The sequence below is a fragment of the Lemur catta genome, chromosome 4 (genome assembly GCF_020740605.2).
Source record: "Lemur catta isolate mLemCat1 chromosome 4, mLemCat1.pri, whole genome shotgun sequence".
Lineage (NCBI taxonomy): Eukaryota > Metazoa > Chordata > Mammalia > Primates > Lemuridae > Lemur > Lemur catta.
The window spans coordinates 75355337-75643694 of record NC_059131.1 but is presented as its reverse complement, the minus strand read 5'-3'; the positions used below and the strand labels follow the sequence as shown (position 1 = coordinate 75643694).

At 42.3% G+C, this 288358-nt stretch overlaps 3 protein-coding genes across 14 annotated transcripts; all 3 read right to left on the bottom strand.

The window, feature by feature from the left end:
- Positions 1-55458: 55458 nt before the first annotated feature.
- IL1RL2 (interleukin 1 receptor like 2) lies at positions 55459-100502 on the bottom strand. The gene is made up of 11 exons (XM_045548914.1): positions 100421-100502; positions 99566-99635; positions 98485-98719; positions 95882-96080; positions 86811-86970; positions 82657-82731; positions 70623-70752; positions 69703-69839; positions 63634-63777; positions 57453-57614; positions 55459-56035 (listed from the first exon to the last, which is right to left on the bottom strand). Exons 2-11 carry the CDS (start codon positions 99627-99629, stop codon positions 55617-55619), a joined length of 1725 nt encoding a protein of 574 aa, XP_045404870.1. The 5' UTR covers positions 99630-99635; positions 100421-100502; the 3' UTR covers positions 55459-55616.
- Positions 100503-103147: 2645 nt separating this feature from the next.
- On the bottom strand, positions 103148-177958 carry IL1R1 (interleukin 1 receptor type 1). Of its 11 annotated transcripts, XM_045550318.1 has the most exons (13): positions 142799-142978; positions 132909-132985; positions 132392-132680; positions 129275-129341; positions 116087-116321; positions 115784-115973; positions 114778-114946; positions 112663-112728; positions 110545-110662; positions 109663-109814; positions 107645-107788; positions 106740-106907; positions 103148-106220 (listed from the first exon to the last, which is right to left on the bottom strand). In XM_045550318.1, the coding sequence occupies exons 4-13, from the start codon at positions 129333-129335 to the stop codon at positions 105802-105804; spliced, it is 1722 nt and encodes a 573-aa protein (XP_045406274.1). In that variant the 5' UTR covers positions 129336-129341; positions 132392-132680; positions 132909-132985; positions 142799-142978; the 3' UTR covers positions 103148-105801. The 11 variants fall into 11 exon arrangements, with proteins under 11 accessions (XP_045406274.1, XP_045406266.1, XP_045406270.1 ...); XM_045550310.1 differs by lacking the exons at positions 132392-132680; positions 142799-142978 and adding an exon at positions 177613-177958; XM_045550314.1 differs by lacking the exons at positions 132392-132680; positions 142799-142978 and adding an exon at positions 143864-143968.
- Positions 177959-256546: 78588 nt separating this feature from the next.
- IL1R2 (interleukin 1 receptor type 2) lies at positions 256547-288041 on the bottom strand. 2 transcript variants are annotated; one of them, XM_045550307.1, is made up of 9 exons: positions 287931-288041; positions 274431-274558; positions 273536-273800; positions 267950-268130; positions 264667-264841; positions 262464-262526; positions 260291-260426; positions 258735-258877; positions 256547-256744 (listed from the first exon to the last, which is right to left on the bottom strand). In XM_045550307.1, the coding sequence occupies exons 1-9, from the start codon at positions 287942-287944 to the stop codon at positions 256578-256580; spliced, it is 1272 nt and encodes a 423-aa protein (XP_045406263.1). In that variant the 5' UTR covers positions 287945-288041; the 3' UTR covers positions 256547-256577. The 2 variants fall into 2 exon arrangements, with proteins under 2 accessions (XP_045406263.1, XP_045406264.1); XM_045550308.1 differs by having other exon boundaries at positions 274431-274512; positions 287931-288030.
- Between the last annotated feature and the right edge of the window lie 317 nt (positions 288042-288358).

Here is a 288358-nt window from a genome sequence, read left to right as displayed (position 1 = left end):
CTTTAGAGGCTGAACAGAATCCTTTCCTATTAGTCACTCACATTTGAGTATAAATTACTATATAGCACACATTCCTTTTCCTGCTCAACATCTAGGTGAGAGAAGTGTTAGCTAGAATGGGCTCCTAGAGCAGTATTTCTGAATGTGTGATTACCAGACCAAATTAACCAGGGTTGCCTGTAAAAAAAAAAAAAAAAAAGTGATTCCTGACAAACTTCTATTTCACAACTCTGCTATATTGTGAACCTGCCCCATGCTTGTATTTCCAGCATGAAAAGAGTACTGGCAGATACAAATGGAAGTCATGACCCTAGGAGGTTCCAGACTTTCAAACTGCAACTTTGTTTTGCTGAAAGCTCTGAGGTGAAACCAACTTCCTCTTTTCAAAAATCCTCAGTCTTCTACCAATGCTGGCTAATTCGGAAGCAGACTCCTCCTTTTCCCCCCAGAGTGGTAGTTACATGGGGAAGCAGACTCCTTCCCCACCCCTCACCCCACCCTCCACCTCCCCACCCCCCAGAGTGGTAGTGACATGGGATTTGAGGTCCTGGGCTGCTACAGACACAAATGTCAGTGAGCACAGCGACTTTGAACCCTGGACCCTGGGGGCAGTTCCCTCTGAGCAGAGCTAAACCAAAGCACACCCTTTCTGTGCCAGGCTCCCAAGACTCTAGGGTAACAGTCACAGCCACCACGTTACTCCTACATTGCTACCATGTGGCAGGCAGTGTACTGAACATTTGCATATTCTATTAATCCATGACAACTGCGGGAAGGAGGTATCGTTTTCCAAAGAGAGAAAACGGTCTTGGAGAAATTATGTAACCTGCTTAAGAGCACACAGCTGAGCTCAAACTTAAACTCCTAGTCTGTATGACACCAGCACCCCTACTCTAAACAGATAAGGGGACCCCGAGTCAAGTTGGTACTTCCTCCTGGCTCTCCTTCTGCGTCACCAACTTCTCTTCCCAGCTTCCAGTCTGTCTCCTGTCCCCTGAATGTAGGTTTCCATTTTTATTAATGGGCACCACGTCTCCCTGACTCAACACATTGGAATCCTCTCCCTTGCCCCGCACGCTTGAGCAGGTGACACATCTTGTTGATTCTAACCACACACAAGAATTTCCCTCAGATGTCCTCTTCTCTTATCTCCCACTGCCAGCATCCTGTGCGGGCACTTGTCACCCTGACCTGGACCATTCCAGTGGCTTCCTCTCCGTTCTTGTGTGCTTATTCATTCTATGGAACACCAAAGACAAAGATGAGCCGAAATTCCCAGTTTGAATAAGGTTGTTCCCCAAGTTGAATAAACATAAGGTATACTGACGTTGCACAATGATTAATATTAAAAATAAGCCAAAAAAAAAATAGAAAATTTTCTAATAAGCCAGTCTGAGGATCATTGTTTTCAGTCAAAAAAAAATGTGATTTTAATTGATAATTAATTCAGGCCTAGCTATTTTACAATGCAATAAAAGTTAAAAATTACCTTGTGGAAAATTGATCAATGGGATGTGTTTTTACTCCTGTCTGGTACATAAGATAACAAACAGAAATGGTTTTATTACATTGGAGGATATTAAGTAAGCAGTTTTGTATCCAAGTTAGTAATGTTATCTTCTTAAATAATTCCCAGTTTCTCATATCCTTATGGACTCATTCCTAACATTCTGTTGTTTCCCTCATTAATTAAACTTTGACAGATTATATGAAAATTAGGATTTTTACAATTTGAGAATTGTTCTTTCACACTGGATATCTATTTTCGGAAACATTGTCATTACCCAATCCATGGGCCAAAGAACAGAACTGAGGAGTCTGCTCACGTGTATCTAAGTTTGGCACAAGACATGAGAATCAACAGCACCTGCATTCAGGTGACTCTGGCCCCTGCTAAGGTTTTACCTCCATGGTCCCTTTAAAATCACATCTTCTGCTACATTTCCAGAACTATCCCAAGTGTTGCCTGTTGGATACCTACGTATAAATCCCTCAACTATATTTTTTGAGGACTCTCTCGTGCACCATTCTGGAAAATTTCTGAAATTAGCCAAATTTTACACAAATTCATCTCTAAGTAGGCAATATCCACCTCTTCATTACTCTTTCACTGTAAAACTTCCAAACCTAAGTATTTTTATATATGGAGTATATGGTATTGAGTTACGATTTATACACATGAAGTTCACAGATCTTGAGTGAAATTCACAGATTTAAGATTTTTTTTTAAAGATGCGAGTCTTGCTATGTTGCCCTACTTTTTGGATTCATTATTTTTATATTCCATGATTTTTTCCTCTATTGGCTTATTATCTCAACCTCTTTGTTTTTTTATTTTTTGCTGTTTTTACTGGTTGTTAGGGTTACAGCATGCATTTTTAACTCATCATAGTTTACCTGAAAATAATATGATATATAAATAAACTGAAAGAACATTGGAACAATATATCTAGCCCCCCCTTTGTGCTACTGTCACACATTTTACTTCCATATATGTTAAGATCTCATAATGTATTAGTTGTGTTTTGCTTTAAACAGTCAATTATGTTTTAAATCAACTACAAACAGAAAAAATTAGTTTATATTTTCCCATTTATATACCACTTCTTACACTCTTCATTTCTTCATATATATTTGAGTTTCCATTGGGCATCATTTTCCTTCAACCTGAAGAACTTTCTTTATCTTTAGCTTTTCTTATCTGAAGGTTTGCTGGTAATAAATTTTCTCATTTTTTGTTTGTATAAAATGCTTTTATTTTGCCTTAATTTTTAAAAGATATTATCTCTGGATATAGAATTATAGGTTAACTATTTTTTGTTTTTGTTGTTTTGCTTTTTAATATGTTAAAGCTGTTGTTCCATGGTTTCCTAACTTGCATTATTTCTGACAACGATGTACTAATCATTCTATTATTCTGTTATATATAATGCATTTTCCTCCCTCTGGCTTAAATTTTCTCTATATCACTGGTTTTCAGCAATTTCATTATGCTGTGTCACTTTTTTTTATTTAATCTATTTGTGATCACTGAGCTTACTGGTACTGTGGGTTTATATTTTTCATCAAATTTTGAAATTTTCCCATGATTCTTCCTTCAAAAAAATTTTGTGCCTTAATCTTTCTTTATTTCTTCTGAGGCTCCAATTGTACATGTTTTATCTGCCTAATTTTATCCCATAAGTCCATGAATCTCTTTTATTTAGTTTTTCAGGCTTTCCCCCACCCTATGCTACGTCTCTTAGTTTCTATTACCCTATCTTCAAATCCACTGACATTTTTTTCTGTGTGACTTAATCTGCTATTCCTTATATCTCAAATTCTGATGTCGTCTTCTTCTTCTTGCTACCTACTTGCTTCCTGCATTCACCCTGCCCTCCTGCCTCCTGCCTCTCTTATGTACAGACATCCAGAACAGCCTCCCATGTTCTTCTGGATTTCCGGTAGTCTCTGTCTTCACAGCAATAACCACATCTAATGTCAGATACACGTCACTTTAAGAGCCACATACCAAGTTCCCTGATGACAGTTTCTCAAAGTCATCGTCTTAACGTGTTTCTCCTATACTGTTAATATAATATCATCAGTAGGTTAAAATAGAAAGGGGAAGACTAAGGAAAATTAAGAATGACTAATAGATTCCAACTTTTTGCCAACTCCGATCTTTTGGCAATGGTTCCCCAGAGCACTATGTTGAGGATACTGAAAGTCCACCCAGACTTAGTGTTCAAGCTCAATGATTGAGTGGTGCTATTTGCTTTAAGGCAGGGGGTAGAAATAGCAGTGCAAATAGCAGATCAAATGCAATCTTTGGTAAGAGCATTGGACTGAATATCAATAGGCCTATATTTTAATCTCAGTGTAAAAACTAGGATATTCCATACAAATTCCAAAAATTCTTTGAAGTCTGATTTTGCTAATGTGTATTAGAAAGTGACATACTTCAGTGTTTGCTCTTTTGCTCCTTTTAGGTTATTAGTGTCTTTTTTGTGGCTATAGTTGTCATTTAGAGCTATTTCTGATATAAGGAGCTCTCAAAAGGAATGCCTGACCAGAACATTTGAATCTGTGGATTAATTATTACCCACAAATACCTCCTTGGATTGTGATGTTACTCCAGTATTTTGCCCAACCATTCAGTGATCTATCTTTATATATACAAATATATAAATATATATAAATAATCTGCCAAAAGAAGAGCCATCTTAAAAAAGCACACCCTTTGAAATTCAGAAACTCTTTTAGCAGCTCCAAACACTTTTTAGCAAGTGATCATGTTTATGTACAAAGCAGTGCAGAGCAGGATTTGAGAATCACAAACAATTCTGAGACAAGTGTTTCTAGGAACTGTAATTTTGCAATATCATTGTGAACACATGATAAATACTAACTGATGGTGATCGTATAAACAAATTTGGTTATAAAAACATTCTACACGAATTTTTGAAGACTTATAGTCAAAGCTAATGATACTAATCTGTACAATCTCTCATTGTACAGGGATTAACTCAATTGTTGCTGCCCTCAGAACAATAATTACTTCGGAAAAACACTGGGTATGCCTGAAAGCATATAGTGGCCCCTTGGTTCCGCCCACTGGTGATTCGTTGTACTGGAATAGCTCACCTATGGATACTTTCCAACAGATTTCCCAAAGTTTTCATTGAGTACCATTTGGAGCACAAGTTGTCTGACACTTAGGAGGTACCCAAAATAGATGTGCAGAAAAATAAATATGATTTAAAAAAAAAACCTACCATTTACTAAAGATGGGGTCATTCATCAATTACTTTTCCATCCTGGTTAAACATATTGATAAGAGCCAAATCTTAGGAGCACTTGTCATAGGGCAGACACTTTGCTGAGTACCTCACAGGCATCTGTTTTCTTCAGATCGGCCCATGAGGTAGGCAGTTTAGACATCTTATAGGATGAGGAAACTGAAATACAGGGAGGTCAAGTAATTTGTCCAGTGCCACAAAGCTAGAAAAGAATGGAACTAGGATGTAAAAGCAGAAAGCCTGGCTCCAGAGCTTCATTTTAACCACTTTACCACTCTGCCTCAAAACAGTCGAATCTGTCCTGTGGCTTGCACAGATTGTTTCAGTTAAGTACTGAAAGTAAGTGTAGTTAGAGTGTTTATTAAAAGGATTTGTTCTGTAAAATTTGGATCCAGTTAAAAGGCCACATGCAAGGATCCAGAAGGCCACAGCTTCCCCACCCCTAAGCTAGACAGAAGCAAACAATTTAAGACACAGTAGAAGCAAATGTTTAGGTAAGAAAATAAAGAGAGGTCTTAAAAATTGTCCCCTCTGTTTGAAGAAGGCTGAGATGTGAATAAAAGTAGCCAATGTCAGAATGTGCATAGAAAGAGAGAGCTTATGGGAATGAGTGGACCAGAGGATTCGGAAATGTTCTAGAAGGTTCTTATCTGTTCCAGTATGATCTGGAATGAGGCTTTTATGGAATCATACGTGGTTCAATCCTAGCTTGATTTCAGTGGACCTATGCAGGGACCAATCTGTCATCATTCTTTAAAAATTTTAGACCATTTTAAATGTGCATTGCCAATGAAATGTTTTACAACTTCATAGAAATGCTACATTCTGCAGGACCTCAGATGTTGTACCCTATTTATTTTTAAATTAAATGTGTTTTTCCTTAATACAAAATAATTATAGCATATATGAAAAATTAAAAGTGAATACAAACCATAATATGTTAAAATACATAATAGAATTATAAGATATAACACATTATAATATACAATAATATCTATGATCTCTACTATATCATATATGTAAATGAAAAATGCAAAGAAGAAATAAAAATCACCCATCCTCCTGCCACGTGTTAATGAACGTTTGGGAAGAGCTTGGTCGTGGAACCTGTCCATCTGCCTCAGTTCAGCCTCTGCCAAGAGTTAGGAGTCTGTCACCTTGCAGGCTCAACCCTGAAGAAGAACTGGGATGGTGAGACCCTTGTCTGTGAAAAGCCCCTCTTTCCTAACAAGGAAAATCTAGAAATTACCCCTGTCCCTGAAGGCAGTGAGCTTGCAGATGGAAGCAGCCCCTCAGATATGCTTGTGAGCGTCAGGCTGAAGTTCCTACAAAACCATACACCTCGTGGTACCTGCAGACCAAAGTGCTTGCCCACCTCAGGTGCCCCTTTCAGATGAAGCCCCAACCTCAACCCATTTATCAGCCATGGAGTCTGAGTCATGCCTCATACTGTCCCCCATGCCCCACTCCAGGGTCATGTCCTATTTTGCAGATATACATGATGCATTAAATCAGATTTCCAGTTGAAGAAGATAAAGCAGGAACCCAGAAGTTTGGAAGCTGCTCCATCTCCTGTGCAGGTCAGATTCTTTGTGAATTAAATCCTCTCCAGATTGAACTTGAGTTTGCCCTCTGGCCTTTGACAAGTGACATTGGACTCCTCTCACCAGCTTCGCCATCATTCCCTGACATCACAGGTCCAGAGGAACCCTGTGCTCCATCTTGATGGGGGTTTGAGGGTGCTAATCCTCTCTGGGTTCTAGCTATTGAATTCATACAAGACATAAAACGTGGATCAACTTTCACAGTAAAGCTGGGTTGTTGAGGAAAAAGCAGAAGCACCTGCCTCTCACCTTGAACACAAACCTTGGAACCAGACACCAACTTACCACCCTGATTATGCACAGGCAAGCTTGTATCTGTTATATAAAAGGGAGCAGAGAGTCAGGGAAGAGAAGGAGGGGACTTGAGGGAGATAAGGGAGTGGCCCACCCTGGCAGAATTTCAGGGCAATAACCCCATCTCTTCAGTGAGGTGCCACTTGAATGTTAGACCCCACACAGTCTCATCAAGCACAGAACCCCCTCAGGGACACACCAGGAAAAGGGGGTAAAGTACCTTCTAACATTCTTCAATTGTTAGTTCTCTTAATTCATTGGGCTTAGCTGTCAAACCTGTGACCTACTTGGCCATGACTATCCCCACTGGGAGAAGAGACCAGTAGTTGACTGGGAAGCCCTGATTCTATGCTTTTAGAGTGTTTCTAAGAAAAGTACTTGCAACTCATCTATTTTGAGGGAATAAAAATTCAGCTTTGGCCCCCAAATAACTGTGCAATAGGTCAGCACAGCAAATTATTAATGAATACATTTCTACAGCTGAGGCCAAAAATTCATGGTCTAATCTCCTCCTATTTTAAAATTATGACCAATTACAATATCCAAGTAGACCAACAGAAATTGAACAATAAACCAAATGACAATACAACGATATCCCAATTTCAGCCTTATCTGACCTCAGTGGGGGACACTACCTCTTGGGTTCAGGTGGGCTGCACACAATCCCTCCAGCAGAGAGGATCATTCTCTGCTTAGCAGCTATATGTTAGCTCTGGATCATTAACTGCATAATTTCTGATAATGATTGTGTATTTCAGGAACCCAACCTGTGGGTTCAACTACTAGGTGTGGTTGATTTTTATCACAGAATAGATAAAGAGGATGCATGACTTTATCACATATTAAGTCAGCTATCTTTTTAGGTCAAGACTAAGAAAAAAAACCTCAACAAGAAACCTAAAGGCAATTTAAAAGATTTGCACTGTTTCCTAAGAATGCTGTTAGCCTAGACACGAAAGAAGAAATGGTGTTCATTTAAACTAAAACAAAACAAAAAGACAAGAAAAAGGAAAAGGTAAATAGAGAACTCTACGAGAAGCCTTGATCTGCCTATGTAGCTGATTAGCTACCCTGGGATCACAGAAACAATAACAAAAGTATTATTATGTAATATAGGTGAGTTGGCATTCATTGTCCTAGGAAAAGAATATTACTGAACTTTTTGTTTTGATAGGTTTAGTGAAAGCTGCCTCTAAAGGAAGAATAGATTTTTCTGCATGGAAACCTATGGATTTCTTGGGAGAAAGAGATTTTTCATAGGAATTCCAAATTAGAGAGGCATAATATAGGGCAAGATGGTGGCCCCATGCAAGGCCCTCAAGTTATAAGTGTAGACTGGTCACCAGAGTCCCCAACACAGCTGTGGCCCATTGAAAAACAATGAACAATAAATGCAAACAAAAAGAGGGCACCTCTGAGGCCATGAGCACATTCTGCTGCCATGGCCATTTTCAACCATGACCCATGTGGTGGAAGAAAGCAGTCAAACAGACTCCTGAGCACCCTTTAATTGAAGCAAGCAGTACCTATAACAATTGTGAAAGACTTTTTTAAATGGAGAAACACATGCTACCATCTAAGAACCTATTTTGACCTAAAGGCAAATATCCATATTTATTTCATAGGCTATTCAATGGGAAGTCCATTGAGGAGAATTTCATATTACAATGGCTCATTGTGTTCCCAGATCCATTTCAAATCTTTGCTGCAGCAGTCCTAGTCTTGCACCTATTATCAGATTACTGGAGCCATCATTGTTGACAATAGCCGCTCATTTGTTTATAGCACATGCAGACAGGCATCCAACTTAAGCCAAGATTACTCTTCCTCAGCAGCTGTTAGAGAATGGACAGTAAGACTGTCCCCATTTCCCATTTTTCAACATGATGAGTAACCCTCATATTCAACAAGAGGGGTCAGTTCCAGATATTTATTAATCTGTCAGTATTTCAACTATATTGACTCAAACTCAGTTGACAATTTACAAAGATAAAAGGCAAGAGTATAGATTTCTTTCTATGCACAATCTTTACAAAGTATGCCTTAGGAAGTAATCTTTCTAGAAACTGGGGAAGTGAACCAGCAGAGTCCTGCTACCTTCCTTAGGATCAGAAAGCCTGTCATATAAGAACAGGTGTTCAGCTGATATAGATTGACACTGACAATCATGGCACATGCCTTCCAGGTATGTACACTTTCCAGGTGGTGTGTACCTCTTGAGTACTCAACATAGATCCAAAAATCTAACAGTTCCTCTATGATCAGAGCAGTTGCTGAAATATTTCCACATGCCCTTATTCAACACAAGGACAGCTTCACAAGTTCTTACAAAAATAAGTTGCAGCAGTGACAGGGGATGTTATATTTGGCAGAGGGTACTGTGGTTCAAGTTATAGTATTTGCTATGTATTTTGAGGCTGAGAGAAAACTTCCCCTTTGTCCCGGGAGATTTGCTGAAAGATCAACTCATAATAAGGCAGATTAATAAGAGAAAGAGATATATTTATTATGTGCATGCGGAGAAGCACAGAGTGATTACCCAACTTCTTAATGAGGTCCAAAAGTTTAAATACTCTCATTTTAGCAGGGTGGAGGGGTGTTAAGGAATATAGGTAGTTCTGTTGAGGGGCAATAAATTGATACTGGGGAGGGTGAATAGATACTCTACTTTGGAGAATGAATGGATGGGAGGAAAGAAATTGACTTGTAAATGATTCTCTTTGGAAACTAACCTAAAAAGTATTATTTTAAAATGGTTTGAGTGAGGTCTGGTTGCATTCTTAATTTTCTTTCCTATAATGTATTGAGATAACATGGAGGAGACAGGAAGTCAATTGTTGTTTTCGATGGGTCCAACTGGTTTTATGCAAATAGAGGAAAAGCCCCTTCCAAGGCCTGTTGATCTCTAAAGGCCTTTAATTCAAAATACTCCTTTTATACCAAGGTGACTCCATATTTTGGGGTGAAACTTCCTGAAATCCTTCAGTATTGAGACTTTACTATGTTTCAGACCCTGAGCTAAGCTCATGTATTAGCCCATTTGGATGATAAAAACAACCTGAGATTAAGGTACTAGCATCTTATTGTTTAGGAAACAGACACACAGAGAGATGAGAGTCACATTGTGAGGGGAAGAGCCAGGATCCAAAATCTAATCAAGTGGACTCCAACACGTGCTCTTAAAGTTACACTGTCTGCCTACTCTTTGTGTTTATTGTCCATTTATCATCAGTCTTTTAGGTGAGTGCCTCTGGCTGTAGGGTAAGGGAGTAGGCTGTGGGCTAGTCAGAAATGTCAGCAGGAACAAAATGCTATTGCTCCAACTTGTTTGCCTTATGTTTGTAACTGATGCTCAGTAGCCCTGAATAGATCATGTATCTAGACATACCATGGGACTAGATCACATGTTGGCTTCCTGCTCTCTAGAACTTTCTGTGCTAAGACAGATGTATTAACAGCATTTTCAGGGACAGATAAGGCATCCCAGAACAAACACACATTCTCAGAGAAGTATGAAATCATGTGCCCGACAGAATAGACTATTCAAGTGAAGGAGCTCAGGAAATTGCACCCCAAAATATGACTCCTTGGTATAAAGATATTTTACATTAAAGGCCCTAGAGGTCAACAGGCCTTGGAAGGGGCTTTCCCTCTTTCTTCCTAAAAAACCAAACCCATCAAAAAGAACAATTGACTTCCCTTCCCGTCCCTGTTATCTCAATACATTACTGGAAAGAAGATCAAGAATGCAACCAGACCTGGCCCAAATAATTTTACATATAATACCTGTCTCTCAGGTTAATTTAATTTCCAAATGGAATAATTTATAAGTCAAGCTGTTTCCCCCCATTCTCTGAAGTATCTGTTTATCCTCCCTGGTAAACTTTTATTGTCCTTAAATGGAATTACCTATATCCTCAACCCCCTCTCCCCTCTAAAATGAGGGTGTATCAATTTCTGGACCCCACTGGGATATTGGGTGATCACTCTGTGATTCTCTCCATGTGCATGATAAGTAAACCTCTTTCTCTTATTAATCTGCCTTATTATGAGTTGATCTCTCAGCAAAACTTTGGGGCGAAGGGGAAGTTTCCTCTCACCCCCACACAAGAAATGCTTTTGGAAGCAAAAAGGCAACATGTTTCTGTAAATGACAGAGGTCCTCAGAGATCTCTAGGTCAGCATTTTCTGAACCTTTTTGAACACAGAACACTTTAAAATAATAATATATCGGCACAATACCGAATGACATTGTAAGATATTATACACATTTAGAATAACGTAAAGCAAAAATGATCTTGCAGATGAATTACTAAAAAAGGCTTAAAAATTGTGCACAGTTTTTCCAGTATAAAAACATTTAACAATTAGATGAATTAAATCATACTTTTGTTAAAAGAATAAAATATCACAATTACATGTTCAAATTATATAAAAAATGTGACACAATCCATGAATCTTACAATAAAGAGATATACAAAGAAAATGTAACAAAAGGAAGGGCCTGAGAAAATAGCAAAAATATTTTCTGCCTCTTTAAAACATCCTCCACTCCTTTTTGAGAACTAAAACCTGCATCCCGGTCTCAAGCCAGTGGTTGGGAGGGGCGGGTTACTGTCTTTTGTTCTTTGTGCTACAAGAGATGGCTCAGCCTAGACCTGGCAGGAGGGAGGTCCTGGGCAGAGGTCACAGATTGTCTTCCCTGGAGAAGGGATGGACTCCAGTTGAACAGCAATGGCCTGAAGCTAAACGGCACCCCCTCAAAACATCTGCATTTCTGCTTATTATTAAGAGGATGGCATTTCAGACAGAAGTCTCCATCCTCCTCTTTTGCCAGCAAATTAATAAAACTCCTCTTTCCTTCTCCTCAAACCACTTGTCCTCGTTCTTCTGATGTGGCCTCGGGACAAGTGCTGAAATTTCAACAACAGAAACAACATGTTGGGAAATTGGCAGATGAAAATCTGAGCATTAATGCATGACAGGATCCCCCATATAAAATCCTAGCACTTTCAGGTATGGCTCACCACTCTTTAAAGGTAGATTTTCTAAAACTAAGAGAAATATATAAATGAAGTGTAAACTTTTTATTTTAATTTGATTTTAAATATATTTCAGAGAGATTGTATCCATGACATTGTTTATTTGTCTATGGCAGAACCCAGAAAAATTTTTGAGAAATAATAGTGATACCAGGAATCATGGTTGGTAGGAAGGAGTTGTATAGAGAAAAGGGATGTAGATGAAGAAAAAACAAACAGAGGAAAATCTTCATTGTCTGGTTGCATTCTTGATCTTCTTTCCTGTAATATATTGAGATAAAGGGGACGGGAAGGGAAGTCAATTGTTCTTTTTGATGGGTTTGGTTTTTTAGGAAGAAAGAGGGAAAACCCCTTCCAAGGCCTGTTGACCTCTAGGGCCTTTAATGCAAAATATCTTTATACCAAGGAGTCATATTTTGGGGTGCAATTTCCTGAGCTCCTTCACTTGAATAGTCTATTCTGTCGGGCACATGATTTCATACTTCTCTGAGAATGTGTGTTTGTTCTGGGATGCCTTATCTGTCCCTGAAAATGCTGTTAATACATCTGTCTTAGCACAGAAAGTTCTAGAGAGCAGGAAGCCAACATGTGATCTAGTCCCATGATATATCTAGATACATGATCTATTCAGGGCTACTGAGCATCAGTTACAAACATAAGGCAAACAAGTTGGAGCAATAGCATTTTGTTCCTGCTGACATTTCTGACTAGCCCACAGCCTACTCCCTTACCCTACAGCCAGAGGCACTCACCTAAAAGACTGATGATAAATGGACAATAAACACAAAGAGTAGGCAGACAGTGTAACTTTAAGAGCAGGTGTTGGAGTCCACTTGATTAGACTTTGGATCCTGGCTCTTCCCCTCACAATGTGACTCTCACCTCTCTGTGTGTCTGTTTCCTAAACAATAAGATGCTAGTACCTTAATCTCAGGTTGTTTTTATCATCCAAATGGGCTAATACATGAGCTTAGCTCAGGGTCTGAAACATAGTAAAGTCTCAATACTGAAGGATTTCAGGAAGTTTCACCCCAAAATATGGAGTCACCTTGGTATAAAAAGAGTATTTTGAATTAAAGGCCCTTAGAGATCAACAGGCCTTGGAAGGGGCTTTTCCTCTATTTGCATAAAACCAGTTGGACCCATCAAAAACAATGATTGACTTCCTGTCTCCTCCCTGTTATCTCAATGCATTATAGGAAAGAAAATCAAGAATGCAACCAGACCTCATTCAAACCACTTTAAAATAATACTTTTCAGGTTAGTTTCCAAAGAGAATCATTTACAAGTCAATTTCTTTCCTCCCATCCATTCATTCTCCAGACTAATAAAGAGTATCTATTCACCCTCCCCAGTGTCAATTTATTGCCCCTCAACAGAACTACCCATATTCCTTAACACCCCTCCACCCTGCTAAAATGAGAGTATTTAAACTTTTGGACCCCATCGGGAAATTGAATAAGCACTTGCTATCCCCAATCTTCATTCTAATTAAATATAAGAGTCAGTTTAGGTCCTAAATTCTTATGGTAAGAGCATAGAATCTATGCCATAGATGATCAGAGGTGACCAAGAAGTTGGAATACCAGTCAGGAGGCTCCTGCAGTAATCCACCAAAAAGTGATAAGAGCTGGAATTTAGAAAATGAATGTTAGAATGAAGCAGGAAGCAAGAACAAATTGGGTTTCCATGTTTAAAAGTGTAATTAATCATATTCACTAAGTTATTTTGCATTGAGGAGGGAAAGAAGAGCAGGAGTTTGGGGCAACTTTCAAGGAGGGTGATGTGGTAGAGAATCATTTCCAGAGATACCAAATACTGCAGGAGGAATATTTGGTAGCAAAGGGAAAGGCATGGTGAGTTCAACTTTGGGTATGCTGATTTTGAGGCGCTGTCTTGACATCAAGCTGTTAGAAATGTTATGTCAGCTAGGCTGTATAGTCTAGGTCCTAAGCTAGGTCCATTAATCTGGGGTTTGTCAGTATACAAATTGCAGCTAAAGTCATGGGGGTGATCAAAGTCACTCGGGCAGAGAAAATAGAACAAGAACCATGGGGGCAAGGATGGAGCCCTGGACATCATGAACTCCTCATGGGCAAGAGAAAGAAAGTCACCCATGAAGGAAGGTAAACACATTGCCATGTGGTAGGAAGGAAAGCAGAGGGAGGGTAGACAGAGCTTGTGTAGGAAGGTTTAATGGTAAAGGCTACAAAGAGGTTAAGGTTATTAGCAATTAATGCAGTCACTAATGAGCTTGTTCAAAGTGATTTCAGAGATACAGAGGGTGGCATGGGGAGGATACAGGGATCAGAAACTAATGTTAGAGGTGAAAACACTGAGCTCAACAAGCTTGGTTTGTTTGGAAACAGCAGTGAAATGAAAGACCACTGTCCTCTCCAGCCATGCATCAGAGACATGAAAAGTGGGAGAAACAGCAGTCCCCACAGCAGACATTGTGTCCTCAGGGGAGAATCAGGTCCCAGTTACATCAGGAATGTTCTCTCTGAAGAACTTAGGAGTGAAGGAGCCTACTAACAGTGGGACTGTAGCCATTCTTTCTGCCGTCTTCCCAGCTTCCCCAGCACCCCAAGCCTAGTTAATTCCCACTGACTCTTAAATGACCTCCTCAGGATCTCTCTAGATTGAACTATTCTCCTTTTTGTATGCTCCCATGACCCAGGACATTTTCCTTGTTGTGCCACTTTTCACAGAGATATTTGTTCAATATCTAGTTTCTTCTAGACTGTGAGCCCCATGAAGCTAGGAAATGCATTTGCTATCTTCACTATTGTATTCCCACATAATGGTAGCTCAATAAATAGTTTGTGGATGAATAAATGAATCAATTGATCTATAAGGATTCCAAACAGCATAGTGCAAATTGTTGGTCCAGAGGACAAGAGTGGGAGAATAGTGAGTGGGCAAGAAAAATAAGGTGGTACTGGGATGAGAAAATAGAAGAAAGTAGACCACTCAGAGGGACTTGGACATTAGTTTGTGATGAAGGAGGAACTGTGTGAGAGGCACAAAGGTATTATTAATAACTAGTTTCAGAACTGTCTAAAATTCCAATCTAAAGACATATGTATTTTGATACTTTCAAAGATTCTGAGTAGTATGCAAAGTTGGATGATGTTCACTAATCGTGCTGCAGATAGAGTCCTGGAGTCTTTGACCAGGTTTCCAAACAAAATGTTGGTGATTAAGTTAAGATCTGGGTGAAAGAGTAGCTAGTTAAGGCCCCTAGGTCCACCCATCTGTCCATCCAACCATCCATCCATGCACCCATTCATCCATGCATTAATCCATCTATCCATCATCCATCCACCCATCCACCCATTCATCCATCTACTTATCCATTCTTCAAATCTTATTGAGGGCCAGGCACTATTCTAGGGGCTGGGGCTACACTAGTGGACAAAAGAGACAAAAGCTTTGCCCTTCTGGATTGAGGGAGGGGCGATAATAAGATGAAATGAATAACAGATGGTGATGAGTGCTGAGATGAATCATTAAGCAGTGAAGGATGGGGGGGGTGTGAGTGTGTGTGGTGTGTTGAACTGAAGTGGGGTGGTGGTGATGCATTTTAGATTAAAAAAACAAAACAAAACAGAGAAGACCTCACTGAGAAGGTGACATTTGAGCAGGACAAAGAATGTAAGGGATCACACCATGGGGATACTGTGGGTGAGAAATGCAGGCAGGAGGAACAGCCATGCAGAGGCATGGAATATTCAAGTACCTGGAATGCTCAACAGAGGGAGGAATCAGATGAGGCTGGAGCAGAAAGAGGAAAGGAGAGAAAAGCAGGAACTACATCAGGAACTGAAAGAGGCACAAGCAGAGGGCCCCGTTGGCTGTTGCAAGGACTTCATTTAGTTTATCTGATAATGGATAAGGGAGACTTTAGAGGACTGGGGAGTGTGATCCAAAACCGGAGACAGATATTAAACAGGTTACGCTGGCAGATAGATTGGGGGGTTATCAAAAGTGAAAGCTGTCGGGGAGGGACAGTTCGGGATTACCATAGTCATCTAAATGCCAGATTGAGACCAGGTGGGAGAAGTGGAGGTCATGAGAAGTGGTTACATTCTGAATGTAACTTGGAAGTAAAGCCAATAGAATTTGCCATTGGATTGGGTTTGGGTGTGAGGGAAAGAAAGGAGGAAAAGAAGACCCCAAGTTTGTGGCCTGAGCACCCAAAAGGATGGAACTGGCATTAACTGAGATAAGAAAGGCTATAGGTAGGAGAGATTTGGAACAGGGCTTCCTTTTGAATATCTTAAGTCTGGGAAGTTTATTAAATACCCAACAGACAATGTTGAGTAGGCTAACTAGGGCTCAGGGGAGAGGTCCAGTCCAGAGATATCAATTTGGGAATTGTCAGCATATTGATTTAATTTAAAGTTATGAAACTGGATGCGATCACCAAGATAGAGAAAGAGGAATGAGCGCTGGGGCCTTCTAAATTAAGAAGTTGGGTAGGAGAAAAAGAACTAGCCATGGCGACAGAGAAAGAGAGAACAGTTTGATAGGAAGAAACCCAGGAGTGTGCAGTCTGGAGGCCAAGTAAGAAATCCTTTAAAGAGGAAGGAATGATCAACCTCGTCAAATGCTGCTAGCAGGTCAAACAGGATGAGCACTGAAGATAAATCACTGGATTTAGCCACAGGGACATCATGGAAACCTTGAGGAACTAGTGTTTGTGGGATGGTAGGAATGAAAGCCTGTTTAGAGTGGTTTTAAGAAAAAGTAGGAGAAGAGGAATTAAAGATAATGAGTATATAGAACTATTTCAGGGGCTTTTGCTATAAAGGGGAAGAAAGACATGGAGGAGAATCTGGAAGGCAAATGGGGACAGGAGACAAGTGCTTATTTTCTATAGAAGGAATAGCAATGTATGTGTAAACTGGTGAGGATGCTCCAGCAGCAGGGAGAATTGCCTGAGCAAACTCCTTGAGCAAGGGAGCAGGGCTTCCACCTAGTGCATAAGGGGAGGCTTGACCTTTGGAAGAAATGTGCGTGGACCGTCCCTGTATCAGACGGAAGGCAGAGCAAAACGGTGCAGATGCTGGGAGCTGGGTGGATATGGTAGCGGAGTTTGCAAAAGTTCTTAACCCCTTCTATTTTCTCATAAGGTCATCAGCTGAGAGTGAGGATGGGAGGAGGTATTGCGGTTGGAAAAGAGAGCAAGAGTGGCAGCACAATTGTCCTCTAGGACAGTGGGAGAGAGAGTGGACTCGGGCAATGCAGGATGTGCTGGGGGTGTGGGCATGAACGTGAAGTGACCGTCATCAGTGTGGGTGCATGCTTCCCTCCAGGCCCAGCAGCCGCGCAGCTACAGACAGAGGCAGGAGTTGGACATGACCAAGGTTAGATCCCAGCCGGGTGGAAGCAGCAAAACAGGGGCACAGTGAGGAGTTGGGCTGTATGCCAGGGGGGTCTGGAATGATGGAATTTCAGGTGAAAATATGAAAGAGGTGAGGAGCAGTGAAGAGACGTGTGGGTTGATGGATTTTACTTGACTGTTGGAGTCAAGGTGCCAGAGGAATAAGCTGGGAAGAAACAGGGCAGAGGTAGGGAGAGCGAGAGTCAAAACTGAGATGATAGACAGGGTCACGGTCCTGGGGATTATGCAGAGATCCCGGGAGTGGCTGAGACCAGATGGCGGGGGAGGTCATGGGGGAGCAGGGCAGACAGGAGAACCCACAGGTCACACGAGGGGATCATCTGTGTGGCTCCTGACATCAACAAGCAGGACCTGTGCCGGGTGGAGGGCCCGTGACCCAGGAGCCCACGCTTTTGCAAGACGAGGAGAAGGAGCGATGTGGGAGTTGGTGGTGAGGGCAGCGGCGGGGCAGCGAGGGGTAGGTGCTGCTGCCTGGCGCCAGGAGACCAGGCTGTGGCCAGCAGCCAGTGGCGTGCCAGCTGCACCACCTTCCAGCCTGCGACGGGAGGGCTGTGGAGGAAAGCCCACCTTGAGAGGACAGCAGGGCCCTGTCCCCGGGAAAGACCCAGCAAAATGGGCCGGACTGTTCACAGAGGAGTTTGAGATCACAGGATTTAGCCAAAGATGGAGGGTGAGCTCCCAAGAAACTGAGATGGTTTTTGAGAGTGAGGTAGGGGTAGGAGGTAAAAATGGAATTCGGGATTTCCAAGCGTAATGGAGATTTTGAGAGCAGGGTAACATAGAGGGCAGGCAATGAGGGGTGAGTGGGAGCGGGTGGCATTTCAGGCACTGACTCAGTAGGGACGAAAGGGATCCTGAGCTTAGACCACAGTCTGAGGCCCTGAGAATAGGGGGAGGCACAGGGTGGGAGTCAGGCCCTCCTAGGAGGCAGGTGAATCATCGGACTCCAAGCACTCAGGGCTCTCCTTGCCCCTATTAATGGAGGTCAGTAGGCCTGGGAGGAGGCTGTTACTCTGAGTGTGCTGGGGTCACTCTTGAGCCAGGGTGACCGGGAAGCTGGAGGGCTATGAGAGCTGCCCCACACACAGTGCGAGGACTGTCAGGGCCACGGGGTGGCACCATGGGGTGGCACCATGAGCAGTCTCGGCCTGGTTTCTCCATCCAAAAGGCCAACAAGGAAGTTGGGAGTTAGCTTTTAAAACCAGCAGCATCACTAAGCATAAAGAGCTGGGGGGTGGGAGACGGCAGGTGAGCAGGTTGGAGGGGAACAGGAGGCTGCCCTGGATGGACCAGTCTGTAGCTGGAGGGTGGGCACAGCATGCCCCTGAATAGAGACGGGAAGCTGGGATGGGCATGATGCTCACCAGAGCTGTGGTCTCTGCAGAACTGAGCTTGGCCTGAGGTGGGGGTGGTGGGCAGGGCCAGGGCTCACCTGGGCTGCTCAGGAGGCATGGCATGGCTGGGGTCCTGGAGGGGCAGCTGGCATTCAGGGGTGGTGCCCACAGTCAAGAAGGACCCCACAACAATATGGATCTCAGAAGAGCCCAGCCCAGCGATCCAGCCCTCCACTGTCTCCCCCAGGACAGTTTCCTCTGGTTGCCTCAGGATCTACCAAACCCCCTATATCAGGAACTGGATATGGGAAGGATGAAAAAGATCCCCAGGGGCTTAATTCTGCTCTGCCCTGACATTTGAAAACCCCTTCTTTAGTACTAAGTAGAAGCTCTGCGTTGTATTCTTATTAAGAGCAAGTGCATTTCGTTGTATACCAATAAATGCCTTATTGAGTAAATTGTGTCTAGGCCCTGGGCCAGCTCTCAGGGAACTGTGCGTGGGGTGGCAAGAACCGGTTGCAGCCAGGCTGGGGGAGTGAGGCAGCTCAGGGCTCAGGAGGAGGAAGCGGGCAGTGAAGGGAGAGGACAGCCAGGGCTTTGGAGCTCCCATGGGCCCAGATCTGGGGACAGCAAAGCCCACTCATGCTAGCAGGTCAGTGTGTCCCAACAAGAGGCCACATTCTTTGTGTACTGGGGCCCAAGCAGAACCAGCCTAGCAGCTCACAGAGGATCTAATGAGCAACCACGGAAGCCAGAAGCAGAGCAGCAAGGCTGCAGCTGATAGTGTCTCCTGTGACCCCAACACACCGTGCACTGAACTCTGGCCGTTTTCTTTTGCCCAAATTCCTTTCTAAGAAGCCTGGTGAGTCACGCCTCCAAATGATAAAATCTCACTAAATGGGTTTTGTTAACCCAATATGACATGGTTTCTTTCCCAACCTGGTTCCGGTATAGCATCCCATGAGAGACAGAAGACCACCTTACCTTACCTCAAGCACCCTAGGAGATGCCTATCTTAACTCAAACAGTCCCTTCCACTGACTCCAGATCTTTAGACAAAGCTTAACTCTTTCAACCGTCAATTAAAAAAATCCCTAAAACCCACACCAAACCAATGTATACCTCCCATGTATTGATTTACAATTTTACCTGTGACTCCTGTCCCCATGAATGTATAAAACCAAGCTGTAACCCAGCTGCATTTTCTCAAGACCTCTTGAGAACTTGTTCTCCAGGCCACGGTCACACATATTTGGCTCGGAATAAAACTCTTTAAATTATTTTAGAGTTTGGACTTTTCCATCAACAAAACTTCCTGCATCTGCTTGATTTTACTGGGTGCAGGATAAAACAACACGCTCATTTGAAAATGCTGAAATGCCTCTCTGGAAGCCCTGCCTGAGCCTCCCAGTCCCAGAAGCCCCTGATGTGATAAGGAGGCTGATCTGAGCCATCTGGGCCCCCGGCAAGGTTCTGCTTTACTTTGACCCACGGGGAAAGAAATCACTCAAAAGTAAATGCTCCATCCACCTGAACTTCGCATTTCCTGTTCTGCTTGCATTGTTACTATTATTAGCAGTCACTAGCTGAATGCTAATGGAATGACAAAGGCCTTACCAAGCTCCTTAGCTTCCTGATCTCCTTTAGTCCCCAGGTGGGAAACACAATCCCCACTTTGCAGGTCAAAAACCTAAGGCTTAATAAAGTAAAACAAGGATGTGTGTGTGTGCTGTCAGGAGAGGACAAAGGGCTAAAATTCAGATCTGACTCCACAGCACATACCTTACGTTTTTATTATTGTGGTAAAATACACATCATATAAAATTGGCCTGTTCAACCATTTTTACGTGTACAGTTCTGTGGCCTTAAGTACATTTGCACTGTTGTGCAACCATCACCACCACCCATCTCCAGAACTTTTTAATCTTTCCAAAATGAAACTCTGTCCCTATTAAACACTAATTCTTCATTCCCCTCCCCAGCTCCCTGGCAACCACCATTCTTCTTCCTGTCTCTGAATGTGAGTACTCCATGTACCTCATATAAGTGGAATCACACAGTATTTGTCTTTCAGTGACCAGCTCATTTCAATTACAAGAATGTCCTCAAGTTAAGGCAGAGCCACGGCAGAGGGTGGTGTCAATGCCCCAATCTCTGGGCGGGGGGTCCAGTGCTCTGCCATTGTGCCACTCTGCTACTTAAGCCCATGCTCTTGATTTCACTTTGGACGGTGTATGGCCTGAATTGCATCTTCCAAAAATGTATATGTCAAAGTCCTAACCCCCAGTATACCTCTGAATGTGACTATATTTGGAGATAGGGCCTTTTAAGATGTATGTTCAAATGAGGTTCTATGGATGAATCCTAATCCAACAGGACTGGTGCCCTAGTAAGACGTAGACACACTGGGAATGGGATTGCACAGAGGAAAGGCTGTGTGAGGACACAGCAAGAAGGCGGCTGTCTGCAAGCCAGGGAGAGAGGGCTCAGGAGAAACCAACCCTGCCTACACCTTGATCTTGGACTTCCAACCTCCATAACTGTGAGCAAACAAATCTCTGTTGTTTGTGCCACAAAGATGGTGGTACCTTGTTGTGGCAGCCTGAGTAGACTAATATAGACAGGGTCTCTGTGTCACTAGATAGGAAGAAGCAAGGTCACATACTGGCCTCTCCTGGCTGGCACCAACCCCTCCCCGGTCTTACTTGTGGTTATTGGGGTCTATATTTATGTACCATAAAGAGGGATGTGGGTTTTAAGCCTATCACTACGACAAGGTAATGGATGACCTTTCAAAGTTTTGAGTTTTCACTAATACAGCACCGCAGTTGTCCTGCATGTCCATGGTTTCCATTGCCCAACTCACCATATTTTCACCAAGCCATACAAGTTCTCAGAAGCAGCAACACCACAGAAACAATGTCTTCACCCACTGTGCGAATCATGTCTCTCCAGCCTGCTGCTTTATGGCACGAGGAGATGGAAAAAGCTTACAGCGAAGGCCACATGGCCCAAGAAATGAGCTTCCACCACCTGGAAAGAAAGTCACCAGCTTCCTTATTAAAATCATAAGACTCTCTGACCTTAAATATAAAGAAACTCTCCTATATTTCTTCCTGTTTGACATTGTCACTTCTTGGTGCCATAATTTACATGCAAGTATTGCTTTTCAGAAAAAGAAGCAGAAAAATTTGGTCATTGTTTTTCATTCTAAGACACACCATGAATTCTCAAATACAGCCTCCAGGGTAGCCAAGCACGCTGACAGCCTAAGAGGAGTTCGGAAGTATGGGGAGGGCTGAGGGGTGGACATGTGGCTTCCGAGACAATTGGAGAGAAAGCCCGCCCGACCTTACCCAGGGAGGTGCGGAGACAACCACCCACTTGCCGGAAGAGGATCACTGGGGCCTCTCCCAGGAAACTCAGTCAGGAGGATCATGCCCCAAAGTGCTCTCGGAAATATAGGACCAGCACAGGGAAACTGAAGAAGAGCAAGAATACCCCTCACTGGCAATGAGACTCCTGAATTTTCACATAAGATGAGCTCAAGGGAATATCGGCAGCCTTGGTGCAACTGCAGGTTCCTGGGACAGAAGTGCCACCAGAAGCCAAAGACAGTTGGAAATAGATCCCAGGCAGGAAAAGATCTTCATTCTTCAAAGACCAGAAGAGAAATGGGGGTGGGGTGGGGGGAGTAGTGAGGATGCCAAAAGAATATATTGGTATGGAATTGTAGGGTAAAAATTAAAGATGAACTAAAATCTCAAAGGGAAAATCCTATTTGCAAAGAGGAGAGTCAAGAGGAAGGAACTGCAGCTTTTGATGAAGAGCAATGCCAGGACTGGGGTTATGGACAGCTTCACACTTCTGCAGGCTGAGAGGAGGACCCCTGCCCACAGTCCATAGTAGCCCAAGGTAACTTGTAAGGTCATGCACCCTCCGAGTAACAGGAATTATCTGTGCATATGATGGATTTTACCGAGCTTGGTAGACAGATTTGAAAAGAGGAAACTGACAAAAAGGCTAAAGTAAGAAATGACTATGAAGCCAGAGTGTAATATCTCCCTCTTTTATCATTTGAGAGCGACAAGGGGGAAGTTAACCAGCATCAACAACAAAGGGACCTTGCATTTGGTGGTGGCCCTAGGGTGGGGCTCCCATTTGGTCATATGTCTTCCATTTCCCTAATTCTGTTTTCTCCACTGGCTGCTAAATAAATGCTGGTGGAATTGACCTAATCTTACTGCTCAGCACAATTACAGAACACATTCATTAAATCATTCTCTGTTGAGCATCTGCTCTAGCTAGACAGTGTATTATATCACGGAAATGGAATGGTCAACAAGGTCGACATAATTTTTCTCCTCAAAAACCAACAAACTCAAGTTAGCCAACTACAGTCACAGTGCCTGCCAGACTGCTGTTTGACCCTTCTACTCACCCAAAGCTTATTTCTTTTCCATTCCAATGGCTTCTTTTCAGATATTTTGTTTAGCTGAAATTTGAAAATTCACCAAGTGCCTTGCTATGAGCCACCGATCTCACCTCCTAGCCACTGAGAAACTGGACATCACCTGGTGCACCATCACCGCCTCTCTCTCCCAGCCCAACATTCCCCAGGATCGTCACCCGTCTTCCCCCTCCTTTCTCCTCCCCACAGAAGAACATGCCTCTTTTCCCACGCTTATCCCCTCCACTTGTGTGCTAGCTTTGATCTCACAATCCTCCCAGCTCCCAACACAGTCTTACCTCTTAAAGGATTCTGCCATGCATCCCTTCTAGCATCTGTCTCTACAGCTTCCTCACCCACTCTCTAAGTATGTTCTAGACACCCCCACCATGACTAAACCTCCCTTGATCTTCACTTTCCAGTGAAATTGCTGCCCGCCCTTTCTCCTTTCTGCCCAAGTTCTTACTAAAGAGCTCTATACCAGTCTTCGCCACCCCCACCACACACCTACCCCTTGGAGCCTTAGGGTCTGATGTCTCTGTAGTAGTACTGAACTGCTCATTGAAGGTGACCAAACACCTTCCCACTGACTTGCTAATGGAATCTTGACAGTTCTCATCTTTTTTCCACTGGTAGCATTGAATGCTGTGACCACTTCTTCCTCGACACTCTACTCTTGGCCTCCATGACACCCCATTTTATTCTGGGTTTCTCTCCCATCACTCTGCTATTTTGGGGTTCATTTTCTGATTCCTCTTATATGTGGGCATTCTCTAAAGATCTGTCTCTCCTTCTCTTTCCAGGGACTCTTATGGATTCCAATTCCAACTGTTAGCAATTGATGGCTTCAAGGTGGCCCATCTTATTCCTCACTTTAACCCACCTGTAAATTCACTGGTGCTACCTACACAATATCCATCATACCTGTGTACTTCTTTCACTGCTCCCTGCCACTCCCCCAATTCAGGCCTCCTCACCTCTCATCACAACTACCACAATAGCTTCATAATTATTTTCTATGCTTGCCCTAGGCTTAGTGCTCTCAGTTTAATTTCCTTCTCAAGACCTGGCAATGGTTCCCACAGCCCATAGAATAATGTCCAAATTCATTGATTAAGAGTCTTCACTCTGAATGCATGTCCCTGCTCCAAAGGAGCTATGAGACTCTGGACAATTATTTACCTTCTTTGAGCCTCTGTATCCTTACCTGATAGCATTGTTGTAGGAACAGTTGTTCACGTTGTGCACAGCAGCAGTGTGCCCAGCTGATGGAGCAAGTGGAAACTAACATCCAACCCATCCTCCAATCATCAAGTCAGTTCTAGGACCTGGGCTGAGCTTGAGTCTACTCAGAGGAGGAAGTACGTTGCCCTTCTTTGCACAAAGGTACAGTTAGAGCTGGAACTCCCCCATATTTCTTCTTCAACACATGTATATTCCTCCCCATACTTGACACTTGAGCACAAATCTTCAGATTTCCCAAATATAGCATGTCCATTAACAACCCAGTGCAGTATTTTCCCATTGTCTCTGCAGCAGTTTGTCCTCCCATTCTCTACCTGGGGAAACCTTCTCATTCTCCCATGCCACTTGGGCTGGGAAGGCTCTGTGCATCCCTACCAGCTCAGGATTTCCCCTTGAGTCCCACATCCCAGCTACACATTTATAGAGCACTTATATCACTTTGGTTTGAATTGTACTTTTTTGTTTTTGTTTTTATTTTTGTTTTGAGACAGAGTCTCACTCTATTCCCCGGGCTAGAGTGCCATGGTGTCAGCCTAGCTCACAGCAACCTCAAACTCCTGGGCTCAAGCCATCCTCCTGCCTCAGCCTCCCAGGTAGCTGGGACTACAGGCACACGCCACCATACCTGGCTAATTTTTTCTATTTTTAGTTGTTTTGGCTAATTTATTTCTATTTATAGTAGAGATGGGGTCTCACTCTTGCTCAAACTCCTGAACTCAGGCAATCCTCCCGCCTTGGCCTCCCAGAGTGCTAGGATTACAGGCATGAGCCACTGTGCCAGGCCTGGATTGTACTTTTGTTTAGGAATCTGTCTCCTCCAGTTGCTGGGGGGACCTAAGGTCAGGACACTGAGTGGAGTCCACCTGTGTTTGCTCGTTTGAGCTCAGTACTTCTGGTAAACCTGGGTTTGTAGCTAAGCACTATCAGGTTGCACTTTGGAACATAAAGAGATAGAGCCGAGAGAAGAGTTTAAGGAGTAAACATATATATCTGGAAGGAGCCAGATTAGAGAATGATTCTAAAATAACCCTAATTAAAGCAATAATACACAGTGGTCATAGAGAAATATAGAGAAAGAGAAAGAAGATAAATCAAAATTACTGTTAGTCCCACCACTCAGAGATAAACACTGTCATCATTTTGCCCTATAAGCTTACAAATGTTATTCTGTATAGATGACTTTTACCAAAAATGAGATTATGTTATTGCCTATGTTTTCATGTGGTATATCATGAGCATTTTCCCATGATATAAAATAGTTTTCTATAACATTATTATTTTAATGTCTGTGTAGTGTTTTGTTGGATGGCTGTACTGTAATTTATTTAAATATTCCCTGATTTTCATTTTTTCTCCATTTTATATAATGCTGGAGTCAACATCATTGTAACAAAATATCTGGTAAAACATTAATTATCTCTTAAGAATAAATGCTTAAAAATAGAACTGCTGGGTTAAAAGTTAGATACCTTGTTTTTTGTTGTTTTTTCAACACAAGATAGGGAGAAAGAAAAAGTTAGGTACTTTTCAAAGGTTTTGATACCTGTCACAAAACTGACCCTTAAAATCACCATACCAACCTAACCATTCCATTTGAGATCAACGACTTGCCAATTTCACCACCCTCACCAAAATGGGTATTGTCACATCACAGAATTTTCATGCTGAAAATAATCTAGGAGATGATCTGCATAAAGGGTTTCATACCTGGAATTAACTGGGATTTGTGTATTTTCTTAAGTTCTCCAGGTAATTCTGTGCAGCCAGGTTTGAAAGCCACTAATACAGTTGAAACACTTCACTGTAGATTTGAGGAAACCAAGGGCCGGAGAAGGTACATAACTTCACAACTTGCCTAAGTTGACCCATGGAAGGAACAAAACTGAAAATGCATCCAAAAGATGAAGGAAAAGAAAATGACATATTTAGGTGGGAAATTAAGTGGTAATAATCATTTCTAGTTAATTATGGATGACATAATGAGGTATTTGTATTTAAAATCTCATTCTAAGTCTGCAGACTACTTAAGAGCACAAAAAGTGAAAATAATGCTAATCTTTATTCCATTTCATGGAGAAACTGTTCTTAGCGAATCAATTTATAACCATTTGTTCACTTTAAAACTGATATACAAAGAAATGGGGATAATAGCATGGATCCAGATAGAACGACTATGTGTGAGTGGGGTGTAAAAGACACAAAAACATAATTTTACACAAAAATCAACCCTGATGGTACAAGTCAAGCAACTGTTTCTTAGTGAAAAAAAAAATGTGCAGTTGCAAATTAAAAATACTTCTCAGTAGCAACAAGATACTGTATAACCTTGTGGCTCTAAGAATCTTTAGCAAATAACAGTAAGACACAACTGGATTTTGTGTTTATTTTAGATGACTTTCATTTCAGGTTGAAGAAGAAGTGTAAACCTGTGTGATAGGTCGTGTCTCTAGACTTGAGTGCTGGAGAAGAATACCAGTATGCGTGTTTGGTGGGGGGAAGGGCAGAGCAGCCGCGGAATCACGTCTGAGATGACATGTCTTTCACACAGCAGCTGAATTAGCTGTCATGACCAATGGTTACTTCCAGTTACCACTTTACAAGAAAAAGTGATTTTAGCACCTTCTTTTCTGAGAAAGGAAATGTTCTCAGAAAGGAAAGAAAAGTTTTTCACATTGTTATTTGCTGCTCTCAGGAGACACTTGTGGTTTTGAGAGTTTTAATTGCCTGTTACTAAATCCACCTTACCACTCTCAGGGGTGGAATGAAAACGGCTACTCCTTTAGCATTCACCTCTCGATGGGGGGCTCTGTAGCTGAGCACCTGCTTGCATTGCTGTGACCTATACAAAACCTGGCCCCAGACCCCAAAATATTTAGATTACAGAAAGGGGAAGGAGAGTGGGTTCCCTTTCACAGAGCATCTCACACTCTAGGTGATGGGGCAGGCACTGTGCAAGCTTCGCACATCCCTTAATCTTCCTGAAGGAGGCCCTCCTATGGAGAGAGGATGCATGTAGGAGACGAAGGAAAATGACATTCCTGGAAGCCATTCTGCTGTGATATAGTTAAGTCAGAGGAAAGGGCAGTCAATGGTCTTTGGAGAAACCGGAGTAGCTTCATCTAGGAGATGATCTTATCCTGTTCTTGGCCAGTTATGCTGAACCAGAAGTAGGGCACATCAGAATCATCTGGTGGAAACTCCCCAGGTGGTTCCGAGGCCATCTCCTTCCCTCATTGTCTGGAGCAGGCTTTCTCAACCTCAGCACGGTTGACGTCGGGGCCTGCTACTTCTTTTGTTGTGGTCAGCTGCCCTGCACATTGTAGGGTGTTCGGCAGCACCCTTGACCTCTACTCACTGGATGTCACTAGCACCCTCTCCACAGTTTTGACAATGAAAAAGGTCTCCAGAAAATGTCAAATGCTGTCCCCATGTCTGTTGGGGTACAGTCACTCCAGTTAAAAACCATTGTTCTAGAAGAGAGATCTTCTCTGCAGGAGAGTATGCACAGGCAGGTGTTGGGGACATCAGCCTGAGCAAAGACACAGACTGGAGAAGACACATGTCTGCAGCATGCCAGGTCCAGGCCAGCTGGTAACAACAGTAGCTAGTGTTTGAGAGTCTGCAATGTCCCAAGCTCCCTTTTTTATCTCAAAATGCTTCCACGGGTAGGTATTAAGATGTCTTGCAGGTCAGAAAATGAAGGCTATGCAGTGCCCTTAAGGTCACCCAACTGCTGTGTCACCAGATTGGAATCTGAACCCAGGTCATCCACACTCTTCCTATTGCTGTGACAAGCAATAGAGCTAATGATAACAGTGGAATTCTGAGCAAAATATTTAAGCGGGGACACAGAAGGCTTAGGTGACCAGATGAGAAGCTGATTTTCTAAATGCATGCAACGTTCTTCTCACTAATTCTGAACACCTTTTAATAGGTGATGGGATATTGGCTTTGAGTAAGAATGTCAACTTCGTGAAAAGAGTGTTCAGGGATGGCTAAAAAGGCACAGACAGTATTTAAAAGGATATACTAATAGTAAAGCAACTAGTTAGAGTCCAGTTAGAAGCTCACAGGCATAAATGTGATTATTTTGTTAGTGGTCTCAACATAGAAAAGTGAAAATAAAAATTCAGGAAATAGTTCCTCATTCTTATGTCATAAGATGTGCCCTACCAGAGAAATACCCACCCAGACATTGAATTTGGGTGTGTGTGCAGGCAGTGGTCCTCTTACATGAGAGAAGATTCCCCTATGATGTAAGGTAAGTGAGGATAAGAAATCACTTGGGATTCCCTGACAGGCCATTTTCAATTAGAAAATCATAGCCCTTTGAAGCACTGGCCGTGTCTTCGTTACAGGGGTAGATTTGGTGAAAGGATAAAAGAGTGGGGATTGTCCTGGGGAAAAAAATATTGACCCCACATAAGAGGGTGAGTAATGGCCAGAGAGACCAGAGCAGAAGGACCATGCCATCCCAGCCACTTGGTACTTGAAACAGAATGCAAAACACTAGTCTTTTGTAGCCCAAATCCCCACCATCTCCTGACTCTGCAGTGACAGCACCCTTACTAGTCCCTGAACAGTGAGGGGCAAAGCTTTGGTGAGAGAGGTTAGAAGTGAAAGTCCCTTTCACATTTGCTCTCTGGCTAAAGGCATGTTAACTGCAGTTCCGAACTATGTCCCTGTTATGCTTGGCTCAATATTGTCCTATAGACTTAACAATTGGTGAGTAATGCAATTTGAGAATGTGCCAATTGGACACTAAAATAATAATAAGAAAGTTATCATCTTGCTTCTAATGCCAATAGAATTACAGCAATTGGGCCAAGAAATTACTTAACATTATATTGTGGTTGGTAAATAATCTGTTCTCTGATCATGATGAAATAAAGCTAGAAATGATAACAATGTTACATGCAAAAAGAAAATATAAACACTAGGCAAAAAAGGCAACAACGTTGATTAAAATGAAAATCAAAACTTAAAAGTCTCAATATTAATAAAATAACAGGCAACAGAATGCCACATATCAAACTTCTGGAATGCAGCCAAAGCTGTACTACAAGGGCAATTCTTTAATTCTTAAAAATAAAATATTTGAATGAAGTTATTAAATACTTACCTTGAGAATTTATAAAAGAACAATCACAACAATCACAAACAAACCTGAAAAACAGAGGGAGAAGGAATTAAAGATTAAAAAAGACATTAATTGGTTAGGAGAAAATGTTTGCATTGATAAATCCAAGTGGAATAGAAGGTAAATAGACATCGCTAGCTAGTTAAGTGACAGGAAGGAAAAGTGAAAGTGAAAGTAAACAAAGTTCAAACAAAGGAAACATTTAGGACATTAAATGCTTTTAGAAGGAGTATTTTATATCCCTCTATGGTAATTAATTTGAAAATCAGGATAAGTGCATAATTTCTAGATAATTTTAAATTACTGAACTAGATTAAAAAAATAAAAAAGAATCAAATCAATAAATGTGATAGAAATAACAAATGTAATTTAAGAATCACCACCAAAGTAATACCTGAGTCAGATAGTTTCATGGGCAAGGTCTTCAAATCTGTAAGGAAGAAATAGTTACTAGCCTAAATCAACACTCGCAGAGCCTATTGAAAGACGGAAAGATTCTCACTGGGCACAGTGGCTCACTCGTGTAATACTAGCACTCTGGGAGGCTAAGGCGGGAAGACTGGTTTGAGCTCAGGAGATTGAGACTGATCTGAGCAGGAGTGAGACCCATGTCTCTACTAAAAGTAGAAAAAAAAATAATTAGCTGGGCGTGGTGTGCCTGTAGTCCCAACTATTGGGAAGGCTGAGGCAGGAGGATTGCTTGAGCCCAGGAGTTGGAAGTTGCAGTAGAAAAAGTAAAGATCAATTTAATTTGCAAATAGAAATGAAAATTCAAGTTAAATTAGATAACTTAAACATACTAACAAATCTGAGTACACTGTGTTTTCACGAAGGCAAAGACAATTTAACATCAGAAAATACATTAATATGCTTCATCACCTCAAAAGGTCAAAGAAGAAAATGCTTATAGTAATTTAACATATGCCAAAGACTCATATGACCAAATTCAATGCAAATATCAAAACCCTGATGAAAACTTTTAGTAACCTAGGCCTAGAAGATCACCTAGTTTAAAACAGTTTACATTCAGAATAATTAAAAATTTCTGAAGAAAACTAAAACTGCCAACATCATAGCTAAAAGTAAAATCATAGAGACATGGTTACACTGTTATTCCTATTAAATAAAATTCCAGATCTCCTAACAATTAGACAAGAAAAAGAAACAAGCATCACAAATAATGGAAAGAAAAAATTAAGTTTATTATTTTCAGTTATAATCATCTGTGTAGAATAAATAATTGAATCTGCTAAAACAAATTTAAAACTAATAGCAGTTTGTCAATTATAAAACAAAAATACAAATTTCAGTAGTAATACAGTAGCCAGGAATTAACTATTAGGAAAACACTGGAGAGCCGCAAGATGGTGGACCAGACACACCACCAGCCAGAGTGTCTCAGTAAGAAAAAGTTTTAGATGCAAGAGAAAAAACAGACAGACATAGATCAGAGGAGGGACTGAAGGAAGGGTGCCAGGACCTGCAGGAGACTCCAAGGGAATAGGTTGCAGAGCAGAACTGTAAGGAGAAAGGTATCGGCAGAGATCAACCCCTGAGAGGCTTGGAGATGAGCAAGAAGGGTTAGGTGGAGCAGTTAGTTTCTCCCTTCCTCACATCTCTGATAGTCGATGGGCTCCTAAGCTGCTGGAGAGACCTGTCCACACAAACCCAGAAACTGCTGCCACCAGTGAGATGGGAGCTTCTTACGGACAGGGCACCAGGCTCCCAGACTCCTGGGGTGCCTCCTGCCACACAGACACAAGCCTGGACAGCAGGCGCCATATTGCTTCTCTGCCCACCGTGTACCTTTGCCTTCCCCAGAGGGCTTCAACTCCTCAGGTTTTGTTTTGCTTGTCCCCACACAGACATTTCCCAACTCTGGCCCAGACTTGCAGGAGCCACAGGGGTTCAGTGGGTCCCAGATGATCTGTGTGACTCTAGAGCCTGGGTGGCATACTGCCTCCTGGAGAGAGGGCTGGATATGACCACAAAACCAATAAAAAGAAACCAAAAACATAATGCAGGAAATGAATGAAAAATTAATTAAACAAATTGAATTATTAAAGAAAACTCAAACAGAACTTCTGGAAATGAAAAATTCATTTAAGGAAATACAAAACACAGTCAAATAAGTTAGATCAGACAGAAGAAAGAATCTCAGAGCTTGAAGACAACACCTTTGAATTAAACAAGTCATTCAAAGAGATGGAGCAGAGAAACAAGAGAAATGAGTAAAGCCTATAAGAAATATGGGATTATGTAAAGAAGCCTAATATAAGAATCATAGCCATCCCTGAGGGTGAAGAAAAAAATACACAAAGGTTGGAAAACCTATTTGAAAGAGAATAACTGAAGAAAACTTGCCTGGCCTTGCTAGAAACCTAGATTTCCAGGTACAAGAAGCTCAAAGGACTCCTGTGAGATTCATCACAAAGAGGCAAACACCACAACACATGGTCATCAGACTGGCCAAAATAAATATGAATGAGGTACTACTATGAGCCGTAAGGTGAAAGCATCAGGTAACTTAGAAACAAAAACCCATCAGACTAACTGCAGACTTCTCAACTGATACCTTATAAGCCAGAAGGGATTGGGGTCCCATTCTCAGTCTTCTCAAACAGAAGAATGCCCAGCCTAGAATTTTGTATCCTGCAAAACTAAGTTTCATATATGAGGGGGAAATAAAGACTTTCCCAGACAAGCAAACACTGAAGGAATTTATCAAGAAAAGAACTGCACTGCAGGAAGTACTCAGAACTGCATTATACGTGGATCAGCACAATAGACACCCACCAGTGTAAAATCACCCAAAAACTAAAGGTCAAAGCCCAGATACCACAATGGCTCATGAAATAAAATAAAGCAACAAAGTCCTACTCAACAGGATGAACAAAAATCCATCCCACTTATCCATTTTTTCAATAAATGTGAATGGCTTGAATTACCCACTGAAGAGACAAAAGCTGGCTAAATAGATAAAAAAAATATACAAGCCCAAGTATCTTCTATCTCCAGGAAACACATCTAACCCACAAGGACTCATTCAGACTTAAAGTGAAGGGATGGAAAACCGTATTCCATGCAAATGGAAGCCAAAAGAAAGATGGTATAGCAGTTCTCATATCAAATAACATAGACTTCAAATCAACAAAAATAAAGAAAGACAAAGATGATCATTATATAATGGTAAAGGGAATAATTCAATAAGAAGACACAACAATTCTAAGTATTTATGCACCTAACACAGGTGTGCCCAAATTCATAGTGATAATCCTACTTGAACTAAAAAGAAAATGATAAACAGCAGCACCATAAGAACTGGGGACTTCAAAACCCCTCTGATGGAACAGGATAGATCCTCCAAACAGAAAATAAACAAAGAAACAATGGACTTAAACAGAACTCTAGAACAAATGGGCCTGACTGATATTTACAGAATATTCTACCCAGAAACCACTGAATATACATTCTTCTCATTAGCTCATGGAACATTCTCTAAGATTGATCACATCCCAGGCCACAAAACATGTCTCAACATATTTGAAAAAGCAGAAATTACATCATGCATCTTTTCAGACCACAGTGGAATAAAATTAGAAGTCAACTCCAAAGAAACACTCATCTCTTCACAAAGTCATGGACTAAACAATCTTTTGCTGACCGATTACTAGGTTGAGGAGGAAATAAGATGGAAATCAAAAGATTCTTTGAACTAAATGATAAAGGGGACACAAGTTATCAAAATCTGTAGGGTATAGCTAAAACACTCCTGAGAGGAAACTCATAGCCTTAAATCCCCACATCCAAAAGACAGAAAGATCACAAATCAATAATCTAATGAATTGTTTCAACGAACTGGAAAAGGATGAGCAAACCAATCCCAAACCCATCAGAAGAAAATAAATAACCAAGATTAGAGTAGAACTAAATGAAATTGATAATAAAAGAGCTATACAGAGGATTAATGAAGCAAAAAGTTGGTACTTTGAAAAAATAAACAAAATTGACAGGCCTCTCACTAGATTAACCAGAAGCAGAAAAGAAAGGACTCTAATAAAGCTCAATCAGCAGTGAAAAAGGAAAAATTACAACTGATACCATGGAAATACAAAATATCATCTCCGAATACTCTAAAAATCTCTATGCACATAAACTTGAAAATGTGGAGAAAATAGACAAATTCTTAGAAACACACGGTCTCCCCAGGCTCAATCAGGAAGAAATAGAATTCCTGAACAGACCAATATCAAGTAACAAAATTGAAGCAGCACTAAAAAAAATCTTCCAACAAAAAAAGTCCTGGACCAGATGGTTTCACACCTGAATTTTACCAGACCTACAAAGAAGAACTGGTACCTATCCTGCAGAAATTATTGCATATCATTGAGATGGAAGGAATCCTCTTTGACATGGTTTATGAAGCCAGCATCACCTTGATACCAAATCCAGGAAAGGATACAACAAAAAAAGAAAACTATAGAACAATAGCCCTTATGAATACAGATGCAAAAATTCTCAATAAAATCCAACAATCCAATTTCAGCTGCCCATCAAAGAAATAATCCATCATGACCAAGTGGGCTTCATCCCAGATATGCAGGGATGGTTCAGTGTACGCAAATCTATAAATGTAATTCACCACATAAATAGAAGTAAAAACAAAGACCATATGATCTTCTCAATAGACACAGAAAAAGCATTTCACAAAATTCAACACCCTTTTATGATAAGAATGCTTAACAAAATAGGCATAAATGAGACCTTACTCCAAATGATAAAAGCCATATATGATAAACCCATGGGCAACCTCAGACTGAAAAATTGAAAGCATTCTCACTTAGAACTGGAACCAGACAAGGTTGCCCTCTATCACCACTTCTATTCAGCATAGTGCTGGAAGTCTTAGCCAGAGCAATCTGACAAGAGAAGGAAATCAAGGGTATCCAAATGGGGGCAGAAGATGTCAAACTATCACTCTTTGCTGATGATATGATCTTATACCTAGAAAACCCCAAAGATTCTGCCAAGAGATTGCTGGAATTGATAAACAAATTCAGCAAAGTCTTAGGTTACAAAATCAATGTACCTATATCAGTAGCATTCAAATACACCAACAATAGTCAAGCTGAGAATCAAATCAAAGACTCAATATCTTTCACAGTAGCAACAAAGGGAAAAAAATAGCTAGGAATATATTTAAGTAAGGAGGTGAAAGACCTCTACAGGGAGAACTATGAAACACTGAGAAAGGAAATAGCAGAGGATATAAACAGATGGGAAAACAAACCATGCTCATGGATCAGCAGAATCACATTGTTAAAATGTCTATACTACCCAAAGTGATCGACAGATTCAATGGAATCTCTATTAAAATACCAACATCATTTTTCACTGATCTAGAAAAAATAATTCTATGCTTCATATGGAACCAAAGAAGAACTCTTATAGCCAAAGAAACCTTAAGCAAAAAGAACAAATTGGGAGTCATCAATTTACCAGACTTCAAGCTATGCCACAAGCCTATAGTAACCAAAACAGCATGGTACTGGCACAAGAACAGAGACATAGACCAATATATCAGAAGAGAGCACCCAGATATAAAACCATCCGCATGTTGTCATCTGATTTTTGACAAAGCAGACAAAAACATACAGTGGGGAAAAGAATCCCTATTCAATAAATGGTTCTGGGGAAATTGGATAGCCACATGTAGAAGGTTGAAACAGGATCCACGCCTCTCACCACTCACAAAAATCAACTCACAGTGGATAACAGACTTAAACCTAAGGCATGAAACTTAAGAATGCTAGAAGAAAATGTTGGAAAAACCCTTATAAACATTGGCCTAAGCAAAAAAAATTATTAAGAAGACCCCAAAAGCAATCACAACAACAAAAAAATACATAAATGGGACCTGATCAAATTAAAAGTTTCTGCACAGCCAAGGAAACAATCAATCATTAGAGCAAATAGACAACCTACAGAATGAGAGAAAATATTCGCATGCTATGCATCAGATAAAGGGCTAATAACTAGAATCTATGAAGAACTCAAGCAAATCAGCAAGAAAACATCAAACCACCCCATTAAAAAGTGAGCAAAGGACAGGAACAGACTCTTTTCAAAAGAAGACACATTAATCGCCAAAATACATACAATAAAATGCTCAACATCTCTAATCATCAGAGAAATGCAAATCAAAACCAGAATGAGATGGCACTTAACTCCAGGGAGAATGGGTTTTATCAGAAGTCCTAAAACAACAAATGTTGGCATGGATGCAGAGAGACAGGAACACTCATACACGGTTGGTGGAACTGAAAACTAGTACAACCTCTATGGAAAGTAGTATGGAGATACCTCAAAAAACTAAAGGTAGAATTACCATTTGATCTAACAATCCCACTACTGGATATTTACCCAAAGGAAAAAAAGACATTCTATAAAAAAGACACATGCACTCCAATGTTTATAACAGCACAATTCACAATTACAAAGATGTGGAAACAATGCAAGTGACCATCAGTACATGAATGGATTAATAAAATGTGGTATATGTATACCATGGAGTTCTACTCAGCCATAAAAAAAATGGTGAACTAATATCTCTTGTATTAACCTGGATGGAACTGCAGACCATTCTTCTAAGTGAAGTATCACAAGAATGGAAAACAAACACCACATGTATTCACTATTAAATTGAAACTAATTGATTAATATTTATGTGCACATATGGAAATAACATTCATCAGAAATCAAGTAGGTGAGAGAGGGTGGGGGGATGATAAATTCATACCTATCGGGTACAATGCACACTATCTGGGGGGTGGGCACACTTACAACTTTGACTCAAATGACACAAAAGCAATTTATGTAACCAAAATATTTGTAGCCCCGTAATATTCCGAAATTAAAATAATAATAATATATATTCATAAAAAATGAAAGAAAAGGATAGAGAATATCAGAAATGCATCTCATGGCATATCATAAGGATAAGTATTGTTTTGGGAAAATCTTTTCCTTAATATGTAATCTCCTGCATCATCAGTTAAAGAAAAACTTTTAGGAAAACATTGGGGAAAAAATCCTAATAAAAACAAGAAAATAATTTCTGAGAAGAAACTCCTTAAGAAGCTCAGGGCAGGATCTATAGAAAAAAGGTATTAAATTATATTAAGATACATTAAAGAAATATTGAATTAAAAGATATTATATGTTTCTAGAGAAGCATAATATTGTAAATTAACATACAAATCCAAAACAATGCAAATCAAAATACCAGTAAAAATTTGTTGAAACTCAAGAAACTAATGAATACAGAAGAGTCAGGAAAGTATTGAAAAAAGTATAATAAGGGTGACTTGTATCGCCGGATGTTAAAACACATTATAAAGCATACAAATATTAAGTGTTTATGCCTATATTCTAGAATTGTGTGATTTCTTTTTCTTTGTGCTATTTGAGCTTTCAAAATTTTATTCAAGTTTTTATAATCACAGAAATCTTTGGAAATGTAATACCTCTAAGTATTTCTTAGTCTGAGTCCTGCTGGCGGCTCCCACACCCTCCCACCTCCCCTCTTCCTTAACCCTTATGTCAGCCTCACACCCACCTCTCAGCCCCACCTGCATTCCTGGCTTCAAAGGAAGGGAAAGCTGAACTACCTGTGGGGCTCCAAGGGCTTCACAGGTGTTTGTCCTTCTTTCCTGCCTCCACCACACCCACCATCTCCATCTGACTATCCTTTGCTTTGCAGTCCCATTCTCCAGAAAGTTCCCTCTGACCTCCCGTTCCCAATCTTCTTGCTCTTCTTACAACATATGAAAATTATTATGTAAGAAAATTGATAACCAAAGAAAAACAAACCTAGATTCAAGATGATATTTCCCTGGAGAAGGGGGATATATTTTATTATCTTATGTTGAAATCTGTTCTACTTATTTCTCAATCAGGTTATTTTTAAGATTCGTGTCTTACTCATGTTTGAAACCTTTGACTTAAAAGACTTAAAACCAGTTTACTGAACCTAACTCAAAATACTTTTTTAACACAAATTGGCTGTGTTACTAGGGATGTTTACAATCTTGTTCTTCAGTCAGATTTCAATAATCTGTTTGAAAATTGTCATAAAGAAACTTAAAGCACAGAGATTTTAAAAAGGGTTTATAAATGGGGCCTCTGTTGACATATCCAGAACAGAGTGGGTCCACTATAGTGCTCTTCACTAAATTTTGTTGTTTTATTCTTCTGAATACTCTAGAAAAGTGGCCTTTGTGGCCCCTGTCTGCTCTACTTATCTCTAGCATCAGTGATCCAAATCTTTCTCTGACCCTTAAGATAGAAAACGGTTTCCTTTTGAACTCTTCATCAAATGGATATCATGCGATTCTTGTTTGCCCTCCACAATATTCTCTTGCTGGTTTTATGGCTTTTTTATTCCCCTTGTTTTAAGGAAGAAGGTTTTAATGAACTCAACAGTTATAAGCCAAGGAAATAAAAAAGCCAACTCTGTTCAAGAACAACTCAGAGTAAACAAACTTGCCTTTTAACCTGTGGATTCACACATGGTAATGGTGTTAAGGTAGTTAGCAAATCAGGGCTTCCTGGAGAGTACAAACAAGTGTGTATATCAGCAGAATTCTTTTCATGTTTCTACAGTCTATACTGTATGTCTTGTCTTAGGCAGCAATGTCCAACAAAGCAAAAAAGAAACAGAACTTCATCATGCTCTGTTAAGCCTAGCACATGATTCCAGCTAAAAGAAAAGACACAATTCTTACAGCTGTCCCAGAAAGTCACTTTCATAGGCTCCTCTCCTTTGAACAACCAAAGCAAAACCTCACACACTGAGTCACCACCATAGTCAGAAAATGAGTCATTATGGAAAAGGCATTGTTGCATAATGATTAATCTAAATCCATTTTTGTGGACTGATTCGAGGTATCTTTAAATCAGGCATTGGGGGGAAAAAAGAAAAAGAAAGAGACCTCTCTTTATTTAGGCATGTCAGATATAAAAAGAAAAGTCTCTAACTTCCCCAACCAAGATGGGCCGTGCTCACAACCTGGCCATACTTCTTCAGGACAGATAAAGGTGGCAAGGCATGTGATGTCAATTAACCCCCTTAAACAAAAAAAAATGTGCATGGCCCTCATTTTTGTGGTTGCCTGGCTTGTTCCTGGGAGGGAAGCTGTTATGTCTTAGAACACCATCTGAGCAACCCAGATGTGCCAGTGGCAGCCCCCTTTTCTGCCTGGGTGTGCTCTTCCTCCTAGCACTGCTGACCCCCAGAAGAGACCTGTTGATAGCCAACGTGCTCCAAGCTGCTTCATTAGAAGCAGGAATCAGCCCTCATTCACTCATCTGTTCCCAAGACTTGTGCGTCTGGGGGTAGGTAGGAGCAAGGGAGGGGTAGAGGCATGCCATTTATTTAATTTTGTTTTCTTAACTATAGAAAGCATTTATGTGGCTAGTTACACCCATTAGAAATATTAAAAGTTCATTCTGATACATTTTATAATCTAAACCAAAATGCACTCACCATAGACATCCCAAACCTTATACTGCTCGTTTATCTCTTTTCCAAGGGGCAAAACTTGCAACATGATTTTGTAGATAAATTCACGTTGCTTGTGGGTGGTATTAATCAGAAAGAAAGTATGAAGGAAAAGACTAAAATATTGAGATGGCTTATATTAGTTGGGATTCTTTCAATTGTGAGAGACAGAAACCCAAGTTAAGCAGAAATGATGAAGATTTAACTTTGAAATTGAGAATTCCAGGGGGTTCAGGCATGGCAGGATCCAGGAACTCAAACAATGTCACAGATCTCACTTGTTCCTTCTTGGCCTATCTCTCCTTTTCTGATTTTGCTTATCTCTGTAACTGTTCTTTTTTGGCAGGATTCTTTTTTGATGCTAACAAATTCTATCCTTGTGGAAGGAAAGATTGCTATCAGCAAAGCTACACCCTACATGTTCAGAGAGAGGAAGCAAGAGAGAGAGAGAGAGATTTTTTTCCCCAGAAGCTTAGAGGATTTCAGTTCATCCATCCTGTTACATAGCTATCTTCAGCCTGTGTGTCAGAATTGACCAAAGCAGGTCATGACCCACAGGAGCCGTATGCAGACAAGGAGTTTCCCAGAGGAATCAAAAGAAAGGTGGAAAGATGTATTGGCCAGATCCAAAGTGTAGACTACCACAAACCTAGATCTTCTGCAAGAATATACTATAATAGGAGGTAAAATATCACTTAGGGGCATTATGGGAGATTGAATTTTGTAGTCAACCAGCTCTGGGTTCAAATACTATTGGGCATTAGGGAAATCTATTTAAAGTCTCTGAACCTCGACTTTGTGCCTGCAAAATGTACCTGAGAAGGCTGGCGTAAGGATCTGTATGGTAAGTGCCGGCGCATAGTAAATGCTCCACAAGATGTTAATCCCTGTAGTGATCAACAGCACTATTTGAAGTTTGCTGTGGCATGTTTATATGTTAATACAAAACACCCACCTTCATTCAACTTTGTCCTGCTTTCTCCTGGTTACGAAGAACATACCCCTTCCCCAGCATGGTGCCCACTTACGCCTTCTCCCCACAGCAGCTCACACTGAGTGCCAGTTCTTTCTTCCTTTCCTGTTACAAAGCTTCCATTTCATGTCTCCTTTCCATCTCAGATAACCGTCAAATTGAAGCACAATCAACTAAATTCACCCTTGCAGCGAATGAAGCTGTTGGGGACATTAATAAAATACTCTTGCCGACATTGCATACATTAACTTTTTTTCCATTTAATTCTAGAAATACAGGCAGTAAAAGACTGGTCTCCACCAGAGATGTTTTGGAGCAACACAGCTTTCCAGCACCCCTCCAATGTCACTAGGTACATAACCATCTATATAGAAAGTTGGATCTGATTGAGACACAGGATCAAGTAACAGGCACCGAGGGCCATTCAAGCCAATAACGAGCTTTTATTTGGAAAATAAAATCAAAGGTCTTTGGTGACTGTGGGACAAGCTGCCTCAAAAGCTTGAGCTCAGAATGACACATGATGACCAAAAGATCCTACATTAGAGCTGGAGGTGAATAAAATTATGATAAACTCACAACTAAAATTATCCTCTGTTTTATGTGTTGTTATACTTTTACTATGTACAACTAGCATAAATAGTATGTGTATTATTCTGACACTTCTTGTTAATATGGCTTTGAAGTTTACCCATGTTCATACATGTAGCTTGAGCTCATTCTTTTTTAACTGCAGATTTAACAGTTGATTTGGGGGTTGTACACAGTTTATCTGTTCTCCTATCCATGGATGTATTTTTTATAATTACAAACACATCAATAAATATTTTATGCATATGTCCTTGTTCACATACTCAAGTGTTTCTTTAGGCTGCACACCTAGGACAGCTACGAGCATCGTTCACCCCGCCAGTTACTGCCCAGTGCTCTCCACAGCCATTTTACCAATTAGCACTCTCATCAGCGATGGAGAAGAGCTCCCACGGCCCCATGGCCTCACCAGCACTGACCAGCTCTTTACACTTTGTTAATCTGCTAGATATAAAACATATTATTGTGCAATGGCATTTCCCTTATTATTAGTGAGGTTGAGCCTTCCCGTGTCCTAATCACGTGGTGTCCTATTCTTTGAATTACCTCTTTACATCATTTTTCCCATTTGCTGTCTTTTTTTCATTGATATTTAGAAATTCTTTGAAAAAAAAATATGGTGTTAGATGCCAGGAGGGATTTTTCCTCTTGTCCCAGATTTTCAGCTGAGGCTGAAGCTGAAGAGTGAACATGCTGAGCTCCACCCAAAGGCCCACTGAGAGGGACGTTCTGGAGGAACTGGTCCCACCCCCGTGTGCCCACCGGCACCCACACTCTGATGAACAGCCACTCCATATGAAGAGAGAGCACTGGTCACCCTTGGACCTGTGGTAGGAGTGTCTGGTTTGCAAAAAGAGCCTATTTCTTCGTCACCCTACTGGGGCAAGGGGGAAATCCCCAAGAGAATTATTCCTAAAATTTGCCATGCCAGTGAAAAAAAAGAGACCGGATTTTGATTCCTGCTGTGCCTCTGCTCAGCTGGTAGAGTTGCTGGACCGTCCTTGTGCTCCTGAACTGGAGAAAAGTGGATTTGAGAAGAGATGACCTGGGGGGCACCGCCCAGGGAGCAGCCATGGACGCATCCTCCCACTTACTCCTGGGCACACGCCACCAGACCTTCTGGTTTCCAAGAAGTAGGAAGATGGATCCTGAGAGTACCTGCCGACCTGAGCGTAGACTTCACAGGTGTGTGGTGCGTGGCCACTCACTGCATGGCAGCCTAAATGTATAGCCAGATCTCTCCACCAACCCTCTTCGCCAAGGTCTCTGCTTGTAGGACACGAAGCTGTCACCATCTATCTACTTGATGCCCTTGGGCATGAGCTGGGACAGGTGTGGTACCCAGCGAGAGAGCCACCAAGTGTTGTCAAGGATGTAGACATGTTCCTTTTCCATCTCTCAGTGTTGTGGGGTAGGAGAGAGGGAGGAAGAGGACAGATTCATGACAGCACCCCACACTCACCTTCATTCCTGCCACTAGGGTCTCAGCTCCCATCTTCCCCCCCAGAGGGGTAGAGGAAAAGAAAAGCTTTGAACCAAATGATTCAAGTTTTTAATATAAACCAGAGCTGCGACCTATACACCCCAGAAAACTCTGCAAAGCACCAAAAGTGACTGCAAATCTATGAATCTAGCTGAAATATCATTAAGGGAGCTTCTACCCAGAGGGAAAGGGGGCTTGGCATTGGGCGGGAAATCACGATTGTATCATGCTGCTTTGAGCTCAATTACCTGGCCACCCCCGCCTTCCCCCTGCTGCAACAGTCTATGGGGTTGTTGTGATGAAAAAGTGAGATTTCATTTTACACTCTTCCCACCTCAATGGCACATCCCTAGAAAAGTCTACAGCAAAACATTTATCCGTCCAATCATATGTAAGAAGCCTAAAGCTGTGTGCTGCGTTTTAAGGGATCGTTTTTAGTGTTTCCGAGGCAAGAGGGAGGCATGTAGAATCAGCCCGTCAGTTCTCGGCGACCTGTGCACTGCGTTTCGTCACACCAAGGCTGCAAGTTCTTTTTAGAAATGGGACGAACACCAGCGCGCCCCCTGGTGGGCACGTGGAGCAACCGCGGGCGCCGCTCAGGCCCTGTGCGATCTCACCTAATGGGTTTGAGTTTGGGACGTGTGGGCTGCTCACCTGCCAGGGTTTTATTTAAGGCTCTGTTTTTGTCACCGAGGTTACAATAGCAGATACCTCCCGAGAACGTAGGCAGGGTTCACGGCGTGGCGGGGCAGCCCTCGGGGACTGGTGGAGGGAGGCGATGGCAGTCCTGAGGACAAGCCATTCTTCCCCAGCTGGCTGGTCCTCAGCAAAGCAGGACCCCTCCCCTCCGCCCCGCGCCACTGCCACCGCTCCCCCATGGGCGACCCGGACCCCCAAGCATGCTCTCCGTGCTCATTTTAGTCTGGTTTCACGGGGCGACAATTTCCCCGAGTACTGAGGGAAAACCACACTAAGTGATTTATTCTATTAATGCACACTCCAAAGCCACCTTCCAAATGGACACACTGGCGAGGTGTTAGCCTTGGGTTCAACCTAAGCCAACCGGCACGGCCGAGAGCACCACTCTGTTCCGAGCAAGCAGGTGTCCCCTGGCCACAGCGCTGTCCCGCGCTCAGGCCTGATGGGGCGCAGAGCCAGACCTTCGCCTGGCTGCGAGATCAAAACCAGCCGGGGTGCTGTGGCCTCTTCATCTAGGGAGGTCACATTCAGGCCAGCCATAGCCTTTTGCAACTAGTGTTGCATTTTTAAAAGATGGAGAGATGGGGAGGGGGTTCTCCAATCAAATCATTTTTTCTTGCATGATTTTCTTTCTTACCTCTCTCTGCCTGCACCTCTCCTCCCCCACCCCCGCCATCTTCCCTCCCCTCAATCGTTCCTCTCTCCTCCATTCCTTAACTTGTGCGTGCCATCGAGGCAGAGACCATGCTTTTTGCTCATCTCTGTATCCATGTAGGAGGCCCACTTGCTCAGTGAGTGGTAGAAAACAACAGTAAAACTATGAAAGGCCAGTTTGATGCTAAATGACTGCCCGGTGCTGTCTCATTACCCCCTGAGGTGTCTACAGTACAAGATTTTTACCTTTGGTTTGGAAGGGGAAGGGCGGGGTAGGGAAAAGTACGGGATTGCTCCCTCCAGATCCTGAGTGCCCTGCCACAGCGGTGGGGCTTCCAGGAACCCAAGCAAAGCACACCTGTTAGACCCCCTGGCTCCCACCACACCCTGGAGAGGTGGGACAGGCACAGCCCCAGGAGGGGGGCCTTGGGAACCCTTGAGAGCTGCATTGTGCAAGGCCTGAAGGAAAACCAGATGCTCAGCCTGGCAACAGAAATCTGCCACCATTTGGTATTTGTCCTTCAAACCCCAAGCTAAGATGTAGATAGAAATATGGTTCTTACCTTGCTTGGAAGCCATGGTGCAGATTTGCAAGTCAAACTTGAGCAGAGGAAAGACTGTGAGGAAATCTCACCATTGCTCTTGTGTCCATGTTCTCAATATTTGTTCATTCAGCAGATGTCTCCTGAGGTTCTGGGAGACACGGCCACGGCTATGCCTTCTGGGGCATATATTGGCTATGGTAATAGCTGAGAGGCGCAGACCCTTTATTTTCACCCAGAGTAAGACAGACAAATCCAACCTATTATTCATTCAGTCAGAAATACTTTGTGGACATTTTGCCAGCTAACTGGTGTTGCTTGAAACAGAAAATTAGAAAATTGGGAACGGAATCAGTGTTCAGACATGGAGGCTAGGAGTGAATCGCCTATTGTCCACGCATCTGTCCCCAGTAAAGTATTTGCTTTTGTTGATATAGTTCAATAATATATCAATGTTGAGGGTCTACTTAGAAGACCTATAGCTATCTCAAGATTCCAAGCATCCATTTTAGAAATGTCTGGAGAATATCCGTGCCCTGCCAGCTGTGGAATGTGAAATGAAATCAGAGAGAGTGACATCAAAGCAGGGCCACGCATATCCTAACTTCCCAAGCTTTCTCTCAGTGCTGGGGGATCTCAGCCTCCTCCTGAGCTCTCTGTGGCAGCCTCAGTCCCCAGCCTCCATCTTCTCTCTTTCGGGGACCATCCAGTTTAGTCATCCACATGGGACCCTAAATACAAAAGACCCCCAAACACAATATACTATGTATTTTTTGCCTTGGGTTGGGTGGGGAAAGGCAACAACACAGGTCAGGCTTTATGGTTGCTATTGTTTAAGTAGCTCACTCTACCAGAGAGGTTTCTAGGAAAGGCTAGATGATTCTCCATTCTGTTTTGAGGCCTGGGCTTTTCCTCACTCCTGTATTATGGCCAGTCAAGTTTTGCACCCAACTGGATGGAAGCAACAACAGAGCCTGAACCTGCAGGAGTGCCCCTGCCACCAGGAGGAAGCCTCACTTGAGAATGTGCCCTGCTAAGAGTCACCAGCAGCAAGGCATATGCAATCTGGTAAGTGTATAAGGCAGGGAAACAACAGGGCTGGGAATTGCATAACCACACCCTGGAACAGAGACAAGCACTACTGGGTCCTTCAAGACCAAAAACATCCCATCCCAACTTGTTGATTATTTCTTTTAAAATGTGCAAAAAATATATAGAACAAGAAATTTCCCATTGTCATTATCAAAATAGGAACTCAGACTTGAGCCTGTAATTCTTCACTGGGACACCTTAGAACGCTTCACTTCCTGGCATCTTCAGCCAGCCTTAGTGGGCGTCACAATTGGTTCAAGCTTTCTAGAGGGGAATTTGGAAGAATGCGTCAGATAGACATCTATTCTATTTCCAGTAATTTATCCAAGGCAAACCATTAGATAAATGCACTTTGTTAGCAAAAATAACAAGTTGGAAACAACCTAAACATCCATGTGATGGTTCATTTTATGTGAAAGCTTGACTGGGCCACGGGATGCCCAGATTAAACATTATTTCTGGGTGTGTCTGTGAGGGTGTTTCCAGATGAGATTAGCATTTGAATCTAAGGATTTAGCAAAACAGATGGGCTTCCCCAATGTGGGTGACATCATCCAATCCTTTGAGGGCCTGAATAGAACAAAAAACAAAGGAACAAGGAATTCACTTTCCTTTTCTTCCTCTACCTGACTCACTGTTGAGCTGCTGAGCTGAGCCATCTCATCTCATCTTCTGCTTTCAGACGGGGAGACTTTTAGCATCAGCTCCCCAGGCTCCCAGGTCTTTGGAGTCCGGCTGAAGTCACTGGCTTTCCTGGGTCTCCAGACTGTGGGTCTTCTCAGCCTCCATAATCATATGAGACAATTCTTCATTATATATACATTTATTTAACCAGATTTATAAATTGCATTAGTCAGGGTTTTCCAGAGAAACAGAACCAATATGACATTTTATATATGTATGTGTGTATGTGTGTGTTTGTGTGTGTATATATACATATATATGCATGTATATAAAATGTCAGGTTAAATAAATTAGGTATGCACTGCAAGATCAAATCTGTGTGAATGTTCATATGCACACCAAAAGGATAATAAATATTTTTGTAATTTCTTGTTTTTATGAATTTTTTTCCAATGACCAAATAATTGGAGGGGAGCTATTTAAATTTTGAAAACAAAACAAAACCACATGCTTCTTTTCCTAGTGTCATCCTGCTCTTCAGAATATTATTATTTCTTTTCACAGGCAAACTTGTTCAAGTGTCTGAGGGTTGGTTTTTTTTTTTTAATTTTCTTTTTATTTTATTTTCAACCGTTTTTTGGGAGAAAATGTGCAACATATACAAAAGTGGATAAAACAGTGCTACAAACCCCCATGAAGCTCACTCATGACCAGCCTGGTTTCGCAGCTCTCCACGCCCTTTGCCTCTCCCTGCTCTGGCTTATTTAGAAGCAAATCTCAGACTTCATCGTATTTCATCCACCTCTAAAACATAATAATGTCCTTGGAGACATAATAATGCAATTATTACACCTAAAAATTCAACCATAATGCTACCATATCATGAAATATCTAGTCAGTGATAAATTTCCCTAGGACCATTTCTTACACCTGTGGTACTCCTGGGTGGGTTATCTAATCTCGTATGTACTTAATGTCTTCATTTTTTAAAATGGAGAGAATATTGGATAATTGAGAGTATTAATGTGACAATATATTTAAAGAGCTTGGCACAGAGCCTGGCACATTGTAAATGTCTTTAACTGGCAACATGGTGTCATTTGTGATGTCATACACTTTTTCATTCACTAGGCGTTTGTGTGAATTAGCCCTTATTTTGTAAATGTCCTGTTCATATTCTGTAGCCCTTTTTCTAATAGTCAGCAAGGATAGTAACTTTTATCTTTCATACTATTCCCCATATTTTTACAGATTGTTCTATGCTTTTTTATTTTACTTATGATTATGCAGTAAAATTTGTCACTCTTCCCCTCCCCTTGTTCTGATCCAATATAATACACTTCTATATTTTCTAGTGTTTTGTGGTTTTCTATTTGTTATTTCGTTCGCATAAATTTTGAGTTACTTTTTGAGTCCTATAACCTATTCATTTATTTAAAAAGCAAAAATGTAATCACACTCTAAGTTTATGAGCTTATATTTTTTATAGAGTCAGGTTTTTCTTAAGAACCATTGTATAAATTAACTCAGTTACATAAGGTAGCCTAGGATTGACCATATTCAAAATAAACCAACACCCAGTGATTATCTAGGGCTTGAAGTACATTTCACATATTCATGTAGTCCTTACCACCACCCTATCAAGGAAGCTGTATTCCATCTGTTTTCTAGAGATAAAACACAGTGGCCCAGAGAGGTCAGATACCTTGCCCCTACATTCTTCAGTTCCAAAGCCTTATCTGACATATGCTTCCCTTTCCTCATCCGCAAAGTGAAAATTCTTAGCACATCTGCCTCACAGAGCTTACAGTCTATTAATACACGTAAAGCGGAGAAGAATAGTGTTAGCTATTATCACCATTATCATTAACGAGGTGATAATGATAAGTACAAAATAATAATTATGGTAAAAATGATAGTATAATAATAATTATTATTATTGCAACATAGTAAAAATCAATGTTCATTGATGTCTTACTAGGTGCCAATAAGCACTTTACTTACAGGGCCCCCTACAATGCAGGCAGCTGTATGATGCCCCGTTTACAGATGAGGAAGCTGAGGCACAGAGCTTGACTTGCCTGAGGCGAGCAGAAATCAACAGGTTAGCTAGTGGACTCAACCAGCAAGCGGTGCCGTTGTGACTGGAGCGCAGGCAGTCTGCGTCCAGGCCTCCTTTTTGGAATCACTGTCACTAGAGTCCTCTCTGGAGGGTTTGTGGTAAGTAGAGCCTGTTGGTTCCCACTCCAGTGTGTGCACAGATTGCTGCAGTCTTGGAAACTCGAAAGTTAGGAACACAGTGACAAACTTAGGAAATAGCATTATCTCAACCGTCTCTGCAGCCGAAGATGAAGAAAGCTATTCTTGGCGCTAGGTTGGAGCCCCCCCAAGAGGCTGATGCGTGCACCCGCGCGTGCCCGCCCACCGCCTAGGTACGTTCCGCCTCCTGCCCGGCAGGGGGAGAAGGGCTCTGTGAGCGGCGCGAGGGAGAGCCTGTCCCCAGCCGCCACTAGAGGGCGCGATGGCGCCGTGGGAAGGCGCCGGAATCGTCCCTGTTTTTGCCCAGCCGAGGCGTGAACCTGTTGTCCTCTGTGTCCCATGGGAGGAAACGCTTTTCTCTCTCAAGATTCTTCACCCACCGGGCTGCCTTCCTTTCCTCTTGATGTCATCCTTTTACACAGGCAGGAAATTATGCTCGCCTTTACTACCCTGGGGTCATTTAAAACAACAAACAAAGCTGATTGACTGGAAGTCAGATAATTAAAAGAAGAGCAATAAAAAGTTCTTTCTTGATAAAGCCATGTTGATTGCAGAAAGCAAACTATCGTGATTGGCTGGGTGACCGGCAGCCTGGGAAGCTGTTTTTCAGATTGCACCGGAAAGGCCTAAGTCGGTCATGAAAACAATTTGGTGAACTGTGACCAGCATTTTGAAAAATTGAACTAGACTAGAACAAAATAGAACAAATAACACAGAATAGAACTTTTAAAAAATTCTGTGTCTGTCTGTGTGTATGTATACTGAATTTCAAAGTAAAATGTATTTCTTCCTGCACTTCACAGTTTTAAAAATATGAAAGCCATTGGTAGTGGCCGCCCACACTTCAGCTATACCCTGGGAGTCTTAAGGTCTGCACCCCCGGCTCTGTCTTGTGCTTGGTTGGCTCTGACGGAGAGAGAATGAAATTTACATTTCTCTGGAAAAAAGAAGAAAGTAGATACTTCTAGGTATATAAGAGGGAAAGAATGAAAACATGGCTCTGTGGCCTGGCCACACTATATGTCATATTGGAAAATCATCAAGCCTCTGCCCAAGCCTCTGTCCTTATATAACTTTTTTATTTTTTATTTATTTATTTATTTATTTTTTTTTTGAGGCAGAGTCTGGCTCTGTTGCCCAGGCTAGAGTGGCGTCAGCCTAGCTCACACCAACCTCAAACTCCTGGGCTCAAGCGATCCTCCTGCCTCAGCCTCCCAAGTATCTGAGACTACAGGCATGCGCCACCATGCCCGGCTAATTTTTTCTATATATATATTTTTAGTTGTCCAGACCATTTCTTTCTATTTTTAGTGGAGACGGAGTCTCACTCTTGCTCGGGCTGTTCTCGAACTCCTGACCTTGAGTGATCCTCCCACCTCGGCCTCCCAGAGTGCTAGGATTATAGGCATGAGCCACCGTGTCCTGCCTATATAATGTTTTTATTTTCCAGAAAAGTGCTAACTAGACTGGTGGTGGTGGTTAGGGTGGGCAAAAGTAAATCCTAATGACAACAACAAGGACAAGGAGAGAAATATGGAAAAGTCAGGGGTCAGAGAGGGTGTTTGTGACCACAAACCCACCAGGACATAAAGCTTTGGTCTCCAGGGTTCTCTAGGCTAAAGAGAAAATACTAGTAAATCCACAAATCCAAGAAAACAGAAGGTGCCAGTGACTCACACTGAGAACACTACATCTACTAAGTGACAAAAAAACACTACTGCACATTATCCTCACATTTTTCTATAACTAGAAACACAATTTGAGTTTTGTCCAATTTTTCAGTTGGCAACACTACACGGGGAGCAGATTCAAGGTGACAAATATTTGAATGTTGACAAACTGATTACTTGGTTGTAGCAGAAAAGGTTTTCATTCTCTAAACTGATAAAAAATGTTTGTGGTTTTCACGGGGTGGTAAGCATATAAAACTGTTTTTTATGTTGCTCCAATGAGAAAAAAATTTATTTCATGAGTTAACTGATATTTCTAACATTCACAGTTTAATTTTTCATTGTGGAAAAATGGGGGAAGGGCATACACCACCCAAGCCCAGGTTTCCACATAGAGCTGAGCCAGCACGACCAGGTGATGGCCCCAGCTCTCACCCCAACTGCCTTTCCTCTAAGTCTGAGCTCAGCTGGGGTCTAGAATCCCAACCCAGTGTCACCCTGCAGCAGGAAATAGATATAGGAAAGAGGAGACGTAGAACAAAGCAAGTCACGCTCCTTCAGTCCAGCCAGTCGTAGCCAGTGATGAAAATACATGTCTTTCTTCTCGAGCCTAGTCAGGACAGATCTGTTCTCTCCCTTTCTGAGGTGGCAGGAGATAGAGGCTGAGCAGGAAACCCACATGGGGACCAGAAAATCTCCACCTTGGAGGTCAGTTCATCAGGTGGGATAGCCCTGTGCCTTCCATTTCCGTTTTCTTATTTTTTCAAGGTGGTTGTGCCAAAGTGTCACAGGTGAGCAGTGGCAACTGCCATCTTTAATGATAGAACCTCAGAGCAAAGGTGACTTTGGCCAACAACAGGCAGGGCTCCAAGGTCCTTGTCAAGTGGAGAGAGCGCCCTCTCCATGCACGGCCTTGGAGACCGGGTTGGACGGCGTCCAGGCGCATGCAGCGCAGCCGGCAGCGCTCTGGGTGGGGGAGGGCAGGGGTTCCTGCCTCCCAGGGACCTCAGAGTAACTGCATTTGAGATGTGTGGCCTCTGGCAGTTCAGACTGGCGTCTGCAGCTCCCAGAGGCCGACCTCAGCAGCTCAAATCCGACTTTGCGGATTTGTCATCTGTGGAATAGCTTCTGATCATAGAAGGAAACCAGGGAGGAATTTTCCACTTTCTTAATTTTCCAGTCACAGCCCTGGATCTATCAACCAGACAGCATGCGTTGGAGGAAAGTTTATAAATATAAAGCAGGACCGAGAGCAGAGGAAAGGTCGGCTGACGGTGACACGGCAGGAAGCGGTCTGAGTCACCACAGGTGCCTGCAGGCGTGGGAGGCCCGGAGGGGCATGGCCCCCACTCCCTCCTCCCCGCCTTGGTAGGACAGCCCCTGCAGGTCTCTGTGGGCGGCCAAGCACTTTCACACGTGCGTCCTCATCTCGGTGGATAGTCTGGGGAAAGATCTTTCCTTCCTGGACCCTTTATTAGATGTGACTCAGTCTCTCCCCAGGCCTTTCTCACGAGCAGACTCACGGTGTTTGAGGGGGAACCAAAGGAAGTGGGTTCTGTGTCTGATTCAGTCGTCAGAGGAAGGTGAACCGAAAGGTAACTGCGAGACTCAGCACCTGTGTTTATGTCACCTTGTCTCTGACCGGTCCCCTCAGCCCTACCTGGGCTCAGCCCCTGCCCCTGGGTCACCCCTGGGGTCCACCTCAAGGACCCCAGCAACCTCATAACTGCACAGGCTCAGCCAGGGGAACAGGAGAGCAGTGAGGGTGGCCTTCAGGGGTCATACAACCGGCCTTTTGGTTATCAGCCATTGAACACCTAAACCTTTCTTAGGTTAATTTGAACTTGAAACCATCCACTGAGCCATTACCTGCCAACCTGCCTACATTTCAGTGGTGAAGCCAGGCTAATTTAATTATTTGTATTTTTGATACACTGTATCCCTATTATTTCATTAAAAATTAGTAGCAATTTTTAAAATCAAAGTGCTGAAGCTTGTGATAATAAAATTGAAAATGGCATGGGAGTTTGAGTATTCTGAATGGCAACTACTTGGTATGAAGTTTACACTTCTTGATCTTTAGCAGCTTGGTCATGTGTTCAGTTGCCCAGGTAAAAGATTGAAGAACAGGTGTGAAACAGTGGACGGGCACGTTTGGAGGACTGCCTGGTGGATAAAATCGAGTGACCTCAGTGGTTAGGTGGGAGGAGTTCCAGCACCCCTTCCCCCAACTCTCCCTTAGGACTCAACCCATTCTGTGATGTGGGTAATTAACAAGGTCTCCATTTTAGGTAAAAGGCTACACCCACATTACTCCAAGCTCTTCTCTGCCACCAACACCCCGACCAAAGAGTGCCTCTGAGCTCCTGCCACAGAGATTCTGGGGGGCTCTGGAGGGAAGCAGAGTCTTCCAGGGAAAATTGGCCGTGCTTCAGGCCAGAGGTGTGTCTCAAATGAATTTGTCCCAGGAATCAGGGAAGATGTGTAATTGAGATATAGCCTTATTCATTGACCTCATTCATCTTAAAGTCACCAGCAGTTAGGAAGCATCCATTCAAGAAATATAAAATTCATGCAAGAAATTCTCAATCTTGAATGCTAAATCCCATATGCACCTAAATGCTACTGATTTGTCCACTTCCAGGCAAAAACAAGACAAGACAAAACAAAAATGTGTAAGCTCTTGCCAAAGCCCTGAGTAAATCACGGGAAATCCCTCAGAAGCCTTAATTGTGTACTTCTAGAAATCAGTTCCTAGATTTTTACGTTACTATCCATTTAGTTCCAGCCATTGGTTGGTGCGACTAAGGGTTGGCACACTTTGCTGTGAGATCAGAGCCACAGCACAGTTACAAGTCCAAGGTATCTTCCTAACTCTGCCACAATTTGCTGAGTGTCTCTAGTTAGCCACTTCACTTTCCTAGGCCTCAGTTTCTCCCGTGGTAAAACAGAATCGACGTTTCCCAATCTTTTTCATGCCATGGCACACAGAGAAACAAATAAAGCCCACTGGGGTGAACAGATAAGGTCCAAGACTCAGGACACACCAAGAAGAACTATCTCAGGAGACGTGTAGCTCATTTGTGACATTCAGCTGGGAAGACTGATTTTTAAAATACCACTAAAATTCTCAGTCTGTGCTACTTCCCAAATCATTTTTAGGAGGACTCCAAATGACTCCGTTATCCAACTTGCTGATCACTAGACTTCTACGCAGAATCCTGTAAAATTCTGAGATCACATCTTATGAATACAGAAAGAAAGACTGCCTAGAGCAGGGCCTATACACCTGCTATAAGGTCCCATTAAATGAGTTTGACTAAGTCTGTCAACCTTCTGAAGTTTGTGGCCAAGACGTTATGTGTGTGCAGGTTGTTCTGGGGAGATACACACGGCTCTCAGCAAATTATCCAAGGGGAGCCACTGTCAGAAAGGGCAGAACTCACTGCTGTCGGAGAAGCCTTACCTGTCCTTTAAAATGTGTGGCTGTGTTTTACAAATCCCAAATCAGAGCAGTGGTCCGACAACAGGAGAGTCTGTTCAAGCCTGAGAACACCAACCCAGAGTTCAAGTATGTGAGACAGCTGTCCCCTTGAGAAAAGGAGCTCTTACATAGGACACAAAATACATTTTAACAAAAATAAAATTTAAATGTGCTCCTATCATTCATTAATATTATTACATTAATAACACATCTTTGATACTTTTCAACAAAAAGAAACTTAAGACACAAATGGGAGAGAGAAAAGCTTTTTGACTTAAAAACAAAATTCCAGCTAAAGAATTCACCAACAGAGCTGGCCTCAGAGGTTTCCAGAAGCAACCTTTTCTTCTGACAGGTTGGCTTCCTTTTTAGCTGACAGCCTCGACTGATGTCCTGTGAATTCGGTCATTCATTTATAAATGGTTGGTCACTGGAGAATCTGTTTTCTAAAATTCACAGGCAGGCCAGGAGCCCCTCGGAGAAGGCACATTCCAGTCTCTGGCCCACTCTCCTGATGCTGTAGCTGCTTCTGCCTCCTTCATCCTTTGGAGGGGAACATCTGGGAGGGAAGGGGAAGGATGCTGGGGACACCCTCAAATCAGAATGGTGGGGGATTCACCAAATCCTCCCCAAACCATAAGCCAGTGACCACTTACCCATTGTGGTCCAGATTCTACTGCCCAGGGGTCAAACGACCAGAGATGGTGGCAACTGTTCTCAGGTGGCCCCCTGGCATGGCCAGGTCTCATGAGCAAGACACAAGCGGACAGTCTGCAGGGACCAACCCAGGGAAGCAAAGACCAGTGGAGAGTGAGGGGGCAGAGTGAGGAACAGAGCAGCGATGATCGTTTTCCTCTTGGGAGCAACAGGAGAAACAGTTTATTTTAATTAAACTAGCAAATCCTCCAAGAGGAATTATGATCCTCGTGTTGGAGAGATAAACTGAGATGCAAAAAAATTACAAACATCTGATTAGAAAGGCCGTTGATGAGCTTATCACTTATGGGGCTGTCTGGAGATCAAGTGTCTGCTATCCTCTCGGTACCCTTCAAGTAGGAAAAAAGAAGGAAGAAAGGAAGAAGGGAGGGATGGACTAGGTAAGAATAATGGAACAAAAAGCAAATATTACGGATGAACACTGAGGACATTATGCTAAGTGCAATAAGCCAGGCACAGAAGGACAAACACTGTATGATTCCACGCAGATGAGGTACCTTGTGCTCAAAGCAGCACAGAGGTCACCAGAGGCTGGGGCCAGGGGCTGGGGAGCTAACGTTGAATGGGGACAGAGCTTCAGTGCAGGAAGACGCGAAAGTGCTGGAGAGGGATGGCGAAGATGGCTGCACAACAGGTGAGCATACTTAATGCCACTGAGCTGTATGCTTGAAAATAGTTAAGATGGCAATTTCATGTTCCTATATTTTACCACAATTAAAAGAGTGGCCCAATGTCAAGTCAGGGTAATAAACAAGTAGGATGACAAACAAATGTGCAATGCTATGTCAGTTCGCAACATAAACTCTTAAAAGAGAGGAGTGGGCTCCTTAGCACCTAAGAGTCCACCGGACACTGGGCACCAACCACCACCTGTGGATGAGGGGCACAGTTTACCCCAACCCGCCCTGCTGCCTGCTCCATCCCGGCCCACAGTCTTCCCAGCTCACCCTCCTGCCCCCACTCCCGCCCCACCAGGCCTGGACTCCATTCCGGCCCCCACTGATCGCTCCTTAATAAAGTCTAAGCCACAGTGTTGCCAACCATAGCTGGCAAGGGTTGGACTTTACCTAATTTCCTCAAGCTAGGATCTTGGAAAGTAGTGATGAAGGTTTACAGCTAATTTTTAGTATTGAAAAACTGTGTCAATTGTTAAATCATACATTGACGAGGGCGCACTGGCTCATTAGAACCTGACATCGCTTTCCTTGGACTAGAATTACATCATCTCTGTGTGCTAACTGCGTCTCTCACATGCTGCTCAGAATTCTGGTTGACATAGGTGTCTGAAAAGAAAAGGAAATGAATTCTTTCTTACTTTGGTTTGACAGAGACAGTCTCTCAAAGCATAGGCCCATGGGGAGGGTGACCAAAGGGCAGTGGTGGCCACACCCCAGGGTGTCCCCACTGGTCTAGGCGACCTCTAAGTCGCTTTCAGTAGCAATGTGCTAAGGCCGTGGTCGCAGCTCTTCTTCGGCGCTGGCAGAGGGAGAGAGACACACACAGCAGACGCTGCCTGAGGACCAGGCCCTCACGCTGGACAGGCGAGGACTAAGTGTGGCCACCCTCGCCAGCCCTCCCCAAGCCCCAGACTGCTCTCCTGCCATCCCCTGACAGCCAAGGCTTCCGTCTCAGGCCCTGTGGGAGCCGTGTCACGGGCAAACTTTCTGATATTGCAACTGCCACCTCCACAACCCCCTGTGACCTGTTCCCGAGGGGCAGAAGTGCTGCGTCTCCCCGGTGCTCAGCCAGGGCCCGGCAGCATCCGTGAGCCACCAGGCGGAGGAGGCCTCCTGGAGAAGCCACGTCTCTCCCTAAGGAAATAGCACTGATCAAAGCAAATGAACAAACAAACAAAGACAAACACAGACCCTCTCACAAGTCCATAACTACAGGCTTCGGGGGTGGACAGCCCCCGTGAAACGCATCCTCCTCCGGTGTGGGCCACCACGGGACGACACACTGTCCATCAGTGGGTGACGAGCCCGGCACTGTCCTCCCCGCCGCCCGCTGTGTGGTCGCAGGGCGTGTGCTGCAGCAGCTGGATGGGAGAACACGGCGGATACCTTCTGGGTGGCATGTGGTACCTCACTTTCTTCCAAAACGTGGACTTTGCACACTGCGACTGCCCTGTGACGTCCCCGCTCCACTGGACGGCCCCGTGCTTCTGCCTGATGTACTGAATGGACTCCGGCAAGGCCGTGTAGTCCTCGATTTTCTCCAGCTCGATCAGAATGACCTTGATCCCGTCCTGGATGAGGGCATTGTAGACGGCGATTTGTTCTTCCGACATGTTCTTTAACAGGCCAAGGCCCAGCGATTCGGGATCCAGGATGACGATCAGCCTCCTGCACAGCCTGCTGTTTACATCGATGACATCGGCCACGGCTGGAAGCAGAGAAAGAAGATTCAGCAGAGCTCACGATTAAAATGGCCCACATCATAGTGCCACTGAGAATACCGCAGACGGGCTCTGAGAACACGGGGTTTGAATGAACGCGGCTTAGTCAGGAATGGAGCAGCAAAGGCTTTTACCCTTTGTTACCTCCACTGTGAAACCTCCCTGGCTTTCCCTGAAGAATTGGTCCTCTGTGGGCATGAATCACGTTTTTGTGTGGTTAGCTGGTATGTCACTTTCCCCGGGCAACAAGTGTCTCATCATGCCTGACTCTATTCCCAGACTAGCCGAAGGTCTGGTGTATATTAGATGATGAACACATTTAAAAAAAAATAGATTTTAAAAAGATAGGAAAAATGTATCAAATATTGTACTGATCTTGTATTTGTGTTTTCCTTTTGTTCGTTATAGCTATTTCAGTGACCAGGATTTATAGAAAGCAAATAGCATGCTCTGATGATTGCTTGGGAAGAGGAGGCAACAGTCTTTAAACACCCAGCTCTGCACATGCTGTCAGGTCTGCAGATGCCTCTTGTAGGATATAAGAATTGCCTGTCACCTCCCCAAGGACAAGTCTTCTGTTTGGCTGATTTTTGTATTTCTAGTGCCTAGAACTGTATCCAGCACATAGAGGTTCTCAATAAACATTTATTGAATAAGTGAGTGTATGACATTTCCTGGTGACTAGGAAAGAAGGTTTATTTCAGATTTCAACCATTTTACTGTATAGACTTCAAGGAAAGAGAAGAAAGGAGACAGGAGAGAACCGGTGTGTGGAGTGTCTAATGCGTGCTAAGCTCCAGACTGGGCCCTTCTCATTTAACTCTCTCAGCTGAGTCAGGGAAGCATGGTTGTCCCCATTTTACAGATGAGGCAACTGAGGTTCAGAGATGTTCATTGAATTCCCCAAAGCCACACTCCTGTAAAATGGGAAAAGCAAATACAAAACTTCCATTTTATTTAGGTAGGGGAAGAGTGAGTGGGGTTGGACTTTATAAAACCAGCTTTAAACATGACCTGATTTATGTATTTAAACACTCAGCAGTTAGTCTCAGTGACATGAGGGCAAATGACCACTTGTCACCTTTCAGCCTTTTGGCCGAGATGACATCCCTGGTCACCTGTTCATGTGAATGGGTTAATCACATCCTTACTCCAAAGTGAGACTCACATGACTGCAACCAGGAATCCCAGGCATTGAGGTGCAGGAATGAGCCCCGTGAGAGCAGAGGGCTTGGGCCTAACCTCGCGGGCCTGGGGGTGGCCAGGCCAGGTGGCTCTGGCCATGGACTTCCTATGGTTCTCTGGGGAAGGTGAGCAGAGTCGCTGCCAGCAGTACAGTGAAGGAAGAGAGAGGGTGCTCTCCTTTTTCGTATTTGTTGTTTTTACACCTCACTTAAAACACACCTTGTCCAGGAAATTCATCCCTGCCAAATATAAATAACTTATATCCGCACTGCCTCTCCAGCACCTCAGGCAGGATCTTCCACACCAGTGTGTCCACAGCGTGGCTCTGGCTTTCTTGGTGAGGCTTGGGGTATAAGACATACGCATCATACAGCTTCCCATCTGCAAAGGAAAGGGGACAAGCTTATGGAATGATTCCTACCACATTCTCTCATGTTAATGAAGTGAAAACCTGAGCTGCTGCCATGACGTCCTTTGGCTTGGGTTCAATGACTTCAGAGTGCTCAGTGGGCTGACTAGGCACTGACGCACTACAGCATCTCATCCCCACAAATTGGCCTGCGGAGGAGGTGGTCTTATCCCCTAGCTGAGACTGGAAAGGTTGCATCATTTCTGCAAATCCTAATTCCTCCCCAAGTCTTTTGATTTTATGTCCGTCACTCCCTGTGACGTGGCTGGAAACAAGAATTAAAAGCAGGAGACTCTACCCACATTACCCTTGGCAGGTCCTGTGCAAAAGAGGACCGTTCTAACTGCACCAGGCAAAATGGGCGAATTCCTCTTCATTTAGATCCATCAGTCAATTCCATCACTGCAATTTTGTGGACTTGTGTTGCGGAGAGAAAGAGCATCCGGGCAGATTGCTGTGCCATGCTGAGAAGCGAAACCCAACAGTACATGTCATCCTTGTCAGAATGAGGAAGCATTTACTGAGCAACCACAAGAACAGTCCCTGTGCTGGCCAGTGCAAAGACAAATGAGATACAAGATCTCACTGAGCAGATCATTCGTATACACAGAAGTAAAACTCAAGGCACCATGAGATGACAATAGCTAATGGAACAGAAGAGACAGCAAGAAGGGAAAATTCCATATAGTCTGAAGTTCTTGGAAAAAATTCACAAAGGACATGGGACAGCTCCTGGATCCTAAACGGTGGGGAGGGTTTAGAAAACAGTCAGGGTCTAGGAGTGGAGGGTAAGTAGGTAGCAGGGGAACAGCTTAAGGAGGGAAAGGAAGGGGAATATTTATGCCCTGCTCGAGGGTCCTATGAATGAATAAGGAATTTCAGCAGGGCTGGAGGGTTTGAGTGGGAGAGGTAACTGTGGTAATCTCATTAGAAAATGTGATTTTGAGCTTTGGGATGCTCGGAAATTCAAAGCCAGCTGAATCAGTCCCTGAGAGAGGAGCTGTTCTCTATTCCCTCTTCATGGCAGTTCATTTGATGAATAGACTTGGAGAAAAGGGCGTTTCTAATATTAACAAAAGAAAGCAAAAATCTTGTGTTTTTCTAGTTTTTGTCTAAATAGCAGTAGTTAAAATGTGTACAGAACCTTACAGTTTACATGGGGCCTTTTCTCATTCCATCAATTCTCATGCCAATCTCTGCCAACCTTCAGGGCTCTGCTCACCATTCTTGGCCATCCTGCAGAGAATAGTAATATGCACACATGCACACACATGTACATGCATGCAAGTGCACACATGCACACTCGTGCAGCTGCACACCCACATGCACGCACACATATGCAGTCATACACATGCACACACACCCATGTGCATGCACACCAATTCATACATGTGCACACATGTACAGTCATACACATGCACACATGTGCACCCCCCTGTCATGGAAGGAAGCTGTGTGAGAGTGGGGACTTTGGCCTCCTGCTCTACCCTTAGCCCCTGGAGCAGGACCTGGTGAGGAGGAGGTCTCAGTCAGCACTGGCCAAATGTCCGAATGCAGCTTGATTTTACAGAGGCTCAAAGAGGTTCTATCTATGCTGGGTACAAGTCAGATTCAGCTTTTCAATGAAGCGGGGTCATCGGGCAAGTGCAAAGGGTATAATTAATTTGTGCCTGGAGTTGGCAAAAACCCAACCCAGCTAAAAGTCCTGTGGGATCTTAAAGGTCACTAATCTGGGCCACCACTCAAATAAGTTGATATTTTTCTGTAAAAAATGTAATGACACACATTTGATTTTTCAAAGACAGAGAATTTTTTTCTATATATAAAAAGGGAAAAAAAGAAATATTTCATAAAGTTCATAGGTTTCTGAACTTCTGGAGAAGGAATTAAATTTTCCCATTTAAAAATTTGATCATTTTAATCCTTTTGTTCTGATGAAGGGCTGGCCAAGTTAGTGCTCTGTTTACCCAGAGCAGCCTATCCGGTACACACGGCATTTGTGGTCTCCAACCTACAGCCAGCATTCCTGCTTATCACCACCTCGTCCCGGGGCCTGCCCACTAGTATCTCTCTTCTCTCAATCTGTTTCTCTTTTTTTCCCACTGCCTCTGATCATAAAACAAACAAACAAACCACTTTTGCTAAGTGTTCTCTCTTTTGCTAAAGTTCCATGTTCCCCATTTCTAAGCAAAGTGCCTGAGGATACAGGTACTTGCTGCTGCCCAAACTCAGGAACAGAAGAGATCTGCTAGTGAGAAAGTCTAGTGCCTTTTAAAAACTCAAATATAAAAATGCCCCCAATTTTTTAAAATATTTTTTTTCTTTCTTTCTAAGCTTTTGAATAGAAATAGGACTTGCTGACTTGTTCTCACAGTGCAGTGGGTTTCCATCACTTTCAAATGATTAATTCATAATTTACTGACCAATAATGGCCAAAGATCGAGTTGTAGTCATTTTGCCTTTTGCATCAACACTCTGATTTTGAAGGGCCTTGCTGGGCAACAGCACCCCGGCATTTCCTGCCTTTTCCTCTTGCAACCAACTGTGAGGGACACGATTGTACCATCAGATTATGAGTAAGGAAGCTGAGGCCAACACGGCTGCATGATCTCTCCGAAGTCCCCCAGCTGGTAAGTGCATAGCCTGGGTCCGAAGCCAGGTTCACCGCCCCCTCTGCTGTGGCTAAAAGGACAAACGGGAGCAGGAAACTTCACCAAGCTTATCCCAGATTAGTCGTAGGCAACTGCATCAGACTGAATTTTCCAAAAATAGACCCAGCAATATTTCCAGTCCCACATGTGCTTTCAGAACTTTGCCACACCCCTACAAAGGGGCAGAATTTATTTCTATTCCCTTAAAACTGTATGCCCTTATTGGCTGTTGACAAAAAAAAATACAAAAGCTCATTTGTATAAAGATTTATGAAATGTTGCCTAAAGATTACTCAATCCATACTTTCTCTCAATATGATATCACTGAATTTTAGGCCTGATCAAACCAGACCAGTGGAAAATCAGACAGATTCAATCTGGCCTTCACGCAAATGCTTTTACTGAATTGCGTAAGGTTTAGTGGTTTTAGTCCCAACGTGCTTAGAAGACACTAGAAGAAAAGTCACATAAAACATGCTGTTACATTTACTGGGAATGCCATTGCAGACAATTCTTACACCAAATCCTTTTAAAATGAGGACTCCCTACAAAAAAAGAAAATCTCCCTTTGGAAATTAGTACCGGAAAAAGTCATGTTTTTCATGAGCAACTGAAAGGTTTTTGTGAACAGCACACAATAAATCTCGAAGTCACCTTTGCTTTAGCTTTAAAGGCAAATTCACTTTTAAAAACTGTGCAAAACTTGTTAACTCTACCCTGACTTGTCTTCTACCTTTGATTTCCCTTTGTTCCCTGTGCCTGTTTTGTTTTGTTTTGTTTTGTTTTAACCATTCTACCCTACATGTACATTTTTCACAGACCTGTTTGGAATAAGGTGAGGCATATAAAAATCTCTCTTACATATTTGTAAATTGGCCTTTCCATTCTTGTACACGCATGCACACCTGAGAGAATTTAAAAAGTACCTATGACTTGCTAGAGAATATCTAGAACTTGCGACTTCAGCCTTTCAATGGTTCTTACTAAAATGTGAGTCATACACGCCTAACTATTAATTGTGTTATAAAGCTTAACTAGCCTCATTGGGGTGAACAGCTTATGAGAAGGATGTAATTGCTCTCCCTTCCTCATTTGTATTTGTCATCTATTACTTGGATGTGCCCAGATAACCCAGACGACATCCTCAAGGGGAACAAAGCCGTAAATAGGATCTGGGACTAATCTCAGAGTCTCATCACTAGCTCACTGTTACGGCCAACACCCAAGAGATACTACAGCGTAGTTCTCGTAGATGGAGCTGCAGAGAATTTAATCACAAAGTGCACACATACTTTTCTGAATTAAAAAACAACTAATAAGAATCAGGAAAAAGAAGACCACTGGCTGCCTGTCAGCCTCGATCTCCAAATACTCAGCCCAGTGCTGCAGAATTTGGGCCGCAGCCCAGTCCCAGCAGAGGGCGGGGCTCCCCTTCTTCAGTGAGTCACTATTCCTTTTTTCTCTTCTTGCCCAACTCGACCTCACCAGCAGCCTCACCACACACTCTGCACAACCATGATAAGTCACAGCCCTAGTCACACTCCTGGGAGTTGCAGTGACGCAGGGAGAGAGACACACCACGGGGCCAGAGCTTCTGGGAAGACCACGGACAGCGATGCAACCTCTGTTAGTCAAAAACCAGAAACCAGCCGAACTACTCACATCTGTGCCAGAAAAAATAAGTGGTGGTGGACTGAATTGCCTTCTTCTCAAAGATGCAGGCAGGACTACAGTCACAGGTGGGCACACACAGGGCCAGCCTCTTCAGAGACCGCACGCCCCACCAGGCTATGTGCTGCCCTTCGGGTTGTGCTGGACATGCAAGGCCCAAACGAATTTTACCGTTAAAAAGGAGTGCATTGCTTTCCATATTGCTCAAGGGTTGCTAGCTTTGAATTCCGAAATTTAATTTGGAATAAAGTCTATGTTAGGACACCTCTGTTTTATCAAAGATGTGGACAACAATTTGTGCCATTTATGCTAGGTGCAAAGCAGGTGCTTAGTGTCAGTGACCTCTTCCGTGCATTAGAGACTCTTACACCTTGCCTGGACACCTGGTCCCCCACTTTCCCGCTCTTGTCACTGCACGTCTCTGGACTTAAAAGACATAAATGTGTGCATCTCCCTGCATGTCAGCTGCACAGGCTTCTTTAGGCTTTATGTTAATTTTCCCATCTAATTAGGGGACACCAAAGCAGAATTTATTACTTTCTTCAAGGCCATAATAGAACAAATCCATTCTGAAATAAAAAAGAAAGTAGCACAAAAAGTTACAACCACCATGGTGGGAAATGCCTGTACTCAAGAGTTTCAGGCTCACACGGAGGCATTTCTGTGTCAAATAGCACCAGCAGGACATGGGCACCACAGACTAAGACTCCAGAGCACAGCGGTGGGGAGTGGCTTGCTTTGATCTCCAGACAAGCAACGGACACCCCTGTGCCCCAGACCCCTGCTGAATGTGCTCCTGTACTTTAGCTCAGTCACTCCTACGGCAGTCTCAGTGAAGCAGGGTTTGATCATTTCCCTCCCTCCCTTCCTGCCTTCCTTCCTCCCTTCCTTCCTTTCTTCTTTCTTTCCCCTCCTTCCTTCTTCCCTCCATCCCTCTATCCCTCCCTTCCTTCCTTCCATCCTTCCTTCCGTCCTTCCTTCCTTCCTTCCTTCCTTCCTTCCTTCCTTCCTTCCTTCCTTCCTCTATTCCTTTCTAAAGCTGAGAAAGAAAAGAAAATTAAATACTAGGGCTTTCTGGAAAGTATCCAGCCATTGTAAACATAAGAAGAACATATTACCTGGCTGGATACTTTCCGGACAGTCCTCGTACCTATCTAAATTTACACAGGGAGTAAGTGGAAAACTCACATTCAAACCTGAGTCCGTCTCTCTCCAAATCTGAGAGTGAGAGACTTAACTCCCTTCAAGCACCAAGAACAGGGCCTACAAAGAGCCACCACTACAGGCAGCTCATCACCCTCCATGACATACGCTCTAGGCAGGCACCGCTGTGCAGCAGAGACGCCGTGGGCAGGAGCACTCTGCTCCTGGAGAAATTTCCTCCAGTGGATGGAGGATGCATGAGAGAACCTTTGCACCATGGTTGCAGTAGGGCCCAGAAGATGATCTCATTCTGCTGCCGCACAAACATGGACTGGAGCCCTAAGCACCTGCAAGCTTTATTTACCGGGATGATGCTGGTGACCACGGACAAATCCTTTCTCTGAAGCATAGGAAGTTCCAGGGAGATTCCTTCCTCTAAATTTGCCAACAAGTGCATTTAAAATGGTTATATGGATAAGAGGATACCAATTTTGAGGCATTTTTTTCGGTGATTACACACACTTACCTTCCGTGGTCCCAGTAGAAGGGAAGGCACTTCTATACCAAAGTACAACATCAATCTTGAAAATGTTGTAGAGCCACACGACAGACACAGCGACAACAGTCAAGGCGACAAGCCCGCCTATCAGGTAAGCTCGAAAATCGGGAGCTGCCAATGACACATAAAAATAAAACAATAATGATGGTACCAAGAGTCAGTTACTCATACAGATCACATTATACATGACCAAGGCACATGCATTAGATGAGGGCACTGCTGAACTATTTCTTTAAAGTTAAATGGTAAGCATGAGCGTAGGATAATCTGATCTGGACCATAATGTGAGGAAACAAATGGGCTCTGGCAAATCTATGAGAGGAACATTCTGCAGAGCCCCAGTTACCGATGGTAGATGCAGCACGGACCCAACTGCACGAGGACTGCTTTCAAAACACACACGTCCAGGTTCTACTGAGTCAGCACAAGACCGTCCAGAGGCGAAGCCCAACTATGTTTATTTGGATCAGTCCCCAGGTGGTTCTGCTGCACATTCTTGATTACAATACTGCTGTAACCGCTTCCCTGCTTACTGCAAACTGAGCAGGGCTCCTGTCATAAATAAAGAGCCATCATTTGTCTCCCTGGAAGCCACCACTGCCAGCACTGGCCGAGAGACAACCCTCACCCAATCCTCTGTGTGCTGCCAGCTCCCCAGGTGCCTGTCAGAGACACACAGCCTCAGAAAGGGTGTTCACATTCTCCTCTGCCTCGTGAGCGCTGCAGAGCAATGATGAGCACCAGTGGTGGCAGGAGCTGACAAGGAGCAGAACCAGTTCCTCTGGAAACCCAAGTCCCCGAAAACGTGCTCCTTCATGTCCCAGAAGAGGAACAGCACAGCTTGCTGCCTCACCACAGCCCACACCTGCGCTTCCCAAGAAGGAGAGGATTAGAAAAGGGGAAGAAGGAGAGAGGAAGAGAAATCCTCCTCATTCTCAGAACCCACCTCAGCCACCACTTCCTCCATCGTTCCTTCCTGCTGCCCCAGGCCTTGCTAGACGGCGAGTGGACAGAAGGAGAGGAAGAGCAGGTTCTTTTTCCTGAAACCCCAGGAAATTTTTATGGCACATAATAGTTGTACATATCTGTGGGACACGTGATATTTTGATACAAGCATACAATGTGTAGTGATCAAATCAGGGTCATTGGGGTATCCATCACCCCAAGTATTTATCATTTCTTTGTGTTGGGGACATTCCAAATCTACTCCTCTAGTTATTTTGAAATATACAATAAATTATTGTTAACTCTAGTCGTCCTATTGTCCTACTGAACTCTAGATCATATTCCTTCATCTAAGTGTATTTCTGTGCTCATTAATCAACCTCTCTTCATCTCTTCCAACTACCCTTCTGAGCCTCCCGTAACCATCCTTCTACTCTCCACTTCCATGAGATTAACTTTTTTAGCTCTCACGTATGGGTGAGAACATGTCATACTTGTTTTTCTGTGACTGGCTTATTTCACTTGACACAATGTCCACCAGTTCCATCCTTGTTGTTGCAAATGACAGGACTGCATTCTTTTTCATGGCTGAGTAGTATTTCATTGTGTGTACATACTATATTTTCTTTATCTGTCCATCCCTTGATGGACACTTAGGTTGACCGCATATCTTTGCTATTGTGACTAGTGCTGCAATAAACATGGGTGCGCAGATAGCTCTTTGATACACCGATTTCCTTTCTTTGGGATATATACCCAGTAGTGGGATTGCTGGATCATGCAGTAGTTCTATTTGTAGTTATTTGAGGGCCCTCCATACTGTTTTCTATAGTGGCTGTAAAATACTCATTAAAGAGCTTTTCACAACCTGCCCTAGGCCACACCATGTTGTAAACATGTTGAGGCCCCCAATTTCCCATTTACTGTTGCATGTCTTTAAATACATGGCACAATAAAGCACAGTAACTAAATACACATGTGGTGCCAAAAACAAAAAAATAGAAAAACCAATCCACAGACTAAGTCCCAGTGCAGCCAGGATAGAACCACTGTTCTACACAACGGTGCCCAATCCAATCCTGATCGCTTGTGAGAACCTCTAGCTTCTAATTCTAAGACGGAGTCTCCCCTCCTTCCCGTCTTCTGCTCCCCTGTGCCCTTCCTCAGCTCTTGTTATCATTCCTCATGGAGTGACACTGCCACCTCTCCCTTTGGGAAGGTCCGTGCCTGGGAAGCTTTCATGTATAATTCAGAGATCTTGGTATTGTGCACTGTCATGATGGGAAGGCCATGCCCACAGTGTTAACGAGACTCAAAATGCCCCTGGCAAGTAGACGGGAGTGGTCTGAAATCCTTGGGTTCATCAGCATTGCATTCACGAGCTTTAATACCCTCTGCTCTGTAAACGAGCCAAAGGATGATAAAACTGGAAGCAGGACATTAAAAAACAAGTTCAAAGGGAGTAGGGGCTTTGAAATAGAAGTAAATGGAGAACTCACTGTCGATGCACCGGAAGCCCTGTTAAGGGTGGTGTTCACCATTTGAGTCCACCTGGCTACCACTGGCCTTTGACTGAGATGGTAGGTGAGAACAAGGGATGAAACAAAATTCACAGAAAGGCACACCTGACCTAAACAACTTGGTAGTCACCCTTGTTTCCAATCTGTAGTGGTCCTCAACAAGAACAAGGAAGCCAAATGGAGAAGCTGTAAACTTAACTCTGCCCTCAAGTAAACCACAAGAGGCTTGAAGTTAAGACAGTGAAGTTCCTAAGAACTCAGGGCAAACAAAACAAAGCACACATGACCAAAAATATGCTGCACATGAGATGCGAAATGAGTGCTGGCAGGAACAAAGATGAATTTACTAAGTAGGAGCTTCTTAACCAGCCAAAAACAAATCAGATAAAGGACCCCCTGCCTCCTTCCAGAAGACTGACAGGTGTTAACTGGTAGTCATATTAGTTCATCTGTGCCTGGACTTGGCCTCAGAATCCTTCTGAACACAGTGCTTTGAGGTAGTCCTTACCAATTAGTCAGTATTGGCATGGAAATTTATAGTGGCCAGCTTCAGTCTAGGTTACTAAATAAAGAGCTCAAACATCTAGGTTGAGGCAGATTTAAGTTGTAACCACCTCAGGTCTCATGGAATCTCCCGGGATTACTAAAGTTAGCTTCCCCTCTTTTCTCTGGGGAGGACCCCGAGTCCCTCTCCATGACCTAAACCAGGCTGCATTTCCTCTGCACTGGGGAGTGAGAGGGGAGGAGGTGCCAGCAGGTTCTGCCTTTCAGCAGGTGGAAAACAACCCTGTCCCCACTGGCCGCTGCACATTTCTACACCAGCCTCAGAGTCACCCCCTTCATCACAATATGGGGCCCACAGAAGACAACCTTTGCCTCTGATCTGACTCTCTCTTCTGCAGGGCAGCGGAAGGCCATGACTAGGAAACGAGTGGGAACAGGTAGACCAGGGAGGCCTCGAATGCCAAACCAGGAGTTTCAATTTCAACCCAGAGGTAAGGAGGTGGCACTAATTAATGTGCAGGCAGGGGAGTGGCAGAGTCACAGCCATTAGAGAAGTGGAAATGTTCACAGACTCTCATGTGGCAACTCTACTCCTAATGATGTACCATAGAGGAATGCGTCTACATGGGTACCAGGACACACGAACAGAGATTCTCGTAGCAGTGTTATTTGTTAATAGTTCCTAACTGGAAACCATCAAATGACCACATGTTTATGGCAGAATGGATAAATCACGAACTAGTTAGTCAATGGAATAGGATTGAGCAAGGTAAATGAATGAATGACACTACATGCTACACCATTGATGCACCAGTGAGCCCCCTACACCTAGGAAAAGAAAACGTCCTATATAATTCTCTTAATATAAAGCCCAAAGCAGATGAAACTAAACTGTATTTTTGGGGATTTTAACCCAGATAAAAATTCAAAGAAAAGACTTCCCTAAAAGTCGGGGGAGACAGGGGAGAGATGCTTTGATCAGGAAGGACACACAGGAGCTTTTCAAGTCTGGCGAGGTGTTTTTCTTCATCTTAGGAGGTTTCACATGTGTTTGCTATATAATTATTTATGTGATATGTATATTCTGTGTGTTCTTTACTACGTGTATGCTAAATTTCACAATAAAAGTAAAAAGGAAGATCTCAATTGATTCTCACAAGAGCCCTCAAAGGAAGGTCCTATTGCAATCCTTATTTTTCAGGTAAGGAGTTGTGGGCACAGAGAGGTTGAGCAACAGTGCTGAGCTCACACAGCTCATAAATGGACAAGCCAGGATCTGAGCCCAGAAACCTGGCCCTTAAAGTCCTGGGTGGGAGCAACACCCCTCCCCCGCCCCAGTTTGCTGGTGGGAGTAGACAGGAAGGGTCAGACGCAGCAGGACGGCCCCGGAGTGGAGGAGCCCACAGAATTTGGCAACCTGTTGGGTGTTGGCATGAAGGTGAAGACAAGGCATCAAAATGACCCAGATTTTGAGGCTGGAAAACGTGGAGGATATAAGTGTCCCATTAACAAAGGTAAGAAAAACAGAAAGAGCCAGGAGGCTTGACAGCTTAAATCTGCTTTGAGAATTTAGCCCATGTATCTACAGTATACACGTGGATACATTTCTGTGTAATGCCATTCTCTTCTCCAGTGTGACTCACCAATATTTACTGCCAGAAGTATGAGAGGATCAGATGAGATCATTTTTAAAGCACAGTTGGAAATGCAGGGCTGTCATGAGGAAAGAGAGAATGCGGCCGGAGATTTGGAATTTGTTTGCACCTGCTCAGGATGACAGTTGATGCCACAAAGGGAAAGGAGATCATCAGGGACGACGATGCAGAAAGAAAAGCACCACTGATGATGGGACCTCAAGAATCACCCAGAGGTGCCAGAGGGAGAGGTGGGATGCACAGGAGTGACTGGCAGAAAGTGATTACAAGTGACTCTCTGGGACCAGGACAAGCCAGTGAGAAGAGGAAGAATGGGGAGTGGTGGCAGATGGGCCTGGGGGTCCTTCCATGTGATGCAACCCAAGAGGGCTCCCCACGGGCCCAGGCCGAGGAGGGGTGCTGTGCTCACCCACAGTTGGAGCAGCTGGCGCCAGCGTGACCTGGATCTCCAGGGCACAGAAGTGAGGTAGAGCAGGCGCACACCCAGAGCCTCACGCTGCTGTGCACGCACCCATATTCACCACTATTCTAAGGGAGGTGACAGAGCTGACAAAAATCAGGAGCTTGGCAGGGGCACAGGCACATCTGCTAGCTCCATACAGCAACCACGATGTTTTCTGTTAAGTTCTAGAAAAACGTTTCTCGTGGGACTTCACTAGATGCACGCAAACATGGGTTTAACTGATCGTTACAGACAGTAGCAAATTCAAGCGCTCTCTCTTGCATGTGGCTAGCTCCCCCCCAAACACACACAAAATGATGTTAATAGAATGAGGAGGAAAAACAGTCTTGGTAAGCCACCTGCATTTTATAAGCTATTTCATACACTTCTCCTGCTATGTTACGAATTTTAAAGTTGTTCTCAAGATTCTGGCTTCCACTATCTATCTCTGACTTTATTACCTCCAGTGGACAATAGATAACCTTTGTACAGAGCTAGGAGCACAATTTGTACACACAAATTGAGTTGGAAACCCTCTTGCTCAAATATCAGAATTCAGCCGCAGATAATTTTGCAAAATTATAGAGTAAAAATATGCATCATCATTTTATTTGTATATCAAATTATTTATATAAACAATCTAAAAGCTGAAAATCACAAGCAAATGGCTACAAAAGTTGAGCAATCAGGCTTAATCAAGGATAACTTCTGTTTTCTTTCTGTTTTGATGTATAAAATCTCAATATATATTAATATGGCACTCCCAAAATATACTAAAGAAAATCACAGCCTCACTCCGAGAACATTATCAGACATGGTGTGAGCTTTTTCTGAGATTTCATATCTAGTTTCTCCTTTTAATACCACTCTGTCACCTCAACTGAGCATTTAATGTCACTTCTCTATCAGATGCATTTCCTGGCCACCCTTTTGAATACTCTGAACAGCATGTCACCCGCGGGAACATTACCTGGGAGCTGTAACATAATGTATGCTGTGGACACTCCCGCGTGACACATGAAAGGAAGGCCATAATCTTCCATTTTCACTTCTAAGAAGGTTATGTTTACCGTGTACAAGTTATGTCCCTGAAAAGGAACATAGGTTCTATAAAAGAAAAGAGCCAGTCATTAATACCTGAGTCATATTTACCCGACATATTTTGTAATCTTTTTTCTGGAGGTAAATTTTGTCTTGCAGAACACCTCGGGCCATCATTTTACCCTAAGAATACCTCGCTGAGTGCCCCACTGAAGTGTGTCATTTGTATAGTTCCAAATTTGCTTTTTTTTTTCTGGACAGTGACAAGGAAGTATGGTTCTGTTACCTACAGACACCATCCCCAGCCCCAACAGGGCCGTCCCCTGTTCCTCTCCACGCATCCTCACTTAGCCACACTGCAAGCCCAACACAAATTCTCTGCCCTCTGACTACACTAGTCTTATTTACACCACTCAGTATCCACCACCATAAACTGGGTTTATACACTCAATTAGCTAATGATTATGCAGTATTTCCCCCAAGAGTTCCTGTGCTGGCGCTTGTTTTTCTATTTAAGCCTTGGTTCATGGTATCACTGAATGAGGACTGACTTTAAGCAGTGGCTGGGAGAAATGATCTTATTGCTCTGTGCCACACTTCATCATCTGCCACATCTTCCTCACTATGTCGTAGGCAGGACTGAGAACACGAACATCTCACACTTCTCTAAATCAGAGGCTTGCCCACGCACAACGCTGCGAAGATCTTTGAAAGACAAAGCCAAAAGGAGTGACAAGGAGTGATATTTTTAACTCCCATCTAAAAAAAGCAGTAGTTAAACCACCAAATTAATTTAGACAGAGAAATTCTTGCTAGCTGTTGGTGAAGCCAGAAAAGCAAAATGCCTACTCGATTCCTTCTGCGATTCGTTTGGATTCGCTGTAGTAATCATCCACCAAAGTGTTATTGACTCTCCAGCATCGCAGGTTTGTGTTATCCTTGGTGTCAGTTATGTTGCAGTCCACAATAAGCGTGGAGCCTGTGAGAATAAAATTTGTAAATACTCAATGAAAATTCTACAAATTTTCAGATTTGCTAATACCTGGTTGATAAATGCACCTAACTCTTGAGCTTTAATATCTTTTGATTACCAGAAATACTTCCCGCCCACCCCGAGTCAATGTAAATCAACTTCACTCTCTTCCTGGACAGAGGCCATAGGGACAAGTGGCCTTCCAAGACAGCTGTTGTAAAGAGATAGGCATACGCTGCCAAACATCACCAGCTTCTGACCAATGTTTTCCACGATATCAGGTGCACAAACACTACTTCTACTCCTAGTAACACTAGCAAATGACTTCACAGTTGGTGAAGTATTTTATGCACATTTTCTCCTTCAGTCTTTATATCTTCAAAACAATCTCACAAAGCAGAAAAAGGGGAGGTGTTGTTATCCCCATGTCACAGATGAGGAAATTGAAGTTCGGATAGGATAGACTGAGTGACTTGTCTAAGGTCACACATTAATGAGAGGAAGAAATAAGACGTGAATTCAAGATTTCTAACTTTGAATCCAGTGATATTTCTACTCCACCGAATACAACCTGCCACCCTTCCCCCACCTTTCCCTCTTCTTGCTTCCATGCACATTCACAGATTATGTTTCATAAATGTATAGTTTCACTTCATTTTGCCCCATAAGCCTAGTAAATACTAAGTTTCAAGGAGTGTTCTTTCTTCTAGGGGGTGTTTTAAAAAATTTATTGTGAAATATAACACACATAGCAAAAAGTATAGAATACAAATGTAAAGTTAATGAATTATCACAAGGCAAGTATCCACACCACTTTCACCCCATCAGGAAAATAGCATATTGCCAGAACCCCAGAAGCCTCGCACATAATCATATTACAAACTGAACTCCAGCTTCCACTGCTCAACATTGGTGTGTGAGACTCATCCATGTTGCTGCGTGTAGCTATACTTCCTTCAGATAATGGAATGTACTACTATTTCTTTCTTCTATGTTGCTGTGTACACATTTGTGTTATTTCTCGTATTTGCCTAGTATGTGCCTCGTATTTGCCACAGCCCTCACTCTTGCATGAACTCTCTCATCATGTCTCCTGGGGCAGACATGTACACACTTCATGTATATACACTCGGACACATGATGGGTACACACTCCCATCTACCAGTCATACTTATAGATGATGGATTATGCATGTCTTCAACTTCAAATGACTGAGCCAAACTGTTTTCTAAAAGGGTTGTACCAATTTACACTTCTACCAGCAGTGTGTGAGCATTCCTGTTACTTTATATACTCAACAATGCTTGGTATTGTCAGTCTCCTTCATTTTAGCCATCTTGATTTGTGAATTTAATTTGCATTTCCTTTGATGGCACTGAGGTGAGCATCTTTTTATATTTTTATTGGCCATGTGAATAGCCTCTGCTGTGAACCATCTGTAATTCATCTATCCTTCTACCAGGTTGTCTTTTCCTAATTTATTTGGGTGAGTTTTTCATAGATTATGGATATGATACCTTTGTTCACTTATTACAAGTGTTTTCTTCCACTTTGTGGTTTGCCTTTTCATTCTTTTAATGTTGTCTTTTAACAAGCAGAATATCTTATTTTTAATGAAGTTCTACTTATCCATTTTTTCCTTTGCCACTAGTGCTTCCTACGTCCTAATTAAAAAAAAAAAATCTTTCTTTACCTCAAAATAGTGAAGGTGTTTTTCTGGAAATGTTTTGAGTTTCATACTTAAGTCTACAATCCACTCAAAATTATTTTTATAAATGGTATGAGAAAGAGGTCAGGTTTTATTTTACTCTCTATTATATCCAATTTGTCCAGTACCATTTATTGAAAAGATAGCACTTTCCCTACTTCTCTGTAGTATTTTTGTCCAAATCAAGTGCCTTGTACGTGTAGCTCTATTTCTGGGTCTTCAATTCTGTTACATTATCTATCTTTGTGCCAGTATCACACTATTTAAATTATTGTAACTTTTTAATAAATCTTGAAATCTGGTAGCACAAGTCCTTCTATCTAGTTCTTCCTCATTAAAATTCTCTTGACTATTGTTCAATCTTTGCACTTCCATACCAATGTTATAATAAACTTATCAAAATCTGCAGAAACTACAATCTATTGAGGTTTTGACTTTCTTATTCCCTCAACACAATAGTTCAGTATTGAATGATGTGTTTTATAGGTTTTTAAAATAGATATTTTTAAAATCAGATTAAGCATTTTTAATTTTATAAGCTTTTAAGAGTTCCTTCCATTCCTAGTTTTATGAGTGTCTTTTTAAAGTAATGAATTCTTTACTCAATTTTTTAAAATAACTTTTCAGTATCTATTGAGGTAAGTGTATTATTTTTCTCCTTTAGACTAGCTGATGTGAAATAAAAGGCTAAATTATCTAATATGAAACGACTTCATATTCCTAGAATTAGCTCAATTTAGTCACAATGTGTTATTCTTTATGTATGAAGTAGACATCAATTTGCTAATAATTGGCTTAGAATTTCTTTGTAATAATGTCCTCTTTGGGCTTTAGCGTCAAGGTTTTCCTGATCTAATAAAATGAATTAAGGACTTTCTCTTTTTCTACTCTCTGAAATAATTTCATAATGATGTTATTTCTTTACTAAATATTAATATTTTGTAGAATGCACAAGTAAAGCCAATTGGGTCTGGAATTTTTTTTATAGGGAGATTTTAAATTTATTTAATAGTTATATAACTATTCTGAATTCTATATCTTGCATCAGATTCTATGTGCTGGTTTTTGTAGAAATTTGTCCATTTGTTTTTAATTATATTGCACTAAGTTTTTCAGAATATTCTTGTATGATCTTTTCTTTCAAATAAAGTTTTTTTTCTTTTATGATCTTTCTCATGCCCTATATGATCTATGGTGATGGCCCCTTTTTCCTTCAGTTTGTACCTTCTCTCTTAATCACTTAAGCAGGGGTTTATCAATATCATTCTTTTTTTGTGGTTTTGATGTGTATTTCCCTGATGATTAGTGATGTTGAGCATTTTTCCACCCGTCCATCATTTATATGTTTTCTTTTGAATAATGTCTATTAAGGTCGTTTGCCCATTTTTAATTTTTTTTTTTGCTGTTATTTGAATTTCTTATATATTCTGATACTGTGGATTAACCCTGGTCAGATGCATAGTCTGAAAATATTTTCTACCATTACGTAGATCATGTCTTCACTCTGTTGATTGTTTTCTTTTCTGTGCAGAAGCTTTTCAGTTTGATGTAATACTCTGAACTAAAATAAAATCTTAATCTCCCCAGCTGACCAACTGTTGGCCAAGGAGTCCCCAGAAATACCTTAAAGTTGAGTTGCTGGCCATGAGAAAGAAAATCAGAAATGCCTCATCATGCCCTGCTCCCTTCTTGGAGTTAGTAAGGCTAAGGCTATACAAGACAAAGCTTAAACTACACCTGTAGGCCATCAGTGTACTCAACAGACCACTTGGGTTTCCGTAGATGTCCAGCGGCTTGTCTCTGAATAAGAGACATTCTTGCCTTATGTCAGAACATTCCAAGCCTTTAGACAAAGCTTCATTTCTTTAACTAATCACAAATAAAAGAATTTTAAAACCTACGTATAACCTATAAGCCCTCATCTGAGATGTCCTACCTTTTTGGGCCAAACCAATATACATCCTCCACATATTGACTTAGGGTCTTACATGTAATCCCTGTCTCCATGAATGTATAAAACCAAACTGTAACTCAGCTATTTTCTCAGGACCTCTTGAGGCATGTGCTCTGGGTGGGTCACAGATATTTGGCTCAGAATAAACCTCTTTAAATTATTTTACAGAGTTTGGTTTTTTTTCCATTAACAATCCCCTTTGTCCATTTTTGTTTTTGTTATCTGTGCTTTTGAGGTCTTATCCAAAAATTTATTTCACAGTCCAATGTCATGAAGCATTCCCCTATGTTTTCTTCTATTAATAGTAGTTTCACAGTTTCATGTCTTACATTTACGTCTTTAATCCATTTTGAGTTGATTTTTGAATATGTTGAAAGATATGAGTCCAGTTTCATTTTTCTGCATGCGGATATCCAATTTTACCAGCGCCATTTAATGAAGATACTGTTATATCTTCAATGTGTGTTTTTGGCATTTTTGTCAAACATCAATTTGCCATACATGTGTAGATTTATTTCTCAGCTCTCTATTCTGTTCCATTGCTCTAGGTGTCTGCTTTTATGCCATTATCTTACAGCTTTGGTTACTATAGCTTTGTATTACATTTTGGAGTCAGGTAATGTGATGCCTCCTTTATTGTTGCCGCTGTTGTCGTTGTTCCTCAAGATTGCTTAGGTGATTCAGGATTTTTTTGTGGTTCCATGCAAATTTGGGGACTGTCTTCTATTTTGGTAAAATATGTCATTGGTATTTTAACAGGGATTACATTGAATTAGTAGATAGCTTTCTGTAGTATGGACATTTTAACAATGTTAATTCTTCCAATTCATGAACATGGGATATCGTCTCATTGATTTGTATCCTCTTCAATTTCTTTCATCAATGTTTTATAGTTTTTGATGTAGAGATCTTTTATCTCTGGTTAAATTTATTCCTAGGTATCTTATATTTTTTGTAGCTATTGTAAATGAGATTATTTTCTTAATTTCTTTTTCAGACAGTTTACTATTAACATATAGAAACACTACTGATTTTTGTACATTGATTTTGTACCCTGCAACTTTACTGAATTTGTTTATTAGTTCTCCAAACTTTTTGGTGGAGTTTTTAGGGTTTTCTGTATATATAATTATATCATCTGCAAACAGGGACAATTTGACTTTCTCCTTTCCAATTTAGATGCCTTTTATTTCTTTCTCTTGCCTAATTGCTGTATCTAGGACTTCCAGGACTATGTTGAATAGAAGTGATTAAAGTGGGCATCTTGTTTTGTTCCAGATCTTACAGGAAAAGCTTTCTACTTTTCCCCACTTAGTATAATATCAGCTGTGGGTCTGCCTTATATGGACTTTGTTGTGTACATACCTACTATACCTAATTTGTTGAGAGTTTTTATCATGAAAGGATGTTGAATTTTGTCAAATGCTTTTTCTGCATCTACTGAAATGCTCGTATGGTTTTTGTCCTTTCTGTTAATGTGATATATCGCATCTGTTGATTTTTGTATTTTAAACCATATTTGCATCCCTGGGATGAATCCCACTTGGTCACAGTAAATGATCTTTTTAATGTGCTGTAGAGTGGTTTGCTAGTATTTAGTTGAGGATTTTTGCATCTGTGTTCATCAGGGACATTGGTCTGTAGTTTTCTTTTTTCTTTGTCCTTATCTGGCATTAGTTTCAGAGTAATGCTGGCCTCATAAAATAAGTTTGGAAGTATTTCCTCTTCCTCAATGTTTTGGAAAAATTTGAGAAGAATTTATATTAGTTCTTCTTATAATGTTTGGTAAAATTTAACCGTAAAGCCATTAGGTCCTGAGCTCTTCTTTGCTAAGAGACTTTTTATTACTGATTCAATTTCCCCACTCATTACTGGTCTGTTCAGATTTTCTATTTCTTCATAATTCAATCCTGGTAGGTTGTGTCCAGGAATTTATTCATTTCTTCTAGGTTATCCAGTTTGTTGGCATATAGTTGTTCATAATAGTCTCTAATGATCTTTTTGTATTTCTGTGGTATCAATTGTAATGTCTCCTTTATCTCTAATTTTATTTATTTTAGTGTTCACTCTTTTTTTCTTAGTCTAGCTAAAGGTTTGTCAATTTTATCTTTTTAAAAATCCAACCCTTCATTTCATTGATCTTTTGTATTTTTTTACAGTCTCCATTCTCTTTATTTCTGCTAATTCTGGGTTTAGTTTGATCTTCTTTTTCCAGTTCCATGAGAAGCTAGAAAACATTAGGTTGTTTGTTTTAGAGTTTTCTCTTTTTTTGATGTAGGCATTTATTGCTATAAAGTTCCAGTTGTAAGAATTGCTTTTGCTGTATCCCTTGGGTTTTGGAATGTTGTGCTTCCATTTTTGTTTGTCTCAAAAAATTTTTTAATTATCCTTTTAATTTGTTCATTGGCCCATTGCTTATTCAGGAGCATGTTGTTTAATTTCCATTATTTAAAAATTTCCAAAGTTCTCGCTGTTATCGATATCTAGTTTTATACCATTGTGGTCAGAAAAGATACTTGATATGATCTCTATCTTCTTAAATCAGTAGAGACTGGTTTTGCAGCCTAACATATTATCTCTCCCGGAGAATGTTCCATGTGTAGTTCAGAAAGATGTGTATTCTTCAGCTGTTGGATGGAATGTTCTGTACATGTCTAGTAGGTCCATTTAGTCTAGGATGCAGTTTGAATCCAATGTTTCTTTGTTAATTTTCTGTCTGGATGACCTGTCCGTTGCTAAAAGTGGATTGTTAACGTCCCCTACTATTGTAGTATTGTATTCCATCTCTCTTTAGATCTAATAATGTTTGCTTTGTATTTGGGTGCTCCAGTATTGGATGAATATATATTCACAATTGCTATATCTTCTTGCTGAATATTTACCTTTATCATTATATAATGACCATCTTCGTCTCTCATTACAGGTTTCAACTTGAAGTCTATTTTATCTGATACACTTATAGCTACTCCTGCTTGCTTTTGTTGTCCATTTGCATGGAATATCTTTTTCCATCCCTTCCCTTTCAGTCGATATGTCCTAACAGGTAAAGTGAGTCTCTCCTAGACAGCATGTAGTTGTATCTTGATTATTTTATCCATTCAGCCACTCTATATCTTTTAATTGGAGAATTTAATCCATTTACATTCAAGGTGATTATTGATAGGTAAGGACTCACTCCTATCATTTTGTTAATCGTTTCCTGGTTGTTTATAGATCCTTTGTTCCTTTTCCTCTCTTATTGTTTATCTTTGTGGTTTGGTGGTTTTCTGTGGTGCTCAGTTTTGATTCCTTTCTCTTTCTCATTTGTGTATCTGCTATAATTTCCTTCTTTGTGGTTACAATGGGCTAATATAAAGAGTCTGGTAGTTATAATTAGACTATTTTAAACTGATGACAACTTAACTTTGGTCACATGAAAGTACTCTAGACTGTTACCTTCCCCCCCAACAATTTATATTTTTGTTGCCTTACTTTACATCTTTATATATTGTGTGTTCCTTAACAACCTAGTTGTATCTGTAGTTATTTTTTACCATTTTAACCTTTAGATTTCATACTAGAAGTTTGAAAGATTTATATAGTACCACTACAGTATTGGAGTATTCTGAGTTTAATTATGAATTTACCTGTACTAGTGGTTTTTATATTCCATATATTTTCATAATAGTTATGATCATCCTTTCACTTCTAGTTGTAGCACTCCTTTAAGCATTTTTTGTAAGGATGGCCTAGTAGTGATGAATTCCCTCAGTTTTTGCTTGTGTGGGATGGATTTTTTTTCTTTCAGCACTTTGAATATATTATTCCAGCCTCTGCTGGCCTGCAAGTTTTCTGCTGAGAAATCTGCTGATGCTCTAATGGACATTCCCTTATATGTGACTTGATTTTCTTTTCTTGCTGCTTTTAGAAATCTCTTTTTTGTCAAACTTTTGACAGTTTGATTTTAATGTGCCTTGGAGAGGACCTTTTGGGGAGGACTTTTTAAAGTTGAATCTATTTAGGGATCATTAATATTCCTGAATCTGAATGTCCATATCTTTCCCAAGACTTGGGAAGTTTCAGCTATTTTTTTTTTTATTAAATATGTTTTCTGTTTCTTTCTCCATCTCTTCTCCATTCTGAACACCCATAATGCAAACATTTGATCATTTAATGGTACCCCATATCTCTTGTAGGCCTTCTTCATTCTTTCTTATTCTTATTTCTCTTTTTTCTTCTACTTGGGTTATTTCAAAAGACCTGTCTTCAATTTCAGAAGATCTTTCTTCTGCTTGATCTAGTCTGTTGTTGAAGCTCTCAATTGTATTTTTGATTTCATTCATTGATTTCTTAAGCTCAGATTACTCTTTGGTTCTTTTTAATAATATATATCTCTTTGTTGAACTTCTCATTCAGATTATGAATTATTTTTCTGATTTCATTAAATTGTTTATCTATATTCTCTTACATCTCACTGGGTTTCCTTAAGATCATTATTTTGAATTTCTTTTCAGGTATTTAGTAAATTTTATTTTCTTTGGGGTCTGTTATTGGAGAATTATTGTGTTTCCTTTGGAGGTATTATGTTTCTTCTTTTTTCATGTTTCTTGTGTCTCTATGTTGATAATTTGCACATGTGTTACAACAGTCACCTCTTCCAAATTTATGGAGCAGTTTTTTCAGGGAAAACTTTTTCATATAGATGCATCTTAAGTGACAGTTAGGTGGGTGTGTTGGCCTTAGTTCTGGGAAAACATAGTAGTGTAGTCTTCACACAGTTTCTTCAGCTGTAGTCTATATCTGTAATATTAATATCTTCAAGTGCCTCAATGGCCTAAGCTGCAGGAGTTTGTGCTGGCAATGGCATAGCTTTGCATGGAACTAGGCCACCAGGCTAGTTCTCAGGCTGAGGGTGTGCCTGCATGGCAGGTCCACTGGCTTGGGGGTGGCCTTGCCAGGGGCAAGACCACTGGCTAGTTCTCAGGCCCAGGTTGTGCATGCATAGTGGGTCTTTTGCACAGGGACAGTGTAGGGCTGCCTGTTCCTTAGGGGAACAGGGCACCATGTGGACTCAGGCACTGGCATTTGTAATCATTTCATTGGGTCGAGCCTGTGAGTAACCAGGGTTGTGGGGCTGCAGCCCCCTGCATGAACATAGTAGAATGATAGTAGAGCCTTAGGGATGGAGAGAGGCAGTGGCTACTGGCCCCCAGAACACAATGCATTCTAGCAGTGGCTGTGGTTTCAAATGGTGCCGTGCTGTAGTAGCAGGTGTCACAGGCGGCCAAGGGGTGTGCAAGGTGGGATCCTCTTCTGTAAAGTATGAACTTTAGGCAACTTCCCAAACTGGGCTCAGGGCTTGTGAGGATTGCAGGATTCTCCTGTAGCAAAGACTGCAGATGTCTGTGGCAGTAATAGAGGCTGCTGGGAGCCTCCTGTTTACGTTTTTCCCACAAGAGAAGTTCCTCCTAGCTCCAAGCCAATCCTGGTAGGGGAGACAGAATGGCAAAGGCAGGGCATTTCACTCCCCTCTCTATATGGCTATCCTAGGCTTCTGTGCCCACAGGGATTCCACCATCCCCTTGCTATATAATACAGTGCTCTCCTTCAAACACTCCAGTCAAAATGTAGCTGTTTATTTGCTGGTTTGGCCCTTTCTTGTGGGGGACATGAGTGCCAGGTAGCTCCAGTCAGCCATCTTGTTGACATCTGTCTTTATAACATACCTTAATACTTATAAGAAAAGATCTCTCTTTATTTCTTTTATTCAACTTTTTCTTGGCTAACTCTTTCCAGTATTTTTGACATAAACTTTAGAAATGCTTTGACGAGTTTCAGGATATTCAGTAAAATTTAATTGGTATTGTACTAAGCTTGTATATTAATCTAGTAGAAATAACAATTTTAGCATTGAGTGTTCCCATTCAGGAACACCATAAGAAATTACTCAAAAGCATGTCTTCTTTTATGTCTCACCTTAAAAGACTGCATTGTTTTAATGTAGGCAAATTTTTTAAATTTCTTATTCAGTAATTCCTTAACATTTTGTTATTTTTACTGCAATTACAAATGTCATTTTCCCCAATTACGTAATACATACTATTTCAGGCAGGTAAAAATGCTATTAGCTTTGAAAGTTTATTTTTTCTTAAAATAAACTTAATGAATAATTGCTAGTAATTATAGTTTTTAGATAAGTTTCTTAAAATTTCTAAGTAGATATCCATAGGTCATTTTTTTTAAAACTATATGTTTATCTTACTCCTTCCAAGACTTACATCTTTGTCTTTTAATTGTCTAAATTCATTGCTAGAATTTCCAAAGTCAAGAGTGGGGACCAAAGTCAATTAAGAGAAATAAAACTTCTCTTTCTAGGTGTTTATGAATTCCACAAGAGTATTCACATGGTGAACAATATGTAGACAAGTAGCCTTTATTATGGACATTGTAATTTCCTATGAAGTTTAAGATAACTCTCCTTAAAACATATGGGTCTAGAGCCTTTTAAACAGATTTTATCTTCTTACCATTTGTTGTTTTATAATCTTTCACATTTCTAAATCTTTATTTGGGTTTCTCTGCATTTGGGGGATTAGATTTGCTGGAAGTTATCTATCTCCTTCTCCTTGCCCTACCTCAGCTCTTTAAGCCCTAACCAACTCTGGGACATATCATTCTGTTTGGTTCTTTCTTTTAATAAATTTGTCATTTTCTATATTTATTTTTGTTGTTTAGTTACTCTTCTTTATAGAGTTAAATGGTTAGTTTATGTATTGTAATTATTTCTATACTAATTAATAACAATAATGATATTTAAAGATATAAACTTGTTTAGAGTGCAACAATGGTCAAAAGCCATGAAGTTTGATATGAAGTATTCTCACTACCATTATTTTCTAAATATCCTATAACTATGGTTTTGGCTTAATCTCTAACCAAGAAATCAAATAATTATGAGATGGATTATTTGTTATTTACATTTTTAAAATTTAAAAAAAAAATTTTTTGACAAGTAATAACTGTATATACTTATGGGGTACAGTGTAATGTTTTGATATATGTTTACATTGTAGAATAATTAAATCAAGCTAATTAGCAAATCCATCACCTCCCATATTTAAGGAGTGAGATTATTTTCATTGTTTTGCTTTAGTTATAAATTTCTAGATTTACTGCACTGTGATTGTAGCATGTGATCTATGCAACAATTTCCTCTTTTGGACTCTAAGTTTTTCATAGATGTGAGAGTGCGCTATCTACTAAACGCATTACTCTTATTATGTTACTCAAACCATTTAGATTCTCGTTTGCCTAGTAAATGTCTCAAAGCCTGAGTATATTAAAATCTCCCACTGTAATTGAAATAATTATATTGTCTTATTATATTTGACTTGTATTTCTGAGACTTTTAGCATTATAGATTTTGATGCACTGTCATTAGACACATAAAACATTGTGTTTTGGGAAGTGTTATAATTTTTATTAGTATAAAATGATTTAAATTGTCATTTGATTTTTTGGCCTCAGAAGACATATTATCAGATTGAAAGTTTAATATTGCCAACCTAATTTTTGCATTAATTTTTGCAAGTAATGCCTTGCTTATTCATTTATTTTTAATCTTCTAGTTCATGCATTTTTAGATATGTGTCTTTTGAGAAAGCATGTAATTGGATTTTAATATTTGTCTCAATCTGAATATTTGTATTTTAATGGGGACTTTGTTTAATTTGCTTTTTTTCCATAAGTTACTCAACATATTTATTTTACTAGTGATTACCTTTAAGTTTTAAAAAAATAATTTCAGCCCCTTTTTCTCTACTTACATCACAAACTGAAACAGAGGCAATTTTATTGATCCTCTCTTATGTAAGTTAAGGAATATAACATGATAATTTCCCCTACTCCTTTAATATACTTTCCAGCATGAGCTAATGCAACCCAAAATTCCTGATCAACATTATTTAGTGTAGTTTTATATCATTTATTGTCTTTTTCAGGAACTATTTTTACATTTTTATTGCCCGTGCATAAAGAAGTTTATAATAAAGCTCACTGCCAGACCTCTGATACCACAACTTCCCCAGGCTTCAGCTCTCTTGCTTTTCATTTTGATGCCTCTCCCGATGAGCTCAGGTATATCCAAAGCTGGAAACTGCATGTGTACGGGATTTATCTTCACCCTTGAAATTCAAAATATTCACTAGAATACGTAGACAAAATGATCTGTGCCCTTGGTGATTTCAATAGTTTCAACGACTTTACTCACCAGGCTGTACTTCAATTGAATTATTTTTTGGATAAATGATTTTAGGGATATTTCCTCCATATCCAATTCTTTCTGCTAAGAAATCATATCCAAAGGAAATAGCATTAGAATCACATATGATACCTTCCCAAGTACTTTAATGCAATAGGATGAAGCACAGCAGAGCAGACCATCCATAAACATTGGTTGAGGAAAACCAAAACCCACAGTGTGACAAAATACCAGTCCATAAATACGTATTTTTCAAACAGAAATAATTGAATTGCTATAAAACAAACAAAACTAGAAGCTGAACTATCAAGAGAGTTCACTTTGGCCATTATATTTTGGTATAAGTATAAATGCTGAGGTTATATAATAAATCTCACTACCTAATCATCCAAATACACTTTGCAAGCAGTGGCTAAAAGCAAAGCTCTGGCCTAGGTCCTAGCTTGAGAGAAATATTAACCCTGTGGTTTTATCTTCAGTTCCACTCCCCCCTCCTCCAACTCTGCTTTTCCATATTCTTTTACACCCTTTCTCCTTCTGTTATTCTTCCTACTCTTCCATCCTAACACCACACTTTGCAATCATCTCCCTGTATTGACTCCCTGTCTCTTAGTCTCTCTCCCTTCTTCCCTTTGCCATTTGTCTATCAAAATTTAGCAATCCCCTAAATGTCCCATATTCCTCCTATATATCTGTGATGGGACATGGAAAAGTTATAAGAGGGAAGCTAGGAAAAAGGCAAAAACACATGTCTTTTATGATAGCAATAAAAATTATACATTCTAAAAACTATGCACATTCAGCATATCCCAAACAAAAGTTACCCCCAGCTAGTTAAGGCACCATCACCCACTAGATCACACTCATGTAAAATCTGGAATTCATTCTAGGCAACAGTTTTTGTCTCATTTTTTTCAACTTACCAATCATCAAGTCCAACTACTGTTACCTCCTGACACTTCTCAGTCTGTGCCTTCTTCTTCACTTCTAAGCCCTCTGTTGTCTAATCTCTATTCTTTTCCTAAGCAATCTCATTGACACTCACCTCTTCAATTATCATCTAAAGGCTAATGACTTTGAAGGTCCTACCCCCAGGCCTTCCTCTAAGCTCCAGACCCATAGAGGCCATGGCCTGCCCTGCACCTCCGCATGGGTATCCAAAGGGGCCTCCATATTCAGCCTACCAATGACCAAACTCATGGTCTCACTCTTAAATCTCGTTTTCCTCCAGAGCTATCTTATTTCACTGACAGCATCACCATCCAGTCTACTGCATATGCCAAAAGGCCTGGGTGGCTTACCTGACCTTGCCATACCCCGCCCCCCCACATTCAATCCAACACTAAGACCTGTGTATTTTACTTCCTATGATGCCTTGAACCCATCCATGTCTCTCCATCTTCAACACAACCATTCTATTAATAACTGTGTTTACATGATGTCTCACCTGCACTTCCGCACCACCCTCCTAACCACTCTTCCTGTTTCTATACGGATCATTCTGTACACAGCAGCCAGTCTGCAGTTTCAAAAATGAAAATCATGTCAAGCTACTCCCCTGTTTTCAATCCGTCTGGCTGCTTGCCATTGTTCTTAGAATAAAATCCACACTACTCACTGTGGATTGCAGGTTCCTACCTGATCCTGGCTCCTGAGTACTTCTCCAGCCTCATCACCTACCATGATCTCCCTCACTCAGCATCACTCCAGCCCAACCGGCCTGCTTTCCATCCTTCAGACACACCACAGTCCCTTTTGTTCCAGGGACCTTCACATTTGCTCCTCCCTCAGTCTGTAAAAGTCTCGCGCACCCCATCACACAGAATGCTTCCTGACTACCAGCGTAATCATTATCAGAAAGCCTTCCCCAAGCCACTGCCTTCTCACAGCCTCTTGTCTGCTTGATCTCACATTTTCCTTTCCTTCATTGCTTGAATCTCCCCAGTAATTATGCATCTCATTAGTGGATTATCTGATTAATCTCTGCCTCCCCTCCCTCTCAGCCTTCAAGCTTTATCAGAGCTGCGGTCATGGCTGTTTTCCTCAACATCACGTTCTCTCTGCCTAGCACAGGACCTGGCCTTGTTAGGTGCTCAGCAAAGAATTATTAAGTGACCACCTGGAGGAGAAATCTCCCACCACCTCCTCCCAAGTTCAGACTACCAGCACTCTTCTGATATTGCGGCAGCCTCCGAAGTGGTCTCCAGGCCTCAGGCCCCTCTTCACCTATCTCAAGACTGATCTCTCCCATCACAAATGCAGCCCCAAAACTCTGCACTTGCACCATGCACAGGCCCTTCCACAGCCGCGTGGTAGAGCCTGTATTATAAGCAGCCCCCTTGACCTTGCCCCTGTCTAACCCTATGGCCTCTCCTCCCACCATTCTTCATTCACACTTACACATGCTCTGATGAAAGCGGTGCTAGATTCAACATAAACCACGATGTTTCATACTTCCACACTTTGCCCTCTACTGTTCCCTCTGCCTAGAGACCCCTCCTCACTCTTCCTTACTTTTATAAATCCTATTCATCCTTCAAAATTCAGCTGAGAACTCATTTCCTCTTGGAAGCCTTCCCAGACCATTTGCTTGTCACGCCTGTGGCTCTTTCTGATTCTTTTCCTGTTCCCCAGACACTGTCTATAACTCCATCCTTAGCACATAATATTAAACTGATCCATCTACATCTCTAGATTCTCTCCCACCAGGCTGAGGGGTATCTCAATAGAAGAAACAATGCTTTTCATTTTTGAATTATCAGGGTCTAATATAATCTTTGACATATTACAGATTATAGATAAATGTTTATTGAATATGAAATACAGACTACTGGACTCAGCCACTTCTCAAGGGATTCTTTATTTTACCTTAGCAATTTCATCTTTCAAAAAATTCCCTCGGCTACCAATGTAAACTAAAGCATTATTTAGCCAGTGTTTCAGCTAATAAACAGATCTGTGCCTAGTCTAGGTTAAGCACTGAGCTAGGTGCCAGGGATTCAACCATGAACATGAGGAATGTGCCTATTTTCAGAGAGATAACAGTTAGCAGAAAAACCCAGAGCATGAAAATCATAAAATCTTATGCAATTGATCTTCTTAATTAAGGGGCTCTTGGCAAGGAAAATTAAAATTGAAGACCACCCAAAAGCATTTAAATCAAGCAAGTAATTGCAGCAAAGAACATTGGAGGACTAGAGAGGAAGGACTCTCTAGAAGAACAGCTGGAACACAGGAAGCTGCTGGACTCTAGGGAATGAGGGACCCCCATGCAGAGGCAGCCCAGAGCCACCCCCACGGGACACTCCCTCAGGGAGCCACATCGTCAAATCAGAACTCACTCCCCTAGTACTTTGAAGACAGAAATTAGTGACAAATACGAAGGTCTAAGTCAAAGAAATACCCCGCCTTTAGTTCTTTCCATCTAGATCAGTAAATATTAAAAACTCTACTACAGGAAGAGCCAAAGGCACCATAACAGGAATTCTTTGCCCAGTGTATTGAGAAAGACAGACGCAGGCCTGGGCATGGAAGGCCCCAGCTCTGGCCTCGTTTCTAACAGCTTTGTGAACTTTGGTAAGTCGCTCCCCTCCTGGGAAGCCTCTATTAAATGAGTGGCTTGAGCTAAATTATTTTTAGAGTTTTTTCTAAGATTCTACTTCCAAATCTCCAGGGCATATGTTGAAGAGTGCTGGCTGCCCTGGGTTGAGAACTGAAACCTCGTGAGCAGGCTATCCTGGGACCACGTCCAGAGACCGGGAACTCTGCAGCGCTCGGGGCAGGGGAGGCCACGGCTGCAATGGCCCACCGAGGTACCCAAGTGAAGGCTGAGAGGATGAGAGTAATGAGAATCACATCTACCATTTTCTGAGCACCTGTGCTTTGTCAGGCACTCGAGTAGCTACTCTGATCTCATTTAATTTCACAAATAAGCCCAGAGTTTTGAGTGCTCTGTTTCTTCAGATGAGAGAAGTAAGATGCTTACGGCATCTTCCCTCACTCTTCCGACCCTCCGCTCTCACGGTGACAGGTTTGAGAGCCTGTTCACCTCACCTTCAGGAAAACCAAGCTCCAGAATCACTTCCACCCGAAGCCCAAAGCCTCAAGCCAGCTCCCACAAAGCCAAGAGGTGACAATAAGGTGACAGATATGAGCACACTTACTGGTGTTCACAGTGATGCCATTTAAAACCGTGTACTCTTTCCCCATGTGTGTCAGTCTGGCTTGACATGCATAGCTCCCTCTGTCCTCTGCCGAGACATTGTTCACCGAAAGCTTGATTCCCAAAGGAGTGAACCGCTCTCCTTTGATCTCTTTACAGTCCTAAATACAAAAAAAAAAACCCAAAAAACAAAATTCAATTCAATGAGTATTTGGGGGTACCAGTTACATTTCTATTAGCACCACCTTATGTGGTCTCTAGGACTTGACTTAACGTAAGTTACAATCTAAGCAGAAGACAATAGATAGATAGGTAGGTAGAAAGACAAGATAGATAGATAGATACACAAAACAGGAATTCCTTGCCCAGTTTTTATGCATGTGTGGGTATATGTAGATAGCTAGACAGATGATATGTAGATACATGATAGATAGATACAATGTCCAGAAAATTTGACAAAGAATATTTTATGTGCTAAAATGAGTGATACAAACATCAAGTCTAATAGGAGTTGGGAGCAGAGAGGCCTACGTAGGCCGGAAGGAAGACTTCACAGAGGAACATTGGGCCTGGGTCACAAAGGATTTGTGCAGAAGGACATGAGCAGGTCAGAATGTCCTCTACCTGCAGGGGCCCATCACCCCCATTGGACTCCCATCTAATGGATCTACTCCCCTTTGTCAAGACTGCAAGCCCAGGTGAATAATGACTGCTTCTACTGTGTTACAGGCCCAATCACACCTTCTCCACTCATCAGGGGTTAGACTTGATAGAAATCCAAAATAACTCTTCACCAATATCCTATTAGAACAATAGTCAAAAAATGCCAGCCAGACTTCTCCTATCCCCCCCGCCCTCCCCGGCTCCACCGCATCAATAAGGACACAGCTGCACACCCACCCAACTTGAAGACAGTCAGTCTCAGAAAGGCCTTTCTCTTGAAGTTGTCAGCCACCACCCAGAGGGCAAGCCTCACCACTCCTCTGCCCTATCCTAGGCTCACATTCTCATGTTAATCACCACTTCTTTCATCTCCTGGGCCCACTTCTGAACTCTTTCTCAAACACATTCTTCATCCTTCAGGAAGCTCCATGCCTCAGAGTGACTGCTGAGCTAATTGAGTCCATTTATTCATTCCTGCTCTTTGCTAGCCCTGGGAGAGGCCTGGCCATGCAGGAATAAGATGCAGTCCCTCTCCTTAGGAAGCTCACAGTCTAATAGATCTGCAGGCCCCAATACCTGGGCCACAGACTGGTACCGGTTCACAGCCTGTTCAGGACGGGGCTGCAGAGCTCTACTACCCACCCCCTGTACCCCATCCATGGAAAAATTGTCTTCCATGAAACCAGTGCCTGGTGCCCAAAAGGTTGGGGAAAACTGTAATAGATAAAACAAACATGTAAACCCCTAATTAAATAAAGATTTAATTGCCTAAATATTGAGCTCTCTCCTTACTTGGCCATAGTTCAGAGTTATATTTCATTCTCAATCCCTGGAAGATTGTGAATAGCTCTACCTCACTGGATGAAACTCACTAAATAATGGGAGAATGAGCATTTGTTCATTTACAATGTGGAGTATGACTTCCTAGAAGTCTTACATTATCTCCCTGTAAACAGCTGATATGGGAAACCAAATTATAATCAGATAGTTGCTTACCAAACAGAATGGAAATTACTAATCAGAGTCAGATGGGTGAAGGCATCAGACTCTAATAGTGTGATGTCTCCTTCTTTAGGGTATGGATGAGCACAAATTTTGAGTCTTTGGACTTTGGAAACCTCTTCCCTGCACAGTCTTCCCTGGATAGTCCCTGGTGAGGCACAGCCTCTGGGCCTCCTTTTCTATGATTCCGTTGTTGAGCAGTCCCCTTTCTGTTGGACTCATTCTTTCTTGCAAGATATGCAAATATTAACCATATTAAAGTTTAGCCTTGACAGCTGAGGACCACTCTGTCCCTTTACAGTAAGTAACTTGGATTGCCTCTATTCTGACCCACTGGAGCATTATTTTAGAGTGTAAGCTCTCAGCAAGCTTTGATTTTTATTTTAAAATTTGGGGATGATATCTCACTAACAAGATTTAAAATTAAAATTTGAATCATAATAGTAGCCAACAATTTGAGTGCCCTATATTCCAGGCACCAAGAAGAACACCCCTGATCCAGCAACTACAGTGTTTCAGAGACACAAAGCAGCCCCAAGCTCTCTGGCTCAGAGGGGGTGGGTGCAGGAGAGCGATGGGGGTAAAACTGGTGAGGCAGTCGGAACCCAGCCTTAGAACACCGTGAAGAGGAGATGAACATCTGAAGCTTTTCGAGCAAGAGAATAAGATGATCAGATTTGCTTTTGAGAATGATCCTTCCAGTTTCTGTGTGTAGGATTAAAGTGGGAGCAATCCTAAAGACCAAGAAGCAATTGGAAGTGCTATTTCCATAATATGAAGCTAAATAGAGCCTGAACTAAGGCAGGACCATGGGAATAGCAAGAAGGGTACAAAACCCAGTGATTTTAAGCAGTTCCATTCCACAGAATTTAGTGACAAATTTGGGATATGGAGAGGGAACAGGACTTCTATGATCCCAGCTTGGGTATGCAAAGATGTTGTTCAGTAGGAGAGGGAAGGCAAAGAAAACACAGAAAAATGATCAGATTTGGGGTAAGATAAAAAGTAGCTCTCAATATGGTGAATGAGGTGAGTTGTGGGGTGAAGAATGTCTAAGTAGAATGAACGTATATTTGGCCATTTGACAATAGATTCGGGAGGTTGGGAGAAAGATCAAGGTGGGAGAGAGACGGAAGGCACCTGTACATAGATGGTTCTGTAAATCTTCCATTTGGATGTAAGCGAAGCAAGAACAAAAGATGACCGTGGCTGAAATCATGGGAGCCCCAAAATATAAGATCCAAATATAGAGGATGAGAATCCAGTTATGATTACTAAAAAAGGCAAGAAATAAAATAAAATAAGATAGAGACAAAGAATAAGTCTGGGAAGGAAATGAGGAGAGAGTTTCCAGCTGACAGGAGTACCTAGCAGTGTTGAATGTCACCAGGAGATCACACTCAAGATTGAAAGTGAATGTTAGTTTGGCAACTGAAGAGCCAGATGTAACCTCAGCAAGTACAGATTTAGCACAATGTGGAGGTGAAAACCATTGCAATAAGGAGTAATTTGGGATTGGAATAAAAAACAAATTGGAAACATTACTGCCTTTCCAAGTATGGATACTTCACCATCTAGAAAAATATGATGGATATGGTGGGCAAATACCCTCCATGGTGAGCCATTTTATCCTGCAGAGACTATCAAGCTATTATTTTTTTAAAAAAACCTGAATAGATTTTTAAATACCAAATCTTTTCCAGAAGCCCTTCAATTTCAAGGACTGTCTTGATGCCTCTCAGTTTTCAATTCTCCCAGACATAGCCTGGACTTTGCCATTATCCAGAACCCTTGTCTCAAAATTTTTTAAATCAAGTATACTCTTTCTGATTATAATTTTCTATTATCCCAGATCTTTCATTTCTTTATTTTAACTAAATAACAATATCTAATATTTATTTATCAGGTACTTATTATGTACCAATGCTTAATGGATAGATTGATGTCATTTGATCCTCAAAACAATGCTTTGAGGTCACCTCTCTCAGTCTGGATTTAATTGCAGAAACAAAAAAACATTCTGGCTATTTTTATGCAGAAAAGGATTCAAAACAGGATATTAGGTACTTTATAAAATGTGGGAAAGTACTCCGGGGAAGTGGTGTCCAGACCCACAGCTCCACGCTGCAGAACTAGCTCACCAGGAGAGCTGCTGCCTCCACCATGACACTCAAGTGGGAATGCAACCTGAACCACACCACCTGCAATTCAGAGACCAGGAGTTGCCACTTAGGCAACTCGAGCACACCAATTCATGCCACATCAGGAAGAGCCACCCCAATAAAGAAATCCAGAAGGCTCAACTTCCACAAAGCTGGAGTCTGGACACTGGAACGCAGCTGCAGAAATGTCCATGTCCCCAGGGTTGTGCTTTCTAGTAAAAAAGGCAGGAAGATTCACCAGCCTCACCTTTCAGCAAAGCCAGCTGGAGACACTGAATCATATCCAGAACCTTAGCTGTAGGCAACTCTGGAAAATATAGGGTAGTTTGGTGGTTTTGTTCTTGTTTTTTGTTTTTGTTTTTGTTTTTGTTTTTAGCTTGATAGCTTCTACAGGATAATAAGGCTCACCATGGATAGTTTCTGCCCACTATATCCATCATATTTTTCTATCTGAACTTTCTATCCATCCAACCCACTTTTCTATCTTAATTGCAATCAGCCCACCCAACTCTTTACTTCTCCTAATTATCCTTCCTACCCATCCTGGACTCATGTGCCCATCACTTCAATCACTCCCTTCCCAATACCTCACCTCCATGTCCCTCTGTCCTTCCAGCACATTCACCCCGCAAAACCCCTGTCCTGATGGATCCCTTCATCCCTCCCTCCACGCCTACAACCAGGTGAGTACAATAGGGGACAGGAGATAATCCCAGGAATGGGTATCTTGAGACCATTAAAAATTCATGGGCTTTAGCTTAGAAAATTCTTTGCCTTTCCTTCAATTCTCTCCCCCAACTATTCACCTATATCACTCTTTCAAATTTCCCCCATAAGATCTCCTTACAATTAGTGGAGAAAACAGGGGTCATCAGACATGCGTCCCTCACTTCCTCTTCTCCTCCTTTTCCCTCATTTTTTCAGTTCTGCTTCATACACTCTTAAACAAGCCCCAACTCTTAACTGAATTTCTACAGTAGCCCACGTGACCAACATGCCACCATTCCCAAGTCCTTCCAGTGTACTCACTACAGTGGCCACAGAGGGACTTTTCTCAAATGTCAATTTGATCATGTCATTCTCCTGGGGTAGCATTCACTGCTGAAACACCTTAGGTGGGAAAAGGCCACGTTTCAATTCACATACAAGGCCTCTAGTTCCCTGCGTTACCTAGCCCCACTGCCACTTGTGCCTGAAGCTCTCACCCAAACACGGTTTCTGTTTCATCTAATACCTCTGCACATGCTGATGTCCTCTAATTACCCACCTCCCTTCCTGCCCCACCTGCTTAATTGCTATTCATTCTTCAAGCACAGTTCAACAGTCACCTTTTCCAGGAAGCATGTCCTCAGACACTCCCAGGGTCTGGTTTAGTTTTCCTCTCTTTGTATTCACCTCAGGCTATAATAAAATTCTTTGTTGATTTGTGTGCCTCATCTGGTCAACTGTAACTTCTCTGACGACAAAGACTCTCATTATTGCATCCCAACGTCAGACATGGCACCAGGAAGATAACAGGATCCAAGTGCCTGGAGGATTGATCCCAACTCTCACATTTTACAGATGAGAACACGAGGCCCAATAAGTGACACAAAGTCCGAGAACAAGCTAGTGGCAAAAACAGAACCACAACTGGGGTCCCTGAATCTGAGCTGGTGGGACAGATCTCTCCTCCTCAGACTGCTTGCCTCCTGGCCTCCTCCTGCCTTCTTAAGCCCAGGGGTTGTTTTTAAAATAAAGGTGCCTGAGCCCCACCCATGGGTGATCTGCTTCAGTTAGTAGAGGGTGAGGCCAAACATCTGAGTTTTTAAAGGGTCCATAGGATAGAATTTGATGTCCACTCAGGATTGTTAATCACAGCTCTGAGTCCACCTCCAAGTTCTAAAGAAATAGAAATTAGAATGGCCAAGACAACATTTAGGAAAAAGAAAAAACAGAGGACTTATACAAAACTCACAAGACTTATATAATGCCATAATAATTAACAAGGATAAACAATAGGATAATGCAATGCTACAGAGAGTTTGACTTAAATCAGAGGCGGCATGTAAAGCAATGTGGAAAAGACAGGTAAACTATAAGTCTGTACAGAAAAAAAATAAATTTGACCCTACCTAACACTATATTAATAGAAAAAGAAAAAAATCAAAACTTTTAAAAGATAATATAGAAAAATATCTTGTTACCTTGGGGTAGGAAAAGATTTTTAAACAAGTCACAGAAAGTACTAATCACAAAGGAAAAATTATTGCATTACTCTACATTAAAATTAGAAAGTTTAAGACCCCATTATGAGAGTAAAAAGGCAAGCCACTATTTAGAAAAACATATTTGCAACACTTTTAACTATTACTGATATCTAGATATATAAAGCACTACTACAAATCAATAATAAATAGACAAGACAAGAGGCTAGCAAACTATCCATGGGCCAAACCTGGCTCACTGCCTATTTTTGTAAATAAAGTGTTACTGGAACACAACCACACCCATTCATTTCCATATTGTCTACAATGGCTTTTGCACCACCGAAACAGCTGTGTATTAAAACAGAAACCATCTATTTACTATTTAGCCCTTTATAGAAAAAGTTTGGGGACCTCTGGACAAAACAACCAAATAGAGAAGTAGACCAGATACTTTCACAAGCACTCCACAGAAAAAATAACACACATACACACGTGCACACACACAACATACAATGGCCACTAGGAAAACTTAGAGGAGATTAACTTTATCATTTATCAGGGAAATTGTTAACTGGAGCACAAAATGAGACAAAATTACTCAGTCAATCTAATGGCAAGAATTACAAAGACTAATAATACCATGTGTTGTCAGATATAGGAACAGAAATAATGTTATAGACCTCTGCTGGAACTGTAAATTGGCACATCAGTTTTGAAAATGCTTTGGCATTTTCTACTAGCTTTGAACATATTCCTTATGACCCAACTATTTCACTCTTATATAAAATAGTTCACAAAAACTGCATTTATGAGTGAACCAAGCATATAAGAATATTCATATCAACTTTATTTCTAATATTCAAAAACTGGAAATAACTGGAGTCTGATAATAATAATAATAATGAAATACTATACAGCCATGAAAAGGGATGAACTCTAGTCACCTGCAACAGCATATGTGATTCTCACTGGTTTGTTATTGAGCCAAAGAAGCTAGACACAAAATACCACATATAATATTATTCAAAATAAATAAAGTTGAAAAACTGGCAAATCTAATCTATGATAGTGTTAAGTCAGGGGAGTGGTTATATTTGGGGACTAGGGAGGCATAGTTTTTGCAAGAGGTAGGCCTTAAGAGGTGCTAGTGATGTTTTCTTTCTTGACCTTGATGTGAGGGGGTAATTAAAAGGGGTATTAACTTTCTGATAATCCATCAAGCTCATTCACTTATGACTGGTGTGTTTTTAATTTTTTTTTTTGTACAAATGAGTTCTCAGTATATTACCCAGGCTAGTCTTGAACTCCTGGCCTGCAGCAATCCTCCCGCCTCAGCCTCCTGAAGTGGTGGGATCACAGGCGTGAGCCACTGCACTTGGCCAGATTGATGCATTCTATATGTATGTTATACTTCAGTGAAATGGTTTTTTTTAAATGCATGCCAAATTTGGTACCCGGGATAGATAAATGTATAAAATCTGCTATAAGTTAGCAAAGAAATGGCAGAAAAAAAGAAAAAGAAAAAAAGAAATATGGCAAAAGATTTAAGTAGGCAGTTCAGAAGAAGATTCAAAAATGGACAATAAACATATTTATAAAGTGATAAATTTCATTAATAATTAAGAAAAAACAAAGTAAAACAACAATAAGGCACATTTCATACCACCAAATTTTAAAAACTCAAAGTCTTAAAATACAATGTCTACAAAAGGTTTTAGGAAATCTATAATACTCATGGTGAGAGTATAAGCTAATAAAAACTTTTGTAAAGCAATCTGGAAACCTCAATAAAGTTACATACTTTACTCATATTCATGCCCTACAAATTAGCAATTCTAGGGCTAATAGTTATATACCCTAGAAAAGCACACTGGCAAATGTGCATTACAAGACAGCTATAAGGACATTCATTTCCACATTCCTTGCAAAAGAAGAAAATCAAAGAACTTAAATGAGCATGAAACATAGAATAGAGAGGATCAACAAAGCAAAAACTTTGCATTTTGAAAAGAGTAATAGCACTGACAAATTTCTGATGAAACTAATCAAGTAATTATGTGTGTGTGTGTGTGTGTGTGTGTGTGTGAGAGAGAGAGAGAGAGAGAAGGAGAGAGAGAGAAACAGAGAAAGAGAACAAATAATGACTAAAGGTGAAACTTACCAGAGAAGCAGACATTAAAAGAGATAATAAATAATTTGCCAGCATATATGAAACCTTTAATGAAATAGGCAATTTCCTAGAAAACAAAATCTTACCAAAACTCGCTTAAGAGAAAGTAAGAAATTTGTATACTCCTATCACTATTAAAGACATTGACTCAATAGGTGAAAACCTTCTCATAAAGAAAATTCATGACCGAGATGGTTATGCCAGCAAGTGCTAATCAGCAGTTAGGGAAAACTAATTTCAATCTCAGATAACTAGCCTGTGCTCCTCCACACCAAGGATCATAACTTCTATGTCAGCATATGCCAACGCAGTCAAGAAAAGAGAACGTTTGAAGGTGAAAACACAGGTGCAGAAAGATGAACTCAAGATGCTTTGTTTGCATAAAAAAGGAAAGGCTAGAATATATACATTTTTATTTGCTCGTATAGCATTATGCCAGAATAATAGCAAGGAAATAATAATGGCAAACACCTGTTGGGAAAGGTGTGATGGACCCACAGCAAATATGGAACAGGAACAGGAAAAACATTTTCCAGGGGGTAACATAACAATTTGGATTATTAAGCTGTATGCAGGTAGTACCCATTCAAATAAACAAATTAATTAATATTAGGAAAAAAAAGAATAGCCACAGATAACCTAAAAACAAAGACAACTGGGGGAGGTGGTAGATCCAAATAATAAAATATTCCAAAGCTATAATAACAAAATATTTTAAAATAAATAATTAGCAGGATAACATTATCAATAGCTACTAGCTAACAAATCTTAGGCACACAAATCTCTTTACCAATTCTGCCTTAAAAGATACAACTTAACCTAGAAAAAATAAGTGGGTTTTAAAGAAGAGGGAAAATATCAATAGGAGAATGTTTTTTTTTTTTACCTTATACCATTTTATTGGATACAAAACACAACTCTTCGGGAAGTTCAGATGACATGTAAGACTGTCATCATTTCCAACTTGTAGTATTTGTTTGTACTCGTCTGATAAACTCGGTAGACCGTGTCCATAAGTGTCATTACACCAGTACTTTTTATGAACAGTTAGGTTTACATGTATTCTGTGACAGCTGTCTCTACCCCTGCAAAAGAGATTGAAATCTCATTAACTCTTAAACAATCACAAAATCAAATGATTCAGCTTATCTTCAAATCTTTTCAAACAATTTTGAAGGCACTGTGCAAACCCTCTGTGTCCAACAAAACAATATGCATCTCACAAATCATTTATTACAAAAGGCCCAATGGTATTTATACAGCGGAGAGACTGGACAGCACCTTGACCAAGTGATCAGAATGAACATCACTGACCAGGGGCATGGATGCCGTGTGCCTCTGGGTATCCCTCCGAGAAGGACACATGCACTCACCTAGCACTCCAGCCAAAAAGGCACACCCTGGACCCAGTCAGGAAGAAACACTTGGCAAACCCCAGAGCAGGATATAATATAAAATAATTGCCTGTACTCCTTAAAAATGTCAATGTCATGAAAAACAAAGACTGGGAAACTGTTCCAGATTAAAAGAAATTAAAGATTTGTCGCAACCAAATGCAACACATGATCCTGGATTGGTCCCTCTACTGAAAGCAATGAAGACAGTTATCAAGGTCCTCAAGGGGACAGTTGATAAGATTAGAATATACACTATAGATTAAAGCATTGTATGATGGTTACATTTTCTGAATTTGATGACTATACTGTGATTATTTAAGAAATACATAAATATACATAGAAAGGAAATAAGAAATGTAAACATTGAAATATTAAGGGGTAAAAGGGTATGATGCATATAGCTTAAATGGTTTAAAAAGTGGTTTAGGAAAAAAATATACACATATATATGGCGAGGAAGAAAATTATAAGGTGAATGGGAGAAAATGTTCTTGAAAATGAAGAATCTACCCTAGGCAGCATAATCGCAAAGAACATGGATGCTGGAAGCTAACTACGTTTTGAATCCTGGTCTTGCCAGTTATCAGCTGGATGACTTTTGTCAAATTACTTAACCTCTCTGTGCCTCAGTTTCTTCATCTGTAAAATGCGGATATAATCAAACCTACCTTCTAGGGTTGTTAAGGATCAAATGTATCTGGCAGATAGCCCTATATTGTATAAGAGTTTGTTAAATGCATTGAATAAATAAATCCCTTGATAAAAGAAAAATGAAGAATCTAGACAAAGGGTAGACAGGAGTTCTTGATACTATTCTTGCAAATTTTATTTAAATTTGAAATTATTTCAAAGTAAAAATATACAGTTTACTGAATATGCATCACATCTAGATGTTAACAATCTAGGAGAATTCATGTTCATTTTCTTCCATGACAGAAAGTGTCTCTGTTTAATTTCCATGAAAGATTATTTTTCCTTATGTCACAGCTCCCAGATTTAAATATTTTAAATCTAGCTCTGAAATCCAGATGAATTTGTGTGATGTATGTTCTTCAAGTCTAGTTAATAATTCACCTCCTAGGTTAAAATAGGAGAGCAGACTTCAACAACCCCTCAACAGTGACCTCTTAGTGAGCAAGGCTGCAGAAAGGAGCCAGGCAAACAAGGCTAATGACCACTTCCACTGTGCACCACCGAGTAAGTAATTTTGTACCATGAGTCTGTCAGGTGTACGGAAATGAGGAACCTGGTGTGAAACAGAGTGGGAAATGGGCCGTCCTGGGACACAGAAAGGGGCCAGCAAATCCTACCGCAGGATCAAAACAAAACAGGGAGAGTGGAGTACCTACTTGACACATGATCTTGTTCATTTCCACCCCAACCCTATCAGGCCAGTGTCGTTTCCATTTTGCAGACAAGAAAACCAAGGCTCAGAGAGATGAAATAATTTGTTAAGGTCACAAAAGTTCGTATGGAAGTCACAAAATTGTGACCCTCAGGCCAAATTTAGTCTAGAGATGTGTTTTATTCAGGCCCTACAAAGCTTTACAAATTGAAGTTACACACACACACACACACACACACACACACAAATTCTAATTTCCACGTTCCCTGGAAAAATCAGAAGATGGTCTTGAACTGAATAAACAGCTACCTTTGATGGGGCACATGCTTTTCAGCTGCCACCGTCCCCATGAGGCCTGTGTCACACATTTATATTTCTTCCCAGCACAGGGCCTTGGGTGGAGTTTGGAACATACGCCATGCCTACCCACTGTTAAATCTCTGCCTTGCCCAGATTCCTTAGGAAAAGGGCCGAAAGGAGATATATTCCCATCTGGATGTGCTACCTGTCACCAAAACTTCTGGCATTATGAGAAAGATGGCAGCAATGATGTAGGGACAAACATGCCTTGTGGGCCCAAGGCACCATTGCAATGGGAAAAGATGCATATCATGTTTCAAAAATGATTTACAAATCTGTTTTAAAATGTATTCACTGAAAATCACCTTTTAGCAATTTAAAAGTTTTCCAAAAAGAATTAATATATACACATATAAGAGTTACTTCTATTTTAAATGAGGAACTTACTTTATAACACATTGGTAGATTCCTGAGTCCCCCAAGGCAAGGGGGAGAAACAAAATCCAAGTCTGCTCCTGGTGAATTCTAGACTTAATGTCTTTGGATATTGGGATTTTGGTAGAATTATTATACCATGCTACATTGACTTCCCCAGATGTTATGGGAGGGTATGTACAATTAAAAGCAAAAGGCTGGCCTACTGAAGACATCTCATTTGGCTTATGAATGTCCTTGCATACATCTAGGGAAAGAAACGGAGAAACAAAAATAATTAATCACGAAAGAAAACTCTAGTTTTATTTATCATTACTTTTAACAAATGCCTCTCCAATTTTCTAGCCAATTTGAAATTTTATTTGGAGGTTTCCTTAGTCTGGGAGTTTCCTAAAAATGGCCTGCTGGTTTGAAAGTATTAATATAATTCCAAGTTCTTCAAATGTATCCATAAGACACAATTAACTCAGCTTCCTCCTCAGCAACCTCTTCCTTATTCAGAGTGATTTCCCTCTTTCCCTTCTCTTCTAAGACCTGCAATTCTTTCATCCTCCTCCCACAGAGAAAAAGAGCCCTCCTTGTCCCATTCTCTTTCTGCTCTGCCACCCAGTTATTTGACTTTGTCTTGAGTGAAAGGTATCTCATCCCAAAATGGATTGTTAAAAAACTGGTTCAACTTTTCAAATTCGTTGATACCAAATTATTTAGTAGTTTTTAAAAGAAATCTGTGCTATTGATGGTTTCTTTGCTTTCACTCTGGTCATAAAATAATCCTTTGTCATATGAAATAGACAGTGGTATCTCCATTTGAGCATCTTCACTCAAGTGGACTTGCAAATTTGCCTAATTCCTTCTGCTCTCCAAAGTAAGCTCAAAGCTCAGCGGTGACATTTGGGGTTGGGCATCAGAGCACTCTGGAACTGAAACTTGCTGTTTCCCATTCCGCGGAATTCCGCTTGGCCATCGCGGAGAGTCATCAGCCAGGCGCAGGTGCCACGCGACCCCCAGGAGTCCGCGTGGGGGCTCCCAATGAGAGGCCTGGAGGCCGGGGGACGAGGGCGGCCTCTGCAACCTGAGGACGCACCGAACGTACCTGCTCTGACAAATGCTGGAAGAGCGATGGACAGCCCGCAAAGCAGCAAGGACGGCATCCCCATCGTGGGCTACAGAGGCAAGAAGAGAATGGCAGGGGAGGGGAGGCAGGAGGGGCGCAGCGGGGCGGGGCGCGCCCTCCCGCAGGCACAGGGCGCCGGCTTCTGCCGCCTCGGGATCGCGGAGATGCCGGCCCAGGCCAGTGACCGTCCCTTCTTCACGCGGAGCCCTCCGTCTTGCGCCCCGCGTTTCCCCAAAGACGGGTCCCTTCCCGCGTCTGCGTCTCACTCTCAGCGCCCGATCCTCAGGATCAGCGCAGGGAGCGAAGACTCGCTGCGCAGGAGGATCAGCGGGGAGTGGTTGGGAGGCGGCGGTGGGGACCAGGTGGCATCTGCTTCTGCCACCTGGCAGCGGGGCATGGTCGGCGCCCCCCCCCCAACAGCCCGCAGTCCCGGGTCCCTGCTAGTGCGGCGCGCGTCGCCCCCCGCCCCTCCAGTGCCCCCCAGCGCGTCTCTGGCCTCGGATCCGCCTGGGCGGGGCGGTCTACGCAGAAACCCCAATCACCGGCTCCCGGGAGAAGCCGGCTCAGGCCTACCTGGCACGGGCGGGCGGGAAAGGAGGGAGGAAGACCGACAGCCGCTGGACCTGCAGGTAGACGCAGGCTCCACACGTCGGCCCAGACACGGAGTGGCTCCCCCAAGGTCACCGGGCCAGTCGGCGACCCGCCCGGGAGTCCTCCTGCTCGCTGGCCTCCCGTTTAGGCACATTTTGGCCGCCTCTTTTCCTCCACAACTTTCCTACCGTGAGGGACCCACCCGCGCTGGGCTCAGCCGCAGCCTCCCGGCCCGGTGTCTACCTGCTTGTGGGGCTGGAGCGTGCAGGATCTCGTGGAGAGTGGAAAATCTGACAGGGACCCGAGCCCCGTCGCGGCATTTCCAAGCCTAGGTATGTACCGCCACCGTGGGCGGGGCGGACCTGCCTTCCCCTGGTGGAGCATAGGAAGGAACATCGCTTCACACTGGGAAGTGGGTTGAAAGTCTTTCTGCCTAATTTTCTAGCAGCTAACAAATCCTTCATCACCTGGAATGCCTTTGTAAGTCTATTCCAAATTGTCCCTATAAATGCCCCATAAATTCAGATTGTCCCTGTAAATTCATTGCTTTACAGATCCCACTGGAGCAGTTACCGCATGCCCTGCGTTAGCCTGCATGGGTGGCAGAAGTGGAAGCTGTCCCCAGTGGCTGCTAAGGAATATTATTAACCTGCTTGAGTCATGCTCTTTAACTCCTGTAAGGCAGACATCCCAAGTGATCCCCAGCTACTTCAGAGTCTGAAGGTTATTCCTGCCTGAAACTTCCCCGTAAGATAATCTCAACAGAGACCTGTCGCCCTGCCCGTCGGGAGACACCCAGAGTTATCCCACGAGGCACTAAGACATAGGAAAGGATATAAAATGTAATCTCCATTCAACACATTCTTTTTTTTTTTTTTTCCTTTTAAATACTATGAAGGAATCAACACATTCTTGGCCAAGCTATACCTGGTGGTCCCTGTGGGATTAAAGCCAGTGAGACAAAAACAACCACAGGAGTAGAGAGAGATGCAATGTTTGCATTAATAGCCCCCACAGGCTGTGAAATATGCAACACCCTCTCACTAAAGAAGCCTGAGGACTCTCATTCTCAGAACATGTTGATTTAATGGAAATCCAGTAAACCCTGTGGAATGGTATCAGCGGCAGCCTTTCCCAGAGGTGGACACATAAACCAGTGACACATGGGATCACTTCCAGGTCAAAGGTTCTAAGAAAAACAAGCTTCATCGACTTTGCTTTATGAGTAAATTAATCTCCCAACTGGTTGACGTTAGAGAAGTCAACAAGATCCTATGAGTTTAGATTCAGGTGATACAGGCTCAACTGGTCTAGCAGCTGCAAATTTTAGAGACTACTGTGCTAATGTTTAGGGTTCAGATTTAAGGTGAATGTACAGGATCTATGTACTTTAATCAGCCAAACTTCCTAAAAGAAACCTGAGCAACCTGTGGTAAGATGAGCATGTTTTTGTTTTGAAAGGTTGATACTCATTGTAAATTGTATCATCTATTTCCTGAAATTCTTCCTTTCCCTAAAAACTTACACACATACAAACACTTTGGTTGCAAAATAAATGCTATTGCACCAAAAAAAGCCCCTCTCACCTGTCTCCTCATGTACATTTTTCATGTGTACTCTATTTTATGAATTCTTGCCACTGTAATGGCTCATTTGTGCATCTTATTTTAGCAAAAGAGAAACACAATTTGCTTTTCAATTTCCAGGATATAAATAAGTTTTTGATGAACATCATTTTTAGTTAAAAATTCTTGTCTCGTCCAAATCTTGTCATTATGAACTGTTTCTCAAATATATTAAGTAATTATATTTTGAAGATTTGGACTTTAATAGCTTTTTTCAGACTTTTTTTTCCTTAGAACTGTTTATTACTTACTTTATCACAAGCACAGCACTATCAAAGAAAAAGGTAAGCACTGTTTCTCATGTCTTCTGAGAACTTGAATAGTGAGGAGGAAGGAGAAGTCAATACATGTAATAGCTATTCTTCATCCACAGAAACAGCACTGGTGGGAACATTATCTCTGGTGGTGAAAATTGGATTATAACTGTTGGGGAAGCAACAAAAGAATTCTGATGGCAAATTCTCTCTCTGCATTGACCACTGAAAGGCTTGCTGAGAAATCTTAACTGTCCACAGTTTGAGGAGATGGGGTACAATTTGAAGCTGGAATACCGTATCTGTTGTCCCTGTGGTTTTTCCTCAATGCTCTTAATTTTCATTAAAACTATATTATATTCCCTCTCTCAAACAAAAAAAAAAAGTAGGAACAACTTTCTCCCTTTCAAGCCTATTCATTCTCTTCTCTACCTGCTACCCCTCTTTGGGGCCCCCACACTAAGCCAACCTCACCACACTCCCAGAGTCTAGACTCAAAGGTGAAAAGATTTTCTTTTGACTAATTAGCTGGAGGAAATCTCTGATCTTCTACTTGTATGATATTTATACTTAAAATTCCTTCAATTAATATTTGGGGAACCTACTGTATCAAAAATACCAAACCAGATCCTGACTTCCTAAAATCAGATTAAGTAGCAGCTCTCTGATCATTAGAGTTTCCAAACTGTAGAGCATACATTTTGGACACCCAGCTTGACAATTCTGCCCACCTTCTATGTTAAAAGAGAAAATAAATGGAAGACTTTTGAAAAACATAAAAGTCTATACAAATATTGCCTTTATCATTTTTTGGACAGGTAAAACGACAATAAGTCAATAAACAGTTAATACTATGACACATTGTAATCCATTTGAGAAGCTAGTAAACAGATGGAGTCCAGTGAGGCTACACAAGGGGAGTTAGGGCTCATTGTTTGGCCAGTGGCCTCTGACCTCCACTCTCCTTCTCCCCCCATCCCCACAAAGAACTCTCTGCATAAGGGATCCTCACCTGTTCAGGCCTCGGAATGTGCAGGTGAGCTGTGGCCAGAGCAGGCCAAGAAAGAGATTTTCAATGATAACACTCAATGCAAAGTTTGACAGCTTTATTGGAAAACAAGTACAGTCTATTGATCAATGATGTATGCTGTACATGAATCTGGTGTTTTAACATATAAAAAATATTTGGCATCTGCCACAGAATTATACAAACAAGTTTTTTTTAAAAAACCCTTCATCGTTAACCAGTACAAACATAATTTATCAAAAATGTCATTTTAAAAAAATGGCTCAATACCTTTTCTTTTATTGCAAATAAAATAAAAAGAAAGGCAGGAAAGGGGAAGTATAAATTCTGCTAACCCAGTTTTAACAACTGGTAATTAAATACTTTGCTGCATTTGCAAACTCTTCTTCAATACTAACGCTGACTTAAAAAAAAATACCACCAGAAAGTGCAATAAAATCTTACCAATGGGGAAGGCATTTAAAAAAGTTTGTTTTGGTGTGGAGGGAAAGACAGTAAGTAAAAGAAAGTTCATAGGGAACTAGGAATGTAGCTCCTCCCTCCCCGCCCCCAACTCCAGCCCTTGGAAGTAAGGGGAATGACATTGCACTTTTCTGCTTGGGATGCCCCTTCACCCAGGCTTATCTGTTGATTCCTGTTCCTCCTTAAATTCTTGGTTGTCAACTCCTCCCCACTTTCTGGCCAACATGGTCGATAATTCTAAGTTTCAGAATTGGCTTGCTTTTTTGGCACTGTACATGCTAACACATTTTCTAGATGACAGACTAAAATGATCAACAAAACTAAAAATTTAAGGCACCTAATAGACCTTTCAGGATGTGACACCCTCACTCCACCCCCATAGACTTCTGGCTGCAGTCCATGTGTGCTGCCAAATGAAAATGATGCCCTATCTTTCAGAATGGCGGCTCTACACAGCACTGTCAGTCAGTGCTGTCAGACCGGGCCCAGGACACAGCAGATGGAAAGGGAAGAGTCGGTATTAAATTCTGTGTGTTGGTGTCTCGTTCTGACAACTTTGGGGGAAAAATATTATTCCAAATAAAAATGTGTGTCCACCCATAATATTAGATATTAAGAATGTAAAAATATAAAAACCGGGAGGCCTGTCCATGTTCACACAACTTTTAAAACTGTTCACGTGTCCTGCAATAAGTGGCACCTGAACTTGGCTTTGCGGTTTTCCAGGGTTTCTCTAATCATGCTGAAGACTCTCATGAAATTTTTTTTAAAAAAATTGTATACCAGAAAAACATAATTCTTTTTCATTTTTAGTTGACTAAGAGATATTTAACTTTAGGAGAAAAATATATGAAGGTAGAAAAGTTTTTCATAAAATCTAAACATCATTTCTGTAAATTCTAACACTGAAAAGTTTAGAATTTGCTTTCTTAAACAGAAGCATTCCTAGACTCTGTGGCCTCCTAGAAAATCATTTCTTCTCACAAAAGTGCTGGGGTGAGAGTGAGGGGCACAGTTATTGACCTGATATCAAGTATTCAGAGCACTGGACTAGAAGCCAGAAACGGAAGTTCCAGTCCAAGGTCCAATAGAACTTAGAGTGTGATTTTTTTAAAAAATAGGTCACTTCCTCTCTGTAGAAAATTAGAATAACTGCAAAAATTAAATAAGATAATCTGAGAACATTTTTAAACAATAAAGCAATATACAAATCTGTGTCATATGTGCAAATTACTCGTGGAAGGCAGGGAGGGACAGGGAGACGAAGCCACAGCCTCCTCCTCCAAGAGCACAGACTCTGGTGGGGAGAGAACAACCCTGCCCGAGAGCGGTCACCAGCAGTCAGTGCCACTGACCCATGGGGGAGAGAGAGGGTTTGAGAGTAAGCTCTTAGGCAAAGTCTCTTGAGGACTATGAACTTGGGGTGAATTCTGAATGTCAGTCAAATTCTGGTCAGCTGAAGAAAACTTAAGAAAGCAAGGGAGGAAGCCACTGGGAAGCTGTCCTTCCAAAGAAGCAGTGAGCCCAGGACAGTGCAAAAGAATAAGGAAGAACTGGATGGTTATGCCAGAGAGGAAAACATTCAGAGGTGGATCAATCAATCCCTGCTCCTGTTGCTTTTAAAATTCTGTCTCTCCTATGGAAAGCTAAGATGATTTCAAAACCTTGGAATCCTGGAGAATCTCTTTGTTCACTGAAATGACAGTTTTCAAGGTCTATAAAGTAAAATTCAATCTTTGGAAACTGCTGGCTGTGGATGTGTATGGAAAATGCAAGCAAATGGAGCGTTCTCCAAGAATACATCCATCTTCCTCTGTGAGGTGTCAGTCTCACTTCACCTGCAGCCCCACACAGGAGAGCCACTCCAGGGCCAGTGACACTACAAAGTCCCCAGACAGGGCCACAGCCCTGCCCTTGGGCTGTGGGCCACTTCATCAAACCATCTATAGATGGTGACCATCTCCTGCATGTTCTTTCGTCTAGTTTGCCGTCTCTGTGCCTTTCCTCAGCAGTTACACATTCAGAGAGGCCATCTGTTGCCTTTCTTAAGGCCTTCCCAAGCCCTCTTCTCTGAAGTACCCTGGCCTGCTACTGTCACCATGTCCTTCTCCCTGAACAATCTGATTCCAGGTGACCTCAGGGATAACGGACTACACAGGTACATTTTATGACTGTACCAGTGAGCAGGAGGCACAGCCAGCCTGCAATGCCATGAGACAAGAGGCACCCACAGAGCTCTTGGCAGGCTTCTCCACGCTACCCAAGAGGCAGGTGAACCTCTCTCTGCAGCTTCTCCACAGAGTTCGGCCTAGCGGTCAGGGACAGTAACTGGTGTTTGGCTGAAGACGACTGTTGCTGGGCCGGCATGTGGTACCTGACTTTCTTCCAGAACCTTGTCTTTGCAGACTGTGGTCCTTCTGTAAAGTCCCCTGACCAGCGGATGACTCCATGCTTCCGCTTAATGAATTTAATGGATTCTGGCATCTTCTCATAGTCTTGGATTTTCTCCAGCTCAAGCAGGACAACTTTAATTCCATCCTGAATAAGAGCATTGTACATTGCTATTTGCTCTTCAGATGAACTATCCAGCCAGCCAAAGCTTGATGTTTCTCTGACTAAAATAATAATAAGTCTTCTGCTTTTCTTTATGTTTTCATTAATAACCTCCACAATGTCTGAAAAACATGAAGTAAAGCATAGTAAGTAAAATGTCAATTTATAATCATTCTCTCCAGAACCAAAACCTCACAAGGTTCTTCCAGTCCATCCCCTAATGCTTCTTTCTTGCCTTGTGCTTAAGATTAAAGGCGTTTCCCATTTTACAGACCAACCCAAAAGCTGGCCCTCAAAAGTTGAAAATTTCATTTAGAACCCATAAAACTTTCAGTTAGAATTTTTAAAAACTTCTTGTTAAATCATTTGTTCTACACTACTCCTATTTTATTGTATCAGTTGTAAAGTACTAACTTCCCAAAACTAAGTAAAAATCACTTAATTATTGCTCCAACAAAATATGAGAGAAGTGAATACTTTGTATTTAATAAATGTGAAAATTGCCATCATATAGCACTGAAGAGGTTTTTAAATTGTCAAATATGTGCATCTATGCCATAGCCTTCTAGAAAGATGAAACCCAGATGTTAGCAATTAGTTTTACAACAATACGCCTTTACTTTGTTCCATTATATACATACCTTCCCCAACGTAGTCATCTCTTCCATAAATGAACAGCTTATATCCACACTGTTTTTCCAAGACCTCAGGCAAGACTTTAAACACAAAAATATCTGAGTTAGAGGTGGACCCTTCCCCAAGGGTCTTTGGATACAGTACATATGCATCATAGGTCTTCCCATCTGAAGCTAAAGGAAAAATGTAATGTATTTAGAACCAAAAGCAAAAATAAGAGATTTGATAGTCAATATCACAAACATGCATTTCATAATGACTTATTAATCTTTTTTTGTACAACAGCATGATTGAAGCAGCAATACCAAAAGTAGTCCATCTTTTTAAAGTGTTCATCTCTTACAAGGTTCCTATATATCACGTTTTATTACAACATTGTTTTTATATTGTATGGGATAGCCACCTCTCACACTCTCAGGATGGAATGATCCTTTTCTCCCTGTTCTCATTTTCTTCCCCAAATGTCTCAGCCCTGAATTCAATCCATTCTTCCTTTTATATATTATTGTGGTATTAGTTTTTTGCAAAACTTAAGCAAAAGAGAAAGAGAGAGCCTCCCCGATGCATGAAAATCTAGTCATTTATTTGAAGGCAGATCAGAGAGTGATCTATGTCTATCCTACTCAGCACAGAGCAAGTCCTCAACAATGGCTTCTGAATAACTGAATTTATAAACAGATACTCTAAACCTCTGTTTACCTTACCAATATAAATGCTAAAGAAGAAATTTAGAAAACAATGATATTAAGCCTAGTCAGTTATGAAACAATAATTATGTGTAAGAATAGCTACTATTCTTATATATGCCACCTTTCATTTTAAAATTTGAGTAAAAATCCCCTTAGTTATTTTCTACATCTCTTATCTCCTCCTCCAACAAGAAAATATTGCATAGAACACAAAATTATACCTTTTTTTGGGAGAAAATCATAGCAGGAATCCCTGTACCAAAGCACAATGTCAATCTTGAAGATTTTACAGATGAAAACAGAGCACGTAATTACAACTGTTAACATAACAAATATCCCAATCATGTGCTTCTGGAAATCAGGGACTACAGCAGAAAGAGGGGAAAAACATTAGAACGAAAAAGAATTAAAAATTTGAGCATAGCAAATTGAACATCTTCATCCCAGAAAAACCATATTTGGGATTGGTCTACATTCAGACAATATTAACTCATTCCTTATTCTCACTTAACAATCTAATGTACTAATGTACAAAGCAATCTAGCATGGACCATATAAAACTAAGGTACATTCTATTAAGTTTCCAGCTAAATAGCATAATATACAATAACACAGAAAAAATACCGAAGACCATAGGATAGAGCATTCATAGTAAAACAAGTAAAAGTCAAAAATCACTCAAAAACTTACACAAGCTCCCTGAGGTAGGAGAGTCAGTTAGGAAAAGCCAAAAGCTGGGGTGAAGGTAAAAGGGTGTGGGGGGTGGATTTAGGGAAGGTTTCATATTTCCACATTCTCCTGGCCTCTCTCTAATTATTCATCCAATGATTACAGTGGAGGAGGGGGAGGTGAAGAGGGGAGAGCAAAGGGGGAGGAGCTAGAGAAGAATTAGAAGAAGAAAGAAGAACAAAGTGGCTTCTAAATGTCAGAGACCATGCAGGCACCCAAAAAAGAGAATCTAACAGCTTTATTATTTTCCTTTTCCACTTTAGATCTTCAATCCATCTGGAACTGATTTTGGTACAAAGTAGAAATCAAGATATATCATTTTCCAGACCAATATCCAACTGGCCCATCAATAGTTCACATTTATAGTCTTAATTACCATAGCTTCATGTAAGATCATGATGTCTGTAGTGTAAATCCTCCAGATTTAGTGTTCCTGTTTAAGACCACCATGACTATTCTTGGTCCTTACACTTCCACGTGACTCTTAGAATAAATCTGTCCATTTACACACGTGCCCACAACACACCCATACACACACACACTTGCACAGAAACTGCTGAGATTTTGAGAGGAATTGTTTTGAATCTACAGATCTATAGATTCATTTGGGGAGAACTGACATCTTTATAATATTGAGTCTTTTAATCTGTGTATGTTGTATATCCCTCCATCTGTTTAGTTCTCTAATTTGTCTCAACAATTTTTTTTTGATTTGTATTGCTTAGGTCTTGAACAGCTTTTGTGAGATTTATTCTTAGATATTTTGTAATTTTTGATGTTACTATAAATGTTATCTTTTATTAATAAATGCAATTTCTATTTGTATGCTACTTGTATTTAGACATACATGAAATTATATATATACTCTGTGTGTGCATGTATGTATAGAGCAAGATTACTCTAGTGAGCTTGCTAAACTCACTTACTAATTCTAATAGTAGGTTCTTTTAGATATTCCTCCACGTACACACTTACAATACCCTATTTTAATCAAACCACAAATTATCTTAAAATATTTCACAAATGTTTTCAATATTGTTTTTGATTATTCCAAGAGATGAAAACAGTGGATATTTAGGCTTCTCCTACATATTGATCATGTAATCAGTACTTAAAAATATTCATTAGGTACTGACAATGTATCAGACTTAAGTTGCTACCAGCCCTGGAAATAAAATAATTGGTGAGATAAATGGTCAGCACCATCACAGAATTTACAGTCAAGTAAAGAAAACTAAGTACAGTAGATCTTGTGAGTGGACAATGATGCTGTGGAAACACATAACAGAGCACCTAACCTGGTCTGTTTGGACAGACAGCTAAGTTAAGGACAGGCAGGACAGAAAAGCTTCCTAGAAGAAGAGATAGTTCGGCTGAGGAGTGAAAGAAGAGCAGAAGTTATCCAGGTGAAGAAGGGAAGAGTGTTCCAGGCAGAGGAAATAGCATTGCAAACCTTATGGAATCTTACTACAGTAAAATAAAATTGCATTTCAAATCGTTTGTTGTTTACCTGGATGTATTAATTGGATATATGCTACAGTCATGCCATATGTATTCTTGGCTAAACAGGTAAATGGATGGAGATAAAATCTACTTTCAACTTCTGAAATATTAAGCACTGTGATGAGTATTTTCCTTTTTTTGTCTGCAGAATTTTCCAGACTGTTCAAAAAAGAGAGAGTAAGTTAATTGCATCAACTACAAATAAGACATGTAGAGCTGACATATTTCCTTATTTGTAACATAAATTGAAGCTGAAATAATCACCCACCTTAATCACAATCCAAACAATCAGACTTTTGGCAACGCTATCTGAGATTTTATAGCCCTAAGACCATTGTCAGTAGCAGACTCAGTAGTGAGAAATCAAATTCAAATTACCAGCTTCCAAGCAGAAAAATATGGACATGTGTATCCTGGTCTCCATGGGGCACAGAGAAGAATACATTAAACAAGAGTAGATTGGGGCGGATAACAAAGGGCCTTGCAGGTGATGCAAGGAAAGGTAACAGCCAGTAGAGACTTCAGAGCAGCAGGGTTCTGATTCTTGGCCCCATTTAATGAGTCTTTTCTAAATTACTTAAGAAACTTGAAGAGGAATTCAGGATAAGTGCCTCATTGGAATGTTGCAATATGTATAACTGAATTCACTAGAAAGGCTTCTAAATGGTATAGAATTTGCACCACAATGACGTGTATTTTTTTTACCTTAAATGTACAAGATCTTATAAATCCTGCTTAGCTTAGCAAAACTGAAAATGGTCACCAAAGGGTTAGGACCAAGCAACTGCCAACTAACCCTTGCTATTAGGTTAAACCATCAAGCTTATGTATTAATAAAATATGACATGGAATTTAATATCAAAATGTGATTGGCTCTTAGCATACATACAGATAATAATCTTCCCCCAGCACTGGATCATCTTCATCAATGTCGGACCCATTCCACTTCCAGTAGACCAAGTCACTGAACAGGCCAGTGACATTACAGATCAATTGTATCCGGGATCCTGCAAAGCAATATATTTTTAATCATAAGATTAATTGATTTTTATTGTGATCTATCTAAATGCCTAGATTAATAAATGGCTATTGAATAAACATTTTAAATTATAGAAAAGCACAAAGAAAAATTGTCCTTAAACCCACCACCCAGAGATAACCACTATTAGTAACTTTATTTATCTCATTCCTTATCTTCTCTGTGAACATATGCAATTCTTAAAATAGGGTCTTATTGCCTACTATTTTTTAATGACTGTGGGGTTCAGAATTTCGGTCCACATGATTAGCCTTCCAGAATAGACTCTATCTTGACTGCTTAGTATTCCATAATACAGGTATTCTATGATCAATTATTTTCCTATTGCTGAACACAATTTGTTTCTCACTTTTCATTATGATGATTAATATTCCAGTGAACATCCTTGTACATCAGTGTTTATACATGTCTTGCAGTATTACTTTGAATACAAATCTGGAAGTAGAATTGAATTAAAGGAGAAACATATTTTAAAAGTCACTCCCCCCTCTCTTAAAGGAGGTTGTACCAGTCTACCTACTCTCCAGCTAAGCTTATGAGAAACATGTTAATTCACCATGAATCCAAGAAATGCAGATGGAAATTTAAATGGATTATTTTTTCCTCTCTCAATTAGCGATGACTAACTGAAAACACTTGTTATCTGGAAGTTTTGGGGAAAATGGTGCGTCTCCCTGTCCTTCCCTGCCTTCCACGAGTAATTTGCACATATGACACAGATTTGTATATTGCTTTATTGTTTAAAAATGTTCTCAGATTATCTTATTTAATTTTTGCAATTATTCTAATACACTTTCAGAGCAAGCATTCTCAACAGGGGCTACAACGAACACTGTAAAAGGAGTTCCTGGGGAAGGGCAAGAAAATCTTAGATATTACAATGGTTTGAGCCCTCCAAAGGACCAGAGCATACGAACAGATATACAACAGACCATGGGACTGGAATTCTGAGAAGGGAAGAAAATTAAGGGAAAAAAGCCTTTTTAGGCTCTGAAGGGGAACGATTTAAAGGAAAAAAGGTTAAGAAACACAGCTCTAGATTCTATTGGCCCATATGTAATTTCAAGTTTGGACATCTTTGGTTATGTCTAAGAATATCTTTATATTACGTTCCACCATATATAACAAGCGCAATATTGGCCAAGTACAGCATTCATAGGTCACTAATGTGTACCTTGTGATCTCTGTACAGTACGGTTGTTCTCTGTTTTTATGCAGTTACTATTACAGAAGAGAATTCCAAGGCAAGCCTGATTTTTGTTCCTTTAATGCAAGAATAAGTTTTGATGTCTGGACTTGTGGTTTCCAAGGGAACTTTCAGTGATGATGGAAATGTTCTATATTTGTGCTATTTATTTGGCAGTCACTGGTCACACGTGGCTCTTAAGCCCTTGAAATAGGGCTACTGTGACTGAGGAACTGATTTTTAATTTAACTAAATGAATTAATTGACAATTTAATTTTACATGTGCGTAGCTATATGTGGCTAGTAGCTACCGTATTGGACAGTGCAAGTCTAGATGCTTATAAGGTTCTTTATTCTTGAAATAAAAAGTTTCACTAACTTGGAAAAGTATTTTTCTAGAATTACTATCATCTTTTTGGCTTTTAAGCTTACTCTTCTGACTAAAAAGTTAGCTCTGGTCATAAGATATCCCTATCCATGTGATAGCAGTCAAATAAATTATATTTCTCATTTCTAGGCCTTCTGAATTCGGCTTTCGGCTGGTGCTTTCACGGGCAATGAGTGTCCATAGGAAAGTGGAGGTAGGGAAACCAGACATGGCTGGATTTATGCCACAGAGGCAAGAAATTAAAAAATAAATATTTTAAGATATAATTTGCATCACTTTCCCATTAATTACAGATATATTCAGTGAATATGTGGTAAAGGTACAATTTATTCTTGACTTATTCTTGACTTCAAAAAATAATGATTTCAGCGTATCCTGATGGGAGCCCACTTACCCAAGTCTACTTCCATCGTTTCATTAGCTGGACTCACAATCACAGGCCTCACTGGCCTATTTTCCTCTGCAAAAAAGACATCCACAGGGCTGGTCAGTCTCTTATAGATCAGAACCTCAAGTGATGACAACACTTAGCAAAATATACTAAATGGCATCTGGCCAGATATTCCCTCGAGTGCTCAAGGCATATGTGGCAAGAGGTGGAAGGTGAAAAGTAAAGGAAGAAAGCTGAGGCAGAGGCCGCAGCAAACTGTGAACACCCGCTGCAAAGCTGCACCCTTCTGCACCCACACAGTTGGGTGCTACGGAAAAACACACATCACCAGGAGCCTGTGTCCCCAGACAGGTGCCTCTCTTAAATTTAAGCAAATTAGGAGAGTCAGTAGTAGTGGAAAGACATTTTCTTGAACTGGACATTATTGATCAGATGAACTAGTCAGTGTTAGACCTGCTTGTACTTAGTAACTTTGATAATGACCCAACAGTGAAAACTATAGGGTTATTGAAGAATGCCATAAGTTATTAAAATAGATAAAAAGGTATCAAGGAGCCCCAGAAATTAATCTGGCTCTTAGTTATAAGAAAATTGGCTGCTTATAAATAAGAGCGTTGATCTGTGGCCAAAAAGAAACTATGAGAAACTATAAACTTGAACACTCAGTATTTCCCCAGTCCAAAAAGAAAAAAGAAACTAAATAAATGCCATGAGGGCAAGATATTATCTCTTTTGTATATTAGGTATACTCCTTAATGGATACCTAGAACACTTCCTGGCACACAGTAAATGCTCAATAAATACTTTTGAATCCAGGCGTGAACAAAAAGCACTAAGCATCATTAGGGTGGGCCTTGGGAAGAAAATAAAACATTACCTCACCCCTGAGCAGAGTATATCGTTTCTCTACAAATGGGATCAGAAAAAGAGACAGAAAGTATTTAAAATACACTTCACCTATCTTAAAAATTCCCTAGTACCCAGCTCTCCCTAGAGTTCTACTTGCTGGTTTAGGTGCTCTATCTCAGGAAAGACAACTAGAGCTATTCAATGAGAAGGATAGGCTGCTAAAAACTCAAAAGCATGGTTGTGGTACTAAGACCACTGAAAATTAGGATTCACTGATGCTTGTGGAACCAAGGCGAGGAATTAATTCTATTTAATAAAATTAATCTTTGAAAAAATAAATCATTATAGAATTAGAAAAATGTAGCTATAAGTAGGGTGATCATATAGCTTCCTTGGGATAGTCCCAATTTACACCTGTTGTCCCAGCCTATTTACTAGTAGACACCTCTTTAACTTGCAAAAAAGTTCTGGTTAGAATAACTCTTCTTATATTACTTAAAGCTTACAAAATCTTGATATTTATAGAAAGGTGAGCATTCTGCCCATTCCCAGGTAATTTGTAGGACTGCATTTTGTTTCATTTGTTGTAAAATAGTTTTTATTATGAAATATGGTTAATATAGAATTGAAAGCCCCAAGAAAATCAACAAGAACAATCATCATATACTTATTAGTTACACACCTGTTTTGCACTAAGCACTGATTTACACCAGGCACACAAGTTTAGCATACCTGATCTCTAATCTTTCCAACAAACTTGGGAGGTCATATCATGTTGTTATAAAGGAGGAATCAGGCTTAAAGAAGTTAAGTAACAGCTAACATGGAATGAACAGGAGATAGATTCTAGGAGCATAACTTATTCCAGAGCCCGTTAGCATCCACGCCAATCATGCCAACAATCCCTGTTGCTAGACACTCAGACTCCCCAAGTGCAGGCTCTCAGAACATTCCCATACACCAGCCAGAGGGAGCCCCAGAGTTCTCTGGAAGAACCATCTTGAGACAAGTCAAAGAACAAGCCTCCTAGATCAGCTGGAAAATATAGCTCATAATGTCTCTGTTTAATTAGCACTATGTCTGAAGCAGGAATGAAAAACAGTACATAGTATACAGTAACCAAAAAATGAAACTAAAGCCACATGACCTTTGTGCAATCATTGATCTTGTTTTGGATTTCGTTCCTTCCATAAACAATGAAAGTAATATTAGATTATGGTCTCTGGGTCTTCCCAGATCTAAACTTGCAGGGCTGTAACTATGACTCACCTAGAGTAATAAATTCTATTACCCGGGTAATAGGATATTGCCTTCCCAAGTATGTGTAGGAAGCACGACAAGTATAGTTCCCTCGATGCTCTTCAGACACATTCATCACGATGAGCTTATCAGTGACTCCACTGAAGTGAATACTGTCAAGAAGTAGAGGTTTGCAATCCTAGACAAAGGGACAGAGAAGAAGCATTGAAAACCAGTTAATAACTTTCCCCAATCTACCAGCAAAAGGAACTCCATTTTTTCACATTAGCAAATGTTACATTTTTTAAAAGTGACTGGAAAAGTTCCTTGCATATAATACATTTTAATATTGCACTTCTTTTTTTGTCAAAAGTTAAATTATATTTCTACAATACTAAATTTTTATGCCTATGAGCCTTGTGCTACAAAAGCAAGTGAAGGCAGATTTATTTTGTAAGAAAAAATGTTTGAGGAAAGAATAGTAATACTATGTAGTTTCTCATTAATCCTGTACTTCATTTCTTCACTGATACTATGTATTTTGTATCTCTTAACCTCTCCAAGATGATTCCCCATTTAAGTTCCACGAGACTAGATAGACTAAAGTTACCAGGACATGATGTGCTCTACGGAATGCTCGTCAACCCACTTTTAAGACAGTTACAGAAACTACCAGGTTATTTGAGGACCACTTAATATCTTTAACAAAACACAAAATAATGTATTTTGTAATAAATAGTTATCTCTTAAATACCTTGAGTTTATAATCAGCCTTCTCTTTAAACATCTTTATTTCTATTACTTTTCTCAGTTGTATTTTATTAAATTAAATTAAAACAACAGCAGGTAAGATTTTAGTTAAGCTTCAAATTAAATGAATGCAGTCTTATAATTCTTTTTAGATTCCCTATTAAGTTTCACCACTAAAGAGAAAACAATATGCAAAAGAAAAAGGCACTTGGCAGATTCAGTCTATTGTCCAGAGAACTATTTTATTTGCTGGAAAAGTAAAATACCATATTTAAAATAAAATTACCTTATACCATTGTATTTTGGGTAACTCATTATTTTCATCTTTAAAAAATTCCAAATAAGGGCACACAAGTCCTCCATCTCCTCCAAGGGGTAGTTTCTGTGTAAATAAAGCTTCTGCACTATAACACAAGTTAGGCTCATTCTCCACAAATTTAGCATTTATTTTAATTTTGAGGCAGTCAGATGAATTTCTAAAATGAAGTAAAATAGGTAAATTAAGCATTATTAAAAGAATTTTCTGTCCTTAACTACTTGCTGCAGGTACCTAGAAGACATGTTTGTAACATATTAATTCCTTTCTTACCTTACTGCGCAATAGTAATGTCCTGAATCCTCTACCTTAGCAGGAACAAACCAAAGTTTATTTTTGTACTGATGAATCCTGGAGTCTTGTGATGCAGATATAGGTGTCTTGCTGTCACTTTTATACCAAATTATAGTGCCTTTGTTTTCATCTGGGTTAAGAGGACAGGCACGGACATCAATTTCATTTGCAGATGAAACTCGATTTATTCGTTCTTCACGTTCCTTGCATTTATCTTTAAAAGGGTGAAAAGGGAAGCAATTTCCACTCAAAAAATTTGCCAGTGTTTCTTAGTTTAACATCTACTAGTAAATACATCAATTATTAAACACATCAATTCATATTACACAAAATCTTTACAGCCTTGTGATTAAGAGCATTATCTTGGGGGGGGTCTGAAAAATTTATATTCAAGTTCAGCTATGTCACTTACTGCCTGTGTGCTGTGCCCTTGGCAAGTTATTTAAGCTCTCTCACCTCTTCTTTACTCATCTATAAAGTTAGGATAGTGTCGAAGAGATATGCATTTCAATATAAGATGGAGTAACAGAAACTGGATTGACCCTCCCACCTGAACAACTAGAAAATGGACAAAGTATATGAAACAGCACCGTTCAAGACATTGAACATCAGGAAGCAAAGCACAGAAAGATGGGAATCAAAGGAGGTGAGCCTTACCATTGTCTAAAACAACTATCAGGCCATGACACTACAAAGAGGAAACACAGGCAAAACCCAGTGAGTTGAGGAGACGGTGCTAAGAATCTAGACAGACCAAGAGTTTGCAAGGCAGAGGTCCAAGTGGTTAAAGCCACATAAAGAGAGAAAGAGTTTGGATATCTACAGAGTGTCTCCCTCAAGTTTTCAGCTGAGTACGATCAGTGTGAGAGTGTAAGAAAAGTACCCAAGACTAGAGTAAAAAATTGCCAGAAGGATTAGAGTAATACCCCATGCTGGAAACAGTTGCTGTTCCCAGCAGCCAGAAGGGAAAACCACATTAGTCAAGGGGCATCATGTAGAGTACCTAGAGGGGTTCTGACTCAGTAGTTGGGAAAAAATTAGGTCTATAATAAACCTCTTTCTGATCCTAATAATGTTTAGAATCAAGACCTGAAAGGATCAAACCGCTTCCAATTAACAGCCATTGGTAGAACAAAGCTCGAGAACATTTTTAGTAATACAAAAATACCCAGTAACCAACAAGTTAAAATCTACCACATCTAACATCCAATAAAAAGTCATAAGGCATGCAAATAATATACAACCAATAAGGAGGAGAAAAAAAAAATCAACCAAAACTGACCCAGAAATGACACAGATGATAGACTTAATAAAAAAGAAAATTAAAGTCATTATTACTACTGTATTCCATTTGTTCAATATGCTAGAGGAAAGATCAAACATGTTGAGTAGAGATATGAAAGATAATTAAGAGATCTTTTTTAAAAAAATAAAACTTTTAGAGAAGAAAACTACAATTTTGAGTTAAAAAATATGATAGATGGGGTTAACAACAGATTTGACTTTGAAGAAAAAAGATTAATGAACTTGAAGACATAGCATTAGAAACTATCCAAAATTAAGCACAAAGAGAAAAATAACAGAGCGAAATGGACAGGGCACCAGTTAGCTTAGGACAACTTCAATATATGTAATATGAATCACTGAAGAAGAAGAGAAGCAGGGAAAACAGAAAAAATATTTGAAGAAATACAAGCTGAAAATTTTAAAGATGCAATGAAAGTGATGTGTCCATGGGCCCCAAAATCACAATGAACCCTAAGCAAAAGAAACATGAAGAAAATTACATCAAGCACATAATAGCCAAATTGTTTAAAATCAGTGATGAAAAGAAAATCTTATAATTAGCCAGGAAAAAAAAGACACAATTAGTACACAGGAACAAACACAAAAATGACGTAGCCTTCTTTTCACAAACAATACAAGCCAGAAGAAAGTACAACAATATCCTTAAAGCACTGAAAGAAAAAAAAAATCAACCTAGAATTCCATATCCAGTGAAAATATCTTTCAAAATTAAGGAAAAATAAAGACTGCTTTCAGATTTATAAGAGCTGTAAGGTGTCATCACCAGTAAACCTGCAGTATAAGAAATATTTAAGGAAGTCCTTCAGAAAGAAGGAAAATATTATCAGATGAAAATGAATCTACACACAAAGGAACTAATAGCACCAGAAAAGTTAACTACATGAGTAATTATAAAATAATTTTTTCTTATTATTTAAATCTCTTTCAAGAAAACTGAATGTTTAAAGCAAAAATAATATACTGTGAGGTTTATAACATATAAAAATGTAAGATATGTGGAAACAATAGAGCAAAGTTCAAGAAAGGGGAAGTGGCTGTATACTGTTTTCAGTATTTTATATCATATACTAAATTGTATAGTATACTTAGAGGTATAGAGAGATAACTTAAAGATAGATAGTTAAGCCCTAGATCAGTCTTTTTAAAAACAGACACACACACTATAAAAGAGTTATGATTAATAAGTTAATAAAGGAAATAACATGAATCATAATTTTCAATTAATCCAAAAGGCAGAAAAAAGAGGAAAAAAATAACAGAATTGAACAGACAAGTAGAAAACAAAATAGCAAGATCTTAGAATTAAACCCAAATATATTAATAATCATAATGAATTTCAAATAATCTAGACACCCCACTTGAAAGGCAGAGATGATCAGTTTGGGTAAAGAAAGATCCAACTATATGGGGCCCAACATAAATGCATACGCTCACACACACACTTTATATATAATGACACAAATAGGTTAAGAATAAAAGAAGAGAAAAAGATATGCCATGCTTACGCTAATCCTAACAAGGGTTGATTAATTAGCTCACTTTAATCATTTCACAATATATACATATACTAAAACATCACAGTGTAAATATAGACAATTTTTGTCAACTTCACCTTAATAAAAAAATGAAAATAATACATTAATGAAAGCTGGAGTGACTATTATATTATCAGAGTAGTTTTACAGTAAAGAATAATCACCAGAGAGAAAAGAATCATATTTCATACTGATAAAGAAGTCATTCATCAAAAGGAACACAATAATACTAAACATTTATGCACCTACTAACAGTGCTTCAAAATACATGAAGCAAAAAATGATAGAACTTCAAGAACTAGAGAAACCAGCTCTGCAAGAAACTAGAGAAACCCCACTCACAAGGATTGAAAGAACAAGTAGAACAATTAAACAGATAATCAGCAATGATATAGAAAATATGTACACTATCAACCAATTTGATATAATTGATATTTACAGAAAATTCCACCCAACAACAGTGGAACATAGATTCTTTTTAAAGAAAATCTTAAGAAGTTTTTTTAAGATCAAAGAACTTACTGAAATATATCATATTCTTCCCTATAACTCAATGCTCAGTGAATTTGAAAGGATTTGAATTAGACAAACTATATACTCTAGTGACAACAGAATTAAATTAGAATTCAATAACAAAATGATATCTAGGAAGTCCCCAAATATCTGAAAGTAGCACACTTCTAAATAACCCGTGAGTCAAAGAAGGAATCAAAAGGTTGAGTATAAAGTATTTTTACCCACATGATAAGGAAAACATAATATATCAAAACCTGCAGGGTTCAATGACAATGGTACTTAGAGGGAGATCAATAGCAGTAAATGCCTATATAAGAACAAAAAAAATCTCAAATCAATGACTTTAGCTTCCACCTTAAGAAACAAAAAAAGGGACAGACTACATCCAAAGTAAGCAGTAAGCAGTTGCTCTTTGCCTGGGACTTCATTTATAAAGGGGACTGAGTGATGACACAGAAAAGCTAACATCATTGAAAGAAGACTTTCATTACTGACATTTCTGAAAGAAGGGGTGTGCCACATTACCAAAAGCCACAGAAGGAGTAACTCAGCGGGGTTATGAGACAGAAGTAGGAACAAGCGGAAAGGCCAGAGCCTTTATTGGGGTTTCCATGGGAAAGGCAAGGCAAGGTGACATAAACAGTGTAGGATTGGCCAGTCTGAGTCATTTTAGCAAGATTTGGGCATAGAGCCTGTCCCTAGTTGTTTGGTACCTGGCCCTGGGTTGATTTAGGGAAGGAGTGATATTGATTTGGTGTGTGAGTGTTGGATAAGAAGGTGGGTGGGGCACAGCCCTGGATCAGGCAGTCTCACGTGAAAGGCTTGCTCCTGACAAGCTGCCCACAACCCCTAGGGACTACCTAGCCCTCAGAGCAGCCCTCTCACAGGTAGGAAAGACCCCCCAAAATTTCAAAATATTATAATATACACAAAATTTAAAAACATGATTAATACAATAGAAGAATTAAGAAGTAGAAAAACAGTAATGATATAGATCGGAGAGGAAATCAATGAATTAGAAAACAGAGGAACAATAAAGAAAAATCAAAGATACCAAAAGCTAGTTCTTTCATAAAATCAATAAAATTAGTAAGTCTCTAGCCAGACTAATCAGGTAAAAAAAAAGAAGTGACATCTTTCATTAAAAGAATTTTTAATGAGTAGTAAGGGAATATTATGAACAACTTTATGACAATAAATTCAACAACATAAATTAAATAGGCAAATTCTTTGAAAGACACAGACAGCTAAAGCTCTCCCAAGAAGAAATAGATAGCCTGAATTGTCCTATATCTATTAAAGAAACTGAATTTGTAGTTAAAAACCATCCAGCAAAAAGAAAAATTCATGCCTAGATGGCTTCACAGATATATTCTAACAAGCATTTATCAAAGAAATAATACCAATTTTGCACAAACTTTTCCAGAAAATTGAAGAGTCAGTAATACTTCCCAACTCACTCTGTGAGGTCAATGTTATTCTGATATCAAAACCAAAACCATTACAAGAAAAGAAAACCATAAACCAATCTCCACCAGGATCATAAATCCAAAATTTATTTCAAATATTTTAGTACATATAATCCTACAATATATAAAAAAGGATAATGCACTATGAAGTAGGCTATATCCCAGGAACTCAAAGTTGAACTCACATCTTGAAAAAAATGAATGTAATTCTACAGTAAGAGATTTAAAAAAAAAAAAACTATATAATAATCTCAATAGACGTAGAAAAAGCATCTAATGATATGCTTCTCATCTAAAAAGGTGAGAAAAAATTCTCAGCAAACTAGGAATAGAAGGGAACACCCTGAACCTGATAAGAGACAGCTATGAAAAACTTATAATTATCATATATGGTGAGATTGGGCACAAGGCAAGGATGCCCACTATCACTGCTTCTATTCAATATTGCACTGGTGGAACTACCCAGTATATTAAGGCAAGAAAAAGAAATAAATGACATCCAAGTTGGAAAAGAGAAGTAACATGATTTTATTTGCAGACAAGATGATCATTTATGTAAAAAATGTTTTGAAATCTAAAAAAGACCTATAAATATTATTAAATTGTAGGATATAATATGAATGTACAAAATTGAATGTGTTTGCATATACCGGCAAAAGATATTTCAAAACTGAATTTTGTTAAAATAACATTTAGAGTAGCATCAAAATATATTAAAAATTAAGGATAAATTTGATAAAAGATGCCTAGGAGACCTGTACCATAAAAATTATAAAATGTTAAAAAAATTAAACAAGATCTAAATAAATGAAGAAATACATACTTTGCTCATGGATCAGAAGACTTGATATTGTTATGATATCAGTTCTCTCCAAATTTACTTATATTTAATTCAATCCCAATCAAAATCTGATCCAAATTTTTTGTGCCAATGGACAAGCTGATTCTAAAATTTATATAGAATTAGCCAAAACAATTTTTATTTTAAAAAGAATAAAGTTAGAGGAGTTACACTGCCTTATTTCAAGACTCATTATAAAGCTACATCAATTAAGACAGTATAATATTGGTATAAAGATAAATATGTCACTGAGACACAATAGATATCTCAGAAATAAGTCATAAATGTCAATTTATTTTGACAAAGTTACAAAAAAAATTCAGCGCAGAAAAGACAGTCTTTTCAACAAATTGGATATCCTCGTGCAAAAAAAAAAAAAAAATCTTTGGAGGCAGGATTTCCAACACGGTGGAGTGAGGGTCTCCATAAATCAGTCCTAAAAGCAACAAAAAGACTGGCAACAATTTTCAAAAACAAAGGCTTATAATAATCAAAAGAACATTCATTAAAAAATAAACAAAAACCTGCCGAATCACAGTAGAGCAGCAAGGTTTGTGACTTTATGACTTAAACTACTTCCATCTTCCTCTTCCTAGCTTCACAATAGCCCCGAAAACCAGCAGCTTTGCAAACTCATTATCTGTGAATACCAGCAGGCTTGCAAGAATGACTGGGTCTGGAGCTCCTCAAAGGTCCCATTCCCACAGCACTGGCAGTTCCTGAAAGTCATATTCATAGAGGACTGTCATTATTGACCTAAGACCTCCACAGAAAAAGCCCTATCTCCAGGGTGTCAGTGTCAACTGTTTAACATTACAGCTGCCTGAGGCTGTGACACCAGTTGAAGCAAACAAGAGCCATAACCCCTGAGTAGATTTGAAAAGCTTTCTCCACATATTCCTGGGGAATCTAGAAGGGTGCCCATGTATGGAGGGCTGTGCACATGCCCAGGAAAGAGCAGAGAAGGCACCAGTCTCCCTGATTCCGAGGTCAAACACAAGCAGGACATGAAGGCTAAGATAGAGCTGTAAACAACCTAAGTACTGAAGGTGTGCCCCAACACACATAGGGCCCCTCAGCAAAAAGTGGAAAACTCACTGGGTCAAGAAATTTAAAGAAATTGCTGGGCAGTCATTAGATGACCACTAAATTAACCAAGCACTGACTTCAGTGGCCACACAGTCCAGGAAATGCATACTTTAAAGGATTAGCCCAGCAAACTCATTAAACAAGTGAATAGAAGCAATAAAAACAACAACAATAGTAAAAAAATCACTAAAAACAACATGCCGTGTGTGTGTGTGTGTGTGTGTGTGTGTGTGTGTGTGTGTGTGTGTGTGTGTGTAGGCGAACATCTGATTTCTAAAACTGCAATCTTATATTACCTAAAATCTCATTTTTTTCAACAAAAATTATGAAACTTGCAAAACAAACAAACAAACAAAAAAAACCAGTAACATATAGTCCCCACACAGGAAAAAAAGGTGCCAATAGAAACTGTCCCAGAGGGGTCCAGATGTTAGACTTACTAGATAAAAACTTTAAATCAGCTCTTAAAAATATGTTCAAAGAACTAAAGAAAATTATATTTAACTAATTAAAGGAAGGTATGACAACAATGTTACACCAAGTAAAGAATATCATTAAAAAGATAGAAATTATCAAAGAGAACCAAGTGGAAATTCTGGAGTAGAAAAGTCCAATAAATCAAATGAAAAATTCACTGTAGGGACTCAACAGCAAATTTGAGCTAGAAAAAGAAAGAATCAGTAAATTTGAAAATAAGTCAACTGATTATTGGAAGATTATCCAATCTGAAAAGAAAATCAAAGAGAATACTAAACAGAGCCTCAAAGACCTCTGGGGCTTCATTGAGCATAGCAACATATGCATGAAGGGAATCCCAAAAGAAAAAGGAAAAAAAAAGGGCCAGGAAAAATATTTGAAGAAATAATGGTCAAACATTTCCCAAATTTGATGAAAAACATCAATCAACACATCTATCTTAGTCCATTTTATGTTGCTACAACATAACATTAATTACCTGAGACTGGATAATCTATAAAGAAAAGAGGTTTATGTAGCTCACAGTTCTGTAGGCTGGGAAATTGGTGGCTACATCTGGCAGCTTCTGGTGAGGACCTCATGTTGCATCAAAACATGGCAGAAAAATGAAAGGTGAGCTGGCTGCAGCAAACGGGCAAAACAACAGAGGCTACCTTGCTTCCTAACAACCTGTGCTCACAGGAACTAGCAATTCTTATGAAAATTAACCCAATCTCCTGAGAAAGACATTAATCTATCATGTCAATAAACACCTCTTAAAGGCACCACCTCCCAACTGCAACATTGGAGACCAAGCCTCGACATGAGTTTTGGTGGGGACAAACCATATTTAAACCATAGCAGCATCTCAGGAGCTCAAAGGATTACAAGCAGGACAAATTAAAAAGATACATTAATATATCCAGACACATCATAGTCAAATTTGTAGGATGACAAACACAGAGTCTTAAAAGCAGCAAGAGATAAATGCCTTGTTATATGCAAAGGATCTTCAACAAAATTAATAATTGGCTCTCAAAACCCACAGAGGCGAGAAGGCAGTGGGATGACATATTCAAAATGCTGAAAGAAAGACTATCGATCAGGAATTCTATATCTGGCAAAACTATCTTTCAAAAAGGAAGGAGAAATGAAGAGATTAACAGATAAACATAAACAGAGAATCCACTATGAACAGACCTGTCCTACAAAAAAAAATGCTAAAAGGGCCCGTTCAGGCTGAAATAAAAGAACCTAGACAGTAACTTGAATCCAAATAAAGAAATAGGGAATACCAGGAAAGGAAACTCCATAGGGAAATACAAAACTATGTAGGTAAATATTTAAAAATACATAGGTATTTTTGGCTTATAACTTCTCTTTTTTCCAATATGATTTTAAAAAGTAATTGTATTAAACAATGTCTATAAATAAATCAAAAGGGGTCACAGACTTGAACGTAAAACCTAAAGCTACAAAACATCCAGAAGGAAATATAGGAGAAAATTTTTGTGGTCTAGGATTAAAGATATTTAGATATAATACCAAAAGTATAATCCAAAAAAAAAAGTAAGGATAAATTGAGACCTTCAAAATTAAGAATTCTACTTTTTGAAAGATGCCATAAACAAATGAAAAGACAAGCCATATTCCGGAAGAAAATATTTATAAATCATATATATAATAAAGATCATATATTCAGAATATATAAAAAATTCTCAAAACTCAACAATAAGAAAACAAATAACACAATACAAAATGGGCAAAAGGTTTGGAAGTTTCACCAGAGAAGATATATGGATGGTAAGTAAGTACATGAAAAGACATAAAGGTAAGAAGTGAAACCATAAAAATTCTAGAAGAAAACATAAGAAAAACTCTTCTGGACATCAGCCCAGGCAAAGAATTTATGACTAGGGCCCCAGAAGCAAATACATCAACAACAAAAGCAAATAAATGGGACTTAATTAAACTAAAGTTTCTGCATGACAAAGGAAATAATCAACAGAGTAAATAGACAACCCTATGGAATGGGAGAAAATATTTGCAAACTATACATCTGAAAAAAGAGTAATATGCAGAATCTACAAACAACTTACAAATCAGCAAGAAAAAAACCACAATAAAAAGTGGAGAAAAGACATGAACATATATTTTTTTTTTCAAAAGAAGACATACAAATGGCCAAGAAACATGAAAAAATGCTCAACATCACTAATCATGAGGGAAATGTAAATTAAACCCACAATGAGATACCACCTTACCCCTGTCAGAATGGTCATGACTAATAAGTCAAAAAACAATAGATGTTGATTCAGATACAGTGAAAAGGGAACTCTTATACACCATTGGTGGGAATGTAAATTAGCACAACCTCTACGGGAAACACTATGGAGATTACTCATAGAATTAAAAGTAGACCTACCATTCAATCCAGCAATCCCAGTGCTGGGTATCTACCCAAAGGAAAAGAAGTCATTATCTCAAAAAGATACTTGCACCAAAATGTTATTCATAGCACAATTCACAATTGCAAAGATACGGAATCAACCTAAGTGTCCATTAACTAATAAGTGGATAAAGAAACTGTGATTTGTATACATATATATACACACACACACACACACACACACACACACACATACACACCATGGAATACTACTCAGCCATAAAAAGAAATGAAATAATGTCTTTTGCAGCAACATGGACAGAATTAGAGACCATTATTCTAAATGAAGTATCTCAGGAATGGAAAAACAAATAGTACATGTTCTCACATGTAAGTGGGAGCTAAACAATGGGTATATATAGCCATAAAGTAGTGTAATGGGCATTAGAAACTAAGAATGAAAGGGTGGGAGGAATAAGAGGGATCAAAAATTACCTACTAGGTACAATGTACACTATTCTGGTGACTGGGACACTAAAAGCCCCAACTTCACCACTATACAGTTCTTCCATGTAATAAAAAACACTTGTACCCCCAATCTATTGAAATAATAATAAATGGGCAAGTAATCTGAACAGACATTTCTCAAAAGAAGACATACAAATTGACAATAAATATATGCAAAAATGTTCAACATCACTAATCATAGGGGAAACCCAAATCTAAGCCACAGTGAGGTATCATCTCACCCCAGTTAGGATGGCTACTATCAAAAAGACAAAAAACAAAAAATGTTGGCAAGGATACAGAGAAAAGGGAACTCTTACACACTGTTAGTGGGAATGTAAACAGGTACAGTCACTATGAAGAACAGTAGGGAGGTTCCTCAAAAAAACTACAACTAGAACTATCATATGACCTACCAATCCCATTACTAGGACTTTATCCAAAGGAAAGGAAATCATTATATTGAAAAGAAATCTACATCCCCATGTTTACTGCACCATTATTCACAATAGCAAGACAGGGAATCAACCTAGGTGTCCAAGAACAGATGAATGGATAAAGAAAATGTGGCATATGTACACAATAGAATACTATTCAGCCATATAAAAGAATGAAATCCTGTCATTCATGGTAACATGCATAGAACTGGAGGACACTATGTTAAGTGAAGTAAACCAAGAACAGAAAGTGAAACACCACGTGTTCTCACTCATATGTAGAAGCTAAAAAAAGTTGATCTTACAGAAGTAAAAAGTAGGACAGAAGATACTAGAGGCTAGGAAGGGTACGGGGAAGAGAGGGATTGAGAGTGATTTGTTAAAGGATACAAAATTGCAGCTAGATGGGAGGAATAAATTCTAATGTTCTATACCACTGTAAGATGAGTATACTTAACAAAAATATATTAAATAGTTTCAAATAGCTAGAAGGAGGACAGTGAATGTTCCCAACACAAAGAAAAGATAAATGTTTGAGATAATGGATATGCTAATTACTATGATCTGATCACTATACATTAAATGTACTGAAACATCATTTTGTACCCCACAAATGTGGACAATTACTATTTGTCAATTAAAAAACTAGAATTGGAATAAAAGTAGCCAGGAACTTAGAACGGTACCTGCACAGAGTGAGAACTAAATACTTAGCTACTAGGAATAGCTGAAGCAACAATAACGGTAGTGATAAAATGAGTAAACCTTAAGTAAGTCCTCAGCTGGACATACTATCCTAGTTATGTGAGGTTTGTCCCAGCACTCTGCCAAAATTTTTCTGGTCAAGGTCACCATTGGTCACCCAAGGTCACCCATGAATTTTAAGCTGCTAAATCAAATAAACAACTCTCAGACATCGTCTTACTTGACACGTACTTTGACGCGTTATCGTTCTCTCATCTTTGAAATACTTTCTTCCCTCCCTTGGCTTTCAGGACACTTTTCTGTTCTCCTCCTGTATTTCAGGTAAGTCTTTCAATGGTTCTCTGAACAGTGGAAGGTTGGGCCATCAATCCTTAGAAAGCTATGGGGCTCAGTCCTTGAAGTTCTCATCTTTTCTAGCCACACTCCATGACTCCATTCAGACTCCTGGTTCTTACACCAGCTGCTTGCTGAGGTCTCCAGTTTTATAAATCCAACCCAGAACTCTCCCTCAGGCTCTAGACTGCCCAGTTGATGTCTCCATTTAGACACTGGACAGCTGATCAACAGGTGAACTTAACCTACCCAATCTGAACACCTGATCTGCCCCACCCCATGAGTCGCAATTCTGCTTTGCATTTGCTCAGCCTCAAACCCCCTGGAGTCATCCTTGATTATTCTCTTTCTCTCAAACCTCACATCCAATCCATCTGCAAATCCCTATGGGCTCTATTCTCAAAATACATTCAAAATCTGACTACTTCTCACTTCTCATCGCCACCCTCAGACAAGCCATCAGTATTTCTTGCCTAGAACAAGCCACTATCATGGCTTGCCTGGATTTTCACAATAGCCTCTTAACCAGCTTCTCTATTTCTGCCCTTATCTCCCTAGGACCTACTCTCTGGACAGAAACCAAAATCTAAGTCAGATCACTCCTCTAATTCTGAACCATGAACCCTGCAGTCTTCCCATCTCAGGCAGACTACAAGCCAAGGTCCTTAGAAAGGTCTGCAAGATCCTACATAATCAATTCTCCACCATCCCCCCATCACCCAAATATCCTCATCCCTATGACTTCCCTCATCTCCCATTATGCTCCAGCCATGCTGGTATTTTAGTTCCCACAACAGGCCAAGTACTCTTGGCCTCAGGGCCTTTGCACATGCTGCCTAGGATATTCCTACATCCCAACCTGGCATCTAAACAGCTCTCCTTTTCTCTTCCTTCAGGTAAACTAAAAAATCAGCTTCTCAGTGAGGCCTTTTCTGGCCACACTATCAAAAATATAACCTACTGCCCATTCCAATCCCAAGACTTTATACACTTCTGGGTTTTTTTCCTCCCTACACTTATCACCATATGACATAATATATATTTATTTATCTGATATATTGGCTCTCTCTCCTACAAGAATATAAACCCCATGCAAGCATGTATTTCTGTCTGGGTTATCCACTGTTCTATCCCCAGTACCTAGTACCTGGCATACAGAGAAAATGAAGAAATAGAAAGAAAAACAAAACAAACTGTCTCTTGATGGTTTCTAGACTTGGGTTCATAAAAACTATGCATTCACCTCTTCTAAATGAAAGCCAGAATTTCCTGTATCATACTCTTCAATTAGCAAGAAAGTGGGAAGAAGCCTGGGCTGGACTTGGATCTAGAGTTTAGTTCTTGCTCCAAAACTAGCTCATGACCTTGGGCTCTTAATGTTTCCCAATCTGTGAGAGAATGAGAAGTGAAAATGCCGAGAGGAACTTCCAGCAGTACAAGTCTACGACCGGGGAGCTCTGTGTCCTGGGATTGCTTCAGCAGAAAGGGGTAAGAAAATGGACTCTGTTATGGAAGGTACTTTATGTATTCTAAATAATAGATATTCTTAGCGGACAAGAACACAAGGAAATGCTTAACTTACCAGCCTCCAGAGAAGAAATCAGTAGAGCTATGAAACAAACAAGTCTGGGTGACACTTTCATATTCTCCTACAGAAAAGGAGGAATAGAAGACAAACATAACAATGTTACTATTGCAGCAAATCTCTGAAACTAAATATGCTGACACCCCAACTGTCCCCACCCTCTACCCCAAGTCAAAATGATGAATTAGTTTTTAATGCACCATTAATGTAATCATGTTTGGCTTCTGGTTAGAAAATAGGGGAGTTGGGGGTTGGGGATGAAGATTTTTCACAGAACTGAGGACAAACTCGACAATTTAAGATTAAAAAAATCTTCCATCATCTGTCTCAATATACATTTCCTGTATTGCATCCCACTTAAATTTCCCCCAAATCTAGTCTGCATCCGAAGTAGACCAACCCCTAAACCAGCTTTCCTTTGCTTGTGTGGATTTGTTCCTCACCTTGAACATACTCTGCCACCAACACCCACTTGACAATGTCTCCCATAATTCTAGGTCGACTCAAAGGTCATGCCTTCATTTTATAATGTGAGATACAAAATCGCTTGTATGATATGATATAGGTACATAGAAATGCACAAAAAAAGACTAAAAGAAATTATAACAATATGCCAAAATTAGGTTGATTCTTGTGGTTTGGTGGGTTTCCCCTTGTCTGGGACTTTATAGACTTGCTAAAATGTCTAAAATGAGTATTGTATGACTCTAATCACAAAGGAAAAAAGAAAAAAATTCCACAGCCCCCGTGAGTGGTTTCAAAGGGCACATCAACACAATAGTAGCTACAACAATACTGCTCAGTGACAGGACGACATACTCAACTGAGGTCCTGGTAACTTACTAATTTAATTACATAAGGCTTTGTCTACATACATGGCAAGCAGTATAATCAGATTAGGTACTTGGCCAATACAGCAAATCTAAAAAGAGAACACGCCCATTGCTTTAGCTACAAAACAAAGTCACTAAAATAGTATAGTGTTTAGAATAAAAATAAACATGCAAACAAAATATTTTAACACAACAATCATTGAGACTCTGATGATGTGATCATCAGAATATTAACTGGAAAATGTTCTATTTAAGAAGGTGCATCAAAACGTATGAAAAATATTACAATGTCTTTCTAAAACAAATTCAGGAAAGAAAAGAATTTCTAAGCATGCGAGACACACCCATTCACATTCTCCTCACTTTACGCCAAGTACCAGGACGCTGATCCCTAAACCTGGCTCAAGCCTTGAAACCTCCCCCAGAGCAGTAAAACTGCATTCCTTAAATATCCTGTAATTCTGACCTTTTATTCCCATAAACAGGCCATCTCTCAAATTAGTCTAGATTACTAGTATTATTACCATACACACTTTTAAACTAGGTTCAGATGATTAAATAAGACAGAAGGCTTGAAGCCTTGCAGCCTGGCAGATGAACTCTCTCTCGGAAGTGAGTTTTAAGTCTTTATGATAGAGGGGAAAAAAAGAAAGGGTTAAAATGTTTCCCAATCACCAGTTCCAGGCCAATCAGTTACTTACATTAGTTTACCATCAACAGAATAAGGGCATTGCGAAATCAGCTGAACACTGCCAGCTGCTCATTCATTCAGTTACAAGATCGGGCTTGTTTGACCATTAGGCAGGGAGAAGAAAAGAAAGATGCCAGACTGAATTTTATGGAGCGTGTATCTCAAGATATAATCCCAAATTGATTGTGGACAAACAATGTTTAATCATACATCCAAGGCTGGCGGCCTCTACCATAGGGCAGGGTGATCTTGGACGCATCTCCTCCCTGAGCCTCAGTTTCCCCACCTGCACAAGGCGAGCAAGGAGCCAGCTGATCTCAGACGCCTTCTTGCTCTAATAGACTATAAAGGGGAGGGTCGAGCCCCACAGGTCCAGGCTTAGTCCTGCCCCAGAACTGCTCTGGGAAAAGGCCTGGGGACGGGAGTGCCCTGTCTCCTCAGCAGAAGCCTTTCTGAATCTGCATCAGCCCCCAGGACCCTGGAGCAAGGGGCCAGCACCAAGCCTCGGGATGGGCGTTGAGGGTCACATGACCTACAGGAATGAGGATGTCAGGAGGGAAGGCGGTAAAGGATGCAGCCAAGATTACAACACACACACTCCCAACAAAAATCAGCACAACCCCATCATGCCCTCAGATAACACAGAAATCCCAAGGTGCAGCCAGCCCCGACTGACCTGTGTAGCGCCAGTAGGGAAAAAGGCTGTCCATCCAAGTCAGGAAGTCCCTCAACACAGACAGCACGTTGGATAAAGGCTCAGCCTGTGTGCCTCAGTTCCCCCATTTGACAAAATGGGGATGAGGACAACAGCCTTTGTCATGGATGGTGCTATGAGGGTGAAATGAGTGGCCACAGGGAAAGGGCTTAGCACACTGTCTGGCAAACAGTCACTCTCAAATGCTAGCTGTTAGAAACCACCCCATCCTCTGATGACAAATACATTTTGCCAAAATGTTTTCAGTTATCCATTCATTTCTTTATTCACTCACTGACACATTCAACAATTATAAATTGAATATCTACCACATTCCTGCATCCACCCTTGGCTCTGGGAACAAAAGTTGGGATAAAGGTGCCGGCCGGGCTCCAAGAGCCCAGCAACCAGGGGGAAAGTGGGGACGTCCGCAGAGAGTTAGACTTGGATGTGGGGCGTCCTGGGGAAGCACTTCTCCCAGGGCAGGACCGCAGACAGGGCCCTAACTCAGCCTGGAATAGGCGGCAGGAGAAGATCCAGCAACGTCAAGTTCTCAAGCATAGACCGAAGGCCATGCCAAGAGGTGCGGCTGCGAGCCTACACGCGCCCACGACATGAAGAGGCTTGCTGAGGATCTGGGACTGTAATTTGAAGGTGGCAGAGAATTGCTTAAAGGTTTTAAGTCATAGGGTGGCGTATGGTTAGATCTTCATTCTTTGTGGACATTTTGGCACCTGCCTGGAATACAGACGGCAGACGGGAGAGCAGGCTGCCTCTGAGGCCACAGGGGAGAGGACAAGGGGTGGGCCAGCTAGCAGTGGCCAGCAGGCAGTCAGGACCATATCTGAGAACACATGGGGCAGAGCGGAGAAGGGGGATGTCTGGGCCTGACTCACTGAGGTGGGGCCAGGGAGAGGCAGGTCCAGACCCAGAGGGCAGGCTCGGTAGGCACAGATAGCTCACAGGAGATGCTCGGACGATGTCACCCATGGCACCACAAGGCCCGGCGCTCCTGGGATAAAGCAAGCAGTGTTGTCTCCAGCGGAAGTCAAGAATTTGAGCTTGAGGTGAAAGTGGAGTGAAAACGGACAACAAGGCTTGGAATGTGCTGGAACTAGGAGAGTTCAGGCACTGCATGGGGACCGTCCATTCAGCAGGATGTAGCTGCAGCACAGCAGAGGTGACCTGGTAAAGCAGGCAGGTAGTGGCTCCTTCTGGGGTCACAGCCTCATTCAAAAATCTATTATAATATCAATAAAACCATGGAGCTGCCCCAAAGAAAAATGTGCTGACAAAAATAAAATATTTTTACATACAGTGGGAGATAGCTCAGGTTCCTGGAGCTGAGGGTGGAAGAGGTCAGCTGTTTATGAGAAAAGGCTGGGGGGCACTGGGGTGACCCAGCCCCATTACCTCAGAGAAGGCCTTTTCTTGTACCAAGTGGTCCTGCTTCTCAGGCGCGGGTCAGCATCGTTAGGGGCCGCGTCTGCCTGGGGAAGGAAGAGCACACGGTGAAGCTGGATGAAGAGGCCTGAAGTCACTGACCACCACGAGCATCTCAAGAGGCATCAGAAAGCTTTTTTTTTTTCTGTTCAGTTTTTTTTTTTTATTTCAGCTTATTATGCGGGTACAAAAATTCAGGTTATATATATTGCCCATGCTCCCCCATCCCCCCGAGTCTGAGCTTCAAGCGTGTCCATTCCCTAGACAGTGCACATCACACTCATCACGTAGGTATGCACCCATCCAAAGCTTTTATTAGTAAGTGCTCATGAAAACGAGTCCAATGTTTAAAAAGTCTATATTTCAGAGCCCTTTGGGACAGGACGTTCTCAGGAAATCCAGTCACAGGGTGAGGAATACAAACAGCTTGGCAAGCTCAAGCTGCTGCTGATTAAACACATGTACCTGGAACTTTGTTGGACACGGCCATGCAGAAATGAATCAAACCACCTTTGGGGGTGCACGTGGAAATACGGCTTGGGCCTTGCCAGAGAGAAATGCACTGGATGCCAGAAAAAATAGGCAATCCCGGTCTAAGAACAGGAACTTTACTCTTCCTGTACGAGGCATTGCAATACCCCGCACCCTACATTACATAATTTAAAGTAACTTCAAAATTGTGAGGGCCATATTGTTATGTCTTATAGACAGTTTACCATTCATTCAGTTTTCTTTCAGTACTCTGGAGTCTAATTATTTTTTCACGTCGGAATCATTTCCTTTGGCCTTTGAAACCTTGCATGGCCCCGGCATAAGGCCTTTCAACGTCCATCAATAAAACAGCCTGACTAATTCAATAGGTAGCACTTCGCTTAGACTACATGTACTAAATCTCAACCTATTATTCACTTTAAACTTATGAGACAGTGCATAGCATAACTTTAAGGTACCAGAAGCACAGGGGCTCATCAACACAAATCAAGAGAAGCCCCCCACATCCTCCCGTTCCCTGTCCTGGGACAGTGTCCCCCGAGCTCAATGAGTGTGCCCTAGAAACAACTGCAGCTGACACGGATTATGTAGAGAACATCAAAGTCACAGGGAAATTGATGACATGAGGGAGGGGACGAAAGACCAGCAAGAGGGATGGGCTTACTTGGAAGGCCCAGAAAGGCTCCTGCAGAGAAAGTGACTGCCCACACCCCTCTAACTACTCCACTTTCCCTCCTCCTTTTTGCCCCAGAATTCATCCCTCCCTCCCTGAAATGATCTGCCCAAGCCTCCTAGTTTCTCCATGCCAAGGACCCTCAGTCTCCATCTCACTAGATATCTCTGGAGCACCTGACCAGCCCCCCACTCCTGCTTGACCCCTAGATGAGAGTCAGAGCCTCCCCCACCAGCCTTCCCTCCCCAGCTTGCCCTGTGTCCTTCAGGCTCCCCTCCCCGCTCCTCTCTTAGTACCTGCCACTCTGCCTCTGGGCACCCCTATGTACTTCCCGGGGCTGTAATTCCATTCTTCCCATTCAAGCCTAGAGGCTTCTGGGACTTCTGACCAACTCTGAGCTGATTCTGATCAGTCACTTCTCCCAGAGCCCAGCAGACACCCTCCTCCAAAGCCAGGCATCACTTCTCATGTAGGCTGTCCCTGGTGTAGCACGCCACAGTGCCTCAGACTACTGGCTCTAGGACCGGGGCTCCAGCAGGGGTGCGAGGCTCTCCTGGTTGTGGCCTTCCCTTCCTGGGCTGCTCCCCCCACACCCCGTCTCCCACACCCCTGTGACGAGGGCCCGAGCTGCACATCCTGCATGTAGTAAGGGCTCAGTAAATACTTGTAGCAGGAGGGAGGAAGGGAGAGAAGGAGGGGAGGAATCTATCCACCTACCCACCATCTTTTCATTAGACACATGGGGACCAAAACTCAGCCTGGAATCAAGGGGGGACAAGGAGAGAATGTGGGTCCTGAGTGTGGGTCTGGGAATAGGAATGTGAGGAGAGGTGCCCAGGAATCATACACGAGCAATACTACCAAGGAGTTAGACAAAGGGCTCCCACCCAGATGGTTGTGGAGGAGCCGGGGTGGGGACAGCGCCGAGGAGAGAGTGCTGGGAACAGGATTGGACCATGAGAACTATAGTGCCAGACGTGTACTCACTGTGTATTCAGAACCCACTTACTCATGTCCCTTGTGATTTTTAAAAAATGGCTTATAGCAAAGTTCAAAATAAACCTTTTAAAAAAATATCCCAACAATAATAAAAAGTCACAGATTTATTCTACTGTGTTATTTTTCAGATTGAATTCTCCATATAAAATAAAATGATTGAGGAAGGGAAAGGGATTAACTCACCCAATAAATTAATAAGCCATAACATACTGTTCCCCCGTTCTGCCGTGGTGCAGTGGTGCCCGTATTACATCTGGCGTTCCTGGACCGGCTAAGACCCCCTCCGCAGCAGCTGCCAGCCACGGCCGGGCAGTACACGGAGACAGCAACACTCAGGCCCAGAAGTCAGCCAGAGCCTGGGGTGACCAGAGGCCTTGGCAGGCCATCCCCACCTCCAAGCAGCCCTGTGCACTCGCTGCAGCACCCTGCGGCTTTATATGACAGTCACAGGAAAACACTGGCGACTGTGAAGATCTTCCCCAGGACAATCTCACTGGTGTGTGTTTGGTGATTACGACATATTTGGAAACATCGGCATATCACAAACATGACTACGGTGGTGCGTGGAACACACATATAAAGCTACTTGTTTATTAAAGGTAAAATGAAAATGCTTATTTGAGGGCTTACTTGAGGCATAAAAGCAATTTTCTAATAGACCCAGAATGAGAAATTTCAATGTGAACTAAATTACAAAAGTAGCAATAAGAATAAGAATTAATAATGAGCAGCATAATGGCTCCAACAAAAGCCCTCCTTACAGGAAAGACTGATTTCATCTAGTGGCACCTTCCTGTCCTGCAGGAAATTCCATACCCAGGGCAAGCACAAGAGAAATGACAGCTGGGGACAGAGGAGCTGTCACCAGAACCCAAGTGCCTTCCTCAAAGCCTAGGGCCCAGTGCAGGGGAAGGAAGCATGTTTTTTCTGCTTTATAGACACATCACAACTACTAAACACATTCTTATGCTTGAGGAATTTCCCACGACTTTAAAGAATTCCTTTCTTACTCCTGAGGAATTCCCCAACATGGTGAATGCTGCCTTCCACGATAGAAGCCAAGCGCAGGCAAGGGGGCACGCAGCAGATGCACCCCAGACAATGTCAGAACATGCTGTGGGTCCATTTCTGGACAGTAGAGGTGCCCAGCACTGGGGGAAGGAAGCTAGCTCACCCAGCCACCTGGTGCTCAGTGTCCGTCCAAGCACAGGTAGCTCTGTCCCTGCACTGGGACCTGCACAGAGCAGTCCCACCACGTGGCTTGTGCTGTATCTAGCTTTGTTCACCTCCAAGCCTCTCTCTCCAGCCCTCCCTGCCCCTGCTCCATCCCATATTGGGAGGGGACCAGAGCACGTGCACAGGTAGACACCCCAGTCCATCCGTCCAAGTCCACACCCCTCCATACAGCCCTGGCCAGTCCACAAAGCAGGTAGGCACACTACCGGTGGAGCCCGGGGGGATGACCCAGGGAAGACACAGGGTGTTTGGGGAGGGAATTCCAGAGGTCCCAGGCACCTGAGGCATGGTAGGCACAGGTTCCAGGAGTGCGCATCCTTACACACCCTTGTCATGCCAAGGAGGGTGGCTGGCCAAGCTGCAGAGTAGAGCCCTCCAAAGCACAGGGCCAGATCTCTGCAGAAACCCAGGAAAAGAGAGCAGACAGCAGTAGGTGACGTCTGCTTCTTCCAGGGGCCTGAGGTAGCCAAGCCTCAAATACGAAATTTGTAAGAAAATCCTAACAATACTTTCTACATTTTTATGTCATATCAATACACTCTTCTACCTTCCCATGGAGTGCCTCATAAATACAGCATCATTTAATATAATATTCACTACAGCTTCTCATCCCAATTGTTAATCAATATGTGCACATATATCGATCTGATGTGATGGAGAAATTAGTCAGAGAATTAGGCTCCAACTAATTTGGCCACAACCGAGAAGTAACTATGGATGAGACCCTGGGAAAGGCAAGGGCTGATGTAAGCTCTTTAGCTCCTGAAACGGCACAACCTACATGTTCTACTGAAAATCAGTGGAAACATGTATGAGGAGTAGGTTATGGTACCAAAACTAAGCCCATCATTATGATGTTCTCCTGTTACCCCTTTGTCATAAGGATTCAAACAGGTATTAAATAGTCCCCAATCTTGTTAAGAACAAAAATTTCAGTGTAAAAGAGAAAGCAAAAACGAACTTATTTAGAAAGCATGAAACTACATGCTTATGGAAAATACTTTAGAATTCTATGATTACACAAGTCCTTGCTTCCTAAATTAGAATCCACAAATCCCCTAAGAGAAGGTATTTAGTCAGTCTGGGAGCCCAGAGTCTATCTCCCTGGGGCATTGATTTTACTCAAAGATTTTCTGGGGGGGGAGGGATTATTATTTTTATATTAGAGCAAACATGACTATATTATGAAGTAGAAAGAAAAATCACCAAGATCTTTCTAAGACAAAATATGAGGCATCAAAGAAGCACCTTCTCAAAGCACTTGCCTTAAAGTCCCAGGCAGCCACAGTCATCTCTATACAGTCCCGGTCACGAGAAATAGAGGCAACAGGGCCCCACAGAGTCACCCCCACAGGGCAGGACAGACGAGCCACCTAACCCTACTTACCTCAGGGTCCACGCAGGATGGTCCACACTCAAGACGGGGAAAAGAAGATGTGGAAACAGCCACAGAGCAGTAGGGGGACCACCACGGTGTGCTCTGTATGTGACACAACTGTCTCCATTCTGTAGAGATCAGTCACCCACACTCTATTACACACAGATATCCTAACAACCCAACTGTGCCTTCCGTACCGTCACCACTGCTTTTCCTCCAGAGAAACAGCTTTACAAAACCATGAGCAAACAAAACCACTCCCACGGCAGGAAAATAAAAACTCACTCATCATCTCAGAAAGCCCAGGGAACACCAACAACATGCACCCAAAAGCCTAGCTCACGGTAGATTGATGGCTTATTTACCCATGCAAACGGGGCAAGGAAAGTTTTACTTTTATCATCAAGGAAGCACAAGGATACAGAGATAAAGTAAAAATTTCCAAAGAGGTTTCAAGCGTTGCCATGAAATCTAAATTATTCAGCTATTACAAGGCACAAAGCCATGACATTGGTGGTTTCAACTAAGGCACGTGGGTTTTAAGGGCTAGGGGGAAATGAGACTCAGAGAGTCATAATTACTGTCACAAGATGCTACAAACGGGAATGGGCCAGCCCCAAGCCTCTTGACCTCGAGATTGGAGTTTGATTTTTCCACTTCACCCCTGCAAACCTCCTGGGGCTCCTGGACCACAGAAACCAGAACCCAGAGACGGGATGAGCCCCGTCTCCTGTCCTTCACCCCCTTCCTAAATGCCCTGCCTTGCCCTTTCCAGCCTCTCCTATAGGCTGGAAGACTATGACTGTGAGAGACCGTCCCCAAGCCCCACCTCCCAATCGGGCAAGAGCAGCTATTTCTCAAGCTGGGATCTTACAGATGGAGTTTTGAGGACTAGGCAATCCACACAAGAAATTTTACATTGTTTTCACTTCGATAATTTTTTTTTATTGAGGTAAAATATGCCCTAGTGAAATACACAAGCCTTAAGTGTATACAGTTCCATAAACTGTGACAACTGTATGCACCAGGAATACTCCATCAGGATACAGACCATTGCTGTCACCCCCCAAAGCTCTCTTGCGGCTTTTAGTAGTCACCCCCTATACACACAGCACCCACCGTTCTGATTTCTCTCTCGACCTCTACGATCCTTTTACATGTAACGTCAGTGTGTTCCGGGTGGCTAGCTTAGACCTTCCCAGCGCCCTCTTTCAGAGCCCACGCCAGCATTAGTGCCATAATCACGCACTAATGCAGGGAAAGCAGTGGTTCTCAACCGGGTGGGCATGGCCCCTGAGGGAGCATTTCGGAAATCACGAGGAAGGAGACACTTTGGCGGATCACCACACATTTAGTCTTGGAGGCGTGGATGCTAGACATCTGGGACAATACCAGGAAGTTCCTCTATCCCACATGACCTCCAGGCGTCCCACAGACATTCATGCCAATGAAATATGTTTATATTATTTGGAGACCAGCCCCCAACTCCATTCCACATTTATGGTAAAATACATATTGTTTGCATAATTTTTATATACATTGAATTTTTCAGGAATGCAACTACTGTGAAAATTAAGAAAAGAATGGCCTTTGACTACCATTTAGACCTTGACCAAGAGTCACTCGTCCTTCAGTGATATTTGGATGACCACCAAGACTCACCTGTTCTAGGCTGCACTTGGAGCTGTCCCACCACAGCTACCCTGCAGTCAGTCTACAGAAAGCACTGAGTGACCTCAGGTTCTAGTTCAGCTCAGCCCAAGCATCTACACACCGGAATACATCATGTTACTACAAATTGAGTTTATTTCTTCTTCAAAAGTATTATATTGATATTTTAAAATGCTCTAGGTAAGTTTTATTATATCATTTCAGAATTATAAAGGGAGTGTTTAAAATATTTGCATAAAGAGGAGGGTGTTGGGTTTTGATGAGATGGAAAGTGACAGCATCTAACTTTTCATTTAACTCTTGGTCAGGAGTCATTGGCTGCATTTTCAGGGGTCTGTAGGATCTTAAGTTTGGGAACCCGGATGTGCAGACCAGCATGGCTGGACCCCTCCTGTTAACACTCCAATGAATTATGGTTACCTAACTGCACTTACAGTTCGGGTCATTTCAAAAGACATCCTAAAACTTGCTCTTCCCACCTCTTTTATGGGGACCTTCAGGAGACGGTTCCCACCCATTTCACTTTGTCCCAAGAATGCTTTTTCTCCTGAGCACTCTGCTTTCATCTTAAAGATACTGAAGCCCTGCCCGCTTTCCTTCTTCTCAGTGCCTGCAAGTAAGCATATTTGTGTTGTCAATCTTGGCTACACATTAGAACCACCTGGGGGGGCTTTAAAAATACCAGAGCCTGGCACAGCCCCAGAGATGCTAGTTTGTTTGCTCTGCATCAGGTCCCAGCAGTCATCAGAGAGCCCCGGGCAATGCTAAGGTGTTGGCCAGGCTGGGATGCTGGGTTTACTGGAGGCATCTGCAGCCCACTTGGGCAACTTCACAAACATTTAGGCCATCAAGGTTACATTTTACATATCTCTAGCCTCATTTTCAAGCTCCCCTTCATCTGCACTCTTGTTTTTCTTTCATCTCACCTTTAATTTGTGGCACCTCTCTCCTCTCGCGGCTGTGAGTCCTCTTAGTAAGTCAAAGGTAGCTCTCTCCACCACGCTGCCACATGCATGCCGTGGGCGTGCATGAAGAGGAGACAGCACAGAATCCAAAGATACACAGGTGACTACAGCCTTGAGGAGCTCCAGTCCTTTTTAACACTTGGTAGGACAGCTCAGTGCTGGGGCCCCTCTACACGCCCCCTGCGCTAGGCGTGGCCAGGAGGCTGCAGTAGCGTTTCCTGGGGCCACAGCAGACAACCAAAGGAGATGAAAGTTGCTGACAGTGCAGATCCCCGTCCTGTGCCTCCAGCCCACCTAACAACCTCTAAGAGAGGGAAACACAAACCAAGCATCCACTCACAGCAACAGATGGGTACCCTTGTGGCTCTGGGCCACCGCCAGTGAGTCACAGGTGCCCCTGACAACGTCTCTCCTTTAAAAAGTGTTAAGTTCATAGTGGATCCATTATGCAGCACAAGAATATGCAGATCTCTGTAACTCCCTACCCCTACGCCATAGTAGTTTTACCACAATGGACCAGCTTTGCCCCTTTGATTAATGAGAAGCTCCCTCCATAATGTCTCTGCTTGTAGGTGGACACCCACCTTGCGTTCCAGCCCCAGGTTTCCATCTGTCCTGGTTCATGCGCATAGCCGAGCCACACAGTGTATCTCAGCAGCAGGGAACAACAGAGCTTCATCTCCACCCATCATCTTCTCCTCCTTTTCCCTGGAGACACCAAGTGGTGTCCTCCGGGCAGCCAGTGTGCCCACATCCTGCTCAATGGGGCGGATTTCAAAGACCTTCCTTATAAAGAGAGACTGCTAATGTCCTGTCACTTACCTCAGCAAGAGGACAGAGATTTTCATTTATTCTATTCACTGCTCTAACCCAGCACTCACCACAGTCCCTGGCACATAGTAGACATCCAGTAAACATCCACTTGCTTAATAAATGCATGAATCTAATATTCATAGCGTTTCCCCAGTAGTAAAGGATTTACTGAAAAGCTGTTACATGCTGTGGAACCATACAGAAAATCTTGATGCCACATTATGACATAAAGGGAACAGGAAAGCCTGTTAGAAATGGGGGGATTAGCCAAGACCAAACCTTACTCCCCCAAGGTCAAGTTAAAATTCACATCAAACGTCCTTTCTTGGATGGCATGGAGGCCACACGAGGGCGAACAGGCACAGGCAATGCTCCACAGGCAGCAGAGGGGCAGCTGGCCAAAAAGGACTGAAAATAAATCAAGGCTCCACACACCCTTTTCGTCTAGCACAAAAGTTAATGTAGGTTGTGAATATAGAATATTAAATAAAATATCAAATAGGATCTTAAGTAACAAATTAGAAAGGAAACGATGCCAATAGCTTCTAGTATTAATAAATTGGGTGGGGAAAGGGGCAGAGAACGTCCCCAACACCACTGCCAGCTTTCCTTGGCCCATCTAGAGTTGCAGAGACATTTCATCCATTCACCTTCCAGAAACTCAGCACTGAACCACAGTGACCCAGGCATCACACTGCAGTGATGAAGGGGCCTTGGCTCACCTTTTCTCCCTGACATCAGGGGCCCAAGTTCCTGGTGTCCCTGCCTCAGTTCCTAGGATGTGGAGCTAAAACCATGGAGTGTGCCCATCTGATGAGTGCCCCTAGCCCCCAGGAAACATGCAGGAATCACATCTGCGCACCCTCCTCAGCCTCCCTCCCCCCTGGCACAAAGCCCTGGTAGGCAGGCACTGGTGGGAGCCATCATGAACAAAAGCAAAAGACACAGGGGTTTGAATCCAGAGATCTAACTCTCCTGGGTGCCAGTCGTCCAACAAGCTACTCCCCTACCTGTCTAAGCCTGTGCTTCCTCCGCTGTAAAACAAGCACGATGATAGCACTTTCCTCACAAGACTGCTGGGAGGATAAAAGAGCAGTGCATGTTAAGGACCTTGTAAACCGTACAGTGCTGGGCATGCTTGTTGTAAATAAGGAGTGTCTTCTCGATGTCTACTTGCCTGTAGCTACACTGCCCGGCATCGTCCTTTATCCGAAGGGGCAACAAGGTATCCTTCCCAGTGCGTTTACGGCCTCATTCATCCCTTACCTCGTCAGCAGACTGACTCTTCTGAGTCTGAATCCCTAAAACGGACGCTCCTAAACAGTTGAACTTGGCCGGATTAAAATGCCTGGAAGCAATTCACACAGGGAGACACACGCCCACCCACAACCTCGCTCCGGAATGATGATCGGCAAGTTCCCCCAAAGGATCTGAACAACCTCTGCTTCACACAAGAAACACACATACACAGCCTTAACAGCCATCACCTTGCTGCACAACAAACTCTGACAACCAAGTGTACTCCGGGAAAGACGCTTACCGCGCACCGCGGAGCAGGGAGCCCAGGAAAGCGCCAAAGCCACAGGCCGCCCTCCCGCCGACCCATTCCGGGGAGGCCCCAGCTTTCTCCTACCTGGACGAGCCCCCGTCGGGGGTGAGGGGATCACAGCCCCGGGCGGGGCGGGAGCCCTAGGAGCCCAACGAGGAACGCTCCGGGGCTCGGGCGCACGACGGTCACATTCCTGCCGCTTCCTGGGGGCGCGCGGGGCAGGCCGGCGCCCCCGCTGCCCCGCCGGGCCCTGCCCCGGCTGCTCTGGCCGGCGCCGCGCGCTCCGAGCGGGCTCCGGGCGCCGGGCACGAGCTGCACCCGCCCTCGCGGCCGGGAACTGCGGGGCGCGGCTCCGGCTCCGGCTCCGGCCCAGCCACCGCGGGGGCGGGGAGCGGGCGGAGACGGCGCGGCGGGGCCGGGCCCAGGGCGGCGGCAGACCCCGGGAGGCGAGCGAGCCAACCCGCTGCCCCCAGCTCCCCGCCCTCAGGAGCGGGAGAGACTGGACAGCCCCTCCGGACTCCGCTCAGCCCTGGGCATCCCCGCGGCCCCCGCGCCCCCGCCAGGGGTCCAGCCAGTTCCAGAACGTTCCAGGGCTGCCGCGCGCTCCCAGACAGCAGCCCCGCTCCTTGAGGGGCGGCGACGGTGGTCCCACCAAAGTTAGTTGGGACAACTCACCTAGCCATCGCGACCTGTCCCAACCCCCCTTGGAGCTGGGTGGCGACCAGCGAATCGAGCTGGCGACCCGCAAGACATCCGATGGAGATGCAAATGCTGCGTTAGAGCCTAGAGCGGCCTCTGGAGCCGCGACCGGCTTCGTGAACTTGGACGAGTCTCTAACTTTTGTGCCTCCAGTTCCTCTGCTGTGAAATGGATCATAACAGCACCCGTCTCATGGAGTGACTGAGGACATTAAATGAGCTACTACATATAAAATTAGTGCCGGGCACAGAATTGATACTACACAATCGTTATCTGCTGGTTTGATTGATATTGTTAGGTGCCTGAATGAAAAAGCAGTTTACTTGAGTACAATCTTGATAGCCAACTTCACTTCGGGACAGACCTCGAGTACAGTAGTACTCTTTTAGAAAAAACTCAAACTCCCCTTACTCCCACCGGCTCACTTTGCAAATGAGAATTCACACTCACGGAAATGCAAGAATGGTCAAGGTCATAAAGTGCCCCTAGGGCTCGATGGAGGGAGGGACGGGCTCTGGGTCCCGCCAGCAGCCCGGGAGGCTGAAATCTGCTCTTCCCTTTCCCCTCCGCGTGTGACTGGACCCTCCAACTTGGAGGTATTAATGGATGGTCCTCCAAGGAGAGATTAGTAAATGATGATTGCTTCCTTCCTCCAGTGCATACCAACCACCGCCTACATCCCTTTCAGGCTGGGCACACTTTTGTGTCCCTAATGCAGCCTGATATGTCCTGTCAGAAACCCAAGAACTGAGGTAACCAGAGCCTAGGCTGCCCAGAACAATTCCAGGATGGGGAGCATGTGAGGGAAGGAGCAGCAATAACTCATCAGCCCTAAAAGCTGCCTTGTGGCTTGGCAGGATGACAAGTTCTCTTTTTTTTTTAAAAATCTGGTTTCAGAAGCTTGAATGTTTTCTTTTTCTCCGAAGAGCAGGCTCATGTCTGGGGCCAGTGATGCAGAATTATGAGAATTCATTACCTGTCCTATCTCTCAGTACTTTCCTCATACAGCAGGGGCGTTCACAGCCTTGACTCCACCGAGAATCACCCGAGAGATGTGGCAATCTCATGTTCAGATTGGTCATGTCAGGATCTCTGGGGCTGAGGCCCAAACTTTAGTGTTTGTAAAGCTCCCAGGTGATTCCAGCGTGCAGCCCCGGCTGCAAACAACTGCTCGTCTAAGCTCCCACAGCAACGCCATCACTCTGAATCCTCCACCAAAAGCTACTTCAACACTCTAAGTGGCAGTTAATAATGGCTACAAAGATGGACCCGGCTCGATGCTACAGAACTGGCCTGGAAGCCCTGTGCTGTGCTGGTGAACATAAACTGGTCCTGCCATTTATATAATGAAGGTTTTTAAGAAGTTTATAAGTAGAAAGTGAAATTGATTTGTGTAACAATGTAGAAATAAAAACTACGATTTTTCCCCTTTTTTAAGTGTTGACACCTCCCAAACACCCCTACCCAAAGTGTCCTGCTAGATATATAGGCCTCTAGATGCAGATGGAACTGTCAAATACCCACCCATCACAGGACTGGCATTTGAAGATCTTCTCTTCTTACCTTATAACCACTGTTTTATCCGGGACCTTGAGGTCAACTCCTTCCTCACTCAGCCATGCTGACTACTGTCACTGACTTTCCCCTTCCCTTTATTTCTTTTCCTTGGATAACTTGCGTGTCTACATGCCTCACTTCACCCTCTGGGTTGGAGGCTCCCATAAGGTGGAGAATGCCATCCCTGTGTTGCTCTCTGCTCTGGTCTCAGCACCACACAAATGCTCTGAACACATCCATGTGCTTCAGCATAGGCACATCACACTGATGTTGTACGCTGATGGTGCAATCCAGTGGCTCACATCCTGGACAAAAGCTTACAAGGAACAGAAGTAGCACCTTTAGCCTCTGGACACCTTCTGGAGTGTCTCCCTCCCACCTTGGAAATGTTTCTTATTCAAGAGATTTGTTCCTCTGCCATCTACCCCCAGGCCACCTTCCTTAAGCAAGACTTTATCCCCTGCAGATTTTTAGTCTCTCTTCCACCTGTCAAGCTGATCAAGTCCAGGGATGCTCTTTCAGAAGAGTCTCTAATAATGCACATAAAACAAAATCACATTGATCAATACAGTGTGCTCTGAGGCCTGAAAAATAAAACATTTCCCATGGCCTATGTGGCAGGACAACATTTGGAAAGATTGCCCATTATAAACATTAACACTAGGCTTGAAAAGAGAAGAATTTTATGCTTGTGTCCTTGAACCCCCAAGCCAAAGTGTTGGAGAAGTTAGACCATAAATCTTATATCATAAACCATGGAGTGCAGAAGATTACATGGTAACATAAAGCTATTTGTTCCCAGTCAAAGGAGCAGAGTTGACCAGCAGGTGTGAAATGGAGAAGCAGAGGGAGATAGCTGATGTTTACTGGATCCTGAAATATTTCTAAGAGGTGGCCCAGAGCCCTCACTCTCTAGCACTACCAAATAAGAGAACCCCTGGCCTCCTCTTGAGGGTGGAGATTTGATGGCAAATCCTGGGAGAGAGAAACATCACTTGACTTCCCACTGTGTAGTCCTAGACACCAGCAAGGTCACAACAAAGCCCTGTGTCCAGCCTGGCCTGAGCCAAGGAGCAGCCCTGGCAAGAGAACTGGCTAAGCCTCAGGACGGGCTGCCTCATCAAGTCCAGTGTGTCCAAGAGTGTTCAGGTACAGCAGCCATAAGTCCCCAAACCCTCAGTGGGCTGAAAGAACCAACACCTGGAAGAGTGCTTGGACTTGCAGCTGGCAGGACAAGCATAATCTCAGCCGAAGTTTGTAAGAACAGAGGATGACCAGAACCCCTCCTGGACACAGGACAACCCTTCATCACCTCCGTCCCCTTCACTCCCACCACCCCCAAAGAACTCCAGTGACCCTCCAGAGGAAATAAAAGCAGGATTTAGAGGGTGAATAATTCTGAATAGATTGTATCATTACCCGCAAGGAGACTCAGTCTAGAACTGGTAGAAACAAAACAACTTAAAATTAGTGAGATTTGTTTTCCTGTCATCAGATGGAAACGGGAACTTGTAAGTGAAATTCAATTGTAGAGAAATAAAGAAAATTACATTTTTGCACACAGGCCTCTGTGATCTTAATTTGCTACACCTATTTTTGTTATTTATGCCACTGCCAGTAATCTCTCACAGAACCTTAAGGTAGACCCGAAACCACTGTCCTAGATGGACTTCCTTCTCCAGCCCAGTTTGTTTGCTGCTTTCACACATTTTCCACCTACTGACCTCCAGATAACCACTCTCCTATCTAGGGCTTTCACCACTTCCCGTCTCTACAACTCCTCACTTTCAATTAACTCAACGCTCCCCCTTTCTCTGGGCAGATATTTGTGGGCTACTATGATTATCTTTCTGTTCGGTTTCCTCTGATTTTATAAGACCTTTACCAAGAAGAAAGCCAAGAAGAAAGCCATGTGTGAACAGGAGATGAGAGCAGATGAGAAAGTGTAACATATATCCTAAGATAGTCACAGTCAATGAACCATTTCTTAATCTCCTTTATAGGAGGAGGGAAAAAGGGTGGACATGACAGGCAAATTGGCCAATTTTTTGGTCTAATTGCAGCTTAAATCTTGCTCAATGAAGGCAAATGACCGAAAGAGGTTTTTTGCACCTGGTTTTTCCCAGAAATAGCACAGCATGTTCAGAGGCTGATAGATCTGGCAACTTCCAAGTACTACTGCTGCACCTAACAGAACCGGATTGGTGGCCTCTGTCTTTCTTATGCTGGCTTCTGTTTGATGGTTGCTTTAACATGTGAAACTTAAGTGCCGAGAACTGAACTATCGCCATCCAAAAGGCAGCTCTTCCCAGCTTCCCCACATCATCCAACACATGCTTATTGAAACCTCTGTGCTCCGTCATACGCCAGACACTTAGCAAGAGTGAAGCCCTAATCGTGTCTTTAAATTAAATACTCTTTCCTTAGTAATTCTACCTGGTTCCAACATCTTTGGCTCTCTGCAAGCCTCTGTAATTGGTCTCTAAGTTTTGTCAATTTTCCTTTTCTACAAATGCCTTCCAAAATCTAGACTTTCACGTTGGAGCCTTTCAACCCTTTAACCCTTTCTGAATGTAACTGCTAATTTTTCTCTAGGTGGTTTTCTTTGAATATGACCAGTGCAGTAAACAAAAGACGGCTGAAAATTCTTTGCTCTTCATTTAATTTAGAGGTCAAGTCTAATTTCCTTCCCCTTGAATCTGGGCTGGCTTCAGTGACTTGCTCAACCAATTTTAACCAATAGAATGTGGTAGAATTGACTTTCTGGGACTTCTGAGCTCAATCATAAAACATCTTTCAGGTTCTTCTGGGGCCTCTTGGAACACTCACTCTTGGTGTCCAGAGCTGCCAGTAAGAAGCATCACTGTCCTGAGACCTCCCTACTGTTAGAAAGCCCAAGCCACATGGAGGCCACACGTAGGCACTCCAGTCCTCAGCCCCAGCTGTCAGCCAGAGTCACCTCCAGTCAGGGGAGTGCACCATTTCGATATCAGGCCAGTCAACTCTAACCAGTGGCTATCTGACTACATCCACACGAAAGGCCGCAAATGAGAACCACCCAGCTTAGCCCCATCAACCAACACAATCATGGGAGATAATAATACATTATTGTTTTAAGTCACAGAGTTTTAGGGCAGGCTGTAGCACAATAATAGATCACTAAAACAATTACTTACTCAGGAATGTGTCATGGTTCTCCCTGGCTTATCGTGTACCATAAAGTCAGCCTAGCATGCAAGGTGTCTCAGAATTAAAGCAACATCTACCTCCCTTCTCCAGCATCACCTCTGAACACTGTTCAATTACAGAGTGCTTCCTTAAGATCATTATTATGACAATCTTACCAGAAAACAAAGGAAAAATGAGAAATATGAGACAGTCAAATAGGTTTAGGTTTGAATATTACTTTGAGTAAAAAAAGTAGCTAAAACTATGTACTTTTTTTTTTTTTTTTTTTGAGACAGAGTCTTGCTCTGTTGCCCAGGCTAGAGTGCCATGGCGTCAGCCTAGCTCACAGCAACCTCAAACTCCTGGGCTTAAGCAATCCTACTGCCTCAGCCTCCCGAGTAGCTGGGACTACAGGCATGCGCCACCATGCCCGGCTAATTTTTTCTGTATATATTTTTAGTTGTCCATATAATTTCTTTCTATGTTTAGTAGAGATGGGGTCTCGCTCTTGCTCAGGCTGGTCTTGAACTCCTGAGCTCAAATAATCCGCCCACCTCGGCCTCCCAGAGTGCTAGGATTACAGGCGTGAGCCACCACGCCCAGCCAAAAACTATGTACTTTTAAGTAAATGTTAACTGTTAGAATGATTTAGTTTCTAGTGTTGTTCTTCAATGGTTTTCTAAGAAATAGTTCAACCCCTAAGAATTAAGTCTCCACTACCCTAGGTACTTGAAGGAGTGAAGAGTGGGCCACTACTTCTATCTATAGAAGCAGAAGAAAAATCTGGTCAGACTCCGGAGTGCCACATTTGTTCAATCATTTCCCTGATGGCCAAAGATTATGTGAATACCCAACTATTCCTTTTGTCTTCCTTCAGAACAAACAACTTGGCAATGACTCAGCAGCAGGTGAACTGCTGTCCAAAACTAATTACTTTTACCCCTGACTGCCTGGAGGGATAGTGGGAGCTGGGAAATGTCTCTTCCTTGGGTCCAAGGCTTGGGAGAAGAGGCTCTGGTACCACGGATTCCTTCTCTACCTCTTGCACTCTCATAATAAATCACTGTCTTAAAAACCTCTATGGCAGGTGCTGAGCTGTTCCTACTCTGAGATAGTTAGACCTGCCTGCAAGCTCAGAATATGATCTAGAACTACATTCCCCAACCCCTGGGCTGCGGACAGGTACCGGACCATGGCCTGTTAGAAACCAGGCTGCACAGCAGGAGGTGAGTGGCAGGTGAGCCAGCAAAGCTTCATCTGTATTTACAGCTGCTCCCCATTGTTCACATCACCATCTGAGCTCCGCCTCCTGTCAGATCAGCGGTGGCATTAGATTTTGCTTCATGGTAAGTTATATAATTATTTCATTATATATTATAATGTAATAATAAAAAATAAAGTGCACAATAAATATATTGCACTTGAATCATCCTGACACCACCCCACCACACCCCAGTCAGTGGAAAAATTGTCTTCCATGAAATTGGTCCCTGGTGTCAAAAAGGTTGGGCACTGCTGCTCTAGAATGTAAGCTGGTCTTGTCCTTGGAGGAAGCCAAAGCTGCTGGCACTTGAGTCTTCCTGAGAGTAACAACGGTAGAAGCCTGTGATCTCAATTCACCAGAAATGGCATAAAAGACTCAGGACCCAGACTGGACCAGACTTTGGGCAGAAGGCCCCCTAAGTGTGACTTATGCATGGTTCTCAGGAGGCTACAAGGATTCCCTCTTTTGTTCCTCTAGATTTGTGCTATCCTACACATGCAGCCTCCAGAAACATGCTGCTATTTAAATTATTTAAAATTAAATAAAATAAAAAATTTAGTTCCTCAGTAGCACTAGCCACATTTCAAGATCTCAACAGCCACATATTGCTAGTGGCTACCATATTGGACAGAGCAGACATAGGACATTCCATCACTGCAAAATACTGTGTTTTCTTGGACATTACAGCTTAAAGTCTAGACAATTCAGGAACACTGGAACAAAGGTCCTTCTCTGGAAAGCTGGTCTTCATTCAAAATAGACAGTCTGCTCATTTTAAATCTGTACCTGAACAGGAAACTTCTTTGCACTCTTCCTCTTTCCTTGCGATCAACCAGGTGATCATTTAGTCTGTCTTTCATTGCTCAGCTGAATCCTATCTGCTCATATGTTTCATCTATATTTTAGGTACTCAATTTGTATATTATTGGAATTACTTTACATTCATTAATTAATGTTTTGTAAATATGTGGTTTCATGTCCATATTTTTGTTTTTCTAGTAAAAATAAATGTAAGATCTTCAGAGATAGGAACCCATGTATTTTTCAGGCCTGGGGAAATCTCTTATTCCGCTGTCCTAAAACACTCACGCACAATCAGATTAATGCCCAGAATATCAGAAGTGGTCAAAAAACTGGCTAAAAAGGAGGATGCAAAGAGTTTTTTGTTGTGTTACCCTAAAGTTCTGCTCCCCACAGAGGCAACACTGGTGCCAGTCACAATGTCATCAAATCAGCAACAGATTATTTATTACCTTTTGATTAAAAGAAACAAAGGCTTAAAATATAATTACATTAACAAATGAAATTGTAAAATCTTAGTATGTTATACATTTTTGTCATTCCTTTTTGTTTATTCTCTAAGAAAAAAAATCATTTATGTGCTTTGCCCTGTTCCTTTGACATAACTGTGTGCATGTCGAGTAACTTGGCAATTTCCCAACTAAATCTGGACACAAAAATAATGATGCAGAGAAATAGTCTCTAAGAAAGAGGGTGCCCACAGAGAAGAGGGAGAGGTATGCACCCACAGCCTAGGTTTTTCTAAGAGCATGGGGAACAGGTCCCAGTACAGAACAGTTTGAATGCAGAAGAAAGCCACAAGTTCCCTACAGCAAGAGGATTTTTTCCCTATGCTGTCCCAGGAAAACGAAAGAATCTCGGGAAACAAATGATGATTAAGAAGGTATGGAGTGCTTTTTCTGTTTTCTCTGCTGTGTGTGTGGAAGCAGTGATGCAGATACCTGGAAGAACCAGGAAAAGCCAGCAATTTAGGAAAGACCATGAAACAGACTGCAAAAACAGCAACCTAAGCCAGGGAGGGTAGGAGGCAGAGAACAGCAACAAGATAAGTGCAGGGCACACTGTGGGCTTAGGGGCAGAATAGTCTCTGCCATCATCACCACCTCACATACAGATCCTGTATATCTTTTGTCAGATTTGTCCCTAAGTTTTTAATATTATTGATGCTACTGTAAACAGTATTGGTTTTAAATTTTGATTCCTAAATGGTCATTGTTAGTATATAGGTATACAACTGATTTTCGTATATTGATCTTATAACCCACAAAACTCACTTATTAGTTCTAGTAGCTTTTTTATAGATTCCATAAGAATTTCTACATAGACCACCATGTTGTCTGCAAATAAAAACCATTTCTTTTCCAATCCAGATGTTTTTTATTTCCTTTTATTGAATTTTTTGCACCAGCTAGATCCTTTATTACAATGTTGAATAGATGTGGGCAAAGTGGACATTCTTGCCTTGTTCCTGACCTTAGGGGGAAGCTTTCGTTAAGTCTGATGTTAGCTGTAGGTATTTCATAGATGCCCCTTATCAGGTTGAGGAAGTTTCCTTCTTTCCTAATTTTCTGAGAGTTTTCATCGGGAATAGATGCTGGACCTTGTCAAATGCTTTTCCTGCATCTATTGAGATGATCATACAGTTTTTCTTTTTTTAGTTTTATTAATACAGTGAATTACATTTACTGTTTTGCCAATGCTAAGTTAATCTTGCATTCTTAGAATAATGCCTACTTGGTCATGATGTATTTGCCTTTTTATATATTGTTGGATTTGATTTACTAGTATTTTGTTCAGAATTTTTATACCTACATTCATGAAGAATATTGGTCGGTACTGTTACTATAATGTCCTGTCTAGTTTTGACATCTGGGTAATGTTAGCCTCACAAAGTTGGGTAGAACTTGTGAGTTGAGAAGTATTTATACCTCTTCAATTTTCTGTAACAGTTTGAGTAGAATTGATATTGTATCTTCCTAAGTGCTTGATAGAATTCACCAGGGAAGTTATTTGGGCCTAGAGTTTTCTTTGTGGGAAGGTTTTTACCTACAAATTCAATTTCTTTCATAGATAGAAAGCTATTCAAGTCATCTATTTCTTCTTGAAAGAAGCTGGTAGCTGTGTCCTTCTGTCAAAGAATTTGCCCATTTCATCTAAGTGTCAATGTTTTATGCATTATTTTGTTCTTAATATTCTCATTATCCTTTTACTATTTGTAGAGTAATGATATGTAAGTGGTAGTGATATCACCTAATTTTTGCTATTGATATTTCTGTCTTCTCACTTTCATCCCTGATCTGTCTGGCTAGATAGAGGTTATCAGTTTTATTGATCTTCTCAAAGGATCAGCTTTGCTGTCATTGAGGTTTTCTCTATCGTGTCTCTGGTTCCTCTTTAGTTGCTTTTTTTTTTTTTTTTTTTGAAACAGAGTCTTGCTCTGTTGCCTGGGCTAGAGTGCCATGCTCACAGTAACCTCAAACTCCTGGGCTTAAGCAATCCTCCTGTCTCAGCCTCCCAAGTAGCTGGGACTACAGGCATGTGCCACCATGCCAGGCTAATTTTTTCTATATATATTTTTAGTTGTCCAGATCATTTCTTTCTATTTTTAGTAGAGACGGGGTCTCAGTCTTGCTCAGGCTGGTCTCAAACACCTGACCTTGAGCCATCCTCCCACTTCGGCCTCCCACAGTGCTAGGATTACAGGCGTGAGCCACCACACCGGCCTTTAGTTGCTTTCTTCTTTGATCTTTATCATTTATTATCTTTTGCTTATTTGGGGTGTAATTTATTCCTCTTTTTCTAGTTACTTAAGGTGGAAGCTAAGGTCATCAATTTGAGAATTTTCTTCTTTTTTAAAGAAGAATAAGCATTTATTGCTAAAAATTTTTCCATACCTGATATTAGATCACTACACATACACAAACCTTACAATACTATAATTCGATTTCTCCTTGTCTGAACTTTGTTATTTTTGTCATCCATTTTACTTTTACGTACATTATAAACCTTAGGCTACACTATTACTTTAGTTTAAATGGCCATTTTTAAAAGAAATTTAAATAATAATTTGTCATTCCTGGTGCTCTTTATTCCTTTGGATATATCCAGATCTCCATCTAGTATTATTTCCCTTCTGTCTGAAGGATCTCCTTTGATATTTTTGTAGTGCAGATCTGCTGGTGATGAATTTAGCTTTTGTATGTTTGAAATGGTTTTATTTTACCTTTGGTTTTGAGCAATATTTTCACTGTCTATGGAATTCTTGGTTGACAGTTTTTTTTCTTTTAGTACATTAGAGAGACTGCTCCAAAGGCTTCCAGCTTGCATTGTTTCTGTGAGAGAGAAACATAATCCTTTCAATCTTTGTTCCTCTGTAGGTGTATTTTTTTTCTCAAACTGCTTTTAACATTTTTTCTTCATCACTGGTTTTAAGGAATTTAATTATGATGAAACTTGGTGTACTTTTCTTCATGTTTCTTGGGGCTCACTGAACTTCTTCAATCTATAGGTTTACAATTGTCATTCAATTTGGAAAAGTTCTGGCCATTATTTCTTCAAATAATTTTTTCTGCACCCTCTCCATTCTCTGGGGGACTTCAATTACATATGTATTTGGCTACTTGAAATTGTCCCACAGTTCAGTGATGCTCTGTTCTTTCTTCATTTTCCTCTGTGTTTTATTTTAATAGTTTTTATTGTTATGCCTTCATATTTAATAGTCTATTCTTCTACAATATCTAACATGTTGTTAATCTCACCCATTATATTTTTCATCTCAAACATTATAGTTTTCATCTCTAGATGTTAGATGTAGATCTGTTTTTCTATCTTCCATTTCTCTACTTACCTCTTTGAGCACATGAAATACAGTTCGAAATGAAATATCATAACTGTTTTAATGTCCTTGTCTGCTAATTCTAACATCTGTGTGAGCTCTTGATTGGTCTTGATTGATTAATTTTCCTCTTCCTTATTTTCCTCCTCCTTTGTATATCTGGTAATTTTTGGTTGGATGCTAAATATTGTGGATTTTAACTTGTTGAATGCCAAATATTTTTGGGTTCTTGGATGTATTTGAGTTCTTGGAGATAGTTTGACTCTTTTGGGTCTTGCTCTTAACCCGTGGTAGGCAGGACTACAGCAGCATTTAGTCTAGGGGTCATTTTGTCCCAATACTGATACTTCATTCTTCTGAGTCCTCTACCAAATGTCCATAAATCATGAGGTTTTCCAGTCTGACTGGTGAGAGTAGAAATTATTCCTGGTCTTGTCCACTATTTTGTCCAATCCCACTGTTTCGTCCAATCCTTTAGAGTGGTTCTCTTTCTGAGCTTTGATAGTTTCCTCGCATGTATACACTGATGCGTACTCAGCTAAATTCTTAAGTGAGACCCTCTGAAGATCTCTGAAGTTCTCTCTCTTTGCAGCTGTCTTCTTTCCTGTGAATTGTACCTTCCTGGACTCCCTTGGCCCTCAGCTCTGTCTCATCAAGTCAGAAAGTTTGCTGAGCTCTGCCTGGTCACCATTCCCTGTGCCATGGCCTGGATACTCTCTCACCCCAGCAAGCAGGAGCAGTAAGCAGGGGTCAGCCCTTTAGTTTCCTGCCACTCAGGGAAGAAACACTGTCCTTCATTGGCTGATGTCCAGTATCTTAAAAACCCTCATTTTATGTATTTTGTCCAGTTATTTAATTGTTTCTGGTGAGAAAGTAAATCCAGGGCCTATTACTCAATCTTGGCTGGCAGCAGAAATCTGCTAACATAATTTCTGAAGCTTATATGTGAAGATGCCTAAGATTCTTTACACATGCCAAAAACTTTTTTTAATCTTTGGTTGAAAACTTTTTTTGGAATCTTTATAAGACATAATCCAGAATTAATAAATGTTAGCCAAGGCCAAGACTTTTGAGGAAGGAGGCAAATTGTGAAGGATGTCAGGTAAAGGACAGCCTGGCAGTTGTCAAGTCTTAGAGGCAGAGAGACAGCTATGAGGCACCATCCTGGATGGAAAATCTTCCAAGGTTGTATCACTGGGAGTGGAAAGAAAAGAACAGTCATAAGGAATGGAAAGAAGAAAGGAGGGAGGAAGGGAGACATCTAAAGACCACAGAACCCAATCTACTATCTCCCAGGTTGCCAAACCCAGGAATTTTGAAGGAAGAATAATTAGCAATTGTGATTGGTTAAACACAGGCATTAGGAGGGGGAAGTTGAGAGAGGATTTTGAGAAAGTTCAAAAAAATTATTAAAAGAAAAAGATATTCTATGTTAGTGGTTCTCAGAGGTCCTCGACACCCTTTCAAAGAGTCCTCAAGGTCCCCAAACTACTCTCATTATAATTCACAAATGCTATGTGTCTTTTTCATACACATTCTCTCACATGCATACAGTGGAGTTTTCCAGTGGCTACATGATGCATAATATCTCAAAGATTAAATGCAGAAGCAGATACCAAAAATTACCTATCTTCTGTTGAGCTGAACATGAAAGAATTTTCCAAAACAATGTAAAACAATGCCACCCTTTTGGCTTTATTTGTTTATTTAAAAAATATTTTTATAAAAGAGATGTTTTTATGTTAACAGGTAATGAGTATATTGGTATTTTTAAATGATCAATAAAAATTTATTTTTTAATTTCTCAATTTTAATGTCTAATATGGTTAATATCAATAGAGCTAACCATGTAGACAAAAGCTCTTTAAAGTTCTCAATAATTTTTAGGAATGTAAAGGAACCCTTAAACCAAAAGTTTGAGAACTTCTGTTCTATGTAAAGATGTTCAGTGCTGTGGAGACCCCTGTGTAGTTCACGGAAGTATCTTCCCAGGAGCAAAGATGAAGGGCAGACTGAGAAGGCAGAAGGGTCACGCTCAACACCAACTGCTTCACCAGTTACCCAGACTTCAGAGTGACATTTCACAGAGCAGCAGCCCCTATCAGCCTCACCCATAAGGAACTGTCTCCCAAGCCATCATTGAGATTTTAACTGCTGTTTTAGGTAGCACAAATGTTACCCTGAATTCCCCAAAGAGTGCACAAAATCACCTGCCCTTTCCAATTGGCTTTGCTACAGCTTTCTTAACTGCTCATCTGACCCATGCTCCCTAACTGACAGCTTATGTGGGAGTGAAATGCCTAGGTATCAGGCACCTACTGGGTGTCTGACCGTGAGTTAGACGCTTTAATAGGACATCACATGGAATGCTCATAACACCATGAACGATATCGCTACCTTTGTTTTATAAATAGCAACAGACATTCCAGAGAGGTTAAAGAACCTGCCCAAGACTACTCGGTGAGTGAAATAACTGAATTGGGAGTCAACTCACTGTCCAAAGGTGATGGTCTTTGCCCTTCACACTGCTGCTCTTCACTGCTCTGCCTTGACCACTGTCATTGTTTGTAAAGTAAAAAAAAACCAACACTCTACTATATGTGGGAGCTTGAGGTTTGCTTTCTAGAACTAGAGGAAATACCGTATGGTGGTTACCAGCATGAGCACTGGAGCCTGATCGCCCCAGATGTACCCCAGCTCTACCACATGCTACCCGTGCAGCACTGAGCAAGTCACTTAACTTCTCTTGCATCTCAGTTGCCTCAATAACAAAATAGTGTTTTTAATAACCTCCACCTTATTGGGTTGTTTTGAGGACTGAATAAGTTAAAAAGCATTTAAGCATTGTTTGGTGCACTGTCAAAGGTAGAGATGATCATTACTTGCCATACATTAGTTACATTTGGGTAGTTATATACTCAGGTTCTTTGAACCTATGAAATAGGTATTAATATAATATACTTACCCAGTTATGCCAGGAAGCTATTGAGAAAATTACAGATGATTAGTGTACTTGACAGTATTTTAGATTAATAATGCTATGCAAATAAGCACATATTACTGTAGCTTTATTAGTCATAAACTCATAGTGAAGTCATTTTGAAATAGGGAGTTTTCTGGTAAAGAGTGTATTTCTGACCATAAAAATATACACCAGTCACCACAGCTGATAAATTCCTCATTCTAAAAACACCAACCAAAACCACATTTAAAAATCATGGTATTTCTGCACAAACACTCAAGTCTAAAGTAACCAAGTGTGAAATGAATGAATAACTTGATCTCTGTGTGACAGGACAGAAAACTTAGTCAATATTGTGAAGAACTATCAAGAATTGGAATCGAAACAGTACTCAAAGATAATAAAGGACTTAAAGGAAACAAAAGGTCAGCTTGCAATGAGAAGTTTTGCAATGTTCTTTACGTAAACTCAGAAATTTAATTACTGTCATGCCAAAGTGGTTCTGTTTCTCTCTATTTTTCATTGTTAAAATGTTTTAACCAAACTTGAATCATTTCCTGTCCTGATAACTGCAATGTCTTTCTTGTTCCTCCTACTCTATTAAAGTCCTAATTACTATTGCCAAAGAAATTTCCTTCCTTCCCTCCCAAACCATTAACTGTTGTACACACGTGTGCGCACACCCCCCATCTTATTTGAAGTCCCTATTGGTGCTTCCTAGCTTGTGTCACTATCCAACTTATTATATAATTAATATATAATATGTAATATTATACATAAATTATAATTAATATGCAATAAATTATATATTACATCTTGATCTTGTTTGTTAACTGTCAATTTCCACTGGAATGTAAGCTCCATGAGGGTAGGGTTTTGGTCTGTTTTATTCACTTTTATATTACTATTGTCTTGAATATAAAGTCTTGCATGTGGTAGATGCATTTTATATGCTTATTAAATGAATAAGTGGGTCATTTACCTCTGCCCATTAAAAATCCTTGTACTTTTCAGTATTTTCAATCTCTTCCATTTAATAATATTTCCTATTCTCTCCTACCACTCTTCTCCACAGCCAGTTATAGTTTTCCCAGCTATCTTTGTTTCCTCCTACCGTGCACTGTCCATGAATATGCAGGGGCTAATGTTAGGACAACTTAGCTGTCCTGGATCCTTCTGAAGGTAAGTGGGGAACTGACTCAGCCAATGGGACTTCAAAGTCCTGGAGACCTGGAACAAGGACTGCCATACCCACGGGCCCGAGCTCCTGCTAGGCTGAGAAGTGGGCCTCTGCATTTAAAGGGCTGGAAAGAGAACTGGCACTAATGATGCTATTCACTGAAATACATATTCTTCAAAACAGGCTGGACAACCACTGGCCCCAGATACGGCAAAGGGACCTGGTGAATCTGGTAGAAGGATGGCTTGGATCAGTGGGGCTCATACCTGGCTGTGCAGCAGGGTCTCCAGACAACCTAAAGCCCTACCCGAGCAGAATCTCTAAAGACAGTGGACAGGAATCTGTATGTTTAAAGAACCGCCAACTGCTCCTCACACCAATACTGGGGAACCACCAAGCCTAGAAAATCCATAAGGACCTTTCTAATTCTGTGACTATGACATAGTAGCTCTCCATGGCGTAAAACATGCCCTAAGGGAGTTTTAGATATAGGTGGGGGTATTTTGGGTTATCTATATATATTTGAGGGGGTTCTTTATTTAGTAAACAGAAGTTGGGGCTACTAGACATTCTGCAATGCCCAGGACAGTGCGTCAGCAAAACAAATTGTCCCCTATCCTTAAAAAACTCTCATATATCCCACCAGACCTGAACATAGGTCAAATCTGAGTCTGGAGTCTAACTCTGTCATATAAACAAAAAGTATTTTATATACAGTTTTAATATATGCAGAAGTTTCCAGAAATGCAGCTACCATGTAAATTGAGGGGAAGTCAAACTTGATATTTTTCTGGAAGTTTATGAAAAAGTGTTCACCACGGGGGAAAAAAAAATCACATCACTGGTGGCAGAGTCACTCATGACATTTGGATCTCCACCACTGAGACACAGACTGTATTTTCCTCTGCATTTGCAACCGCCACCTTACAGATTTCTCTGTGTGTAGCTGCAGGCATCTGAGTTTCCTTGTGTCTTCTAGTTTAGTCACGTCTACACATGTACACGTGAAACTGAATATGGAATAAGTTCCATTTCTTCTTTACATTATGGTTAGGGTAATACATTTAAATTTTTAATATCATGTGTAGGTAGGTTATGTTATCAATGAATTTCTTTTTAGTATAATAAAGGGGTATTATAAAATATTTGTTAAGAAAAAGGGCACTAAAAGTCTGTTGAAATTAGGAACCTCTGATCTACACCTTCTAGTTCATCCCTCAAAGCAAAGGGGCTGGTTGGAGTTAGAGATACTATTTTCTTTGACTTGTCCTGATTGTCTATTCGTTCACCCTTGGCTGTTTCTTTCATTCCTTATCCGTGGTTTGTGACCTATGCAGCAATAAGTCTTCTAGGGAGAACCATTTCAAATGCCATGTCTTATTGTATCCCAGACAACACAAGATAGGTCTTTCGTCATAGCTGGGCCCCTGCGAGATTGTACATTACGTACCCTTTTAGCTTTCCCCAGTTTTGCTTTTGAAGCACAGGTAACTAGAGCTTTCACACTAGACCTCGCCTTTATTAATGCAAGCCCTGCTTTGAAATATGACACCCAAGACCACAAGGTGGGTCTTCAGCCAACCATGTCAGCTGACACCCGCAGCACTAAGTAACACAACAAGGCTGGAAGGGCTTAACATTTTGTGCTTCTTTCTCCTTTTAAACACCCTCGTATTGCCTTGTCTCGCCTACGTGCCACAGTGCATATTCCAACTGCTGAACACACCTTTGACCCTCAACCCATGCCAGAAACTCCTCCCTTCACTTCTTTGGAAAGCTCCTGGTCCAAGAAACAATAATAAGGTTATCAAGATTAACAAGAGCTATGACCCAGGAGAAAATGAGACACTGTGTGTGCCAGATGAAAGCTAAGAATGATTCTTGAGGCAGATGAAGGGGATTGCAAACGTAAATCCTCTGCTGTGGTGTTCCTACCAAGATGTTCTGCAGAGAGAAGACAGCACATGCTAAACAATCAATGGGTTCCAGATAGCTGTGTGGTAGCCAAGGCAGAGCCTCCCAGAGGCCCCCTAGCCCTCGGCTGGGAGAGCCACAGGGGTGGCCACCTGCCACCTCCTACACCATCCTTGTCTAACCTTTCCCTGCCTGGAGAATAGTGAGGGTGGCGTCCAAGTACTTAGATGATCTCACTCCATAAACCCCTTTTCTTTCCCTCTTCTCCTTTGCATCCCTTTCTCCCCTTTTCTCCTCCCTCCTATTTGCCCTCTCCCTTGCAGTCTCTTCCAAGTCTCATACTTTGCTCTCTGTCAACCAAGGAAGACCCATAGGAGGCACTGAAGCCATATTTCTATATTTTCTTAGCATTGTGTTAGTGTACATTATTTTAAATTGTAATGTTTTCTTGTTGTATATTTGTAAAGTATCATATTGATAGAACTCTTTCCCCTAGCCCTCTCATTTACCACTAATATTTATGGTAAATTTTGATTTGATTTACTCACATTTGTTTTAAGAATGAAACTCTAGCAAAGCCTCATTCCAGAAAAGTTAAATGTATTTGTAAGAAAGCTCAGCTTGCTTCTCAAAGTGAGCTTTGTAATACTTTTCCATTAACATACACACACAGTTTCACATATAAGAAGGATAGCATCTATAGTAAAATGTCTTTGGTTGATAAAACTTAAGCACTGTATTATATCATCCTTTGAACCAACACATGTTGGGCTGGAATGTAATGTCTCCTTAAGGAAAGAGAGTGAATACACTGCATGCAATCTTTCACCATTCATATAGATGTCTTTGAGTTGACATTTGCTAGGTTGATGTCAACTCAGCACACCTCTCTTCCTAAGGAAAGTAAACTGATTTTCCTGACCCCCACCACCAGGCTACAGGTGTGGGCCTACAGGACTCCTTTGGCCATGACTGATGGGGCCAAGAGTATTTGCTAGACCCAAAGCTGGAGAATTCACATTCTCTCTTCTAAGAATCTTGCACTGAAGCTGAAATACACAGAGCTAACTTCTATGTGTTGCAGATGGAGTAGAAACAAAGAAAGTATTGTTTAGCTTTGAACTCTATTTGGGAGATACAGAGTGGCTATGTTTTCCCTCATATATATCAGAGAAGCAAGAAAAGCCAGAAGCAGAGACAAGAAATGAAGAGTAACTTGTCTGGACTCTGATAGACAACCTTCCAGCCTGCTTGGAAGCCTGGCTATGCCCTTGCCCAGCGTTCCAGGAGGCACTCCTGCATACTGACTATGGTGTTTTGCTTGAACAAAGCCAACCTGCACCTGATCCTGGCACCTGCCATTGCCACCTCCTATGGCTTGTAATCACCAACTCCTGAGTGCCCCTGGTTCTGATTAATCAACACTTTTAAAAATTCAGTTGTTATTGCAAGGTTTGACACTTCTCTACTTACTATCCACTCATTCATTATTGTGTATGTCTGTATTGGAGTGTGTGTGTGTGTGTGTGTGTGTGTGTGTGTGTGTGTGTGTGTGTGTGTGTATGAGAGAGAGACCGAGAGAACTGACACAGAAAATTCTGACCTTAATATAGAAAGTCTTAAAAGAAAGGCACTGTTTGAGGTCAAACTGTTCCTAGATGGGACATCTGGTTAGTCCCAAAGTGTCCTGCAAGATGGCCCTTAACCTACAGGCTGATTCATCCCTGGGGCCTGGGTCTCAGACAGACAGACTGAGCAATTCAGGCTGCTCCGTGTCTTGTACTCACGATGTTCTCATGAGACAGATGCATGGAATGGAATTCTGACTTGTTAGCCGAAAATAAACTTATAACTGCCAAAAGGCCACACTATTCTTATTCACTGCCCAGCATGTTTTCTTCTTCCCAGAAGGCCAGGCCTCTGTGAGATGGACACATCTTTGTCTCTAGCTACACTTCAAGGTATAGTGTGGAAGCTGGTCTATTGCATTATGGTGGTCCAATCCCATTTGCATTGATTCAAAGTGATCTGATGTCCTGGGATTTATAGTTTTGAATGTAAGAAACAAATGTATATTCTTTAAAGGTTACTCTTTAGCTATTTATGGCTGCCTGGTGGCTTCATACTTTTGAAGAAAAGGCATCACCTTGAAGGGAGGAAGATGAAGGCTAGAACAAAGAAGGCATTTGAACGCCAGGAGAGAGTTTAAGTCCACAGCAAGATAATAGCCTATGCAAACATGCCATTAGCTGTAATATATGCACTAGGAAAGACAAAATGCTGCCAAGTAACGAGAACCTATCATCTATTACAAGATGCATCCTAATTTCAGAGATGTTAAAATGTGGTGAAAAAATGCGCCAGGCTTTGTTGAGAGGAACAGGGGATATTTTGTGAGCTCCCCAAACTGGGCTTTACATCCCAAGAGTCATGGAGGAAGACTGGACCCATAAACCCAGAGTAAGCAGGGCTGGAGCAGGACCGTGAATATCTTCCTACCATACAGCCAGGGGGCCCTTCCCGTGGCGAGAAGGAAGACCCCACGGGCAGAGGAAAAGAGAAAGCAAGAGCTCAGCTCTACAGTGAAGCCTGGAAGGAGGAATAGAAGCTGAGTTGTGGGGCTGGTGGCCTCGTCCCTCAGCAGTGACCTGGGAGAGGTGATCCCCTCGAGAAAGTAGCGCTATTAGCAGGGCATCATGGCATGTGCCTGTAGTTCCAACTACTCGGGAGGCTGAGGCAGGAGGATTGCTTAAGCCCAGGAGTTTGAGGTTGCTGTGAGCTAGGCTGACGCCACCGCACTCTAGCCCAGGTGACAGAGTGAGACTCTGTTTCATAAATAAATAAATAATAAAAGCAGTGCTTAGTGAGACCGAGCTGCCTCCAGCAGAGCAGTAGAAGCTGCCAAGAATTCCTCGGCCTCGAAGGGGGGGCACATGAAGTTGCTGAAAAGACCAGAAGAACGGAAGAGGCCTGGAGAGGAACCAGGAGGCCGAGTCTCAGGGCCTCACCTCTACAGGCAATGGCAAAGCCCAGGGTTATCAGCACTGGGTGGCTTAATGCCCCAAACCCCAGGTGACACCACAACAGACACACACTGGCCAGTCTGCAGCAAGGACCCAAAGATGGGCATGGCCACTGACCAAGCAGGATGAGACATCCCACCAGGACCAGCTCCGTGATGCCAGGCTGAGAGGCAATCCCTGCAGGAGTCTCTATCAAAGCTCGGGCCTGAGAGAAGCAAGAGGAAGAAACCCTGAAAACCTATTTGCCAAGACTTACTGAGTTTGAGAGTACACTGTAAAAGAGATAATAATACCTACATTTGGCTAAAAACCTTGACTTGGACCAAGGTTTTTATTTATTCTTACATTTAGTCATTAAGCAAGTTTTACTGAGCGCATACTACATACGAGGCAGTGTTCTAGGTGCTCGGGGTGTGTCTGGGAACATCAGACAAAATCGCTACCAATGTGGAGCTTAACATTCTACAGGGTGTGGACAGATGATAAAAGGCAAATATAATAAAGAAGGGAGTTACTTATTATGTGAGAAGGTGAACGTGGAAAAAAATAAGTTTCTGCTTCAGGAAGCCTGTGCCTAAGAGCAAAATTGTGTTTAGTTACACAATATATTTTTCCCATCTGAGCCCCTAAACTTTATGCCAGCATTGTCTCCCTCTGTGCAACGCGGAAGGACAGAGGAATGAACACAAATAGGTCTTACACTCAAGGAATTGACAAGCACCTGCGAGTTTAAACAATGAACTTCATGGGGGCAAGATCATGTCCTTTCCTGCATGTAACAAATGTCTACTAGGTACCTAGCAAGATGTATGCCAAGCACTGGGCACTCACACACAATACACCACAACACACACAATACAAAACACACAACACACACAACACTCACAAAACACACAACACACTCTCACGCAACACACACAACACTCATACACAACATACAATGTACACTTGCTTGACACACACAAAAACCACACACCACACACAAATTCACACCACACACATAAACGCTCCCATACTCACGTAATACATACACTCACACAACACACACCTCAAAGTTTTCATGCTGAACTATTTTCACATTTTTTCTTTTTTCTTTTCTTTTGTTGACCACTATACTAACCAGGATGAAGTATTATATTTTCATTTTAAAGACCACTGAGAGACACAGGTTGATCTAACCAAATAAGCACTGGGTTTAATCGTACTGAGGCGGTACCTCAGGGGGAGGTTTTCAGACTGAGCCATTTCAGAACAGCACCCTTTGTCCATCTGAGTTCCCAGAGGGGCCATCACAGAGTTCCGGGGATTAATGACCACGAGAATGATTTACAGAGAGTAGAATGGTGTTTGCCAGGGGAGGCAGGAGGGAAAACTCTGTCTTGTGTTCTTGAAATTTGCTAAGAGAGTTAATATTAAGTGATCTTGCCACACACACAAGAAAGGTAACTGTGTGAGGTGATGAATGTGTTAATTAGCTTGATTGTGCTAATCATTTCACAGTGTATATATATCAAATCATCATTTTGTATGTCTTAAATATATACAATTTTTACTTGTCAATTATTTCTCAGTAAAACTGAAAATAACATAATAAAAGAAAATCTACCTATATAACCAAGAGCTAACAGGCTGGACTCGTTATATAATTTTCCATTAAGACTCTTCCAACCATATCCCTGCTAGGCTGAGAAAGCCATCAGGCACCAGGTACATCTTTCCAAACGTGTGGTGCTTAAATGAATGCTACAATTGCATTCTGAAATTGTGTCATTAGAGATCAGTTCCAGAAGTTAATCTCACGCAGTTAAGTTTAAAACAATAACCTACTGACCGCACATTTATTTTCTAATTTTCAGCAGACCAAAATAAGTGCAATTTAGATTTCATAGTAAATGTCCTGACTTCACAAGGAAGTACCAAGTGTCTTGAGAGGGAAAACCCTCCATGGACAAAGAAACACTTTTGCAGTGCAGTAAGGAGCTTATGTTCTAATGAAGTACGCTTGAGTTCTTCAAAGAAAGGCACCACCTAACTTCAACATGAAGTTACAGCTTTTACCATTATCCTCCCCTAAATGTTTTCTTTGCACTTTGCAGAGTTGTATAATTATTTTGAGCAATCTAAAAATATATGTGAGATAGATAGAAACCAACTATTTTTCCTTTTCTATACTCACTCCACAAACTTCTATGACCAGATACGGGGGACTGTTTTTACTCCACCAAACAATTCTCTAACACCAGCTGGGTGTCCTACAATTCAGTTCAACCCTGGTGATAACTCCAGTTGAGGGCTCAGGTTAAGGGCAAGACTGCTCCCCACTTCAGACACCAGCTGCAAGCATCAGGTTGTCACCTATACATCTGGCTAGCTGGCTATGAATCAGGGCTCCTACGACACCCTGAGGTTTTGGTAATTTGCTAGACGGCTCACAGAACTCGGGGAAATACTTATATTTACTGGCTTGTTATATAATAAAGACTATGATAAAGGATCCAGATGATCAGCCAGATGGAGTCATGCATAGGCAAGGCACATGGGAAGGGACGTGGAGTTTCTGTGCCCTGTCCGGGTGGGCTGCCCTGCACATGCTCAGCAACCCAGAAGGCTCTCCGAACCCTGTAGTCCAGGGATCTTTACAGAGGCTTTATTACTTAGATATGACCGATTATTAACTCAGTCTCTAGTCCCTCCCTTCTCCCCAGATGAGGGGGGATGGGGCTGAAAGCCCCAAGTTTCTAACCATGGCTTGGTCTCTCTGGGACCAACTCCTGGGACTCAGGAGCCCATCAAGGGTCACCTCATTAGAACAAAAGATGCTTCAATCACCCAGGAAATTCCAAGCAATTAGTTCTGTGCCAGAAACCAGAGGCACGGACCAAATATATATTGTTATTATGTTACTGTATATATTAACATATATGTGTGTGTGTGTGTATATAGCATATATATATTTATTTTCTGGATATTTTATAACACATTCTTTACCATGCCAGGGGACTGATTTGGATGGAAAACCCCTAGGAGGTCACAGCTTTGGTACTCTTCCAAGGTCTTAACAAATGAGGGTAATGCTTGAAACTCAAGTGCTCAGAAGACTGGACAGAGTCAATGTTTTCTGTTCAGTGGTGTTCCCACACATGCAAATACTGTTTCTGAGAAATCCTTAGCACACATCCCTGAGGGGGCTATACAGACTTGGACCACATGTAAGCAAGCAACAAGCTGCCTAAAGTTTCTTTGGAATAAACTGAGATTCACTTCAATAAGTAAGTAAGAAAGAACATGTCAGAAGACAGGATGGAGATGCAATGACAGCTCTTTGAGTACAGAAATAACTAAGTGGGAATGTTGGCAGCTGCTTAAGGATCAGAGAAGTTGGAAGTAACTAAACAGTAATATTTGCATCCATTTTATTTTATAACGTCACGAGACAGCTAAGCAATACATGCCCATGTCTGCAGATGCCACAAACGTCACTAAATCACTGACGGGAGAGGCCGGAGGTGACCTCCAGGCCTTCTCTGTCCAGTAGACCTTTTCAGTCTCACTTCCCTCATCTGTTCATGGGGATGACAATGCCCACCTTGCAGGATGGTAAATACAGATGAAGTGCCGATGGTGGTGACTGGCACTTAGTCGGTGCTTTGTGCTGTTATTTGGTCACCCCAGAAATAGGCAGAGGAGGTGCTAGGATTCCAGGTGTACCATAAATGGAATAAGGATGTCTTCCTAATCCCAGATTGGACGTGCGGTTTGATGAGAAAAAGTGTAGGTATGAGACAATATTGCCCAATATTTAAAACCAAGATGTTAAAACTAAGACCTTTCAATATTTTATTTTCTTAGTCATGTGTCTGAGACTTACACGCTGAATTAAGCATTACCTTTTAAAAGTGATTTTTTTTCTTCCCCCTTTATTAGATTCTTTCAAACTCAGTCAAACACAAATCACAATGGAATTATGAATTAACGTGAGAGTAGTAAGAAGCGGAACTGAGAAACCAGAGACATGCAAATTTTACCTAGGAAAATGTTAGCTTAGTTGTAAAGAAAACTCTAGGACCAAGAATAGAAAGTCTGCTAACATGATTTCACCATTTCCTCCAGTGGAAGGAGCAGCGAACCCAAAAGGGAGTTTTTCAGGACAATGGATGACTTTCCTGTTACCTTTGTTATCGTTACTGCTGTTTATATCCTCTAACATTTCTAACACAGTGCAAAGCACTCAATAAATACTTTTTGATAATTTAAAATCAGACTTAGACAAAATGATCTCAACTATAGGGAAGTTGATCTCTCTCTACTCTAATTTTGAGCTGAATCACAGCAATATTTAACAATTTTCGTATGAATAAAATTCTCAGAATACATTGAACAGCAATTAGATGCAATGAAAGTAACCCAGAAATGTCATTTGCAGAAAAGTCAGCCATTTATGCCAAAATCTGCCTGACCCTTAAATTTTATCTTTATATTTTGAGAAGGAAAAAAAAAAGTAATTACAATATTTACTTAAGTGCCAATGCGGCCAGAAAGTGTTAATACTGTACTAACGCTCCAACCTCTTAACAGGCATATGTTTTTCTTTCTGTCTTCCGGGTTTCACTGTTATTACTTGCAACACCAACATTATGTTGCAAGCAGGGGAAGAAAAGCTCTTAAACTTCTTTCTCAGGAGGGTGGTTGAAGAGAAACAAAGAAAGTGTTAGAAGTTAGAGAAAAGGAGAGAAATGACCAAGGCTGCAATGCAATGGGAAAGTCTGCACCATGCTAACGTAATTCCCCTCCCTTTTCAATGCAAAGCTGACGATGCTGGAAGTGTACCACCAACGTGGGCTTCTTTTCCACCTTGTTAAAACAGACAGTGGGACACAAACACAATTTTCTTCTAAATAATCCAGATTAGCCGGATAAGTAGTGCTGAGCAAGCCCCTACTTGCCCTTTGCTTCAACCTTGGGTGTCAAACCTGCCATGCAGGGCTCCCCACCCCTCCTGAACAAAGCCCAGACCTAGCCTTCCAGATCCCCCGCCATCTCCCTTGACCCCCACCTGTTTGGAACATGTTTCTTTCCTTGCCCTTGATGTACCTATGCTTATTTCGTACCAGTGTCTGTGCGTGTTCTCCTAATCTCTACCTCTCACCTTGCTTGTGCAGATTCTGGGTAGAGTACCCAGAATACCAACCTTCTCCCCCAACTTCTCCCACTTCGAGATCCATCCTAAATACTGCATCACTCCTTTCCAAGGGTGCCCTGGGATTTTCCCACCTCTCCAACTGGGAGAAACCGGCAATTCTCTCCCCTCCTCCGAAACCTTGCGGTTCTCCATCTCCCCTTCTGATGTCACTTGGCCACCCCTACTTTGTACTGGTTAAGTTCTCTTCCCTGCTGCCCAGTTAAGATGCTCAAAGGTAGGCTCTATTTCTGATTGACTATAGCCTGAACAGAGCAGATATTTAAATATTTGCCAAATGAACAAAAGTGGCTATGTTTACACTACTTACGTCCACAGTGCCTTAAAAAGTTGAAAGCACACTATTAAGTAAAGAGCTTTTGATAAATTCCAGTGACAAAGCTTTCTGGGAAAATAGGCCCAAATTCCCCCAGGAGGCAGGATTTGGCAGTGACTGTGAACAGCCTTGGTCTAGCCAGCTTCTTCTTGTGTACTTGGGTAATTTGCTCACTTGATGGCTGTCTACTTCTTTGCTCAATGGTCTCAACCCACATTATACTAACTGCGTGGATAATCACCTGGGGAGTTTTAAAAACCCAGGCTTGCATTCAGACCCATCACATCAGAACCTCTGGGGGTGGGGTCCGGGAATCAGTATTTTCAAGGCTCCCCAAGTGATTCCAATATGCAACCAGGCTTGACAACCACTGGCCTATGTCCCAGAGAGTGATGATATTCAGCTGATGTTTGTCCTCTTTGCATGTAACTCAGTCGGTTCATTAAGGTAGCAACACCCATTTTCAACACCGATCCAGCAGACTTAGGTGAGGCTAAAAATGAGAGCTCAACTCCATGGACTTATTCCCACATGTCAGGTTTCCCTAGAACAATAATTAACCATCTGGACATCAGTTCCAGACTAAAGGAAGTGTTTGCCTTTACCTCCAACCGCTGACATTCTCCACTTTTCTATGAGCCTGATTTCTATACATTAAGGCATATTACCTTATTGACTTTTTTAAACATTTCAATTGAGGGGGGAAAAGTTTAGAATTCTGATCTCACAGATCTCGCAGTTAAATAAATCTCAGAGTCTGAGGTTGATGACAAACATCCAAGCACGGTGAGTGTAATTTCCCACATTATTACAATAGCAGCAATGAGACCTCCCCTTCTCCCTGTGAGTCAGCTCAGGAACCCACTGTGCTAATATAGAGAAATGCCTAAACCATGAGAGAAATTTATTCAAAGAGGTCATCATAGCAAGTTCACATGAGATTTTTCAAATCAACCAAGTTTCAGTACATAATCTGTCACCACGGACTATAATCACATATTTTTGCTCCAGGAAAGAAAACCTGTGAATCTTTGCATATGGTTTTTAGATTCTTTTTTTTTTTTTTCAGTTGCCAGAGACACATTTTTAATGTTAGTTAGCCTGATCCAACATAAAATATACCTGTTATCCTGGGATCTATGTCTGCTTCTCTGCTACATCCTTGTGAATGAGATAATAGGACTGATTTATAACACTTAACAGACAGAGGATACTATTTATGAAACCAGGTTTCCCCACACACACACGCTTCAAGCAGAATCTGTTTATTTCACAGAAATATCTACCGAGTTCCTTTGTACTTGAATTTGTACTTTATTGTTATGTACCATTTGTATTGATTTTGGCTTAAAAATTATCTACAGACCATTTCAGAGGCTAAAAAATTACACTTTCATATAGTACCTTTTTTAAAACTAGTTTACAGATACCACATGTCAGTGTGGATAACACCTCTTAGAGGTGCAGGAAGAGAGGCTGAATCATATGCTTGATGTGAATGGACTAGGAAAAACTTCAGCGCCCAGACATACACAATGATTTTAATGACATCTTACAAAGAACTATCTATAAACTAGTGTTTCCTATATTCAGATCCACTTGTTATTTCAGCATAATGACACTTAAAGTGGTTTGGGAGTCCCACAGATGCATGTTCAAATCCGGACTCTTATTTATTTGCTACGACCTGAAGAAACTCTCCTAATAGCCTCAGTTTTCTTAGAAACAAATAGACAACAATAAAACCTGTGTCAGGAACACAGACAATGTCTGAAAAGCTCCCAGACTTTGCAGGGAGGAGATGGATGACTGCTGATCCTGGCTGGTCCCGGAACGGCCAGGCGAGGTGGGTACCTGTGCAGGGAGGCTGAGTGCTGTTGCTACAACCCCCAAGACTAGACGGCCACTCATTGGCCTAGACCAGAGCAAGAGAGATCAAGAGGCCAGAAAATAAAATCACAGGCAATGAAAAGTCTAAGAATAGTTGCTCCAGGATTTCCAGTAAAGTTCTACCCTCTCACTAACTCCAGGAATAGAATTAGGGAAGCCACATCAATCTCTAGGGGTCACAATCACGGCTTTGGAATGTGCGGGTTCTGTGGCCCATGTTGGAAGACATTATTGGCGTAAAGGACTGACCAGCTCCAGTCACCAAGAGCAACCCGCTTACCTTGAACAAGAAGAGACTCCTCCTTAAGAGGTTTAGCATCTTTAGAAAAAAGACGGGGGGTAACGTTTAAGCATCTTCTCTTCCAGTACTTTCCCCTCAAATGATAAAAGAAGTCACACTTCCACAAATGACACAAACACAGTGTCACCTAGTTCTACAGCAATGTCTCATTCTTTCATTCATTGATTCAGAAAATAGTCAGACATAAAAATTGTTTAAATCCTTACTGAAATTTTGATCTTTAAAGCTAGTCATACCACTGTCATGGATGGATTGAACATAGTGTCCTGTCTTGGGCTGCTAGAACAAATTGCCATAGACCGGGTGGCTCTGACAATTTATTTCTCACAGTTCTGGAGACTGGAAGTCCAACATCAAGGTGCAGCAGATGTGGTGTCTGGTAAGGGCCCACGTCCTGGATTGCAGACGGCTGACTTCTTATATCTTCACACAGCAGAGAAAGAGCTGGCTGGTTCTCTGGCCTCTGCAAAGGGTGTTACTCCCATTCATGAAAGCGCCACCCCCACACTTTAATCATCTTCTAAAGGCCCCACCTCCTAAAATCATCACATAGGGATTAGGTTTCAACAAAAAAACTTGGGGGGACACGAGCATTCAGTCTATTATACACAGATTTAGGAAAACCAAAAGCTTAACAATTGAATAAAATATTTATTCAATTATAATTAGCACAGACACATTTCAAGTTTTATAAATATATTTCCAGACTTTTCTATTGGAAATATTCCTTTGGCTGCCTCTTTTACCTGGCACTATCACACGACAACATCCATTCCAGGTCACATCTGATTGGGGCAATTCTGTCTGGGTTGACCACCTGGAATTCGCCTGTGGAATCCCTTCTTTTCAGAAGCAAACCCTGCCTCTTTGCCCTGGACCAGGAGGCAAAGCCCACTGAAGCATTAGCTGAGCTTGCAGTCTTCCCACCTCCTGCCTGGATGTTCCTGCGTCCACGGAAACCTGATCCGTGAGTGCCTCCTCAGGGCCGGCAGTTCCTGAGACCTTCTTCCCAGACACCTGCCCCAGCGCGCGCACAGACAGATACACACACACACAATAACCCCCACTCTGCCCTGGTCACAACTAACCATGTATGACAATTTTGCCTGAAAGATAAGCCTAAGTGTCTGATCAATAATATTTTGTCTCGGTTCTCTGTGTTTCCCCACAAGGTGCAAGTACCTCTGGACTCAGAGCCACCAGGAACCCCAGGCTGTGGCCCAGGGGGCACCCCTCCCCCAGAACCCTGCCAACATTCAGCCTTCTGAGCAAAGCCATCCCGCGGTCATGGAACCAGAGGGGCCAGCGTGAAAGACGACATGTAGTAGAGAGAGATCCTCTTCTCAGTGTCTTCCCCGGATGATAGGCTCTAGGAATCTTGCTGCATTTTGAAGCACAGGGAGCTGTGGCTCCGAGTTGGTGGGGAGGGGGCACGGTTCCAGTGGTACTCTTTGCCCACCCAGTGGTCCCAAGGAAAGCTCTGCATTCTCCACCTCTAAAGTTGAAAAGACAACCCTACCCACAGCTGGAGAAAAGGACATAAGAGAAGCTTCACTTGCAGCTCTCTCCTGAGCATCCAACCCCGGAGGACTCCCCAGCACCCAGCAGGCCAGTTGAGTAACACACGAGGGAATGAACAAGAAAGCCCTCTGTAATCTGAGTTTTATTTCTGGGAGAGGGTAGAATGTATTTTTGTAAAATGTCCCCGTGGCCATATTTAAGCAACGGTTTTGTCACTTGTCTCACACCGAGGACAGGGCTAGGCAAGAGATGCAGTGACCTGGGTGCCAGCTCTATATGCAATATCACCCCTGTCGTGGCCTCTGGTGGCAAACACAACAAAGTCCAACGGGTGCTTGTGCAAGGACCCAGGCCTCCCTGATAGCATCCAGGTAGGCATTCTACAAGGTAAGCGTCTACAGACCTTGGCATCATCTTCTCAGCCCATGACCAAAAATCTATCTGAAACTCACGATAAAATCCAACTTCCTCACCCCAGCCCCAAATGCCCACAGTTCTCTGGCCCCTGCCTCTGTCTCCAGCTCACCTCGAGCCCCTCCCCGCCAACCGCCTTGCCAGCCACACATAGGCCTTCTCTCTCTGCTCCTCACACAGGGCTTTTATGCCTGCGCCCTCTGCCCTCTGCCTGTCCGGCTCCCCCTCATCCCTTCCCCTGGAGGAGTGGCCCTTAGGTCCTTAGTCACTGTCTGTCTCTTTCATGGTGCGACTCACAGCGTGTGTTGATTTGTGCAGCAACCTGGCTATTTTGTGTGACCCTTGCATCCCATGGCTGGACACACAGCAAGACCTCAAAAAATAATCGTTAAATGAATAAAAGTTATGATCACAAATGGTTCAAACCACTTGCATAGATGCCCAACCTCAGTCATGATATGAGGTAGGAAAATTTAGAAAACACACTGAGTTGACTACTTTCCCTTTTAAGACTACTAAAGTTTCATAAAACCCAGCTTGCTGGCTGACAGGTAGGTGAGGGAACATTCTCTCAAACGTTCCTGGTGGGGCTGGTAACTGGCATAACCTGGTGGGGCAGGGGGAGCAATTCTAAAATATAGAACAAAAATGCAAAAGTACCTGGCCTCTGACCTGGCAATTCTACTTCCAGGAATTTAGCCAACAACTTGCCAACATTTCTGCAAAATGACACAGGCAGCCTGTTAGTCATTGCAACATTGGTTGAAAGAGCAAAAGATTGCAAACAAATGTCCACCAAAAGGTTGAAAACCCAGCTCCTTACATGCTGATATGGAACAAGGCACAGAACAGTGTGCACCATGAGTGTGAAAGAAAATGCTAGAAACTACGAACAAGAGTTACCTTTTGGGGAGGAACAGGGAAACAGGAATCTCAGAAAAGGGAAGAGAAGGAGACTGTACTGAAGAACTTTTCAAGTTGTTATCCATTCATTCTTTGCCTAGGCCAATGTCTGTGAGAGCCTTTCCTACATTTTCTTCTAGAATTCTAATCGTTTCACACCTAAGGTTTAAGCCTGTTATCCACCATGATTTGATTTTTGTGAGAGGTGAAAGCTGTGGGTCCTGTTTCAGTCTCTACATGTGGCTATCCAGTTTTCCCAGCACCATTTATTGAATAAGGATTCTTTTCCCCAGAGTATGTTTTTGTCTGCTTTGTCAAAGATTAGATGGCTATATGAGGATGGTTTTATATTTGCATTTTCTGTTCTGTTCCACTGGTCTGTGTCCCTGCACTTGTGCCAATACCAAGCAGTTTTATAAATGATGTGTCATCCACTCAAAAAATTTAAAAATTCCAAAATCTCATGGAAAACTTTTTAAAGTAAAATTCCATTTTAAATTATATTCTTATCCTCATTTTATACAAGGAACAACTGAGCAAAGAGAAGATGGGAGGAAACAGAGCTGCCCTTCACTCCCAAGCTAACACTCACCCCACTCTATCCCAGCCTCCTTGCGGACATTCTCCAGACTTTCTTGGTGAAGATTTGTGGGTGCAATGGATAGGAAGTATAAGGAAAGTGTCTCCCAATATTTTAAACATCCATTATGTCTAGGCTGATGTGACCAATTGAATGGTCCCGCCAAGAGGGATCTGGCCTGAAACTTGAATCCAGGTAGCATTTCACATTGGCCCACATACATGCAGAGACTAAGGCTGCACCCCGCCTAACCCCCACGTGAGGGCGTGTCTTGGCTGAGTTTCTAGGCTCAACCCGTTTCAGTGCAGCAGAACTGGACTCTCAGAACCTTTGGATGGAAGAACCAAGTGCACGAACACTCAGTTGTCCAGGCCAGTGTGACACACGGGTTGGAAGCCAGATAAACTTGGTGCAGATCAATGGGTCACTCATCACTAGCTTTGGGCAACTTAATGAACCTCTCAGGGTATCAGCTTGTCTAGCCCTAGAGCTGTAATAATACCAACCTCACAAGTTTGTGAGAAAGATTGGATACAATAAATGTCAAAACCCAGCATAGTTCATATTCTTTTGTGGAGGACTCAATAAATGGTAACTATATACACAAGTGAGCAGCACAGACATCACCAGTGGCCCCCAAACCACGTGTCATTATCTCTAAAGTTCAGTCAGACCTACCCTCCCCAACCCCTGGGCTCCAGAGTGAAGCTGTCTGTATCATGAATTCCGGGTCTTTACTAACTAACTTAACTAACTACCAGTATAACTCTAGGCAAAGCACTTCTCTGTGCCTCAGCTTCCTAATCTGCAAAATAAGATAATAATGATTACTTCATATGTGAGGTACTTAGAACCAGGACTCACACATAGTAAATGTTCTAGTAAGTATAAACTATCATTATTATTATTATTATTCAGTACCAAAGAAATATAGACGTATGTTGTCACATGTGCACACACACACTTTCCAAGTTTAGAATTAAAAGGTAATGTCAAAATTTCTGCATGCAACTCTCCAGAAACTATATATTTTAAAAGGTGAGACTATAACTAAACTGTATAGCAACAACAATAGTAATAACACCATTTTGCGTTTTTCCTTTTTTTCTATTCAAAAAGCTTTCCTTGATCTTGTCTCTTTCTATTCACAGTACCATCTTGTGAGGTGGATGGGACAGGCCTTCTTTCTGAATTTTATAGCTAAAAGGAGATAAAATCATAAATACTGAGGTTTGTTGCAGATTATTCAATCAGAAAACAGTCAAAGCAAAAGCATCTGATTCCTCCACACTCTCAGCAGACTTTCTGAGAGACATCAACTGAGGTCAAAGTCCTCAGAAGTTAGGTTGGCAGAAGTTACGGTAAGAGGTGACTGCTTTGGCAATGAATAACCAAAAAAGATAAGAAGCTGAAACCAAACAGACAGAATAGGACACCAGAAGGTTTTGCAAATTTCCTGAAGGTAAATTAAGACAACAAAATTTCCTTGGCCAATTATCAGATTAGCATACTTTTTAAAAAAATGATAAAACGCAGTGCTGGTGGGGGTGTTGTAAAATGGTATTCATACAGTGCTGGTGGCCATATGAATTAAAAACACTATCCTTGGATTAATTTAGCAGCAGGGATTTAGACGTTTAAAAATGTTCAGGCCCTTTGAGCCCACAATTCCACCTCTGGGGAATTATCCCAAGGAAAACTCATGAAGAGATGCAAAGGTCTAGCTGCAAGGATGTCAGTTTTAGTATTGTTAATAATAGAAAAGCAATTACATCTGCCAACAGGACTTAATAAATTATGCAATGCAATTAAAAAGCTTTGTAAAAGGAAATCCATTGTTGTGGCAAGATGTTCACAATAATCACTGAGAAGCAAAAGCAGGTAATAAAATAGCATCTAGAGTACAAGATGTTTCTTCAAAAGGTAAATATATTCAGAGACAAATATACCCACCAAAATGTTAATAGTGTTGATCTCACAGTGATGGGTTTTTGTTTTTCATCACTTAAAATTGTCTATATGTATTCTTTTTAAAACGTTATTTTTGACAACGAGCATGTGCTATTTGTGTGAGTGTTTAAAGGACATATTTTAGAAGTGGATCTTACCATCCCTTAACCACACCTGTCAAGTTTTTCTCCTAAGTAAACTAACCGGCTTGTGCCCAAAAGTGTTTGTGGGTTCAAAGATTAACAACCGCATGTTATCTTGAGAAAGACCATAAGGATTTTTCTAAACTCATCACCACTATTAGGAAGATCACATTGATGTCAAGAAGTATTCCTAGCCCTTTCTGGGCAACCTTGTCTTCTTCCTTTTCCTAGTGGATCAACACATTTACAGTAAACACAAGTCCTCAGCATCTAATGTACATGCTGTTCTCCAAGTTGCCTCTTGGGTGGACACTGTGACTCACCAAACCGGTTGGTCACTAGCGGAGCATCCTTGCCCACCTCCCAGCTCCTCACATCCTCACAAACTCAGCCCAAAACTCGATTTTGCATAAGAGCAGTAAGGAGTTATACAATGAATTCAATAGTAAATGTCATTTTGTTCCCCTTTTTGTTTTATTTCCTGTCTTTAATCTTTCAAATTCTGTCCCATTTTCTTCTTATTCATGCGCACAACAACCCTAATTAATAAGAATTATGTAAATCTAAGGGCATCAAATAAGAAATACAGGGCAATGTTTCTGATCCCCTCTGAGATTGCATAGTCTTCTCTATAGCTGTAGATGCAACATTTGCAAAGCCTCCGGGGGAAAAAATGCTCATGCTTTTAAAATGACATCTGAAGCCCTTATTGAGGGAAGCGTATGCAAGTCTTGCCAATATAATGCAATGTAACTTTAAATGCAACCAGTGGAAGTCTGTTAAAAAATAATGCAGTGCCTCAGTCAAACATTGAGTGAGATTATGACTCTCTAAAACTGTAGAAGCTTAATGGAAAATGATAAAATAAGTCTTAATTCTAACATCATCAACAGCATTATGAAAGGACTTTATTTGCAATGTCCACTAAACAAACCTTACCACTTACCACAAATCATATAACTGTTTACGGTTTATAAGCAGCATGCAGTTCTAAAATATATTTCCCATATACTTCATAATTAATCTTCTATAGAATCAAACATAGGCAATCATAGGTGATGTCTTAACATGGCTCACACACACATCTAAGGTTAAGTGTGCCTCAGAGCCACATTAACGCCAAGAAATCCTTAAAATCTTATTTCAATTAACAAGACAACATTAACTTTTATCAGATACCATTTCTCCCTCCTAAATATCTCATCAATGTGTAAGCAAACCAAAAACGGGAGGGAAAAAATACAGAAACAAAAAACCTGTAGTGCAATTAACCAACTTACTGTCTCCGTTGTTCATCCTTGGGGCATTTGGGAACGGGCTGGCCTCCTAGGAGGTGGTAGCTCTAGAGGTGATCCGGCACGGTTTCTTTTCCCAAATGAAGCCTGCTGAGTTGGTGCTGGTAATTACAGACAAAAAGTGTGTTAGAAGTCAGTCCTGGATAGAGTTGTTAATTCTTTTTTTCCTTTTCTGAAAGAGCTCTGGGTTGAGTCTGTGCCACACAAGAGTGACAGCTCACATCTTGTCAGACACCCCAGCTGGCGCGGAGGTTCAAAGGAAGGAGAAAGTGGGGTCTTGGGGATGCCTGTGTCAGAGCCTCAGAGGGCTTTAATCCCTCTGCAGTGACACATCTGGGGAGCTATGAACAGGAAACTCAGAGCTGGGCAGACAGCCAGAATCACTCAGCAAACGTGCCAAACCATTATGAAATACCAACACCCCTCACTGCACGCTAACCTCGACCACTTCCTGAGGCTGGAGCTCTCTGCTTATAGGACTTTGCGTTGAACTTTGACCAGGCCGGCCAGCTATGTCCAGCCACTTACAGTGTTCCTGCCATCAGAGTCATGACGGGTCAGGGCCAGGCCAGGGGTCTTGTGCCCCTGCCGTCTCTGCCTATCCCCTGGCCCTTAAAGCAATCCCCACAGAGACAGCCCCGGGCAATGTTGCAGGACCCTTAATTCAGACCTGCTCCTGTCCCAGACCCCAGCCTTCTTCTTAGTCGTGCCCACCACCCCTGCCATGTGTCCTGAGAACACTGGAAGCCTCTCTTCTCTGCACCCTGGACATGGGGTGACCACTGATCACTCCTCTGCCTAGGGTGATGCTCCGGGAGAACCACGTGGGTCAGAGGGGACTCCGGAGCCAGAGCCTTTGGCTTTCACACGTGCAGCCTGATCCACCCAGGAGATACAGCGCTGTCAGGTCTCCTCTTTTATTTCTCTTATGGGCCCTCCTGTGCCCTGCATTCAGATGAACATTCTCAACGTGATACAGAATCTACCCGATCACCATGCTGCTCTAAACTCTGAAGCGTGGGAAGGAAGACAGACCTCCTACTGTGGCATTCCAGGCCCTCAGTAGGCTGTTCTCAACATGCCTTTCTGCCATCGTTCCCACCACCCTTTCCAAGAACCCTTTGCACTAATCTGGACTGGCCCTCCTCTCACTCTAGCAGACACTATTCAGTCCTTCGCTCTAATGCTCTCAGCCCACTGTCTGTCCTCATCCTGTTAAGTGTGACCCCGACCTACATGACATGTCCCACCTCCTCGCTGCCCTCCCCCTTCCAGTCTTCCCTGCTGTTCTCTCAAGCACACCCCCGATGCACCCTCTCCCCACTCTGAACCTCTGCCTTCTGTTTGTGATCGGAAAGAGGAGCAATAGTGGACACTTACAGGTGCCAGGCATTCTTCTAGGAAGCTTAAATTCTTTAGACCCATTTTACAGAAGAGGAAGCTAATCAAACACCCTTCCCAAGCTCATTTAGCCAGGCAGGGGTGGAGCCCAGCCTGGCGTGGCTGTTCAAGTCTTACCTGGGGACCAGTGCAATCTATTTGGAAACAGGGCTTATCTACTCAGGAACAGTGCAAGTTCCTAGCAGCCATTATCTCTTCTTGGCATCCTTTCCAGAGGATGTCCCATTCTAGGTCATTACCAAGCAGCTGTGATGAATTGGTAGATCAGAGAGCTTTAATTGAGAGACCACATGTTCCAGTTTAGCCATGGACAGGGATTTCAATAACAATAAGAATAGGCAGAATGGTCTTGAGGTTCAAGGCCGTGTTCCTGCAGTAGCCTTGCTGACATTTTGGACCTGTCCATAATGTGAATGTTCAGGTCTAAGCCACATGGTGAAGCGACAGACTGCCAAAGACACAGCCTCACTGGAACATCTGGGAAGACTCCCAGAGGCCGGGCGAAACTTCCCACGCTTCCTCCACTGTGGCGCAGCCATGAGGCCTGGGTGGGACCCACTCCACCCCCAACTCAAGGGGCTGCCCCGCTGGTCTCTTCTTCCCAAGGAGCCTGAGGGATGGGCACACCCAGGGAACAGCCTGTCAGCACATGGCACCTCCTGGCCACGTTGATGGGCTCTGGGCTGGTCCAGTCGGAGCAAGGCTTACTGCTTCTCTTTGCCAGTGGGAGAAGCCGGGCTCTGAGGAGGGCTGCTGTTCCTAAGACAAGGAGGGCAACAGCCTGAGGAGGACGCCCACCCACAAGGGAGGGGCTTCCAGAGAACTTCAGAGAAAGTGCCAGAAACTCATCCAACCCTTATAATCTCTGGACTCTTCAGGGATGGGAGCCAATATATTGTTTTTGGTTTTTTAAAGCCAGGTCAGTCGAGTCAGATATTCAATTATCTGCAACCAAGTGTCCTGACACCCACAGGAGAGAGCAACAGGCAGCCCAGGAGCCAGAGGGAGTCTGACCTTTCCTCTGCACAGCCAGCTGGCCCTGCTCCTGCCCCAGCCGCTCCCTCTCCTCCCTCTCCTCTCCTCCCCACTCCTCCCTCCTTCGCACCCCCTCTCCTCCCCGCAGTCTTCCCCACTCCCCTCTCCCTCCCCCTCTTCCTCCTCCATCTTCCCCCCTCTTTCCTCCTATCTCTCTTCCCTCTTCTCTTCCTGTTCTTCTTCCTTTTCTTTTGCCCTCTTTCCATCGTTCCTCCCATAAAGAAAGAGAGGAAGTGGACAGGGAGGCTCCGTGCCCACAGGAAGGGGTGGGTAAGGAGACGGAGAAGCTGCGGTGGTCGGTGGTCCACCGCTTTCAGAGGAACAGATGCCTGCGCGGGAGCTCCCGCTCGCACGGCTGGGACTCTCAGGAACGCAGGAGTCTTCCAGGGCTGCTGGCCAGGGACCCCCGATGCAAAAGGGTGAACGGGGGCTTCGTTCAGGAGACACTCTTGCCTCCTGCTGGGTGCAAGGTCTCAGGGTTCTTTGAAAGAAAGAAGAGAAAGAAAAATCGTAAAGACCCAGCCCTGACTCCAAGGAGCTTACTCTCTCGCAGATAGACAGGCTGTGGGCGGGACACCACTGGGCTTCATCCACCATGAGTGTTTGCCTCCCAGATAGGAGTTTGTTGCCCTGATTTTTCTCTAAGCAGTTTAGCATTATCTTTACTAAAGAGTGGAGAGGAGAGATTTTATTTCAAAGATTTTTTTGGCCCTTTTTTCCACTCCAGACAATTTCTTTCTTCCTCCTTCCCCCACTTCTCAACAAGGAGAAAAATGTGAGAAATCTGCACTGTTTAGTTAACATGTGTGAACACACACACAGACACAAACACGCACCCACACACACTTTCCTGCCTGGGTTCTGTCAGCTGCAACAGCTCCCCCACAAAGTTCAGGGAAAATAAATAGTCATAGTTGGCAACAAAACCCCAATACTAGAAGTTAACGGAAAATCTCCAAAACTCCAGGGTCCTTTATGAATGCCAGAGCATAGAGTTCACTGAGCCAAGCTCAGAGTTTTAATACTAAAACTATCAGAAGTGATCATTATAACATTGTTTTATCAGTAACATGATCTTTGCAGAATTCCAGGATCTTTATATTTATACCTAAAAAGTCAGAAATAACTCATGTATTTTCCTGGAATATTTTTATGAAAAAATTTACACAGTCAGAATTGATTTGCATTTAAGAATATCTTTAATGTGGTTATAATCTGTGTGTTTCCTTCCCACACATCACAGTGGAGGAGGAAGGAGAATATAACGAAGCATGTACAGCATGTGTGTGCGTGTGTGTGCATGAGCACGTGCATATGTACATTCAAGTGAGTGCAACCCTGGAATCTAATCTGGGCTCTCCCTCCACACGTTATGCATCATTAGGAAATGGTAGTAAACTTCTGTTTCGCTGAGTCCAGCAATTCTGGGATTAGAGAGGAAGTGACCTGGCCCCAGAAGGCCTGGGTTAAAGGTTCAGCTCTAACTTCATCTATGTATCTTCGGGAAAATCACTTCATCTCACTGGGCCTTAGTTTCTACATCTGAAAAAGACAAATCAAAACAGTGTAGTTGAAATTCTTGCTACTCAAAGTCTGGCCCATGAGCCAAGAGCATCACCAGGGAGTGCATTCATTAGAAATGCAGAATCTCAGCCCGCCCCAGGACTACGGGGTCAGCATCTGCATTCTACTGACATCCCCGGGGGACGTGAGCGCACACTAATGTATTGGGAGCACCAGTCTAAATGATCACTAACATGCCTTCCAGTGACGCAGTCTGTTAGTTTAACCCAGAAAAGTAACCACACTGTGCCTGACGGCTGCCTTGCAGCCTTTGTGGTCGGGCTCTGGGAGAGTGAGCAGTTCAGGCCATCCCTGTGACGCGCCCAGACTACCAAACCTCTGAGGACAATGCGTTCCCTTAATACTTCATACCTCCAGACAGACAGCTTCCACATCCATTACTGGGTTTGGGGATTTTGCAAGCTCTGATTAGGGAACAGGAAGGATCCTAGATGAATTATTACAGGGATAGTCATTTGGCACTTAATGAAACCATGATTGCTAAGAGAAAGCACGAAGTGTCTAAGAATAAGCCAGGTCTGGTGAAGCCCATTCAGCCTTTTGTTTGATGCGGTTTTTAGATGGGGAGATTAGGCGGAACACCGTGGACCTAGTGAATGGCACCTCATGGAAACATTTGCATACATCTGTCTTGTGAGCAAAATGAAAAATGTGGTCACTAGAGTTGGACACAGTCATACATGCCCACACTCTATGATAAATGGGTCAATCTGGAGAGGGGGCCCTACTGGAAAGCCTCTGGCTTCATACTTGGTCCCATCCCAGCTCACGCGTGTGTGGCAGCCCCTCCTCCCAGGAAAGAGGCAGCCGGGCTGGGCGTGGACTTGGTCATGGTCACCCTTCAGCTGTGGAGAGTCCGGAGCAGAGGGATGCAGGATAGGAGGGAGAATAGTTGGGAAGGAATACATTTCCCCCAAAAAAGCAAATTCAAAGTTAGAAAACAAAACTAGAATTTGAAGCTCCCCCCAAATTTTCAAGTGAGCATTGGCAAAAAGGAACCAGCTGGTATTCAGGTGGATCCTGGTAACATTCCTGGAGGCTACAAATGCAGGAAAGGAGAACGCCTTGAAGCCAATCCAGGGGTTGGGGAGGGAGCTGGGAGGTGCAGAACACATTCTTACAGCACAAGGGCAGAGCTGGAAAGCTTATGCATTCTGGAAGACCTGGAGTTAAAATGGACTTGAATTCACTGAGTGAGTAAATCGGGACCCCAGCGAGGGATGCCATTAGGATGGAACCACAGGCCAAATCTAACACTATGAAACTTAACACAGACAAATCTAAAATCCCACTCTTACTTCCCAAACCTAATTTTGAAAGTACAGGCAGGGCACACAAAGCAAAGCACTGGTGGAAAACAAAACCAAACAAATGCTGGAGTCTTGATGGACTAATCACTGTGAATCTCGTGTGATAGGAGACCATGTGCTAGCTGCCCTGGAAGAAGTGTCACTTCTAACATGAGCAAGGGTGCTCACTCCCAAGACTGCACTCAGAGCTGTGCTTTCCAAATGCTCTCCCTGCCCATAGGCCAAGGGGATTGATATCTGCCCACCTGGAAGCCATCAGGCCATGCTAGGGGCTGATATCCTATCCCAGAGATGGAACAGGACAAAGGGATAGAAAGTTCAGGAAGCCAGTATAAGAAAGACCTTTGTAATGCTACAGCGCTCAGCAATGCCAAATGCAAAGATAGTGTGTTTGCCTCAGTGAAGTATTCAAAGGCCACTTGGGTGGACGTGAAGAGATAAGAGAATCTGCTTCTACCACCTCTTCCAGACCCTCTGATTTTGGGGTTCAGTTTTGGGGTGATTTTATTTTGTTTGGCCCTCATGACAAATCAGTGTGCTAGACAGGGCATTTTCTCATTATTCACATTTCAAAATAGGAAACTGAGGTTAATGTGGGTAAATCCAAAACTAGAATTTGGATCTACAAACTTTAATTCCTTTCCTTTCTCTTGTATTCTATCACAGTGCCTAGCTGTACACATCTGTGAACTTTGCATGCAATGCCATTTTCAGTTCTTTCAGTGAATGAGGAAGTTATTATGTTTAATAAGGTAAGATGATACGTTACTTGTATTCATCATATGTCAAGTTCTAAAGATGAGCCACAGCCCAATAAATGTATCCGACTTATTGTGCTGTCAAATGTTATGTGAAACTGTATTGTCTTTAACCACTTTCTGGCACAAGGCAGCTAGAGTCACTAAATCTGTAGGAAGAGGTCAAGAGTTCTGATTAGTGCAGATTTTAAAAATATTTTTGTGACAAAAATATAATCACACTACAGAAGATATGGACAATAAAGAAATAAAGACAAGATTTAAAAGCTCTTGCCACCTAATCCCCATCAATGTTAACATTTTGGAATATTTTCATCCACTTTTTTTTTCTACTTCTACATCCATATGTCTGGGTAATATCTTTGTACTTAACATGTCACAGTAGTTTTTTATGCTATTACATGGCTTTCATAGTCATAGTTTTTAGTGCTGTGTACTATGCCATGACATAGGGATTTGCTGAAAAGCAATTTATTCCAGAATTCTTGACTGTTGAATGTGCTCCAGCTTCTCAGCAGTCAAAACCAAGCAGGAGACAAACTCTTTCCCGTCGCTTACAAGTTGCCTGGATACCACTGTCGCTACAAAGGACCTCCTACTCTGACACATTCCACTTCTTCAGAGTCTTAACTGTCTTTACAAGTTATGTTTTATATTTGGAAAGAAAAAAGATTTTATCCACACACTACATTTTAAATGTGTGGAAAGAGAGACACTTCCACTGTTTTCCACAGTGGTTATTTGGGAGGAAAGGAATTGTTGCTAATACAGGGTTGTTTTCTTCTCCATTATTCTTCTCCGTGGGTTGTAGATACCTTAGCAAAAGTGTGCATTACTTCTAGTGAAAAACTTCAAAAACGTATAGAACATGAGATGAAAGCCTCAGTCACTACAAGTTAAACACTTTTGTGTTCCAGGTCCCTTCTGGAGCTGGTACGAGAAGGGGCTACAAAGAACATTGCATCCAACACGGGAAACTAACAGATCATGTAATGTATTAGCTTGATTTACTTTGTTTTAAGAGCCATTATCATAAGATACGTTGGGAGGTGTGCATGTGTGTGTGTGGTGCCAGAAATGGCATTTTTTCATTACTATTATATTACATCCTTGCAAATGAAGATTTCATGAGTGAAAGAACACATTCATTGTCTAGCTTACTGCAAACATGGTTTATGGAAATCACAAAAATAAAAAGCTCTTTAAATGTTCCTAGTGGTTAACAAAAGGCTTATGAGACTGCACGTTTACTCAGTCACACTTACTCAACTTCAAACCTGTTGCTCTTTTGTAATAAATAGTTCTCCTTTAAGGGTCAGTTCAATGTCATTACTTCATCTCCTGTTCCCGCAACGTGGAGGAGTCCTAACGGGATCGTGTTCTCTTGCGTAATTCTGACTTTAAAATGATTCCTGTGGATTCCTCTCAAACTGCCTCTCTGAGAAATTCCTGAGTCCCTTTGTCTCTCTGCACGCCTCTCCACTCTCTTCCACAAAACAAGGCACAGAGTGAAATGGCACATAAGAGTTTTCAAGCTGAGAACTAGCTGCAAAAGTCAGAAACTATGGTTCATTTACGCTTCAGGCCTGTACCTAGGACTTGAGCTCATTGGCTTTGAGGTCAGTCTCTGCAGACAAACAACCCAGCTTTACCTCTTACCAGCTATGTGGCCCTGAGCAAGTTTCCTAGCCTCTCTGTCCCTTAGGTTTTCATCTATAAAATGGCAACAAATATTTGTATTTACTTCACTGTGCTATGGAGAATTTTAGGTGAGATAATAGACTGAGAGCGTGTAGAACAGCACCTGGCATGTACAGTTAACATTTGTTATCTGTAACTTTCTTTGTTCTTTTAAAAAAGCAATGCACCATATAAACACAATTAAAACAAAATGTTCCTGTGGGAGCATTTGACTCAATGTACAATCTACCTCCACCCTGGTTTTCCTTCTGCCTCTCTGGGCGTGTCCCCTTCTGTCCTCTGAGTCTACTTTCACCTTCTAACTTCTAGACTCTCCAAGCACCACCACTGCCCAAATCCTGCTCTTCTTTTTTTTTTTTTGAGACAGAGTGTCGCTTGTCACTTTGTTGCCCGGACTAGAGTGAGTGTCGTGGCATCAGCCTAGCTCATAGCAACCTCAAACTCCTGGGCTTAAGCGATCCTACTGCCTCAGCCTCCCGAGTAGCTGGGACTACAGGCATGCGCCACCATGCCCGGCTAATTTTTTCTATATATATTTTAGTTGGCCAGATAATTTCTTTCTATTTTTAGTAGAGACGGGGTCTCGCTGTTGCTCAGGCTGGTCTTGAACTCCTGACCTCGAGCGATCCACCCGCCTCAAATCCTGCTCTTCTTGACCGTCACCCTCTGAGAGGACAAGGACTTAGACTGGATTTCTAGCCCGGGCTCTGTCAGAGTTCAGGACACATAACCCCCACTGAGTGCTTCTCCTTGCAGGGGTTCAGGACTCACCTATTGCAGATGTGTGTCAGGTGCCGCGCTGGACCTGAGGATATACCCCAGAAAACCCTGCTTTTGGGGAACCCCGAAGTCAAGGACAGCAGGGTGTGGGCCCAGAGTTGTGTCCTGAGGCTGTGAGAGACGCCTGAACAGAGGTGGCAGGGCTGGAAGAGCTGCCACACAATCAGCTTGGCTCGCACCAAAGTGGAGCTCGCATCCCCCCGCACTGACTCCCCACCCAGGCTTCCTTTAACCCCCATCACCGGGCACAAGTGTGGAGCCCCCAAGCCCCCTCATCCCTCCCCCGACCCCATCCATGCAGTCATTATCATGCCTTTCTTTTTCTTTCATTTTTTTCTTTACATTTGATTCTTTAACTCACCAGTGAATATTTCCCCAGCAAGCTTGATTTTATGCTAAAATCTTTCTTTACAGCAATGAGGAGAAAAGAGACATTTTCTTCAGTCGCCTTTAATATTTTATATGACAGAAGGCTGAAGTAATATAATAATATGTAAGCAAATATTGGTGTATTTAATGATTTATAAGAAAACCAGTGACCAGAGATTTCCAGCAAATGGACTTGAGGCCAGTTCTGCTAACAGACTGAGGACAAAACTTTAAGTTACAGAGGATAAAAAACTGGATTAAAAGCATCTCAAATATAAAGGTAGAATTTAGAAAGATTTAAAGCTTTCAAGAAAGTATGAACTAAGAAAAAACTCTCAGAGGCAAACAGCAGAGAAAACGGTTTATCTCTGCCTGGTCTCCAGGTGCAGGTTAATACGGAAGTCTCCCACGGTAATAGGTAATTCCTGGCACACCTAAACATGAGTTTGAACTGGATTTTATACATGTTTATATGGTCTGAAAAGCCACAAACCAATTTAAAGTAGAGCTAAGGCCTTGGTAGAGGGGGAATGTAAATACTCCCTGGGAGAAATGTACTCTCAAAAATTTTTCACTTATAGGTTTCAAACAAACATGACTTTACAGTCAAAAACCAAACAACACGCAAGGATATAAGCTGTTAAGCCTCCACACACACACACACACACACACACACACACACACACACACAAAAGAAAGAAAGAAAAGAACTAGGCTGGTGAAAATAAATCTTCAAATACTGAAATGACCAAATATACAATATAAAGCAAATGTATATATATGTGTTTTAAAATTTTTAAAGAGAATCAAAACATTGTAAGGGGCAAAGAATATAAAAAATACTCAGGAAGATTTTTAAAAGAAATCATAGGTACTATTTATTAAAATTGAACATGTATCAGGCCTTAAGATAAATTTCAAACAAATTTCAAAATATTGGTATCAGATACAGACCACATTTTGTTACTACAACACAATTAAGTTAGAAAAAAGTCAATAGCAAAGACACAAACATATTTAGAGGTGTAAACATACATTTCTACCCAACTGCTAGGTAATAATGGAAATTACAATACACTTAAAATTAAATGAAAATTTAAAAAAACTACATATCAAAACTAAAAGTACATAGAGGCAATATTTTTAGCCTTAAGGGCATATGTTAGAAAAGAAGCTAAAAATTAATGAGTTCAGCACTCTATGTAAGAAGTTAAGAAAAGAACATAGAAAAATTCAAAGAAAGGAAAAGAAGAAAATAGTAAACATGAAAACATAAATCAATGACGTAGAAAATAAAAATAAAGTGCAGCAGATCAACAATGCCCTAACAAAAAATGACTAAAATAATTGACAGTCTTCTAGAAATTTGATGAAAGGAAAAAAACTTTATAAATTACGAGGAATGAACAACAGCACATGACTATGGATATGGCAAAATTTTAAGATAAAAGCTACCAAAACCACTGTAAGCCAATAAATTTGAAAATTTAGATCAAGCAACAAATTCCAAAAATACCTGTAAAATTGACTAAAGACAAAATTAAAAATTCAAATAGTGTCATACAATATTAAATATTTAATTCATATTATGTACAATTTCTACGAAGAAAATATGTTATCTAAATGATATTTTGAATGAGTTCTACCAAATATTCAAGCAATAGATCATTCCAATCTTACACAAATTCTTTCAGAGGATAAAAATTCAAAAAGAAACACATTCTAATGTATTCTGTGAAGCTGGAACACCATTAACACCAAAATAAGAAAAACCCAGTATAAGAAAATAAAATTATATTTCAACCTAGAAGTAAAAATTCTAAAATAAAAAAAATTTTCAACATATAATCAGTGGGGATTTTTAAAAGACAAGAATCCATGACCATGTTGGGATTATCCCAGTATTGTAAGGATGGCTTAATCTCAGGAAATCTGTTAATATTATGTGTCATACTGAAGATTAAGGACAAAAACTGAAATTAGTAGATGCATACTAGTTTTTCATAATACCCAGTATTCATTCTTGATACTCTCTTGGTAAACCAGGAAGAAAAGAGTCTATTCTTAACCTGATAAAGGATGTCTGCAGAAAACCTACAAGTAAATGGTGTACCCTGTAAAACATTATTTCTCTCTAAATAAGAAACAAGGTGAGATTATCATTATCAATTCTTTTATTCAGTGTTTTACTAGAGATGTTATCCAATGCAGTAAGATAAGAAAATAAACAAAAGCAAAAAGTACTGTAATAAAATGAAAAAAGCTGTCATAATTTGAAGACAGTATGACATGTCTACATGATAAACACCTGAAAATCAACTGACCAAATATTAGAATTAATAAGAAAGTTTAGTAAAATTGGTAGATATAAGATAACTTTAGTATCCAAAAATTAGTTGCATTCCTACACATATAAAAAATTGGGGGGCAAAAAAATGATGAGGACCTAAGAAAAAAAATTATCAAAATATTAACAATACCTTTGTAAGAAAAATATCATAAAACTTTAATGGAAAACCTTAAAGAACACTTAAATAAATTGATAGAGAAACAGTAATCATAAAGATTTCAATCCTCCCCAAATTTATGGGGAGGACTTAATACATTTAATAAATACATTTAATAATTTAATCCTATAGAAGTTTTTATGGAAATGCAGATGCTGATTTTAAATAAATGAAATAAGAAGGGCCAAAAATAGCTTTTAAAAAGTATTTGAAAAGAAAATCAGATGAAGGACTTGTACAAAACTTGTATCAAAACTTATAAGCTTCAGTGATTAATGTATTGTTGCAAGGTTTACAAAAAGACTGGGAACAGAATAGAAAGCCCAGAAAGAGCCCCACGCTTAGATGATATGGCAGAGACAATTAATGCTTGTTAAGTATATATATGCGCTCCAAATTTGACAGCCTCCTTTGCATATGGTTGGGGCCAAGTAACATTCAGCAAGTGGCTGTGAACAGGATTGACCTGTGTCACTTATGGTTTAAGGCAGTTAGGAGCAAATGTGAATTTCTATCATCCTTCTCTTTCTCTCATATGTGAAACTGGAGGGAAAGAATTCCAAGAATGTAGGATTGCAGGAAGGAAGCAGCTGGATCCCTGAGAAAGTCACTTTTATAAGAGAACCACCCAAAAGAGCCACTGACCAACATCAGAATTAACAAGTATCAGAAACAAACTTCTGTTGTGCTAAGTCACTATGTCAGGCTTTGTTACTGCGTGTTTCCTATCCTGACAATTGTGTACGGAAAGTTAGCATGTGGCAGAGGTAGCAATGTAGACTGTTTAATAAAAATATAAAGCATATGCTGAGAAAACAGAACTGGTTTTTATCTCATACCATGAAGGAAACAAAAGATCTATTTCAGATGAATGTCAGACAAAAGCAAAATTTCCCATCTTTAAGATATAAAAGAATAGCTTTATCTAAAATAAAAGAATATCAAGATGGTAAAAAAAAGTTTTAAAAAGACTCAAAAGCCTTAAAAATATATGAAGATTGATAAATTTGTCTACATTATAATTAAAGCTTCTATTCACCAAAAGACATCATTTTAAAAAAGTGAAAGACGAGCCAGAAGTGGAAGATATTTGTAACACAAATAACTTATAGAGAATTAGTATCAAAAACATGTACAGAACTCCTAAAATCAGTTAGGAAAAGAGAGATAAATGAATGTTAAAATGGACAAAAAGACAAAAACATGGAACTTTACAGAAGAGAAAACTTGAAAGGCCAGTAAACTAAATGAATACATGCCCTACTTTAAAACCCAGAAATTAGAAACACAAATGAGACACTATTTTACATTTGCTAGATGGACAAAAAAATTTTAAGTCTAACAAACCAGATGTTGGCAACAAGTAGAAACTCCATTTCATGTGATATGATATAAATCATTACAACCATTTTGGAAAACAACTTGAACATGTGCCTTGGGGTAGCCAAGATTCAGCTTGTACTTTGCCTGAAGAATATCATGCATACATACCCTGTGAGGTAAGTACATCAACACTCAAAGCAACATTTTTCATAACAGCAAAAATCCAGTAAAATCCCCAAAATCCATTGATAGGAGGATGGATATATTTATTATAGTATATTCACACCACTGAATATGACACAGCAGTGAAAACTAAGTTCTGCTACATGTATCAACACGGATATAGCTTCAAAACAAAATGTAAAATGAGAAAAAGCAAGAAAAATTCAGTATTTTCATAAAATAAAAAACAAATGAAGCAAAGTGCATTTTTGGTATACAAACATAAATGCTAAAACTATAGAAGCAATAACATTCAGGAGAGTATCTCTGGGGGGAAAGCAGAAAGGTAAGACGAGGACCAGACAGGAAACTTCAAAGATGATGATGATGTTCTATTTCTCAAACTACTTAGCAAGTCATGGGAGCATGTTTTTTTTAACTTAAGGCCTTATATATGCAAAATATTTATTCTTTGTAAATTTCAAGTAGTCTTTAAAAATTAAAAAATAATCAATTAAAAAATAAAGAAAAAGAAAACATTTTGCAATGGTACTCCACCAGATAAGACAAAATTTACAAACAAGTGGAATTTTTTTCCTAACAGATAAATTGGTCTCTTTTCCTGCATTCTTTATCATCGCTGCAAACTCTTTTTGTCACAAGCAAAAGTTGGGTGTTTTCTTTAGTCTTTTTCCCATCATTACCACAAAAAAATGGCATCATCGCTACTTGCTGGGCAAGAATTGTGTGTGCGTGACTCAGGGGAAAAGACTGATCCGTGATGTAGCAATGAGAAAAGACACTGGGGGGAAGGGCTTAATCTTCAAAGGCTCAGCTCTTGGGAAACAGCTGTAGAGTGGAGTATCTGGTGAGTTCTGACATATGTATGAACCTGTGAAACCAGCACCACAGCCAAGATAATGAATAACACATCCACCACCCACAAATTTTCTTACTCCCTTTTGTAATTCGTCCCTCCTGCTCCTCCCCAGGCCACCATGGATCTGCTTTTCTGTTACTATTGGCTAATTTGCATTTTCTAAAATTTTATATGAATGGAATTACATAGCATACATATATATCCATTCTGTATGTGCATGTGTGTGTATATATATATGCACACTCACACGCATACACACACAGGAGATACATATATAGATATAGATAGATAGATATCCCACTCCAATAAAAGAATTAAAATCTGATAACAGAAAAAATATTTCTATTAACCTATTCTGTGTCTGTAGGCTGACCTTAAGCCTATAGCACACACATAAAAATGAATTTTCTAAATCAGTGAATAATAAATAACAGGTTGTTTACATAAGAGATAATGACTTGATTTATGGCCTCAATATATCACTTAAATATTAAGATGTTTGTTTATAGAATGATAAATGTGCAATGTAACCTGAGTCATACTCAAGTTTTCCTTTTAGTGGTTTCGGACAAAGGGAAAAGCTTGAAAACAGTGATGCCATAGGACAAAATTTGTACTATTAACAAAAATAGCTTTGTGTCTCATTCCAGTGTCAAACTTTGACAAAGACAATTTTGAATAAAGCTTTTTTATAACCTGATGCCATACATATATGTTCTCTGATACTTTTATTTCATGTATTAATATCATGATTGGGCCTAAATGGTATTCTGTAAATGCCTCAATTGGTGTTAACCACAATCATCTTGACATCTATGATAAATAATAAGCAAGATCATACATACCTCACTTGACAATTTTGAGTTTTCACCAGCAGTTTATTCTTTAGAAGATTTAGTCAAAGGCTAACAGAAATATTTAGCATTTCAAGTTACATGTACTTTATTTAGCAAGTAAATGAAAATATGAAATATTGAAGTATTTGCATAAGAAAATGAAATGCTGGCATTTTTGTAATCTCTTTTCCATTCGTATTAAAGTTATATACATTTTTAAAATTTTTTTTATTTCAGCATATTACAGGGGCACGAATGTTTAGGTTACATATAGCCTAAAGCCTTGTGACACTCAAACTCACAGGGTGACACCAAACACAACTGGTGATCATCCCTATGCAACAGGTAACAGTATGTACATATACATAGTATGAGATACATGTACATGAGATCTATGTGTGCCATATATATGTGTATATATATATATACCTTTTTCTGTATGTATATATGTATGTATACTTTTTATCTTTTTTCACCCAGCGTAATTATACTGAGATTTATCTATATGGCAAAGTGTATCAATAGTTGATTCTTTTTTATTGCTGAGTAGTATTCCATTGCATGGATATACCCCATTTATTCATTCAATAGTTGATGAACAGTTGGGTAGTTTCTGGTTTTGAGGTATTATGGGTAAAGCTATTGTGAACTTTTGTATACAAGTCTTTGTGAACTTTCATTTTCTTGGGGTAAATACATTGGAGTAGAATGTCTGGATCAGATATTGGGTATATTTTTAACTTTTTTGGGAAACTACAAAATTGTTTCCCAAAGCAGTTGTACCATTTTACATCCCCACCAGCAGTATTTGAGAGTTCTAGTTTCTCCACATCCTCACCAATACTTGGTATTGTTAGACTTTATCATTTTAGCCATTCTACCAGGTATATAGTGGTATCTCATTCTGGTTTGATTTGCATTTCCCTAAGGACTAATGATGTTGACCATCTTTTCGTGTGATTATTTGCCACCCATATACCTTCTTTGGTGCAGCATCATTTTAAATCTCTTGATCATTCTTACATTGTGTTGTTTGTTTTCTTATTATTGCATTTTGAGAGTTCTTCATGTATTTGGATACAATTCCTTTATTAGATATAAGACTTGCAAATATTTTCTGTGGCCTGTCTTTTCATTATCTTCGGTGTCTTCAAAATGGTGGAAGACTTTAATTTTGATAATTTATCCATGTTTTCTTTTATGGATTGTGCTTTTCGTCATAGCTAAGACGTCATTTGCCTAATCCAAAATCACTGAGGTTTTCTCTTATGTTTTCTTCTAGTTTTATCATTTTAGGTTCTACATTTAGTTCTATAATCCTTTTGAGATAATTTGTATAGGTGGTATGAAATATAAATCAAAGTTTGCGTGTGTGTGCTTTTATTTTGCATATGAATGTTCAACTGTTCCAACACTATTTGCCGCAAAACTATCCTGTCTCCATTGCCTTTTGAACCTTTGTTAGAAATCAGTTCTCTGTATGTGTGTGCTTCTATTAATGGACTCTCTGTTCCATTTCTTTGATGTATTTGTCAATATCTATACACATACTGCATTGTCCTCATGACATAGCTTTATGATAAATCTTAAAAACAGGCAGTTCATAATGTGGCAATAAGAAAAGGTACTGATGAGGAGAGTCAGGGGAAGTAAAGTTCAAAGGTTAAGCTCTTAAGAAACAGCTGCTTTTTATTTCTTCAACCACCACCCAGCTTGTGTGTGTGTGTGTGTGTGTGTGTGTGTGTGTTTGTATGTGTGTTTATTGAGGGGAGAGAAAGATTCAAGATATCAGAAAACTAGCTGCTATCACTTTGCTAAATAAAATTTCTGCTGGGAAATACTGTTCTACATATCTCCACTGCCAATCCTTAAAAAGTGTTTCTTTGAAAATCAATCAAATATAAAAATTGTGTCACATTCATCATTTTGTTAAGTATAAATGCTCCTCACATGCATATGGAGTGACCTGCATGTATGTGGCCAAGCCACATGTTCTTATTTCTGAATGTAGCAATGCATGTAGTCATTTCCTGGATTCAATAGGTAGTGAAAAGGAACTTTCTAAAGTTTTGGTTGAAAAATCAGTCAGTAGTTTTTTCTAGGCAACTGCGTGGCAAACCTCGAGACATAGTTCATCAATTGATCTAGCCACAGAGCATACATTATCTTGCACAAGGGTTTTCCAGAAAGAAACTTTGCTAACTTTCTCAATGAGATGAGTCAGATTGATGGCATTTTCTTTTTTTCCCTTAAAATGACTGCTTTGTTTTTTGTTTGTTTGTTTGTTTTTTCATTTTATTCTCCACCCTGTCCTTCCCTCCTTCACCACCTTCAACCACCAACTACCTTGGGTAGTTTTGGCCACAGGAACCTAAATCCTCACAAATGTTCTACATTGAGTTAATTGAATCATAGACAAGTCCATTTAACCAACTATTATTTTCTCATCAACCTCTTAATGAACAAAAGTAACCAATTAATATTCACCCTTTCATTCCAAAACAGCAAATAGCACCTTCAAGTCTCAAGGTCCTAGAGATACGTAGAGTAATCTCCCTTTCTGGCCTCTGAGTTTTCTTCTCTAAGTGTGTCTTAGCAAACTTTCACTTGATCCTGAATAAATTCCTATTGACAAGGTGTACTTGTCAAAACAAAAATCATAGTCGTGGAGCTTGAGAGTGGAAAGCATCTTGCCTTGGACACGGCTCCACCCTCATCCTCTCAGGCATTAGATTTGATTCCAGCCTTATCTTGCTTCCCTCTCACCAACCTTGTTTTGCCAGTAAACCCCAGACCTACTCAGCAAGAGCTCCACTTCTAGAGTAACTAGTATTATAAACACGCTTTCTTGTGCTCTGTTCTCTGAGTTCATATGAGGTGTATAAAATAGAATTTTCAATGTCATTTTTAGAACAGCCCAAAGTTTTAGTTAACACATTAATAAGGAAATGAATTAGGGAAGACCTGAAAAGAGTTGGTTTAAAGATGGCTTGAGAAATGTGGATTTATATAGTGAGTCAGGAAATGAATATCAAAATAGTATTGTCAAGAGCTTTTGCTTTTTTATGAAATAGATAAGGGATATTCTAGATAATGCCATCAAACATGAATAAATATAAGAACCTGTATTTTTAAAAAGCATCAGGGAGCTAAGAAAGCAATTAGGAGTAGGAAAAGAACATTTTCAAAGAGAGAATGATTAGGATGTAAGCTGCTGATTGCCAGTCGTTATTTTTTCCTCTAAAGACATTTACTAATTCTGGCTATAAGCTAAAGATTGGGCTTGGCCCAAACAGAAGACCTCTGCTGGGAAAAGAGAAACCCACAAGGCTTTCAGTGGTTGTGTGGGCTACTCTGACAATCAGGAACTTGAGGGATCTCAAACAAATGACAAGTTTGTAAAATAAGGCATTTGCTGAGTCCAGGGGTAGCGCAGGTAGCTGGGGAAAGAGGTAGAAAGTTTTTGAAATCCCAAAGGAAAATTTCCTGCAGTCTTTAAGTAATTATAAATCAAAACCTACTGTTTGGCCATAAAAAAGAATGAGATCCTGTCATTTGCAGCAAACAGATGGAACTGGAGGACATTATGTTAAGTGAAACAAGCCAGACACAGAAAGACAAATATTGCATGTTCTCACTCATCTGTGGGAGCTAAAAACGTGGACCTCATGGAGGTAGAGAGTAAAATGAAAAATACCAGAACCTGGGAAGGATGTGTGGGTGGGAGGGGGGATGCAGAGAGGTTGGGTGATGGGCACAAACATACGGTTAGAGAAGGTATAAGCTCCAAAGTTTGATAGCAGAGGAGAGTGGCTATAGGTAGCAACAATGTATTTATATTTCAAAGTAGATAGACGGGAAAATTCCATCACCTTAAGTATTTACCATCCCAACACATTTAATAGAAATGATAAATACTCAAGATGATAGAGATCCCCCAAACCCTGACTTGATCATTACAAATTCTATGCATGCAACAAAATATCCCACGTACCCCATAAATATATGAAATGTTATGAATCAATTTAAAAAACTGAAAAGAAAAAAGAATACACTATCCACAAAATCACTTTGTTGGCTTAGGCTATTATAACTACAAAATTGGCTTTCAGAGGATAATGGCCAATAAACGGAATGATTTCCAGCGACTGCGCTGAGCCATAAAAAGGCCCTGCTTATCAGGTCCATACAATCACAGGCTGTCCAAGAAGCTGTTAAAGATTGGCACTGATTTCAAAAAAAATCTACCAGAAGGAAAAGCCCTGCCTCAAGCACATGACCTGTTTTCCAGCAAAACATTTGCCAGATTTTTAATCTATATAAGACTGGACACTAGAGAGCTGGGCTGTGAATCTCTGAATGGTGCATCTGGCTCTCCCACAGTTTTTCAGAACTACGGCAACAGAAACTCACAAGGCTTTCTATGAAAGGCCCAGAAAAGCCTCAGCCAAGAAACATGGGTGGACCAGACTCTAATGTGTCTTTCTAAAACTGAAAATTCTGATTGGGTTGAGTTTATCAACACCTCATTCCATCTGCAGAACAGAAACATAGGTAACTGTCTCTGATCAATAATAACATAACTGAAATCTCTGTGGTTCCCTCATGCACACTGTCTAGCAAAATTAAAAACTTACCATGAAAAGACAAGATAATACGAACAATAATCAGGACAGAAAAGGAAACAATAGAAGCAACTTATATGTGATCAGGAAATCATGGTTAGCAGAGCAAGCTTGTAAAATAACTGTGCATAATACCCTCAAGAAGATGGAGAAAAACATGAACTAAATAGGTAAAAGGATAAAGAATAGCAACAAAGACTTGGAATATATGAAAAGGAATCCAATAGACATTCTAGACTTGAAAAATATAGTATCTGAAGTAAAATTTCAGTTGATGGGTTAACAGCTGATTAAATGCATCAGAACACGGTGTTAGTGAATTGGGAGGTGATTTAACAGAAAATATCTAAACTAATGCATGGAGAGGAAAGAAAGAATAATAAAAGCGAGGATAAGAGCCATGTGAGATATACTCAAAAAGTCTAACATATATATAATTAATCTTAAAAGAAGAAAGAACACATCAGAAGCAATAGTTGAAGACATCAAAGGGACTTAGCAAACTCCAAGTTGATGGGAAAATGATATTCGATCTGACAGATTTGTTATTAAGTATCTTGAAGTAGAGCCTTTGTGGGGATTTAGGTTCCTGTAGCCAAAATTCCTTATGGTAGGTGGTGGTGGTGGTGAGGAAGGGAACAAGTAACTAGAAGGTCAAATTAAAAAAAACAAGCATAAACCAAAGATAACTACACCTTAGACTCATCATAATAAAACCGTTGGAAACCAAAGACAAAAACAACAACAACAACTTAAAATAGCCAGAGAAAAAAAGCACACGACCGTCAAAGGAAGACCTACAGCTGCTTTCTCAATGGCAGTGAAAACCAGAAGACACTGGAGCACAGGCAGACCTCGCTGCATCATGCTTCACTTACTGTCCTTTGCAGATATGACATGTTTTCCAAAATGACGGTTAGTGGCAATTCTGCTTCAAGCAGGTCTATAGGCTCCATTTTTCCAACAGCATATTCTCACTCTTCACATGTCTGTGTTATGCTTTGGTAATTCTTACAATGTTTTAAATTTTGTCATTATTATTATTATTATATCTGTTATGGTGATCCATGATCAGGGATCTTTGATGTTACTATTGTAATTGTTTTGGGTGCCACAAACCACACCCATATAAGATGGCAAACTTGATTGATAAATGTGTGTGTTCTGGTTGCTGCACCAACCAGCAGTTCCCTCATCTCTTTCCCTTTCCTTGGGCCTCTTTATTCCTTGAGACACAATATTGAAATTAGGCCAATTAAAAACCATACACTGGCCTCTAAGTGTTCAAGTGAAAGGAAGAGTTGCACTTAATACCAAAAGCTATACATGATGAAGCTTAGTGAGGAAGGCATATTGAAAGCCGAGATGGGCTGAAAGCTAGGCCTGTTGCTCCAAACAGTTGGCCAAGTTGTGAATGCAAAGGAAAAGTTCATGAAGGAAGTTAAAAGCACTACTCCAGGGAACACAGGAACAATAAGAAAGAAAAACAGCCTTAAGACAAGAAGAAAGTTTTAGTGGTCTGGAGAGAAAATCAAACTAGCAACAATATTTGCTTAAGCCAAAGCCTAAGCCAGAGCAAGGCCCAACTCTCTTCAATTTTATGAAGGCTGAGAGAGGTGGGGAAGCTGCAGAAGATTGAAGCTAGCAGAGGCTGCTTCATGCGGTTTAAGGAAAAAAGCTGTCTCACAACATAAAAGTGCAAGGTGAGGCAGCATGTGCTAGTGTACAAGCTGTAGCAAGTTATCCAGAAGATCTTGCTAAGATCACTGATGAAAGTGGCTATGCTACACAGAAGATTTTCAGTGTAGCTGAAATAGCTTTCCATTGGAAGAAGATTCCACTTAGGACTTTCATAGTGAGAGAAGAGAAGTCAATGCTGGGATGCAAAGCTTCAAAGGACAGACTGACTCTCTTGTTAGGGGCTAATGCAACCTGTGACTTTAAGTTGAAGCCAATGTTCATTTACCTTTCCAAAAATCTTAGGATCCTTAAAAATTATGCTAAATCTATTCTACCTGTGCTCTATAAATGGAACAATAAAGTCTGGATGACAGCATCTGTTGACAGCATGGTTTACTGAATACTTCAATAATAATTAATAAGTTGAGACCTACTTCTCAGGGAAAAAGTTTCCTTTCAAATTATTACTGCTTATTGACAATGCACCTGGCGACCCAAGAGCTCTGATGGAGATGTACAGGGAGATTAATGTTGTTTCCATGCCTGCTAACACAACATCCATTCTGTAACCCATGGATCAGGGGGTGATTTCAATTTTTAAGTCTTACAATTTAAGAAATACATTTTCTAAGTCTATAGCTTCAATAGATAGTGACTCCTCTGATGGATCTGGGCAAAGTAAATTGAAAACCTTCTGGGAAGGATTCATCATTTCAGATGCCATTAAGAACATTTGTGGTTCATAAGAGAAGGTCAAAATATCAAACTTAATGGGAGTTTGGAAGAAGTTGATTCCAACCCTCATGATGACTTGGAGGGGGTTCAAGACTTCAGTGGAGAAGGTAACTACAGATGTGGTAGAAATAGCGAGAAAACTAGAATTAGAAATGGAGCCTGAAAATGTGTCTGAATTGCTGTAATCTCATGATAAAACCTGAAAGGATGAAGAGTTGCTTCCTACAGATGAGCAAGATAGTGGTTTCTTTGGGAGAACTCTACTTTTGGTGAAGATGCTGTGAACATTGTTGAAATGACAACAAAGGATTTAAAATATTACCTAAACTTAGTTGATAAAGCAGCAGGGTTTGAGAGGATTGACTCCAAATTTGAAAGAATTTCTACTGTGTGCAAGATGCTATCAAACAACATTACATGCTGCAGAGAAATTGTTTATGAAAAGAAGAATGGGTTGATTTGGCAAACTTAATTGTTGTCTTATTTTAAGAAATTTCCACAGCCACCTCAACCTTCAGCAACCACCACCCTGACCTTAGCAGCCATCAACATTATGGCAAAATGATTATGACTTGCTGAAGGCTCAGATGACCATTAACATTTTGTAACAATATAGTATTTTTAATTAAGGTATGTATATGATTTTCTAGATATAATGCTATTACACACTTAATATACTACAGCATAGTGTAAACCTAAGTTTTTTATATGCACTGAGAAACCAAAAAAATTATTTGACTTGCTTAATTGCAATATTTGCTTTACTGCAATGGTCTGGAACTGAACCCATAATATCTCCAAGATATGCCTATAATATATTTGAAGTGTGAAAGGAAAATAATTGCAAAACTAGAATGCTACACCTTGAAAATATATTCTTCAAAAATGTAGATGACTCTAAATAGGTCCTGATGTTCAATATATAAATATGTTCAAAGAAATAAAGTCAAACATGTTGAAATAATTTTTTAAAATAACATATTGATGCCTAAATACAGATATAAAGATAGATATAGCCAAAGATATAGAATCTTGGACAGAGAAAAGGAAGCTATATAAGGTAAAAAAAAAAAAACCAACACCATAAAGAACAATAACTAAAATTTTAAAATTTACCAAGTGGTCCTCAGAGCAGATTAGTGATGAGAGAAGAAAGAATTGGTGAACTTTAAGATAGATTAATGGAAATTATACAATTGGCAGAGCACAGAGAAAAAAGACTATAGCAAATGAACAGAGCCCCAGAGACTGTGGGATAATATTAAGCTGCCAAAATATATGTAATTAAAACTTCAGAAGGAGAGCAGAACATGAAAGGGGTAGAAAAACATTTGAAGGAATAATGACTGATAACTTCTCAAGCTTAGTGAAAAATATTAATTTACATATTCAACAAGCTCAACAGCTCAACAAAGAATAGACACAAAGAGAACCACATAAAAACCAGTGATAAAGACAATATCTTGAAAGCAGCCAGAGAAAGCAGCCACATTACATACAAGGAAAAAATGATGTGGCTAACAGCTGACTTCTCATCAGAAACTATGGGAGCCAAGGGGTATCAGAACAATATATTCTAAGCACTTAAGGAAAACTAAACTGTCAAACTAAGAATTCTTGCCCAGTGAAACTACCCTTCTAAACTGAATGCTATTATTTGCAGATGGCATGATTGTATTTCTAGAATATTGAAAAGCATCTACAAATTATCAGAATTAGTAAGTGAATTTAGCAAGGCCACTGGATAAAAGGTCAATATAAAAATCTATTTTATTTGTATCAACAAACAAGTAGCAAATGAAATTTAGTAAAATTACATCATGTACAATCTTATTAAAAAATACCAATCACCTAAAAGTAAATCGAATAGAAAATATGCCAGTTGTTTACATGGAAAAATCACAAAAAAATGCTAAGAGAAATTAAAGAATATCTATATAAATAGAGATATATACTGTACCATGTTCAATAATTGAAAGAGTCAATGTTGTAAAGGTATCAGTTCTTCTCAAATTTATTTATAAAATCACTGCAATAAAAATCAACATTTCTGTTGGTTTTTTTAGGGGGGATTGACAGATGATTTAAAATTCATATGGAAATATAAAGTACAAAGAATAGCCATGGCAATCTTGAATAAGAATGGAAAGCTGGAGAACTTACCCTACCAGATATCAAGTCTTATTTTAAGGCTACAGTAATTAGGACAGCACAGTATCAGTGCAAAGTTAGACAAACTGACCAACACAATAGAAATAGGTAGTCCAGAAAAAGACTCCCACATACACAGTTACCTGATTTATTTCAAACATGACACTGGAGTGAAGTAGAAAAAGAGTGCTCTATTCTATAAATAGCACTGAATCATTTGGGTAGTCACATGGAAAAATTGAACTTGAATCACATCAACTTATGCCATATGCAAATATTAATCATTGATGAAATACAAATCTAAATGTGAAAGGTTAAACAATAGAGCCTTTAAAGGAAGCCTTATATATAAGACTGGTTAACTCTGTATAGGGCAATGAGATCATCTCATCTTTGAGAGTAATTTCTTGATCAAGACTTATACTATTGTCCATTGCTTCAGATTAACCTCTAGTATTACAAGGTTGTAAACTGTCTACACTTATTTCATTGACAGTTTTTGCTTGTGTTAGACTAGACCACCAGGATAGATTACTAGAAAGTGCTCTAACATAGTACTAAAAGAATCATGCAAGCATTATTTTACTGCATTTCTATGTTTAGTACAAATGTCTCATTCTCCAGAATTCCTGGGAACCAAGGAGGAAATGCACAATACACATCAATGGGCTGTGTTAAATGTAGCTGGGCTTCATTTTCATGGGCGTTCCAGGTCAAGGTTTTCACATGGCCTTTCTCATTTGGTCCTCATGTTACAACTGTTCTATCTTAGTTTTGCTGACCAGGAAACTGAGACTCAGAGTCACTAATAAGGCTTTTTCCAGGGCCACAAAACTAAGTGGTAGGGCCAAAATATTTAGCTAAAGTACATACTGATATTTCTAGTTTTGCAAAACATTGGCATACCTTGTAATTGTTTTTAAATAAATAGTAACTATACTTTTAGGTACTTGAGGAAACTGCTTAAATGTATCATCAGCCATACTCAGATCTGTTGAACTGTTCTGATACTTTGATTAGACATCAGACCAGAGTAGCCTGAAGTTGGAGCCCATGTCTGCTGGTGTCAATACTGGTTTAGGGATCACCCTTGACCACTTAGACCTTCCAGCTATTTTATGAAAAGGAACTAGCAGAATTACACACAGTAAAGTGTATTACTACCCCCAGATACACCTCAGCATTATGGGGAACAAAACAGCCATTGGGGATATGTCTACTGTTTCCCAAAGGGGAAAATAAGTTCCATTTAGACACTGTCAAGTCATCAGCTGATGGGTAGGAGAATTACATATATCTTGCATTTTCTTTCCAAATACTCACTCAAAAAAAAGTGGCCTCTAAAGTGTGGAAATGAGTCAGTGCATGAAACTGACTTTCCTGATGCAGCAGTAGAGCTTCTTGGAGTCCAGAGTGGGACTCGATGTCCTCAGGAAACCAGTCATCATTTGCCAATGTGTGCAGAAAGTCCCTTTCTGGGGAGCTTCAGGGGTGCAAAGCCATGTGCCTGCCCTACAGAAGCTTACAGTCCCCTGGGAGTGGCCCCTTCTGATTCTCGTAACCAGCACTCCTGATGCTTCTGACATGGCTTCTGTTTGCTCCTAAAACTGGCTGAGGTCCAAACCCCAGCCCTGAGTACAGTTCCTGAGAGGAAGTTGTTCTTCATACACAGAGCTCCGGTCTCATAACACAGTTAGTTATTAGAAAACATTGAAAAACTAACAATATCTGAGAGTACGCAGCCAGGAAACCTTACAGCCTAGACTATCAGCTCTCACTTGCACTGACCAAACAGCTACATTCAACATCTCCTGGCACTTTAGATTTCTGTAAACACAGCCCCACTGATGACTTCCTCACTTGAAGTATTTAAAAAAGAGACAAAGAAATAGTATGGCACAATAGGACTGTCTCTTGGGGTTTTCTTGGGCAGAGTAGGTTGAATAAGAAAAAGCACGAAAACCAACACCCCTGTTCTCAGCTGCCTCATGCTGAGTGTATGGCATTATCATGACATCATTCCTAAGAAACTGCTTTTACTTTACCCTATTCTGAAGTTCTGGTATCAATTAAATTAATGATATTTAAAAACTGAAAGAATGCAAATGTCCCACTTCAAAACATTGAGAGATGCACTACACATGTTTGACTTTAGGACAAACAAGACAACCATTTTGGAGAAGATATCATTAATATTTTTTCTCTTGTGTTTTTCTAGCAAAATGGACCACTTGAAAAAAATTTCCAGAAACAATATTTAAAGGATTAGATTAAAAATGTATCAAAGGCAATGTACAGGAAGAGGAAGCAAAGACAAAGATGGCCATTAATAATGACGAATGACTGATGGGCAGTTCATATCACAGCCACTGAGATAATCAGGAGAGGAAGCCACTGGAACTGCCCCTGGCTGGTGAGCTGAAATCCACTGTCAACCTGAGGCCATTGAAACTCTGCAACACAAGTGTCTCTGCGTGCTTTCTGTGATATTCACATGAGAATCAAGTCGCCATTTGTGCCTAGTTCACCCTGGGCTTCTGAACAGGGGTGACCAATCCTCTTGCCACCTTCTTTGGCAGGAAGCTGGATTACTCACTGACAGCTGAGGTGCGTGCTAAACCCCTGCCCCGAGGATGGGGAAGGAGCTGTTATTTCCTGTCCCCGGTACAGCTAGTCTAACTCAATCCTCATTCTTATTCTAATATGAAAACTTGATCACTTGCAGAGCAATGCCTGAAACCACTGTGGAGCCAGACTGGCAGATGCCCTGGTATGTTGCAGGTTGGAAGATTTTTATCTGTGAGTCTTGGGAGAGTGCCAGATGGAGACCACTGGGTGTGGTTCAAACTCTCCCATCCCAGGCTCTCTCAGCTGGTTTCAGCTAACTCAGCATATGTCTACAGGATTTTTAAAAATCTCTACATTTAGAAATAGACATTCTGGTATATTATTATTTAGAATAAGAGCTTTATTGAGATATCATTGACACACCATAAAATTTTCCCCAGTATATTCGTAGAGTTGGACATCCATCCTGGCTATCTAATTTCAGAACATTCTCATCACTCCCCAAAGAAACCTCATACTAATGAGCTGTCACTTTTCCAGACACTGGCAATCACTAAAGTACTTTCTGATTCTATAAATTTGCTTATCCTATATGTAAATGGAATTATACAAAGGGTGGGTTTTTGTTACTGGCTCATTTCACTTAGTGTAATGATTTCAAGGTTCACCCAGTTGTACTAGGTATAGGTAGTACTTTATTCCTTTTCGTGGCCAAATAATATTCCTTTGTGTGGCTATACCACATATTATTGGTCCATTCATTAGTTAATGGATATTTGGGTTGTTTCCACTTTGGGGCTATTGTGAATAATGTGTCTATGCACATGGGTATACAGGTTTTTGTGTTGTTAATTATGTTGGGTAGATACCTAGGAGTAGAAGTGCTGAGTCATTTGGCAACTTCATGTTGAACATTTTGAAAACCCACCAAATCATTTAAAAAGTGGCTGCACCATTTTACATTCCTTCCAGCAGTGAAGGAGTATTCCAATTTCTCTATGTCCTCATTAATATTTATCATTTCCAGTCTTTTCATTTTAGTCATCCTAGTGGATATGAGGTGGTATCTCACTATGTTTTGATTTGCATTTCCTAATGACTAATAGTGTTGAGCATCTTTTCATGGGCTGCTTATCAGCCATTTGTCTCTCTTATTTGGAGAAATATCTATTCTAATGCTATGCCCACTTTTTAATTGGTTTGTCTTTTTAATGTTACTTTATAAGAGGTTTTTATACATTATGGATGCAAGTCCCTTATTAAATAAATAATTTGCAAATATTTTATCCATTCCATGGGTTATATTTTCACTTTCTTAAGAGAGTGCTTTAAAATATGAAAGGTTAAAATTTTGGTGAAGTACAATTTATCTATTTTTCTTTTGTTGCTTGTGCTTTGGTGCTTTATACCTAAGGAATTATTGCCTAATTCAAGATGACATAGATTTATAGCTACGATTCATTCCAAGAGTTTTATAGTTCTAGCTTATACATTTAGGCCTACAATCATTTTTGAGTTAATTTTTGTACATAGGATGAGGTAAAGATGCAAATTTTTTTCTATGCATATGGATATCCAGATGTCCCAGCACCATTTGTTGAGAAGACTATTTTTCTCCCATTGAAATGTCCTGGCACCTTTGTTGAAATCAATTGACTGTAAATGTAAAGGCTGATTTCTGGATTCTCAATTCCATTTTCATTGATTTTTGTATTTATTCTATGATAGCACCACATTGTCATGAATACAGTTGCTTCATAATAAGGTTTAGAATTGGGAAGTGTGATCCATTAACAGTTTTTCTTTTTCAAGATTGTTTTGGATGTTCTGGATCCCTTGCATTTCCATATGAATTTTATGATCACTTTCTTGATTTCTGCAGTAATGGAAACTTGGATTTTCATAGCTATTATGATAAATCTGTAGATCTACTTGGGGAGTATTACCATCTTTAAAAAATTACGTCTTCTGATCCATGAACATGGGATGTACTTAAATTTATTTAGGTCCTTTAAAATTTTTTTCTGCAATGTTTTGTATTTTTAGTGTACAAGTCTTACACTTCTTTCGTTAAGTTTATACTAAGTGTTTTATTCTTTTTGATACTATTGTAAGTAGAATTTTTTTCTTAATTTCATTTTCAAATTTTTCATTAATAATGTATAAAAATTCAATTGAGTTTTATATTGATCTTGTATCTTGGAATCTTACTGAACTTGTTTATTACTTCTAATAGTTTTTTGTGGATTTCTTAGAATTTTCTATATACAAGACCATGTCATCTGTGAATAGAGCTAGTTTTACTTCTTCGTTTCCAATATGAATGAATGCCTTTTATTTCTTTTTCTGGCCTAATTACCCTGGTTAGCACTCCCAGTGCAGTGCTGAATAGAAGTGATGAGAGTAAACATCTTTCCTGTGTTCCTGATCATAAGGGAAAAGCTATTGGTCTTTCATCATGAAGTATAAGGATAGCTATGGGGTTTTTATGTATGCCTATTACCAGGTTCAGAAAGTATTCTTCTGTTCCTACTCTGTTGATTATTTTTTATCATAAAAGGGTATTGGATCTTGTCAAATGTTTTTCTGCATCTATTGAGATGATAAAGCAGTTTGGTCCTTTATTCCATTAATATGTTGTATTACATTGATTGATTTTTGGGTATTGAAACAGCGTTGCATTCTTAGGATAAATCCCACTTGGTGGTAGTGTATAATCCTTTTATATGCTGCTCTATTTGGTTTTTAGTATTTTGGTAAGGATTTTTGTGTCTGCGTTCATCAGGGATATTGGTCTTTATTTTACTTTTCATATGATGTCTTTGTCTAGTGTTGGTATCAGGATAATACTGGCTTCATAGAATGAGTTGGTAAGTGTTCCTTCTTACTCTACTTTTTGGAATAGTTTTTGAAGGGTTGATGTCAATCTTTTTTAAATGTTTGGTAGAATTCACATGAAGCCATCTGAGCATGGACTTTGTGTAAAGTTTTTTGTCTACTAATTCAATTTCTTTACTTGTTATAATTCTATTCAGATTGTCTATATCTTGTTGTGTCAGTTTTGGTAATGTCTTTCTAGGAATTTGTCCATTTCAACTAAGCCAAATAATTTGTTGGCATAAATTTTTTCACAATATCCTTTGTATTTCTTTCTATTTCTGTGAAGTTCCCTCTTTCATTCCTTATTTTAGTTATTTGAGTCTTTTCTCTTTCATTTCTGGGTCAGTTGTCTAGCTAATGGTTTGCTCATTTTGTTGACCTTTTCAGAGAACCAACTTTTGATTTTGTTAATTTTCTCCATTTTTTTAATTCCCCATTTCATCTATTTTCACTCTAATCTTTACTATGTACTTCCTTCTGCTGTTTTGGTGTTTAGTTTCTCTTTTTTCCTAGTTTCTTAGCATGGAATGATAGGTTATTTGAGATCTTCTTTTTTAATATACTTATTTACTTCTCTAAATTTATTTCTGTGTACTGCTTGAAAAGCTACATCCCATTAGCTTGGTATATTGTGTTTTCATTTTCTTTCATCTTCCAGCATTTTCTAATTTCTCTTTTAATTTCTTTTTTTGGCCTATTTGTTATTTAGGAGTGCACTGTTTAATTTTCATGTATTTTGTGAGTTTCCTAAATTTTCTTATCTTATGGAATTATAATTTGATCCCATGTGGTCAGAGAATATGCTTTGTATGATTTCAGTTTTTTTAATGTATTGACCATTGTTTTATGACCTAACATATGGTCTATCCTGAAGAATGTTCCACATGCAGTTGAAAAGACTGTGTATTTTACTGTTCTTGGGGGGAGTGTTCTATAAATACTAAGTCTAAACCAAATGTAAAATTCACAATGCCTAAAATCTAATCAAAAATTACCATGTATGCAAGGAAGCAGGAAAATATAATCCATAGTGAGGAAGAAAATGAATCAATCAACACTGATCCAGAAATAACACAGAATATAGAATTAACAAGCAAAGACATTAAAACAATTATTATGACTGTATTCCATATGTTCAAGATGTTAGAGGAAAGATCAAACATGTTGAGTAGTAACCTGAAAGAGATTTTTTAAAGATCCAAAAGTAACTTATTGAGACAAAATCTAGTATGTCTGAGATTTAAGAAAATACGTGAGATCAGACTGATGGCAGATTCACATTATAGAACAAAAGATTAGTAAACTTCAATTTATAGCAATAGAAACTACCCAAAATTAAACACTGAGAAAAATATATGGAAAAATAAACAAAGCATCAATGAATTGTGGAACAATGTAAAACATCCAAATATATGTGTAATTGAAGTCCCCCAAGTGGGAATTAGGGGAAAAGAGGTGATAGAAAAAAATTTGAAATATAATGGCCAAAAATTTCCCAAATATGGAAATTATAAACCCATGGATCCAAGAAATGCAATAAGCTCCCTCATACAAGAAACATGAAGAAGTCTATACTACAGACCATTATAATCAAACTGCTTAAAACCTATGACAAAGAGAAAATTTTAAAAGCTGCCAGAGTACAGTGGTAAAAAAAAAAAAAAATAAAAAGGACAGCAGATTTCCCGTCAGAAATAATGCAAGCCATATGTCAGGTCAATATCTTTAAAGTACTAAAAGAAATAACAATTCTTGACCTGCAATTTATTTAGCCAGCAAAAATATTTTTCAAAAATGAAGATAAAATAAAATCATTTTCAGACATGCATAAGCTGAAATAATTTGTTACCAACAGATCTGCACTACAAAAAATGTTGAAGGAAGCCCTCCAGGCAAAATGAAAATTTTCCCATATAGAAACCTGGATCTGCAGAAAGAAATACAAAGCAATAGAAACGGTAATTACATGGGTACATAAATAATATTTCTTATTATTTAAATATCTTCAAAAGATAACTGAGGAAAAAATAACAACAATGTATTATGGGGCTTATAACATATGTAGAAGAAAAACGTATAGCAGTAATAAATGCACAAAGACCAAGAAGGGGGAAATGAGAATATTATAAGGTTCTTTTACCATATATGATGTAATACAATATCACTTGAAATTAGTCTGTAATGAAGATGTGCATTGTAAGTCTCTCCATGGCATAGGTTGGTTGGGAAGCTCTGTGATTGCAGTGTTGCCAATAGATTGTTCTTCTTAAAGCCAATTGTGCCACTCTTTGGCTGGTTGAAATGTAAGTGGCTCCTGACAGCCACCCCCAGTAAGATCTTCAGTCTTTAGCCTGTCTTTTCATTCTTATCTGCCAAGATACCCTTTGCATTCCCTGTAAAGAAATTAATCTCTTGCATCTGGGCCTCCTTGGAACATTTCTGGGAATTGCAGTTGACAATCAGGAATGTGTGGGGTGGTTTCACACTATAAACTTGCACCTGGTGCGTGGGTAGGCATGTCCTGAGTCTCCAAACAGTCATGAGGGAGGAGATCGAGGAAGGCTTGGAAGGAAAGGGTTCCAAGTTAAACTGTTTAACAGTGAGTAATAGTTTTTTAATGTGTACACTAAATCTTTCTTTCCTTCCTGCACACCCGTTGCATGTAATATGTGTAATGGACTTCTGAGATCAGGGTCTCAGAAATCATATATATATGTATGGATGAAGAGCTCTATAAGTGGAAATCTAATCCTTGGAAAGAGGTGAAATTTTTTTTCTAATAACTGGTACTCACTCTTCAGCATTTAAATTGGTTTCTCCTTATTAGCTGTGTTTTCATTATAACATTTGTTATAATTTTGTGCATCACCATGCCTCCCCCACTAGATCACCAGCTCCTAAGGGTAGGACCCGTATACCAAGACCCTCTTGGTGCCTACCATGCTAACACAGAGCCAATGTCACAACATGCTCATCACGCTTGTTGGTTGAATGAATACATATTTTCCTGTGCAAGCTTATTAACAGAGAACACTTAGCAAAGAAGTGTTCATCTGTATTGGATGAAATCAAAGAGTTGAAGGTATGGCAGCCCAGAGTGTCTTTAGAGGCCGTCCAATCAAACTCCCACCACCAACAGCCTGTTTTACTTGCCAGTTCTGTGGACATCACATGACTGATTAAGGTCAGCCCAAGGTAATCCAGGAGTGACCACTCACTTTGCCAAGGACCAACTCAGAAAACAAGCAAAAAACATATAAAGGAAATATCTATTTTAAATTAAAATGACATTGTTTTTCTGAATTATAAAAATGACGCATTGAAAATTTTCATGACATGCACAAATGTTTAGTAAAGAAGAAAATAAAACTCAAAAACTCCATCTGGAGTAGGCCATATTTTAAATGGCAATGAAATCCCTTCCTTTATTGCTTTACTTTATTGATGCCATTGTCAAAAATATTCCTACCTTTGCACTGAGTAGAATGTCCGAGAGAAAATGGTTGCTCTTTATTAGACAATGCAGTGGGTTAAAGAAGGCTGCAAATTCTTTGTTACTCTTCTCTTTGAGAGGGGAGCTTGTTTTCTGTTCTCCTTGACTTTGGTGTCACTGCTTTTCCCACAGGAGGCAGAGGAAGGGATGTTGGGCCAGCATCTCTCAAAGGTTCAGCAGTTTCTGTGTCTATGCTTTTGCAAGCCCTGAAGTCCCGTGTGAGGAATAGCCCTCCCTGCTGGAACTAACGCATGGAAAGTCCACATGGACAGGCCCTGAGACCACATGGAGAGAGAGGGAGTTCTGGTCACCGCAGCATGCCCCCCTGAGCTCGGTCATCCCGCTGCCCTCAGCAAAGCAGCAGACAACCTCGCCAGCCTGAGGAAGCCCCCGTGTGACTACAGCCTCAGCCAACATCACGTGCTATAGAAGAACTGCCTGGTAGGCCCACTGCACAGAATCATGAGAGAAAAGACAATGATTGTTGTTTTCCTGGATTGGGGGTTGGAGGAGGAGATTGTCGTGAAGCAGTAGATGACTAAGACAGCTGGTAAAAATCTCACCAATTGAGCTTCTTTGAGAAGTACCAAAACTAAACCCAAAGAGTAAATCTCAAGTTATATTGTGAAGCTGGAGACCACAAACTGGTCATCACTGACAAAATGAAAAGAACGTGGGACTTGACGTGGTACAACTGCAGGGGAAAGCCGACTGAGCTGCTTGTGAGCCGTGTGACCTTGAATAAGTCCCGTGACCTGTGTGCCCTTCCGTCTTCTCATCCTAAAAGAGGAGCAATGTTGACGTCAATTTTAGGAGGTTTTGAGAGGGGGGGGAAATGAAATCCTATAAAAGGAGATGCTTTTTACTAGGTGATAGGGTAAGAGGCTTTTTGCCTCTTCTTTAAGCTCAGAAATTTTTTGACCGTAAACTGAGCTTTCAAACGGGTATGCTGTTGTCTCCCACCTTGGAAAGGCAAGAGGCTACCAGATCTTGGTGAAGAGGAAATATTTTATAATATTTATTTGGCATCCAAGAAAGAGTCCAGAGGTGGCTTTCATGTGCTCAGAGTTTTTAGTGATTTCACCGAGGTTCTGTGAAAATTCAGAGTAAGGGGTGACAAAGGCAGGGGAGGAGGCACATGGTGGACTTCTGAGAAAGCCACCAACACATCCCCTTAGTCATCCTCAGTCTCCTCTAAACTGTATCAACAACTGCGGTGGAGGAGGGAAGGGAGAGAAGGACCTAATTAACATCTGAGATTTTTCAGAGAGGAGTGATTAAATCCCTGTTTCAATTCCATTTTGTGGAGCCGCAGCCCCGCTTTCCACCCCAGCTTTTATCAGAGTCAGCACCTCACCTCATGAACTTTTTGGCACCCAGGTGGATTTGTTTGTTTATTTGTCTGCTTATTTACCTGTCTCCCCAGTGGAATGTAAGCTACATGAAAATAGGAGCCTTGTCTGTCATGTCCACTATGTTGTATTCATGGCCCCTCAGAGGGTGCTGTGAAGCCTCATGAAATATCTTTGGAAGGAATAAATGCAGAGCTTTGCACCTTTTGGCCCCAGACCTGCTGGATCAGGAAAGGGGCCTTGGGAATCTGCCTCTTACTGAGTTTTCCAAGTGGTTGATCCCCCACCAATCTTAAGGTTGAAAACCACCCGACTCAGGGCCTGGACCAAAGGAGAACATTTAGAAAAAACAAGGACAGGAAAAAGGCAGCATGGTAATCCAGACCCAAGGGGAAAGGGAGTTTGTGTCCCCACAGCCCTAGGAGCTGTTTACAAACAAACTGATCAGGCCATTTGGCCTCAAGTGCAGAGCTGGCCAGGCAGGGCCTTCAGCCCAGGCACGTGAACACATCCGCCCAGCAGAGGAAGGACTTCTCAGCATGACATTACACTCAGAGGTGGAGAAGGAACATATCCCATAATCTCACTATGTGAACATGGGAAACTTTCATAGAAAAGACAACTTGGAAAAAAATTAAGTTTGGCAAATAAATGAAAACTTAGGGAAAATATTTGCAACATATATTACCAGCCAAAGTTTAATGTTCATAATAAATTAGCAATTCCCACAGATCCAATATGAAATCTGTCAAAGAATAAAATAAACAGTCCACAGAGGAAGAAAAAAGAAGGAAGGAAAAAAAAAACCATAGCCAAAAAACATGAAAAATATGTTCAAGGTTACCAATAAACAAAGAAATGTAAATTAAGATAATAAGGAAAATACTGTGTTTTGGCAGAGACTAAAATATCCCAGGAAGGAAGATATAAGAAACCAGGCACAGCTATTGTAAATGTAAATTGTTAAAAATCTTTTTTGGAGGGCAAAGTGTCAAAAATTTAAAACTTACATTCCATGTGACCCAGGAATATTATTTCTAGGAGTTTATCCTACACACACAGTTGCACAAGTGAAGAGCACTATATGCGCAGTATAAGACTTTTTATGGACCAACTCTAAGGTCCCCATTTGGAGGATGTATAGCCCAGGTGCTTTGATGGAAGGTGATGCTTGGGCAGCCATTGGTCTAGTAAAGGACACCTGCACCAAGAGGTCCACCAGGGTAAATCTCACAACTCTGCTTGGCATATTAAGGCAGCAGCATCTCTCTCTTCCCTGATATGAGCTTGTAAAACCTGGTGCTGCTACAACAACCATTGTGCTGCCATGAGGGGAAACAGTCTTCAAACAAAACCAACACACAGAGGAGGGCACAGGGAGGGAAATGCCAAATATAACAATAATAACAACAAATGGAGCCCACATGGAAACACAGAAGCTGCCCTTGAACTTCAGTTACATGGGACAATAAATTTATTTGTAGTTTAAGCCAGGTTGGATCACTTTCTGATATAAAAAGCACATGATAAAGCCATCAGTAGGGAATTGAATAAATAAATTATGACACAGCTTTATAATAAAATACTATGGAAGTGATTTTTAGAAAATATAGGTAACTCCCTAGACAGTGTCATGCATAGATTTCTATTAGGGGTTGTTAATAAAGGAAAGTGTTAGGGAATAATATGCATGATATCACCTCATTTAGTTAAAAAAGTAAATTGAGCCTCAGGTAGAGATAGATATAAATTGGAATTATAGAGGAAGAGAGAGATTTTATTTCTTCCTTAATACACCTCTGATTGTTTTTGAGGTTTTAGTAATAAGTATGTGTTGCTTTTGCTTTTTTCTTTTTTTTTTTTTGAGACAGGGTCTCCCTCTGCGGCCCAGGCTGGAGTGCAGTGGGGCAACCATAGCTCACTGCAGCCTCAAACTCCTGGGCTCAAGTGATCCTCCTGCCTCAGCCTCCCAAAGCACGGGAATTATAGGCATGAGCCACCATGCCCAGCCTGTGTTACTTTTAATATACATGTACACATATCCATATGTATTTCAGCTTTGGAACTCTGATGTGCTCTTAGTAACATCATTTAAAAAAACATGATGTAACAGTTATTAATGTCATAATCTTCAAATTGTTTTTTTGCATAAGATCAGTTTGCATAACCTTATGCGTATTTAGCTTTTAATCTCTTTGGCCAGTTCCTTATCTGTTTTGACAAAGAATGTGTGCCTTAATCTCTAAGTGTAATAAAAATAAATAAAAGCTACCTCTTGGGCAGGCATCTCCCACAAGCCTCCCTTGCCCTCATCTCTGAGATTCCCACCTATGAAATAAAGAGGACAGGTCTTCACGGGGGTCATGGTGGGTAAACATGAGGTGTTCAGAGACCCCGGCACAGGGCCTGTCCCCAAATGGCACATCTATGGTAGTTCTTGTTGTTATTTAATTTTCTTAGAGTAAAGGGAGCTCCCTCAGAAACTAATTTTTGCTTGAAGTTCAGTGGACCTTACTCTGACACTACATCTCTTCAAACACCCTGGAAGCAGCGACAGTTCCCTGGGCCCAGCTCCGGCCTTCTGACTCTGGAATGTCACAGTCAACAAACACAGGCCCAGGGAAACCAGGGAGGCCCCTTTAAGGGAACCTTAGACTCATTAACTCAGCCAGCTGAAAAGGAGCCTTGGAAATCCTCTGGCCACCACTGTACTCATTTTTCACATGATTAGTCAAGACAAATGCCTTGGAATTTTGCTTAAACTGGGTGTCACTTCCCATTTTCAATATAAAAAGACACAAGTGAAGAGCTGCCAGTGAGTGGAGTCTTGGGCCAGGTCCCCGGATACTCTGGGCCAGGCTGTCGCTCTCCAGGGCTGGGAGAAGAGAGAGAGCTTCGGCCTCCTGGGCTCAGCTGCTCTGGGCTCAGAGCCCGGCTTCGGGGCTGCCTTCCGGCCCCGCTCACACCCCTGTTCCGGTTTGCAGTAATGAATGTTAAACACACACACACACACACACACACACACACACTCTCTCTCTCTCTCTCTCTCTCTGATGTTTTTAAAGGACCTTAATATAAAGGTTTTAAGTTGCTGTCAGTTATTGCTGGTGATCAGGCCAGCAGTTCTTCTAAATAAAATGTTGCTCAAGGCTGGGTCTTGCATGTCCCAGCTTCATGGGGGCTGCGTCTGGGCTGCCTGTGTAACTTGAGAAATATTACCATGTGTGTCATCAGGGTGCCACGGAGATGTGGGAAAGATACAAAACTTCTTAGAGATTTTCCACTTAGGGAGGCAGTGTCCGACAGAAAATTTTAAGTATGAAAGAACTGGAAGTTCGAGGTGCACACACGCGACACTCAGGAGGTGCTGGACGAGTATTTGTGGAGTGATGGAGAAAGAGGTTCTGTGCTCTGGCGCCTGATGCCAGCTCCGGTTTCCTTCCCGTGCACAGGGGCCACCCGCCTCCTCCATGCACGGGCGCGGGGTGAAGGCCGAGGGGAAACGCTTCATGCTGTGAACAGAGCACGAGGCCTGGGGGAGGTGGCCGACCTTGGCACCCGGCTGGGCTCCCAGAAGCCCCAGATGCTTTGAGGTGAGCTGCCCCAGGACCTCTGCGGCCGCCTCGCCTCTTACCTGCCCTGGAGCACAGATCCTCCTGCGGTCAGGCTGCCTCATCCGCTCAGGCACCGGGCTCAGCTCCAGCCAGGCTCCTCCTCTGGAAGGACCTTCCACCCCTCGCCCCCTAGGCAGAGCTTACTCTCCCTTTAAAGTCAGGGTCCAGTCTCACCCCTCCAGGAAGCCTTCAACCCTCGCTCCAGGGCCGCCTCTCTCCCAGCCTCCTGTGCACCTGTCAGCCCCCCTCCCCAGCCCTAAGGGCGTACAGGTACAGGATGGAGTCAAGAAACCCATTTAGCCACCAGATTGATTTTCAAACAGCAAACCTTAAAGACCTTGACTTTTAAGTCTGCCACTTGAGAGAGAAGAGTTTTGTTTTTATTTTTGCGTTTATTTGTTGGACATATACATAGAGCATATCCTTATTCATCAAGGGTCAAAAGCCTGGAAGCCTGGGACATAGAGCCTATGCCATAAACCAGACAGTGTCTGCTCCCGGGAAGGACAGGTTTAAACCAGCGCGCGATGTAAGAAGCGTCAAAGGGGCGTGAGTAGGGTTGGGGCTGCAATGGAAGTTAGGGGCAGGGGAAGCCTCAGACAAGGAGGAAACCGTGTCCCGAGTCCCAGGCTGAAGCTAGCAACTGCAAAGCTCAGACTGAAGCCCACCTCCACGGTGGAGCCCCTGGATGGGCCTGGTGGGGGGCGGGTGAGGGGTGGGAGGCCTGGGAAGCTGGGCCTGAGGGAAGCCTCAGAGTTCACGTAACCCCCGTGGGCTACAGTGGGGCTCTGCACAGTTCCTGGGCCCCACCCCCTGCAAAGCATGTGCCCCCTGGGGCCAAGCATGGGTGGAAATCAATGGCACAGCACCCGGCGACCAGGTCCACATCCCTCCTCTGGGCAGCACTGAGAGGAGAGAGAAGGGGCAGGCGGGGATCGTGAACTCATTGAATTCCTTGTGAGGGTCGCCTTGAGCTGGAAAGACTGGATTTCTCACCATAAGCAGCAGTAGAGATTCACGAGCTAAATTAAGTTATAGAGAAATAAAGTTCCATTTTGGTGTAATTGTGACTAAAGGTCACACTACTATCCTCAGGCTGGCCTCCACATCTCCTGGGTGACCAACCATCCCAGTTTGCCCAAAACTGTCCTGGTTTTCACTTTAAAAGTTCTGCAGCTGAGAAATCCCTCAGTCCGGGGCAAACTGGGATGCTTGGTCACCCACCTGGTACTGATGCATCATCTTTCCAGGATGTCCCAGTCTGATTTCAAGTGAAGTGAGGTCAAGGACCCTGTGACATTCAGAATGTGTTCATTCGATCAGCAAAAATGAATATAGTTGTCCCTGCACTGAATTTTGATGGGTGAGGACAACTCTTAAGCAAATAATTAAAATACAACGTGATTAAGGGGAATATAAATTAATGCACGAGAGAACACTGCACACCTGCCAGAATGGGTAAAATGCAAAGAATGGACAATAACAAATGTCGACAGACATGTGGAGCAACTGGCGCTCTCCTACTCTGCTGGTGGGAACATACAATGGGCAGCCCCTTGGGGGGAAATGCTGGCCCTTGCATATAGAACTAAACATACACCTACCCTTGACTCAGCGGTTTCATTCCTAGATATTTACTTCAGATAAATAAAAATATATGTCCATGAAAGAGCTGTACTGCATAACAGCCTTAGGCATAACTGCCAAAAACTGGCACACGCCCAGCTGTGGGAGAACTGGCAGACCGGCTGTGGTGTGTTCACACGTGGAATAGTGCCTGTCAGAACAGGAAGGATCTACTGGTGCACAAAACGTGGACGGAGCCCGAAAACGTGATGCTGAGTGAAAGAAGCTAGACACCAAAGAGCACGTGCTCTATGCCCCATTTACATGAAGCTCCAGGAAGGACCACGTAATCTGTGACAGAAATCAGGCCAGTGGTTTCACAGGGCTGGGGCTGGGGAGGGGATGCCGACCAGAAAGGGGCACAGGGAAATCCTCTGGGGTGTTAGAAATATCCTATATCTTACCTGTAGTGGTTGTTACATAGGTATATATATTTGTCAAAACTCACCTAACTGCACACTTAAAATGGGCACATTTCCTTGTTTGTAAAAAAAAAAAAAACCAGGGTAAGAAAAAAACAATACGGCTTGATAAACGCTGTAACACCCCTAGGGGTGAAGGACGCCTTCCCGGTTGGCTGGGACTGAGAGGTCAGAGGGAACCCCCGGGTGGAGACCAGGAGGAAGTGCATGCTGGGCAGAGACGGACAAGGAAGAAAGCAGGGACAGCGGGCCCCAGGAATGGCACGACGCAGGGTAGGGGGTAGGCCACTGCAAAACAAAAAAAAAAAGGGAACTGAAAGGTAGATCTGGGCAATTCTGGGAAAGGCTTGTATGTCCTGCCAAGAAAGCTCACTGGACTCTGCCTCTGGGCTGGCGTTGCTCAGCCATCGTGTCCTGACTCACCGAGAGAGCAGCAGGCAGTGTGGCACGAGGAATGTGTCACTAGTGAGGACTCAGTCCCGGTGACCCTGCACGTGCAGTCTGTGTGTTTCTTCAGGGGGGTTAGGGGACCATGAGTGCCAGGGGAGGGTGCTGCCCTGCACTGCGGGGTGACAAAGGGTCAGGCCCACTCTGTTGACAATGGGTGAGATCTGTGCTTTGGGACACTCTGCCTGGGGACCAGGGAGACGGCCGGAGCAGAGGGACCAGTTAGTAGGCTGGGACAACAGACTCCAGGTTAGGGAGTAGAGACGGAGGGAGGATGCACACTTAACACGTGCTAGACAGCAGGTACAGCAGCACTGAGAGGCTGGGAGAAAGTGTGCAGTGCTGACTCGGTGAGGGGCTGGACCATCACTCATGGCAAGATTGGGACGAGGAGGGTGGTCTCGTGTCCAGCAACGCTACCACCAGTGCCAACATTCAGGATCTTCTCAGCTCTTTAACCAAAGTCACTGGAACTTTCTTCAGGGCTTTGAGCATGACACGTGTGTTGCACGAGACTTCCTGGAAACATAACCTCTTCCCATGTACACACTCTCCTCACCCCTGTTACCTCCTCCCTTCCCAGACCACGAAATGAGAGGATGAGACGGGCCACGGGCCAGGGAGCCCCTCACTGCCCCGGAGTCACACGGCGTCCTCCCTCCACACACGTGGTTAGCCCAGAATCACTCTGTGCACTCTGGGCTGCAGGCGCCCAGCCGAATGCCTCTTAAGAAATCCAACCTAAAGGCCCACCCTCCGTGACTGGCCATGAGTCCTAACAGTTGGAAACCAGCAGCTCTGCAGGACACCGAACCGCAGGGCTCTTGCGTCAGGGCAGCATGAATAAAGCCCGCACGTGGGAGTCACATAAACAGACTCAGCCGGCACCAAGGTCCCCAGAAGCGAGTTCAGAGTCCAAACAGCCCCATGGTCATTTCCACACTGTTATTGGCCAGCCTTCCTTCTGGGATGTTAAGACTGGTAGAAAATCCTAGGACATCAGCCATGTGTGACTTCAGCAGCCTATTTACGACAATATGAAGTTCCTTCCCTGAGAGCAAGGAGGCAGTGAGGCAGCAACAGAAAGGCACAGTTTGGGGTCACCATCTAGACAAGTCGGCGCCTCCTTGCGGAGGGCTTTCGTGGTGGGAATGGCTGTGCAAGCCACGCATCTGTCCAGTAACTCCCGAAGAAGAGATGGGGTTGGGAGTGAGAAGCTAAAACGCAGGGCTGGTTATCCTCAGCTCTGAAACCCAGGGCTGGCGGCACATGTGTCAGCCCGGGCCAGGCATGACTCAGAGTTCACTGGCTTCTCACAGACAAGCAGCTCTGTGTCCCCTTGACTCAGCAGCCCCTCTGCCAAGCAGCTCTCAGCCCGCAGCTACCCAGGGCCCTGGCCCCAGAGGACACCAGCACCCCGCGTGCTCCCATCCAGGGTCCTCGAACATCGTCCTCCGTCGCACTCGCACCCTGCCGGGCTGCAGGGCCACAGCTGCCCGACTCCGAGAGGGCACAGAGCACTGGGCAGGAAGCACGTGCACAGCTTGGCAGTGCCCCCGTCTGGCCAGACACCTAGAGCAGGAGGGACGGCCGCCCACTCTCTGGAGGCCTAACCCCCTCTCTCGGAGATGTTTTTATTTCCTTTCACCGTTCCCTGTGGCCGAGTCAGCGCTCGCCGGCAGCCCAGGGACAGAACGCTCTGCTGTGGTGGGGATGACAGGAACTGGGTTCAGAATTAAGTAAAGGAAACCTCAAACTTTCTGAGCTAACAGTTTTATCCGTTGGAAAATAATAGCCAGACTTAGACTGTCAGGAAGAGAAAAGGAAATAACAGCCCCCAGATATTCAGGGCCTGCTTACTTATCACACAGTTCTTTTTTAAAAAAGATGTTGACTGTTTTCCCGGACTGAAGAGCTCTGTGGGAGCTTCTCCAGGCGGCAGAAGTGATGGAATCAGGGATCTGTCTGCCAGCAGCAAGGCCTCAGACCAGGGTGGAGCCACCTTTACGGGGGAACTTGGGCCAATTATTTAGTCTTTCTGTGCCTCAGTTTCCCCATCTGAAAAAAGGAATCTTGCATAATGATGGAACCGGAGGCAGAGAGTTCCTATGGGGACCATGCACTTGCTCATGCATTCATTAGCACCTACTGTGTGCAGACACAGTTCTAGGGGATGGTGCTAAGTCAGTGAACAAAACAGATCCAGATTCCAGGCCCGGTGGAGAGCGAAGAGGGAAAAATCGAGCAGGGACTCGGTGGAGTAGGATGGGACTGCAGGAGGCAAGCAGGTACCGAGGGCCCAAAAGTTATGGTGGCCCTGAGAGTGACACGCTGGGTGCCTGGGACCAGGTGGGGGTGGAGGTGGAAGGCTGGCAACTTCAAAAATGGTTGATCAAGGCAGGTAAAGTGCCCAGTGCAGCGCCTGGAATACTTGTCCTTAATGGACATCAGTTTCTCATAAGACTAACAAGAAGAGAAGGAGGCAGGAAAAAACTCCAAAAGGAAAATCGACATTCTTAAAAATGTCAGCAGGATGGGCCATTTAGTGTTGGGGCAAACACCTGGGCACACCTCAATGCTCTGGTTGCAGCTGTAGCTGCAACTGAACTCAGATTAAAACAAAGCAAAACAAAAACATTGATGCTATCTGGAGTGGCAGCAGCCCTAGAGATGGTGATTCAGCAGGTCCTGGATGGGGCCCCAGCATGGTACTTTAAATGCTCCTGCCGGGGGATCCTGGCACACGGGTTGAGAATGACCACCTCAGGGTGGGATGACACTTGACTCACAATAGCAATCACCTAGCAGGGCACACCGTGTGCCAATCCTCTTGCCCAAGGCTTCTCATGAACTATCTCATTTCTCCCTCCACAATCCCAAGGGTCAGCACTACTCTAATCCCCTTCATAGATGAGGACTCAGAAACCTCAAGATTTTATGTAAATCTCTCAAGGTTGCGTAGCCCCCCACCACATTACGCTGCCTTTCTGCCCTAGCACACACAGTAACTAAAGTTTCTAACGGATGTACTAAGTTTTCAGAAAATCGAATGTGTGCAATGAGCTCTGCTTAAGAACACAGGGCATGGTAAAATTTGTCTTATAAAGATTAATGTGCAAAATAGTTACAAGTTTCTAAAGTTGAGTGTTCAGAGCAGTGAGCTCTGCTTCCTGGAAAATCGACTGAACAGCACATTCCTAATGATGCCCAAGAAGTGAGATGTGTCTGCTCCATAAGGGTGAGTCAGGCGTAGGCAAGAAGCAGGGGCCTTGTCAGCTTTGACACACCAGCAATGAACCTTGGCAGCACTTAACAGTGGTCTCCTCTCTGAGCCCCTAAGGTGAAGTCTAAGAGGAAACCTAAGTTTCCTGAGGGAAATTAGCCAAGTCACCACTGGAGCTGGGAGGCCACACAGGAAAGAAAATGCCAGAAAGATAGAAGCTTTTGGCCGCAGTGTTCTCACGCAGGACCATAATAATTAAAAAGAAGCTTTGGCAGTTGCCGCGGAGTGAGCTCAGCAGCAGCCGACACGAGGGTCACAGGGCTGCCCAGCAGTTCTGGAGAGAGGGTGGCCCCTGCAGAAGCTGCAGGCCTGCGGGCCACGTGCATCTGCAGACTGGCACTGCAAAAACACACTCTGCCGCTTACTAGCTGTGTGACCTTAGGCAAGTTACTTAACCTTTCTGGGCCTCAGTAAATGGTAGCTAATATTGCTGTTTTTGTTACTAAAGTGGTTGACTCTTTATAGGCTCGTGTAATACACAGCCATAATCATGTAGCACCAGGGTAGGCTAACTTTTTTTAATTAAGAGTCAGATAGTAAATATTTTAGTTGTGGGCCAAGAAGCATGTTAATATAATATGTGTATAAAATATATATTACATATCATATATGTTATATATCATACATGAGATACACACACATATGTATACTATAGGTACTTCTATAACAAGAGAAAAAATTCAGGCCCTGTCTGCCTGGGCCTTCCTGGGAGGCAGGTACACTGCACCCTGCACCTGCCGGGGACAGTCCCAGAAAGAGGAGCTGCCTACCAGAGGGAGGGGGCCTGGTGGGCTGGGTCAGTGGAGCAGGTGAGTTGAAGGGGACTCGGCCACCACAGTTTCTCTCTTTGCCCCAGTGACACCCAGACCCTCTCCTGGAGAGCCCAGCCGTCTCCCCACGGACAGCTGACCAGAAGTGAGGCTATTGACTCACCGATTCCCAGACTGAGCTTCTGCAGTTCGGTGCCTGGCAATTGCGACACTGGAGCCCCCATGAGGGGTGACCAGCGTGGGCCCTGCGTAGCAATAAGGTGAGTTCTCTGGCCGGGGAGGGAAGTGCAGGAAGCAGAATAGGGAACAGAGACCAATGAGGACACATCAGCTTGGGTCCTGTGGCTCACGGTGCTCACCAGTTGTCCCTGGGCCCTCCAGAAATAAATGACAGTCCAAAGTTGGCCCCCGGGCCATAGTTTGCTAACTGTTGAGGTAGCAAGAGAAGCCTAAATGTCCCCCCAGTGTGGGTAAGGGGAGGACGGTGAGCAAATACTCACCAGCATTCTCTAGAGCATAACATATCACTGGGTTATAAAAACACTTCCGTGCGTCACTACCAGCATTTTCAAAAAGTGAAACTAGGAGAATGGACTCTATCCAGGTTTTCAATTGCATCTGTATGTGCAATGACATATGCTCTGGGTACAGCGCCAAATGTGTTTCTTACTCAGGAGTGGGCGCTAAGCACACTTTTTGGCTTCTGTATACCTCAAAAGAGGTTTTTTCATTTATGCACCAAGTATTCATGGAGTACTCACTGTGAAAGTTTAAGAATAAGCTTCCTGAGGAAAGGAGTCAAGCCCTTGCCCTCTATTTAGCCTGAAACCCACCAACTTGCCACATGGGTAGGAAGTGAAAAAGGAAAAGAGGATTTGCTGGCAACTTGGGTGAATGTATGTTCCCTGGAGAAGGGAAGATCTTTGGTAGCACCCCTAGATGTATCTCACACATGGTAGCACCCCTAAATCTGTCTCACACACTTACCGTTCGACTAGAACATCTTAGAGAGCCTCAGTCCAGGGGTTTTCACACTGTGCTCCAAGGAACCTTAGGCTTCTGCTGTGTGCTTCAGGGATGCCCAGGGAAAGAGGCTCTTTGCCTTCCCTTTCTGACTCAACTGGAATAGCTTTGCATTTTTTATATATACTTTGAAATGACATGTAAATTTCTTCTGACCAACGTTCTCTAATTCTAGAACATTAAACAACAAAAAGGCATGAAAACCATCTATTTTGTCCAATTCATGTTATACCTGGAAAAACCTGAAGTACCCAGGAAAAGTCAGCAGCACAGGAAAAACTGGGCCTCAGATCTCTGCTCCCCGCCCCATCCTTCCTTCCACCCTACCACAATGCAGCCCGAGTGAGTCCAGTCCTGCTCTGGGAGTGATTCCCCATGGACACACAGCCATCCAGCCAGACAGCATTGTGACAGTGAGCCCAAAACCAAAAGAGAGGCAGAAGAGAACACACATTGCTTCAAATATTCATCAAGGGGCTGTCCCCCGTATTATTTATCACTGTTCAGGCACAGAGTAGCTTTGGGATCTCGGACAAGTCACTTCACTTCTGTGGAGTTTGGTTTCTGACGTCCTCTCTGACCGTCCATGATGAGTTACCATTGATATGAGAACTGATCTTCACCAGAAAGAAAGGAGGAGCTCAGGCCGAATGCCCCAGGTGACAGCATTTAACTCTACCACTATGACATGCCCTTCGGGGAGTGGTGACCACCTACAGTCAGTGTCTGCACAGGACAAAGGCTCCCCAAGAAGCCGGGGAGGTGGAGAGAGCGACTAGACTCCTCTGCTCCCAACTCAGCCCGGCCCTGCAGGGAACGCCAGGGAAAGTGCACCCGAGACTGAGAGCATTAATTTAGAATTTAGTTGTCCCAGTGTTAAAGCAACTTTGCTGTTTCTCTTTTATAGTTGAAGAAACTGAGGCTCGGAAAGGTCACATGATTGTTTAAGGGGTGTAAGTGTGATGCGGGGTGGGGGGGAGAGCGAGCACGAGCACGTGAGATTTACCACTTGAGGTGGAGGGAGATATCAATTATTTGTTGACTGTCTTCTGTGACAAGAACGTTACATACTTTATCGCATTAAATCCTCACGATAACCATGCAATGTAGGTATCATAAGCCCATTTTACAAAAGAGCAAATTGAGGTTCAGAGAGACTAAAGAAATGATTCCAGGCACACAGCTCTTACATGACAGCTCTGGCCTCCTCACTTTTTTTTTTCTGATTCCTAAATCTTTGATCTTCCCACTCTCCCAGGATGCCTCGGGGCCGGGGCATGGACGCACAGCACAGCCGGAATATCCCCCATTTAATGTTGTGCAAGGACAGGACAGAGGAGGCGGGTCGTCTTCAGCACGTGACGTGAAAATGTGGCAGGGGAAGAGCCAGTGATCAATCTCGACTAGGACGTCACTGCCTCGGGCGAGAGGCCACTGTCTGAGCGCCTCTGATCTACGTCTCCAGTGTCTTGTCACCAGTGTGGCGCCACATCTGGAAGAGTCTGGTACCCCCAAAAGGAAAGGACGGAGACAGGGCTGGGATGGACACTCCCCTCCGTCCCTAGCTCTTTGCCTCAATTGGCTGAAAGACACAAACGACCTTGCACAGTTTCACAAGCTCTTTTCACGACTTTCAATTGTTTCCTATGGGACCATAACATTTTATGAATAAGGTTATTTACAAGTGGTTTTACCATAGTGGGAAAAAGACAGGCTTGGGATGGAGAAGTCCCTTTACTTCTCAACCTTTGATTCTTCATTGTCAAAATGGAGTAACGACTCTAACTTCCAGGATGAGTGTGAGGAGCCGATGAAGGGTGTGTCCTGATCACATAGGTCCTGTACAGACAGTACTTGGTTTTATGCCTGTGGGAAGCTCCTGACCTTCCATTAAGCAGATGGGGGCTTCCAGCCTCGCCTAATGCAGCGGCGGGGACCAGGGTCCCTCTGATTCCATCGGCATTCTCTCGTTTGATCCTCAGAGCAGCCCCAGGGTTGAAGATGATGTGCTGTCCCTGTTTACAGACAAGGAACAGGAAGTTGTGTGAAGTCAATTGAATGTAGGACAGGCGCCAGGAAAAGCTCCAAATCTTGAAATTACAGCTAGAAGAGCCCTGGGAGCAAGGGGTGCACAGATTGTCACCTCTGCAGACCTGGAACGGGCTCCTGGTGGCCCAGTCAGGCTAGTGAGCTGCACCGAGGGTCCCGGGCCTGCCGCTCAGCACTCAATTTCAGGGAGAGGGAAACCACCAGAGGGAAGGGGCCAAGAAAGACGACACGGGGTCTGTTGTGGATAAACACCACAGACTCGGAATGTTGAAATGCAGCTTGGTTGTTTCATGGAGCTCCTTGTGCAGGGAGAAGTTGGGAAGCTACCTCCAGCTGGAAGGCGGGGATCCCCACTCCGCGGTTCTTAACCCACCTGTTTACAGGCAGGTGCTCACGTGCACACAGAGCCGAGAACCACCTCCCGTCGGCTTTCCAGTAATCGTGCTGTGACCACAGGGGAGGGGAGGTCTTGTACTGGCGAGGAAACAAACTTCAAAAGGCTGTTTGAAAGGGGAAATTGATAGTGCACATTTGAAAAGAGGTCAATGTTGATTTGAAAAGGGGTCAAAGGACATTTGAAAACACAGGGAGTGACTATTTGTTCCGAAGTAGACAGGGGAGTGTGACCTAGAAGATCTGGAGAGGGATCGTGAAGTCTGTTCAAGGGCATAAAACTATAAGATCTTTGTTGTTAAGTGAGTGTAAATTTTAGGATGTGCAGTAGGGCATTCTGTTGATTACGGAGAGCCGGGCTTCCTAAGGAGGGTGTGAAAGTAAATTTAAAACTAAAGCTGTGTGCAAAGTGTCTGAGGTTGTGACAGTCTGAGTCGTCAGGGTTCTAGCTGGGCTCCAACTAGCACGTGACCTTGGCCAAGTGATTCAGGTCACACCTCAGCCTACAAACCATCCTCTCAAAGTGAGATGACACGTGTAGAATCATTTTAAGCCTGCCCGTAGTTTAAGTGTCATCTTATTCATTTTCCCCTAATCACTTTTTTCCCCTTATCACTTTTTTCCCCTTATCTTTAAGGAAAATCTCTTGAAAAGGGGAATTTCAATGAACACTAAATGATGGACTCTCAGTCAGCACAGCCGTGAGAAAGTGATGACTCGTTTCAGTTCTGAAGGTGCTTTCCTAACCAGGGAGGTGTCCCCGGTGACTCCACCCCCTCGTTTCTGGAAAGGAGAAAGAACCACTGGCCACAGCAGCCTCCGCACTGGGTGAACCATCCGTCAGACCATCAGAGCTGGCACAAAGTCAAGTGCACGTCCATCCTGCCAAGGGTGGCCACGCTGCATCTCTATGTGCCAGACCTCGGCTGTCACCAATGCGAGACACGCTGCAAAGGCCTTGGGGATTTTTTCAAGAATAAATTTGCAGCTTTTCATTTCAACCTAATTTTCTACTGTTGGCTCTGGGTGTAATAGCAGGGATTTAAAACCTCAGGAAGGAAGAGAGCCCTCCATATATCTCAAAAGGAGAAGGGAAGAGGGTCCGGACGCCGTCTCTAGGAATCCCACGGAGAGCTGCCTGTCCGGTGCGTATGACCAGCCAGCATCTCACTTATGCAGTTTGTGCGTCTACACGTCTGTGTCGTGCAGCACTGCACTCCCAGGAAATCAAGCACAGGACGGGAAGCAGTCACCAAACCATTTACCTGCATGACAGCCTCAAGAAATAAACCAGGAGAATATTCTTCTTGCTATTGTTAGAAATGAGGAAACAGTGAGTGAAACAGACTCACATTATTTGAGCTGTAGAGTGGATGAGGACATGTCACTCAGGCCTCATAAAGTAGGTTACATTGTGCTCATGGCCATGTAACTAGTCCAGAAAGGAGCCCAGGACACAAGTGGAATAAGTCAGACTCTTCCCTGGGCTCTTTCAGCCAGAAATATCAGGGACGATGATCTCTTTTCATGTAGGTTGCTGTGCAAACATAAGGTATACCCTAACCTACCAATGGCTAATATGCCCATCACATGAAAAGAACCTGTCCAAGAAACACTAAGATAAGATACTGTGATGGCCCCTAGATCCAGCCTTGCCTGAAGCTATGTTCTGTTGCGGGGTCTTACTTTACTGTTTTATGAGCCAGTAGGTGTCTCTCTTCTCTCTGTCTCTCTGTCTCTCTCTCTCTCTGTCTCTGTCTCTCTCTCTCTCTCTCACTACTTTGAAATGAGTTGTCACTTGCAAATAAAAAAAAAGTCCTAGTACAAGTGTTTAGTTATAAAGACAAGGATTATGTGTAAAAAGTTTTTATTCATCCATATATTTTGACCATGATTCAGAAAGAAAAAAAAAAAACCAAAAGTGTCCTAAATAAAAAACATATAAATTAGAAATCTTGAAATTTTACTTTTATAAATATGTTGAAAGAAGTTGCCTGCTCAGTGGATATAAATTTAAAGTTAATCTTTGGTCAAATAGAGTCAGAACAGGGGCTTTCCACTTTGGAATGCATAATAGCATTTTGCTCTTTGAATGCTACCCAAACGAAACACTCCCAGAGGAGAGAATGCCTGGTGGATGTACTCAGCCCTTCAATTCAAGAAGAGAAAAATATTTATTGCTGTGGTATTGAAACGTTATAAAAACACTTCCAAGAAGCTGAGGTAAATGTTTTCTGTAAAATCTAATTGCTGCTCTGCACTCACTAAGGTGTTTCACTAAGAAAGAGCTCAGAAGCCACGCCTCCAAGTTCTGGCCTGCCGTTGCTGGTGGGCTGGGATGCTCGAGCCAGCCTCAATCCACTGTGGAGCATGGTAAGTGGATTACGGTAAGTTAGGACTTACCATAGTCGTGGGCTACTGGTTATCGAACACAATGAGCCAGACGCTATCATAGGCACAGTCCTCACTACTACCATGCAAGCTGGATATTATGATGGAGAAACACCAAGTGGGTCAAGGTAATAGTTCTGTGCCCAAGATCATAAAGCTGTTCAGTGAAGGGGTGGAATTAGAGCTCCTAAACATGTGTTCCCAGGCCAATTTACTGTGGGTCTCATTTGAAAATACTGCAGAAATACCCATGTGGCAAGTGTATTAGCTCCTGAATGGTTGCCACGCTCATCTCCGCACTGTCAGAATAGGGTCAAAGCCACATGGTCATCCTCCCCTGAGATTCCACTGCCCAGTGATTATAAGTCATGGGACGCCGGCTTCATAAGAAACCTGGGTCACTTGGGACACCCTTATTTTACAGAAGGGGAAGATGGAGGTCCAGAGAGTGGAAATGATGTGTTCAAGGTCACACAGGCATCACCTGGTGACAAAGCTCAGACTCAACCCTTATGCTGCTCACCCTCCAGGACACCTGGCCTCTTGAGCTTTTCCATCTTCCAAGGGCTTGCCTCAGCCTGCCACCCCGCTGTGCCAGGACCACCTGCACACGGCTCGCCCTGCAGGTGTCAGATGTGCACACTCCACAGGAGGGCAAAGGACAGGGCTTTGCCTGAGCCCCGCTCCCCAAAACTTTGGAGATATTCATTGTACTTTTAAAATAAGGACTCTTCTTTTCAATTTCCTTTTGTTTAAAAATGTGGTTTTAATGTTTTTGATAAACAATTCTAAAAACATCATTTTGAAAGCAGAGCTTGAATTACTTAATTTTGATTCATTATATGTATAAATAAATATATATGTGTATATCTATATACATAGACACACATATACATAGATATGAATATATATTAATATATAGAAAGGAAGGGAAATGACAAAATAGATCACGTCCCTAGAAATGATAGTTAGACCCTGTCTCTCTATCCCCACTCCCAGCCCTGCCCCCAGCTATGGCCTACCTTTTAAACATTGCTCACACCCCTCTCTGTGACTCGTACTTAAGATGTGGCACCCCTTACTCCATGGGACTGTCCTAAAAGCATCTGGGGAAGTAGGTAGCAGTGTTAGCTCTGAGCAGGTAAACCCAAACCAACCAAAGGGGTGGAATTCCTTCCAGATTTTCTGCTCATGAGCTGAACTCTTTTCAAATGATATCAAGCTTATAATAAGTTGAGGGGGAAGAATAAGAAGGAAAAACCAAGGATCACATCAGGGCTTTGGGTGCAAAATTGGAGAGGTTCAGCTTGGAGGCTCCAACTGGCAGCCAGGAATTCATCACTGTAGGAACAGAAGGGAAGTGTCATGCAGGATGGCACTCCTTGTCCAGCACCTGGAAAAAGAACAGATGAATCTTCAGTCTCCCGGAGTGGGGGGGCTGGGGATTGGTTTCTACTACAACAAAGTAGAATAAAGTGGGTGAGTGGGTCAGGATAGGTAACCAAAAAGTGTTAGGTTTCATTGCCGCCAAAGTGCACACACGAGTGGTTGAGTAACCAGCCAACTGCCTTTGAAGTTCACACCAGGTTCTGATTTGAAAGCCTGAAAGGCTGAAATGAGAAGGTGCTGGGGGTGGTGTGTGATTGTCAGAGATTGACACACTGGAGCCCTAATTCACAGTGAAGCCCGTGACTCACACTGATGTGTTCGCCCTTTGCTTCCCCCATGGGTCTACTGCAAATATGAAATTAAATGAATTACCTAACTAATTCATTGTTTCCTCCATGAAAGAGCTCTCTTCAGGTGATTGGAACATTTGAAAAAGATTTTCCTGGGGCTTGGCATAAAGCTGGCCTCAGTGCTGGGTGAGGACAGCCTAGAAAACTCTCCCTCCCTTGGCTGGGGAAGAGCCAGGAGAGTGCTCCAATGCTGGGCTCTCGTCTTCATTAGGTTCAAACTGGGGAGGAAGCTGGTGGCTCTGAACATGCAGGTCACCACCGCACCTGAGAACACGCACACTCACACTCGCCAAACCATCCCCTCCTGGGAGGAGACTCCACAGTTGACCTATCAATTCACGGTTACTTCCTAAAGCCTACAGCAAAGCAGACCCAGTGGAAAAATGATTTAATGAGACCCAAGATGTAAAGACCCTTGGAGTATGCACTCTGGGCAGAGTTCTCAATCTTTGAGAGTTTGGAAAAACTTCTGATATTTTTTAGCCTGCATACATTCCCTACCCCAACCCTCTTGTGTGTGTGCGTGTGTGTGTGTGTGTGTGTGTGTTTGTGTGTGTGTGTGTCTGTACATATATATACACACACATATATATTATATATACATACATATACACATACACACAAACATTTTAACAGTAATGATCTAGAACTCTGAGAATTTTGGATTTACTTAGGCCTACAAAAAATGGGTAAAATTTGATACATGAAAAGGTCACTTTGAAGAGAAAGGACTGTACCTCAGCTACAACAGCTTTGACTTAAGCCAAATGGGTGTTAATAGCATGTCTAAGGGACACGTTCAGGAGATGAACTGAAGTGAGTGGTCCCAGAACACCAGTTGCCCACATCTGTGCAGAGGAGCCAGCTGAGAGCTCTAGCTTCACCCAGCTCCCTCCTAACACCTACTGGGCTTAAAATGAGACTCCAAGTGGAGACTCACATACCATGTGCTGAGATATTTCAAAGTTATTTAAATCCACCTAAGAAGGCTAAGTCTGAATTCCTACCTATTTGTTTCCAGGGCCTGTGGCCAGCAAACAAGGGATCCCCTGATCCCAAAACTGAAGAAACCTCGTCCTGGCCCCCCCAGCCTTCTTTGAGCCCAAGAGGTAACATGGGGACCTGACTAGGGAGAACCAGGGGTGGGCACCGACCAGGTCAAGCACCTGAGAGCCTGTCGGGCTTGTTGCCTGCCCAGCCCACCCCACCCCGGCCCTTCCTTTTCTGATTCGGTATGTCTAGGCAGTTCCAAAACTTAATCATCTCAACAAAGGGAAGGGAGGGAGGACAGCTATTCAGGGAAGCCTGCTACTGCCTGGACACCCACTGTAGACAATTTGGGGCAGTCAGTTTTAAACAAAAGCAGAAAAAAAAAAAATTCTCTGAATCCTGAGAGCAGGCCAGTGATTTTCTCCTCTCTCACAGCATCCTCTGGCTTGGAAGGGTCCAGTTTGGCTCAAGCAACTTTCTCCCTTTTGCTGAATTTTCAGCCAAATTTTCAAAAAACTTTTTTGTAAGACTGAAACTAAGTTTTAAAAGGAGTCTTTTGGTTTTGGTGTGGGACCCAGGGCAGGGGCCTCTCTTGCTGGTCTAAGGGTAGTTGTGACACCAGCCATCACATCTGTTGTCCCTAGAGGATGCTCTTGGTCAAGGCCAGCTGTGAATTCGTCACATTTCCCTCCAGACGGGATGCAGTTGATGGGATAGAAACATCCGACGGTGGAACACTAAGCTCTCCTTTTAATGGAGATTCCATCCTTCATGATTCTTCAATATTCCTCACTGGTAGCTAGTCCTTGGTTAAGAATTTATGTCTCTAGCTCTTCTGCAAATGATCGTGTTGGATTATTTCCACCCGTGTGAGTACTGGACTGCCCAGGCTTGGGGAAAAGGCACTAAAATATAAGCATCAAGGAAGTCAAAGTTGCCAACTTCACAGTATGAAAATCGGTGCCTCATTCTCCCTCTCTGCCCAGTGCATCCTCCCAAAGGATCGGATAGTTATTAGATTGAGGAGAAAGACTAAACATTTCCCTTCTTAGCCCCTTGCTTGTACACAGTAATTATACCTGATGTTCCAGTATCTCAGCGATTCTATAGATGAGGGCTGGCAAACCACAGCCACAGAACAGAATCCTGCACCCCTCTTTCTGTTTACAAAGTTTCTATAAGGAAAGGTTTTTTTTTTTTTTTGAGACAGAGTCTCACTTTGTTGCCCAGGCTAGAGTGAGTGCCATGGCGTCAGCCTAGCTCACAGCAACCTCAAACTCCTGGGCTTAAGCGATCCTACTGCCTCAGCCTCCTGAGTAGCTGGGACTACAGGCATGCACCACCATGCCCGGCTAATTTTTTCTATATATATTTTTAGTTGGCCAGATAATTTATTTCTATTTTTTTAGTAGAGACGGGGTCTCACTCAGGCTGGTCTCGAACTCCTGACCTCGAGCGATCCACCCGCCTCGGCCTCCCAGAGGGCTAGGATTACAGGCGTGAGCCACCGCGCCCGGCCCTCTATAAGGAAAGTTTTACAGGAACACCGCCATGCCCATTTGTTTACACATTGTCTGTGGATGCTTTTGTGCTTTAACAGCATAATTGAGTAGTCAGAGTAGAGACTGTGTGGTCAGCAAAGCCTGCAATATTTACTATGTGACCCTTTATAGAAAACTTTGCTGAGCCTGCCCTAGATGATGATGACGATGATGATGGTAGCTAATGGAGCGCCTCTGTGTGCCTGGCATTGTTCAAGGTGCCTGGTGTGGCATATCTCATTTAGTCCTCACACCAAATCTGAAGTTATCTGATGAAATTATACCAACTTAATAAACATGGAAACAGAGACACAGGAAAGTTAAGGAAACTTCTCCAACATCACCAACATACTAGGGGCTAGGACTCTGCCAGGGGCAGTCTGAGTCCAAGAACCATGCTCTTAATGGCTGTACTATACTGACAGAACATTCCATCAGGCCTGTATCCACACTGAAAATGATTCCATGCTCTCCAAGTTGCCTCCAGATGCCTAATTCAGTCCCCAGGTACCTCCATAAATTACTGGGAAGAGCCACCCTACTATAATTAATAAATTGGCATCCTGGAATTCAATAGCATTAGAATGAGCCTACTCTGGGAGTCTGAACATCTTTGAGCCCTGGCAAAATTGAGTTTCTGGCCTCAATTTGAAAATACCCCAGGAGCTTCATTCACACGGTGGCAATGGCCCGAAGTGAGGTCTTGTCTGAGACACCGCCCATGCCCTCCAGCATGTGCCGACCTCCTCTTCCTGGGGCTCTTCACACCATGATCCTGGGAATACCTCACTTTCCAGAACTCCCAATAAGCTTGGACTCAGCACAGTGCAGCCATGGAAAGGCACAACCCTTCCAGAACTGACCTTGTTTTAGCTGCTTGCCTCGACTGGATGTTAACAATAACCTCCAGCATATTAAGTTCTTCCACTGAGAGAAGAAATGACACTCTATTTATTTAAGCTCTTTGGATTTGGTAAAACCTGAATATTTCTATTCTGGAAGTGTTTTCTGAAGAATGCCAGTCCACCAGCCAGCAGCAGTGGCTTTCAAAGCACTGGGCGGTATCAATTTCCAGCAAGAGGAGAGCTTCTGAAAACAAAGCCATTGGATGGGACATTCAGGAAGGCTACGTGCCCCCTGACCAAATAGGCTGCTGGCTTCCTTCAGCTGTTGGCCTGAATCCCAGAGTTTGGCATAACTTAAAAAGATTTAATTAGTTCCTCTGATCCACACAAACATAGCAAGATCTGTTGTAGCTATTGGATCTACTGGAAGTGATGCACTCTCCCCATTCTGCCACGTTAAGCATCAGGGAGGGATGTATGACCAGCCTTCAACATCTTCCTAGTCTTGGCTATCAGTGGAACAGGCATTACGGGGTTAAAAGCACGCTTCAGGTGTCAAAGCCAACATAAATGTCTAGGTGGAAACCTGTTGTTAGTTACAACCAATTTGCTGGAGTATTTTGGTCTTAAAATTAATCCTCAGAAAGACCTAGAAAAATGTTTAAAGGTCTCTAACTCAAATCCTTTGTTTTGCAAATAAGAAACATGAAATTCAGCAATGTTAAGTGATGTATGGCTAAGGTCACACCATTGTCCTTAATGTTGCTAGAGAAACCCAGTCTAGTTACCTAAATGGAAAAGGAATATGTGCATTTGGTAAAACAAATTCGATGAAAAGCAGCGCCATTCCCATCCCAGAACTCCTCTTCCTCCTGAGAGACAACCACCCTCAATCTTCTTTTATGTTTCCTTTCAGAAATAGTGAAGACTGATGCAGCATCACTATCTATGTACATAAGCTTCTCTTCCACAAATCAACCAGTACCTGTGATCACCCTGGTTCTAGCCCCACCTCATCTCCACTCATAAAAGTTGACATAAACACAGCCAACCTGCTTGATTTGGTCAGACTCTAGGAGGGCCCACACCCACTCTGTGCATTTGCTCATCTACTATGTCTTTCACTGGGTGCTGCACACTCCCCACAGTCACTCCTGTCTGTGGAACATGGGATCCAGCTGACAGTGCATGCACCGCCCCCCAAAATTTGGGGTAAATGGGCTTAGACAATGAAATCCTGAACCCCAGTCATGAAGGGTGGTTAGTGCTGTTACCAGTAGGGTATGTCCTGCCTTTTGATACTTCACTAAACTGGGGGAAATCCTTTTCTGCTTGCATGCTATCCAAGATGTAACTTCTCCTGCCATGAGGAGCTGGAAACATCCCTCCCTTGACTGCAGCAAGCCCAAAGAAGCAAGACCTGAAGTCTCAAATAGAGGAAGAGCACAGAGCCTGCAGCACCCACTGGATGACCTGACCACATTAACAAAGCAGCAGCCAGAGTTCTGCAGAGCTGGACAAAACACTCTCCTCAGCCAGGCCATTGACAAACACTGCGCCAACAACTGCCACCTCACCATGTAATTGGCTCCTTGGACGATGATCACAAACTGAACTGTCTTAAGTCAAACACGGTTTTTGCCATGGCCAAATATGAATGGGAATTCTGCTCTTGGAAACTCACTTCATGTAATCAAAAAAATACCAGAACTGGTAACTAAAATAAATGAAAACATACATCTGTGCCTTTAATCAATTTAAACTGTTCCTATTTGAATCAAACCCAATTAAAAAGCAACCTAAAAAATTTTTCCTTGGAAGGACTTTTCTGCACGGGTTGCACATACTGAGGTTTCTTTTAAATCCGGTGACTTCTGGACCAAAGCCACATGCTTCACCTTTTTTCTATCTTTCTGTAGGAATCACATTCATTTTTATTACTTCAAGAACCTTGACCTTGAGACCACATTCAAAATTTAGATCAACTGTCTCAAAAATTTTCACTGCTATTTGAAGCTACCAAAAAAAGAATTTTTAAATCATATATGGGGAAGGGGCCATCTCCATGGCGATATCTACTTTCACTCGATCAGTCCTTTGATCTGCCATTGCAATCCATCACCTGGGGGGCCCTGCAGCAAGGAAGAAGTCATGTGACCTGAGGGGTCCAGGGACATTCCTCCTAAATCTCTCATGACCCTGCTAGGTTGTCTGAAATTCTAACAGCAAGAAGTCTTTCCTTTGAAGGCACCTGTTTTAAAGTAAATGCCCTCTACAGATGGCAATCCATGAACTTTATTAGCCAATACAATGAGAAGCACCTGGGCAGGAGTTGGGGTCTCTGCCTGTGGGATCCTGGTCCCCAGAACTGTTCAGATCTCAGCAAAATGCATGGGGTAAAGTTGCCCCATCTTTCCCCCAGGTTGTTGCAAGGATTAATTGAATTCAGTATAAACTATTAATATATAAAAGTGAGTTCATTATTTTTTTGCCTATGCCCAGACTGTAGGAAAGAAGAGAAGAAAAGACCAAGAATCAGGAGGCCAGTGTTGCCAGGGGAAGAGGACACTCAGAGACGAGGTGAAACACCCTGGAGTGAGCTTCAAACCCTTGTTTAGACTGCAGGGGCTCCGGGAGAAGGTTGTGAGGCACCGCAGCGGTTGTTTGCTCTAAGGTCAACCTCAAAGGGTTCAGGGTGTTCCCTAGACTTCCGAGCACATGTTGCTGTGACGCTCTCCCCCCGCTTTAATTTGTGCCACCTCTGGGGACAACTTGTACCAGGAGGTCACTTCTGCAGGGTCAGGTATCTTTGTCAAATCTTCCACCCATCACTTCAAGGGGTGCGTCCTGCTTCTCCTGCTCCAGAAACTGGGAGGGGGCGGGGGAGGAATCCCACTAGCCAGTGCGGACTGCCACCATCTGCAAGTGTGAAATTCTCAGCTGGATTTCAGAGACTTCGTATAGGAAAAGAAAGTAAAATATCGCATGAATCATTTTTATATTTATTACACTTTGAAATAATGGTATTTGGGACATATAAAGCTAAATAAAATACATTATTAAAATTAGTTCTCTGCCTGTTTCTTTTTATTTTTTTTTAAATGTGGCTATAAGAAAATGCTGAAGGCGATGTGTGGCTTGCGTTGCGTCTGTGTCAGGCGGTGCTGGACACGCGGGTACGAGGCCACAGGAGACGAATGCTGGGGCCACAGCACGCACTCAACTCCATCACTCATCTGCAAGGGACCCAGCCAGGCTCCAGGTCTGGCCCTGTGTCTCCCTGCCGGGCCTCTCTCCTGCAGATTCAGAATGACACCACGAGTAAGGCCAAGCAGCCCACTGGGCACGGATTTTGAGAGTAGCAGCCCGTCCTCCCTCGTGTCTGATGCACGTGCTGGCCTTGGCCCTGGCAGGCCCTCCCCACACTCTCTGCCCAGCCTCACCCCTCAGAGGCCAGTGGATGCAGTGCTATTTCTCTATATTTCTATTTCTATGAATTTGACTATTTTACATACCTCATGTAAGTGGAATTGTGCAGTATTTGTTCTTCTGTGACTAGCTTATCTCTCACTTAGCATAAAGTCCTCTGTGTTCTTCCATGTTGTCACAGATGGTAGGATTTTGTTCTTTTTTAAGGCAGAATAATATGTCATTGTATGTATGTATCATATTATTCACCAATGGATAGATTTATAGATTATTTATATATCTTGGTTATTGTGAGTAATGCTGCAATGAAAACAGGAGTGCAGATATCTCTATGAGATTCTGATCTCAAATATTTCGGGCATACCCAGAAGTATGATTACTAGATTATATCATAGTTATACTTTTAGTTTTTAAGGAAATGTCCATACTGATTTCTTTTGGAGGGTGGCTGATATGATTTATTTACTTTTTGTTTCAGAATATTATGGGAGTACAAACACTTTGGATACATATATTGCCTTTGCACTGCCCAAGTCAGAGCTCCATGTGTGCCCAGCCCCCAGAAAGTGCACCACACCCATTAGGTGTGAATTTACCCATCCCGTCCTCCCCTTCCCACTTGCCCGACACCCAGTGAATGTTACTCCCATACACTCACATAGTGTTGATCAATTAGTACCAATTTAACAGTGAGTCCATGTGGTGCTTATTTTTCCATTCTTGTGATACTTCATTTTGAAGAATGGGCTCTAGCTCCATCCAGGATAATACAAGAGGTATTAGTTCACATTGTGCAAATATTTTTCTTTATCCACATTGTCTTTATCCATTTATCTACTGATGGGCACTTGGGTTGATTTTATATCTTGGCTATTATGAATAATACTGTAGTGAACATGGGAGTATAGATCTCTCTTCTACACGCCAATTTCATTTCCTTTGGAAGCACACCCAGCAGTGGGATTGCTGGCTCATGTGATAGCTCTGTTTTTAATTTTTTTTAATTAAAGAAATATCCCTAATTCCCTTAAGTGATTCCTTATCACACAAATTGATGAACTTGGAACCCACTTGAACCTTTTGGTATTTTAGTATGTGCCACCTTTTTATGAATGACTTCTACACACTTCCTTGATTTCTAAATATCCATTTCATTTTCTTTGTCCCTGTCAAGCATCAAGTGGCACCCTCCTTATTCTAGTATGTTAAATAAACCTGATTTAAATTTCTTAATGATTTTATACTCTTACCATGCCCATTCCTGACTTGCCTGAGTAAAAAGGTCCCAGGTTTTGATAAACTACACTTGTCCAGGAGGCCCTGGGTTCTGGCCCTGCTTCCGATGTGCCCACGTCCAGGCCAACTTTGAAATGCAGCCAGAGGCAGAGCAGGCATTTAGCAAGTCCAGACAGGGAACCTGGAGACCAAAAGCGACTTTCGGGATAAGTGAGTACTTCTCTGTGATCTAAAATGAGGGAGTGCACAGGGAAATCTCAGCCCTTGTAGATGACTCTCGAATCTTCCAGATAATGGAATGGCAAGCTGATAAACTTGAAAAAGATCTGACAAAGTGATGAATGGTAGGCAGGAAACGATAGCTGTATTTCTCTGCAAGTATTACTACGATTATAGTTTTCCCTTAAAATGACTTCCAGAAAAGTCACCTATACTATTTTTAGAAGATAAAGAGCCCAATGTATCCATTACAGCCCTGGAAAGAAACCCAGGAGTCTCTGTGGCCGTTTCCTGGCAGCGTCCCCCGCCGCCCACTGCCCCACCCCAGTCAAAGGTCCGCACAGCCGGCTGCTGTCAGAAACAAACCCCATCCTGTGTTTACTCAAAACCCGGCTCCAGCCAGAATTGGAAAACTGCATGAACTTTGGGTTACCACAACTAAGAAAAAAAAAACAAAACATAATTAGTCTGAAGGAAGTTCTCAGCAGCGCAGGGACTCGGGTGGAGACGTGTGCGTTGCGTGGGGATAAACATTAGATTAGGAGACAGAGCGGCAAGGCCACTGACCCTGGGTGTGGCCCTGCGCAGCGTCTCAGCCTCTGTTTCCTCCAGGGTCAAGAGGATTTGATTAGGTGACATTTGAGAACGGGCTTCTCGGGACGGCTGCTATGTAGTGAGACCCAGGAGAGGCCTTATTTTTCTCTTTATAGAAGGGGTGCTGGGGGAAGGTAGTCTGAAATGGTAAGGACTCTTCAGCCAGAAAACGTGAAGGTGATGGGGGTATTAACATCATCATAAAATCCAGGGACCCATGCAGAATGAGCCCACCTTCCCCAGGATCCTTGAGAGTGCACCATGCCCTCCCTCCCCGACTGCAGACAGCCAGCACTTGGCGGAAGCCCCCAACGGGCCCACAGCCAGGCAGGGTGACACGGAAAAGCAGCGCTGGCCAGGAGGAAGAGGACAGCAGCCTGGCCAGACGCAGCCACCCATGGGGTCTCTGAGGGCTTCCCCTTCCCTCCTACAGTACTGGCCACCCCAGAGGAGGGGGCTCACGGGAGCTGGAGAGGTGAGAAGTTGCACACCCCCCCACACACAGGTACACAGCAGTGAGCGAAACGGAAGAAACAGATCGTAAGGTTAAAACTTCAAAATGAACGAGATTAAGTCTTAAAAATCAGAATTAGACTATTCCAGTAACCCAACATTATTAAAAAGTTATGAAAACAGGCACGCTTGAAGCTCTGACTTGGGCTGGTCAAAGGCAATATATGTAACCTAAACATTTGTACCCCAGTAATATGCTGAAATAAAATAAAAAATAAAAAAAAAATAAAACACATCAAGCCTTTGCCCCCAAGGAGGTGAGATGCCTCACTTAGTTACACAATTAGTGACTGAAAATGGTTTTTTTCCCCAACAATACATATATAACTACCCAAAGTTATAGCAGAGTACAGTGAGGGCGCCTGCAAAGTGAGGAAGCCGTGACCTTATCTGAACTGTCAGTCTTGGATGTCTTTGTGACAAGAGATGCCACTGCTTTCTGTTGGAAACCCTCCTCCAGCCTTGACACAAGCTCTGCAAACCATCCCCTCACCTTCCAAACACCCAACCGGGTCTCCTCTGACTCCCTGCCTCTTTAACTGTGGACACTCCCCTAAGTCTTTGTTCTACTTTCTGCTTTATTTTCTCTGAGAAAACACAGCAATAAAGTAATTACTGCTTTACTCACCAACTCCCATAGAAAGCCCCTCACAAGAGGTACAGTTTCTACTGCTTTGCATGCTTTTGTCTATAGATGGACTCTTAAGACTGGGGTCTTAAAATTCAGTAATAAGGATGAAGGATGAGGGCAGCTTCTTCACATGCTTGATTCAAAATTCCAGACATGATTAACAAACAGACAGAAAGAAAGAGATTTCCAAACTTCCCACTGATTACTAAATGTGTCTATGTAAGAACTTAGTCCAAACAGCTTAGTCCAAATTTAGGCCAACTTAACATTTTGGCCTAAATTTAAAGATGCCTGCTAAGAAGGGTACTACTGCAGTGATGAGAGGAAATAGAAAGTGGTGGCTGTGTTCCAGTTATCTATTGCTGAGTAGCTACCCCAGAACTTACAGGCCTAACCTAATGAGTATGTTGTTGTATCTCACAATTTTGTAGATCAGGAATTTGGGCAAGGGTCAGCTGAGTGATTCATCCGTTCCATGTGGCATCGACAGAGGTTACTTAGTGGCACTCGGCTGGAAGGTGGTCTGGTTTGGAGGGTCTCTCATACATCTGGCCCCTTGGAAGGGACAGCTGGAATACGGGACTCAGCTGAGAACTTCCACTGGAGCACTGACCTGGGGCCACTCCAGCTGGATACTTTCAAGGGCCCTCAGGACTCCAACAGCCAGTGTTCCATTCAAGGGACCCAGTTACAGGCTGCAGGAATTCATATAAGCAAACCTTGGAAATTCCAGAAAGTTACTTCTGCCTCATTCTATTGGTCAAGCAAGTCACTAAGATCAGCCCGAATTTAGGGGAAGGGGACTTAGACTCCACTTTTTTTTTTTTTTTTTTTTGAGACTGACTCTCACTTTGTTGCCCGGGCTAAAGTGAGTGCCGTGGCGTCAGCCTAGCTCACAGCAACCTCAAACTCCTGGGCTTAAGCGATCCTCCTGCCTCAGCCTCCCGAGTAGCTGGGACTACAGGCATGCGCCACCATGCCCAGCTAATTTTTTCTATATATATTTTTTTAGTTGTCCAGATAATTTATTTCTATTTTTTTAGTAGAGACGGGGTCTCGCTCAGGCTGGTCTCAAACTCCTGACCTCGAGCGATCCACCCACCTTGGCCTCCCAGAGGGCTAGGATTACAGGTGTGAGCCACCGTGCCCGGCCTAGACTCCACTTTTGATGGAAGAAATAACACAGAATTTGTGGACATCATGAATCTACCGCAGACCTTATTGTTATGCTTTCCCAGTTGTACACTTGGATTAAATCCTCACAGGGCCAGTTAGTTTGCTCCACAGATTACACAAGATCATTTCTTCACTGTGATACCTCTTATTCAGGTACTATAGCAGAGTCAGAGATTTATCATCACTTTTAGGGCTGGAAGGATTAATGACTGTCAGAAAAATATCTAAAAATCATCACCAGCATTGATATTAATATCCATTAGAATTCATTACAGTCATGATAATTTATGCTTTAATATACAGTGAAGAGGACAGCAGAGTATGCTGGTAAGAGTACAAACTTTGCAGTCACAACCCACCCCCATTCAAATCCCTGTGCTGTCATTTACTGGCCGTGTAAATTTGGACAAGGGACTGAAATTTCCCTATCTTCGGTTTTAAAATGAATATAACACCTATTGCAGGTGTTTTAGGGGCCCCTCACTCTTGATCTGTGTCCATTTTCTTCAAGCAAAAGTTGTGGGAGAACGTCTATGCACGTGTCAGGAGGTCCTGGTAGATGAGAACTTCACTGGCCACAGCAGGTGACCTCCAGACGTCACCCTTCTCCAGATGCTTCCTTAATTCCTGACCCAGTCTCCAGGTGCCCTCGCTCCTGCTCCCTGGAAGCAACTCCCCAGCAAACTAGCTGCATCAAAGTCTTCATCTCAGGATCTATGTTCAGAGGAACCAAAACTAAGGGAATTTTTACTTTATAGGATTTTTCTAAGCATGACATAAGTTCAGAACATGAAAATTGCCTGGCATGGAGCCTGGCAGACAGTTGCCTCTCATTTATTCTCTGCCATTTTCAGGCATCCAGACCACTCACCTTGCCCCAGACCTGGGCAGCCCTTCCCAGCCCTGCTCGATGCTCAGTCCCTTCCTCATGACGGGATGCCTTCCCCTCCTTCCACGTGTTGAAATCTCACACACCCTTACGTATCCTTCTCTGACCTCCGTGGGCGGGTGGAATCCTCTGATTATACTGACTCATAGCACCACAGCTGCCTCCTTCCTTACACTTCCCACAAGTTTACATTTTATCAGGGTCATTACATTATTTTTGTCTATCTTCTTCATGAGACCTAAGCTCCCACAGGGCAGGGGACATGTCTTTTTTTCCTAGCTAAGGAAGGAGAAATTAGCATTTGCTGAATGAGTGAATTAATGAACGAATGTACAAGATGTTCTGTCATCTGTGATGCATGCACTGGCCTCTTCCTCCTTCCTAGTTGCCTCCCACCAACCAACACACGTTTCCACCCTAGAAATCATTTCTTCCCTTCTGTGTTTTTATAGCATATTGTGGTGACTTGCATTTAGCACGTTTTCTTCTGTAGTGCGGTTTAGGTGTTTTTGCTTATTTGATTGTTTGGTTTTTTTCTTGCTTGCTTGCTTCCTTCCTTTCCTTCTCCCTCCTTCCATCTCTCCCTCTCCTTTCTCTGACTCTTTCTCTCTTTCATTCTTTTCTTTCTCTTTCTTCCTTCCTTCCTTCCTTCCTTCCTTCCTTCCTTCCTTCCTTCCTTCCTTCCTTCCTTTCTTTCTTTTCTTTCGTGAGAACCCCAGCATAAAGCCATAAGCCATGTGCTCACGGGAACTCAGGCGTGTCCGTGCTGACCCAGCCTGGGTCTTTTCTGACCGGGCTCCCCGGGGATTGTTGCATTACATGTAGGGCTGACATCTGGCCTTACCCCAGAGCCACCCCTCTCCAAATCAAGGAGCCCTGGCTGTCACTTAACCTTCACAATGTTCCCACTGAGGAAAGAAGTTGCCCCAAGAGAAGGGAAGGCAGGTATGGGAGCCAGGCCAGGGACACCTGTGGTAGGATGACAGCAGAGGGACACGTCTGAAGGCTCATGTGGCACTGCTGCCCCAGCTGCCTTCCAGTCCAGCCCACGGAAACATTTTGCTAGGTTCTTGGGAAACTGGGGCTTTAGCAGAGGAAAAGAGAAAGACTTCTGGAAGGGCTGTACTAGTGTAAGGTAGAAAATTGAGTGCGTAGGACTGGGGCATATCTTCCCTAGACTCCCTCGGGGCTACGGAAGCCCGTGTGGCAGTTCTGATCAACGAGACATGAGCAGAAGCCTGCAGGAGCTCTGGGAAGGACTTCCAGGTACAGGTAAAGATGCGGCTGGTGTTTTCCTTCCCCTGTTGCCTGCCTGGAACGTAGACACTATGTCTGGCACTCCAACAGTCATCTTGTGACCAGGAAGAAAAGGCCAAAATTGAAAGGCCAAAATTGCACTGACCAGGACATCATCGAGCTGCTGAACCTCCATATTTCTGGTAAGGTGAGAATATCAACATCAATTTTTGTTTAAATGACTCTCCATTGATTTTTCTGCTGCTTGCCACCAAATGCATCCCTAAGTGATCCAGATGTAGAGCTAAAGAAGCCTTTAGTTGCCATTTGTGTGGCCCCGTGTGTCAGTGGCATCACAAGCTGGCGCGACTGGGGAGAGCATTACAACCTGGGACCCTGTCGTGCCGCTCTGTTCCACAAGCTCCTGGAGAGCAAGGAAATGCGGCACAGCCCATCGGTGCGTTTCTCCCGAGCCCTCACTGAGCACAGCATCTCACTCACGGTAGGTGTTTAGTAGGTTTCTTTTAAGTAATCTGCCTCTAAGCAGGAAGAGATAGAGGATCTGCTTTGGGCTATTAGAGAAAAATCATGACTTCAGAACTATTGGTGGCAGTGTAGTCAGTTGGCACCGGAAGGTCAAGAAGGTCATGCTCTCCCCAACGCACCCCCCCTTTCCCACCAGGTGCTCTGAACTTAGGGGAGGGTGGGACACAGAAAGGGAAACTGAGGGCAACCCCTTCATAGGTTTTCTCTCTGGAAAGATGGTCATTTCCAGTGTGTTACAGGAAATTTTTATTTAAAAAGTTAAATGAAGAAGGAAGGATAATATAATATATAACAAGGACTAAAAGTGTGGGCCAGCCCACAAGAAATCTTATCAGGATCCTTTATCTCCAGGAGGTGTCTGAAATCAGCCCAGCCTATGGACTTTGAGGATAAGACTCCTGAATCCCCCAGGACGGACACTGCTGAGTAAAAGCTGGTGCAGACAGGCACAGCAGATTCAAATGTTTACCAAAAGAGTACACTCAGCACTTGACATAATCACCGAAGGATTTTATTCTAAAAACATTTTTATTAAAGTTTGAAATAATTTAATCATAGACTTTCATCAGAGTTCGCCAAGTACTCTGCACCCAACTGTGATATTCTTCCAGACGTTTAAACAGGAAGCCCTGAATCCAGAGGGCAGAAAACACTTCAAATCGAGCCAGTGGTGACTCGGAAAAGTTAATCCTCCCTGCTCACACCAGACTCTCAGGGGGTCCCTACTTTACTGGCAATAGTTACCTCTGAAACCAAAGGGGAGGTTTTGAGGGTTCTTTTCCAGATAAAGGAGCTCACAGCTGGAGAGGCTGACAGCAGCATTCAATCTTATTTCTGAGCAGGGAGGAGTGATTCCTGGAACAGGACTCAAATCTTCTCTTTTGATTACAGGAAAAACCTCCCTGTTAGCCCTCAGAGCATCCCAACCACCATGGATACCATGTACCGCCATATTTCATTCATCCACTCATGTGATATGTCTTTGACATTGGGAAATCTATAGTCCTCTGCTTTCCAAAGAACATTGACAAGGGTCCACTTTCCATATCTCACTGTGATACAGACACTCCAGGAATCAGTGGTGAGCTTCCCGGATGGACGCGGAGGTAAGGGACAGGGACTTTGCCTTGCATGTCTCCATTCATCAAGAATCCACTGAGTGCTTGTACTAAGCCTAAGTCACCAAGGACAAAGCCCAAAGTGTATAAGATAAAGCCCCCACCCTCAAGGAACTCACAGTCCATTAGGAAAGACAGACAAGGACATGGCAATTTCAGCCCTCAGAAGAACAAGTGTAGGAGTTAAGAATGTGGCATCTGGAGCTAGGTACAGGGTTCAAACCCTGCTTCTACCCCTTACTAGCTTGGTAACTGAGGCAAGTTACTTAAGCCTTCTAAGCCTCAGCTTCCGCATATGTAAACTAGGGATATTATTATTGGCTGCTTCATAGGTTTGGGTAAAGGAATGAGATAATGTCTGAAAAATTATTTAGAAAAAGCTTGGCCTAATGGCTCAATAGATGACAACTGTTCCAATTGGGGTGACCATCTGGTGCTCTGGGATCCCGTAAGGGGGGCCTCTCTACCAGTTTAGGGGTTCAGGAAATGCTTCCCAGGGAAGACTTGAACAGGAAGGAGGACTCAGCCAGTTGGACAGAATGGGATGGAATTTTCCAGAGCCAGGAAATAGAACATGCCCTGACACAAGAGAGAATGGAGACTGGAGAGGAGCTGCATGAGTTTCTGTATGGCCAGCACTGGGCAGGGGCAGGGATGGAGCAATAGCAGGAGATGAAGCCAGAGAGCTAAGCACTCATCCACTCACTCAATAAATCCTTGCTGAGCACCTACCATGTGCCAAGCACTGTCTTCTCAAAGCTGCAAATACAGCAGTGAGCATAAAGGACACAAACCCCTGCCCTCATGAAGCTTTGAGCAAACAGCTTGAATGAGGTAAATAAGCAGACTGAAAAAGGCCTCTGTGTCTTAATTAAAGAGTTTGGGCTCTGACATGCAAGCAGTAGGCAGCCATCGAAAAATTAGAAGCAGTGGAATGATGCCATCAGGTTTGGGCTTTAGAAAGAGCACTTGGCTTGCTTGTGGGAGGCAGGAGGCAGAGGACCCATGAGGACACTGTCACGTCCTAGGCCAAGGAAACTGTGAAGCTGGGCTAACCATAACCTGAGCTGGAACTGCAGCCTAAGAAAACAGTCAAACTGCGGCACGTGCGAGAACTGCATTTGTGTGCAGCCCTGAGAAATGCCTCTTACCCACACACCTTGGTTTCAGGCTCTTCCCTCTGGCTCCCCCTAGCTACTGACTCCCTGTAGAGTGTTCAGACTCCCAGGCAAGAATCTGATTGGTTCAGCCAGTCCCTTGCATCCCTGTAGGGCTGTGGTCCTGGCAACTTCCCTTTGGTGGAAGGCGAGTGGCAGAGGAAGTTTGTTCTCTCTTCACAACCTTTCTCCTGTGTTCTGTCCCCCTTTAAGGGCCCATTTAGAGTTATGAGCTTTCTACCTCAGAGCCTTTGCTTTTTGCCCTACAATATCTTACAGAATGCTTTGGAGAGACAAAGATCAGTCAGACCTTGAACCTGCCCTCAAGTTCCTCACAGTCTGGTAGGGAAGAAAAGAGGAAAATGTGATTAGCATCATAGTAGAAAGCACTAAATGCTATGGTAAAGGCCCAGATAAGCTACGTGGAGAATTCAGGACTGGGAGAGATTATTCCAGTGTTTGGGAAAGGCTTTATAGTGGAAGAAGCATTTGAACAGAGCCCTAAAGTGGGAATAGTGTTTGAAGAGGAGGAAATAGCACAGGAAAAGCCAGTTGCAGGAAAGCCAGTGGTACATGGGCAGTCTCTCCCCTCACCCCGTCCCTTTAGCACATTCACAAGTGCACACATGCATGCAACAAGCATTAATTGATCACCTACTGTGCACCAGGCTATAAGGACCTCTTCTTTTCTGAATGTCTTTTGAACAACTACTGGCCTATTGTATTCTAGGACAAATGTCCTGTGGTAGCCATAGGATGAGCCACATCACAAAATGAGGGCTGGGACAGCAGCCTTCAAAAGACTGTGATCCTCCCGTTGGGGCCTGGCCTCCAAGGAGATAGCCCAGCCAACTGCCTTCTGAAGAACTGAACAGAAACAACAACAACAGTAAAAGTTGTAGTACAGTTGCTAGAAATAACCAAGAATTATTTGGTTTTTTAGGAAGTAACAGCTGGTTCCTGCTCCTGATGTTTCCTTCTATGTGGACACTCCGGACTCTTGAAGGAGGAGACATTCAGGATCTCAATGTGAGTTTCCGAAAGGAGCCACATGTGCATGGCTCAGTCCCAGGCTCCTGCTGTGGCCCTTGTGGGCCAGGCCACAGGCAGAAACCAAGCAGCTGCTGGGCTTCTCCATGCCCTGAATTCCCCAGGGCCGGAGCCCACGTGGGGAGGCTGCAGGACCCCGCATGTCCTGGGACTGGGCGTGGGAGTGTGCCCAGCGCTGGTGTGCACCATCAGGAAGCTCTTTGCCACATGCCTACAGCACACCCTCCAATGTCGGCTTGCAGTAATACAGGGAACACTCCACAACCCTTCTGCCTACTCTTTTGTCCTTTCTCTGAATTATTCAGAACTCGGCTGGGGAAAATGGGAGTGATAAGGAGTGGAATTTGTGGGGGAAACACACATGGAGTGATGAAAACATCTGATGTGGCCTGTGGCGTGGCTCCAAGCCAAGGTGGCCCTGGTGACCCTTTCCTTGGTGACTTGTGGCAGCCTACATGGGGCCATGTGGCTGTGGGGCTGTTTCACACTGGATGGTGGGCAGCTTGCAGTCTGTATTGTGCTCTGCCCCCTGGAACCTTCCCTTGGTGGCCACTGCAGCTCAGGGATGGTCGGTTTGTGGATAAGCATATGGTTTCATCTCAAGGCTGTTTGAAATAGGATAGAGCTTGAGCAGGGAGCCAGGACATGGGGTGACGAAGGCAAAGACATGGGCTTTGGGATGCAGACTGCTGCAGCTGACCTGGAACTACCTTGGCCACAGGTGGGCATGGTGTGATTCCAGGCAAAGCTGGATGAAACAGGATTAAGCCTTCTTAACACAACAGTGCTGCAATTAAACTGCAAGGCCACTGAGTTCCTGTGCTGCATTGTCAGTCCTGGGCCTGAGTCGGCAGAGCCAGGTCACCTGCCCAAGATTCTGTCTCCTCTCAGGCCAAGGAGAGCCACACATAGGGAGGGACACATCTTAAATTCACGTGGCTTGTCCACAAACTAGGAATCTTAACATGCGCTTAGAATACTGAGAGTTGCTGGGTGAGTTTTGATGTGACGCAGTTTTTGTTAGATGGGGTTGCAAGAGTCGTTTATTGAAGGAACTTGGCTGAAAACTCTGTGTAAGTAGGACAAAAATAAAGGAAGACAACGCAAAGAGGAAGCACAGAAAAGGAGAACCACCAGGACAATGGTACAGCGTCTAGCCTGGGAAGCTGTTGAACTGATAGTGCATAGTGGGATTACCCAATTCAAGGGAGCGAGAAGACGGACAGGGTGCTTCCAGCAGGCCCACTGATTTTACAGCTCCCAATGGGAAGACCCACATGAGACAAGATCTAGAGGAGTGTGCTAGGATACGTCAATGAATAAAGGAAGGAAGGAAGGAATTTCTGGTACAGAAAGCAAAGGCCCCTGAGTACCAACACACAGGTGCTAGAAGCAAGAAGTTAGACCAGGGGTTCAGCCCATGCGGCTCATTAGAACCCACTGCAGAGCTGCTGAGACTCCGGAGCCCAGACACTTACAGCAGAACCCCTGGGGCAGGGTCCGGACAGCCATCTCCCTAGAAGACCCCAGTCTGCAGCCGAGGCTGAGAACCTCCTGTTCGCTGTCATGCATTCACCCGAGGCATATCCCCCCACTTCAGAAAAATACATATGCGGGAGAAACACTACACAGCATCTTGAACATTCAAAAGCTAGGGAAAAAAATACACACTAAAGAGCACATGGCGAGACAGCTGTCCTCCCCCACCCCAGGACCCAGAGGCACAGGCAGTGTGAGTGATCTGCTGAGTGTGCTTTTGCAGCTGGAGCGAGGCCAAGGAAGGGACTTTTCCCTTGCAAAAGGTGCAGAGGCCTAGAAAGTTCAGCAGCAGGAGGCCGTGGTCCCTGTTGACCTACTGACAGCTAAGTGGGGAAGCTCTGTCACCAGACAGAGGCCAAGTTGCAAGCTTGGCAAGGAATGGGGGCAGGAATGGGTAGGGGGAAAGCACAGTGAGAAGTTCTGAGTATGCCGGATGGGGGAGAAAGGCTCCCCAGAAGGCCAGGAGCCTGGCAGACTGGGTGGATACCCCTGAAGATTTACACATTATTCAAGAAAGTCCAGGGTCCCAAATGCTGTGACAAGACGCACAGGTGGAACTTCCTCCAGATGTGATAAAGGTGGTGCTGTCAAATTCCTGCTGCAGTAACTGGCCAAAGAGAGCTACCTTCCCAGGTCATGGATTCTCGACTAACCATAGACAGCAGTGGTGCTCCGACTTCAAGCCTGCGTGAGAATCACGCGGACGGCTGTGGAATGTTGGCTACTGGGCCACCCTGATCTTCACTCAACAGATGGACCCTGGTGCTGCTGGACTGACGTCCACAGGCAGAACGCCAGCAGCTCCACTGGCGTCATCTCCCCTTTGTCTTCAGATACCCCCAGGCTCTGCTGTGGTCACTGCCGACACTCAGTACAGGTTCTGGAAGCAACATTTGCCTGGGAAATCAGTTCCAGGGGCCAGGGAATGGCTTATTTTAAAATTCAGTGCAGGCAATCAGAGCTGTGCTAATCCAGGACACTTAAACACCCAGAACACTTTTTAAAGGGGACACATGAGAGGCCAGGTCAATGTCCAAAGCCTAGGGAGCCACACCGTTCTCTGCAGAAGGCAGAAGACAGCCCCGACTGCAGTCAGCTCTCTGGACAGAGCAGCCTTCTTGCTGGGACTGAGAAAGAAGGAACTGTGAGGGAGAAACGCAGACTCTACTTTCAAAATGGTTGAGGTTTGGTACACTTCCTTTTTGGGTATTGCCAAGGCTACATTTCCATGCAACACTAACTGTTGCTGCTAATGCTTGCAAGGTTTTATGGTGGTTGCTTTACTGTGCTTCCTAAAGGATATTTGATATTCTTGCAACAAAAAATAAAATAAAACTGGGAGCATATTTATTTTGTTGGCTCTTTACTTTTGGTCATTTAACTTCATGCAGAACTTCTGGCAAGCTGCGGTAGACAGGGCTGGATGGAATTGTATTAGCAGTGAGTTTCTGACGCTGTGACACCTGGGGCCTTGCTGACCTGGGGACAGCCCCTCCCAGGTTTAGCGGATTCCTAGAGATAGGAAAGGACTTGCCTGCCCCTTGAGCATACCTTTCAAATGCAAACCAACCAATCGAGAGCGGACGCACTAACCACCTGTTGTATGGAAGGCTCACACTTAAGGTCACCATCCACCTGCACCTGCACCCCAGAGCCCACGGAAATCATTCAAGCCTGCCCTGCCTCGCTCATTCCCTCCCACAGAAACCACCGCAAAGGCTCTTGCCCGCATCGTGCCCTCACTCCCTCTGCCTCCGCTGATGCTTCCCCGGGTGCCCTCCCAGCCCCTGGGGTGTGGCGTGGTATAATCCCATTGGGATCCGTGGGTATAATTCCATCTTTTCAATGGCTGCTGTCTCCTCATCTGTTGGCCTCGCCACACCTGAATGGTAAAACCTACATTTTATTATTGGCAAATAATAAAATACAACAAGTGAGTTGTCAGCCTTGGACACAGCATGATTTTGAAACAAATTTAATTCACAGACTATTCTTCACCATTTCTGAGCTTTCTGAGGGCTAAATCCACATGGCCCCTGAACCCCCAGCAGGCCCAGGAGATCGCAGCTGTACCTACCGGGAGAGCAGCCTCAGAGAGGGCGGCGGGACACTCTGCCAGGCTGCTCGCCGTCACCCCTGCGGACAGCAGTGCCGGACGGGCCACAGGCTGGCTGCAGGGTCCCACAGGCTGACAGAATAAAAACTGAGAAATATTGCAGCCGACAGAGACACTTGCATCCCATTTCTGATGCTTCTTTCCCTCTGGAGGGGTCCTTGTCAGAGTCACTCTGGTCTCTGACAGGTCCCAGGTGTGTCTTCTGGTGGGTTTGGGGGAGAAACAGGATGAACTCGGCTCAGCTCTTCTTCCCTCTTCGTGGCAGCCACACTGCCACCAGGAAAGCAAATATTTGCTTTGTTCCCGGCTTTAACCTTGACACAGACCACTTGGGGCCAGCTGTTCTCCAGCTGTCGCGTCCTGGGGTTTGGTATTAGGCAGCCCACTGTTGCTGCACATCTAAGCCACACTCTTTGGATGTAATATTTAAACTGGGCAAGCCTCGGTTTCCTTATCTCTAAAATGTGAGTTACAATACTTGCCTGGTAAATTTTTTTGAGGATTTGCTTGAGCAAAATATGTAAAACCTTGCACAAGAATATTGGCTTCCCCTCCTTTGTCCTTCCTTTTTTTTCTCCCACTCTTCTTCATCTTGAGCTTTCTCACCCCCTGGTCCTGGGAGTGGCTGAATAGCTCCTGGCCCCAGTGGCCTTGGTCACTGCAGGCTGGGCCATTTCTGAAGAGCCAGTGGCAGCAGGTTCTGGGAGTTTCTCTGCAGGAGGCTTTGTTTTGCTCTGTTTTGCCTAAAGAAGAATGAGGAAGTGGGTTTTGCAAGCGTGCCAGAGAGGGGGAGGACACACTAGTGGGGGATCCCTGAGGGGGAGGGGTTATGTCCTCCACCACTGCTTTGGGGTCTGGCTGGCCACAGGGGCCACAGAGGGGGGAGCTTCTGGGGATGCACAGGGAGGCTCCAGGCACCAAAGCCAGCAGAGGCTGCAGCCCAGGGTGGCAGCTGGATGGCTTGTCCACTGGACAGCCCCAGGCAGTGCCCTCTATGGAGTGACAGTGATTTGTTGGAGCACAACGGCAGTAATGAGTAGCCCTGATGGGTGGCATGAATCGCAGAAGCCAATAAGTGAGGACCGAAAGGACAGGAAAACAGCCACAAAAACATGAAGTGCTTTTGTGTGTCCAAGCGAGCTATTGGCAGGAGGTCATGGCCAAAATCAAGGAAGGTTTGAGAATAGAGGCAGGAGCAGGGAAACAGCTGAGACCCACTGATGGCATCCACTTGCTCACACAGGCTGGGAAAACCCAAGAAACACACGCTTTATCTATGCGTTCAGCAGACACCTAAATGCTGTGTCTGCTGTGCTAGGTGCTGGGAACACATCAGCCAGCAAGAATGCTCCTGCCCTAGGAACTTACAGGAAGTGTCCGTCCCATCCTCCCTTTAGAAGAGCCCCTAGGTATTCCCATAAGCATTTAAAATACTTGAGACATCAAATTTATGTTTTAGAGCCTAAATTATTTTTGGTGCTTATTATTGCTGTCTGCTGTCATCCTCGGTAAGTTCTTGGGGAAGTGGTATTTTACCATGTAAGGTTTGTGTTTTTCCTATGGGCAGTGCATAGAAGTGCAAGGTTTCCAAAGACTATCACCCTCTCCCCCCAGATTTTATAGGGTGGGGGGAGAAAGAAATCACCTTCAGAACATGAAAACAATAAAATCAACATAAGATAGATAAGATCAGCCAAATTAAGAAAAGAAACTACCTTGTTTCATTTGTCTGTTTGTGTATGTGTGTAATTAGGATTGAGGCTCACAGAATTGGGTTAGTCACGATCCTTGATTCAAGACACATATTCTTCATCGGTCCTTGAATAGCCTGTTTCTTAACCTGTTTGTTTGATAATTAATTAGACAAAAATAATCCTACACCCAATGTGAGATCTAGAATTTAATGAAACTTACATCCTTCTAACCTATGCCACCCCTTGTCCCCCACCTGCCACCTGACATAATCACTGTCCACACACACACACATACACAACACACACACACACATACATTTATATTTAAGAGCACATGTACAACAAAACTGTGTTTTAACTACAGATGTGTGTGTATATATATGCTCACATGAAAGAGAGCATGTTTAGTTTTAGTTGCTTTTTATTTTATATACAAGGACATCATGCTACAAAATGACTTATTTACTCAATAATATATTTCTAAGATTTATCCATATTGTCACATATTATTTATTTATTGTATAGTTCCTTTCATCACTGATAAGATCCACTGTGCTATTTCACCACAGTTTATGTACCCACTCTCCGGTCTAGTGGGCATTTGGGTTGTTTCTACATTGCATTTCACCCTTTATTATGGACACTTTCAATTATATGCAAAAGTAGAGAGAATACTACAGGGAAACCCAGTGCAGCCATCACCAGCATCAGCAATTATCCACATAGGGCTGATCTTATTTCATGTTCTCCCACCCAGCGCTGGATAATTTTGAAGCAAATGTTAGATATCACCCATAAATAATTTAGTATGTCTCTTAGAAGGATAATGACTCTTTCTTAAAAACGTAGCCATCTTAATTATCATGCTTATTCCTTAATATCAGCATAGATCCAGCACTCAGAATTCCCCAGTCACCTTGTACAGCATGACCCACACTTCTGAAATCGTGGAGGGGAGGAAGTGCGTAACCTGTGCAGTCAAGGTGGAGTCTAAAAAGCCGTAGGTGATTCTCTTCTGGCTACAGTCAGCGGTTTTTCTGGGTCATCACTGAAGCTGCAAGGATCTGAAGGTGGGGAGCTCCAAAGAGCGCTGGCGAAGCCCGGGAGAAGCTGGAGGAAGAAAGCCTCACAGCTCCCAAGGCTGAAGGCCAAGAAAAGGCAGAAGCACCCAGAGCCGCATGTGCAGCATCCTCACCTAAGCCTGCCAGCTCAAACCTCGCTTCCTCTCCTTTCACGGGGCAAATCCTGACTAGGTGCTCATGGGCCTCTGCCTGCCCTTTTTACTTCTCCCTCCTTGGGTGCTCAGAAAATAGGAGAAGAGCAGAAGAGATGAGAATAGGAAAATATAAAAGTGAGGGTCAAAAACTGCCCCCAGATCTCCTTGGTCTAAGCCAGAGGTCGGCAAACCTTTTGTGTAAAGGATTAGATAGTAAATATTTTAGGCTTTGCTGTCTCAACTACTCAATTCTGTCTTCAATGAGCAAACGCAGCCAAGGACAGTCTGTAAACAAACAAATTATCCACATAGGGCTGATCTTATTTCATGTTCTCCCACCCAGCACTGGATAATTTTGAAGCAAATGTCAGATATCACCCATAAATAATTTAGTATGTCTCTTAGAAGGATAATGACTCTTTCTTAAAAACGTAGCCATCTTAATTATCATGCCTACGGGGCTGCATAGTAACAAACTATCTACAGAAGCAGAGGGCAGACTGCATTTAGCCCACAGGCTGTAGGTTATCAATGCTTGGCCTAAATACAACCAGTTTTATTTCGGTCTATTTCTCCTATGTTTTTGATTTTTAAATAGTTGCTATAGTTGAAAAAGAAAATAAAGTAAAATAGAAATAAAAAATATAGTTAAAAGTTAATGTTGGCCAGGCGCGGTGGCTCACACCTGTAATCCTAGCACTTGGGAGGCTGAGGCGGGTGGATCGTTTGAGCTCAGGAGTTCGAGCCCAGCTTGAGCAAGAGCGAGACCCCGTCTTTACTAAAAAAATAGAAAGAAATTAGCTGGACAACTAAAAATATATAGAAAAAATTAGCCGGGCATGGTGGCACATGCCTGTAGTTCCCGCTACTCAGGGGGCTGAGGCAGGAGGATCGCTTGAGCCCAGGAGTTTGAGGTTGCTGTGAGCTAGGCTGATGCCACAGCACTCTAGCCAGGGTGACAGAGCGGGACTCTGCCTCAAAAAAAAAAAAAAAAGTTAATGTTATTATCCCCACTTATCAGATGAGAAATTTGATGTGCTATGTGATTAAAGGACTTGCCCAAGATCACAGAGGCACCACGTGGCAGTGCTTGAACTTAAACCCAGAAAATCTGCCTTCAAAGTCTTTGGTTTTAACTTTTCTCCTTGTCTAGATGCAAACAAATTTTAATACTGTTGTAACCATAAAAATTGTACTAAACAACTTATAATTTTCCCTTAGCATTGCAAATATGTAAGTCTTACAATCTTGATCATTATAATTGGCAATCGATGCATAATGTTTCATCATCAGGGTAATGTTTCACTCGATTATTTCATATATGTAATGATTTTCTTTCATTGAATTACTTCCTAAGATAAATTTCCAGGAGTAGCATCAATGAGTATCTCTCTGACCTTGTTGTCATGTTTTGGGGAGGGGAGTGATGATTCGTGGCAATTGCCAATTTCTATGGTGTAAATACTCCAACAAGGGCCGATTTTAAGCTGCCAACACGACACCACTAAAAGAGTTGGGAAGAAATGCACACACTTGGCCCCTGCAAGAATGAGCAAGCTGGGAACCCAGTGCCCCACTGACTTGGTTCATATTGCCTTTTAACTTTCCAGCACCAAATTATAAATGGAATTACAGGGTGTGAAAGTGACTGTTTTGTAACAACTTTGATCTCACTTCTTAACACTCCATAGTCTGTGAGTGTATATTGGCAGCTTAAAGTTGCTTTAATTTATATCTCTGGTTATTACTGAAACTATCATTTTCCCATGTGTTCCTTTATGTGTGTCTCTTCTGCAAATTCCCTACTCATGTTCTTCCATCTATTGGGGCAATGATGCTGCTATACACTAAATGCTTGTGTCCTCCCAAAATTCATATGTTGAAACTCAAACCCCCAATATAATGGTATTGGGAGGTGGTGCCCTTCAGAGGTGATTAAGTCATGAGGGCAGCCATCTATGAACTAGGAAATGGGCCCTCACCAGACACCAAATCTGCCAGCACCTGGATCTTGGACTTCTCAGCCTCTAGAACTGTGAGAAATAAACTTGTGTTGTTTAAAAACGACCCAATTTAGGGTATTTGGCTATAGAAGATACCTTTCTTAAACTTTGAACAACTCTATTTGTTATAGTTATTAATTCCTTGAACTTGTTTGACATAATTTCTTTTAAATCTTGCTTTTATTATTTTATTGTACTGAAATTATAACATAATTAAGCCTGTCCATATTTACTCTGGCAATTCTTCTATTGGTAGTGAACAAGGGGGAGTTCACCCTACTCTTTCATCTATTCTATAAATATCTATTAAATGCCTGATCTGCAGTCCTGGAGATACATCGGGGATGAAAATAGTCTCTCTGCCCTCACGGATGTTCATTTGGGTAGGACCACAGATAGAAAACAAACAAGCCAATATATAATGTAGGGTCTGGTGGTGATAAGAGCTCTAACGACACAAAAAGGGTGAGGGCACAGAAGGGATGCAAGGAGGTGCTATTTGAGAAAGGCCTCTGGGAAGGTCACATTTGACCAGAGATCTGAATAGGCAAAGGAGTGAGACATGATGATTTTCCTGCAATTTGATTTTTCTTTAATTAAGCCCATTTAGCTATCTGGATTTTTTTTTTTTTTTTTTTTTTTTTTTTGGTGTATGATACCAAAACGGCCTTGGTGATATTTTTCCAATTTATATACCATTATCTCAATGCTCTTCCTTCTTTTTATTTTCAGAAGTGTTGTTATGAATTTGGGGCTATTTCTCAGTTCACTAGTAAGTTTCAACATGTGTATTTCTCTGACAGCCGACTCTACTTTAATTGCTATGTTCTGGATTTCCCTCTCCAAAAAAGTTCGCCAATCCTTGCTGATTCTTCCAGTTTCCATTTCTAAATCACCCTCTCCAGCCTCAACATGAAATTCCATTTTCCTGAAAGGCAAACTGTGTCTTAACCATCTCTGTATCCACAACACCTCCCATAAAGCCAGGCCAAAATAGACTTTTAATGCATTTTTGTTGAATGAATGAATGAATTTCAAAACTTATGTAAATGTTTTCCACTCTTATTCAGGCCTAAGAGCACCTCATTCTGTTAAATAGGTCACAAGTAGCAGAGAGCTACTCACACCCACTCACAGGCACATTCACTCCTGTCACTGATATTCAGAAAAAAACAGAACTTTAGCTCTTTACTACAAACTCACCATAAACACAGCAGCTTTGCTAAACAACTGAGGAAAAGAACAGAGTCTCTCAAAAAGGCACAGCCACCTCCATAAGAAAGAACGTACGTGGTTTGTGTTTGAATTATTTCATTCTGTTTATTTTACGTGGGATAGGATTGGAAGTCTTGACAGCCAGTCTTCAGCGCGGTTAGACCATATGCTTTTCCAGTTCTGTGTCTGCATCGTCTGTGCATCCATATTCCCCCCAAAACCAAGAAGACCAGCAAAAGGGGAGCCAGCGCAATCCCCCAGGAGAACGTGGAGGTGGCTGTGGGAGGAACAGAGGAAGGTCAGGGGTTGAACATGCTCTCCGTGCAAAATAGGACAGGGTAGTGCAGGTGTACAGAGAAGAAAGGAATTGGAGTTTGTTTTTCTTGATAAATGTGCATTGATTTCCAGAAAGTACCTCCCTTACACCAAGATCAAAGATATTTGAGAATGACGTCTGTGGCATTAGACAAACAAGCAAGGTAGGACAAATCTGTTAGAAAGAAACATGACAGAGTAAGGGGGCAGGTGCCAAGGAGCTAACTTGGTTCCGCCGGCAGGACAATGCGCGTTTAATATGCTGCCTGTTTACGTCTGAATTAACCAACTGTGACATGGCCAGGGAACAATCTGCCCTTTTCCAATAAGCATGGCTGTCATGAGGATTAAAGAAAGTAGCAAAGGAAAACAAACTTTGAATAAAGGAGCTTTAGGTGCCAAGATTATTGCTTGGATCCAGCTATTTTATATTCTGTCCCTTGGTATCTCTGTGTTACGGAAATAGAGGAAGAGACTATAAATAAAAAGTTAAAAAGTAAATCTGAGAACAGAGTGTTATTGGGCACGTTGTCGATGTGGCCAGAAGTCTACATGTTTAAGCTATTATTTGCCGCAGTCTGTTTGGTCATCCAAGAATCAACACACTCTCAGGCTATTTCTCCAGAGGATTCTTACACCTTAAAATTCACAAGGATTAGAAATAAGTGAAGCTGTAATTTTCTGAGCAGCCACTGGAATACACCCCTCAGTCCTGCGAAAGTGTTCTCTGGGATCAGTCGTGGCCAGCCCAGTGAAGGACATGTAGGGACAGGGCTCATGCTTTGGAAAATTTTAAAGGTTTACAGCGTCAGGACCAGACAAACCACAAGTTCCCTTGGCTCACTAATCTGACTCCCAGAGGGTGGATTCTGCTTGTTGTGGGATCCCCTATTTCCAAATGTGTACAGCCACAGTGTCTCTCCAAGCCTGCACGCCTGGAAATGATCTGAAACACCACCCTTTGCATATATGCCCCAGTTCTCAAACTTCAACATGAAAGGAGTTTTGTAAGCAGCAGGCTTGGGCCTCTCCAGGAGAATTTGACTGGGTGGATCTGGGGTGAGTCCAGGGATCTGTATTTTTAACTGGTGGCTCAGGTGACTGTGATGCTGGGGTCACTCAGAGCACAGCTGGAGAAAAGTAGTGTTGGGTGCCCGTCCTTCACCCGAGGCTTGACCAAGTCACCAGCTTTCCAATTTATAGTATGTCTGCAATGGCCTCCCCGGCCAAACGTGGAGCACTTTGTGTTTACTGGATTGCTGCAAGACTGTCCAGGGGCATTGCTGAGAATCCAGCTGGGAGCTGCTGTGGTTTGCCTGCCGTGATTTTCTCAGGCTGTCAACAGAGACTACATGAACTGCACCTCCCTTTCTGCTCAACAATTAAACATTGACATGAAATCAATTTGGTCAAAAATGACAACATGGGTTTTTGTTTTCTTCTTTTATAAATGTCCTTAAATGGGCACTGGGTTGGTTTGACTATCGTCTTGTACTTATTTCCTATTGTCTAGTGACTTTGACCTTAAAGCTATCCTGAACCCTGGGTGTCTCCCAGTCCCAGCTCTTGGAGGATGAAGTTTCTCAACTTCAGGGTAAAGAACAATCCACCCTCCTCCAGAGGTCATGTGAGGGCAGCTGATCCTGGTGACCAAAGGCAGAACCTCATGAGAACACGGGATATTTAAAAATTTATTGCAGAACCATTTTATCTGTTTTCCAAAAATCAGCTTGCCACTTAACTCTTTCATTTGAGTATAATCTCCCAAAGTCTACCCTCCACCCTACTGAAAAAAAAAATCTTAAAAAATGGGAGATTTTCTTTCAGCACCCCACTGGCAAGCAGCACAAAGGACTTCCTAAGGAATCATGCAGAGAACAAGTAGCTTTGTCTAGGATCTATGGAAGAGTCAACTTATCGTTTTCCCCTTTTGGCTTCCCCTAAACACATACCTTCTTTGACTGTGGTGCGTAGTGTCTGAAAACTCCAGTTATTAAGGACAACACATTGGAAATCCGTGTTCAAATCCTCTCTTGTGACTGGATCAAAAATCAGTGGCACTTCAATGTAGTTCTCATTGTTTTCAGAATATTCCCTGAATTAGAAAACATTCAAGTAAACATGATGTGTCAAATGCAAGCTTGTCTTTTACCACATAGACACCCAAACTTTCTCAGTTAGAAGCATCCATTGCACTTAAATCGATTTCAGGTTTTATAAAGTTAGGAGCACTTGCCACCATATTTGTTACTTATTTGGGACAGTCCATAGGCCTGTTCCTGAGGCCTGAAGTGTCACTGAAGATGCTGGTCACTGCAACAGGACACTTGTTAGAATGAGAACTTACAGGAGCCAGTTGGGTTTGGATAATGGAAAAGTTTGTTTTTTCAGACCCTTGATGAACAAAGAACCAGTAGTGGGAACAGAAACATCTAATTTGGGGAAACTTGACTCTTTCACCAATGAATTGTTCACATATTGAAGCGCAGGGAGTTTCTAGGACTCCAACCCCCAGTGGTGTCTCTTCTCCTTTTCCCTACAGCTGACTCACTCTGGAAACTCAAGTCCAGATCAGAGGGCAGGGGAGCCACTCTAGCTGGAATAGCCACCATGTATAATCTTAGAGGAGCCAAAGCCACTTCTCTACTACCTATTAGTATGAATAAAAACATCATTGAGTGGATCCACTAGGACTATTTTTGTTTTATTTACGGGGGAAAAATAGGCTCCTTTAAGTAAATGGATAGTATGAGTAAGCTGACATAGGGCATTTAGTTACAGCCAAGTCTTTCACAACAAGGACTTGCAAGCACACGATTATGCTCACCACACATAGTTTTTATCCACTAAATTATACCCAGAAAGACCTTTTTGACAAGTCATTCCAAAGAACACAGAAATTTGGCAAGCAAAAGTTCAGGCTAAGTCAAGTATCAAAACTGTAATTTAAAAAATACTTTATAATTTGAAATGTTGAATGGTTTCCATTTACAAGGTCTGATTGTTCCAGTTTCAGAGTAAGAAAACATTTCTAGAGATGACTGCTTATGAGAACTGAATTCTTTCTGCCTTTTATTATTAACCTTCCTTAGAGACTGTGGCAGCCCTGAGGAACAGAAGAAGTGCCTGCAGACACTGCAGCCAGGTCTCAGAGTCTTTTTAAGGGTTTATAAAAACATTTAACAGTCAGTTTTCAGAGTGGGGAATGGAAATTTATTATAATAACTCCAAAACATTTTTTAAATCCTGCAAAAATCAAGAAATAAATGTTTAAAAACCTACCAAATGCAACATCACTACCAGCTGGTCACCTCATATAAAATTTGATTCTTAAGATAATTTTTAGCAAAACTCAATTTTTAAAATTCTAAAAAGCCAACAGCTTAGAATAAAAAGTTACTTTTAATGTGGTCTGTGTGTCATATCAATAAGTCAGATATGATATTGTCTTCAACAGAAAGAGTGAAGCCTATGAAAGTCTCACAAGAGAAAACCCTGGCCCACTTACTGGCGCGGTCCCTCGGTCACACGGCCTCCCTGGTAGGCACTCTCTATGTGGGTGTCGTTGGCCTTCCACCACAGCATCGTGGTTAAGGGTGTGCTGGCTCCCAGAAACACCTTACACGGGATTATCAGTCTTGACCCTGTGCGCGGCAAGACACAGCACGTCAGCCCTCAGAACCCAGCATCTCTCATCCGTGAGCAAACCCAAACAGTGGACCCCTCCCCGTCTTCTCAAACACCCCTCACTGGCCAGTTCTTTTCTTAGAAGGAAACTGAGATTCTTCCAGCGATTCTGTTCACATAGAGCTTTAGCATTCATTTACCAAGTACCTCCAGTGCCTTCAGCTGGTCTTCATGGCAGGCTGCAACCATGCAGCACATGGCACATGAAGTTGAACGGCTTCTCCAAGGCCATTCAGCCCCTACGGGGCACTCTGAATTCAAGGGCTGCTTCCTCCACAACTTCAGTTACCTCAAAAAACCCAGAGCAATAAGTGGATTCTTTCTCTTTGCCCATTGCTGGTCTCAGCTCTGACATTTACCCTGGGAACTCTTCACCCGCGGACGGTGCTCATTGAGGATTGACCCTGGAAGAAGCCTCCGTATTTCCTATGGATGGCTCTGCGGTCATGTGATGTGATGGTACTAGATCCCTCCACCTCAGTTGTGGGAAGTTATTTTTCTTTTTAAGTCACCAAAGAGGAAGAGAGGGGAAAAAAAGAAGAAATCCTTCCCACTCATTTCTTCCTCATGGGTGATATGGCTCCTTGTGGGGTGTCTTTTAATGTCCCTGGCCCCACTAGGGCTTAGAATGCCAGCTTTTCCCCGTCTTATGCCACCCCTTATGACCTCAAAGAGTCCCCCTCTGCTGTAGCAGCCCATGAAATCAGTGTCATGTGACACCACCACCCACCTAGTGCATTTAGAGCAACTGACTGGGGACTGGGCTCCACTCAGCTGGGAAGCACCGAGGACCGGGGCACTGGGACCCCAGTCAACACCAGCACAGCCGGTGTCCCCACTGCCCGGGGTTTCCAGGTGGCTGTTCCTAGAGCCAAGGCGGCCATGTGGGCTGCAACTTAGGTGCCAGCCAGTAGTCCCAGCGTCTGCACAAAAGCCCACCTCCTCTATGGCCTCCAACGAAAACTCAAAATTTAAACCCAACACCAAGCAGAAGTAAAAAGCAAATAATTTTTTTTTGTTAATAAAAAGACTCTGCAGCCAGGATTTCATAAATGAGCATCAGACCTTCAAAACCATTATATAGAAATAAAAAAAATAAAATAAAATAAAGAAAGGAATACAAAAAAAAACATTATATAGAAATAAACACACAAAAGGCTGCAGGCTTCACAGGCGCACAGACTGGAGTCTGAACCCCAGCCTGCCCCTGAGGGTGGCTTTTTAGACTTTGCTGAGCCACCATGACCCCCTAGGTGGCTTTTCCTTCTGGATAGTGGGAGAAATAAAATTTTCCTGCAGGATCAGTGTTGGAATTGAATTGGACAGAGTAGATGCTCAATAAATGTCAATCCTCCCCCCAAACACATACACAGTTGGCATCAAAAGGCTATTAACACAGCCCCATACATGCCCTCACTGGCCACAAGTGTAGACCATCCAGCAGTTGTGTGCTGGCTGGGATGGACTGCGCCATCTGGGGTGAAAAGGGGAGAACCCCGTGGTCTTTTGCACCACACCACTCAACAGACTGATCAACTATTCTGGCAACAAGAAACTGCCTCTGACCACTGCCAGCCCCACTTCACAAATGGGGTCTTAGAGAGATGCTGAGATTCAGACAAGTGAATTATCTTAAATATAGGAAAGGTGCTGACTATGGAAGGGATTCCTGCTGTTGTTAATCCTCTCATACAGTTAATAACTACTGCCACCATGTTCAGATTTTCACGTTTAGATTTTGGTTGGTAGGGTTTTTACAAAGCAAAGTACACCTGTTTTCAAAGAATGCTGTTTCTAACAACCTTGGACAAAGGGACATGTTCCTTCGCCTTTGTTCTTCCAGCCTCAGACACTGGGATTCTAAGGCCTCCACCCAGGCACACTGCACCCCTAGGGCCAGGTACAGTTGGCAGGCAAGAGTCCCAAGCCCCCCCTTGTCGGGATGTCAGGCACCCCTGCAGGCGTGTGGGTTGCACAGTGTTTGCAGACCTTACCCAGAGAAGCTGATATGGTCTTGAGAGGAGAAATAATCACAGGAATGGTCTCTTCTTTTCTTTCTGGGAAAGATGTAAGGAAAAGAGATTACATTAGGAAAGCCCTCATTTACAGCTGAGGTTCAAGTTCCATTGTTTGGCTAATTAGCTAAGTTATCCTTTCCAGCCGGCGGTCATTGTGAGAATCAGCCTTTGTCTGGCAAAGGAAATAGGCTCTCCACAAAATTGAGCATCTTTGGCCAACCTTTCCCAGCAGAGAGATTACTGGAAGAGGCCACGGTTAAACACACATTCCACTGACAGACGGTCTCTGCTCTTTGCTCTGTGATAAACAATTAACCATTCCCCTCCCAGGCTTCCTGAACAGAATCTTAATGGTCATGTTTTGTCCATAGGATAGGCTTTACCCAAAGCTCTACTTGTCCTAAAAATATCTCCTCCACCTCTCCCAAGTCCTGCCCCAAGACACTGAAGATTCACTTCTTTAAGAAAAGGCACAGGGGCCCCAGCACTACTCATTTGTAAGGCTAATCCCACGATGGGTGGTAAACACAGTAACCCAGCCTTGGCCACTATTGTCCTCTTAATTGAAGAGAAAAAATCTTTGGGAGGTAGAGGAAAGTCTTCAAGGGATTAGAACCAGTTTGGAAAAAAACTGGGCACCTGAAGTGAGCAAAAAAGGATACCTGGAGTGCGTGCAGGGATATTTTATATACTGAATGTCTAACACAATTGGAGTCTTTTAAGGGGGTTTCAGAGAGCTTTGGGAACATATTAAGGGTACATAATTGTCCAAATTGCACAACTGTCCTCATCATCCTCACTTCTTCCGCTAAAAAGCATTTTGAAATCCTACCATGCATGAGTGTGAGGCAGCACAGCAGCTCAGCCGGAGGAGCAGCGTCTTCCCGACCATGGCCAGAAGCCTTCTCCGCCCTCAGAGTCACATCGCGGCCCTGGGGAGCTGGGGCATTCTAGAGAGACAGGCCTCCAGGACTGGAGCCTCAGTGCTTCTCAAACTTGAGGGTGCACCGGCATCACCTGGGGGGGCTTGTGAAACGTAGGTCGTAGCCCCTGCCCCCATGCCCAATTAGGTCTACGTGGGCTTGGAAAGGACACTGCTGCTGCTGGTCCAGGACCACCCTTTTCGAGCCACCGAGATGCAGGAGCATGGCATCAAGGATGATGTGTAGGGTGGCTGCCCCCTAGTGTCCCTGTGCAGTGTTGCACGAACAGGATAGTGCCCATCAAAAGGCACAGGATGGCTCAGTCAACCACCCTGTCTGGGAACAAGGAGTTGATATGCATGAATCCTCACAGAACTGTAAAGGAAACATATTCTAAACACTTCGGTTCATGGAAAAACATGGTAAAAGTGAATCTCTGGATTCTCTGTGAGAAAAAAGTTTCCCCTCATAGGCCAATTATGTACCCTTAATACATTCCCAAAGCTTTCTGAAATCCCCTTAGAAGACTCCAATTGTGTTAGGTATTCAGTATATAAAATTAAAAGTTGTGGCTCACTCTTGAGGGCAGAGACCAGGACTTACACACTTTCACACCCCTTGCAGCTACCTCTGTGTCTGGCAGGCAGGAGGTGTGGTGTAAATACTGAACAAATGTGAAATACTAGCCACCATGTTCACAACCTTATTTTCAAGTATAATTCATTTTAATCAATGAGAACTCTATTTGACATCCCAGTATCAAGGGAAACTAGACACACCTTTGGAATGAAAAAAAAAAAACAAAACGGATGCTTTCCACTGGGTACTCCAATGCATAGCCTTCTGGTTGAAAAATCTGATAAAATCCTCGTATCCTAGAATTACACATAAAGTTACAGCAACCATGTTGTGATCGCTGACCCCATAAATTCAAACCTACCACAGTGGACTTTACAAAGGGAACTTCCAAAGAAACCACTGTTTGGCCCTCTCTAGTAGTATGTTTCACCTTCGGTCTTGGAACACTATCAACTGCCCAATTCATTCATGTTTTCTAATAACAATACTCTAATTTATACCTTTCAAAATGTCACACGAATGTCTTATTCGGCTGATGCTTTAGGAAAGTTGACATATCTGTTTCCCTTTACCCTTCTTTAAAAGACTTTCAAGGAATTCTGTGTGGACCTGCATTTGTTCTTTGCATGCTTGTTACTGAACTAGGATGGAAAGATACCTCGATGGAAAGTACTTACTCCTGACGCGTAGCTCAACACTCCTAGTGATGTTGTATTGCCGGCCTCCGTGGGTAAACACCATGGCACAGGTGTAATAGCCCGCATCCTCTATGGACACATCATGCACGACCAAGCGAGTGGTCCCCCTCACTCTTGCAAATTTCTCACCATCTTGATCCAAAAGGACAGAATCCTTAAGGGAATATTTTTTAAGGTTACATTATATAATAATATATATCTCAAAAGCTATAAGTCACATCATCATTGTTAACCAATGTTGAATTTGCAACCCAAGAATTGTCCTGGTATTTATTTTGCCAATTTTGTACTTTGGGTATACTTTTAACTGTATTTTCAGGGAAAGGAATTTGTTAACATGTAAAACAAATAAAATTACTAGATTTGTTTAACCACAATATTTAAAGCATATTTGTTTAAGCACAATTGGGAAAAAAGAGACTAACTCTTCTTTGACAAAGTAGGCCATTTAAAAGACAAATATATTTATGACCTGACTGATACCCACAGGCCTTAGGAAATATCTGGGATGAGCACTATTAAATAGTCATGATGACTTCGAAATCAGTGTTCAGAAAAGATGACAGTGCAGTGATTACTTTAAAAATCATTGCAATTTTATGAGTCAATATGATAGAGAAAACTTTTTGAGAGAAAAGTAAATGGGGGAATGAATGTACACTTTTTATATGAACACAAGGTTCTATGGGTTCTTTGCAGAATAGAATCCTCACAATCCAAGCCTTTGATTAATAGGAAGAGCTGAATGGGATTTAAGAAAACATGCTAATGAGCACACAATGTTCTCACAAGATCTCTTTCAAAATCACAGTAACTGAAAGCTTGCATTAGTCAAATATAACCTTAAGTCATTTCAGACTCTTACTCTGAATGGGAACACAGACAAAATTAAAATAGCCACATGGCTCATGAAGTATTACTCTATAATATATTTAATTAAAAGGAGAGATTTCATTGTTCTACGCATGAGTAGTCAGATATGAAAAAGCCAGCGAGGGCTCCGCACCACAGCTGTCCTCATGGTGTTGGGGCCCGGCCTCCAGGCTTAGAGTTTTGGCTTCACCACCTGCCAGCTGTGTGACCGTGGGTCCCTTATCTGTCAAATGGGCGTGTTGACACTTACTCCCTTGGGTTGCGTGTTAGGGAGTTTAGAACAGACTGGGACACAGTATGTGCTCAGTAATGCTTGGCATTATTATGAAGGGAACAAATATTATTAAACATCACCATGATCCTTGTCCACCCACATTTATCGAGCACCATTTATATGTCAAGCACTGAACTAGGTGCTTCATATGTGTCATTCTGCTTAATCTTCAAAAGAATCCCAGGCAGTGGGAATGACTAATTGCCATTTCACAGAGGAAACAGGTTTGAGAGGTGAAGTCACTCTGCCAAGGCTGCACAACAGGTAAGTGAAGGGACAGGGTTTCAAACCCAGACCCATTGACGCCAAAGCCTGGGCTCTTCCCTCCATAAGTAAAACCTTTTGTGTGTCCTCTTTATACTCTTCCTAAACCAAAACATGTATTCTGTGCCCAGGCCAGCTTATTCATAGGAGCTGGCTGCTTTCCTCTACTTTCAGAAAACCATTTTAAAGTTTCCAATATTAAATTGATATCATATCTATCTTGTAGTTACAATACCAGTCAACTGGTCAACCTGTTATTGATTAAGGAGTTAATTCCTATCAATGATTAAACCAGTAACTGTACTTTTCAGTATCAATCTATAGTCTATATCAGCAGTTGGCAAACTTTTTCAGGAAAGGGCCAGATAGAAAATGCTTTAGGCCTTACAGTTTGCATGGTCTCTGTCACAACTATGCAGTGCAAAAGCAGCTAGACAATACATAAACAAATGAGGGTGGCTGTGTCCCAGTAAAACTTTATTTAATGACTCTGAAATTTGAATTTTGCATGAATTTCACATCCTGAAATATTCTTTTAATTTTTTTCAAATATTTGAAAAAGCAAAAACTATACTTAGCTTGTGAGCTATACAAAGACAGGAGGCAACCTGGTCTGGCCCCAGGCCATAGTTTGCCAACACCTGGTCTACTTAAGCTTAATATTTGATATTCTCACTAAGAATGACTAAAACATCCAATAGTATTTATTCAACCAGACAAGGATGTGTTTACATTTACTTCTTTAGCCCAAAGGTTAATTGTCATGTGTTTAAAAAAAAAAACTGCTTTAATATGTGCATAAAATTGATATATAAAGTAACTATTTTTTCTGAATTTTTATAGACAAATGACAGAATAAAAAGCTATTTTCTTTAGGTGTTTTTTAGTCTGGATTCATTTTATATTCTGTCTTCACAAATCACTATTTCAAGGACCTTAACCTAAGCCACATAAAGAATAATAGAACATATTGATCATGGTCCTTTAAAATTGTTTAAAATATAATCATCCTTCAGTAACCTTGGGGGATTTGTTCCAGGACTGTTCCCACAAGTACCAAAATTCACAGATGTTCAAGTCCCTGATATAAAATGGCATAGTATTTGCATATAACCTACATTCACATCTTCCCATATAATCTTTGAATCATCTCTAGATTACTTATATTACCTAATACAATTTAAACGCTATGTAAATATAGCCATTCGTCACTTAACAAGCATACATTCTGAGAAATTCATCCTTAGGCGATGTCATCATTGTGCCAACATCACAGAGTGTACTTACACAATCCTAGGTGGTCCAACCTGCTACACACCTAGGCTTTGTGGTATAGCCTATTGCTCCTAGGCTACAAACCTGTACCACGTGTTACTGAATATTGTAGGCAATTAGAGCACAACGGTAAGTATCTGTGTATCAAAACATATCTAAAGATAGAAAAGGTGATGCACCATGCTACATTACCAGCAGCTACAATGTCACTAGACAATAGGAATTTTCAAGCTTTATTATAATCTTATGAAACCACCGTCTTATATATGTTCCATTGTTGAATGAAACGTCATCATATGGTGCATGACTATAGTTATTACACTGTATTTCTTTATTTGTATTATCTTTAATATTATTTTGTTTGTTTGTTTTTCAATATTTTTGATCTGAGGTTGGTTGAATCCAAGGTTGATTGGATCCTCAGATGCAGAACCCACAGAATCAAAGGGCACACTGTGTGTGTGTGTGTGTGTGTGTGTGTGTGTGAATGTATTGCCTTCAGAAAATGGGTATTTTATATCTTTCCTATGGCTAGTAAAATACATTTTAATGAAATGGCATTTTTTAAAAATATACCTTGTACCATTGAATCTTCACGTCAGTTTTGTTACGGGTGAATTCACTCAGGTCAGGGCACACTAACATCCCAGAGGTTGACAAGGTTAAATATTGCGGGTATGAGATCAACGGCAGGGAAGCTTCTGCATTCTCAAAAACCCTGAGCTCAATGGACATTTCGTCACAGTGAGAGGCATTTCTGATTTAAAAGGGGGAAAAAAAGGATAATAAATGGCAAGGCAAAATAAAAGTAAAACGAAATGAAATTAAGAGTAATTTCCTCAACCCCATTAAATTCTGTATCTGCGTTTTCTTGATTAGTACAGATGGTTCCCAACTTACAATGGTTCAGTTTAGAATCTCTGACTTTACAATGGTACAAAAGCAATATGCATTCAGTAGAAACCACATTTCAGTACGGTATTCAATACATTATGTGAGATATTCAACACTTTATTATAAAATAGGCTTTGAGTTAGATGATTTTGCCTAAATGTGGGCTAATGAAAGTGTTCTGAGACCATTTAAGGTAGGCTAGGCTAAGCTTCGATGCTTGGTAGTTTAAGTGTATTGAATGCATTTCCAACTTAACAGTATTTTCAACTTAGGATGGGTTTATCAGGACATAACCCCATAGTAAGTCAAGGAGCATCTGTATTGCAATACTTCTGTCCCTGATCCTTTCAAATTCTTGGGGAACAAAACGCATCATATCCTAATTGTTGCAAAGAAACAATGATATGTCCTGCGTTTTTCATAAAAGTCCTGCCACAAGCCTCATTCTAAAGCCATCAAGGCCACTAAGAAATTCCCAAGTCCTCTTCAAAAGGGTTTAAACCCTCCTTGAACACAGCCCAACATGCTCCAACTTTACGACCCAGGGAACCATATCCAAATAGAGAGATTGTTTCCCAAGAACCACTGTTTCCATAAAAAGAAAATTCACTTTACTTCTCTTGGGAATGATTTATCAACTGAAGTCTAATTTCAGAAAACTGCTGGAAACTTAGTGTAAGAACTATAAAATACTGTTGCAATACCACATAGGGAAATTAACTTGGTAAGTTTGTTTGGTTTTTATTACCATTATTATTTTTGTTGGCCTAATCATAATTTGAATACCATAATTCTATTGAGACTCTAGAACTGGAAAAAGGGCAGAGGCAAAACCTTGCTGGAAACATGGGGAAAGTGGATGGGGGGACAGAAGACAGTAATTAAAACTACTTTTTAAAGTAGAAAAACATAAAAATACAATTATTTCAGCTAATGTCCTGGTTATCTAAGATACAAAAGACTTCAACAGAGACAATGAGAATGTGTTTTACATCAAGGGGTAAAAATTACACAGCAAAATATGTAACAATCTATACCCAAAGAAACAACAAAATGTGAAAAATATATGTGAAAGAAATGTGATAAAATCTTTCTACCTGAAAGTAAAAAGAATTAATTAAAATACATGATGCCAACATCTGTATTACATATTATATCTGGTTTAAAAAAGGAAAAGTAGAAGAATGAACATTTTATGCATAAAGAAATGCAGAAAGTTAGCTCTCACCTTGAAAAGTGTGTGATCTCACTGCAAGTGGAATGAAGGCCAATGAGCCTGAGCTAAAGAACAGTGTGCACTTGAAAAACAGTCACTATGGCAGCTATTACCAGGGAGTAGATGCATGCCAGGCCTGTGCCAAGGGCTTTACATACAGAGTTTCATTGATTCTCCAGCTCTACGAGGTAGGAATTCTTATTATGTCATTTTCAGATGAGAAAAATTAGCTATACAGAAATTAAGTAGGCTGGATAGACGCTAAGAGGTCGAATCAAGGTGTGAAGCAGGGCTCTGGGAAAACCCATAAATTAGGGCACTATCTCCAGAAAACAAGCTGACTAGACATATCGAGAGTTACAAACCTGTTCACATTATTGATCTGGAAATTCCCCTCGAGCAAAACACTCCATGAAAATAACTCAAAATAAAGAGAGGGGTGAGGGGTAATTTGATCAGTATTCATACTCCCCCATGCAGTGTGGCATCACCCTGGGAGAGGGATGGTAACCATTAGTGCTGGTCACCAAATATGCCCACTTCCTCCCATTCTGAGCACATGGTACATCACATGTCCTGGCCTCCCTATGGGTGGGTGCAGTTATGATTCTAGTCAATGAGCTTTATGTGTGCTGCTTCTACATCAAAGTCATAGTAGCCATGAAAGACCCTCCAAAGCAACCAATGACATTTGAAATAGTGACAGTTCCTCAGAATCTGCCAAGTCACACTGAACTTGTTGAATCATGAGAAATAAGCCTTTGTTATTTTAAGCCACTGGGATTTGGGGGCTGTTTGTTATAGTGGCATAACCTTGCCTACTCTGACTGACAGAAAGACAATGTGGGTTCTAGGTCACAAGATCATAAAAATCACAGGAAAAAGGCAGTCCCATGCCCTGTGACTCTAAATCTCAAAGAGTATTATGGCAACTGCTGGTAACTGTCACTCTACTAGAACCCAGAACCCCAACCTTATAGCTGAAAGAGAATATCAGAGATCAGCCAGGTATACCCTCCCACGTGCAAAGAAACCTTGACACACAGTGGGATTTGCACTGTCCCCTCAATCTCAGATCTCTTTTTTTTTTCCTATAAAAATAAAATAAAAGCATTAGGTATAATTTTTTAATTGAGTACAAAAACACACTGTATGACAAACATGACTCAGCTCACATCTCCCTGATTTGCACAGCATCACTTTAGTAGTCATGCAAACTGCCTATTTGGAAGAAGAGAATGTTTCCATGTGTATATTAACCAACGACGGTGGCAGTCTCCATGCTAGATCCTTCTCATGCTGTGATCCCACAAAACCTTCCCAACAAAATTCCCTACAGGGAAGAAAACTATGATCCATAAAAGTCAAGAAATAAGACCAAGTTCCCATGAGATAGAAAGTGAGAGTGTCAAGATTCCCATCTATATCTGTCTGACACCAAATTTCATTTTTTCTTACTATACTATTAAGTTTTCCTAGAAAAGAATTTTTTATCCTAAAAAAGAATGAAGAATCATGCATTTATAGCTACTGTGAAATCCAGACATCACATTTTTCCAGTACAAGAAAAGAAGATTATTTACCTGCTTCTTAGGCAGGGTTCATACAAAGGATTGAATCTGTCCTAAAATTGCTTATAGTGGAGGCTAGGCACATGGATGGTAGTGCCAAGCTGGGTTTGGTTTAAAAAGATTCTCAACATCACACACACACATACACACACACACACATGCATGCAGGGCACCCTCACCCCATCTCTCTCTCTCTCTCTGACACACAAACACACACACACACACACACACACACGCACACGCATGCTCACCACTTAGGACTGGGGCTGATGTGGTCAAATTCTTCCATTCACCAGCAATTCCTTTATGCTAAAAATGTCACTTTCTCTGGTTCTCTTTCTAAATGTAAATATTCCTGAGTACAATTTCTCCTTAAATCCAGTAAGTTTATGAAATGTGGAAGGTCTGTCAAGCCAGCTGGTAGAGGGAAGCAGAGCCTTAGAAAAGATAGAGGCAGCAGCTGAGATACACCAGAAACACTATTTCCCAATAAGGCCAGAGTCTGCCCTCGCCCTTTCAGAAGAACTAAGCGAGGAAACTTTTAAGAACCCCAACACTAGGCTGAAAACTTTGTCCTTCAGAAAGCATCAAGACATGCCAAAACCATTAAGTGGGGAAAGGGGAGTCTCTTCCACAAACGGTGTTGGGAGAACTGAATATCCACGTGCAAAAGAATGAAGCCTTACCTAACACCATCTACAAAAATTAATTCATAATGGATCAATTGTAAGAGCTAAAACTGTAAAATTCTTAAAAGAAAACTTAGGAAAAAACCTTTATGATATTGGATTGGGCATTGATTTCCTGACACCAAAAGCACAATCAATAAAAGAAAAAATAGATAAATTTGAATCGATCAAAATTAAAAGCTTTTGTGCATCAAAGGACACTATCAACAGAGTGAATATGCAATTCACTGAATGTGAGAAAATATTTGCAAATCATATATCTGGTAAGAGGTTCATATCCAGCATATATAAAGAACTCCTCTACTTGACAACAAAAAAAAATCCAATTTTTTAAATGAACAAAGGACTTAAACAGACATTTCTCCAAAGAAGTCACACAAATGGCCAATAAGCACATGAAAAAATGCTCAGTCACTAATCATTAGGAAAATGCAAATCAAAACCGTACAAGATACCACTTCATACCCATTAGGATGCCTATTATAAAATAGCAAGTGTTGGTGAGGATGTAGAGAAATTGAACCTTTGTGCACTGTCGGTGAGAATGTGAAATGGTACAGTCATGATGGAAAATAGTATGCCAGTTCCTCAAAAAGTTAAACATAGAATTACCATATGATCCAGTAATTCCTCTTTGGGGTATATTGTACCCAAAAGAATTGAAAGCAGGAGCTCAAACAGGTATTTGTACATACCTGTTCATATCAGTATTATTCACAATAGCCAAAAAGAGAAAACCACCCAAGTGTCCATGGCTGGATAAATAGATAAACAAAAAGTGGTATTTACATGAAGTGTAATATTAATATTCAGCTTTGAAAAGGAAGGACATTCTGATGCGTGTTACAATGTGGGTGAACCTTGAAAACAGTATGCCAAGTGAAATAAGCCAGTCACAAAAAGACGAAAGCTGTATGATTCCACTTGTATGAGATATCTAGAGAGTCACATGCATAGCGACAGAAAGTAGAATGGTTGCCAGGGGTTGAGGGGAGGGGAGGGTGAGCTATTTAATTAACGGGCGCACAGTTTCAGTTTGGGAAGATCAAAATGCCCTGAAGATGGATGGTGGTGATGGTTGCACAACAGTGTTAATGTACTTAAGCCACTGATCTGTACACTTAAAAATGATTATGATGGTAAATTTGATGTTATGCGTATTTTACTACAATTAAACGGGGAAAAGAGAAACAGGACAAAGAGGTGGGAAGATTGGATCCCCATAAGGAGGCTTGGGTTGCAGTTTCAGCTCCACCACCCACCATCTGGGGAACTTTCTAAGCAGCTTGGTTCCCTCGTCCATACAATCAGCAGTGAGGTTAATTTATTCCTAAAGTCTCATCCAGCTCTAAAATTCTGTTCAGGATTCTACATCTATTTCTTGTGTCCCTACCACGTGGATTCAGCAGTGAACACCATAGATCAAGCCCTACCCTCCCGGAGTTTACATTCTACTGGGGCAGACAAACATTAAGAACATACACACAGACAGATGTGTCAGATGGGAAAACACTATTGAGTACAGTGACAGCAGGGTAAGGAGAGTGGCAGAGTGCGGTGTCAGCTAACATGGCTAGGGACCTCCACTCCAAAGAGGTGGCATTTGAACAAAGACTAAATGGAGGAAGGAAGAAGCCATGAGAACATCTGGTTGGGGGGGTTCTCAAGAGGACATAATGTGGATTCTCACCTGTCCACTGGATTTTGAAATCTCGAGCTCACTGAAGAACCTTGCAAGCAGCATCCATTCTGCATGGAGCCCCCTCCCCAGCCCGGTCGCAGAGGGTCTTACCTGGCAGTGCAGATGTAGGTGCCAGAGTCCCCCTGCAAGGCTGGCAGAACCCAAAGGACGCCATCCCGGGCCCACATTCGAGTCTCTTCTTCTCCTGGTATCGTCCCAGCAGAGTCATTTTTACGCCACGTCAGGTTGACATGGGGGCTGGCAGATGCCCACAACCAGTACGGCATCTGCGGGCACCTCAGGGCCACAGGCTCCCCTTCCAGCCTTAGTTCCCGTTTATAATGCCTGCCACGATACTGGCAGTTTCCTGCAGCCACTGAAGGACAGAGGGACCAAAGTCAGGCTTTGGGTCCAAAACCTGCCCCAATCACAGAACCTACCTGGACCCCAGACTGAGGATGGTTCTGGCAGGAAGACATAGAGCACATCTGAGGAAGATGTCATGTGTCCCCAACAAAACGACCTGCTCCCTGGGGACCCCATTAACCCCCAACCCTCGTCATGATGATTTCAAAATTCCCAAATAAAAAGTTCAGGGCTACTATAAATTCCAATATGCATTTTGTGGGGCAAGTTAAATCAGGTTCACATGGTGACCAAAAAAAAAAAAAAAAAAAGATTTAAAAACTTAGCCATATTTTTTACTTGTTGACCTGCTGTCATTAAGAGTAGATCTGGGCAGAGTTCAGACAGAAAAGCTTAGTTCTGGTAGGTCATGTGGTTAAAATCCAGAGGCCCCTTTTATCAAGGGCAAACATGCCACTTCTTTGGTTTGCCCCTTGGTAGGCATGACCCCCACCCAGGGTGCAGCGAAGAGGATGGACAAGAAGCCACATCTGTCGCTTATCAAGGCGTGAACATTCACACCTTGCTTTTTGATTGCAACAAAACCTCACTAGATAACTAGACAACCTTCCCCAGAGAAGCTGCAGGATTTACTTCTTACCTGTGTGCGCCTCAGGCCGAATGGTGAAGGCGGAAGCACCCATCATCAACATGTACAAGCCAAACATCGTTCCTGACAACTTCTGGAGGACACAGAAAGTAGAGATCTGAGATCCAACACCATGTAGCCTAGGGGAGGAGACAGAGGGGTCACCAGGGGCCACGAGTCGCCAAAGAGAGAATCCCTCGAAGATGGTCCCAGGGGCAAGGTCTGGGGGCTTCCTGGGATGATGGAATCCTTTTTGCCTAGGTTTTCTTTTTTCAACAAGAAAACTCAACATTTTTGGATTTGCTTCTCTATAGCTGTATTCACTGAACACATCTAAAGTCAAATCCCTGGAGCACCTACAGATGCTCTTGGGACATGCCAAGTCTCTGTCTCTCCAGAACTGCGCCTTCGCAGTCCTGCCCTCTGCCTGAGATGCTCTTTCCTGAGCTACGGCCACCGCGAGTGCCCTCTCCTCCCTCCAGTCTGTGCTCACAGTTCACGCTCTCGCTGAGGTCTTCTCTCACCTCCCTGTGTAAAACTCACCACCCTTCTCTCCCAACACTATCCCCAATTTCCTTTTCCTGCTCTATTGTTTTCCGTGACATTCAGCAACAACCATGTCTCTCTTCTCTAGAATATAACATAAGCCCCAAGTATGTAAAAACCCTGCTTTATTTTGTTCACAATTCTAGCCTCAATGCCCATTCATTGAATGAACAGTAAATGAGTGAACAAATCACTAGAAGCCCAGAGGGCCTCATATTTCGCTTGTCAGAGAACTTTTTCTATATTCCCTACAGATTAACTCTTATTTTACAAACAGTTCTGACAAACGCTGAGGGATTCTACGTTCTGCTGACTCTGAGGTTTAGGGCATTCCAGGAGAAAAAGCAACATGAGGTCCACACAGGGAATAACTTACACAAGTTCGTGAAGCCTTCCTCCCCCAGCCTCCACGAGACTGCAGTATCAGGTGCCCTCTGGACTTCCCTGTAATCCTTCTCACACCCTGGCACAATTGTCCCTTGTATCAGCTAGCCATCGCCACAGTGATGCTACTTAACAAACCACCCAAAACTAAAAGGTGTACAACAACGGTCGCACTCTCTCATGCACAAATCCATGGATCACATAGATGTTGGCTAATCTAAACTAGGCTGAGTTAGGTTCGGCTCTGAGCCACAGGTAGGGTCAAGTCTGTGGCGTGTGTCTCTCATCCTCCTTGGACCAGTAACTTCCTGCTAGACGATCTTCTCGTGGGATGGCAGAAACGCAAACAGTGCTGGCAAAAGCTCACCAGGCTGCTCTGAGAACTGGCTCGCTCTTGTCTGCCCACGGTCCATTGGCCACAGCGAGTCAGGTGGCCAAGCCTGCCATGGAGGGAGTGGGGGGCAGTTGTGCCCTCTGCCAAGCCTGATTCTTGTCTGACTCCCCACAGGTGGTGACAGCCTTGAGGGCAAAGGCCTGGTCTTGCTCTCAGCCCTATGGCCTGCACAGTGCCAAGTCCCAGAAAGTACCGGGGAATATTTATTAATGTAATTGAAAGTCTACCCGAGACAGAGTGGTCAGAGACTGCAGGGGGAAAAAATGCCAGCCATCCTTTCCTTGAGTCGTTCTCCGCTCCTGGACCAGGTATTGTGAATGACTCACAGTGACCCCAGATGGTTCCCGACTGGCCAGGGCAGGGCTGGCGCTGAGGAAGTGAGTTGGAAGCCGGAGAGTCCGAGGGCTCAGAGCTGCAGTCTGAGCTCCCCCTTCTGGAGATCCGAGATCTTCCTGGTAGCTGAGTGTCTGGCTGGAGCTGTCTCCCCTGAGCTTTCTGTTCCTGTATGGTTCTGTTCTTCAAGTTTCTGAAGCACAGATATTTCCTGTAACTGTACGTCTAATCCCAGTCTCAGGTTTCCCGGCATGGAAGGTCACATAGACATCCACCAGGTTGCTTTTCCCTCTTTGGACATGCATGAGCGTGTCACGGCCCCAACTGTACTGGCCCAAGCCAGACTCGCTAACTCTCTAGCAAGGACGTGGCAGAAGTGGGAAATAAATACACCATGTTGAACCAACACAGAATCAGGATAAGTATCAATACAGTATCAGAATAAGTAAATGAAGTCAAAGACGCTGGTGTAGGGACTATTTTAATAATAACAGCTGCTGTGCCAAGTTTTGAACATTCCTTCTTGCATTTTATCCCCATGATGTGAGGATCACAGTGATTTACAGGATGTATTAGGAGAGTTCAAAGGGGTTAAGAGGCGTGGCCAAGATCTCACAGCTAGTAAGGAGACGTTGAAATTTAACCCCAGGATTCCAAAGCCCTTGCTCTTTAAAAATATAATTTCTGAGACAGATGCTGCTGGTTTTCTCTCCCAGTATCTGTGCCCCCCGCCTCGCCAACAATAGAAACCCTGACTTAACTGAGCACGTGCCCCCCCCCCGACACACACACACACCACATTTCCCATCCTTTCTCACAACTAAGAGTGAGTGGCCATGTGCCAAGATGTTGGCTGATGAAAGGTAAGTGGAAGTGTGGGGTGACCCTCCTGGGAAGTCTCCTTAAAAGTCTCGACTACTGTTTCTTCCCGATGCTCGCTGTGGACATGGGTCTGGATCACAGCCACCACCTTGGACCCCAAAGCGCAGACCACTCACTGCAAGTGGCGGGGCAGGGAGAGGGGAGCTGAGTCCTGGTGGCTTCGTGAAGCCACCCACCACCCTGGACTACCTTCTTTTATGTGTCCAGGCTTTTTGTCACGCACAGCCAAACCTAACCCCCATATGTTGCCTTTCCAGAGTTTATCAAAGGAACCCAGGCTCCTCTTTCTGACCCGCAACAGTTTCACATCAACAATTTCTACTGGCAGACTCTAAAGGTCACTTTGACTCCAAGGCAGGAGTTGAAGTGCAGCCTTTCCTCAGATGAAAGCGCCCCCTCAAGGCTCACATTCTCCTGGGTTCAGGCTGAGCCTTGAATTACGTGAAGGTTTTGTAACCAGGTTTAAAATTACTTTGACACCAGAAAACCCAGCTGTGTCCAGCCAAGGGCAGGCGCTAGCTGAAGCTTCACAGAGCTATGGAGCTGAAGGGTCTTACAGGAATCTAGGCCAATCTCTTTCTTTTATAGGGGATGCAAGTGAGTTTGAAGTTAACCCTCTCCTCCAAATCACATGGCTGGTTGGGTGAAAAGTAATAAGTGTTTCAACAAGGACCCTGTTGTAGTGGAATTAAATCCTAAAACATCCTTCCCAAGTAATTGCCACCCTTGATCCACCCCCACCCCTACCCCAGCCAAGAGAATTGTCTTGGTTTCTCTCGCTGGACGTGGGCAAAACAGCTGCTTTGCTGTGACTTCTCCAGGAAGTGGCTTCAGACAAGTAAACCACAAACACATAGTAGTGACAGTTTTCAATAACCAAAACCTCATAAAAAGGCTGGAACCAAAATTGCCGTAGTGTGGGAAACAGTAAGTCTTTGGCAGGCCCAGAGGGGAAAAAAAATTAGTTTTGCAGAAGTTTGCAGCAAAACACTATTCTCCTGCCCTACTTTCTTTAAATGTGTTTTAAAATCAGAGACAGCTTGACATTTCTGCTGAAATCTGAGTTGACCCTCTTACCAGAAGAAAGAAATTTCAAGGGCGGCTCATTCCAAGTATGTGAGTTAGAATTCTATCCCTATTTTTTTTTCTGGTCAGATAACCATGTTTCACAACTTTTAATGTAAGAAAACAGAAGGCTAGGATGAAAAGCAGGACCAGGCATAAGAAAATGACAAAAATGTGTGAAGAGTGGAAGGAAGGAAAAAGAACGTAGTAAGGTAGAAAAAGCTGATGGCATAGCCCTGAGCCACACAGGATGCACACAGCGTCCTCAGCAGCATGCACTATGGCCCAGGTAACAGGACACCTGCCTTTGATCCCCAGGTGTCTCCCTCCTGGCCCCTGGCTCCTGCTCATAGGCAATACATATAGCCTAAGAGTAGATAAATGAAAAGACTCCACCTTTTAATTTAATTTTTAAAAATTACGAAAAGACTGAAAAGTTGAAATAATAGTATGACAAAGTCAAGGATATATTTCACCTAGATTCACCAACTGTTAACATTTTGCGGCATTTACTTTATTCTTCTCATTCTCCCTCCCTGCGTGTGCACACACACACACACACACACACACACACACACAGAGGTACATATATTATACCTATTTTTTCCTGAACACCTAAAAGTTGCAGATGTCATTAAACTTTGCCCATAAATACTGCAGAATACACCCAGGAATACATTTTTTTAACAGATTGAGAGCAAGTAAGTAAATGATAGCTCCAGAAATGAATCTTCAAGCATGTAAAAGGAGTAGAAATTTTATTCTACAGTATATTTGAATATATCTGGGCTGAATTCACCCAGATTGAACTTTATTTAAATCCTTACCTTACTCCAAGAAGTTTTTAGGCAACTGTCCCATTTCTGAGTCAGGTGGCACAGTCATCCAAAGAAAAAAACAAGGTGACAGGTGTTGACTGTTAGTGAAGTCACCTAGCTATCAGGCCTGACACACACCACCTAGTCACCTCTAGTGTGTAAAATGAATTCCTAAGAATCCACGTTGCATAAAACCTTCTGAAACCCATGGGGAAATAAATCTTTATATCAAAATTAAGCTTGGAAAAATTTTTTTAATTCAAAGGTGAAGTAATATAAAAAGGATTTTTTAACTAAGTCTCGGGAAATCACAGAGTTGTAAGAGTCTGAAGATAGGGAGGACCTAGGTTCAGATACAGATAAATTTATGACCAGGTTTGAGGCAGCTTTTGTTGAAAAATGTACTGGGCTCAAAGCAGAACCCCGGATGGGTTGTCTGCAAATTATTTTTGTTCTATAGGAAAGGGAAAAGCTAGCTTTTCCCCACAGTGTTAAGGGAAGGAAACCTCAGAGCAGCACAGCAGGATGGCTTCTGTCCGCACAGCCGTGTCAGATGACAGCTGGAGCTGTCCTTGACACTGGTCTCCCGTCCCTAGTGGGACGTATGGGGTTGGAATCACTTCCTGGAGACCCATCTTTGGCAGAATGGGGTGCTGGGCCACCTTGGGCTGAATCTCAGAGGGGCAGACCTGCAGAGGCTGATGCAGACAGCTCCACCAAGGGCTACGCATATTTTACTTTCTGCCAACAAATATTCCTTCTTGCTAAGACCACCCTTTCCCTGTTGAACCTTTAGAACTTGATCAACTTCTGTCCTGAGAATGACTGACAAAGAGACACTTCAGTCAATCAACCCAACTCCTGTTCCCACTGACACAAATCCTCCATTCACACAACCCACTCGCAGTGAGCCTGGATCATTCAGAGCCCCCAGCAGGCTGGACCATCAACCCGAGCTTCCTTCACCTTGTTCCTGCATCAGGCCCTCCCCTAGGCTGACACCCACCATGACCACTCCTCTAGCCCAGAATAGTTGCCATCCTTCTCCGAAATGACTGATGAGGAAGCTCTTCCCATGAGGCCCTGGGCATCTACAGGACAAACCCACCAGGACTCAAATTCTCTCAGCCTGATATTGGCGTAAGAGGGGTTTGCCACTCCGTTCAACTCCAGAGGACAAAGCTTGTGAGTCTTGTACAGCACAGCATCCCCGTTACAGACATGGAGCAACAGAAACAGACTCAGATACCTTAAGTCACTTGCCCGAGGCTACAGAGCTAATGGTATCATAGACTAGGATTTAAAACAGAGTCCACACAATCCTCAGCCTTGGTGCTCCTTCTCTGCTCTGTAGAGGCATCAAAACCTGGAGTTACAGAAGGCTCCAGAAGCCATTAAGTTTAGCTTCCACCCAAACAGTCTTCCCAAACCCAATGTCCCCAATAGAAGGCCAAGCATACCCCATCACAAGATGGGTATTTCCAGTCTTGTCATTTCAGAGGCCAAATTTACCTCCCTCTAATCTTCATTCATTGGTCAGATCCCACCCTTTGGGGCAGCTCAAAAGTCCATCTTCTCCTCCCAGTAGCCCTGAGGGTTAGGGAGTCCATACAGAAGGACACAGTAGAAAATACATGGACAGAGCAAGTGGGAATCCTGCCTTCCTGCCCACAAGCAGGAGGGTCATGGGCAGGTTACATTACCTGTGTGAGGCTCAGTGTCTGCATCTGTAAAACAGACATACCCTGGTGTGCACCACAGGAGAATTAGGTGGCACGTGATGTGTAAAGAGCTCAGCAGTGCTGCAAAGAGAAAGCGCTCAGCAACCGGTAGCTCTCAGCATTTTGCAGAAGCAAACCCAGCTACTCAGGAAGGTAAGGAGTTTGCTCAAGGACTCGTGGATAGCACACCTGAGAGAGAAGTCCGAGCTTACACTATCTGCATTCCACCTAATTCCTTCTAAAGGTCCATTCCACAGCCCAGCCTGAGAACTTACTGGTATCGTAATCAGTAGCTTAGCTAACACCAGTTACTCTATGAGAACTGTGTACAACTTTACCTAGTAGAATCAGAAAGCCTAAGTGCATAAATCCATATTATAGAAATGTGTTGAACCTATAAATACACAGTCATAAACACACACAAAGAGACACACATACATATTCAAGCCCTGCCAGGAATTCTAAAGCTTCCTGTGCTTTCATTCAGACTGACATCTTAGTGCCAGTGCCTTTAAGCACCTGGAACTGGAGGCTGGAACAAGGCACTTTTCCTCACTCTACCATTAACCACCTATGTGATCGTAGGCAAGCACAAAGTCATCTACTCAATCTGAGTCACAATTTCCTCATCCCTAAAATACAAACCTTAGGCTGCCAAGAGTTCCCAGGTCCCTCACAGGTGTAAAACCCTAGGATTCTAAGTCAATCTGGATTTGAGCTTAGGCCTCCATCCTGGGTACAGATTCAATTTCTAAGGCATCAAGTGAGAGGGCTTAACCAGACAACCACGGAACACAGTCAGCTCACCCGCCAGAAGTCCCGTAGATAGCAAAGGCAGAGCCAAGACACGGGGCTTCTGAGTGCTCCTGGGCGTTGGAGCTGTAGCTCTGTTGGGTTCCCCGTTGGGTAAGGTTAATTAGTAACTGACTGCTCTGCCAGCACTGGGACAGAGGACTGGTCGTTAGCAGATATACACCCTTTAAGCCAAATGTTGCTTTCAACTTCTTGTTATCTAAGTGTAGGGAACACCTAAAATATTTGAATAATCAGTTGTCCAGAAAACTTGCCCATCTAAAATATGACAAAGACAGAAGAAACAAGGACAGAAAGAGCTGAATAGCTGAAAGACAGCCAATAGGATACTGGTACAAAGGCATGTACTACATTTTACTCACAGAAGAAGTTTCAAAGCTTTCCTTCAGAAGCTCTTTCTCTTGATTTGTATGAGTGTGGCTAGTTTTTCAGAGCAGTAGATTATATTTTCCAAAGATGACCACAACGATATCTCTCATACCACATGGTCTTCCAGAATGTGACTGTGCCACTCTGCCATCACAAAAGGTGGAGTCCAACTCATCTCCCTTGAATGTGGCCTGGCCTGTAACTTGCATGTAACTCACAGAATGCAGCAGAAGTGATGGTATGTGAACTCTAAAGTTAGGTCAGAAAAATCCATGCAGCTTCCACCTAGTTTCCATAGAATGCTCACTCTATGGGAAGCCAGCCACCATGGAAACAGTCCAACTACCCCAAGACCTCTTTGCTAGAAAGGCCACATGTAAGGTGTCTGGTTGTCAGTACCAGCTATGCCCAGTACTCAAGGAATCCCCACAAAGGCACCAGCCATGTGAATAAGGCCACCTTAGACTCTCCAAATGAGTCCATTCACCAGCTGAGTACCACTGTGTGAACCACATCAACCCACAAGGAGCAGAAGAATCACCCAGCTAAGCCCTTCTTGAGTTCATGCTATATAGAATGTGTGAGTTACAATAAAATGGTTGTCATTTAAAGCCACTAAGTTTGAGGGTAGTTTTTCCTGCAGCAATAGGTGAACAGAATGCTCAATCAAAAGCAGATTCCAGCTAGCGAATTAGAAAGAAAGAGAGGGCTGGTAGAAGAAAACACACACTGGAAAAATTGGCACCTGATTGCCCAGTATCAGAGGAGACAGAAAGAATGCTAAGAGAGATGCAAGAACCAAAGAGTACAGCAATCCAGGGCCTTTGAGAGCAGACACAAACAGTCCCCTCCACGTTACTGTGCCCTATGGAGGATATCAGGATGTGGCAGCACATAATGGCTGAAGTTCCTAATGATTTCCCTGAATCATGAAGAACCACTTAAATTTTGCTGAAAACCCTCTTTCTCTGGGAGGGGACAGTACACAATATACGCAATGAAGATACTATTTTAATTACCTCCTAATGTATTTCCCTTCATGCTATTCCAGATTCTTCTTCGACTATGGACCCAGGAAAGGGGAAGGTCAAAGACCTTCTCAGAAAGGAGGGAAGGAAGTGGGTATGACATAGGGGAAGTTCCTTCCTGGTAGGAATGGGAAGTAGAAGAAGCCAAGCACAAGAGGAAGTAGGAAGGCAGTCCTGCTCCTTGCTTTGGGTTCGAAACCTGAGAGCAAAGGAACAAAAGGTGAAAGAGAAAGGGAAGCTAAAAGCAGAGGAACTTTTGCTCTGCTTCCAAATTGGGTCTCTAGGGGAATCCCACCATGGTGCAGTGAGTGGTGCCAGGGAAGAATGGGAATAATGGTGTGGCCTATGAGGTAGAAAGGATACTAGGTCACTTCCCTGCGACCTCAGTTCTTCACTGATGGGAGAGATGCAGACCTTCCCTTGAACTTCCAGTGGAAAGTGGGAGATGAGCTGAAATCTGGGCTGAGATGGGGCTGCTGTGATGAAGGACAGAGTGACCTAGAGCCAAGGCTACAGGCTACTCAGTCAGTAAAGAGCAGTATGGCCCAATGTGGGGAAACTGCCTCACCTGCTAGTACATAACCACGTTGCCAAGGCCCACACTCTGCTACCGTGGCATTCCTGGGGCTCTGCTGACACCTTCTTGGTCCAGCAGCATATGCTGGAGCATCTGGTCTGATGGGTTGGTGCTTGCTAAACATTTTGAGTATCACCTGGAAAAGCTAAGCCTGGAAAGAAACAAGGTGATGGCCAAGACGCAGAGGAGCTGTGGAGCCAGTGAGAGGCACAGTGGGCCTAAGCCAGCCGGAGCATTGGCTCGATGCAGCAGAGGCACCAGAGCTCAGGTTTCCCCAGCCGTGGACCCCAGTGGTAGATCCAGCAGGACATCCCATGACCAGGCAGCACGTGTGGATCAGCCACCTCCCCACCATGCCCCCTGTCCTCAGGCTCCTTCCTGGCTGGAGGGAGGTGCCCTGTGAGAAACTGGGAGACTGAGTGTCTGCCCAAAAGAAACTGAATGAATCCAAGAGAGGCAGATTGGAGCCAGCTGAGATGGGGATAACATGTAGGGGCAGGTTTCGTTCTCCTTGAGATTGTTACTAGAAAAGGTACTTTGTTACTTTGTGGTTTTTTGGCATCAATTTGCAATGAATATAAATTTTCACCATGTTTTATATATATATATATGTATGTATGTATGTATACATATATATATATTTGGAAGGAATTATTTCTTTTATAGGAATATTTCTTTTATATATAAGAGAAATAATTCCTTCCAAAATGGTTAAGATGTCAAAACAGACAGAATTTTCTTTTTTTGAGACAGGGTCTCACTCTGTCTCCCAGGCTAGAGTGCAGTGGCATCATCATAGTTCACAGCAACCTCCTACTCCTGGGCTCAAGCAGTCTTCCTGCCTACATCTCCTGAGTAGCTGGGACTAACAGCACCTGCCACCATGCCCGGCTAATTTTTCTATTTTTAGTAGAGATGGGGTCTTGTTCTTGCTCAGGCTCGTCTTGAACCCCTGGCCTCAAGTGATCCTCCCAAAGTGAGACACCACTAGCCCCGGCCAGGATTTTCTTTTTGTGCTTTGAAAGATCATCTTCTACCCTCTGGAAAATGTGCCCACCTAGAATGGCTTGTTCTCTGAGGGCCACCAAAGGTGACAGCTATCCTAAGCCCTCCGTCCAGTGTGTCCACAAGAAAAGGTAAAAGTCAACCAAAAAAAAAAAAAGCCAAAAAACCCAAGTGATTTTTATCTGTACTGCGTGGGAAAATCCCTCACCCCTCACCACAAGACAATCTGATCTTTAGCCTGAAGACAGCCCAGATTTACCGGGTTTTCCCCACAGACCCAAAAAGTCCCCCCAGGAAACCCTCTGCTCTTCCCGGGGTGGTGAACAAGGGTTCCATTCACGCTCCCAGCCCCTCTGGCTTCTCTCTGCGGTCAGGTGCCGACCAGCTTGGTCCTGGTGGCGAGCACAGCTCCGCAAAACTTGGCGACCCCTCCCTTCCCACTGGGGCTGACCTAACTGAGCAGCTGCATGTGGGAGGCGCAGCCGTGTCCACCAGTATTCACTCTCTGCACCCGTGAAGCCTGGCGTGGCACGTGACTGGGAAGGACCAGTGTGACCCCAGGCCTGTGCATTTCCTCACAGGGGCTCCAGTCAGCCTCTCGCCCCCCACTGCACGGAGGCAGAGCCCTGTTTGTCCACGCTGCGGGCACAGCACGGGCCACTGTCCTGACGGGAGGCTGAGGTCCACTGCCATCCCGATCTGCTCACCTGCTCCTGCTGCGTCTGTTTCTCCTTCCGGTAAATAGGAGTAACCCCCCTCCCAGCCCTGGTGTCCGAACAACACGAGCCCCACATAGGGTCGCTGTAACTTCTGTTTTGAATATGGCCAGGGTCCTCGAGGGGCCGTCATGAGTCATCGCAGTCTGACGCAGTTACCAATGACGATAATGCAACTCAAGCAAGAAATGAACGTGTTGTATTAAGCTACCGAGAGCTGTTAGGCTATCACTGCAGTATACCTGGTATGCACAGCAACCAACAGAAGGATTAGGACATTGCATTCATTTTCTACTGCTGTGTAACAAACCACCACAAACTCAGTGGCTTAAAACAACCGCATTTGTGAACTCACGTTGCCGTAGGTTGGATGTCTGGGCTAGGCTTAGATGGAGTACCTGCTCGGGGTCCCACAGACTGAAATCAATGTGTCAGTTGAACCATGTTTCTTGCTGGAGTTGGAGGTCCTGTTCCAAGTTCACATGGTGGTTGTGACTGTGGGGCTGGGGTCTCCGCTTTCTTGCTGAATGAGACCACTCTCAGCTATAGACGCCACCCACGTTTTCCTGCCCTGTGGCCCTCTTCACAGTGTGACGAACATCTGCTGCCGCTTCGGAGCTCTCTGACCACTTGACTGTTCTGAGGAGCCCACCCAATGAGGTCAGTCACAGCCAGCATGGTCTTCTGTTCATTAACTTCAGGTCAACTGATTGGGAACCTCAATTACAGCGGTAGAATTCCTTCACCTGTGCCACATAAGTAACTTGATCATGGGAGTGATATTCCACCTATTTGAATATCTCACAGGGAGGGGATTATACCAGGGCATGAATCAGCGAGAGTCATCGTAAAATTCTGCCTACCGCAAGCATTTAAGAAAAATATTCTGATGAATATTAGCTCTAGAAATTTAGGATCCACCAGAAGCTTTTCATTCACTTCTTCCTTCCTCCCAGAACTCTTCCTGAATTTTCTAAAGCCCTGCTACTCAAAGTGTGGTCTGTGGACCAGCAGCATGAACAGCACTTGTGAGAAATGGAGACTCTCAGGCCCAACCTCACACCTCAGGAATCAGTCATCTGCTTATTAACAGGACTCCCGGGGATGTGAGAAGCATTGATCTCAAAAGACCCTTGTCCTGAAATAGCTCCCTCAGAGGCCTGTCACCAGGGGTGGTTCTCGAAGTGTGGTCCCCAGGCTGGTGGCATCAGCATCACCTGAGAACTTATCAGAAATGCAGATTCTCAGGTCCCCAAACTACCCCCTGAGTCAGAAATTCTGGGTGGGCCCTGCAGTCTGTGTTTTAATAAGTCCACCGGGTGACTCTGATGCAGCCTCAAGGTTGAGAACCGCTGGCCAAAGGCAGTGTCATGACCGAGTGTCCCCCACGTGGAGAGCGGTGAGGATGACATAAAGAGGCGACCTGCGTCTGCACTGCTTGTGCTGCTTCCGTCGTGCTGTTTCCAGGGACCCACTGAGCTCTCCTGGGGGTGGGGAGGAGGGATCAGGGTTTCTGGGTCTTCTGGATCCCTCAGCTCTGCTTGTCAGACAATCAGGCGTTGCAGGTTGGGGTGGGAGAAGGGACATTGACGGGAAGGCGGCAGGCAGGGCCAGGAAGGGGGCTCCCAGGCCAACTGAGAACATTCCAGGCAGACGCTACCCTCCCAGCTCCCCCAACCCATTAAGCTAAGATTCCTTCTTGCCTTTTGGGATAAACGAAGAAACAAAAAAATAGAAAAGAAAAATACAATTAAAATGGACAAGATTTTAAATGAGGTTTAAGGGAAGGCGCTGTCTTCCATCTGTGATATGGAAATGCCATGTGAGCCGGGGGGGAAGGACGCCCATTGGCCTGGGAGGGGAGAGCGGAAGAAATGGGCGGGGAAGGGGGACTTTGGTGGGAGACGAGATGAAGCAGAGAGAGGGGAGCTGGCAGCATCCACCGCAGACGTGCAGCGCTGGGAGGGACGGGAGGATCAGGACGCCCAGTTGCCTCAGTTCATACAAAATAAAACTCAGAGAGACAGATCCTGACCAAGATCGCACCACCTTAGATGCAGAGCTGGAAGGCTGGGGCTCGAAGAAGAGGAAGGGGCTCCAAAAGGGAATGGGATTCAAGAGCGGGAGCTTCAAAGAGTAAGAGCAAATGTTTAGGTGGCACCTGCTTGGTCCCAGCCACTGTTGTAAGTGCTTTATATTATTCAGATTCTTTGGCTGTGATCATCAACATCAAAACCGCTATTTGCAGATGGGGAAACTGAGGCACTGAGCAGATAAACTGTGTAACATCACACAGCTATTCAGAGGCAAAGCTGGACTTTGAGCCCAGGCCAGTTAGCCTCGGGGGACACGTTGCACCCCGACTGTGCTCTGCTACCTCTCACAGACAACCTCCAGCCTCACTGCTCAGCCCACACCGAGAGCTCAGGCATCAGAGAAACTACACGTACTTTTAAAAATCAAACATTCCACACTAGAAAATCCCGAGGAAGAAAGCCTCTACATTCAACGAGTCCACATCTCACTTGTGCAGCCTCTTGTGCAGTGGAAACCGGTCTCCGACAATCAATTTCCTCCTGTCAGATTCTACAACACTTTTGCCTGCCACCTAGAACCACAGAACGTTCTCAGAAACCCTTGGATCCAGCCTTTTCTTTCACAGATAGAGAAACTGAGGTTCAGAAAGGTCAAGAAATGCTTAAGGTCACCTTCACACAGGTGAAGAAAGTCACAGATGAGGAAGGTCACCCAGATGAGGTCTGGAGTCACCTGAGATCCATCAGAAATGGACTCAGGTGTCCTGACCCCCAGACAGCACTCTCTCTCTCTCTCTCTCTCTCTGCCTCTCAAAAGCCTCTTACCTGCAGCTCTGCATTCTTTCACCTTGTTGCTTCTCGCCTGGGGAAGGCTGCCAGCCCCGACTTTCACCTTCAGTGGGAGCTCGGCTCTCCGGGCAGGGATTTATAACCTCCTGGCACAGGATTTCCTAACTGGCTGTGTCACTCGCTCCCAGTGGGTGGCGGTGGACACACCTTTTTCCTCTTCACAGGGGAGCACCCCCGGCTGCAGTCCTGGGTACGTGGTCACCCAGATGGGGAAGTGGCCAAGGAAACTCTGCGTAAGTTTCCCTATTTCTTTGTGACTCGCTAAAAACTACGTACTTCCAGCTGAGAGGTGGTTTTAAAGTGATGTCTATTTTGCCCGACCGTGGCCCCATGAAAGAGAAAAAGAGGCCCTTGGTCTTTACCCAGTGTGAGAGTTGTTTCTCCTCCCTCCCCAAGTAACCCTT

What these genes read in the sequence shown, in the direction of transcription:
- IL1R2 (XM_045550307.1), bottom strand. An exon ending in TGTTGAGCTACGCGTCAGGA is followed by an intron (nt 262,527 to 264,666) that starts GTAAGTACTTTC and finishes CATCTTTCCCAG; the next exon opens with AAAGAAAAGAAGAGACCATT. An exon ending in GACCATATCAGCTTCTCTGG is followed by an intron (nt 260,427 to 262,463) that starts GTAAGGTCTGCA and finishes TGCCGCGCACAG; the next exon opens with GGTCAAGACTGATAATCCCG.
- IL1R1 (XM_045550310.1), bottom strand. Translation starts at nt 129,335, where the DNA reads ATGAAAGTGTCACCCAGACTTGTTTGTTTCATAGCTCTACTGATTTCT. An exon ending in CATTACTATTGCGCAGTAAG is followed by an intron (nt 115,974 to 116,086) that starts GTAAGAAAGGAA and finishes ACTTCATTTTAG; the next exon opens with AAATTCATCTGACTGCCTCA. An exon ending in AACGATGGAAGTAGACTTGG is followed by an intron (nt 110,663 to 112,662) that starts GTAAGTGGGCTC and finishes ATTGCTTTGCAG; the next exon opens with GATCCCGGATACAATTGATC.
- IL1RL2 (XM_045548914.1), bottom strand. Translation starts at nt 99,629, where the DNA reads ATGGGGATGCCGTCCTTGCTGCTTTGCGGGCTGTCCATCGCTCTTCCA. An exon ending in TTCAATTGAAGTACAGCCTG is followed by an intron (nt 70,753 to 82,656) that starts GTGAGTAAAGTC and finishes TTATTCTCACAG; the next exon opens with GCTCCACGCTTATTGTGGAC. An exon ending in CGAATCGCAGAAGGAATCGA is followed by an intron (nt 69,840 to 70,622) that starts GTAGGCATTTTG and finishes TTTCTTTTATAG; the next exon opens with AACCTATGTTCCTTTTCAGG.